Source organism: Myotis daubentonii, chromosome 11, assembly GCF_963259705.1.
Source record: "Myotis daubentonii chromosome 11, mMyoDau2.1, whole genome shotgun sequence".
Lineage (NCBI taxonomy): Eukaryota > Metazoa > Chordata > Mammalia > Chiroptera > Vespertilionidae > Myotis > Myotis daubentonii.
In genome coordinates, this window is record NC_081850.1 from 18,097,670 (window position 1) to 18,386,027 (window position 288,358).

Below are 288,358 nucleotides of genomic sequence, written 5' to 3' on the forward strand. Positions count from 1 at the left end.
GAGTAAAATTCTGAGTGTTTTCACTTAAACTTGGGCATTTTCAAATTATTTTCTAAAGCAGCAATGGATGTCCTGAAACAGGTCAGTCAGTGTTATATCAGAGGGTGTGCTCTGGCTACTACATGTTGACTTAAACGAAACTGAACAAGTGTCCCTAGTGCTGGACTTCTCAGTCTTTGAAATGCTAGTGTGAGCTGTGAATACTGAAGTGTGGGAAATAGTGTCATGTTCCCCAAACTTCTTTGAACCAAACTCTTCTCCTGGGCGGTATGAATTGAGGGCAGAGGAATCTATCCATCATCTTCAGGAAATGCTGCTCTGAGCAATTGTTCCTTGTTAGGATAACTATATCAGGATTGGATAACTCTATAAATGTTACTAGGTAAATAGTGTAGTTTGGGGAGATGTATTAAAAGCCTTAAAACATGATTCATTAAAAAAAACACATAGGATTTTACTTTTATTAAAAAGTGGAACTAATGAAGAATGCTTGTTTATGGCCATATTTTTTTAAATATATTTTATTGATTTTTTACAGAGAGGAAGGGAGAGGGATAGAGAGTTAGAAACATCGATGAGAGAGAGAGACATCGATCAGCTGCCTCCTGCACATTCCCTACTGGGGATGTGCCCCACCACCAAGGTACATGCCCTTGACCAGAATTGAACCTGGGACCCTGCAGGCCGAAGCTCTATCCACTGAGCCAAACCGGTTAGGGCTGTTTATGGCCATATTGACCATAGCTCCATTTTAAAAAAATATCCAAAACAGTTCAATAAATTAAGGCTCATTCATAATATGCAGCATAGAATAGCATGCAGAGACTAAAATCAGTATGGCAGAATTATATTTATTGACATGAAAAGATATTCCCCAAATATTAATGACACAGGCAGGTTACAAAATAGTGTCTAAAAAAAATATTTTTTTGGGGGGGGAGGGTAAAAATATACCTAAATATGCACAGAAAAATGAGAAACACATATCAAATTGATCATGGTGGAATTTTAAAAGTGACATTAAATTTCTCTTTTATGTTTGTATTTTACAACTCATTTGAAATAACTTGTATGGCATCAAATAAAAAAGAAATAAAAGTTTAAAAAATAACATTATCCCAAACTTTAAGCTTCCAGAGCACAGGACACTTCCAAGTTTTACATCATCACCAGGGAGAGAGCTCAAAACCCTCATGTTGAACCAGACTAAACTGCATGTTCTTAGACCACAGCCCTCCTGATCTAAAATAAATTTAAAAAGAGAAATGTTTCTCTTTTTGGATTATGAAATTTATCCAAACATCTGAAAAGACCATTAAACACTGATCGTATTTGACAGGCCATGGTTTTCTCACTTCTCTAATCTATAATAATAAAAACGTAATATGCTAATTAGACCAGATGTCCTTCCAGACAACCTTCAGGACAAAGCCAGGGCTGCAAGGGAAGCCCAGGTCCCGGGTGCCAGAGGAAGCCGGTGCTGGCATCTGGGGGAAGGAAGGCCTACTCTTGCAGGAGTTTCGTGCATTGGCCTTCTAGTATCTGATAAGTCTTTAACTTTGGAAAGGAAGAAGAAGGAAATGCCTTAAGAATAGAAGAGCCCGGGTCTGTGTGTCTCTGTGGTTAGAATGTCAGCTCCTGCATGGAAGACTAGGGTTTGATTCCTGGTCAAGGGCATGCACCTGGGTTGCAGGTTTGAATCTTGGCTCTGGTCGGGCCACATCGGGGAGGCAACCAATGGATGTGTCTCTTTCACATCAATGTTTCTTTCCTCTCTCTTCCCCCCTCTCCTACTCTCTCCCTCTCTTCCATTCTCTCTAAAAATCAATGGGAAAATATCCTTGGGTGAAGATTAACAACAAAAAAATAAAAGAAAATTTTATGAGCAAGTAGTTTGTGTGTGTCCATTAGAAATTTTTAAGCAGATTTATTGAGGTATAATTGAGGTTTTTGCATATCAATTATTTTCAAAATTTTTACATGTTTAACATGTACAATTTGCTGAGTTTGAACATATATATGTTAGGGCTAAAAGCTTCCAGTTTGTACAACTCCCCAGAGTGCCCCTCTAGTTGCCTGATTCATGAATCCTTAATAAAGTCGATTAGATCTACAAATGTATTAGGTTAAATTTTGCTTTGTTTTCCCTTAACACCACAACAAAGGTAATAAACATATCCTTTGCCTTCGAAAGTTTCTTTGTATCCCATAGAAAAATCCACAGAAAAATTTAACCTACAAGTCAGGTTGTATTACAAAAGTAATTTGCAAAGATTTGAGTATTTAGATACTCACAACTCCTATTAACGCTATATTCTTAAACAGTTGTGCATTTGAAATTCATTGGTAAAATTTCATATCAATCCGAATGTATAGTCTTTCATGTCATACACCAAACTTTTTTCTCAAAGTTTCTATTCCTTTTAGATTTTAGTATCAAAGAACTAGAACAGATACATAGAATTCCTGCCTCCAGATAGGATTATGTAAAATTAATCCTGACAGAAATAAACCTAACACTGATTCCCAATTGGTTTATTCCCCCAAGTGAAGTTTCTGTCCTCATGCTCATCCCTGATGAATCCCATTCTGTGCATTTCTGATCACCTCCTCTAAACCTCATGACCAGATTATGGTATCAAGGTCACTGATGACAACTTTAAACATCTTGATCCCAAGCCTAACCCTGTAACACACTATATCTGCAATTCTCTCCTTTCCCCTATGACCAAGATTGGCTTTGCTCTGTTTATAAACACATTTGAGTAAGATTAGGAATAGGTGATTCCACTAATCAAAATGAACAAATTCTCATTATACTGCTATGCAAGGCAGGGTCCACTCTTGCCACTTGTATCTAATATAGTACTGAAAGTCCTACCCAGAACAGTGAGGCAAGAAAAAGAAATAAAAGACATGTAAATAGGAAAGGAAGAACTAAAATTGACTGCTTGCAAATGAAACCCTAAAAACTTCACCAAAAAACTGTTAGAGCTAATAAATAGATTGAGCAAGGTTGCCGTATATAAAATCAACATACAAAATCAGCTGTGTTTCTATCCACTAACAATAAATTATTTGAAAGGGAAATTAAATATATATGTACTTAATTTATATCAATATATATATTGATTTCAGAGAGGAAGGGAGAGGGAGAGAGAGATAGAAACATCAATGATGAGAGGGAATCATTGATTGGCTGCCTCCTGCATGCCCCACACTGGGGACCAAGCACACGCAACCTGGGCATGTGCCCTTGATCAGAATCTGACCTTGGACCCTTCAGTCCACAGGCAGATGCTCTATCCACTGAGCCAAACTGGCTAGGGTGAAAGGGAAATTTTTAAAAATTCTATGTATAATAGCATCAAAAGGAATAAAATTCTTAAAAATAAACTTATACTCTTTGGTGTCCCCATCTTTGGCCATGTGCAGTTTGCCTTCAACCTCATTGGCCTCCTGGTCCTCTGGAGGCCGCCTATGCCCCATCAGACAGACAAAGTCCAGTGACCTTGCCCCTGGGCACAGACCAGCAATAAATTCCCTTAGGACAAAAGGAAAAAAAAAAACTTATATGAGATATCCCAAGTCTTAATTATCCTACATTCTCCTTACTTCAGCCAGCACAGCTGTTTGCCTAATAGCAGACCTTTATCCAAGAGAGAAACACCTTAGTTATCGTGTTATTTGGGCAACTATTTTTTGAAAATGCCTCTTTAAAGTTATGCCAAGGCATGGAAGCACCTTGAGTCACCATAATATGTTTCCTGAGTTTGAGACATATTCCCCCCAACTCAAGGCTTCAAACTGCAGTCAGCCCTCAAGCAAAGGGAAGCAGATGGTGGCAGTTACAACTTGGACGGCATAGAGTGAAATATAAGATCTAGGGAATATGGGCAGGGTACTGGTGTAATTTGCTACTAGAGGCCTGGTGCACAAGATTTGTGCACTGATGGGGGGTCCTTCAGCCTGGCCTGTGCCCTCTCGCAGTCTGGGAACCCTCGGGGGATGTCCGCCTGCCGGCTTCGACACCCCTGGGGATTGGGCCTAAGCCGGCAGTCAGACATCCCTCTCACATGCAGTCCAGGCTCTCACAGTCCAGGACCCCTCGCTCCTTACTGCTGCCTGCAGCGGAGGTGGGAGAGGCTCCCGCCACCATGCTGGGCTTGCCAGCTGTGAGCCTGGCTTCTGGCTGAGCAGCGCTCCACCTGTGGAAGTGCACTGACCACCAGGGGGAGCGCCTGGGTTGAGCATCTTCCCCCTGGTGGCAAGTGCAGGTCATAGTGACCTGTGGTTCCGCAGTTTGGTCAATTTTATTATATAGAATAACCTCTAACATTAGCATGGCTCTTTAAGACATCCTCTATTACTGTATTCTTGCAATCGCTTCTTACATGGTGTTCCAACTTCCACTATTATCTCTCTTCAAAATATAATATCCTCAGCACAACAGTGAGAAGGATGGTGGTAAAACTCAAGGCATATGAGTCTTTCTCCTGCTCAAAACTCTCTGCTGGCTTCCCGTCTTACACGAGGTAAAAGAAGAGTTCTTGGCATGAGATTGGAAGTCTCACAAGATCTGTCCCAAACTCCCTGACATCCTCACCTAGCACCTCCTCCCCTCTCCATTTTGATCCAAATGAACTGGCCTCCTTACTCTCCAGATGCCTCAGGCCTTTGTAATTGCCACCTGCTCCGACTGGGAAACCCTTCCTCCAGAGAGTGGCATGCCTCCTTCCCTCACTTCTCCCTGATCTTGACTCCAGCATCCCCTCATCAGGCCCTTTAAACTCATAGCCACCGCCTCGATCTCCATTTCCCCCTCTTTATTTTTAATCTTCATCCTTATCCCATGCTAACATTCTGCACATTCTCTTATTAATTTGTCTATTCTCTGTCCTCCCGCTAGAATGCAAGCGTCACCAAGACAGCGGCTGGTCTGCTTTATTCACTTCTGTATCTCTGGCACCCGAAAGCCTCTCAGTAAGTATTTATTTAAAAGTGATAGGAAGATGCAGCTTTAGAAACTTGTTACTGAACATGGCTCAGTTCACAAGCTCGCCTTTGGATTTCTTAACAGACAAGTTAACATTTTTTTAAGGAAATGGAAAGCTTGATTTGTAAAAAGATGTTTTACTTTTAATATTCTTATACAGTGGGGCCTTGACTTACGAGTGTCCCAACTAACGAGTTTTTCGATATACGAGCCGTCTCTCTGCCAATTTTTTGCTTTGAGTTGCAAGCTAAAATTCAGGTTATGAGCCAGCTTCAGATACCCCGATGCTAGTTGGTGCAGCGAATGTCACAGTGAACACCACAACATCAGCCCAGCATCACGTGTCTCATTTGTTCACTGTTGATTTGACATATGAGTAATTTGAGTTACGAGCTCCGTCACGGAACGAATTAAACTCGTAAGTCAAGGCCCCACTATATTATAGTATCCTCAAATATCACAATTTGTAGAATTTGTTGCATTAATCCCTGTATAATTTGGTTAGGCTATTAGAGTACACATGCCATATTTGTTATTAATTAACTTTGAAAACCAGGACTATTTTTTTTAATTTTTCTTTTTTCCCCATGGGTCCTTCTATAAACTATAGGTGTAAATATTTTCTAAATTAAATAGAAGAATTTGAGAGTGATCTCTTTGGCTCCATTTTTACAGAAGGTTGATTATACTAAATATATTTAATTTTTTTTTCATTTAACATATCATCTATTTTGTAATATTTTTTGAAATTGCATTAAGATTCTGAATCAAATTCAAAAGAGTGAATTGCTCTAATGTTTACTAATTATATTTTAGCAGATTTATTTTATTCTACATATTTCTCATTCTTTTTCTTTTAACTTATTTTTCTTCCTGTTTTCAAAACACCTCACGCGTGTTGTGAAAGGCAAACAATGTAGAAATGCATAAAATAAAAAGTAATAATTGCCCTTTTTCCTACTCCATAAAGAAAATGGTTAACCACTTAGTATGTATATTTTATTTACATATTTAGTTTACATAATTTTCTTCTGGACCCATACAAATATATGCTGTCAATGTTATTTTATATTTCATCATAAATATATGTACTTTGACATATATAGTGCTATTTATTTATTTATTTATTTATTTACTTACTTACTTACTTACTTATTGTGAACATTTAACATGAGATCTGCCCTCTGAAAACCTTTTGAAGTGCACAATGCAGTAACATTAACTCCAGGTTCAATGTTGTACAGCAGGTCTCTGGAACTTATTCATCTTGTAAAACTTAAACTTTAGTAATATATAATTTAAAAAAATAAAAAATATCACATTGAAGAGACTGAAGGTTCCTTTTACATAGATTATTATCAGAACTGGGTAATTTTCTAAAATGTGTAGACACTAATTTTCACTTATAATTTTGTATATAAAATATGAAACTACAGTTACACTTCTAGAATTGAGGATCAATCCTAAACAGTAGCAGATATGTTGAAGGGCACTGTGATAACTGTGAAAAAAATAAGTTGTCCTATAGTATTTCAAACTTGACAACTGTGAAAACCGTGAAGACAGTGAAGACAGAAGAGAGATAGCTGGTCTAAAATATAAAGAATTTCTAACATCTCTTATAACAAGTGTCTTCATAAGATGAGTGAGAAGAAATAACCTACAAAAAATAGAGCCATGAGCAAGTCGTCCCATCTTTTCTTTCATAAAGATAAATGTCATAATAGATCAGTGCTCTGCCTCTATTTTATATATTCAAACTATATTTTCCTCCTCTATTCTTTGGGACTGAAATTACTTTAGAGAGTAGTTAGAGAAAATTGAAAGTGTTTTGGAACGTGTAGGAATAAAAAGTTCAGACTGCAGTGAAACCTTTAATAACTTGTGAATTATGTCATCTGTGAAGTAACAATAGATGACAAACTCAGCTGTGAGCAGAATAAAAGCATCCTTTTCTTTTAAAAAAAAAGCCAGTTTCCCTCTAGAATTATGATCAGCTTTAAATTTTCAATGTTTTTGTGCAAACTTTTTTTTAACTTTATTTATGACACTGTTACAGATACTCCTCATTCTCTTCCCCCCTCCCCCCTTGCCCACCTCCACTCAGCTCCACCTTTCCTCCCCTCTAGCCATCACCACACCACTGTCTGCGTCCTGGAGCTATGCCTATATGTTCTTTGTGCAAAGTTTTCATGCACAATAAAGTATATCTTAGCTACCATAAAGACATTATCTTTATTAGAGTCTGGGGTTCAAGTATCAGTTTCTAAAGTATTAAATCTCCTTGGACTGTCTCATCTTGGGAAATAATCCAGCCTATATGTACATATGTTGTTTTACTAAGAGACTGATTACCTCTGCCTTATGCAGACTAGATTTTTCTGATAAACAAAGAGGTTTCTTATCAGAAATTCACCATCTATAATTGCTAATACTGCCCACTTGATATTTAATTATTTCTTCTTGTATGTCTAATAAACATCTCATACTTGAGTTCTCCCAACACAGATTTCTTCATACCACAAATCACATTAGCAGCAGAATTCAGTGTACCTTTAATATTTTGTTTTCAGAAATGTTTCCCTTTGTGTTGAAAAGGCAGTTTAAATTTTAAAAGTCATATACAGGGAACAGTCATTGCTAAGAGATTCTCATCTTTTATTTTAGATGTTAATTATCATAAATTCTAACTGCTTAAAATATGTTTCATTGGTTTTAGGTCTGTGCTCAACCTGGCAGCGAGGTTGCACATATCTGTTAGTAATACCCAGAGAATAAAACGTCTCAGTGAAATACCAGGTTAGAAGCCATTCAATTGCATCATGTAATGTAGTAAAAAATTAAACTGATAATGATTTGAAATGCGGTATTGGAACCAAGATGGCGGCATAGGTTAACGCGGGAGTTTGCTGCTTTGAAAAACTACTTCAAAAGTGAAACCAAAAAACGGAAGGGACATCACCCAAAACCACAGGAACGCTGGCTGAGTGGAAGTCCTACAACTAGGAGGAAAGAGAAACGCATACGGACACTCAGAGGAGGCGCAGTGCTGAAGTCAAATTCTGAGGTGCGGAGTGCGCGGAGCAGGGCTGGCGGCGGAGGGCGCAGTTGTTGTTTTCAATCGGGAGGGAGTCGCAGACTCTGAGCACCAGATCCGGGTGAGTCTTTAGGGACCCAGACTCAAACGGGAGAAGCGGGACTGTCTGGCTTCGGTCAGAGCGAGTGCAGCTTTCTCTCCCAGCTTTGCAGCGGGTGCTGGGACTCAGAGAGGCAGAGCCCCTTGGGACAGGACTGAGAGCCGCCATAACTGCTCTCTCCGGCCCACCCTGTTGATCCTGTGCGACCCGCCCCGCCCAAGCCCAGCGCAGAACCATTTGCCGGATAGCCTCAGGCAAAGGCTAGATTAGCACCTCCCTAGAGGACAGAAGTTCTCTCACTGCTGACACAGCTGATTCTCATAGCCACTTGGCCTGGAGGTCAAACCCTCCCTGGAATTAGCTACAACAATCAAGATTTATCTATAAGACTGCGAACAAAGACCACTAGGGGGTGCACCAAGGAAGCATAACAAAATGCGGAGACAAAGAAACAGGACAAAATTGTCAATGGAAGAAATAGAGTTCAGAACCACACTTTTAAGGTCTCTCAAGAACTGTTTAGAAGCTGCCGATAAACTTAATGAGATCTACACGAAAACTAATAAGACCCTAGATCTTATATTGGGGAACCAACTAGAAATTAAGCACACACAGACTGAAATAACGAATATTATACAGACGCCCGACAGCAGACCAGAGGAGCGCAAGAATCAAGTCAATGATTTGAAATGCGAGGAAGCAAAAAACACCCAACCGGAAAAGCAAAATGAAAAAAGAATCCAAAAATGCGAGGATAGTGTAAGGAGCCTCTGGGACAGCTTCAAGCGTACCAACATCAGAATTATAGGGGTGCCAGAAGATGAGAGAGAGCAAGATATTGAAAACCTATTTGAAGAAATAATGACAGAAAACTTCCCCCACCTGGTGAAAGAAATGGACTTACAGGTCCAAGAAGCGCGGAGAACCCCAAACAAAAGGAATCCAAAGAGGACCACACCAAGACACATCATAATTAAAATGCCAAGAGCAAAAGATAAAGAGAGAATCTTAAAAACAGCAAGAGAAAGAAACTCAGTTACCTACAAGGGAATACCCATACGACTGTCAGCTGATTTCTCAACAGAAACTTTGCAGGCCAGAAGGGAGTGGCAAGAAATATTCAAAGTGATGAATAGCAAGAACCTACAACCAAGATTACTTTATCCAGCAAAGCTATCATTCAGAACTGAAGGTCAGATAAAGAGCTTCACAGATAAGGAAAAGCTAAAGGAGTTCATCACCACCAAACCAGGATTATATGAAATGCTGAAAGGTATCCTTTAAGAAGAGGAAGAGGAAGAAAAAGGTAAAGATACAAATTATGAACAACAAATACGCATCTATCAACAAGTGAATCTAAGAATCAAGTGAATAAATAATCTGATGAACAGAATGAACTGGTGATTATAATAGAATCAGGGACATAGAAAGGGAATGGACTGACTATTCTTGGGGGGGAAAGGGGTGTGGGAGATTCGGGAAGAGACTGGACAAAAATCGTGCACTATGGATGAGGACAGTGGGTGGGGAGTGAGGGCGGAGGGTGGGGCGGGAACTGGGAGGAGGGGAGTTATGGGGGGGGGGAAAAGAGGAACAAATGTAATAATCTGAACAATAAAGATTTAATTAAAAAAAAAATAAAGCAGTGCAAAAAAAAAAATTAAACTGATATGTAGCAGAATTCAACATTGCATTTGTTAAACATTTATCACAAACTTGTGTGAGCTTAAATTTTTAAAAAATCTCAACCCAAATGATCTGTTCTCTGTTTTAAACTCCATTTATTTTCTCCTTGGGAAAAATGACCCCCTTTCTTCTTCCATGAAACATAAGAATTTAATAGTATCTGATTGTATTTACAGCCTCTACTTGATAATCTTATGATTAATTTACCAAATTCAGTATTTCCTCCCTGTTTACCTTCAAGTAGTTGTCCAAAAAATCTTACAGAACAGCCTATAAGGAGATATGTTATTTAGGAAATAGAGAAATTTCATCCATAATCCTAATTAACCAAACATGTAAAATAAATTACATTTATTTTTAAATGTTCCCTTCTTGTTTTTTATATGAATCTATTTTTATATTGTCACATCAATATCCTGAATTTTCACTTGGCAATATTTAATAAGCATTATACTATAATCTTTATAATAATCATTTAATTTTTTTATAATTTCCCTTTGACTTAGCATAATCTAATAAGCCTTTTAAACTTTACAATAATCAGTTTAAACATTTTCATTCCTGCTTAATATTCTATATAGTGGATGTGCCATATTTAAACTCCATTTATTTTCTCCTTGGGAAAAACTATTACAAAACTGATTCCATATTTAAGGAACTATTTTCCTGATGCTTGTTATTTAGTTTTCTTCCAGTTTTCTCCATTATAAATTATGCCCTAATGAATAGCCTTTAGTATTTATGGAGACAGACAGACACAGTCAGAGAGAATGACAATGTGAAAAATGTTAGCATTTGGATAACTTGGGTGAGGTATACACAGGGATTCTTGAAACTATTTATGAAACTCTTCTATAACTCTGAAATTATCTCACAATAACTTAAAAGAGTGCATTTGACTAAGTGGAATTATTAAATCAAATACTATGCATGTTTTGAAAGCTTTCTTTTCATATTGTCATTTTATAGCAATAAGTGGTACGGCAATATGTGAATATCTATTTCATTGCTCAATTAGCAAGTGATCTATGCATAATCCATGTAGAGAAGAGATTTCCTCTTTGCTAAATTCATCAGCAAGTTCTGAAGGCTGTGGGAATGTGAACAGTGTAGCGGTATTATGGGAAAGAGGGAAGAAATATTGCATTTAGAGGACCAACCATTTCAAAAAATCTTCCGCAGTTATCTTTGGGAGTATTCACACAACAGCGTCAGAGTGGAAATGACAACAGATTGCTGTTTGTGGATCTGTTTTCCTCATCAGAGAGTTTCCGTCTGGCACAGATGCTCTGTGGAATAACTCACTTCATCATTGTTAGTAAGATTTGTAACATGGTACAGCTTTCCTCGCTGCTCAAAGGTAGAACATTCCTATGAAAACTTTGGTTAACTTGAAATGACATAAAGTTAAGCCGTAATTTATACGGAATCATTCATGCGCTTTCCCAGACACGTCCCCCCTCCCCCCCCCAAAAAAAAACTCACTACGGAGTCATAACAAATAACCTATATAAGACCTAAAATAACACTTAGATATTGTAGAAGCTGAGTCCCTCTTGCTGCGTGGGGTGCATGGGCCTCCAAGGGCTGCTGCAAAATATATAAAAAAAAAAAACTCTGAGCGCTCTTTCCGCTCTTCACTTTGTCATAAAAACAAAACTGCTCTTTGCATTTCTCCTGGCTTTCAAGGTAACCGGTGCTAAAGCAGGTCTTTCACAGAAGCCTGTTGGTGTAATGTGAAGATTTTAAAGACAGAGGGTACCTGTGTATGCAGTCACAGAATCAAATATTTTAAAGCTGGAAGGAAACTTAGAGATTCCTCAACGCAAATCTTGCATTTTTAGAGTTTAAAAAATATGGAAACCTAGGATTGAAAAGTATGGTCGATTTACAAAACTGATCAGCAAGAAGCCATTTCTACAACGAAGTCAACTTTTTAAATATTCCTCGGTTTTCTCCATAAACATTATAACCCCAGTAAGTCTATAGGATGAAACAGACCCTACCATTTTCGCGTAATACTGACTGCAGTTACTTGGACAACCTTTTAGTTTTCAGTAGCTCTTAGACTTTTCTAAGTCAGTGGACTAATCGCAATATCCAAGGCTCTTAGGATCAATATTTGAGGGCATTTAAGTGTAAAATTATTAGTACTACTTATTATTTTGAAGAACAGTGTTGCTCACATCAGAAATATTTACAGTTAATGACCTTCATCAGAGGCACCTAACTCATTCTTCAGCAAATATGTATTGACGGGCTAGTATGTGTCACTTGTTCTTTTTTCTAGGTGTGAGGCTTTGGGATATAGCACTAAACAAAACAGATTCTAGCTTTTGTGGAATTTTACATTTTATTGAGAAATTTACATTCCGGTGTGTATCAGTTTAATATGAACTAGGCACGTTGCTCTTGTATGTAGTTGAGATTAATTGTAAAGATAATTTCCATGATATTTGCCCCGAGGAGAAAAACTACAAATCTATAGGCATCATAGTGCTTAGGATCAGCGTTTATGAAAATATAAACCTGAAAAAGAGAAATAGAAATAGCCTTTTGTGGTAAGCCAGCTGCTTTGAATTTTATAGCTTTAGGGTTACTAGTTCAGCACTAAAGAAGTGCTAATTCACTCATTAATTCATTCACTTTTAGCATTTTGAATGTTCCCTTTCAGTAGATGCTAGGAACGGGATGACTGTCTCCTAGCCCCAATAGAAGGATATCCTTATTTGAGATTCTTTTGGTGACTGAATGCTTCACCCCCTCAGATTTAATCCTCTGCTTACTGACACCAAATTTATACTCACACATTTTCCACCTAGTGGCGGCTTTTTGTAGAGCCCTCGTTGTTATGCTACTATGAACAAATGTGGCAACTGACATTTTCATGCTCACGTGTACAAGTATATTCACAGAGGACATTCTTACAGGAAAGATTCTGACTTGAAATGTTGGTAAATTTTTAATGTAATAGATAATGTCAACATGTTCTCCAAAGCAGTTGTACCATTTTATATACTGGCCAACAACATATAAACGTGCTAGTTTCTCCAGAAGCTTGCCAATACTGTTATGTGTTAAAACCTTGTTCCTCTTATGAGTGGAGGGGTTTTGTAAGATTGTTTTACTTTATATTTGAATGATTATAAGAATTCAGGTCTTTCACTTGATATTTGAAGAGATCAAGATTTTATACTTTTGGATAGTGGGGCAAGTTCTAGAAAATGAAGTAATGCTTCTAGCTTCTAAATTTGGAGACTGCATTCCCATTCAGTTTAGCAAAAGAAACACTGTCAAAATTAAAAAAAATACAAAGTTATTTGATGTGAAGAATACGTTCAGTCCATTTCTCTTTTTGTTGACAATAATGGTTATTTTGGATATGTGGATATTTCTATTGGCTGGTGTCATGGAAATATGTGGGTGTTTTCCTTCCATGAATAATAATGAGATGAGTCCATTTAAAAGTATTGAAAGAAGGATGGTGTCTTTCGTACACAAAGCCGCCAATCTTTTACTTTTCGTGCTATTTTATGCTGATTCAATGCATCGAAGCTAGAAAACAATGCATTCAGCTTATCTCCTTGATATTTTCTGGAGGTACATATTTTCTGAGAGAATTGTATCCTACTTGGCACATGGCTTATTTTGGGGAAGGGTGGCTTAGAATGCTTTTGACTTAGATAGTTGTCTTATTTTTGCAAAATTTGAAGCCTAAACTCTAAGTAATCACATCTGTTTAATTTTACCATACAGACGTTAAGGGTTAAATTGTAAATCTTTTAAGAAGACAATTACAATCACATCATCCTTAAAGATAAACATTTATGTCTAAAATGTACTGATTAGATATTATGACTCATTATGGATTTTATGAATTAATATAAAAAACATTACATTATTCATTAGCTTTGGATGACAACTGCATTATCAAGATTGCTTTTTAATAAAACTTAATGGAGATCATATAAAAATTCAGAGACCAAGAACTATTAAGATTAAAGGTAGCATTTTGATTGACAGCTGGAAATCAAGCTCAAGAGCCTCATTGTGGCACATAAAGTGGCCCACTCTGATTTTTTAAAAAAATATTTTTATTGATTCCAGAGAAGAGGGGAGAGGAAGAGAGAGATAGAAATATCAATGATGAGAGGGAATCATTGATTGGCTGCCTTCTGCACACGCCCCCACCCCCCCCCCCGCCCCATTGGGGACAGAGCCCACAACCCAGGCATGTGCCCTTGACGGGAATTGAACCCAAACCCGGGACCCTTCAGTCCGCAGGCTGACGCTCTATCCACTGAGCCAAACTGGCAAGGGCCCCACTCATATTTTGAAGTGTCATATGGATGGCATAGCATTTTGTTATACTATGAGTAATAGTAGAGGAAACCTATTTCTTTTGAACAAGGTGGCTTTGGGCTTATTTATTATTCGTTAATTCATGTCTACCTTATTAACACCTTTTTTTCCTCTTCTAGTCAATGCCCTCTCATTAATGTTCTTTTTCTTTTCTTTTCTTTTCTTTTTAATTTTTTTTTTATTGATTTCAGAGAGGAAGGGAGAGGGAGAGAGAGATACAAAATTGGCTGCTTCCTGTAAACCCCACCCTGAGGATCAAGCTCACCACCTGAGCATGTTCCCTGACTGGGAATGGAACTGTGACCTCCTGGTTCATAGGTCAACGCTGAACCATTGAACCATGCTGGCCGGGCTGATAATCAGGCATTTCAAAATCTACCTGCTAGCTGATATTTTTTTCTTTGAAAAAGAAACATTGTTAAACCATAACATTTATTGAGTTCTTACAACATACAATACAAAGTATTATCCTTAGCACTTAACTCATTTTGTAGCTAAGAAAACTAGGCCACAGAAAGTATAGGTAACTTGTAAATGACTCAGCAGTTAAGTTGTGAAATCATGATTTGAAATCATGACTATTGGACTTTAAAAGCCAGTCTCTTAACACTATGCTGTGTTACTTCAATCAGGCCCGCTAGTGAGGAGAGGGGCCAATTACCAGCTGTGGGAACAGATGAATTCCATGTCTAAACTTACTGCATCTTGCAATGCATTTCAGGAACCCACTGCTTTATAATTGAGGCTCAGATTCACAGTAATTGGCTGTTTTTTTAATCTCCTGTGAGATGACGTACTTGGAAATTTTTCACAAAGAAAAGGGGATTTGCATTTGAGGTTTTTCAGCATAATGGTCATGCTATTTATAATCACTTTTTTTAAAAAAATTGCAAGTTTATTTTTGCTGATTGATATTTTTTAAAAATTTTATCTTTATTGTTGAAACTATTACAACTGTCCCTTTAAAAATCAGATTTTCATCCTCATTTTAAGTCTGTGAAGTAAAGATGGAGATATTGAGGTTTAGTAGCTTCCCCAAGGATAAGTGGTCTAAGTTCAGATCTAAAATTCCAAGGTTCCCATCATGCTGATGCATGATATTAGGTGAGCCACAATATAACCATTTTGTCCTACAGAGACAAACAGTACCTGTTGTTGTGCTTGTCCCAATTCTAAAACACAATAAAGTTTTAAGTGCCTGCTTGAAATTACAAAACTATAAGGTTTTCACTTATTTTCTATATTTGAAGACATTTTATGTCCATTTTGAGTCCTCAAATGGGAAGAAAAATGTGGCTTTTTTTTTTCCTGGAACCTTAAGATTTGAGGAAATACAGAAGCAATGATCTTACAACTCAGCCTTTTCCCACCAGAGTAGACCTACTTTTCAGAACCAAAATATCATTATTTTACCAGTGGGAGGTTTGGGGAAATGTTTTCGGTAGCTGAATAGCCTATTTTGAAGCATGTCTCCATCATTTCATTTTAGATATGCCTCAGGTCAAACGCATTCTTGAAACACTCTCTCTCAAATAAGAGCCCTTTGTAGAATAATATAAGAAGTAATTGATGTCATTTTCCCCTAAAACTAATACCCAGAAGACGTTATATCCTGCATAGAATATGTGTTAGTGAGTTGAAATGGGCCGAAACCAAGTCTGGCTTGAACATTAACCATGTTATTTTAAGAATTACCAAGAACTATAAACAAAGGAACTTAAAATCCTCAGGAGGTTTGAGTATTAGCTTAATTTAGTTTTACGAATTTGAAAGAGTTATTTGGAGATTAATTTTTAGAGCTTGTTATTTATTTATAATAATACAAGTGTAATATGCTAATGAGACCAGACGTCCTTCTGGATGACCTTCTGGACAAAGGTGGGGCTGCAGCTGTGGCTGCAAGGGAGGGATCCAGGCAGCTGCCACAGCTGCTAAGGCCTATGTCTTGCATGAATTTCATGCATCAGGCCTCTATTGTTAAAATAATTAAACAATCCAGTTCAACATTGTAGGCCTCAGAGATGAGAATCATGGCCTTTCTGACACTTAGTACTGCACTATCTACAATAAATGCAGCTTTCTCTGTACAGCCTCAGTTTTTCCTTAGACAATTGCCCAGGTATTCCGATGTGTTTGGGAAGTGTGCTTTATTTACAGCATTTGTGACACATTGTCTCAGAGCTGCGACAACCACTCAGAAGCATTCTTCTGTCATAAGATTGATGAGTTTTAAATCCTCTACATTCTTTTCTTAAAATAGAAGATGTACACGGAGAAATAAAAACTAGGAAGTAAAGACTTTTGACAGATGTCAATTTAACATGTCCTATGTGGTTAGGAATTTAATTAACTGACGATTTTAGTATTAAATGTTCTTCACCATCCAGGCTAACTGGATTAGAAAACTCATGTCTATCCTTTCTTACAAAAAAAAACAGGTCCTTGAATCAGCACTTTACATGACTTATTTAACTTCTTCCTTAAACAGATACCATGAGATAGGAACTATTATCCCGTTTACAAATGAGCAAGCTGAGGCTTAGTGAAATTCAGTAACTTGCACAAGGTCAAAAACAGGTAGCAGAGTTAGAATTCCAAAATACTGAATAAATGCTTAGTGAAATTAATGGCTAAACAAAAATGTTCGGTCATGCTTATCCTATACTACATCCAAATGTAGGACAAAGGTTTATGTTATGCAATGGTATAATATGTAACCCGAAGATTTTCATTCAGTGTAAGAAAATGCAAACTAAGAGACAAGAGACAAAGCCCATGACTTAGCTTATTCTCTATTTTTAATGGTAGCTCAGTAAAGACCTGGCTTAGCCTATTTGGGTTAGTTTAGTAGAATGAGGCTTAGCTCCAGAGGTCTTCCCCAGAACACCCCCGCCCCTTACCACTTCTGTTCTAGATTTGGGAGCTTCCGTGGTTGCATGGATTCTTCCTGGACCCTGGTTCCTATAAATGTGTTAAGTTTTCAAAGGGCAGGACCCCCCTCAATGGGAAAGCATCCAGCCCAGTTATACTCATTTCTGCACATATCTCTGTGCAATAGTGAGGGATTGGGAGAATCAAGTGTACTCTGTTATATTTTTGTTTATAAATTTTTACCCAATAAATATCTATATATATAAAAGGCCAATATGCTAAGTGTTCCACTGTCCGACCAGTTGCTATGATGTGCACTGATCACCAGGGGATGGATGCTCAATGCAGGAGCTGCCAAGCTGCAGTGACTTGGCAGCGGTGGTTCTCGGGTGACACACCTCGAAACCAGAGAGGAGGGAGCCCCATTCCTCGCGGGGCCATGTGATTCCACCTTCAGCATTGGGTTATGTTGTTGCCGGGGCACTGTCGGCCCCAAATCTGGTTTACTGCACACTTGTGTTTGTGTTCCACACCCTGCACAACAGCAACTTTTCAGAGTGCCCTCTTGTACTCTGGAACCCCTTGGGGGATGTCAAAGAGCCAGTTTTGGCCTGATCCCCACAGGCCAGACCAAGGGACTCCACCTGTAGGAGGGACCCTGCTTACTCTGCAGATGCCAGGGAGGGACCATGGGAGGTTGGCTCCAGGGCGTGTCCGGCCCATGTCACCCAGTCCCGCCCCACTGGCCACCTTCAATTAATTTCTTTTCAATGTGCATGAATTTGTGCACCGGGTCACTAGTTATTTAATATTTACACAGGTAGCATAAGTGTCTGCATTCTCTTTGCACACTAGAATATCCTGTATCATTTAAAAGAAAACTAATAGCCCTAGCCAGTTTGTCTCAGTGGATAGAGCATCGGCCTGGGGACTGAAGGGTCCCAAGTTTAATTCCTATCAAGGGCATATGCCCCGGTTGCGGGCTTGATCCCCAGTAGGGGACGTGCAGGAGGCAGCCGATCAATGATTCTCTCTCATCATCGAAGTTTCAATCTCTCTCTCCCTCTCCTTTCCTCTCTGAAATCAATAAAAATATATACAGATATATAAAAGAAAGATAATGGCAGGTAAATCTTTGTTCATTTCATATGAGATCACTTCAGGTGAGCATTTTTTGAAGCTGAACTGTTTGGCATATTCTGTCATCATTTGTTCTCATTTTAGCATTTTGTATTCTGCTGCCTTATACCTGATAATCCCCCAAATGTGAATCCCCATATACTCAGGTATTCAGGGATCAGCTTCACCAAAATCAACCCAAAATTCAGAAGAAAATGTTATACACTAGGATTATTCAGCATGAATCTTCTATGTCAGGAAGAAACATTTTTCTGTAAGTGAAGGGAATCCCACGAGGAAATGAAAATAGGCCATTTCACACCAGTGTGTTTCTCTCTCCCTCTCTTTCCCTCACTCTATTGACATCTCTCCCTCTTCCTCTCGCTCTCATGACCCTTCTTTCTCCTTGACTCTGCATTCTTCAGTGAATATGCCATACAAAGAACTACAAATGAACAATAAAAATGTATTTCCTAAAATCAATATAATAAAAGTCCTTTTCAGTACATCTCTTGGTACGATAAAATGTATTTCTTATTGTAAGTTCATTTAACTATCCCTAGTGACTGTGTCATTTTTCCTTTCCAAGAGAAATATTCAATTTTCCAAAAGTTCAATATTTGGGGTTCTTCTATAATTACATGCTGATTTGTGGAGGAAGATGTAGAAAAGACACAATTCATAATAGGAGGAAAGTCTAACTTCTTTCATTTAATTTCAAAGGAATCTCAATATTTTTCATTTTAAAAATTTTCAAATATCATATTGGGGGAAAACCACAATTAATCCATGAAACATAGAATGATAATTTAAAATTAATGAACAAACCTGGTGCACTCATCTGGTATTATCATTGTAACTATGTTCAAAGCCTCAAACTTCTTCCATTTATTACCAATATTATTCATCATTGCATAGTAATGTCTTAATCAGTTAAACAAGAGTTTTCAAGGTTAATAATATTAGTTCTGGAGAGGAAAGAAGGCCTTCCCTACACTGTTGGTGAAACTGCAACTTGATGAAACCTATTCTCAAATGAAATCTGGCAATAGTTAACCGAATGTGAAATATACACAGTAAAGTGCACCAGGATAAAAGTACACTAATGTGCTTATAGCTCTCTATCAAACACAATCACAATAAATTATTACAAATAAGGTACTTGTTAAGTGCATTACAGAATGTCCACATGATATAGACACCGCTGAAATGTTGTAGATATGTATATGTTGGTTCGGATAATAACCTTCAAGATACATTATTAAATGAAAAGTATGGTATAGGAAACTGAGTATAGCATGATCTCCTTAGCTGTTTTAAATTGTATACATGTGTACAGCTATACACACGGAAACCGTTTCTGGATTTATAGACTGTTAACAGTGGGTCCCTCTGAGAAGAGAACTCAGAGCTTTGTGTCGTGGGAGGCTTTTACTTCTCATTATGTATGTCGCTGAGCATTGATCATATCTGATTATGTATATGTATATTTTTTATTATTTTTTAAATATCAAGAGGCTAGTGAAATTATAGGCCATGTTGGCATTAAAATATACCAAGAACTATAACTTGGAAAATATTAACTGGTGGCTGACACTAGTTAAACATTGCAATATAAATCCAGAACTTACTATGTATTCTTTATAGAAAGTAATTCTGATTTTAAACTAGATGCTCAAGATTTCTGGAACAAGTTTAGAATGACTGACTAGAATCACTTATGTAATGCGTTCAGAAAAATAGCTTGGCGACAGGAAAGAATGAGCAATTACTGACGTGTGCTTGCTCAGGCCACAGCAGCCCCGGCAACTCACCCAGGCGCATGGGATAATGGAGAGAAGCAATCTCCTGTTCTCCAGGCAGAGCAATCAATGGTTCCTTGGTCACACAGGGGTGTCCACTCTCCCTTCTTTGATGCTCTGATGCTCACTGTATTGATGTGTGTATCTATTGTCACTGCATTGTGGGCCCTAGTCTTGGCCAGTTTGTAGCACCCAAACCAGTATGTTTATCCCTTCAGCTGTTGTCTATTACCTCTTGGTGGCCATTTGGATTGCTACCAGTTTTTTGGCGATTACAAATTAAACTGCTGGAAACATCAGTGGAAAGTCTTTTGTGGTTATATTCTTTTTTTTGTCTTGTGTTAATATTTAGAATTATAATGGCTGGATCATATGTCAGGTGAATATTTACTTTTTTAAGAAACTATCAAGCTATTCTCAAACTGGTTGAGCCATTTTATGTCCTTTACCGTCGTGAATAGGGGTTCCAGTTCATCCATGACCTCACTAAAAGATGAGATATGGTCACATTGATATGGTCAGTCTTTCTAATTTTAGCCTTCTAATCAGTGAGTAGTGAAAACTTACGGTTTCATGTCTAATTTAAAAGTAAATAAAAGAGAGCTATTCTTCTGATTAGCGAATAATTTCCCATAGAACTCAGGATATAAAAAACTAAACAGAAAACGAAAGTACAAAAGATACATGCAGAATATTTACACATTTAAAATTTTTTGTTTTTCTTTTTCATTAAAGCCAGTTTTAGGGAAAGAGTTGAAGTGCTTGTTTTTTAAAAGTAAATTTTAAAGATTACAATGGATCACATTTTCACTTAGAATCCAAGCAGTACAGCAAACCAACCATTTTACTTGACTGTAGCTCCTAATCACACCAAACCAAACCAAACCAAACCAAACCAAACCAAACCAAACCAAACCAAACCAAACCAAACCAAGCCAAACCTGTCCATAGTAGCATTAAATATAGTAAAGTCTCACAGAAAATCACTAACTTAATACTAAAGTTTATTCTTCTTAACTTCTAAAGTAGTGTCACACTACTTCTCATATATTGGGTATTGGTGTGTTATATAAATTGTTCTGCATTTAATATGCAGGTAAGAAATTTTGAGTGTACAATGGAAAGTATACAGATTTGTTGCCTAAAAGGTAATTGGGCTTGTAACCTGGATTTGTATCATTGGAGTAAAGTCACATTATCTATTAGACAAAGAAAGGCTGTAAGAGAACATTCTAGGTAGGATTGTGGAAATAAGATAGCAAACTTCACAGGAAGTAGAGGGGGAAGGAAAACAAAGTGAGAAGAGCAAGAGTTGCAAAAATGCTGTATAGAGATGGCTCTTGCAGGGGGAAAGCGATTATAGCCATATGGTCAGATAATTAGCTTCAAGTCCACAGAGGTGAAGATATGAGAGCCACGGAGATCATTCCAGATGCATGAATGCAGCAAAATCATAAGAATAAGAAGCCCAAAGTAGAAGACTTTGTCACTCACTATATGTTGAAATGTCCAGGGTGATGGTATAGAGCATGGATAAGGAGAAGAATGTAAAACTTGAGATGCCAAATAATAGGAGATATATGAAGAGTAGTTCAAATGAAGGACTGAACAAAATAATAAAAAGAAATCCAAAGTTCTGGATATAGAATTGTAGAGTACAAGAGGGTAACCTGTAGGAAGTTTGCTTATCCATGAACTGTTTGCATCCCTGGGCTTATGGCAATAGCAGATAATAAGAAAATATGAAGGACTTATGTTTAATTCACAAAATATTATAAAATATTTGACATTTATGTGAGAAAATATATTACCACAAGGATTGACTTTTGGAGGGAATACATAGTTTTTATAATATTCTATCTCAATGATGGTTGTACCAAATTAATCATCACCAAGAAATGATGATTCATTGATGTTATTCATAATAATAAGCCAGGTTTATGAAAACCCAACTAACTAACAGAAATAAACATAAAGTCCTGCACATCAAAAGGTCAAATATAGGAAAAGGCTTAGGAGAAACCTACATGAAAAAGAGTAACTTTAGGAGAGAAGGAGAGGGAGAGAGAGAGGGAGGGAGGGAGGGAGAGAGAGAGAGAGAGGAGAGAAAGAGAGAGAAACATTGATGTGAGAAAGACATATTGATTGCCTTCCATATGTGCCTTTACCAGGCTGGGGATTGAATCTGCAACCCAGGTACATGCCCTTCACTGGGAATTGAACCTGAGACCCTTTGATGCCCAGGTTTGCTCTCTAACCATTGAGATACATGGGTCAGGGCTATAATCACTTTTATTTGCGATCCAAATTCAAATTAAGGGAAAGCAGGAAAATTGAAAGAAATTATTGACCTTTCTACATTACTGATTTTCAGGCTTTCCATTTAAATGGGAATTTCAAAATAATGGTTTAGTTTAGATTCAAGTTGGGTCATGCTTTCCTAGTAACACCGGAGTGGGATGGGTGTTTTTCTAATATTGATCCAAATTTTGCTTAAAAAGTTCACATCTATCACTAAATCACGAGAGGGTTTAGTGTGAGCCACTACCTCAGATGCATTGGCATAGCTATTAATTCAGTCCTCCCACTTGTCAGGAATGTTGACAGTGCTCAGCTTTGATGCATGTGGCTCTGGCCTCGCAGGGGAGAGCCCGGTTTGCTGCTGACTGGTGCTGGTCCGTCTCCATCGCAAAGCACAGCCTCTCATTCCCTTTTGACTTTGACTCTCATCCTGGTAATTAAGACTCCTTTGATTTTGTTTGGCAACTCACCATCTGCAGAAAAGGAGGGCGAGCCCAGAAACCTGGCACCTTCACAATTTCACCGGGTCCTTGATTAAGCTCCGTTTAATTCTGAGAATCTTAATCAAGGTAATTATCTCACTCTGGGTGTCTGTGTCTGCACTTGCTCCTCTCGTGGGTTCCTCCAACAGCTGGAAGGAGTTTGCATGTGGCAGCTCTCCACAATGGCCCACTGTGGAGGAGCAGTGCGAGCGTGTGGGCAGCCCTGTTTAGCATAGTCCTGTGTGTATGGCTATATTGATTTGTTTTTAAAACCTTCCAAATGTGTACAAAGCAGGCTGCTACATTTGTGCCAAAAGACTAGATTAGCTAATTTGTGATCATGCTGAATTCAACCCTTTAATATATTTCTCTGTAATTCTGATAATTCTCACACCAAAGTCCACTAATTACTTATCTAGTGGACTTACTACCTTTCCCAAAATACAACAGAAAGTTCAACCCCGAGAAAGTCCAAAAGGCATACTCCATTCATCACTCATTTTATGCCATTTTAAGGTTTTCCAGATGCTAACTCATTTATCTTGAACTAACCAACACTGCAGAAAATACACATAAAATGCATTATAATATTAGAAATGTTGCTATCTGGGAAATTTAAAGTTTTGTTAGCCCAAATAGTTTTGAGAACTGGTTAACTACGGAGCTTAGCATTTTGTTGTGGTATCATGTTTTGTACAAGAAAGTTCATCTGGGGTTGGGGGTACAGAGATTTTCTTAAAAACAATGCAGACTGTTCCCTTTGATTTATGCCTCATGGGTGAATCGATCCACCAAAGCTATTATATATCTTCCTTTTCCATTTCTTTCCGTCAAGGCCTTCCATTAGTGGGCGGAGGGAGGATGAGAATCTCCCAGTCATGGCATTTCAGAACACAAAGGCCTTGGAGGCACTCCAATCCAGTATTTCTCATCTGCTGGGTTTTCTTGCTTTTGTTTTTTAACTTGCTAAATTATTTCATAATAACATAAAAATCTAGTGAACACCTATAAAAATTTCTCATTAACTTAAACTGTTGGAATGGCTGATATAGCTTAGAAGCCAAATACCTTATTTCAACTCAGTATAGTATTTAATTACACAAAATTAATTTAACACAATGTCCAACATATTCAAAACATATATTGTATCTTCTGTTTATTAATATATATTAAGTAAGTATGTAAGAAAAAGCATTTTTGCTGACAAACAAATGTAAAGGACTATATTTTATATTGTGTGTGCCTAGACTAAGCCAGGTTTTATCAAAATAGATAAAAATTGCTTTCATATCATCATGTTTGAAATTTTTTGACAATTTAAAAAAATATAACATCCATATGCTACCTTAGATAATGAAATAAGAGAGACCAGGTTAGGTACTTTTATAAGTACTTCTCCTCTCATAATATGCTGTCAATTTGAATAATTTTGAAATCTAATTTTTTATTTTATTTCTAACTAAAGGCCCGATGCACTAAATTTGTGCAAGAGTAGACCTTCCTTCCCCCGGCTGCCAGCACTGGCTTCCCTCTGGCACCTGGGACTCGGGCTTCCCTCGCAGCCCTGGCTTTGTCTGGAAGGTCGTCCAGAAGGATGTCCGGTCTAATTAGCATATTATGCTTTTACTATTATAGATTATTATAGATGTATTTATTGCTTATAAATTAAAACTCCACCAGAATAGAAATGTTGTTGTGTACTTTTTTTAAACATTAAAATCTCTTGATGTGCCATATAGAAATTTACAAAGATGAATTCAATTTATGGATCTGGCAAATTCATGGACATGAATTTCCGGCAGAATGTTTTGCCCACATTTTTCTCTAACTGGAATCTTTCAATACCAGAATTCCTCATGAAGCCTTTTTAAAAATGGTTATCCATTTTCAGTTCAAAAATATATTACTAAAATTTTTCAAAATTATATTTAAAAACAAAGTGGAAAGATAGATGATATTCATGATGGCAGTAGCAGGAAGATAGGAAAGTGACTAAGAGTAAGGGGCCTCTTGATGATAATATTTTACTTCAAATTTTTAAAGAAATTCAAGCAAATATTATAAAATTTTAGCTATAATCAATTCTGACTGGTCCATGAAAATCTCTAACAAAATACTTTGCTGATTTGATTTGCTTTGAAAATCTACCCAATAGCTTTCTGTCATTACTGACTGGTCATATTACTCAACATCTCTGTGTTTCAACATATCTCTCCGCTTTATAGGATGACTGTAAAGATTAAATAAGGTTATTTTTGGAAGGTGCCTACCACAGTGCCTGGACCAAGTAGCAAATCAAGGTATTAGTTCCTTATCTTCCTCCTCTTCGTATCTCCTTTTATGATTGTATTCATAAAATTTTCTGAATCTCTGTGGGTTTTTTTTTATCCTTTAATTTCTCATATGACTTTTCATCTCCCTATTACTAATCCATAGATCATTCCAGCTGCGTGCTAATTATCTCCCACCCAGAACCTTGACCATCTTTTCCCACTAAGGACTTCAATGGTGACCGTAATACTCCCCTTCTCTATACACAGTTGTGAATCAGAATACTTTGAAGACCGGTGTATTTTTTTGTGCAATAATAAAAAACAAAACTACAATCGAGAAGTTGATTTTTATAAGTTCCAAACCAAAAATTTTTTCAAATGTCCATCCATTTAATGTGACTTTATTGTTCCACAACAGAGAGCATTGGTAATGCTTGGAGAACTAAACAGGAAAATATGAGAATGCTAATGGACTAATGGGAGCCTTAATCAGAAAGTCAATGTAATACCAGAATAATTTTTTTACTATTAAAAGGCATGTATTTTGTAATTATTTTATAATAAGCCAGTATACTCTAATCAGTACACATTTTTATTAAAATTATATTTAACAAAAAAAAGAAGAAAAGAGAGAATTCATGGAAATGGACAACAGTGTGGTGATTGTGGGAGGTGGGGGAAAAGGTTGGGGGTGAAAGGGGGGATAGTGAGGATGAATGATGATGGACACATTTTAAATTAAATTAAATTTATAAAAATAAAAACGATATTCAAAAAAATCTGTTTCTAGTTCAGATTACTAGAAGTACTCATGTTTCATTGATGATCTCAGAGAAGGTATTTTTCCTTCTCTCATATTGTAAACTTTCAAGTTTTCTATAATTGAACCTGTGTTACTTTGTATAAGAAAAATGAGGTGAATATTTACAATAAGAAATGGTAGTGTTTTAGGTGACTTGTACTTAAGCACATTTGCGCACACTGTGAGAGGAGGCGTCACTCGTGAAAAACAGTGGGAAGACTTAGTACATTGAATAGAGATGAACGTGGGTGCCACCGGCAGCAGTTTTTGGTAGAGTCTCTCCAGAAACCTCTGAGGCATACAATGAAGTTCTTAGAACAAGCAACCAAGGTTATGTCAGCAAGCAGCTATCTCATAAACACCTCCAGGATGTCTTTGAAGGCTGAAGGATGTTGGTCAAAGCAAAGTCTCTTGTGAGACTTCAGAGATATTTGAGCAGGACATTAAAACAAAGCAAGGGAACTGACATCAATTTGACTCCCCACCCTGAGGTGGCTTTTCCTATTGTCATCAGCCTTTCATACTATGCATTCACAGGGATTTAGAAGGCAATGCATTACTCTTGCCATAGCAAAAACAGCACCATGTTGACTAGCACTAACTTCTCTTCATGGGGAAAAATGAAATTGATAGTTACCTAGATAGAAACCGTGTTTTTCCCTGAGAAAGGCTAAGGACAGGTCATACAGAGGAACTACAGATTTAATCCTGCTCTGTATCCGTTTTGCAAACAGGGTCAAACAGGAGATCCCCAATTGCTCATCCCTACCTTGGCCTTCGGAAGAAAATGGGTCACTCTGTGTTAACTGGAAGTGCTCAGCAAAGCAGAAAGATATTGATTTTAGAAATCAAAGTCTTAAAAATCTCTAATGAATAGATTTGTAAGGGTAAAAACCACTTCCCAATATATATTCCACTGGAAATATTTAAAGTATTAAGAAATTCTATAAACAGCCCTAGCCAGTAGCTTAGTTGGTTGGAGTGTTGTCCCTTTCACCAAAAGTTTACAGGTTTGAGTCTAAGTCGGACACGTAAGCTAGGTTGCAGGGTGAATCCTCAGGTTGGGGCGTGTGTGGGAGGCAACTGACTCATCTCTCTCTCTCTCTCTCTTTCTCTCTCTCTCTCTCTTTTTCTCTCTCTCTAAAATCAATAAACATGTCCCTGGGTGAGGATTAAAAAAAAAAGAAAGAAATTTTATAAACAGAGCTTTGTAATGTATAAGTACACATTACAAAGTTCTATCCAAGTCAGCATTTTCAGACTAGAACGCAGAATATATTTGAAGAACACTCAAAACTTTAATGAGTTATTTAAAAACTCATAATAAAAAGTTTAGTTTTAAAATTCTAATTTTTGTACCTCTTCCCTCACCATGTACTTATTTCCCTGAACAAAAGGATTAACTCAAGCCTTCACTAAAAGATAAAAATACTGTTACCATATTTCTATGGACATACACATACATAGCATCTATATATATTAAAGCCTAAGCAACCGGCTGACTGGCTGGTAGCTATGATGCGCACTGACCACCAGGGGGCAGACACTCAACACAGGAGCAGAAACCACAGGCATGGAAACATGGAACAGACTGATGAATCTCAGAGGGAAGGGAGAAGGGGGGAGGGCTGAAGAGATTAACCAAAGATCTTATATGCATACTAGAGGCCCAGTGCACAGACTTGTAGAGTCCCTTAGCCTGGCTTGCAGGGATCAGGCCAAAACCAGCTCTATGACACCCCCCGAGGGGTCCCAGATTGCAAGAGGGTGCAGGTCAGGCCGAGGGACCCCACTGGTGCACGAATCTGTGCACCGGGCCTCTAGTACTTATATAAGACAGGAAAACCATATACACATTCTCTCTCTGTGTCTGTCTCTCTCTTTCTCTCTCTCTCTCTCTCTCTCTCTCTCACACACACACACACACACACACACACACACACACACACACACACACACGTTTGCGTACCAGAGGACTCTCTGATATAGCTTTCCTTCCTTTTGGTCCCTTTTTATTCTTCAGTGTATGGGGACAGAATCAGAAGGAATTTTTTTCCAGGTAATCCTGAAGGAAAATTGGACACTGTCTCAACCATCAGTAAGGTAGCCTAACCTTTGGACCTGAGGGGAGTACAAGAGTGTAGTTGTAGCTTGTTACGCCTTCTGACCTAGAATTCTGTGGGATTGTCTGTGATTTAGTGAAATCCAGTCTATGTTAACTGGATAGAGGAAAGAAGAAAACACAAAGTAGAAGAAATTCATCAAACCTGGCGGTCTTTGCTAATAGTGTATACACTAATGTAAGAAACTGGATTAAAGTTTGAGTTGTCCTTAGTGTTCATGTCCAGTAACCACCACGTCCCGTTGATATTTTTACTGTTATTGTAAAATCCAACACTCTTCTTGATTTGGCCTCAACCTATATTTGCAAGCATCACACTCAACTTGTCATGCTTTTCCTATAGTGGAGTGTGTGCTCTCAAATCTGCCCTGCACGTGCTTGCTTCTGAATCTTTGCCTATTAGTTCATGTTCACTTCACCTGGAATCACAAGACAGTTCCATCCCTGCCTGAAGGATTTGGAGCAATTTTCAATGTCTCCAGTGGAGAGTGAAAAAATGTGGAAATCATCTCAATGCACACAGGTTTTCCTTAAATTGAGTTCTACATAGCTTAACTGTAAACTTCTCGAGAGACAGAACCATTTATTACTAGAAAAATTAAGAGAATGAATCGTAGAATCACATAAACCAGAGATGATACCGAGTCTTTTTAACCTAGAAACTATTTGGATCAAAATTCTTACCCTCTCTGAGCCTCAGTTTCCTAATTTGTAGTTCAAGGATATATCTGATGTGGTTGTGGGGAGGGTTATACATGATGATGAATTTAAAACGCTTAGCACAGTGGTTGACACATACCAGACAATAAATACTATTACTATCTTTTTCATCCCAGAGTACTTAGCATAGGGTTAGCCCACACTGATTCCTCAAAAATAGGTATTAATTATTTAATGAATGAATGAACAAAAATGTCTTCTTCGTAAAATAGTGGGGGTTTCTTACTTTATTTTTTTTTTAAATTTGTGAGAACTAAAGGGAAATAACCAAGAAAGTTAGTTCTGTGTCCGACAAAATAAATCTGCTGAAACATCCATAAACCAATTGGGGAGCACTATAATTGGTGAGCTGAGCGAATTTCCTCCTCCAGGCAGTTCCTTGGAACAACAAGGAAATGCAAAGATATGCAAAGAGTATTACCCAGCTGAGAGGAGCTTATTAGTGTTCTCACTGACTCTACCAGGAAGCCCACCTGCTAAAGCTCTGCCTGGGAGCCCTCCGGGACCCAGTGGCCTCAGATGTGCAGTAACAGCCGGTGTGCACAGCAAACCAGGTCACCAGCTTGGGGACGGCTCTCATTCAGCCAGCCTGTCCTGGTTTGGGCTGTGGTGCTGTGTTCTGAGAAAGAAAAACCTTGGCTTTCTATATGCAGGAAAAAGATTTACTTCTGCCCATGGAATTGTATTTTTACAGTAATCCAAGTAAACTGGACAATCCAAGTAAATTGTCCATCCAAAGTAAACTGACTTTACCATAGATTTAAAAATATTTAAACGTATTCGTGTTTATTACTCTTAATGTTAAAAGTATTCATGTAATTTTCTACTATAACTGAAGTAAGCCCCATAGTATTTCTTGAGCTGGACATAGTGCTCTGCTCCATTGTTAAAACTGAATAATATAATCCCCCCTTTCTCAATCTATGTCTGAGAAAACACGATTAATTTAACTTACAATAAAATGCCAGTGTCCATTGGGAACTGCCTTCCTCTTGAGATTTAGAAAAGATTATTTGAACCACAATTCCAGCCCGGAAGTCCTAATCCAAGGTTTCTGAGACGACCTGGGATTATAATCTGTTGATCACTTCTATTTCTGGGCTCTTGCTCTCTCTCTGTGTGTGTGTGTGTGTGTGTGTGTGTGTTTTTGGGGGGAGAGGGAGGGGGAGGGAAGTATCGGGGATTGTCCTCTGTGAAATCTCTGTTCTGTGCATTAACCCAGATGTGAAAGTCTGCTCTCTTGCTATTTTTGACAAGACTTTGTGAGTTTAGATTTACTGTGGATTTGAAGGTCATGAGAAGAGACCACAATATGCAGTGATCAGCAAAAGAATGTAACACTTCATGGTACACACTCCTCTTCTTAAAATCCCTTTCAGGACCCCTACTGCCAAGAAAAGCAGAGCCCATGCCTCATTATCCTCCAGCTCTTTGCCATCCCTCTGCTTACTTTCTCTTCCTGCTTTATATTTTTTCTATTTCCCCCTTTCTTTTCCTAGAACAAATAACAAGCAAACAAAAAAACAACAAACACCTAAGAAATTGTTCTTTATCAGATAAAGTCTGCATTATATGCTGGTTGAGGAATGGACTGTGGATTGAGGCTTCTTTGGTTGTGTGACACTGGATAAGTCACTTAGCCAGGGGTCCTCAAACTACGGCCTGCGGGCCACATGCAAATACAAATATTGTATTTGTTCCCGTTTTGTTTTTTTACTTCAAAATAAGATATGTGCAGTGTACATAGGAATTTGTCCATAGTTTTTTTTAAAACTATAGTCCGGCCCTCCAACGGTCTGAGGGACAGTGAACTGGCCCCCTGTTTAAAAAGTTTGAGGACCCCTGATTAGACTCTATACCTCCGTTCCATCATCCAGAAAATGGAGGAGAAAAGAATTCATGCTTCCTAAGTATAGTTATGATGACTGAATAATTTAATATGCATAAGTACTTAGAACAGTTCTTGGGACAGAGTAGGCAACAAAGATGTTTATTTAAACATGTTGTTCTTGTTTGGATTCCCTCAGCACCTTATCTTCACTCTCCAGCAACTGATCAAGATAGTTTCCAGCAAAATATCCTTTTCTTCCTAAATGGAATTCTGGTGCCAGATGTTCTGAGAACACTGGTTTCATGTTTTTAGAAATGTTTTATCATAGAAATTATTTGTAAAATATGAGTGTTTGCTATTTTCTTCTATCAATGCTAAAATACTCCAAAGATTAGTTACTTACTGATAAGCTGATAACCAATTTAGGAACTTTATCATCTTAAAACTGTGAAACATGATCCCATAGGATTTACTATGATCTGAGAATGGTTACTGTGTCATCTCTTTCTAAAAATGTTTATTAGGAGGCACAAAGCTTTTCAAGTTCAAAGGCAACACCAGGAAAAAAGAAAGTTTGTTAAACAGTAGCACATAAACATTATTACCCAGGGCAAAAACTTTTCCATGTGATGCTGAAAGGAAGCTGTTTATAATTTCAGCAATCTGTGGGGCAATGACCAAGACCCACGGGCCATTTAAACTTGCCTCTATATGGGAGTGTTTCCTTCAGTGAAATGATAAGCAGAACTATGTAAGACCATCTCTTGGGTAAAGGTATAGCATATGAACAGTAGCTTCCAGGACATTTTAAAATAAAAACTGAAGTAAAGGGAGGTGTTGTTCAAAGTAAAGCAGAGTCATGAGAAGAAAGAAAGCTGATTAGCCAAAGATTAGTGCCAAGTTATCTAAGGACCCAGGCAACTTAAACTGGGAAAGGCCTCTAGCGGTTCCAATTGGCCATTAGTGTCACCAGGGACCTTGTTGGAAATGCAAATTCTGGACCCCTCCCCTGCACACTCAGTCATACTTAGAATCTTTGTGAGAGGGACCCAGGAATCTGTGTTTTAACAAGTTTCCCTAGTGATTCTTATCCATGCTGAAGTTTGAGAAGCTCTGGGAAATATACATTTAGTCGCCCATATTTTCTAAAATAATTTAATTTAAAAAAATCACAGAGAGAGAGAAAGAGAGAGAGAGAGAGAGAGAGAGAGAGAGAGAGAGAGAGAGAACTTAATTTGGCATTTTCTTTTATTTTATTTGACATTTGCTGTTTAATCTCCTTGATTAAACTCAGCAACCCCTTTAGTTTACCTGCTTTGGGAATAAGTTGGTCACATAAAGGATAGTGATTTCCTGTGGAATGCTAGGGTTGAGTAAATTATTAACTGGAATAAATTTCTGTCAAATTTAATGTTATACATGTTGGGAAGCCCTGAGCAATTGGATGTCAATTTCTCTAAAATGGCTCTACATCCTCTTATCTCTAACATTTTTGCCAATCTATGCGGTATTGGGATGTATAGAGGACAGAGAATAGAATCATCTTAGCAAGGCTTCTATAGATGCCGGTTTTAATACAGGTGGACAGTAATGGGTGCTTTGTTAAATCAGTGGTAGGCCATTAATTATTTAAAAGTTCACTTTTCCCATTTGGGGAAGTATACATATATAATTTTAAAAAGAATCAACATTGTAATTGTAACTTCGAGCAATGTAAGGTAAAAATGTCTAAATAATACGTGTATATAGAAAAGGGAATAAATATAGGCACACACATTGGGATAAGAAGAGAAATGACATTTTCATTAAAACTACTAATTATATTAGAATTTAACAGACGAAAGCGAAATTAGAAATCAACCGAGGAAAATTTTTTCTCAATAGAGGTAGGTCTTTAAAAATTCCCTGCAATGTTAAGTGAAAACTGACTTAATTTTTGAGTAAGTTTTTAAAATCCTAATTGTCCCATCTTTAGCGAGTGGTATTCTTTGAGTTGGCTGTTAAATTCCTTTGACTTAATCCCACTAGTGTTTGAACAATTTACTGGTTTTCAGGTACCATAAGATTTCCTGCCCTAGAGTTAGAATCAGTTGTCCTGATACTTTTAAATGGTGAAATCTTTTAGAGACGATAATTGTGACTAGGGATGCTATGAGCAAATTCTTTGTAAATATTTACTTAAATGTTCAAAAATAATTCTTTGTTTAGTTTGTCAGAATTTGTCTTCCTTGCCCATATCCAAACTGATTATGGTCATTTTAAAAATTTCAATTTTATAAGGAAAAAATTTGCATTATTTTTATGAACACCTATGTACTACAAAATTGAATGCTTGCTAGAGTTTATCATTTTTTAAATTCTTTTGTGAATTACTTGTTCATGCATTCAGTTTTTTTGTTGTATTGTTTTTGTAGATACCAAGGATAGGACCTCTTGTTTCTCATAATTTTTAAAATGAATTCTTATGTATTGAGTCAGTATTTTGTATTTGTAAGAATCATGCTCCCATTGAAGATAATTTATAAACAAATATTTATTGAATACCTATTCTGTGCCACTCAACAAATACTTATTGAGTTCCTACTAGTTCCTGGTGATACAGAGGTGAATAAAATAAAGATAATTCCAGCTGCTTTTGGGATACAATTCTAGTGAGAAAACTAAAACTTTTACTTTTTCAAATTTACTCCTATAGGAAGGCAATTATTATATATAATCTAATCTATAAAAGACAAACATGGTAATTAACCGTACCTCCGACACGCTTCCAATTGGCTAATCAGGGCGATATGCAAATTAACTGCCAACCAAGATGGCGGCTGGCAGCCAGGTAGCTGAAGCGAACAGGAGGCTTGCTTGCTCCAGCAATGGAGGAAGCCAAGGTTCCCCGCCTGCCGCTGCCGGGCTCTGAGCTGCAGTCTAAGAAACAATGTTGCAATTATAGAAGCTAAACAAACCCAGATACCTGCTTTCAGACAGCAAGGCCTCAGAGCTGGAGCTGCAACAATGTTTCAATTATAGAAGCCAAACAAACCCCAGAAACCTGCTTTCAGCAGCCGAGGCCTCAAGCTGGAGCTGGCCTCAGAGCTAAAGCCGGCTCTCAGCTCCAGTGACAGCCATTGAAGGTAAATAAATCCCAGAATAAAAAAAAGAAAAAGAAAAAAAGGAGAGGTTGGGAGCTTCAGTCACCCACCAGCCTGAAAACGGCCCTCAGCCCCTCACCCAGACTGGCCAGGCACCCCAGTGGGGACCCCCACCCTGAAAGGGGTGTGACCAGCTGCAAACAGCCATCATCCCCTCATCCAGGCTGGCCAGGCGCCCAAGCGGGACCTTCACCCTGATCCGGGACACCCTTCAGGGCAAACCAGCCGGCCCCTACCGGTGCACCAGGCCTCTATCCTATATAGTAAAAGGGTAATATGCAAACTGACCCTAACAGCAGAAAGACTGGGAATGACTGGTCACTATGACATACACTGACCACCAGGGGGCAGACGCTCAATGCAGGAGCTGCCCTCTGGTGGTCAGGGCTCTCTCACATGGGAGGAGCTCTGCTTAGCCACAAGCCAGGCTGATGGCTGCCAGTACAGCAGTGGTGGTGGGAGCCTCTCCCGCCTCCTCAGCAGCATTAAGGATGTCCGACTGCAGCTTGGGCCTGCTCCCCACTGGCAAGTGGACATCCCCCGAGGGCTTCTGGGCTGCCAGAGGGATGTCTGATTGCCAGCTTAGGCCCAATCCCCTGGGGAGCAGGCCTAATCCAGCAGGTGGTCATCCCCCGAGGGGTCCCAGACTGGGAGAGGGCACAGGCCGGGCTGAGGGACCCCTCCCCCCCCTCCCGAGTGCACAAATTTTTGTGCACCAGGCCTCTAATTTTTAAATAAATAAGATTAAAACTATTTTCTTTGATTAGTTTGTCTATTATCTTTATTTCAAAATAGCTTATATCTAAGTCACAAAATGATGTGATTTGGGATCCTTAATCCTACCAGACCGCTGTACCGATTTTTCAGTAATTTCCACACAAAGGTGGAATATTGGTGCTAGATGAAAGGTAGATGGAAGGTAGACCTATTTTCTACAATGTCTCCAAGTTCCATCTTATTCTAACCACTTGTTTGCATGTAACTAACATTTTTCTGTATCATGTTGATTTTTTCTCTTTAATGCTCAGGAGCCCAGGTATAGGGGACAGTTAGGTTCAGGGCTTCAGGTCTGGTAGGATTAATATCTTTAAGGGCTTTCAACTAGTTTCTGAAATCCAAGTATTAGAATTTCATTCCTTTGAGTAAAATATTACTTCTTATTTTGAAGTCACAGATCATATAGGTTTAGCTATTATTATACAAACTTTACACAATTGTTATGGTGACATAATATCATATTAATAGTGTCATATATATCCATAGATTATTCTATTTCATAAATAATATTGAATGTGTTATGAATATTATTGTATTAATTAACACTGGTACAACTATAACATATGATGAAGTAACATTTATTGTAAAGAAAGCTTTGCTTAACTACCTAAACATTTTTAGAAACAAAAATTAGAAATGTATTTGTAGTTTTACATCAAGCATGCATCTTGGATTTTCTTGAATAGTCATGATTTCAATACCCTATTCCATTGTTTCTAAAAATTACAATCAGAATTTATGCCTGGCTGGTGCTGCTCAGTGGTTGAGAGTTGACTTATAAGCCAGAAGGTTATAGTTTGATTCCTGGCATATGCTGTACATGGCAGGTTGTGGGCTAGATTCCTAGTAGGGGCCTAGGGGTTGCGGGAGGCAGCTGATCAATGATTCTCTCATCATTGATGTTTCTATTTCTCTCTCCCTCTCTGAAATCAATAAAAATATATATTTTTAAAAATTACATCCAGAATTTCCAAAAATGATGCAATTTTTAGTCATTAAATATTAGCATTATCCAATATAATAAAAGGGTAACATGCAAATAGACCAAATGGCAGAACAACCTAACAACCAATCAAAGCATAATATGCTAATGATACACTAAGGCTGCTCAACTGCTCGCTATGATGTGCACTGAGCACCTGGAGGCAGTCAACTGGTTGACCAGTCACTATGACATGCACTGACCACCGGGGGGCAGATGCTCTTACCAGTAGGTTGGGTTGCTGCTGGGGTCTGGCTGATCAGGACTAAGCAAGATGGGCCGGACATGCCCTGGAGCCCTCTGGTGCTCCCTCCCTGGCCCTATCATGCACGGGTGGGATCCCTCAGCCTGGCCTGCGCCCTCTTGCAATCCAGGATCCCTCGGGAGATGTTGGAGAGCCGGTTTCAGCCTGGGAGGGCACCAGATGCAGGGCTCATGGCTGGTGAGTGCTGCTATGGCAGTGTCAGCCTCTCCCAATTGATCGGAACTGATTGGGCATGAGCCCATGGCAGGCACAGTGGGGGCGTGATGAGCAGGAGCAGCAGGTAGGAACTGCAGGCAGCATTGGACTTCAGGTTTTGGCCTGATCCCTGCAGGCCACCCAGAGGGACCCCACCTGTGCATGAATTCATGCACTGGGCCTCTAGTTTGTATATAGGAATCATTATGGGACTACTTTGGAAATTACAAATGCTTTTATATGTGGAATCTAAAAAAGAAAATAAACAAACAAAATAGAAACAGATACAAAGAACAAGCTGACAGTTGTCGGGTAGGAAAAGTGAAGGGATTAAGAAGTACAGATTGGTAGTTACAGAATAGTCATGAGATGTGGATTACAGGGTAGAAAATATAGTCAAGACATTCTAATAGCTATGTATGGGGCCAGGTGGGTACTTGGAGCATCAGGGCCATGTTGTAAAGTACATGATTTTCTGGCCACTATACTGTGCATCTGAAACTAATAGGAATGGTATTGAATGTAGACTGTAATTGAAAAAAAAACCACAAAATTTAAAACACCACTGAACTGCATAGCACAAAAAGGAAATGCTAAGTAACCTGAATAGTAATGCATCAATATTAGCTCATAAATGTAACCAATAACATCACATTAATACAAATAGTTAATAATGGAGAAATTGGACTGGGGGAGGCGGTGGAGGGAATAAAGGGGACCTTCTGTATATCTGTGAGGGTGTTCTCTAAACCTAAAACTGCTCTAAATATAAAATTTAGTAAAAAAATATACACTAGCTGAATACACTTCAGGATTAAATGAGTTAATAGTAGATATATATTTTTAAAGAAAGCCATATAATTGTTGTAAAGAGACCTGCACTGGAAAAGAGGATACGAATTTAAAATTTTACCAAAAAAATTATGTTATTTCTTCCACACCACTCCCACAAGCTGACCGCCTTGAATTACATTGAGATGTATGTTATAAGGGAGTCATTTTCAGTTCTGAATTTTAAACTATATCAATTAGCAGGGAATTGATATCTCTGTAAGATAGAAGCTAGGTGCACATTGAAAACATATAAAATGATCTTCAGCATGTAGGAATCAGTAGATCTTTTTCTGTTTGTTTGTCTTAGTATTTGATTTAATAGCATGCAATTTGAATTTATGCTTGAGCCCAAAACTCTTAAAATCCTCCTAGAAGTGTTGGAAAACACTAAACATGACCCACTGTTATGAAAAATACACACAGCCGCAAACTAAAATGACAGGATGGAATTATATTACCTATTGAGCTTTTACTACTGTCTGTGCAGTCATCCATTAAGAACTATTCTCATATGTTAGACTCCACAGGTTCATTATTTATAGTGACAGATAAGTGATGCTTTCTGCTCCGAATTATCGCTAATGAAAAAATGCATTTTTAAAGGTGTGTTCTTCATGCTGTGTAGTAGGTTCAGGAACTTGGCTACTTTCAATGTTGTTGTCAATACTTCCCCTCACTCCCAGCTCCAAAGCATATCTCTGCTATGTCAAAAATAAAGACATAAAAATGTTAATTGCCCAGCTGGCATGGCTCAGTATTGACTGTCTACCTATGAACCAGGGGGTCATTATATGGGCAGCCATGATTCAGGGGAAGGTCAGACTCTAGAGGTTAGTTTTCTGTCTCTTTCAGTAGGTCAAGAAGAGAGGCCACAGGCACACATTTCATATAGGGAGCCTAGGTCCAGTTTGTTCTGCCTGCCTCAAATAAGAACTTGTAACCGCCATTATCCTATGGCAATGAGACGCCCTACTTCCATACTTGAGGTTCTGTGCATCTGCTTTTCAGGAGATTCCTCTTTGTGTTTCTCTTTCAGTATGGGATCATAGAAGTACTTATCTTCCCATTTGACACCACTATTTCATTTAACTTTAACTTTATACTTTATCATTTCTATGAGACTAAAAGAATGGAAGATCATGCTTTTTATCAGTCACGGTTTCAGCAGGAAACAGATGGCACATTCAAATTAGAATAATTCAAGGCAAGTTTCAAAAAGAGATCACTGAAAAAATGTTGTCAGGGTGTAGGGAAGCAAAATCAATACTGTCATATTCCAGAGCTAGTGTGGGGGAAGACCTGCAGACTTGAAGAAAGGGAATGGTCAATGGAGACAGGACAAGGTTTGCCCTTTGTATGGACAAAGAAAAGGAATCCAAGGATCTCCATTCTCCTTCACACAAGCACACACATTTAGGAAACACTCCTCTGGGGTGATTTTTGCAATTTGCATCTTACCTTACCCCTAACACTGATTTGTGGGTAGGTCACATGTATGGATCCTTTATGTGATGAAACATGAGGGAAAGATCAACTGTGTAAGCTTATGCAACTTTATCACTGTAAAGACTCAGAACAACCTAACACATTCAAACCATCTATATACAATGGTATTCAAGAGAATACCTGGAGACCTTTAGTCAAGATGATGATGTATATCTGCCTTATACATTGTGCTGGATAACTTCTGTTTGCCACTCCCATGGCAGAGAGCAGAGTAAAGAAGTGTGGAGAAGGATTTGAGTGTTTCATAAAGGGGTGTGTGTGTGTGTGTGTGTGTGTGTGTGTGTGTGTGTGTGTGTGTAGGAAGTGGGTGCAGTTGGATTTTTATGTTTTAGTGACAATGGTGTAATATCCACACCTGAATGGTGACACAATGGGTATTGTTTTTCACCCAAACTATTTTTTGTAATGTCACCTTCTCTCCCATCTTTCCATGATGTCTAGCATTTTTTTGTTCTTTCTTTTATCCTCCCAGAGATTTGACTAGAAAATAGAAATAGATTTGACTTTGGCAATAGAAAAAACAGGACATCATAGTCAGAGACAGAAACACCATTAAGCTTGGAGTGAAAGCTGTGGGTTTGACTTTGGTCATCTGATAGAAAGACTTAAGCTCTCTGAAGATCAGCCTCTTCATCTTTGCAGTGGAGGCGTTCATGTCCACCTTTCCTCAGAGTTTCAAAACCAGGAGGGGATTATATAGGTGATACTTCGGATTATTGGTAAAATGGTGGTTATTTTTAGAGAGGATCAGAGGGAGAAGCATGTCCAAGAGAGTCGGAGAGTGGGCCAGAAAAGAGCACTGAAGAGAGGGCACTCAGGCTAGGGAACAAGAAAAACTTGAAGGCAAAATGTCTCCAGCAAAATGTCTTCTTTACTTTTGCTCAACATGCCAGCTATGCTCCCACATTATGTATTTCACATTGAGTATCCTCTGTCTCCAATGCACATCCTACAAAGATCTTTGCCTGTTAAACTCTCTTATCTCTTTCAAGTCTGAATGAGGCTTATACTGATCACCTTATTAGAAGTTGCAACCTACAGCCTCTAGCACTCCAATTCGCCTTTGCCTGGTTCCATTTTTCCCCCATAACAGTTATTACATTTTAATATACTCTATACTTTACTTGTTTATTATATCTATTGCTTCCTTCTGCGGTTTGATAACACCCCATTGTCCCTACAGCAGCCACACTAGAATGCACACTCTGTGTTAGAAGGGATTTCTGTTCGTTTATGGGTCTATCCGGAACACATAGGTTAGTGCTTGGAACATAGAATGCACTTCATAAATATTTTCTGAATGGATAAATGTGTCACTCTGGTACTTTGAAGCAACCATACCCAGCTTTGCTGGTCAGCAGCTGAACGGCATATATCATAATTGGAAGATTAGATGGGACCTGACCCTAGGGACTCAACATGGGGCTTTTGGACACTTCAGTGACTGGGAGTGAAGTGAGGGAAATTCTGTATGTCGCTCTCCTATAGATTTCTTCTTTTAACCCACCATCAAGGCAATGCTACCTGCTGTCTGAGTGTACAGTGGAGAGGTCCTTACAAAGGACTGTCACTCTAGGTGGGCAGTCAGACCAAGCCCCCCACCCCCAGGAAGAAAACACACATAATTTTGCATTCCACTAGACAATAAGTTTACTTATATTATTTTTTGTCCATTTGAGGTTGCTCTGAGTTGTATAAGCTACAACTTGCAGTGATAAAGTTGTATAAGCTTAGGTAGTTATTTATCTCATGTTTCATCACATAAAGAACCCAGTCAAGTGACCTATTTAAAGGCAGTGTTAAGGAAGGCTGTATGTGAGCTACTATTACGCATGGTAAAATTAATTTAAGATATGTATGTGTTAAACATTTTCAAGGTAAAAAGTCAATTGTGAATGTCTATTTTGTGTGTGTGTGTTGGGGGGAGTACAGAGGTAACTATTACGCCATGGCACAAAAGCCTGAAATGAAAAGAAATAAGGCAAAGTCTTGAGGAAACAAGAAAAAAACCCCTCCAGATGTGAATGAGCTGCGTTGGGCACCAGACACAATGTCTCTGACGGCAGCTGCAATCACAGAGCCACCGCGGGAGACCCCACCAGAGACACAGAAGCTGGAGATCCCAGGTCACTACTTCAAATAAGAAGTTGTTCTTCCAAGTTCACAATACCCGCTCCTCTTCCAAGGCAGAGATAAGTTAGGCTCCACAGCAGAATGTAGGCGTTTGTAAATAATGCTGCCACCTATGCCCATTCAATCTGTGCTCTCCATCCCTCCAGAGGGCACCCTATGATTACACTTGGCTGGGAAAAGCAGTCCCCTGGTGCAATGGAGTCTGCATACGGGTACAATGCAGGTGCCTGGCTCTCAGGTCCTTCTGATTAGCTCTGATTCCCCGCCTGGGTGCTAGAACATATTTTCTTATGTCCACTTACAACCTCCACTCATTTAGGGGAGATACGGCTTCTTAACGTATCTTTTCACTCCTGAAACTACAGTGTTTATAATTATCCTTTAATCTAAATGATCACCTTTTTAAAAAGTACATCATGTTTTGTTTTGCTTCTGCCCCATCTCAATCAACTCTTTTGTCTGCTACAACTGTGGTGGGCACGTGAGCTGAAGACCTGCAAGAAACTGTGTATCACGGCTAATCTGGAAATTCACCAGGCTGCCTTGAATGACACAAGTGAGGAAGCTGACTTTTTTTTTTTAAACCAATGATTTGGTTTCCAAATTTTAATGAACCCTATAGAAAGAGCTGCAGTCTATTAGTTTTCTACTTCCAGCATAATTGTGAGCCATTTAATGCCAGTTATACTGAGGCAAAGACAAGGATCTTGGAATAAATTACCCTGAGTATTCAATCTGTGTGGTAGCTGTGAGCATCAAGTGATCTGACATTCCAGAGTGAACACATACTGTAGGAAGATTTTTATAAAGGTCGTGAAAGGCTGTGCACTTGGATCCTTGCATTTGCTTTAAGAGACATGGGAGAATGGGGATTCCTTTTCCATGCCATATTGCTCTAGGCATTCAACTTTGTTATGACTGATATGACACTAAAATTAGATTAGTCAGAGGACTTTTTAAAATATTATAGTCTTCACAAAAATTCTTTCTCTATAGTTTTTCCTCTTTTAAAATTACTTATGACTTAATATGTTATTAAATTCTATTTTCCTTAAGGCTTTTTCTCACGACTTTCTCTAGAAAATAATTACATAATTTACTTATTTCTTTTCTTTTTGCCTTTTAAAATTAAATCATTATTTAAAAATATATAGGACATATACACATATACTTATATATACATGTTTATATGCACATAGGTATATATGTATATTTACATGTATATATGCATATATGTGTGTGTGTGTGAGCCAAGATTGACCATAAATAATTGGAGTTTTCTTGTCCTTTTTTCCTCCTCTTCCTGTCTCCAATCACTCTGACACCAATCTCATCACTTTTAGATAAGTATTTTTAATATATATATATTTTTTTTTAAAAAAATAAATTTTATTGATTTTTTACAGAGAGGAAGGGAGAGGTATAGAGAGTCAGAAACATCGATGAGAGAGAAACATTGAGAAACATTGATCAGCTGCCTCCTGCATGTCCCCTACTCGGGTTGTGCCTGAAACCAAGGTACATGTCCCTGATCGGAATCGAACCCGAGACCCTCCAGTCTGCAGGCCGAGCTCTATCCACTGAGCCAAACCGGCCAGGGCTTAAATATATTTTTATTTATTTCAGAGAGAAAGGGAGAGGGAAAGAGAAATAGAAACATCAATGATGAGAGAGAATCATGGATTGGCTGCCTCCTGCACACCCTCTACTGGGGATCGAGCCCACAACCCGGGCATGTGCTCTTGGCCAGAATCAAACCTGGGATCCTTCAGTCCACAGGCCAATGCTCTATCCACTGAGCCAAACCGGCTAGGGCTAGATATTTCTTTTGGTATTTAATTTTTCAATTCTAAGTAATGTGATTAGACTTATATTTTGATTTTCCAGTATTAGATGACATAATTTATTGATACCTTATTATGAAAAATTAAGATGGACTCATTTATGACACTACTGCTGTCTTTCTATACACAATACACATACATACACACCTGCCCTCCTCCAAATCTCTCAAAATAGTATCTAAAATTTTGGTTTAATCTATATTTATGGTAAATATTATTAGGACTACATAATTATAATTCAATGCTAAGCTATATAGGAAACTATGAATACATTTATTTATTGCAAAACTTTCTTTTCTTATAAGTTAAAAATGGTCCTTTTTTCCTCTTGTGAAATTTTTCTATGGATATATCATGAAATGTTCCTCAAACTCTTTGACCGAATAGACAAAGTTATCATTGGAGTCAAACGCATATTAAACTAGAGGCTCCATATTCTGCAAGGCATCCCTTCCAGAGCCCTCCATATGCTGCTCCCAGTGGACTGCTGGTTCAGCAGGTCCATTTATTCTGTGATTTCTCTTCATCCATTGTTACAGGGATTTCTTTTCTCTCTCTCTCTCTCTCTCTCTCTCTCTCTCTCTCTCTCTCTCTCTCTCTCTCTCTCTCTCTCTCTCTCCTCTTTACTGTTGATTGCCCTGTTCTGTGGGTCCTATTTCTTTCTTTTTCTATATTAACTCTTTCACTCCCATATTTAATATGCATTGGGTAAAAAGGAGGTAACATTTTTGATGCCTTGCATTACTAAAAATATTTTTATTCAATTCCTATTCAGGGTTTGGTTATATACAGAATATTATGCTGAAAATAATTGTTAAAACTAATCTTGAAGTCTCATTCCTCATCATTATCTAGCATCTAGTATTGCTTTTGAGAACTAGAGTTTTGTTTTCTAAGCTTTGTATATATTTTATCTGTTATTTCCCAGATGCTGGAAATTTTAGGTTCTCTACTTTCTCCATGATGTTCTGAAAATTTACACCTGTGTGTCTTGCTGTGAGACTTTCTTCATTCATGATGCTGGCACTTGACAGTCCCTTTAAATTTGGAGATCAATGTCTTTCAGTTATAAAATGAAATCTTATATAATTCCTTTAATATTTTTCTCTCATTCATTTTCTTCGCATTATTTATTTTAGAGCATGTGAGTTGGGGGGTAGACTTTCTAGATTGTTCTTTTAATTTAAGACATTTTTTCATATTTTTTTATTCTTCGAAATTTTTAGTTCATTTTCTGGGAGATTTCCTTAACCCCATTTTTCAAACATTATATAAGTGATATTTGTATCTATTATATTTTAAACATTTGAGAGGTATTTTTTAATTCTCTGAAGGTTTCTTTTTTTATACCCAACATGTTCTTTCTGTATTTCTGAGGGTACTAAAGGTTTTCATACTTTCACTTCTGTTTTCTTACTTCTCTGCATTGAGTTTCTTTAGAGGGAGGAGGTATTTAGCTATTAACTTTTATTTTTGAGAGCTGTCAAATGTTTAGTGATGTTTGGCTGCTCACTGATCATTTTATAAAGTATAAATACAATTTATAAAGTATAATAATAAAAGACAACAGGCTGTTTATCAAAAAGGCATAAAGCATGGATTGAAAAACCCGTGCAGATGAGTGGCACAAGGTAAATGATGGGACCATCCTATATAATAAAAACTTAATATGCAAATTGTCCCCTCAGGTGGTTGTTCGACTGGGAGTTCCACCAGGAGTTCAACCAATCGCTATGACATGAACTGACCACCACGGGATGGCACGGAACATGGCAGGCATTGGCAACGTGGTGCTGGCAGCGGGCAGCTGTGGAGGTGCTGCCGGCCCTGATTGGCCCCAACGAGAGCAGGACTGCAGCCGGATGGTGGAGTAGGTGAGAGGGCAGTGCCAAGCCAAGGCAGATACGAGTGGGATCCCAATAGCCTCACTGATCACTCCGAAGACAGCGACCAGCAGAGGTGGCAGGGGTGGGGCCACTGCCCAGCTCCCATATGCTGAGGGAGCTGGGCAAGGGCCCAATCGCCCTGCTGATCACTCTGCAGACAGCGACCAGCAGAGGCTCTGACACTTGCATTACAGAGAAAGGGCAAATAGCAATATTAAAATGTTTCTTCTAATTATTTTCCTTTCAATGTGCACAAATCCGTGTACTGGACCACTAGTTATTGGATAATCAGGTTAGAACATGGCTTTCTTATTAAGCTGTTCACAAATTTGTAGATATTTTTCTCTCAAGCTGGCCAGTTTCTTTGAAAAGAAAACCGTGTTCTCCTGATTCACTGGGAGGAGGGAATATACTTGTCTGCCAGTAGGAACTGAGTTAGGGAGAGGTGATGGATTGGCCGTGGCAGGTCTCAAGAGTCCGATTTGGAATTTCACTAAATCTGTTTTTGGTATGGTACCTTCTGTTGTGGCTGGTCCCCTGTGCTTTATTCTTTAGGAAATAAAAATATGTACTTTTCATCTGTCAACTGTATCTCAATAAAGGTGGCAACAATTGTAAGTTTGGGGGGATGAGAGGGCTCTTAGAGATGTAGGCAGCACATGCCATCTTATGCCCTTGGCAGAGAAAATGGAAGGCTTGTGTGTGTGGGTTCAGCTCTGAACTCTGCTGTCTTCTAAAGCCTCAGGACTCCATTCAGTCACCTACATGACTATGTTAATGCCTATTTAGGAGTGTTTTGTGGGCCTATCAGTTTTTATACTGGTAAAACCTATTGATTTTGGAAAAAAGAAAAGACCTATATTGCCCACTCATGGTAAACCTGGTGATGTAAACCATTTTTTTTACTGGCAGATTAAGATAAGTAGAAAATTTTTCAGTATTAAAGAAATTAATTTTACTTTTTTTATATAAACATGAAAATAAAGGGTTTACTGTTACCAGTCGAGGAGAAATAATGAGCTATAGGAAGAAGTCCAAAGTAACAATAATTCTATTCACAAAGTCACCTCATCCAGATACTTTAATGTGAATTTTACAGTTTTTTTATTTTGGAAATTTCACTATACATTAGCATTGCTAGAAAGCTAGGCATACTATGAGTTCTTGTCTATTCTTTGGCAAGGATCTTGGCATACCTGCCTTAAATCTTCTTTAGACTAAAAGTGTTGTAACAACGTTTATGACATAAACACTTGGGAATTAATTACATATATAAAATAATTGTGTTGCCTCAACTAGAGCTGTAGACTGAAATTTTTATATGAAGAATATATGGTTATATTTTCATCATCTACATAACTCCAGTAGCAAATTATCATAGTATAAATTGTATAGTTTGCAGAGTTTAGGCACAGTGAGTCATTATTATTAGTTATGGGAAGATGGGAACCCTCATGAAATCCCAATTCCCAAATGCCAATCAAGACGTCCTTTCTAAGGATAGCAGTCTTAGGCTTGCTTTGTTAACTATTCTGGGGGGAAAAAGGAACTAAATGTTATCCAATGCCTCTGTGTTACAATATTTGATTATTTTTATATACATTATTCCATTTAATTTAAATGAAATCTCTGTGAGTTCTCATGTCAAAAGAGCTAGCACTGAGAGGTGCAGAGATGTAATAAGATGGTCTCTTCGTCGTAGGCCTTGGTTCTCTTAAGATTCTGTTTTATATATTACTAGAGGCCCGATGCACGAAATTCATGCAAGGGCCTTGACCCCGGCCCCTGCCCACTGCAGCTTTGTCTAGAAGGAAAGACTTCTGGAAGGATGTCTGGTCTAATTAGCATATTATACTTTAATCATTATAGACAGTAATTGCAAAATGTAAGAATTGCCCAGTGGGCTTCAGGAGTCATATACTAATTCAGAGATTTATTTTCTCCTGGGTCACATCAATGTTTCCTTGAAAAGTTCAAGTTGGTTTCAGCACTGTCTCCATCCAGTACAGAGGCACTCACACTATGGGTGGGGTTTCTAAACTGTGTTCTTGCTTTAGGGCAGTGATGGCGAACCTATGACACGCGTGTCAGAGGTGACAGGTGAACTCATTTTTTTAGTTGATTTTTCTTTGTTAAATGGCATTTAAATATATAAAATAAATATCAAAAATATAAGTCTTTGTTTTACTATGGTTGCAAATATCAAAAAATTTCTATATGTGACTCGGCACCAGAGTTAAGTTAGGGTTTTTCAAAATGCTGACATGCAGAGCTCAAAAGGTTTGCCATCACTGCTTTAGGGTTTCCCAGGGAAAGAAAGCACACAGAGGGTAGTTTCATTTTTCTCCATTAAATGGGTATATTTGGTAAATGTTAGAGAAATCAATACACGTATGAATGTTTAATCTAATGAACTGTCTCCTTAACAGCCACAATCTGCCCATAGCAAAGGGAAGATGGAGCTGTGATCAAAAGTTTTTGTCATATCCATGCCGCACCACCTTCCCCCTCCTTCTTCTGGTAACTACATGCCCTCGTTAACATTTCCCCAACAAGATCCTTTGGGGGAATCTTTACACTTAAAATTTTACATGTGGTTGAAGGAGGGTGAGCCAAGTATGTCATCTCATTGAGCATAGAGTTGAGTTGGTGCTAAGTCAATTAGAATCCATATCTGTTCCCACCACACCCCAATTGCTGGAAGTGATGTTGAGTAAGAAAAGCCTTTCTTCCTCTGGATAGTTAGTGGAAGGATGTGAGCTTAGAAACTGTTGGTGACACCTAGTGAACAAGGAAGACAACCAGTGGAGAAAAGCAGGGGCAAGAAATAGCATGCTGTTCCTGGTCTCAGCTCTGCCCCATCTGTACATTGTTCATGAGCCTTTCTATTGGCCTGATTCCAATTGAATTTCCGCCTCTACAAACCACAATAGCCCTGACATGGGAAAGGTCAGTTATACTAAAATAGTATTCTTGGGGAGAAGAAAATTAAACTTGGGGTTCAGGCTCTCAGTGAAGTAATCGGGAAGGAATGGGGAAGGTTATTCTAGGAATATACCATGAAGCCAAATGTTATTTGATAAGGAAAGAATGAATCATAATGCTTCTTTTCCAAACTCAAGGCCTGAATGGATTTGACATAGAATGAAGATAAGTCAAGAACATAAGTAGGTGAAACCTACTCTATCAAAAATATCTCAGCACAAATTTCCTTTGGTTTTGAAATAAACATCAGTAATTTCATTGCAGGCCTGCCTGAACTGGTCCTCCTGGCATTGAGGAAACGATCAGGTGGAAGCCAGTTCCAAACCAGCTGTCAACTGAGGTGGGTCTGAGGCCCAGGTTTTAGCATGAGAAGTCTACATCCTGGGTAGGAACTTCTGAGCATGTGCCTTAAAAATCCTATGAATGCTTCTCAAACAAGATGAAGGTCCATTTTCCTTTCATGATGTGGTTTTAGTATTAATCTCTATAATTAATCCGGAATTTGTGTTGTTGCTTTGGTGTAGGAATCTAACTATTATGAAGCAAGAAATTTGGACATAAATATAGTATATAGAAAACAACTATTCTGAATATTTGCTTTTAGAAGTATTTTAAAATATGATTTTCCATATTCTCTCCAGAGTATTTTTTGCCATCATCTTTGCTAAGTAATAGGAGGAAATTACCCTGCTTTGTTTTCAGGTCTGTAAATTTGGAACATATCACACAACAATGTGTATCTACTTCTGGGAACATATTGAGGATGATTTTTCCAAATACTACTTGTTTGTGTCAAAGTAAGTAAATAGCTTGCTCTTTTTCTTTTTTAAACAAAAAGAGCTGGTAAATGGAAATTGTGTTAAGGTAGACATCAATACTTTACTGGGATAAACACTGGAAAATTGAATTTCTCTTGGAAAATGGTGATCATATGACAATTAAAATTGATTAAATAGAAATCTGATCATTTAAAGTATTAGCAAGAAGGCACCTCTAATTTTATGCATTTTGGTGAGAAATCATGCAGTTCTCATGCCAGATTAAAGGAGCTTTCTCATTTGAATGGCAAACCTAAAAAGGGGCCACAGGATATAATCAGAACAGTCTAAGTAGCTTTCCATTCACACACTCCGATTTTTAGGTGGCTGTGCTGAATTCTAAAGCTGCTTCCAGCAAGTAAATGCTATCATAATTACTCATTAATTTTGCTTTTACCTTTATTTTGTCTATATGTTAGTTCGTTTTCCCCCAATTTCCGAACCCAGGTTATCCTCCTTTTTGTTAAGTTTTTTTGAGCATAACTGATCACTACCTGCCAACCTGAGCAGGATTTAAAATAATTACATTTTCACAGGCGCACGTGTATCAAACCACAGAACAATGCAAGAGATGATGGGCAACAAGAGTTTATTTCCAAACTCCTCGGACCCCTCTGTCATCCTGGATGCCTCTTTTCAGTTGTGCCTTTCCCTAAGAGACTTGGAGAGCTGCCCTTGCTCCCTGATGCTCAGGAAAGCAATTTCTCCCTCTGAGGTGCTACTGCAGAGTAGCTGGAGCTGGCTGCTCTGGGCTGTTTGTGTGTTTGCATGGCGCACATTTTCCCCCTGACAACTGCTGTCATATCGACTCACTTTGATAGTCAAAATAAGCCTTTTAAAATATTTCCCTCTACACTCCAGACTAATCCAAACCTAAAACAATCGGGCTGATTTTGTTTGCCTCTTTCAGCACCAGCAGCATGAAGATAGCAGACATTTCCAGCTTCGGGAATGATTACCCTCGCGCGAGATGTGAGAGCCTGATAGAAGGAAGCTCTACTCTCATGAAAGAACATGTCTCCGGAGAATCGGCTTCGAGTGGCAAAGAAAGAGCTCGCCGGGGGAATCAGGAAAACACTGCCAATGGCGTGGACTCCGGGTGCCATTTCACAAAGAGCTTCGTGTTCTCTCTTTCTCCTCTCTCTCCACCCCCGCCAATGTTGGCAAAAATTCTCGCAAAGTTATAGAATGGGGGTGAACAGGACAAAATTAGTAGATTCCTGTGAGTCATGACAGTTTCAACACAACCCCTAGCTGTTCTTCATGTTAAATTATAGTGTGGGGTATCTCAGCATGTACCGGAATGATTAACCATGGGGGACAGGCTCACGTTCAAGGTGGTGCTTTATGTCATCGTGCAGCATAAATTGAGAGAGAAATAGAGATGGGGTGGGGGGGCTAAGTGATTTGAATTGATACCATATTCCTCTCATTATCTTAATGTATGGTACAGACAGCAGACTTACTAACTTCCAACCTCCCTATGAATAAAAGGGATTCATAATGAGACCTGGGCTCCCAAATACCAGTGCTCAGATGGGCCAAGAGATCTTTCTTACAGACCTGATATTAACTATGGGAGTCCAGACATGGCATTTGAACCAAAAAAGAAAGAAAGAAAAGGCATCTTTCTGGAATGAAATGATCTCTTATAATCAGTGAATTTTAAGAAGGGATAAACCAAACCTCATATTCCTGCCATTAGACAGGAAGAATTTTTGTTTTAGCTGTCGTACAGTAGAGAGGGTTACCTTTGCAATAGCAATGATTAACAATCACTAAGCTCTTACTGCATGACAGGTGCTGTGCTAATTGTTTATACTAACACACAAGAGACCCACATCCGCTCTGCGAGTTAAGCGTGTATTTATGTCCTTTTTATAGATGGAGAAACTGAGGCTTAGAGAGATCAATTTCTTTGCTTAAGGCCACATTGATAGTCAGCGTTGAAACTGTGGGTGTTTTCCTCTCTTGCTGGGTAAAAAGTGTAACCTATGCTGACCTTGGAAATGTGAACTCACTCGATGTAACTGGGAGGCAGAACGCCATGCCTGTAGGGTCCTAACACTAATGGGGGCCTGGCTTTCCCAGGCAAGCTCAGCCAGTATCAAACACCATTTTTGTTCAGCTGCAGAGTAGAAATAGAAATGCTTTTGTTTCTGTTTGCACTCTTTTCCAGCTGAAAACCTCTCTTGTTAGCTGTCGACAATGTCACTTTCACATTTGCATGTGGTGAGTTACTACTGCTGCTTATTTTGAAACAGGTGATAATTAATCTTCCCACATTCAAGCATTGCAAACATATTTCAATTTCAAATGAGATAAGACCCAAGCTGAAACAGCCACACTTAAATTTTAGAAAGCTTTATACCAGGCATTGTAACTGGCCTAAATTTTCTCTGTTGCAGTCACGTTATCGATGATGAGCATAGAAGCATTATTTCTAACAGGCAGTCAGCAGTATAGGGAGCTGACATATTAGCGAAAGTTAGAAGAAAGAAAGTGGGAATCAGGTTAATATTAGTCTTTTTGTTCACCCTGAATGTACTCTTCCTCTGCTTCATTTACTTATCTTCCAATAGCACAGGAATGTTTGAAACTTACCTGTAGTACCAGGTAAATACATCACTTCCTATATTTACTGCCACTGATTTTGAAGGTAGGGTCTGGCCACAGTATATTAGAATCAGAACCCCAAGAGATTTATTGGTTATATAGTTTATACGGGAGTGGGCAAAAGTAGGTTAATAATAATAACTAATATAATAATTAATGAATAAACAATAATACAAGAATAAACTCTGTTTCACATACAACTGTAAACCTACTTTTGCCTACCTCTGTATTTACATGTATGTGTTTCAATACTGATTTCTTGGCTAGGATTTTAGTGAACCTTATTTACAGGTGACTTAGTATACATGTTAGGATAGTTTCATCTGAAGTCATAAGAGTAAACAATAAAATCTGAATGGGTTATATTCCAATTCCTTCTGTATATGTATGTTACACATGGACCGGCTTTCTGATAGAGTTCCTCTCCAAGAAATCACAAATTTCTTAGAAACCCAAATAATGTGATTATTATTCACTAAGAACCCTAAATAATATCAATATTATTGTATGTATTCTTACAGAGGCCAGCTAAGGGGTCTTACAGTGCATAACACATACTATGGAAACTCAGATTTCACAGGGCAAACATGAAAAATCTTTTTTCTCCTTTTTCTCACTTCTTTTTGTTTCCTTTGATCTCTATGTGCTTCCAGGCTATAAATGGCTTCCAGGACGTCTACAGCCACTCACGAGTCCATGCAGGCTGCTTGGTGACCGGGGGGGGGGGGGGGGGGTCCCAGCAGCTGCACAGCACCTGTGCCAGGAAGTGCTCCCTTTTCTTACTCTGAATGTTGTTATTACTAGGAATTCCTGAGATTTTCTAGTAATTAAAAAGTTTCTGTCAATTTATAGATATGTATACATAGATTTATGAATATTTATTTACAAAAACAAAGATGTTCATTTACTCTTGCAACCACAACAGATGAAACAAAACAGAAATATACATCAAAGGAAAAGGGGGGGAAAGGCAAAGAGAATGTAGTGCACGGCCTTTCCTTACTTGTCCTGTGACCCAACATGTTGCCTCTCGTGTCCCGCTTCCAGATTCAGTGTTAAGTTATTCCTTGTAATTTATATTTTACAATAAATGGTTAAGTATTAGGTTTTTAACTTTCTTTTAAAAAGAAATAAGGCAATCCTGAAGAAAAAAAAAAAAACCTCATTTGCGAGAGTTTTTCTTGCTGACTTAGACTTTTTTTCTATATCTAGAGGACAGTCTAACAAAATGGGAGGCTACAATGAGACAGAAACAAAGAAGGAGTGATTTGGAGGAAGATAAATAGTGAAGTTTGGGACATGGGTAATTTGAGGTCATAAGCTTTGATCTAGGAAGACCTCAGCATAAATTTGGAAATTTGAAGATAAGTCTCCGAAGAAAACTGACAACTTGAGATGTTAATTCAAAGTCTATAATCTAAAATAGGTGACATTTAAGGACTACTAGCAATGGCTAACACACACTGAGCATGTTTTGTATGCCAGAGATTGTCTTAAATGCTTTTCACAAATTAACTCATTTAATCCACACAACAAACCTGGAAGGTAATATTATTATTGAAGATACTATTATGATTGTACCTATTTGACAGACAAGGGAAGAGAGGAACAAAAGATTAAGTAAATTCCACAAAAAAACCACTCTGCTGAAAAGTCTCTAGAGTCAGGGTTTCAATCCCAGGCAATCCATTCACAAAACCCAAATTTCAGAACATTATAGGGTAATTCACATTGATGCACCAAATGAAATCTGTGAAGAGAGTGAAAGAGAGCATGGCTTAAAGAGCTTTTAGGAAAATCTGAATTGAGTAGTTTTTCAATATCAAGACAGAAAAGCATTTATAAAAGGCAAGGACAACAGTGATGGGGAAATCAAGGAGAATGAAGGACCATTAGCTCAGGTAATTAGAAAATATGATCTCTGCAGGAGAACTACTTCTGGAACATCCTGGATTAAAGAAAGGTGGCCTTTTTAATGATACAAAGTCTGTATCAGTTTCATAGGATTAAAAATTCTAATGGTTGTGAGCCATGAAGGTAGCCTGGTTTGGTGGGAAAGCACTGAAAAGGAGTAAGGAGATAAACAGATGGCCCACTCCTTCACTTCTTTCAGTTTCTACTTAAGACACTATATAAAAGAACAACTTTCTTCTACTTCCTTACTGCCATATTCCTATCTTCTGCTTTATTGTTCTTCATTTCCCTGATCTTTTTCATATATACATTAATGGCCTGGTGCACAAAATTCGTGCATGGGGGCGTCCCTCAGCCTGGCATGAACACTCTCACAATCCTGGACCCCTCGGGGGATGTCTAACTTCCAGTTTAGGCCTGATCCCGCTGCGGGCAGTTGGACATCCCTCTCGCAATCCAGGACTTCTGGCTCCTAACTGCTTGCCTGCCTGCCTGACTGACCACCCCTAGCCACTCTGCCTGCTTGCCTCATTGCCCCTAACCACTCGCCTGCCTGCCTGATCTCCCTAACCACCTCTGCTTGCCTGCCTGATCGCCCCTAACCACCTCTGTCTGCCTGCCTGATTGCCCCTAACCGCCTCTGCCTACCTGCCTGATTGCCCCTAACCACTCTGTCTGCCTGCCTGATTGCCCCTAACCGCCTCTGCCTACCTGCCTGATTGCCCCTAACCACTCTGTCTGCCTGCCTGATTGCCCCTAACAGCCTCTGCCTACCTGCCTGATTGCCCCTAACCACTCTGTCTGCCTGCCTGATTGCCCCTAATGCCTCTGCCTCAGCCCCTGCCACCATGGCTTCATCTGGAAGGACGTCCGGAATGACATCCAGAAGGTTGTTCAGCTGTCTGGTCTAATTTGCATATTATGCTTTTATTATTATAGATACTCTATATTTGTTTGTCTCTTTCCCTCACTCAAAAGCAAGCCCAATTGGGAAAAGATGCTGTTATGTTTACCACTTTATCCACAGAACCTAGGATAATACCTGGCAGAGAAGACACTTAATACATATCCATTGAATGAATAAACCAGATTCTACTTACACCCCGACTTCATGGTGTGGCTCAGGTCACATTACCTGTTGATTCTGAGTCTACTTTTCACAATCTACAAGATGCGGGGGGGACCTTCATGGTTATTTTAAAGCTCCTTCCTTCAATATATTCATGATTCTACTACATTGTGCCACCTCCTTTGCCCCCACCCTATTTTATTTCAGAAATGTGAAGTTGTATCCTATTTTAGTAAAAGTCGAGAGCCCAAAAGGCTAAATTTTAATTTCCTCCAGATGTCAAGATGCCTGATGTGATCTGTGCACCTGTTGCTGGTCCTGAGTCCTCTTTGGTTCCACACAATAAGAAGAGCTGTCTTTAGCCACAGTTGCTTGGTTGGTTTTCTTCCAGCACAGTTCAGTCAACCTCAATTCTTTGAAGCTGATAGCATGACTCCTCTTGGTAAACTATATTCATCATTTATTCACAGTGGTATTTATAGAGTATAATGTTCTTTTTGAAGAAGAACTATCATTATCAGGTGACAGATCCATTAAGTCTGAGTACCTGGGCGAGGTGCCACAACCTGAAACAGGAAACTATGAATTTGCACATGACAAAGGTGCTTTATTTTCTGGAGCACATGCCCTGGGCACCAAAGTAGCCACATTGTGGGTTCTAGGTATTTTAGGTAATGATGTTAGGCTTTCTTACACAAATATAACCTTTGAAGAAAGTTTTAATTTCCAGTGCTTTATGGATACTGTCTTGAAATTCCTTCTCTCACTCTACTTATGTAGATCAAACTTTAAACACCTGAGTTTGCTTTTCAGGGAAGGAGCAAAAAAGGGATGGAGGTAATAGGGGAACTGCATTCTATAAATGATATTAATGCATCTATAATTACTTTCTGCATATGAAAGGCAAAGAAAGATGATGACCATGACATTGCCAGGTGCTTTTATGTTTGTGGTGAAGAACAGAACAATGGCTTGTAGTCTTAGTCTTCCAGGTTTGCAGAAAGAGTACTCAACCTTCTCTATTCATTGGAGGATCCATCATGATGTCTGCCAGATATTTTAAATACATTTTATTGATTTCTTAAGGACAAAGTGAAAAAGAGTGAACTGGGGATTATGGTAATTAGAAGGCTCTGCTAGATGTTAAAAAAATTCATCTAAAGAATGTTTTTGAATAAATGAAGTCACTCAAAATCAAAAGCAGGGTGAAGCAAGTGGAGAAAGGATTAATCTCATAATGTCATCTTGGAGGAGGCCTTCAATATGGTATTCCTTAAACCAATTTTATTTAACTTTACTTTTGTACTTAAAACTATGAATAAAGACTTATATAACTATATTGTAATGATCTCTTCCACTAGATAGAGTTGTTCAGTTGATGGGACCATTTCTTCTTCACATTTAAATGCCTGGTACTTAATACGAATGATTTTCACTAAACTGCTCATATGGACGGTCTGTAGAGAATGTGGAGCTGGACTAGTCAGAGCTCATCCTTCAGCATCACATTTTAAGAGGGACACCTAACTGTTATTCATGGCATCAAGAGCATCTGCATAGTCAATATAACCCTTCATAAACTTCCAGCAGTTTCTGAAACGTGTCATTTATTAATCTCGTGTAAAAACAAGAAGATGGGGAAATACAGCAAAGGCGAAAAAGAAAAACAAACAAACAGGTAATTCAATATCTAACTTTAATTCTTATGATAATATTTGGGAAAATGACTATGCCCATTTGTAAAAGTCAGAAAAATAATATGATCCACTAGCTTAACTTTTTTCACTATCATCGAATGTTTTCTCCTTGTATTTGTGTTCATCTTCAGCCAGAGAAAATTAATGTGTCAAAACACAATAAAATGTCTTGCACTAAAATAGCTTGGCTTATCAATAACATATCTTCAAAGGCGAGCTCTAAAAGGTGTTTTTATTACCACTATATACCCCTTACACACATTTTTCTGGTGATCAAATGCCTCATTTGGATCTTTTCTTGGCCTTTCTGTAAACAAAACTGGTAAACAAAAGAATAGAATGTGAAGGGGGAAATGACATTAGGCAAAGTAGAAGGGAAAAGTTTAAATCAATTATTGGAGAGATACAGATAATTTATACTTTGAGCTCTATTTGAATGCTATTACAGCTAGTAAGTAACTTCTTGCCTTAGATATTTGTAATAATATGTGGACAAAGTAGGTAGGAACTAAGAATATTGTCCTTCACACACAGTTACTCACATGCTGTCACTTGCTCCAATAAAGTCCTCAGGGTAGCACCTGTAAGCTTCCTAAAATCATAAGCCTTCTCCAGAGATAATCCGCAAAAAAAAAATATTAAATTTGTAGACCTTTAAATGGTCGGAAATTAATTCTGTTCATTTCTAGATGGCTGTGGATTTGTGCTACCTACAGTTTTCTAGATAGATACAAGAAATATTCCTAAATTTATGATGGAGGAGAAAAAATAATATTTTTGGTAGTGTTAGTTATAGAGCTTATATGAATTACAAAAAAATGTATCTGGGGGAAAAAAGAGGCTGCTGCTTTTGCTTTTTTTGGAGCTTTTCAATAATCAATTTTGAATCAATTCTGAAACCTTTCAAAACATTAATGACGGGAAAGAAAAAGACTGGTAAGATGGCAATGGGTATCACAGCTCCTTTAATTTAATAGTTTGTGTATTAATATGCTACTATATTTCCTAAATATCTTTCTTAATACATAGGAAAACAATAAACATCTCAAACACCATCTGCCTGTATTTTCCCTGAAGGGCTTTGCATATTTTCAGTGAGAAACAAGTGTAAATATCTTGTAATTTTCACAAAAATGTTTCATACTTTCACAGCAGCCCTGCTAATGAAGTACAGTATGAGCCCTTATAATAAGCCAAAATGATTCCAAATTGCAAACAGTGCCTCTAAAAACATGGTGAGAACTGCTGGGCGGAGGAGAGTTGTTTCCTGCTTTGGGCAGAGAAGAAGGCAGAAAGGGAATCTCATTTCAAATGGAAAATGAGAAAGGCTGATATGGGTATCCACCTTCGATGAAGTTCAAGGAACTCAGAAACTTGGAGAAATTAGTCTGAGAGGACTCTTCATATTAACTGTGAGCACTGAGAGATAGCCGCGATTTTGGAGATAGATACCAGATCATTTCCTCATATGTGGTGTATGAACATCGATGTAGAAAAATCAACATTTAGATACCTGAAGAAAGGAATACTGGAGATTGCAAAATTGGATCTGAAATTAATTTCCTGGTTTGGCACAGTCATAAATCCAAGCTTTCAACACAGAGGAGAGAGATAGGACAGCATCTGAAGCTTATTAAGACTAGATTCATGACATCGATATTAACAGAAAGTTCCTCTGACAAAGTGGAAACAGAAACACAAAGACACTATTAGTTACAGAGGCGAGTAGCTCTACTTTATTAAGCCCCTTGCTATGTGCCTAACACTGAGCTAGTCCCCTACAGAGTGTCAGATTTTCACTCCTCTCCTTGCAGGGTAAGTATTACCATCTCCACTTTGCCGTGAAATCTGAGGGTCGGAATACGTGAATCATTTGCTCAATGACTTAAATCTGAATGTGACAGAGGTAAGAAAAAAACCCCAGACTCTTCTCATGTTCATTATATATACAGGCCTCTGATTACCAAGCCAAATGGGCATTTAGTGTTAATTACTCCCAAGTACAGAAGGGAACATGTGTACGGGGAGTAAATGAGGAAGATATTTTAGATGGCATTGGCTGCAAATTATTTTAATAGTTATGTATTTATATTAATTTGTATTATACACATGTCAATAGTGTGCTATAATTTGTATCCAACTATATTATTTCTTTAGGACGAAGTAAAAATAAGGTAGGTTATTGTAATCTAGTTTATAAAGAAAACACAAATTACTGGTGTGTTTCTGAGGAGACCCTGAATGTTCCAAGTGTTTATTAAATATATTTTAGCTGAGAAAATGTCATTCTACTTCTTCTCTTCCTTCCATTTTTCTCTTCCTTCCTCCCTTCTTTCCTTTCCTTCCTTCTTCCCTCCCTCCCTCCCTCCTTCCCTCTTCCTCCCTCTCTTTCTTTCTTTCTTTCTTTCTTTCTTTCTTTCTTTCTTTCTTTCTTTCTTTCTTTCTTTCTTTCTTCTTTCTTTCTTTCTTTCTTTCTTTCTTTCTTTCTTTCTTTCTTTCTTTCTTTCTTTCTTTCTTTCTTTCTTTCTTTCTTTCTTTCTTTCTTCCTATTCAACCACCTATCTACCAATTCATCTAATATATATATATAGTCTATCTAGTATGGATTTTCACTTTCTGAATCTCCAAGCCCTTCACAGTGTATTAATTACCTTTAGTAATAGTCAAATATAGCAAAATTCATAAAATCGTATGTGAGGGACTGAAGTTTGAGCAAAACCCATCTAATCCAGTGGATTCTATACTCTCTTGAGTACCAATCAAGAAAATTAAATTATTATAAATTTACATAAATATATTATGTATAACATAAGACATATACAAATAGTCAGCTTAATAGAATATAACAATAAAAAGTAAATGTCAAAGTTGTGTTTTTTTCTACCCCAATGGACCCCTTTTCACCTTCCTTCTGTCAAAGGTATCCATATACCACTTTCAATCTTATCTTTTTTATAATTAAGGGTAGCAGATACCAATATTTCTTAGTAAGCAATATGCATCAATTAACATTATATACTTTATTATTTAAAAACACAACAGATTTATTGTCAAATAATGAAATTTAATGAATAATGGTGCTTGAAGGAATAAATCTAATCCTATTGTTAATGAAGATGAGCATAAAATTCAGTCTAAAAAAGAATTTTTAGAATATATTCCAGAGTGGTAAACTATATAGATATCCATAAGTTATACCTTATTGATTAAATTGTTCAGGTTTTCTATATCTTCACTATGGGGGAGGGGAGCACAGAGTTCTACAAATAAAGTCACAATTAAAGAAAAGTTTTCTAAGAAACTTATCATTCTGTTGAATATTCTAGGGTCTCACAGTTGGTGGGTGAGAGGTGATAATTATTTCTCCAAACTGAACAAAAGTAGATACTATAGTTTGAGACCCTGTGGTTTGTATCACTAGCGAAGTAAGTATAAAGTAACTTGGAATCTATAGGAACTGAATACATTTCTATAATAAAACCATGAAAACAGAACAGCTTGAAATAGCAAGTAGGGCATCTACATCACGCTTCCAAAGGAGAATCCTCTTTCCAAAATGTGGCAAACCTGCCAGTCCCATATTTGTCGGAGTAGTAATTTAATAACAAATTCAACAATCAAAAATATTACTATCATCTTCAAAGAGTTGCTGACCATCATCTCTCTTTATGAATGCACATCTGCTTCCCAAACGAGGAAAATTCAATTAGCAGTTTCAGAGATTCACATGTGAGAGCTAACTGGTAGTCCATAAATATTGTTACCAAAGCAGAATAATTTGAAAATTCAAAGTGATTTTGTAATGTGCACATTTTTTCTTAGGGTTTTAAATACAAACTTCTCAGAGCTAAGTGACTGACTGTCAGTAAAATGTGCCGTCTGAGTCTGTGATGGAAATTTTGCCCATGCCATTTTCCAAAATCATTGCAAACTCTAAATAAAAGATTACGTACATGCCAGCTGCCGACTGAAGAGATGAAAAAAAAAAAATCAAGAGTCCAAACAATGGGAAAATGTTTGATTTAAAATGAACATATAAAACCATCCCTGCAATCAATAAAAAAGAAAGTAGGCAGCAAGAGGCAGAGAGTTCAATTGTAATTATGTTAAGGGAAAATTAAATCTCTTCTCTCTTTTACTAATGCACACTTCACTTCCCACATTCTTGATCCTCGCTTGTTAATAGTGATGGTGATGAAAATTATGGTACTGTATATGAGAACTGAAATTCATTGAATAATGGTGTCTGAAAGAATAAAGCTAGTCCTATTGTTATGAAGATGAGCATAAAATTCAGGCTAAGGAAGGATTTTTAGAATATATCCCAGAGTGGCAATCTAGATAAATATCCATAAGTTATACCTTATTGATTAAATTGTTCAGGTCTTCTGTATACTCACTATTAGGGAAGGGGAGGTCTACTTGACCTGTTTCAAGAAAGAAGCTCTGTCAAAGTCTCCTATTATTAGCCAGTCTGTACATTTCTTCTTGCATGACCTCCACTATTTACTTTCTGAAGTTTGCTGCTGTGATGATTGGCACATAGATACTCAGAATTGATCTATATTCATTGTGAATTACAGACTGTGTGTTATGAAGCATTGTTCTTTCTCTTGCTTAATGCTTCTTGTCTGATTGTTATTGTCAGATAGCAACATTGAAACCTCTGCATTATTTTGCTTGGATTTTCCCCATATTCCTTTGTGCTTGTCTTTAATTTTGCTTTTAGTAATTTTCCCTCTTAGGTTTGATGCTTATCAGGATAGAGTTTTTTGAGATATACCTGATGAACCAATTAGAAAATATATATTTTATATTTTTTAACATTTATTGTTGAAAGGATTACATATGTCCTCCTTTCTCCCCCATTTACCCCTTCTAGCCCACCCTCATGCCCCACCCCAGGCCTTCACTACCCTATTGTCTGTGTCCCTGGGTTATGCATATATGCATACAAGTCCTTTGGTTGATCTCTTCCCTCCCTCTCCCCCTCCACAGCCTTCCCTCTGAAATTCAACAATCTGTTGAATGCTTTTATGTCTCTGGATATATTTTGTTCAACTGTTTATTTTGTTCAATAGATTCCACATAGGAGTGAGATAATGTGACACTTGTCTTTCTCTGACTGGCTAATTTCACTTAGCATAATACTCTCCAGGTCCCTTCATGCTGTCTCAAAGGGTAAGAGATCCTTCTTTTCTACTGCTGTATAGTATTCCATGGTATAAATGTACCAGAGCTTTTTTATCCACTCCTCTACTGATGGGCACTTGGGCTGTTTCTAGATCTTAGCTACTGTAAATTACACTGCTATGAACATAGACGTGTATATGTTCTTTCTGATTGGTGTTTCAGGCTTCTTAGGACATATTTTTAGAAGAAGGAACATTGGATCAAATGGCAGTTCCATATTTAATTTTTTTTGAGGAAACTCCAAACTATTTTCCTTAATGGCTGCATCAGTCTGCATTCCCACCAGCATCCTTGCCAGCACTTGTCATTTGTTGATTTATTGATGGTTGCGATTCTGACAGCTGTGAGGTGATACCTCACTGTTGTTTTAATTTGCATCTCTCTTATGATCAGTGATCCAGCAATGTGACCTAGCAATTTCACTTATATATCTTTCCCTGAAAAAAATAATTTAAAAAGGTTTATATACTCCTATGTTCATTGCAGTATTGATTACAGAACCAATATATGGAAAAACCTAGGTACCTATTAATAGATGATTGGATAAAAAAAGACATGTTACATATGTACAAGAGGATATTACTCAGTCATAAAAAAATGGAATATTGCCATTTAAAACAACATGGATGAACTACAGGGCATTATGCTAAGTGAAATAAGTCAGATAGAGAAAAATATGATGTTTTTAAGTGATACACTATCATGCTGTAAACTTTTGAAGGTACATTCTATATGTCAGCTATGGTACTTTAATTTATACAGAGCAAACTGCTAATCTTGTAGTGGTGAAGAAAATGTGGGTAATTTCTTTATAAAATAAAAAGAAAATTGCCAAGTAACATTTTGTGAGTCAAGTCTTAAATAATATAATAAAATTATCCTCACAAAACTATTTATACTTTTATTAAAATGTTATTAGTGATTCAAATTTTATTCAGAAGTCCATCACAAACCTCTATTTTCTATATTCAATACCCTACCAGGGGTGGGCAAACTTTTTGACTCGAGGGCTACAATGGGTTCTTAAACTGGACCGGAGGGCCGGAACAAAAGCATGGATGGAGTGTTTGTGTGAACTAATATAAATTCAAAGTAAACATCATTACATAAAAGGGTACGGTCTTTTTTTTCAATAGTTTTATTCATTTCAAACGGACCGGATCCGGCCCGCGGGCCGTAGTTTGCCCATGGCTACCCTAGACCTTCTTTGAGAGCAAAGGCCAAATTAAAGCCTTAAGAGTGTCCAACGAAACACATATGGTTCATCTTTTCACACGGGCAGAATTTTGATCCTTGATCCTCACTTGGGCTGATAACAATGTTAAAGAGGTTCAAGTTGCTTTTTAATACTCATATTTTATCACTGCCATTTTGTGTGATAATGGGATTTGAGGTGGAAAGTAAAACAATTGGAAAATTGTGATGGTTCCTGTAAGTTTTGTGATATTAATACAGTGAGATACTTTCAAGAGTCCTATGATGTTAATGTGTTCTATACAATTTGCCTTCCATCAAGGTGCTAATTTCCTTGCCTTTGGCAGAAAGAAAAAGGAGACTAAATAAATGTGACATTCTTTTACATCCAAATGTTAGGCTATCAAAGGAAGCAAAATAAAAGGGGAAAAAGGAAAAGTACATAAAAAGGAAAATGCACAGAGTGATAATGAAATGAAAAATTACCTTCCAACTTGGAAATTCATAAGTATATAAAGGCTGACAGCTAACATTCAGGTGAGTTTGTGAGTCTCTGCCAGCGCGCCGTAAACAATTATTATGGCTGGAGAACCGTTATACGTAACCACGAAGCCCAGTACTAGCAAGACAGTGACAGCCAAGCCCCAGTGTGATAGAGATCTCCTGGCACTCAGAAGTAAGTAGTCAATACATTTTTTTCCACTATAATATTCCTGAAACCAGATAGTATACCCATTAATTTCCCAATGCTATTTTATGGTAAATATGTCAAATTATAAAATTCAGAATAATAAACACCAGATGTTATTCTATTTACAAAAATAGGCTTAAGGAAAAAAAAGAAGACGTATACCAACATAAAATAATATATCATTCAAATAATATATAATTCAAATAATTTAAATCTGTTATAATCACTAGATTTCTATAAAACCAAGGTATATGAGTGATTCAAAAATTTTATATATGTCATTACTCTCAGATATTTATTCTATTCAATAAATATATACTGAGTTCCTGTCATGTTTTAGGGATTGGTCAATAGAAATACAATAACAGCCTAAGCAGATTTGTTTCTTAGATCCACTCAGTGAAAATTTTTCATAAAATAAAATATACAAAGAACATCCTCATGTAAGGATACTGTAGTAAGTAGATATCAAGGAAAAATCACCAGTATAATTTTATTACATTAATGGGGGGCAATGTTAGGATTATCCAGGACTTTAATCCCCTATGGTCTACTTTAAGAAGATATTTTTCTTAGGATGAAATTAAAAGAGTATGAATTTTTAAGGCAAATAGACATGCATTCAAATTGTGACTATGCTCCATCTACTAGTTACTTTATTTTTATAAATTTGTTCAGTTATATTGAGTCACATTTTCCCCATTGTATACAATTTATTAATACATTTTGATTATTTGATTCCTATTAGGATTAAGTGCACTAATATATGTAAAGTGCCTAGTAGAAACACTGATTCTTAGTAAGTCTTTCTTGTTAGCTCCTTCTCCTTTGTTATTGAAGGCAAAAATGTCTGATATTCTAGCAAAAAAACCCATACCATGTTCTATTTATTCCCCCAATTTACTTCATCCATGGAAGTAAAATGTTTTATAATAAATATTACATATTTTATGAATTATTTTTCAAAAGATTGGGTTAATAGGATTTTAAGTAAGGTTTCAGCAGTAGAGGTAACTGTAATACATCAAGGTCAATAAGCCTCAACATTCTATGCAAATTATCCTAATTCCCTAAATTCCATGTAAGTCATATTATTGCCTTCAAGTCATGAGTTACTAAAAGTCAGAAATCATATTTTCTTTTGCTATATCACAAAGTCACACTTAGAGTACATCCAAGATAACTAAACACAATATTATTTTCTTTTCTCTCTTACTACATATATTCATCTATATTTATAAATCATTGATTACATTGCCTTTTTTTCCCCATATACTCCAGCAACATGCCTCTGCATTTTAATAATAACCTACAAAGAAGGTTTAAGAGAGAGAAAAACCACTTAAGTTGTAGTTTTATAGTAAGTTATTTGCAAACCAGACACCTGAACTCAGCCCCATTGTGTTTATAACATAACATGTTGGTAGAGACTAGCAAAAGACTGGAATTTTAGCCCAAAAGGATATGTAAATATTCTAAATTTGTTGTGGTAGGCTTGGTGCCTTGTCAGGAAGACCTTTAAGTGATTCAGATAGTTTCGGAAGGGGGAGCAAAGTGGACAGACATAGGACAGCATGTCCAAAAGATCAGACACTGGGTAAGAGTGAGTTAAAAGCCAGGCAAGCAGATGAGAACTAAAGTAGGCAAGGATCTGGGTGGAGGACCTTCACAGACACTAGACATCCAGGGAACGGCATGCTGAGTGCACATGAAGCAATGGTCACACAAGCCTTTGTACAGAGGAAATACGCGATCTTAACCAGAAGGCTTCTTGCTATGGCAGGAAAAAGTGTCCAGGCAAGTTCACAATTTAATTCTACAGGAGGGAGCTTTGTGGTGAAGCCAAATACTATTGGGGTGCTTGGAACTGAGCATCTTGCTTCAGGAACAAGCAATTATGAAACCCACCTAAGTTCTTTTACCTTTATTCTCTGAGTCAGAAATGCTGGAAGTCACAAGGGCTGTCTGCAAGATTAGTTTCATTTCTAGGATCTCTAGCACCTTCCTCTATGTATTTTCCTTGCTAACGGTGGTTTACTTGATGGAATATCCATGAAGGCTTAGGCTTAACGGACCGAAATATCCATTCTAATGTTTATTATAAGTGTCTTGTATGATGAGGCTTAATGTAGTCATTGCTCAAAACTTACTAAGTAAAATAATTATTTTTTACAGAGAAAATTTATCATTTATATTTGTGACATCACAGGCCTCCATATTAAGTAACAGATCTATTCTTTATCCTATCTCTGCATTAAAAAGATCTAATTTTAAAACTCCTATGATCAATATTCTGCCTTAAACCCACAAATAACAGGACTAAATTCAATGGGGGAAATCTCTAAACCTTAGCAAAACTGTTTTCCAAACCTTTCACTTTATAGATGGGGATCCTGACTCAGGGAGGGTCATGTCTTAGCGGAGTTATATCACTGGCTCATGGCAGAACAGAAGCAACAACTAAAATCTCTTGACAACCACCCATTCAAATATTTACTTCCAAACTACCAAGGAATTTGCAAAGACCATCATCATTATCATCATCATCATCATCATCATCATCATCGTCATCATCATCACAATAATTACACTTTTTGAGAACTTACCATGTGTCAGTCCTGTTCCCTTTCAAGTTTTTACTCTTCAACTAGCTCTAGACCACTTTTTAAAAATAAATATAATTTGCCCAGCTAGTGTGGATCAGTGGTTGAGGGCAGATCCATGAACCAGGAGGTCATGGTTGGATTCCTGGTCAGGACACATGTCCAGGTTGTGGGCTTGATCCTCAGTAGGGGCATGCAGGAGGCAATGATCAATTATTCTTATTGATGTTTCTATCTCTTTCTCCCTCTCTCTAAAATCAATAAAATGTGTTTATACCTTTTTTAGAGATGAGGACACTGAGGCACTGAGGGACGGATGCTAAAGTTTAAGAATCCCCAGTCTGTATGTTTCTGCATATATTCCTAACCTCATACTTTTCTTCACTCTTTTTCTCACAATGTTTAGCATTTCAGTAAATAACAATAATAATACCTTATCTATTTGTTGAGCAGAATAAGATATCTTTCCTGACCTCAAGGAACTCACAGTTAAACTGGCTGACATTTTTATCTGAACCAATAATTTCCATATTGTGATATGTTTTATAATACATTTTTATCAAATGCATATATGAAATGCAGTAGATGAATCAACTTGCCATCTGGGGAGGTGAGGAAAGTGCCTTTGAATTGTGTGTTGGGAGAAACATATGTTTATTGGCTGAGAAGTGGAGAGAAGCATTCAGGCCCTGGGTCTATGAAGATGTGGTCAAAATTAGTTCAATTGGGCAAGGTGAGCATTATATGAAATTTGATGAAAGAGTTGACTCCAAACACAATTTTTTGTGTTTATGTATTTTCTTCTTTAAGTCCCTGTAACTTCAATTACATCTGTACCCCACAAGACACATAAGAAAATATATACGCTATGTAAGTAATTGCTGCAATAAATAGAGAAATACTTGATTATGACTTTTCCCTCAGTTTTTACCCAAGGTTATGTGTGGAAATATTTTAGTCTAGCCAACAAGGAAAAACCTTGGAATTCTTAAACTAGCTGATGCAGATTAGCAATAAATTATGCATTTCCACTTGGCATCTGCTTATTAAATAACTCACTTTAAATGTTGTCTAAACACCTTTCCCCAATAACTTATAAAGTCTTCTGAAAGTTAATAAAATGAAATACACATTTTCATTTTATCTTCCTCCCTCCACATCTTCTCATTCCTCCCAGCTTTTCTTCTCCCACTTCTCTCTGCTCCAAAAGATGAATGATAACAGGAGGGGTTTGCGATATACCAGAGATGTAATTAATTTATTCTGTGTCCTAGCAATGTCAAAATAGATAGAACATTTCAGATGAGTGAATACATGATTCATATGTTTAAGAGCCCTGGGAAGATTTTAGCAGAGTTCTTATTTTTTTTTAAAGGATATAACTCGCCTGCCTTTCTCTGCCATCTGCTCCCCAATCCTTTCTACTGATAAGCTACAAAGATTGAGGGAAACACTTTCTCACTGAGACCAAGCTGGGCTCTCTGGCAGTCCACTTTCATTGCCTTGATAACACCCTTCCAGAATATACCAATGTGTTTTTGATCTTCAATTTCTTTGAGGGGAAGCACAGGTGATGAATTGGATGTCAAGTAGTTTCCAAAGGAGCCACTGCTTGTGCCCTGACAGAGATGAGAGAGCAGGACCCAAATGGCAAATATTTAACAACAGACACTTATTCTTCCCTGGCCTGTCCTCTGGCACAGATTCCTGGTACTAATAATCAGCTTTAATTAATAGGTGGCTGTGCATGAAGTTATAGCCCTCCCAACAACAACAAATTACATTCACATCTTATTAAACCTTTTCCTGCCTATGCCTCATTGGCTGCAATAATGCACTCAATGCATGCAACGTCACCTGATCCATCATAGATGCTCAAAAAGAGTATTTATTTGTTGAATGAACAAATGCATAAATAAATGAAGGCCTAATTCTTCTATATCTTTCCGTGTAACTATATTCCATTGTTTATGTCATAGCAACATTGCCAGGTTTGGTGAGGATGACAATAATAACAAAGCAAACCCTCTATGGGTTAGGGTGCTTTACAGTTTGTAAAATATTTTGACAAATATTGACAACCAATTTTCATAGAGAAAGGAAAGAGGAGTTGAATTCACTTAAGTTTTTATTGGTGGTTAGTACTGGTAATTCCCATCCTAGTATGTCTCTTTGTCACCAATTCTAGTGCTTCTTTAATTATACCAAACTGTGACCATAATGAGTCATCTTAAACTGTAATATATTTAGGAGCGAGGAGAGCTCATAATGTTAAACATGTCAGGTTTTATTTAAAGCAGGCATTAGCCAAAGGGGGTATCATCATAAAAAAATATTAACTGTCTACTTCTATGATGTTGTGTGAATACTATGCCAAGCAAATACACTCCTTGAATAACTTACTTCCTATTACAAGGAACATGCAATCAAGGGCAGACATGAAAGAATCAAAGAAAAGTTGCATTTGAGAACAATGGTCATATACTGCAGCGTCCTGTCTTTGGCCGTTTAGTATATATTTGGTTTGAGAGATAATGTGTTTGCTCTTAAAAGGTTAAAGCACTAGTCCACCTGGTGTGGCACAGTGTTGGGCATTGACCTATGAATCAGGAGGTGGCAGTTCAATTCCATCAGGGCACATGCCTGGGTTGTGGGCTTGATCCCCAATCTGGGGCATGTATGAGGTGGCCAATCAGTGATTCTTTCTCATCATTGATGTTTCTATCTCTCCCCCTCTGCCTCCCTCTCTGAAATCAATTATATATATGTGTGTGAAATCAGTTATACACACACACACACACACACACACACACACACACACACACACACTGAGTGGCCAGATTATTATGACCACCTGACGTTTGTAGGCAAATTAGCCGTACACGGCATCGTATGGTATATGGAGGCCCAAGGCCTGTTCGAACACCTTTGCTGTCTGTAATTACCAAGATAAAATGTCTCCAATTAGCACAGGAACACAAGGATTGGACAGTCGAGCATTGGAAAGAAGTCATGTGGTCTGATGAATCACGTTTCCAGTTGCATCATGCAGATGGCAGAGTGAGAATTTGGTGGAAACAGCATGAAAGCATATATCCTTCGTTCAAAGGCTGTTAAATCGCACTGTTTACCTATATCTTCAGAAAAAAATCACTTCTACTGTTGTGGTAAACAACTTGCTTCCCTATTTATAATGGCCTGGCCCTCTAGCAACTTCAGTGTGAAATTATAGCTAATTTGCCTATGTCAGGTGGTCATAATAATCTGGCCACTCAGTGTGTGTGTGTGTGTGTGTGTGTGTGTGTGTTTGTGTGTGTGTGTGTGTGTGTAAATATATATATATTCTAAAGATTAAAGCATCATTTCCTAAAGTTTATTATGCAGGATGGAAATTGATATAACTAAGTGTGATCAACATCGGGATACAGGCTCTTCAAGGAAGGACTGTTACTGAGCCACAGGATGTGTGGAGAGCAAACTAAAGTCATGTGAGCACCTCCGGCCCTCAGCTCCTTCAGGCTGGGCCTTGGCTGCTGGTAACTGCCTTCCTGCTCTTTCTCAACCTGTGACTGAGGTGGGGTGTGGCTCAAGGTCCTGGGCCAAGCAGAGTCACTTTGATGGGCAATATGTGCCCATCCTCCCCACCACCCCTGGCACCTCAAACTTCATCTCAATGTCTACATCAGAAAACACAACCCATAACACCAAAAATAAAGACTCCTCATTCAACATTTGGACCATTATCCAGATTATTACTTCTGACATTCTCAGAGCCTATAACTTTCTGTTACACATCATGAATCTGAGACCAGGTAGGGCTATGCAGTGTTTCCCAAACTCGACAGTTTTTCCCTTCATAAGAGCAATTTACCACATTATTTTTCTGCAGAAAAGTTAGAGAATCAGTACAGCAATTCCCATGGTCCATCATAGGTTGACTCCTCAGCCATGAACTCAGATAAATATTTGTGAACATATTACATTTCACTGTACCTCCTGTTAGAGACTAAGGAGTATCTAAAGTTTTCTTTTTTCTGCCTGTTAGAAATGAAATTGTATCTAATTTTTTCTATCTCTATCTTTACAATCCACAAGGGAGACCTTTGTCCACTCAGAGCTTATTTCCCCAGGACAAATTCAGATTCTCTGTTGGTTCTTCCTCACATGCTAAGCACCCACTGCCTCCTATCCCAGGGGTGGGCAACCCCTGGCATGCATGCCAAACATGGGATGCCAGTAACTTTTGCTGGCACGTGAAACCCTTTCTTATAATCTTCCATTTACAATTTTTGTGAACATTTGAATGACTTAAATGTTAAATTACAAGGAACTGGCAACCAGGGGTCCTCAAACTTTTTAAACAGGGGGCAGTTCACTGTCCCTCAGACCGTTGGAGGGCCAGACTATAGTTTAAAGAAAAACTATGAACAAATTCCTATGCACACAGTGGAGGCAAAAACACCCGGCAGGCCAGATAAATGTTTTTGGCGGGCCGCATGTGGCCCGCAGGCCGTAGTTTGAGGACCCCTGGTAGACACTTGATGTTATGTTTGGTTACATAAAGGCTTTTGTAAAGAAACTGGAAGTCTTTAAGAGGGGTGTGAATAGTGAGAGATTTAGATATTTCCCAAACCTCAAGAGGCACATCAAAGACCTCCCAAAAGATGACAGAACAGACTGTTAAAGCCTTCAAAAGCTGTTTTTAAACATTATTGCATCAACTATTGAGAAGATGATTTGCGAAATTCAGACAACTGGAAGAGACAGCAAAATTCATGAGGTTTTCAGACAGCATGAAACTGGAGGAACTAAACTTACAAATGTTTTCATGGATAGCCATGGCTGACTTTGAAATGCAGTTGGTTGAATTTCAGAGTAGTTCAATTTGGAAGCAGAAATTTATTGACCTTAGAGTTGACTTGTAAAACATTGAAAAAAAAGCAAGTAGAGACAGGAGTACCAGAGAGAAGTGTCAAAAACGAACTATTGAAGCCTTGGAATGCCATTCAAGAGAATTTTTTCTGTTTAAAAACTTTGCAATAGTGTTACTCTCCATGTTTTCATCCACATACGCTTGTGAATCTTTGTTCTCAGTGATGAATTTTGTTAAGTCTCGTAATAGGAGTAGCCTGATGGATGAAAGTAGTAGCTCCTGCATATCTCTGAAGGTCACGAAATATAAACCTGGTGTAAAATCTCTGTCATCAGTGATGCAGCAGCAAAAGTCCCACTGATAATATCAAACGGAGTCATAAAGTTTCTGTCGGACTATCAGTGTACATGTATACGTTAAAAAATAAATGTGTTTTTCATTATCATATACTGTGTTTTTGTCGCTCTAATAAATTTTATTATTTCTTCAAGGTTCTTCACATATGTACACCTTAAGAGATATCAAGTAGGCATAACATGTTCTCAAAAAATTAGGGTTGGCATGCAGAAGAATTTTGAGTCAGAGATTTTGCTGGTTTTGGCACACACTCACAAAAAGGTTGTCCACCCCTGTCCTATCCCACCCCTTGGTTACAGCAGTGTTGAACTATAGCTATATTTACATTGTTTGTCTTTATGACTATAATTGTTTTAATTTTTATTTGTAAGTTTGAATTTCAAACTTACAGGAAAGTTACAAGAATAGTATAAAAATCCATATGCATTTTGCCCAGATTCACTTATTATTAATGTTTTGCCCCATTTGCTTGTCACATGCCGCTCCTCCATTGGTATGTGTGTGTGTGTGTGTGTGTCTGTGTGTGTATTTTTCCCCCCTGAACCATTTGAGAGTAAATTGTTTACTTTATGGTCCTTTACCTTAAATACTTTCGTGTGTATTTCCAAAGAATAAGTATATTCTGTTACACACTCAATGTATACTAGTTCCCAACTTTAGTAAATTTAACATTTATCCAACAACTTTATCTAATTTACTATCTGCACCTACATTTTGTCAATTGATCCAGTAGTGAATGCTCCTTATAGCATGTTTTCTCAGTGAGAAGGCTCTCCTTGATCATGGTAAAATGAACAGAGATAAGGTAATACTTCCCTATTAACTGTGTAACTTTTTTTTAACATTGGAGTGAAGTCATCACCTATCATCATATGCCTAAAACATTTGGCATGTATCAGGTATTTTTACATAGATAACCTCATTTAATCCTCTCAAGAAGGATATAAAGTAATAGTAACCCCATTCAGTAAGTGCTAGAACTAGAACTCAGAGAGTTTAATAACTTGGCTCAGTTTAGAGAGGAACTATGAGATGACTAACCCATTAAACCAGCCTTCAGGGACCTTAGCTGTTCCAGTTTTGCCTATTGTACAGGCTCTATTGACATAAAAAATATTTAAAATGATTTGTTAAACCAGCTGACTGAATGGATAGCTGGGTGAAGGGTCATTACCAACCTCTGGTAGCAGGTTCTCTAACCCCAAACTCGGCAATGGCATAGAGTCGGAGGGGCTTCTATGCCTTCTTTTGTATGTGTTACTGTGTTCTGGAATATAATAGTGACTATTTTCTGGGGGGGGGGAGAAATTATTTTAATCTTTGAAAATATCTCTACCAAATTGTGTTTCTTGGAGATGCCTTTTATATTTTATGAAAATTACATTTCTTGGCCACTGGATTAACTTTACATACTTATAATGCTCATATTTGGATATGCTCCAGCCATATGGATAAATGAAAGTCCACTAAAGAACCCAAGAAAGAGAAAATAATAAAATAAAATTAAATGAATTAGAGTAGGCAGTAAAAAGCAACAAATTAACGGGATTATTACAGGACAGGAGAGCCTTTTATATTTTGGCAAAGAGGCATCATTAAGTACTGTAATCATATGTATTTGAAGAAAAATATCCAAGAACCTTTCAAAATAGGGTTCAAACAAGTTTGTATTATTTTTTCTTAAAGAATCTAGAATATTATAAGTCAGCAGCTCTTAACATGTGTATGTGTGTGTGTGTGTGTGTGTGTGTGTGTGTGTGTGTGTGTGTTAGGGTAGTTTGTACAAGGCTCCAACATTACAATGTTAGTTTTGGCTCAGAAGGGATTATTTTATCAATGGGAGCTATCTGAATTTATCAATGGGTGCTATCTGAATTTCCAGAGATTCCCCCTTTGCTTCTGGGTCCAATCTAGCTCATATATGCTTAAATGAGTCAGATGCTTTGAATTCTTTTTTTTTTAATTCCATCCCAGAGTTCTGTAAGAGAGTGGAACTACAGTCATTTCTCTTAATTTGAATAAATTGAATTCAGTTAACCCCCACTGTGGTACACCTCTGTGGCCTTGCCTCTTAGAAACTGCACTCAGGAGCTCTGGTTGTTGAAACTGTTCTTTCCACATTCAGATTTGGGTACTGCAAGGGCTGGAAGAAGCAATTTTTAAATTCCATGGTGGCTGGATTAAATTACTCCCAGGCCAAAAGTCTCACAGACCTAACTAGAGTGGATTAAATGTTTTGCTTCCTCTTGGCATTTGAATTTTTCTTTCATAAAAGTTAGAGAATGTTTATGCAGACCTGGCAGGGGAGAAAGAGACAAACACACAGACAAATTCAGTTAGCAAAAAAGCATTCTGCATATTTCCTGTTGGTGCAGGTCAGTCATAACTTGATGGATTCGAAGATGGAAAGGCTGAAGCTGGCCATTCTGGTGGGATTTCATTAGCCTTTAATATATGTTCTATCAAGAATATATACTTAGGGGGGTAAAACATTTGTTTGTTTTTAATTCCTTTCTAAAGTTTGATGACAGCTTATTGACACTTAAAAAAACAACACAACCTATAGTAATAAAAGCTTAATATGCTAATTAGACTGGACAGCCGAACAGCGGAACGACCATCCAGACGACCTTCTGGAGGACCTTCCGGACAAAGCCAGGGCTGCAAGGGCGAGGCAGCCACCGTGGCTGCAAGGGCCGAGCGCCTTCATGAATTTCGTGAATCGGGCCTCTGGTGAATCTATAATTGCATACTGATGAAAATATATTTTGGAGTTAAAAATACATGAATAGTGATTTCCCAACCATGTAAACTCTGACATGATATTTGATATGTTGAGCCTTTATTTTTCTATAGTAAATTGGGAATAATAATTACTTTGTCAGTGAACGTTTGTAGATAATAGGAAAGTAAAGTTCTTTTATGTCATCACTATATGGTACTTGCTTTTCACTTCATCCTCAAGCTGTACTCTCGTAACCGCATGGAACTTCATTTCAAGGTGATTATTTCCTTAATTCAAACTAGTCTTGGCCAGCCTAATAGCACCAGCACTCACTTGCCTCCTTTCAACCAGATCGTCCTACCTTTGCACACACTGCATGTCCACTCCCTTAGGACCTCAGGCTCTGGTCAGCACCAAAACTGTCTTAAGAAAAAGCCTCAGGGTTATTGATCAAGGGAACACAGTTTTGGTCAAACTGAAGATAACGTCTTGACCTCATTTGCATTTCAGCCTCAGTTCCTTGAAGGCAGAATGACTCCACTGTCCACACCCTCACTCTCAAAGCTAGACAGAACCAACACCATGGCTGACATGAGCACCTGTGACAGTGATCAACTACTCCTACCCTGGCCCCACCCAATCAGTAGACATCATGACCCCACGTCCCTTTGCTGCCATGATTAATGAGTTTTCCCCTATATAATCTATCCCCTAGAGGCCAGCCAGAAGCCAGCTTCACTAGCTCATTTGTGTCTTCAGGCTTGTTCTATTTCCTAAAATAAGTCCTTTGCTTTTTGTGCTGCAAACTCCTGTTCGAGTCTTATTGGGCTTTGATGGGTGCAGGCAAATGAACCCCTTTAGTTCAGTAACGCTCTGAGGGTTGTTATTTTAAAACAAAGAAATTGAGATTAAATATCGCATCCAGGGTTGCACCGTGAGGCTGAGGTTTTAATCCTGCTTTGTTCATTCTTGAATGTACGTTCTCAATCATGACCCTATACTTCCTCTTCTGTGGAGAACAAAAATAAAGCCTTTGGGTCTTTGATGTTAGCTTCCTTCCTGTTATCAGATTTAAAATGCTGGGATGCTGTGGGGGGAGGAGGGAGGTAGAAAGTAAATCACACGTTTGCCTCTCATACGAGCTCTCACTCAGAGAGTATTATGTCAAAAAATGCAATGCTTTGCTTCAAGTTCCTCTGAAGAGATTAGCAAGGTCAAATACACACACCTAATTAGTGGGATGTGAAATAAACACTCTTCAAGGTCTCTTAGCTCTATGATGAGGTAAGCTGCCAGCCAAAGTAGTGTGCGGCTGAAGATGCGACTAAGCAGAACATCTCAGAGAAGCGTGTGCAGTAGGATTTGCGCAGCAGCAAAGGAAGTACTAAATAAATTGAATTTTAAGCCATCTACAGATTAGACCATTAGTCAAAGAGGCAGCTAAGTGGGCAGACACTGAGTCTACATAGTTAATGATTTTTATTTACCAAATATCTTAAATCTTCTTCCTTTGCTTTTTATTCTCATAATTGGATTTAGATGATGACGAAAGGCTATTTGGTTAACCCATTGCTTCACAAGCATTTTAATGTCATAGCGAACAGAGACAGTGAGTATTAAAAATAACACACATTGTTGCAGGTGTCACTCATGAAGCAAGTGTGGACGCCACTGAAAGAATTCATCAGCTGCACAACGAAGTGCATATTTTAATGTGAAGATTGGTGCTTGGCACAGTGCATGCTAAGAACCCTTACCTGCCTCTCCTGTCCCTCACCCCAGACTCAACTGCCCACACCTGAGGTTGGCATGATGCGCCTTAGATTGGAGCACAGCTCCTTTAGCGAAGTCCTGGCTGCCTTTGATGGAAGATGGCTCACCTTCTGCATTGAGCTGCTGAAGTAGCGCCATGTTGTGTTTTCCCCTAAGGAATGGTGAGTGCCGAGTGTGTCCCATACTATGCCTGCTGCCGGTGACAACTACAGGGGGATGCATTGTTCAACTACCCAAGCATTCCTTGATGAGGCTTTCTGCACAGGTCTTTACCAACCTAGGGTTTCCATCTGTCCCCAGACTCTGCCTGGCAGTTCCAAAGATGTACTGGCTCAATATCATGTGCCACACCTTTGAAGCATTTGCAAAGCACCAACATAGGCATGGGTCCTCAGCTTTTAGAAATCAGTTGTGCATCCTTCTAACACCATCTTAAAGCCAGAGTATCAATGTCAAGAATTAGCAGGTAAAATAGCTCTTAACCATCTGTTCTGTCCCATAAAGGATCCCTGGACTAAACATTCTGGGAGCAAGAAAAACAATGGAGCTGCAAGCCATGGAACTTGAAATTGGTTCAGGTGAATGAATATTTTGCGAATTGCTTCTATTATACTATAGTAGGCAATATGTCACTGGAACCTGACAAGGTTAGAAATAATCTCATAATTTACACTCCAGGAAAACTCACAAAAGCATTTTGAGGTTGAGAGTTCATTGGAACAGAGAAATAGTTTCACTTATAGTGATCTGAGGTAAAGGGTCATAAATCACTACAGGCATTAGAAGATTATTTTCCAGAATATTTCAGGTCACTCAGATAACATTTGTTAATATTTTTCCAAATTATAAGAAATTGTATAAAGAAAATTAAAGTTAATTAGATATCACTTATAATCCAACCACCCAGAAGCAACCATTATAAATAAGCTGAACATATATTTCTATTTATTTTTCTCTTAGTGGGTAATATATATTATTTGTAAGCAAAGGTTCTCATCACCAATTCTAATGTGTGCATGTTGGGGCGGCGGGGGGCAGGGGAGGAGTTTACACACCACCAAGCAATTCTCTGACACCAGCTGGGTGTCCTACAATTCAACTTGCTTCTGACCCTGTATACCTGAAATAGCATAGGTTCTATAGGTTAGGGGCTCAGTCCTATAGACTGCCTACCCACACCCCTACTTCAGATGCTAGTGCAAAGGCCACATTACCACCTGTGCAGGACCTACCAGCTGTAGATTGGAGGTTCCAACTGTCCTTTTCTTGGGTTCAATTAATGTGCTAGGGCTATTCACAGAACTCAGAGAAATATTTTGCTTACTAGATTACTAGTTTATTATAAAAGGATATAACTCAGGAACAGTCAGATGGAAGATAGGCATAAGCAAGGTATGGGGGAAGGGCACAGAACTTCCATGCTCCTTCTGGCTGTGTCGCTCTCATCTTCCCAAATTTCCACATGTTCACCAACTGGGAAGCCTCCAAATCCAGTCCTTTATTTAATTTTTTTATGAAGGCTTAATCATATAGGCATAGTTGATTACATTATTGGCCATTGGAGATTGAGCTCAATCTTATTGAAGCCCCAACCCTCAATGTATCTGAAGATAGACAGGGACCTATAGATAGATAATGTTTAAGTAACATTAAATCATGATCATAAGGGCAAGATCCTATTCTGATTAGACTGGCCTTAGCCCTGGCCAGTGTGGTTCAGTTGGTAGGAGTATGATATCAGTACACCAAAGGTCATGGGTTTGATGTTTGATACTTGGTCAGGGCACATGCCTAGATATGGGCTTGATCCCTGGCCCCAGTCAGAGGGAGGCAACCAATCAATGTTTCTCTCTCTCTCTCTCTCTCTCTCTCTCTCTCTCTCTCTCTCTCACTCTCTCTCTCCTTTTCCCTCTCTCTGGCACAGGAGGACATGCAATTTTCTCAATAACACACTACTTTTCTATTTGTATTTCAAATATTAAAATAAGTTTACTTTCCTAACTTTATATCAAATGACATTAAAGCAATTTCCAAAATGTTCTGAGAGAACAGGCAGAGGAAAATCATGCTAAGATTTTGAAACTTCCCAGAAGAAGGTACAATGAGAAATTTCTCCTGAGGGTAGCAGGTGTATTAACAGTAACACATTAAAGATCTGCTGTTTTTTGGACTAATCTTGAGAGAAACAGGGAGGAGAATGAAGATGGAAGGAAGTGAGGAGGAAATAATGAACTGTCTATAAGTCATAGCTTACTTATGAGGAGTCCTTACTCTGGAAGTGAGAACATTGAGGGGGACATCAAGCCAGAGTCTGCAGTCCGCAAAAGCTGAAATGGAGGAAACAGAACCCCAGACTGCGAAACGACATTTCCAAGGTTACCCAGCGGGCAGTGAATCCAGAATCAGAATTACTCTCTTGAGTTCAGCTCCCTTTCCACTCCACACAGTGACAAGCACAATGATCCATATTTGCAAGGGTGACAGTTTTCATCTGTAAGACTTCAAGTCTACATGTATAGAATATTGCTAATCCTGAAATCAAAATTGAAAGAAAATCCAAGAAGAAAACTGACATTTGTTTTATTTCCACTCTCCTTTCCTTCCTTTTCTCCTTTTTATTTCTATTTTTTTAAATGTTAAAGACATTTACAGAGAATGTTACTTTCTGGGAAAGATGTAATACCTGCAAATCCCTTAATGAATATTGGTTTAATTCTTCATCAATTAAATTGGTTTCATAAGCACTCCAGAAGGAATACAAATAGCACCTGCATTTAGAATTGATTTTTTCCCCTCTGCAGTGCCTCGGAAGGAAGGGGGGAGTTGAAAGAGTGGGACTGTTCGGTAAAACTCTCTGCCCTTTTCTTTTTGTAAATGTTGTCTTTTTTGTAAATGTCAAGTCCAAATTATAGGTGAGTATTGGCAGAGTTGCACAAACTATCTGAGACCCATTACAGCCTCTGGCATTTGTGCTGCTAAATTTGTAATGAGTTGCAGGTGTTTGTGATTGAATTTTGTGTTGCCTTTGTGATTGGCTCACTGCTTTACAGTCCATTAAGGCTACACTTTTTTTGTGGATGTTAAAACTGAGGTGATGCAAAAACTCCAGTTAAAAGGTAAGGTAAATGGCAATGATTTTAACATAGAGAGAAAGGTCTGTATGTTTTAGACCACTGTTGACTTTCACATTAATGTATGAGGGCGGGCACCAGTTCAGGAGTATAACTCCATGATCATGATAATGATTTGACATATTTCATTGCGTATTGACAATGGAATATACCATTTCTACCCCAACAGTTTCCACTAGTACTTACGTGTGAATGAAAATCCTTGCTTTAAAGAATGAGATACTTGTTTAAGTAAGGTAGCTCTGGTGCCTCTTCTCCTTTCTCCAAAAGCCTTTCTTTCTTCAGACAGTAGGTGTGGGCATAGAGGCCAGCGATCTGTTATTAAAAGGCAAGATCCTAGGTCATTCTTAAACAAATGTTTCAAGTACAATTCTTTGAAAAGCACTAAACAGGTTCACTTCCTTTGCTTTGTAGATGAGGGATGAAAACCTGAGTTCATAGAAAAGAGATCTACTTGTGTTCCCTGATGATTTCATCAAGAGGCAAGCTTACTCAGGTGGCATCATTCCCACTTTACATAATATAATATAACAGCAACGTAACAGAACACAAATTGTTCACTGCTTTTGCTTAACCCATATTTTAATTTGGTCTTGTTTTATTTTAACTTTTAATTTTGCCTAGAGCCTTGCTATCTTATTTAATTAAAGCATTGGCATGACTCTTATGTATGTATGTCAGATACAAAGTAGTATTGATTGCCTGCTTAGTGTCTGGTATGCAATAGACACTCAATAAATATTTTTGAAAGTATGTGCTAGGTAGGCTATGTAGAAAGTGCCCGCATATAATATATATGTCAATCATGATCCTGGCAGGAGTCAAATGCTCACTTAAAAGGGTTTAGCTAATGTTAATTAAGGAAAGGACTATTTACAAAGTGTTGGATAGTGAGGCATCCAGACACTAACAACAGCAGGAAGATATAACTGTAACAGAAGCCAAGGCTTGGCTTCCTGCTGCCACAAAAGCCAAACTCATGAGATAGCTGCTAGTGAAAAAGGAAAGAGGTTTATTCAAGTGTCAGCCACCTGAGAAGATGGGGCATTCTTCTTGCAAAACCCATCTCCCCGCCTCAGTGAAGGCGGAGGGTTATATAAGGAGGGAAAGGGAAAGAAGAACAAAGAAATCAAGGTGGGGGGAGTTGAAAAGTTCTCTAAGTGCAGGCTAGCACAGTCCAATCTGATAAAGGTCTTGAAACTGGTCAAGTGATGGTTTGGTGTGTGTCATCCTGGTCTTTGTCATCCTGGTCCTATTTCATCCTGGTTCTACAGTTGAAGGTCAGCAAATCTCTTGGTATTTGGATGACCGAAGGTCATCTGTATTTTCTGAAGTTAGTTCCTAGGATTCTTATACAAACATGCTGTTCATTTACAAGCTACAGATTAGTCACAGTCAGCATTTACAGAAACAATGTCAAAAGAATGGTTGGGAGGGTTACATCATCCCACTATTGCATAGCTGCTTCTGAAAGGGCAAAAGGAAGTGATGGTGTTGCCAGTGCCGGACAAGAGCTAGGGCTTGGGAGAGAAGAGGAACTGCCATGCAGAAGCTTTCCCATAATCAGCTGGTGGAGAAACCATAGTCCGACAACAAGAGGATGGGTACACAACAAGAAGAAAAAGTTTCTGCCATTATTGGATCTCAAATAAACACTTAGGGCAGCGGTTCTCAACCTGTGGGTCGCGACCCCTTTGGCGGTCGAATGACCCTTTCACAGGGGTCGCCTAAGACCTTCGGAAAATACATATATAATTACATATTGTTTTTGTGATTAATCACTATGCTTTAATTATGTTCAATTTGGAACAATGAAATTGGGGGTCACCACAACATGAGGAACTGTATTAAAGGGTCGCAGCACCAGGAAGGTTGAGAACCACTGAGTTAGGGTAAAGTCTTTGACCCACTAGGATGGTGGTGCACACTCCATTGTTGAATAATATTTTTATTTATTTGACTGTTATCACAACAAATATATATTATGTCAGCCAATATCTACACACTGGAGAGAAAAAAAAATCACTTAACAGGAAAGTCCAAGTTCCTGCTATCACTGAAATTGAGATTACTTTATAGGAAAAGAGAAGAGAGAAAATAAAACAAATGCATGGAAAAGATCATTTCAGACAATGCTAAGTGCTTAGTACTCTCAGGTACTCTGTGGTGACTGGGAAAGGAGATGGAATTCTTCAGACTGGGTGAGTAGGAAAGGACTCTCTGATGCTATTTAAGCCGAGACCTGTAGGACATGTAGAGGCTGTAAAGAGGACAACCTCTTAAAATCTAACAGAAAAGTGCTCCAGGACGAGGGAAAGACAGGAACATGCCTAAGATGGTGATGTGAACAGCATAACAATGGCCGGGAGTCCTGTGTTTGGAGATTAGTAAATAAATTGGGGGAGAGCAGCACAGGAGGAGGTGGAGGACAGAGGTGTGGGGTGAGTTTGGATTGCATTGAGAGACAATATGACTCCTCTGGAGGACTTTAAGCCAGGAATTGATGCTATCAGTGTATGCTTTTCCTTTCTTTATTTTAGAAAGAAGCATCAATTGTTCCACTTATTTTTTTAAAAATATGCTTTTATTGATTTTAGAGAGAGAGGGAGGGAGAGGGAGATATAGAAACATCAGTGATGAGAGAGAATCATTGCTTAGCTGCCTCCGTCATGGCCCATACTGGGGATAGAGCCCACAACCTGGGTATGTACCCTGACTGGGAACCGAACTGTGACCTCCTGGTTAATGGGTCAAGGCTCAACCACTGAGCAACACCGGCCAGACTAATTTATGCTTTTTCAAAAATAACTCAGGTTACTGCTGCCTTAAGAATGGATTATAAAGGGCAAGAGAATAGGTGCGAAGACCAGTTGGGGTCGTAGTAGTGGATATGGTTAGGAGTGAACAGAATTGAGATGTATTTTTTTTCAGTACCAACATTCTGATTTGAGTAGGAGAGAGAGAGGGAGAGAGAGAGAGAGAGAGAGAGAGAGAGAGAGAGAGAGAGAGAGAGAGGGAGAGAGAGAAGAGACAGAGATAAGAAAGTTGAATACATGACTGAATCAGAATTTAAGTTCTTTTCATACAGGTATTCTTTTTGGTGCCTTAATTCAAATTGATGACTAAAGAATTTTTTTCCCCTGCTAGAATTCATTTAGCCTGTAAGTTGGTAGTTTTCAAATTTATTTAGTTTTTTTTAGAGTCAGAAATATTTTGCAAGGCAAATCTTGTGAATAACCAGACTAATAAAATAGTTAAATGATAATTGTATATAAAGCTGGGTGATGGGCACATGTGTGTTTATTATAATGTTCTCATTCCTTTTAAATATTTTAAAAACTCTCCATAAAAGAACACGTGCGTAAGTGCAGTTATGAGTAGAACTGTCTTATTTGGGTCAGGGTGGACAATCTCAGTCCAGTCTACTCCTCTCCTTAGCTGCTTCTAGAGAATCTCTATCATTCCCCAGAACAGACTTCAACATCCTTACCATTAAAAATGTTTGAATCTCTGCAACAATAATTAATTTTGAGCAGGAAATATTGCACAATCACCATAAAATACTTTAGGATTGTTATCTTATTAATGCTTATGGCCATCTTATATGAGGGGTACTATTAACATCCCCATTTTGCAAATGGAACAACTGTGGCTTAGTGAAGTCATGCAATTGACTCAAGTTCAAGTACTTGGTAATTGGAGGAGCTGTGATTCAAGCTCAGGCTGCCCAACGTCACATTAATAAGTGCATTAATTAAAGCAGTTGGCACTCAAATTAACTAAAAAAAACCACACACACAAATTCAATCAGCCCTTTATTTAGGATGAGAATTTCCCAATTAGAAACAGTAAAGATGTTAAGTCGTGTCTGTGAATTTCTTTACATCATGAACTTTCTCTGCAGTGTTTCTCAGAGCTACAATTTTTCTCTTTTTTCTTTCTATTTACAAAATATTAGTGCTGGAAATGGATGTCAAATAGAATAACAGTAACTGGCATTTACTCCTCACCTAGCGACAGCAGAATGTGGAAGTTCAAAGAAATGATTAATTAACTCAGGAATGCACCAACCACATATAGTAACACCAATTCAAAGCATTTGTACCAGGTGGCTTCTTCTTGACTAGACCATTATCACATTATATTAGCTGTGATTTATGTCCTAATCAGGAAAAAACTTTGATCCTGAAATTTTTTTGGAGATCAAAGTTTCACATGTAACACTCTGCTTTACAAGGTCTCAACACAATGCATACAGTTATAAAAGTATGAAAATAAAGCAAAGAAGTACTTTGCATTGGTGCTGGGAAATGTAACCGATTTAATACATGCAGGTTCTCCAACACTCTGTTGTAAACAATTGTCTTGCTGAAATATGAAAAGAAAAGTGATTCTGCTATCACAATACACCTCTACCCACTCTTTTCCTTTGTCTCTTCACCGTTGTCTCCTAAATTTTAAGAGATGAATTTGCCTGGTGTGAGTGTGTGTGTGCATGCGTGTGTGCATGCGTGCGTGCGTGCATGTGTGTGTGTGTGTGTGTGTGTAAATAAATTTTGTGCGTTTCATTGTTTTCTTCTAATTATGTTGGGAAAAAGGGGAATGTAGAAGATTTACTCATGGTCTTTCTTGTTCTTCTGATGGCTAAATGATGCAGATTAGATATTACTATCTTTTAAAACATAGGTTTGATCCATGTGTAAAACAGCCATGCAGGTACTATAAACATGTGTCACTTCTCAACCACATAGTTTCAGCAGAATGACTTCTTTAATCATAACAATCACAGTAGAATTTTGGGTCCTCATTTGTGAAGTGAGGTAGAGAAGAACTTCCTATCTAAATTAATGATATTCTCACTCTACATGAACATTCATTTTAAAATAAAATTATATTTAAAGTGACATATTTTTAGCCTAGATGAGTTTGTGTCCCTCTCTCCCAACCTTCCTCCCTTCCTAGGTTTACTCCACTCTGTTCCTTTCTTTAGCTTGTCCTCCTTCTATTTCTCTCACCCTGTATCTTTCCATCTTTTCCTCCTACCTCTTTATCCCTCTTCTCTCAATGGTGGTATAAAGCACGAGAGAAGGATAGATTTAATTAGTCTCAGTGGCAATTAAAAATTACTCAAAGAAAAAACTGTTTTTGCTATACATTTTGAATAACAGTATTTAACATGGTCTGACTATTCAACTGTTATTTATTAGGTCAATGCTTGGAACAATACCACATTATTTAATACGTAATGTTAAACTTTCAGAGTGCACACTTTTGGATATAAACTACACCAAGATAGCAGATCTGAACTTCTACTATGTCTGACCTGAAGATCTAAACTAAATTAGAACCAGGAGGGAATATGAATACTTAAACAAAAGGTAGGTTACCACTAATCCCAAAATCTTTGAAAACTTTCGCTTGTAAAGAAACAAACCAGAAAGAAGTAGTGTCCAAAATCCACAGAAATGTTTTGTATAGTTTGGTGAGGATATTCGTCATGCTTCAAATACATAGTCAGATAGAGAAAGGCAAGGCTACTAAATCCAGGAAAATCAAACCAATCTCCTTCAACTTGGAGAGAGACAGATAGAGAGAATAGGTAGAATGGGTAACCCATAATACATTGGGAGAAATTTAGTAACAACTGCTTGGGGGAGGTAAGAAAAATAAATATTATCACAATAAATAATCTCTCTGGCAGGCACAAAGCATTTGGTCAATTCCAGATGACATTAAAAATTCAAAGCTTATAGAAACCTAACACAATGAATGTCCCTGTTACAAAAGTCAATCAATAGGATTGTAGGAAAGGAATGTTGGTCTTGGGTACCTGGTTTGTTCTACTTTGAAAGAGAAAACATTCAATATTGTCAATTAAATGTTACAGATTTTGGGGTATATTTGTAATAGGTATTATAAAAAGTTTTGTAGATCTTTAAATCCATAATAAGGAAGATCATTTCTATTCTTAATTGTAAATGCATTCTTTTTTTCCATAAAAAACACTGAATTTTACCAACTGTGTTATCAAGCATCAGAATTGGAGTCAGATATGGCAGAAATTTTAATATTATCAGACTTGCAATTTAAACTCCTGCAGAAATTCCTACAGTAACCATCTGTGCCTCAACTGGGTTTATATGTAAATATTTTAAGTTAAATGAACAATTTCTTTAATAGTTGTAAGGTGCTGGGGTCCAGCCCCAGCGGGTCCAGGGGTTCCCCAAGGTGTGGACGGAGTAGGCGAAGAAGGAAGGACACAGGGTCAGTGTTTAGGTGATTATCATAGCCAGGTTCTTTTGTTATTGTCACCTAACATCTGTATTTATACTATTTGGTCCCAATCCTATCCATTCTATACAAAAGGCCAGGGGGCTTCCCATCTCCATTCAAAGGCTACTCTATTGCTCCACTAAGCTACAAGGAAGTAACTGAAGGAGGTCACTCCAAGCAAAGATCAAAGGACCAACCACCCCTCTGGGGAAACAACCTTTCTCAGGGAGGTGGTCCTGTTTAAAACACATAGCTGTTAAGAGGGGAGCAAACATATTAAGAACAATATGGCATATATGCCAGGTCCCTTGAAACATCCCTGTGGGGACTGCCTCAAACAGCCAGGGTGGATCTGCTTCCAACAGTAAGGCTATAGAGATTTACTATATCTTCTAATGTCAGTTTTGTTTATTCCTAGGGATATATCTTGCAGATATCTATATTTTAAAATTTATTGCCACTAATTTATTTCTAATATATTATACTAGTTTTAATAACTATAAAATTTTTAGTAATATTCTTTCTATATTCTCAATGTCATTGATTTCTGCTTCTATTTATTTTTGTTGATTAGTATTCCAGGAGGACATCATTTTATTGGCTTTTCAAATATCTAACATTTGTATTTCTTGATTCTTTCCTTATTTTCTTTTATCAGTGTTTTTATCTTTGTTGTTTCCTTCTTTCTAATTTCTTTGTATTTAATTTGCTTTATATTTCTAACTTCTTGAGTTAGATACTTAGCTTATTTCTTCTGCCTTTTCTCTTTTTTAATGTATGGATTTAAGATTATAACTTTCTTATAAAGATAGATTTGTGTGCACCTTGCTTAACATTTAATTAAAGATATCTTCTAGCTTTCATTTTAATTACTGATCTTATCCTAAATTATTTAGATATGTATGTAGTTTCCAATTTCTGATATATGAGCATCTTTTGCTTATCTATTTACATGGATTTTAATTTAATGTATTTTGGTCAAGTCATTGGAATTTTTCAGAAGTTTTGAATTATATTATAAATATTGAAAATGTTTCATATGTGCTTAAAAACCATATGTATCTTGCAATTGTGTGCAGTGTTCTATATTATCAAGTATATCAATGTTGCCAATTATAATGATCTAATCATCAAGATCTGAAAGGAGAAATATGAAAGGTGGCCTGTGACCTTTGCTCTGTTATTAGAAACACTTGAAGACTTGCCTGTTGGTGGAATTCTACTTGTAATTCTAAGTCAAAGACCCTATAGAAGTATGTTGTCTCCAAGATCAATGCTACACACTGACTGAGCACTTGACACTCACTATTGAATTAGCTTATTGAGTAATTTGTAATTGCTGAGTAGCCAGTACTGAATGTGCTATAGCTCACCCTAGGGAGTTTACAAGAAATTCGTTTTTATTTTGCTCAATGACATTCATTACTAATTTTTCCATAAAACCTGCATAAAAGAGTGCAGCGCCTCTCAGGCCACTGCCTGTTTCTCAGGTGTAACTGCCCATACTTACAGGGGAATGTGCCAGCTGTTCACTCCTTGAGAGGCCCAGCCTTCAGGCTGCTCCAAGTGCTTTATCCCAGAGTATCAGCCTCACCTTTACCCAGGAATTCTAATTATACTTTTTATCTATTACTTCTGAGTTTAGAATATTTATGAAAAACTCCCCACTTCTCCAGAACTATATTGTACATACATAGGCTCTAGGTACTTTCATAAATCTGATCCATAGTTCTCTTTTAAGAATTTCTAACATTCTAGGCCCACATATAGCATTCTCTGTTTCTCAGCACTCAGTATTTATTTATTTGTTTGCACTCTGTATTTATTCTTTTTAAATACATGTTCTGCCATGGCTGGTGTGGTTCAGTTGGTTGAGCATCGATCCATGCACCAGAAGAAGGTTGCCAGTTCTATTCCCAGTCAGGGCACATGCCCAGGTCACGGATTTGATCCTCAGTTGGGGTGCATACAAGAGGCAACCCACTGATGCTTCTCTCACACTGAGGTTTCTCTCTCTCTCTCTTCCCCTCTCTCTAAAAATCAACAGCAACATATTACTAAATAAATAAATAAATAAATAAGTAGGTAAGTAAATAAGTACATGTCTGGAATGTTAGGAATTTTGGCTATAAGGATAGGTCTATATACTCAGGCATACATCTTGACCATTTCCTGGCCTTTTTCTTCTGAGTCTTTCCCAGAAGCATTTATTTCGATGAGAGCTGGAGAATTTTCCCTATTTACAAAGACTCTTCTCCAGGGTAAAATGCCGCACGGATGTGTTATCATAGTTATTCAAAGTGGAGCAGGGAATCATAATATGCCGCCCCCAACCGTACTACTTTCACATATGGGTTATTTCAATTTAAAGGCCGCTGAATGTCAACAGATGCAGAAAGATACCTTCTCAGAGCTGTTATCTGACTGACAGTACAAACTTCGGAGAAATGAGGTGCGCCACAAACCCCATTTCCCAGGGGAGTTGCGTTGCCATGAGAAAATAGAAAGCAAGCATCCACATGGGCCTGGGCAAACTTTACTGAATAAACCTTGTTTTCCAATATCTTCTTCATCTATTTGCCTTCCCCAAATTTACCACCCCCAAAGCTCAAAACCCTTTTCTGTTCTCTTGTAGCTTCCGCACAAGTTTGCTGTCCTTTGTTAAAACAGTATATAAGCCTCAGGGTCTGATGGCCTCTTTGGGGTTTTTCATTTAATTTCTGTGACGCCTCCATATGCATAAGGCATAGCTACTTTCCCATGATAAGTTGTCTTTTGTCAGTTCAATCTGTAGGGCTCAGGCACAGAACCCAAGAAAACAGAGGGGAAAAGTTGTTTCTGTCCCTATCAGTGGTGTACTCATAATATGTGAAAATACAGGCGTGCTCAGTGCTTCCCAGGCCTAGTTGTATTTCCAAATAGAGGCTATTGGGAAGGAAGTATGAATAATTTTAGGCCAGAGAAATGATGGAGATAATGTTGCTAAGATAGAAAATTAAATGATATATTTAAAAGTTAATGGGTAGATTCGTTTGGCTAGAACAAAGGTTTAAGCAACAGAGGATCGGAAGACGAGGCTAGCAAATGGACACTCGTATTGTACATGGAGCCATGTCACTCTCTTGTATAAAACACTTACCTCTTTGCATGAGCAGCAAAACCTCTCACCTGTCCTCACGAGGATCCATACAATCTGGTCTCTAGCTGCTGTACAAGGAGGAACTCCTGACTCTTCCCTTTGGCAAGTGCGCTCTGGCTCACCGGCCCTATTTAGGTTCCTCAAACATAATTGTCCCTCAAGTATTCTCATGACTTTGCATATGTTGTTCCCTTGACCAGGCTGAAATCTAACTTTTTTTAAAAAAAAACAAAGCTAATGAATTCTTTGGATCTCAGCTAAATTCTTACCTCCCTAAAAATGATTTGGATCCCTCCCTTTAATAACCTCAGACTTTTTAAACTTTCACATAAAATGTCAAGGTATATTGATAGAGGTGATTTTTATTTCACCTTCAATTATAAAACCAAAAATATTTCAATAAATTTTTACAAACATGTCACAACTTTGTGTATTAACTTATGAATGAAAAAAATCTGTATTCTAATTTCTATCATTAATTGGATGACTTCACTGCTTTGATGCACCTGTATCATTGTTAGGATGTGAAGTCTGAATAAAACCATATCTATAAGTTGTTTTGACATGTTAAAATATTTTCTATTTTTAGCTGTTATTATTACCCCAATGTTCTGAAGTATTTAAGAAATTATAATCATCATATTAAATTTAGAGTTTTGTTATCAGAAATTTCCAATAACTTTTTGGATTTGTACATATCCTCTGAAGGCCAATATAACTTTGGGTTAATAAATTAATGGCCTTTTATGTTTAGTATATTCTTGATTCTTAATAAAAATGTCTTCTCCCATCTTGACACTTTCTTTTTTTCCCCAAAATATATTTTTATTGATTTCAGAGAGGAAGGGAGAGGGAGAGAGAGACAGAAACATCAACGAGAATCATTTATCAGCTTCCTCCTGCCTGCCCCCTACTGGGGGTCAAGCCCACAACCTGGGCATGTGCCCTTGACCAGAATGGACCCAGGACCCTTCATTCCACAGGCCAACACTCTATCCAATGAGCCAAACCCGCTAGGGCCCATTTGATACTTTCCAAAGAATGCTACCATGTTACTATTTTTGGGGTGTTAATTTTGGAAAGTTGGGAATATATATTCCTTTGTTGGATCATGGCATACATAATCAGTGGTCAATGTGAATCAGATCAGTCCTAGGCATCCTTGTATCAGAATCCTTTCACAGCACCAGGTGCTATTGGGTTATTTTATATCCAGATCATGCTTCTGGTAATGACTCTGGTTTTTAATAAATGGATCCTGATAAAGGTGTGTGTTCACCTGGGTCTACAATATTATTTGCAGGTATTTGCATGAAAAGGAGTGTATCTGCACACATACAACAGCCAGAAGGGAAAAAAAAATGTTCTGTAGGGTCTCTTCAATGAGATTTCAATCATAGTATGTTAGTTGAGTTATCAGTGCTGCATTAATACTGAAAGGAGCATTAAGCTTTACAAAAAAATAAAGATAAGTTGGAGAGGCTCCAGCAAGGCATTGATTTTCATCTTAGTCTGATTAAATATTCATTTGACAAACTAAAAAAATCTTTTAAAAACAAACAACAACAAAAACCTCTTGCTTTTCAGGTCATTCCTCTAAGAGTCCAGGGAGGTGGGGCTGGCAACTATTGTCCTTAACTGTTACCTTAGTGTTGGTAGTTTGCAAATATGGAGCGTTTATTGTTTGATTTTTGCCCTCCTTACAACCTAAATTTGGCAGAAATCCTACAACATAGTCTGGTGGGGGGGGAGCTTTAGACATTTCAACCATCTGGCAGATATACCTATCAAATCATTCATTTCTCAGGCTGCTTAAGGTTATTTAAATTCATGGCTTTTCAAACTACTGACAAGGTTTACACACTGTGAAGAAAATGAATATTGTTAAGGGTTAAATGGACAGCTTCATACTCCAAGTGAATTATAAATTCACCCCAGGCATTCTCCTACTGATTTTACTCTTTATTATTTGATTTTATAATCGGAGACTTTTCATAATTGTGGGCCATGCTGGCAATTTGTATGACAATAGAAAGACTCAAACAAAATTGGCCCAGGTATAAGACAATAGTTGCATTATACCTCCAAGGAAAAACGCTTTCACATAAATTTTAGATAGACAAACCGTGCTTCCAGAAAGAAAGATACACAAAGTTGAATCCACATTCTGTCTTGCTGGGCATATGTACCCAACTCAATGCAATTTGCATGATTTGATGTGGAGACAGGCAAGATCACCTTCAGAAGTGGTCGTCATTAAAATGCAGGCTGTCTATCAGGAAAAATTGTCTCCCAGAAGTCAATACCTTAAAAAAAAAACCCTTGTGGCTAACTCTTCTGCCAGATACTTTCAAATTTTTATGATGCTTAAAATAGTGTAGAGGAAGTAGAGGTTCCATGTCTTTGATTTCTTTTGTTTTTAATTTTTAAAACTTTTTAAATCTTTAATCTTTTTATCACATTCTGTCAGTCCTTGATCAAGTTTCAAACTCAAAGACATACATTTACCACGTGTAGTTAAAAGGATGTTGACCTTTGATTTACAAAAGTCCCTTAGATTTACTCTATGCTTTTCCTTAGAGGTTTTTCCCTTTCTATATGCCACCAAATTAATACAAACAAGGAAAGGCCTGCTGAGTTTGGGACATCGCTTAGGATGGATTCTGGACTTTGCTCCCCCTGGTGGCCAAGGGGCTATACTCCACCATCCTTCTTTTTTTGATTGGTTTGCAAAATTGGTTCAGTGAGAGTTTGCAAATAACTTTACTATAATTTGATGCAAAGGGGCAATCTTCTGTGAGTTGACCAAATGTTGCATGCTTGTAAATAGCTATGCTTGGATTTGGATGATAAGACCCCTATAATAAAACCTTGTTTTTTCCTATTAGACACACCTGGCAAAAAACATTCTGCTCCTACCTCAGAACTAAATGAGCCTTGCTTTTTCTCACCTGTAAAATTGGGCTAATAATTCTCAGTCAGAGGGTTCTTAGGTTGTGGAAAGAAATGACTGTTGAAATGAGAGTTGTGATATGATAGTTGTATGATGATAGCTGATAGAGGTAAGGGTAGTTCTGACCAGTTTTATGTAAAGTGGAGTTGGATTCTTAACTTATCAGTTATGAATATCATTTCTTTATTTGTTGGTAGTCCTTAAGTCCAGATATATAGAAAGCAGAAATTCTTTTTTCCCTCTGTCCATAGAAACAAGATCACAATCGTGAAGAGTTGAGTCTAGGCAAGTTCACACAAGCCTTAACTAAAATACTGTCCCTGGAGCACTGGAAACAATAGAAAATTGCCTGGTTATAATAGCACTCATTAAATCAAAATACTCAGATTTCATATAAAACTTGCAGTGTTATATTAGATGTTGCTCCAGTAAAACTTGGATTACTTGGGTGATAATAAAGCAACAACAACAAAAGAGATATTTCTACAAAGACTGGGTACATCTGGGCACTTGCATAGGCCTGGGAGTTTAGAGGCATGAGGGCATACAAATAGGTTCTAGTGACAGATGTCCCACGTCTGGATCCTAGCTCACCCCTTGAAGTTGGTGGTTAACAGAATACTCCTAAGTATCTCAGTGTCTCAATTTCCATATCTGCGCTAGAGGGGTAATAATAGCCTCCACCTCATGATATTTTTTAGAGGATTACATAAATTCATAGGTATAGTTGAATGTGAGATCATTGACAGGCAATAATAATAATACTAGCTAACCCTGTATGTACCTTACCCATATACATTGCTTGAAAAATGGTTGGTGACATATTTCAAACTTAAAGAATACATTAGTTGAATCTTTTTAAAATGTTTAGGGGTTATGGTTCATGGTCATCTTTGAAAAAATGAGGAGAGAAAGAATAGCTGCTCTCTTTAACCCTTGAGCCTTGACAATATGCTGAATGCAAAGCAATACGACTTGTTAGATACAAATAGGATTAATTCCTAAACCTGGGATGCCTTATACCAGTGATGGCGAACCTTTTGAGCTCGGCGTGTCAGCATTTTGAAAAACCCTAACTTAACTCTGGTGCCGTGTCACATATAGAAATTTTTTGATATTTGCAACCATAGTAAAACAAAGACTTATATTTTTGATATTTATTTTATATATGTAAATGCCATTTAACAAAGAAAAATCAACCAAAAAAATGAGTTCGCGTGTCACCTCTGACAGGTGTGTCATAGGTTCGCTATCACTACCTTATACATTAAAATAGATTATTGAATGAGGTAGTGGAATTTCTTTCTTTAAAGAACTTTAAAAAGGTGAGAACGATGCTATTGAACCTGATTCTACCGGAAGGCCCAGGGATAAAAGATTAGACTGTATGACTTTGGTTTTTACAAGTCATCTTCAGCAGCACGGAGCACGCTGAAGACTTAGATCCTGCAGCTTCCCTTCCCCATCTCCTTCAGCAGACACTGATGATGCAGAATTTACATGTAGGTTCTGAACCCAGCAGCCAGGGCAGTGTGCAGTGGGAGCTTGCTCCCTGAAGTAACCGGCATTCCATGGCTGCAGGTGGGACAGGAAGCAGTGTTTCTGTAGTATTTATTCATTTGAGTCCTCTTTTATCCTCCCCCCAACCTACAAAGAGCTCATAAAAATATACTCGATTCAGCAAGCTATAAGCAAACTAAAAGTTATTAGGTAGCCTTTCTGGACTTTGGGGAGATAAACTTGGGAGACAGAGTCAGGAACGAGATTAATGCACACAAATATAGGCTGTAGAGTCCTGCATAATTGATAGAGGTGAATGCTGAAAGTTTCTAACAGCTATCAACAGGCGGAGAAGAGTTGGGTGTTCAAAAATAAACAAGCCAGTTAAAAAAAATAGTGAGTTTAGATAAAGTATAATGATTCCAGCTTCTGGAAAGAGAAAGTCTTCCTATGAATCCAAATAAAGAACTCACTGTGCAAGCTGGTGGGAAACAGCCCTCAAAGCAGCCTCCTAGCGCTTTTCACAGAACTGGCGAGTTCCTATAATGTTCTTCAGTGTAGGCTAATGGTGATCAAAACAAGCCGGTATAACATGGCAACCATAGCATAAGCCACCAGGCAAAGATTGGTGTCTATCAGAGAATGCCAGTGTTTGAGTATTTGGTGGGATGCAGATATCAAATACTTCTTTGGTTAGGAGAGTATCATGAACAAAGGACTGGTGTAGTCCTAATGGTGCCAGGCAGTGGTTTTCAACCTTCTGGCTCTTTAAATACAGTTCCTCATGTTGTGACCCAACCATAAAGTTATTTTCGTTGCTACTTCATAACTGTAATGTTGCTACTGTTATGAAGCATAATGTAAATATCTGATATGCAGGTTGGTCTTAGGCGACCCCTGTGAAAGGGTCATTCACCCGCCAAAGGGGTGGTGACCCACAGGTTGAGAACCGCTGTGCTAGGGTATTTCTCAGATGATAAAAATAGGAACTAAGGTAAAGGAAGGAACACAGACACAGTTATCCCAACTGGGACACAAATGGAGGTGGTGGCTCAGGAACACTGTTTAAGTCCAGCTATAGACCTGAGATTACGAGGTCAGAGTGAAATCCGAATCAAGAGAATCTGAATGCATATTTTCAAAATGGTTGGGAAGGATCTATTAAGTTCATTCTGATTCAAGTGAGAATAGGGCTAGAATAAACCTAGAGGCAGATGAGGTTGAGCAACAAGAGTTGAGGGAGTGATGGCATATTACTGTAAAATATTATGTCACAGTGGTTCTCAACTTTCCTAATGCTGTGATCCTTTAATACAGTTACTCATGTTGTGGTGACCCCCAATTTCATTGTTACAAATTGAACATAATTAAAGCATAGTGATTAATCACAAAAACAATATGTAATTATATATGTGTTTTCCGATGGTCTTAGGTGACCCCTGTGAAAGGGTCATTCGACCCCAAAGAGGTCGCGACCCACAGGTTGAGAACCGCTGCATTATGAAATGACTTGTTATGTCTTTCTCTAAAAATACAGAAAATCTCAGCACACTCACTCAAATACAGTATTGTAAATGGACACACACTTTTTTCCCCCAAAGGCAATTTGAAGCTTCTCCTTGTCATCAAGCTTATTTTGACTACTTTCTGACTCTCTAATAACTTTGATATAACTCCAAGACGTGCCACTATTTCAGAATCTGGAACTTCCTCATATCTATACTTCCATTGGGACTTCAATTCAAATCATAATTTCAATTCCAATCTAATTTCAATGTAAAAGCCCTTTAGTCTTTCTATTTGCTACTTCATTGCTTCCCCTTCCTACCACTCATTCTACAAGTTATTGTTTCTCAAATTTTGACCTTATTATTTTTTAAAATATGTTTTTATTGGTTTCAGAAAGAGGGAGAGAGAGCGATAAAAACATCGATGAGAGAGAAACATTGAATCCTGTCTTCTGCATGTCCCCTACCCGGGATTGAGCCCACAATATGGGCACGTGCCCTGACCTGAATTAAACAGGCAACCTCCTGGTGGATGGGCTGATGCTCAACCAACTGAGCCACACTGGCTGAACTTGACCAGGTTATTCTTGCTTACAGTATAGGCAAAGAAATGTATTTATTTAACCCAGTTAAAATATTACTTAACCTGTTTCTACTTATTCTACATATTCATAGTCTACATATTCATCCTTAATATTTTAATTATCCTCAGATGTGTGAGTGTATTGTGGCAGGCTGTGCAGAAATTAAGTAATACAACCCAACAGAAACAACAATAAAGCAAAATAAATGTATCTAACATACTGAAAAACTATTTATCTCTTCCGAGGATTGATTTAACCAAACAAAATGGAAAACTCAGATATCTTTTCTGAAATTGCTGTCATTACATCGGTGACACCGCCAGCAAGGGAAATCATTCTGTGCTTTAGCAAACAGTTCGCTGCTGCCACTTCTTTTCTTTGTGCTGGGAAATTCCCCTGAAGGTACACACATGAGGGTGAAGTTCAATAACATTTGGAGTTGCCTGACTTGGTGTCAGTTTGAAACTTGGATTTCTAAATAAAATTGACAAAGTCATTTATAGAAACTTCACATTTTTATCCTTGGGACTAATAACATCCGGGAATAGAAGCATCTAACCACCAAGATAGAAAGGTCCCCTGATGCTTTGTGATTTTTAAATGAAAATAATGGAAGATGAAAGCAAATCTTCATTTTGTCTTGTTTGTGATGCCTAATAATTATGCTTGAGGAGACAAATACTCATTGAGATATAAAACATTTAAAAACTCCATAGGCTATGCCATGCTGATACAGTTTTGACTATATTTCTTTTTTTTCTTTATTAAGGCATTGCATATGTGTCCTTATACCCCCATTGCTCCCCCACCCCCCTACTCATGCCCTCAGCCCCCTGTTGTCTTTGTCCATTGGTTAGGCTTATATGCATGCATACAAGTCCTGTGGTTGATCTCTCCTCTTTACACCCCCCCCCTCCCCTACCTTCCCTCTGAGGTTTGATGGTCTGATTTATGGTTCTCTGTCTTTGGATCTGTTTTTGTTCCTCAGTTTATGTTGTTCATTATATTCCACAATGAATATAATTGACTATATTTCTTGATTAATCCTTTTAGAAAAGGACTTTCAGTCAGATCTCTCTCTCTGAAAATGGCTTGAGACTAGCTTATTTTTTCTAGTAATTCATTTATTCAATATTGAACATTTTACAATTACTGTATTCTAGTGGAAGCTACAAGAAAAAGATGTGCTGTTTTGTCCATAAGTAAGGAACAATATATTCTTACATTTGCATCCTAAGTACTTTGCATAAAGTAAGTACTATTTGTCATAAAGTAAGCACACAAATTTTGTTGAATTTTAATTTTAAAAATTCGCAGTCTGGTAAGGAACAGAAATAGTCACAAATATGTTAAGAAAAGTCTTTAACAGTATGCAGAAAACACAGTAGGGACACAGGAAAAAAGTTCACTCAGAGAAGTCAGGGACTGCAGCCCAGGTGCCATGATGATGGAGATGCGATTTACAGGAGGTGGAGGTGACTATCCACAAGGTAATGAAAGGGTATGCCAGGCTGTGATATGCAAAATGATTGTATTGAAAACCCATCTTGTGTTGTACATATTACTGACTTTTAAAATTTAGAAGATTAACTTCTAGAGTAAAATGAAAGGAAAAAAAGACAGCTTTGTCATTTTTAAGGAAAGATGAAAGATGTTTAAAAATAATAATGTGTTTAGCAAGTAGTACTATATTTAAAGTAGTGGGAAAAACTCAAACCAAACCAAACCCAACAAGATGGCATTTGTAAGTACTGATAAGAATATTTAAATAACAAATCCAAAATTGGTTGGAAATGGCAATAAAATATAAAAAACTTACTTGAAGACATTTTGTGAAACTACATTACAAATCTTAAACCAATTTGACCTAGCAAGTCTACTTCTAGGAATTTAACCTAAGAATCTAACCCATGAATGCAACAATATTTATGCAGCAACATCATCAATAAATAATCTAATCTAATAAAAGAGAAACATGCAAATTGACCACACCTCTGCTGCGCCCCAAGCCACGCTCACCAGCCAATCAGAGGGACAATATGCAAATTAACCCAACCAAGATTTTGGCCGGCAGCCACAGAGCTGGAGCAAGCAGGAGGCTTGGTTGCCCCAGGAATGGAGGAAGCCAAGCTTCCTGCCTGCCCTGGCCAGCTGTGGCCTCTGTTCAAGGAAACAAAGTTTCAATTATAGAAGATAAATAAATCCCAGATACCTGCGTCCAGCCAGCATCCACTGGGAGCTTGGGTGGCTGGGGGCCATGGCCAGCCTGAAAACAGCCATCAGCCCCTCACCCAGGCTGCCCACACCCTCATGACGTGAGGGCCCCGCTGGGGGGCTTGGCCAGCCTGCAAACAGCCATCAGCCCCTCACCCAGGCTGGCCAGGCACCCCAGGAGGGACCCTCACCCTGAAGGGGCTGTGGCCAGCCTGCAAACAGCCATCAGCCCCTCACCCAGGCTGGCCAGTGACCCTCACCCTGAAGGGGCTGTGGCCAGCCTAGAAACAGCCCTCAGCTCCTCACCCAGGCTGGCTAGGCACCCCAGTGGGGACCCCCATCCTGAAGGGGCTGTGGCTAGCCTGCAAAGAGCCATCAGCCACTCACCCTGTCTGACAGGGCACCCCAGCAAGACCCCCCTCTCTGAAGAGGGTGTGGCCAGCCTGAAAACAGCCCTCAGCCCCTCACCCAGGCTGGCCAGGCGCTCCAGCAGGACCCCTACCCTGATCTGGGACACCCTTCAGGGCAAACCAACTGGTCCCCACCCATGCACCAAGCCTCTATGCTATATAATAAAAGGGTAATATGCAAATTGACCCTAACAGCAGAAAGACTGGGAATGACTGGTCACTATGACATACACTGACCGCCAGGGGGCAGATGCTCAATGCAGGAGCTGCCCCCGGGTGGTCAGTGCACTCCCACAGCGGGAGCTCTGCTCAGCCACAAGCCAGGCTGACGGCTTCCAGTACAGCGGTGGTGGTGGGAGTCTCTCCTGCCTCTTCAGCAGCGGTAATGATGTTCGACTGCATTTTAGGCCTGCTCCCCACTGGCAAGTGGACATCCCCCAAGGGCTAACGGGCTGCCAGAGGGATGTCTGACTGCCAGCTTAGGCCCCATCCCCCGGGGAGTGGGCCTAAGCCAGCAGGTGGTCATCCCCCAAGGGATCCCAGACTGCGAGAGGGCACAGGCTGGGCTGAGGGACCCCCCGAGTGCACAAATTTTTGTGCACCAGGCTTCTAGTTTATTTATAAAAAAGCAAAAGCAAACAAATTATCCAACAATAACATTAGTCAATAAATTTGAATATTTCACCAAATGAAATACAAAAACACCATATAAACATCGTGTTTTTGAAAACATTAGATGACATAGAAATTTTCCCAAAATCTAATAGTAAGTGAATATAAAATGACACACATCAGTATAACATGATGACATTCATGCATTTAAAGCAAATATGTCTATTACAACACTCACTTTATTCATCCAGAAGCAGTGGTCTTGGTTTTGGATTTTCAACCAAGTTCATGAGTTAAGATTTGGTTTTCCCAGAAAAAAAGTTTATATTGGGTTAAGAAAGGATAGAAAACAGGTAACCCAATAAACCCTGTTTATCTAGAGACCAACTATTCTTCCCCATCACTCTATGCCAGGGGTCCTCAAACTACGGCCCGCAGGCCACATGCAAATACAAATATTGTATTTGTTCCCGTTTTTTTTTTTTTAACTTCAAAATAAGATATGTGCAGTGTGCACAGGAATTTGTTCACAGTATTTTTTTTAAACTATAGTCCGGCCCTCCAATGGTCTGAGGGACAGTGAACTGGCCCCCTGTTTAAAAAGTTTGAGGACCCCTGCTCTATGCACTATATCATTCTCCAAGCAAGAGGCAGAGCTATTTCCTTCCCCTCAAATCTGGGCTGGACCTTTCACTTTTTCCTGATGCTCTGGGGCTTTGAGTCTAAGCATGAGGAAAGCCTGGCAGCTTGTGCTCCTTCCTTCTTGGGACCCACTTGCTAATAGGCTACATAGAAAGGTTCATGTGGTGAATAAAGGTGCCAAGATGACAGCCCCAGTTGAGCATGCTGGGAACATGTGGATGTTAATCCTTGAGCCCCATGTGAGCCATCCCAGCTGGTGCCACAGGGAGGGAGCAGAGATGCGCTTCCCTCCGGGTGCTCATTTCAATCACTGAGTTTTGTTCCATCACAATAGAAAACCAAGACAAAGGACAACTCCATAGTGGTGTTGAAATACAAAATACTCCTTGCTGTGACTTTTCAATGTCCCATCCACGTTATCCATTTTGTGTCTGGGGTCCTTATGGACACAAAATTCTACACTGCTGGGTATGGGCCACTTTAGTTCAGGGATGCCAACAGATCTGTGGTGCCTTCAGCTTTTATACCTTAGAGTTTTGTAGCCTTTTGAGGGACACATGACTAATTTCCATTCTCCAGTAACCACATCTCATAAAGTATTATACAATAAAAAAATCTGGCAAGAAGCTTCAGATTGATCCTGTACATGCCACCTGGATTGGAATCACATTTTTTTTTAGGATATTGTTATACTCTAATATGTTTCTTGAATTATCATTAAAAGGATGATTTAATCAAAGGAGAAATTCTCAAGTGTCTTAAGGTAAAGGAAGACCACATACCTATATTTATACTTTCTTTCCATTCATCTAGCTACATATATATTTTAAAAATACCAGCCCTAAGCGGTTTGGCTCAGTGGATAGAGCGTCAGTCTGCGGACTCAAGGGTCCCAGGTTCAATTCCGGTCAAGGGCATGTACTTTGGTTGCGGGCACATCCCCAGTAGGGAGTGTGCAGGAGGCAGCTGATCGATGTTTCCCTCTCATCAATGTTTCTAACTCTCTATCCCTCTCCCTTCCTCTCTGTAAAAAATCAATAAAATATACTAAAAAAATGCCAGAAGGGTATATATGAAAACATATGTCATAGTCATTTGATTGTTGGCTTTTATTTTTTAATTATGTTTCTAAATTTTCCATTTCTTTAATAATAATATAACAAAAACATAGGTCACATTGAAAAATGCAATGGGCACCAACCTTTATGCTCCTTCAGGCTTTTACTGAGTGACCGCTCTAAGACAGAAAGCCAGATTCATTTTTTTAGGAGACAGTCACTTCTTTCCCTGACCTTGTGTTTGTTCATTGCTTAACATCCAGTACTGAAACACTCTTGGGCACTTGCCCTGGCTCTAACTCCTACCTGTAGATGGAGAGCAAGTTACCAAATTGGTAGATCAGGGAAAATTGTCGGGCATGCATCACACGGACCTTCTGACCCATTTTTCCAAAGAGCCAAGAGGACAGCTGCAAACATTCTGCTCTATTCCTTCTTGGAAGTTTGTCAGGGTTAGTTCACAACATGAGAATGCCTGTGGCTATTGCCTACTGCCTGCGACTGTTTAGACATGTCTGTTTAATTATGGACTTTATTATTCAGAAGTCAAATATTACCCCATATCTAAGTGGCATTCTTCAATACAAACTTAGCTAGAGTGGCCAGATATTATGTGTCCCATACTCAGAGACTTTTGAGAATGAAAGAGGGCACCCAATATAATTGTAAAAAATATTTATTAGAGACTCAATTGGTAGGTCTACAGATCAGTCCTGCCAGGACTTTAAGTATGAGGTGAAGTATGAGTGGGCATGTATGATTAAGATCCATATGGGAAATATGATTGGAAGATGATGCACATTCCTAGCCAGTTGGACCTGTGGTTGCCCAGTAGTGCTGTGATGAATAACCTAACAAGAAGAACTACCAAATGAGAGTCAATATATTAATCCGATCAAGAGGAAGAAGATGCAGGAGCCCCTGAGGTTCAAGGTCCTGACCTGGGTGCTAAATTCCAAGAACTGGCTCACCCAAGGACTGGGGGTGAGGCCAAAGATGGTCCAGATGTGAGTGAAGAGTTTACGGCACTTTCAAATGCCAGAATCAGGGCCTGATCCAGAAGCTGTTTTCCAGCAACTGGCTCAGCCAAAGAATGGGGAGGAGGGCAGAGATGGCCCTGAGGTCAAGGTAAAGATTTTACCAAAACTAGAACCCACTTACATGCTTGGAAGTAGGGGAAGGGCAACCAGAGTTTTAAAAGAAGACAAGCTAAAGCCATGCAGACTGCTCTTATGCGGGGTATTTGACTATTAACGTCCTCTCACTAATTTTTTAAAAATATATATATTTTATTGATTTTTTAAAGAGAGGAAAGGAGAGGGATAGAGAGTTAGAAACATCGATGAGAGAGAAACATCGATCAGCTGCCTCCTGCACACCCCCTACTGGGGATGTGACCGCAACCAAGGTACATGCCCTTGACCGGAATTGAACCTGGGACCCTTCAGTCCACAGGCCAGTGCTCTATCCACTGAGCCAAACCGGTTAGGGCACAAAGTTTTACACCTTTCTCAAACAAAATGTTTATTGTTAAGGTATTTGTAGATGTTGTTAAAACATATAAAATAAATTTCCTTCCCTTGGCTTATTAATAATGAAAGTGAGGCTCAAAGATATGGTGCCCAATTAATGGGGAAGACAGAGTTTGAAATTTGGCCTACTTGGGCCCATAGTACATGTGGTTAATTGTGGCATTATGCTGCCCTACTGTTCAGCTCATGATGGCTGATAATTGAGTTGGGAATTAATAGCTCATTTCTCATTTTGTTATAGGCTGGTTCATGTGTGAAGTGCACCTGAGCTCAGTTCTTAGATCGGTAGTGAGCACCCATTCTTAATTACCAAGAATATGTAGTCGCATGTTTTTATATTCATAGATATGATGCTTCATATCTAAGAGCTACATTTCTATCTCAGTGGAAATTTTACCACTTACATTAGGTATCCTGCTGTCTACATAGTTCTTATATGACTGATTTATATGTCTTAGATATAGCATTCTACACATTTAGCCATCTCTCTGTTGAGCAATAATCAGCACATTTTCTGATATTTCTATTTTGTTTCATAACTTACGGTGGATTCATCAAAGAAGTGAGTGAACGTAAGTACAAATTGATTGAAGACAATGTACTTTATTCAATTGTGTGTGCTGACAATTGGAGTTAAATTTTGCACCAAATCTGGATTTCCATTTAATAGCTCATTAATTTTTTTTAGGAAAAATTTACTTAAGCTAAAAAATCAGGTGTGAAAGAATTAGCATTAGAGAAGCCAGAATAAAGGCCTGTGAAAATGGCTGTGTGATCATTTACTTATACCACAGATATCCTTTATTCAACTCTAAACATAGTCTTCTTTTAAAAAATATACGTTATGAGTTTTATTAAAATATTTAACCCACTCTAAAAAACATGTATTGATTTAAAATATTACTATTTTAACTGGCATTGGAATACTCTTTGTTTGGACTCAATATTGAAAATTGATGTTGTGTATTGATTAGCTTTGGAAACAGTCATGAAAATCAGTAAAAGCAGGTAGGAACAATAAATTTGAATGAGTGCAAGATCAATAGTACACCAGACTTCCTGTCAAAATGGTGGAGTAGGTAAATGCTGTGCTTGCCAGAAGGGATTGGCACAAAATATTTAAAGTAGTGAAAAGCAATGAGTTATTACTAACATTGCTCTACCCAACAAGGCTATTATTTAGAATTGAAGGAGAGATGAAAAACTTCCAAGACAGGAGTTCATCACCATTAAACAAGTATTACAAGAAATGTTAAAGAGACTTCTTTAAAAATAAAATCATAGATTAAAAACTATGAATAAAGAAATATAGGAAAGAAAAAAATTTCTCATGGACAAAGACAAACATTTAATAAAAGCAGTGGATCAACCAATTATAAAGCTTATATAAAGGTTAAAAGGAAAGGGTAGAAAGATCATGTGTAATTGAAATAATAAACTAAGGGATAAACACAGCACACTCACATGAGAAGTAAAACATAACGATGGCATAAACTGGAGGGGCTGAATAAAGACTGCAGTGATTTTAGAATACACTCAAATCTAACTGACCATCAACTAAAACAATAGACTGCTACAAGCATACTTTGTATATACGAAGCATTTGGTAACCACAAACCCCAAACCTGCAAGATATATATACAAGAAGTAAGAGAAAGACATCCAAATACAACATTATGGAAAGACCATCAGAGAACAAGAGAATACGAAAGAAACAGAGAAGAACTACAAGAATAATCTGAAAACAATTACTAAAATAGCAATAACTGCATACCTATTAAAAAATTACTTTAAATGTAAAGGGACTATATGTTCCAATTAAAAGACTTAAGGTGGCTGAATAAATTAAAAAAACAAGATTTGTACACGTGCTGCTTACAAGAGACATACGTCAGCATGAAATATACGCACAGACTGAAGCTAAAGAAATGGGAAAAGGTACTTTATGCAAATGGAAACAAAAAAGTTAGGGTAGCAATCCTTATAGCAGACAAAATAGACTTTAAACCAAAGGCTGTAACAATGTACAATCAAGAGCATTTCATAATTATAAAGGGATTAATCCAACAAGAGGATATAACTCTTATAAACATTTATGTACCTAATGTTAGAGCACCTAAATATGTAAGCAAATATAGACAAATTTAAAGAGAGGGGTTGATTGTAATACAATAATAGTAGGAGACTTCAGCATCTCATTGACATCAATGGATACATCATTCAGACTGAACGTTAACAAGGCGATGTGGCCTTAAATGACACATTAGACCAGATGGTTTAAATTGTTATTTTAGAACATTTTACCCCAAAGCAGCAGAATATAATTCTTTTCAAGTGCATATGGAACATTTTCTAGGATAGGCCACTTGTTAGGCCACGAAACAAGTCTCGTTAAATTAAAAAAAATTAAAATCACATTAAGCATTTTCTTGAATGACAATGGTATAAAACTAGAAATCAATTACAAGACAAAAACTGAAAAACACATAAACACATGGGGACTAATAACATGCAACTAAACAACAAATGGTTTAACAACAAGATCAAGGGGGGGGGGATGAAAAGTTACCTTGATACAAATTAAAATAAAAGCACAAGGACCCCAAATCTATGGGACATGGGGAAAAGCAGTTCTAAGAGGGAAATGCATGCAACACAGGCCTACCTCAAGAAACAAGAAAAATCTCAAATAAACATTCTAACTTTGCATCTAAAGAAAACAGAAAAAGAACTAACAAAAGCCAAAGTGAGTAGAAGGAAGGAAATAATAAAGATCAGATTGGAAATAAACAAAATAGACTCATCATAAATAAAATAAAATCAGAAATGAAAGAGGAGACAGCCAACAACACAGAAATACAAGAGATTATAAGAAAATATTTTGAACAATTACATGCCCCAAATTGGAAAACATGGGAGAAATGTATATATATTTCCAGAAACATATAATCTTCCAAGACTGAATCAAGAAGAAACCAAATCTGAACAGATAACTACTAATGAAATTGAATCAAAAATCTAAGAATGCCCAAAAAAACAAAAGTACTGGAACAGATGGTTTCACAGGTCAATTTTACCAACCATTCAAAGAATAATTAATACCTATCCTTTGTACACTATTCTAAAAAACTGAAGAGAGAGGAAGGCTCACAAACTCACTTTATTAGTGTAGCATCACCCATATATTAAAACAAGAAGACAACATTACAAAAAAGAATTTCATAGGCCAGTATCCCTGATGAACATAGATGCAAAATATTAGAAAACTGAATTCAGCAATACATTAAAAAGACCATACACCATGATCAAGTAGGATTTATTCCTTGGATACAAGGTTAGCCCAATATTTACAAATCAATTAATGTGATGTATGACATTAATAAAATGAGGACTGCAAATCATTTGGTCATATAATAGATGCAGAAAAAGCATGACAAAATCCAATATCCATTTATGATATAAACTCTTAGCAAAGTTGGGACAGAGAAAACTTATCTCAACATATAAAGATATATATTACAAAACTAGAACTAATAGCATATCAATGATGTAAAGGTAAAAGCTTTTTCTTTAAGATCAGAAATATGACATGACTGTTGACTTTCAGTTTTATTAAAAACATTACTGAAAGTCCTATCCAGAGCAATCAGACAAGAGAAAGAAATAAAAGGCATGCAAATTGGAAAGTAAAGTAAAACTGGCATTGTTTGCAGATTACATGATACTATATATAGAGGAGATTCCACCAAAAAACTATCAGAACTAAGTGAATTCAGTGAATTTGTAGGATACAAAATTAATATTCAGAAATAGGTTGCAGCTTTATAAACCAATAATGTACTATATGAGAGAGAAATTATGAGAACAATATTATTTCCAATTTCATCAATAAAAAACATACCTATCAATAAATATAACAAAGGAGGTAAAATACTTTTACTCAAAAACCTATAAAACTATGAAGAAAGAAATTGAAGAACAGATAAATGAAAGGATATATCATGCTCATGGATAGGAAGAATTATCACTGTTAAAATGCTTATACTACTCAAACCAATCTACAAATTCAGTGCAATCTCTATAAAAATACCAATAGCATTTTTTCACAGAACTAGAACAAATAATCCTAGAAATTATTTAAAACCACAAAACTTTGAATAGTTAAAGCAACTTTGAAAAAAACAGAACAAAATTAGAGGTATCACACTACCTGATATCAAACTATACTACAAGGCTTCAGTAATTAAAATAGAATGGTACTGGTTAAAAACAGACACAGATCAATGGGACAGAATAGAAAGCCCTAAAATAAATCTACTACTATAAGGTCAATTAATCTATGATGAAGGTGGCAAGAATATGCAATGGGGTAAAGACAGTGTCTCCAATAAATGGTGCTGGGAAAACTGGACAGATACATGCAAAAATAAAACCATTTTCTTATACAATATACAAGAATAAACTCAAAATAGAATTAAAACTTAAATGTAAGACCCCAAACCACAAAACTCCTAGAAGAAATCATGGGCAGTAAACTCTTTGACATTGCTCTTAGCAAAAATTTTGGGGTATGTCTTCTTGGGTAAGAGCAACAAACAAAAAAGTAAACAAATAAGACTGTATCAAACTAAAAAGTTTCTGCACAGCAAAAGAAACCATGAATGAAAGAACATATTCTGCAATGATACATCTGACAAGGGATTAATACCCAAGATATATAAAGAACTCATATAAATTAACACAAAAAAATCTGATTAAAAAATTAGCAGACGACCTCTACTCCAAAGAGGACATACAGATAGCCAATAGATATACAAAAAGATGATCAAGGTTATTAATCATAAGAGAAATACAAATTCAAACAACAATGAGATACTACCTCACACCTACCAGAAAGGCTATCATCAATAAAACAAAAAACAAGTGCCAGTGAGGATGCGGAGAAAAGAGAACCTTCCTACACTGTTGCTCAGATTGTAAATTGATGTAGCCACCATGGAAAACATCATGGAGGTTCCTCAAAAAATTAAAGATAGAACTACCTTATGACCCAGCAATCCCACTTCTGGGTATTTATCAGAAGAAATCCAAAACATTAATTCAAAAAGATATAGGTATCCCTATGTTCATTGCAGTGTTATTTATAATAGTTAAGATCAGGAAGCAACCTAAGTATCCATTGATAGATGAATGGATAAAGAAGAGGTAGTACATGTATACAATGACATATTACTCAGCTATAAAAAAGAGTGAAATATTGTCATTTGCAACAACATGGTGTATTACGCTGTGGAATAAGTCATACAGATAAAGACAAATATATGATTAACTTATATATGGAAGCTAAACAACAAAATAAACAAACTAAAAAGAAACTAACTCATAGAGAACAATTTGATAGTCACCAGATGGTAGGGGATTTGGGAGGATAGGTGTAAAAGATAAAGGGATTAAGAAGTACAAATTGGAAGTTATAAACATAGTTATGGGCCCTGGCCAGTGTAGTTCAGAGGTTAGAGCATTGGCCCGCACACTGAAATGTCCTGGGTTTGATTCCTGGTCAAGGGCATGTACCTGTGTTGCAAGTTTGATCCCTGGCCCTAGTCAGGGTGCATGTGGGAGGCAACCAATTGAAGTGTCTTTCTCACATTGATGTCTCTCTCTCTCTCTCTCTTTCTCTCTCCTCTTTCTTCTCTTCCTCGCATCCCTTCCACACTCTCTAAAAATCAATGGAAAATATCCTCATGTGAGCATTAACAACAACAAAATATAGTTATGGGACTCTAAAGTAAAGCATAGGGAATATAATAAATAATCTATATTAATAAAAGCATAATATGCTAATTAAGCCAAACAACCATTGGGACATCATTCAGGACGTCCTTCTGGACAAAACCATGGTGGCAGAGGCTGAGGCAGAGGTGGTTAGGGGAGATCAGGCAGGCAGAGGTTGTTAAGGGTGATTAGGCTGGCAGGCAGAGGTGGTTAGGGGTGATCAGGCAGGCAGGGGAACAGTTAGAGCAGCCGTGGGCAAACTATGGCCCACGGGCCGGATCTGGCCCATTTGAAATGAATAAAACTAAAAAAAAAAAAAGACTGTACCCTTTTATGTAATGATGTTTACTTTGAATTTATATTAGTTCACACAAACACTCCATCCATGCTTTTGTTCCGGCCCTCCGGACCAGTTTAAGAACCCATTGTGGCCCTCGAGTCATAAAGTTTGCCCACCCCTGAGTTAGAGTCATCAGGCTGGCAGGCAGAGGTGGTTAAGGGTGATCAGGCTGGCAGGCAGAGGTGGTTAGGGGATATCAGGCAGGCAGGCAGAGGCAGTTAGGGGTGATCAGGCAGGCAGGGGAACCGTTAGAGTCATCAGGCTGGCAGGCAGAGGCGGTTAGGGGAGCTCAGGCAGGCAGGCAGGCGAACAGTCAGGAGCCACTGGTCACGGATTGTGAGAGGGTGCAGGCCAGGCTGAGGGACCCTCCCACCACCGTGCATGAATTTCGTGCACTGGGCCTCTAGTTTATAATAATAAAAGTATAATATGCTAATTAGACAGGACGTCCTTCCAGACAACCTTCCGGATGAAGCTGGAGTTGTGAGGGAAGCCCGGGTCCCAGGTGCCTGCTGGTGGCCAGAGGGAAGCCTGGGTCCTGGGTGCCAGAGGGAAGCCAGTGCCAGCAGCTGGGGGAAGGAAGGCCTACTCTTGCACAAATTTCGTGCATAGGGCCTCTAGTATTGTAATAACTGTGCATGATATCAGATGGGTCCTAGACTATTGGGTTGCTCACTTTGTAAGTTATATGAATATAAGTATGAACAACTTCTTTAAAATAAATTTCCACTAACGGTTATGGCTAGCATACTTTGAAATATATTTCTTTGAGGCAGCTTATTTGTTTATTTAGTGAACATTCAATGCATACCTTTGCTGTATACTAGTGTGGAAGACAAAGTACAGACACAGAGTTACTTCTTATCCAAAGGAGCTCATTATTTTCTGGGTATAGAAACGTGATTCCTTAGGAATGAAAACTGCTTACGTTTCTCTAATTTGAAGTAAACGGAAAGGCCTTCCTTTCTAGAATGTAGGCAACTTGAGAAAAATTTATATATGTTTTCCTCATGTGCAATTCCTATTAACAAAGAAACTAAGTTGTACATATTTAGTATGAAACATCATATATTAACGTAGTAAAAGTTCACCTAGTGTCAAACTTTTAGAGGTTTACAAATATTCTGGCACTATGAGCTAAGGAGTAGATGGTTTGTGGTAAGTGGGCAATATGTTTTCCTCCCCTTGCACTCAAATGACATTGGTGCTCATTGTTTATTATAGAATTTTTAAAAACATGATGGAGAAATGAAAGCATTCTCTTTTCCAGGACGTTTTACATTAGTCTTAGATCTCAACTTTGAAAAAGATTCTTGACATAAAAATTGCATTAATAATTCATGGACCATATTAATGGCTGAGTTAAAACTTTAACAAGTTGGTGTAACAAAACTGTCAAAAATGTAACAGCCCTGCCTTCTTTAATTTCAACCGCTTCTGATGAAGCGTAGGGAAATGCCTTATTGGTGTGCAGTGTTACCAATTATCTGACAGAGCCAGCGTGTGTTTCCAGCTAATCAGAAATAAGAGTGCAGCATTAAATCTCCGGTGTGAAACTCGTCATTTACATATTTATGATTCCGAAATTATAATAAGGCTAATGAGAAACTCACATACTGCCTTTAAAAGTCAAGTCAATCTTACAGCTAATTTTGAACAGATAAAGCTCCTGATACATGGTTGTTGACAGATGAGGTCTGTTGATAACAATTTATTTTAATTAAACATTACAAGTTATTTGTGTGAACTTATCCATATATTATATCAGGATTTTTTTTTTTTTTATTAACTGCCACCTTTGAGCTAAGAGTGAAATACAAGGTTGTTGGAAATGGGTGCAACACGTATAGTTTATACAAATATGATGCTTTGGGGAAAATGGAGATAACATATGCACGTATGCGCACTACCCTGTATGTGTCTGGTGGATCAGAGAGGAGGTGACCAATCGTAGTTTATGAGGGATCTTTAAAGCTGTTAAACACTCGGAGCTGTGTGTTGCATATGTATTTCTGAGTTGAGGCAATATGTTGTATGCTGTGATTATGCTCATTAAGCGGCACTAGCTTCACAGCCAAGGCCATTTGAATACGTTCACCGCTGCAATATCATTAACGGAAGAGGTGATGTGCTCCCACCCCCACACCCACTCTCACTGAGAAATGTCTTATATGAGGCAGCAATTTGCTGATGCTGACAGATGACCCTTTCTGTGTATAATATGGGTTTAGCTCTCCGTGGGCGTTCTTATTTGTGCAAGGATTTGGGGCACCCTTATATAAAATAGCACTGTCACAGATCTTATTTTCAAAGTACATTTTTCCCCCTGAAGTGGCTTTGAAATAAACTTGAAAAGTTTTAGTAGTATAAAGTGCATTTATTTGTATTTGGCTTTCTTTTAATGCCTTTCCTAAGAATATTTTTTGCATTGAATAGCATTCTGCTGTATAGAAGAGTCTTGGCATTTTTAGGCTCTGTTAAAATGCTGTTTAATGCCTTGTTGTTATTAACATTTTATGATAATAATAGTGTAACAATCAAAATAACGAAAGCAATAAAAAACCCTATATAGCTTATATGGTCATTGGACCAGTAGAGGGCAAATGCATATCTAGAAAGGGAAAATGTCTTCTTGGTGTACAGAGAATCTCATGCCCACATTGCTGTGTTAGGTTTGTATTGCCACATAAGAAATTGTAACAAGCAGTGGCTTAAAACAACACGTAGACAGTCTATTCCTCCAGTCTGCTAAACAGTGCCTTATATAATACACAATGTAATCCAATCATGGGAGTGGCATTCCATCACCTTTGCCATATGCTATTGGTTAGAAACAAATTAGAGGTCTTGTGCCCACTCTAGGGGATTATGTAAGTTTCTGAGGCATTATGAGTGACTTGTTATTTCACTAGGTCAACGTCTTCATCTACATATACAGGGTCACCTCTTCTCTAACGACTGTGAAAATGATGATTGCTTATTTCAACATAATAATCAGCGACAGTGGTACTTATTGAGAACTTACTATGTGCCAGACAGTGTTCCAAATGTTTTAAATGAATTAACACTTTGTCATCACAACTAAGGTATATGATAGAGCTAATATTTGAGCGTGTGTGAACTGCGACCTATATTCTTAACTAATATTCTATGCTGTGTTTCAGTGGCCGTGGTGAACCAGTGGAAACACTGTAAGGTATTATACCCCTACCAGAGGCCTGATGCATGAAATTCATGTAAGAACAGGCCTTCCTTCCCCCCACCTGCTGGCACCGGCTTCCCTCTGGCACCCAGGACTCCAGCTTCCCTCACAGCTTCATCCGGAAGGTCATCTGGTCTCATTAGCATATTATGCTTTTATTATTATAGATATCTTGACTTTTGGAAAAGTTGACCCAGTTAGTAAAGTGTTTACCTTGAAACCTCCTTTGCTCTAAACAATACTAGACACAATTTTCAAAATAAATAAGTAAATAAACCAAAATGACGTGGGAAAATAAGAAAAAAAAATGTATGTCTATGACTAAGAAACAGAAAAGAACTAGAAAGTACTATGCAGCTGTCAAGAAAGAAATGACCATACGAAGCAGGGAGGGATATTTAGAGTTTGACTAATATGGCCTAAACATGACTAACAGTATTCTATATAAAACAAAGGACCGAGCCAGGCTAATGTCTAGAAATTAGGGACTGGATTTGGACTTCTGCCACCCTTAGCTACTATAGCGGGGTGAAGAAATACAAAATTTGCCTTTATTTTCTACACACACACACACACACACACACACACACACACCAGGAGCTAGGGAGACAGTAAGAAATAAGGGAGCCCCTTTTCATCAGAATCTGAAAATACTTGCTTGATGGCTCTGTTACCCTTCCCAGGAACACCACCTGAACTGGAATGATAAAATCTGGTTATGGGCAAGACGCCTGGAGGGACAGTAGGTTGCCTAATCCCTGGCCCTGTGGAATAAGTACAGAGGTGAGAGAGAGAGGAGAGAGAAAAATATTATCTTTTAAAAGGAAATAACCTTCACTTAAAATGAGTTTACAGAAAGAGCAGCTAAATTCATGGAGAAATATACTGCCAAAAAAGTACAAGCAGGACAGGAATTCACTGAAACACAATGAAAATTAATTTTATGCAAACATTTTCTTAAAGAACAAAGTAAGTATTTTATTATGACTGATGAAATTAAATGGAAGACATGACTTCTCTAAAAAGATACAAAAAATTTTAAACAAAAACACAGAAACTAAACTAGAAAAGGTTAATAACATATACATTAATTTAAAATAGTTGAAAATTAAATTTATTTATTTAGATAAAAATTAAAAAGAAGAAAATTTAGAGTACATAGTAACAAACCAAGTAAAGAACTGGAAGGTATTACTGTGGCTTTTTAAAAACAAACTAAATAATTTTTTTTTTTTTTTTTTTTTAGAAAGCATGGAAGCATTTTTTAAAATATACAAAAACATTCTAATAACATAGAGGTTAGACATAGAAACACCAGATTTTATTTAATGGTATATTTTGAAATAATAAATAGAAATAATTACAGTATATATTTGGATAAATAATTGCTGAGAGGTTTCTAGACTTAAAGGAAGATATGAATTTCCAGTTTTAAAAAGTTCATTTGAAATAGTAACCTACATTTTTAAAAATAAAAAGTAAATCCATTTCAAGAAATACTGTCGTAAATTTATAAAAAAATAAAGACAAAGGAAACAATCTTAAAATCTACTGGAAAGGGAAAAACAAAAAAACAAAAACAGATACATATGAACAAATGGGTATCATTAGCAACAATATTTTCCAGAAGAAAATGGAGTTACTTTAAGTAATAATGGTAGTTAATTGTTACATTGGATTTACTCATGTTCTAAATGATCTGTATATCTGAGAAGATAGTTACTATTATTATTATTCCCATTTTATAAATGAGAAAATTGAGGCTCAGGGAAATTAAGGGACATTCCTAAATGTATATAGCCATTAAAAGATGAAGCTACTTATCTTATGTCTTTTATACCCAGTTTATTAATATTTGAGAGTGAGAGCTAAATCAATATAGCTCAAGATATTATAAAAGAAAGAATTTAGCACCCTAAGGTATCAAATGACCCTTGCAGAATGCGCTTGATTAAGAAGGCAAGTGAAGCCAGAGAGCATGCACAGGGTATAAGAAAGAACAGCAAGCCCTCACTGGTTTGGCTCAGTAGCTGGAGCGTCGGCCTGCGGACCTACGGGTCCCAAGTTCAATTCCAATCAAGGGCACGTCTCTTGGTTGCAGGCTCCTCCACAGTCCAGGCCCTGGTCAGGGTGCATTTAGGAGGCAACCAAAGATGTGTTTCTCTCACATCGATATTTCTCTCTCTTTCCCTCTCTCAGAAAATCAATGGAAAAATATCCTGGGGTGAGGATCAAGGAAAAAAAGAAAAAAAAGGAACAGCAAGCACAGAGCTTAACAAATGATGTGAATAAATTTGATTGACTTTAAATTTGATTTATAGTCATATTTTTTAATGGTAAAAATAATAACTATTTTCTGAGTTTAAAAAAGTAAAATAAACAATGAAATATTGGAGGAGATAGGAAGATGGCGGCGATATAGGCAGACGCGTCCCAGGTCGTGTCCCGGAGCAAATGGAGAGAGCAGCTGAAGCTAGTAACACTCACACCGAATTGGCGAAATTGCTCAGCTGGTGAGAGGGTTTGCAGCCGGGAAGAGCAGAACTCCCCTGGAAAGGTAAAAAAAAAAACCAGGGATTTGGGCAGGAAAGTTTGCCTGACCTCTGAGCCCAGAGAGTCGGAGGGAGACCTCGTGGCAGACAGCCGCGTCCCCTGGGACAGGCACAGCCCCTGACGGGGGAAAGGAGAACCGCGGGATTCCTGGCGCCGCCAGGGAAATTGAGAGCTGGGTTCTGTGATCACGGAGGACTGAGCCTAAAGGGGGCAGCCTGAAGAGCTGACCTGACCATGCAGTCCCGGTAAGAGAAGAAGCTTACAGAAACCAAGCCTTCCCCGTTTCCGCGGCCGGCATTTGTTTGTTTGTTTTCACTGAATCCTGTTCATGGGACATTTCGGATACAGACACTCACCTGTGCTGAAGAGAGGGAGAGTGTGCGGAGGAGCGGAATCTGGGGAGAGACTGGGGAAAGAGGGGGAGCCGGGAGAGGTGGTAGTGAATTGAGTGATGAGACACCCCTGAGCCCAGGACTGGGGCAGCCACCCGCTCCTGAGAGTGAGTCTCCTCCCCCCAGCCCCCAGGCAAGGAGCACAGCCACACCCAGATTCCACCCTGTACGAGATCAAGGATTAAGATAACCTGATCAGTCCCTGGGAGTTAACAGGGTCTGGCCTATAGGGGGATTTTCAATCCCAGCAACAACATAACGCCGGTAACTAACTATTACGCAGTCAGCTCTGGGCAGTGAACTTCCACTGGACAGAGAGGCCCTATAGCCTCAGAGGCCAACCCCAGAACACTGCCACCCAGAGGCTGACCCACAAACTGACTCTTTGCTAAACACAAAATAAGGCAGTCTGGGAAATAAATGCGGCATGCTTTAAAATAAGGACTGTGGTTTAAAACACAGAGGAACAGTATATCGCAGGGAAACTCAACACTCTCCTGAATACCTGGAAGGTCTAAGGCGAGCCACACTGAAGAATAGAAGAAACGAAGGACATTCACTACGGCAATTTTTTTTTTCTTTTTTCACTTTTTAACTAAGAAACCAATTTTTTTTCACTTTTTTTTCCTGTTCTTTTTTTTTCTTTTCTTTTCTTCTTTTTCCATCACCTGATTTTACCCTTTTAATTACTACCTTCTTATTTTTAACCAGTATTACTACTGCTACCATTTTACCATTTTTTAAAGTGCCATTTTATTTTCTCTTTATTTTATTTTGGGATTAGTGTTCACCATTCTATTTTCATCGTTATATTATTGGTTGTTTCTAGTTTGCATTCATATCCAGGGAGCTGTTGCTGGAATTTGTTGGGATTAATGGCTGTTCTATAGGAGTATTCTCCTCATATAACAAGTCTCTTCCCCTCTTCCACTTCATTCTCTCTTTTCGCTCTTTTTTTTTTTTCTTTTCTTTTCTCGCTTTTATTTTCCCCCTTCCTTTTTCCCAATTTCATTTTTGCACTCCCTTTTTTTGCTCCCTACTTTTCTTTTCCTTTCTCTCTTTTATCTTTTTCTCTTCCTTCTTCCTTATCCCCTAATTCTCTTAATTCAGGTGGTCACCTTTAATTGGGGTTATTAATATCGTGAATATATTTGTGTATAGTGCCTGGTACGTGGTGCCTTGTTGTGTTGTATTTTGTGCCTTTAAATCAACGCAGCAGATCCAAGCAACAACAACCTCCTGAGCACCACATCCTCTGCTGAGGAACAGCAGCTGTATGTGAAACCTCGCCCCACCAGCCAGAAGAGCCACCACAGCTGTGAACAGCACCCACCAGAGGAGCTGCTGACAACTGAAGAGCAGCTGCTACCGCAACCGCCCGAAGAGCAACCACAGACCAAGGAGTCACTGCCACCAAGGGAGCAACCACTGAACAACTCAACGTCTACATATGTCAGTGAGATCAAACATGGGTAGACAAAGAAACCCCCAAAGGAAAGAGAAGGAGGACTCTCCAGAAAAGCAGCTAAGTAATACAGAGGCATGCAACATGACAGATAAAGAATTCAGAATAAGGATCCTAGAGTGCATAAACCGGATGGAGGAAAAAATCGACAACCTCTGCAAGAAACAAGAAGAAACAGATGAAAAAATCGATAACATATGGAAGAAGCTAGAAGAAACAGATGAAAAAATCGATAACATATGGAAGAAGCTAGAAGAAACAGATGAAAAAATCAACAACCTAAGTAAGACCCAAGAAGAAATGAAGAGTGATATAGCTGCAATGAAAAACTCCATTGAAAGTATCAACAGTAGACTAGGAGAAGCGGAGGACCGAATTAGTGAATTAGAAGACAAGGAAGCAAAACACACCCAAAATGTACTGCAATTGGAGAAAAAAATTAAAAGACAGGAGGAGAGCCTAAGGGAGCTTTGGGACAACATGAAACGAAACAACATACGAATAATAGGAGTACCAGAACAACAGAAGGATGAACAAGGATTAGAAAACCTACTCGAAGAAATAATATCAGAAAACTTTCCTGAGGTGGGGAAGAAAAAAGTCACACAAGCCCAGAGAGTCCCAAACAAGGTGAACCCGAAAAGACCCACACCAAGACACATCATAATCACCATGGCAAATGTTCAGGACAAAGAGAGAATCTTACAGGCTGCAAGAGAGAGACGGAAAGTTACATACAAGGGATCTCCCATTAGATTGTCAAACGACTTCTCAACAGAAACACATCAGGCAAGAAAAGAATGGACTGAAATTTACAGAGTGATGCAAAGCAAAGGACTGAATCCAAGAATACTCTATCCAGCAAGGCTATCATTCAAACTTGAAGGGGAAATAAGAAGCTTCACAGACAAAAATAGGCTAAGGGAGTTTGTCACTACCAAGCCAGCATTGCAAGGAATGCTAAAGGGACTGATATAAAAATAAGAAATAAAAAGCTCAGAAAGAAAACAGCCACACAAAAAAAGAAATGGCTACAAACAAGTACCTTTCAATAATAACTTTAAACGTAAACAGACTAAATGCTCCAACCAAAAGACATCGAGTGGCTGAATGGATAAAAAAACATGACCCATACATCTGCTGTCTACAAGAAACCCACCTCATTAGAAGGGACTCACACAGACTGAAAGTGAAAGGATGGAAAAATATCTTTCAGGCAAATGGAAAGGAAAAGAAAGCTGGGGTAGCAATACTTATATCGGACAAAATAGACCTCAAAGTGAAGGCCTTAACAAGAGATAAGGAAGGCCACTTCATAATACTAAAGGGATCAATACAACAAGAAGACATAACCCTGGTAAACATATATGCACCCAATGTAGGAGCACCCAAATTCATAAAAAAACTCCTGGAAAATATCAAAGGAGAGATCGACAACAATACAATCATAGTAGGGGACTTTAATACACCATTGACAGCACTGGATAAGTCCTATAGACAAACAACCAGCAAAGATATAGCAATCCTAAATGACTCACTAGATCAGATGGACTTAATAGACATCTTCAGAACACTTCACCCCAAAGCCAGAGAATATACGTTCTTCTCAGGTGCTCATGGGACATATTCAAAAATAGACCACATATTGGGTCACAAGCAAAGTATCCCCAAATTCAAGAAGATTGAAATCATAAAAAGCGTCTTCGCAGACCATGATGGCATAATATTAGAAATAAACTACAATAAAAACAACCCAAAATACTCAAACACCTGGAAGCTGAATAGCATGCTATTAAATATTGATTGGGTTACCAATGAGATCAAAGAAGAAATTAAAAACATCCTGGAAACTAATGACAATGAAAACACAACAATCCAAAACCTATGGGACACATTGAAAGCAGTCCTGAGAGGGAAGTTTATAGCTCTACAGGCCTATCTCAAAAAACAAGAAAAAATGGTAGTAAATCATCTAACTCTACAACTCAAAGAATTAGAAAGAGAGCAACAAGAAAACCCCAGAGTGAGCAGAAGGAAGGAGATAATAAAGATTAGAGCAGAAATAAATGACATAGAGACCAAAAAAACAATACAGAAAATCAATGAAACCAAGAGCTGGTTCTTTGAAAGGATAAACAAAATTGACAAACCTCTAGCCAGACTCACCAAGAAGCAGAGAGAGAGGACCCAAATAAATAAAATCAGAAACGATAGAGGCGAAATAACAACAGACCCCACAGAAATACAAATGATTGTTAAAAAATACTATGGACAGCTTTACTCCAACAAACTAGACAACCTGGAGGAAATGGACAAATTCCTAGAAAAATACAACATTCCAAAACTCAATCAGGAAGAATCTAAAAATCTCAACAGGCCAATAACTATGGAAGAAATTGAAGCAGTCATCAAAAAGCTTCCATCAAACAAAAGCCCAGGACCAGACGGCTTCACAGGGGAGTTTTACCAAACATTCAAGGAAGAACTAAAACCTATCCTCCTCAGACTACTACAAAAAATTCAAGAGGAAGGAACACTTCCAAGCTCATTCTATGAAGCAAGCATCACCCTAATACCAAAACCAGGTAAAGACAACACAATGAAAGAGAATTACAGGCCAATATCCCTCATGAACATAGATGCCAAAATCCTCAACAAAATCTTAGCAAATCGGATCCAGCAGTACATCAGAAAGATCATACACCATGACCAAGTAGGATTTATCCCAGGGATGCAAGAATGGTACAATATCCGCAAATCAATAAACGTGATACATCACATAAACAAATTGAAAGAAAAAAACCACATGGTCATATCAATTGATGCAGAAAAAGCATTTGACAAAATTCAACACCCATTTTTGATAAAAACTCTCAGCAAGGTGGGAGTAGAGGGATCATACCTCAACATAATAAAAGCCATATATGACAGGCCCACAGCCAACATCATACTCAACGGACAAAAACTAACACCATTTCCCCTAAGAACAGGAACAAGACAGGGATGCCCCCTCTCACCACTCCTGTTCAACATAGTACTGGAAGTGTTAGCCATTGCAATTCGGCAAGAAGAAGAAATAAAAGGCATCCAAATTGGAAAAGAGGTAGTAAAACTGTCCTTATTTGCAGACGACATGATATTATACATACAAAACCCTAGAGACTCCATCAAAAAGCTACTAGACTTAATACATGAATTTGGCAATGTAGCAGGATACAAAATTAACCCCAAGAAATCTGAGGCATTTCTATACACCAATAGTGAACTTTCAGAAAGAGAGATTATAAAAACAATCCCATTTACCATTGCACCGAAAAAATTAAGCTACCTAGGAATAAACTTAACTAAAGAGGTAAAAGACCTCTACTCAGAAAACTACTGGACGTTGAAAAAAGACATAGAGGAAGACATAAACAGATGGACGAACATACCGTGTTCATGGATTGGTAGAATCAACATCATTAAAATGTCCATACTACCCAAAGCAATCTATAAATTCAACGCACTTCCCATTAAAATACCAACAGCATACTTCAGAGATCTAGAACGAACTTTCCAAAAATTCATCTGGAATAAAAGAAGACCCCGAATAGCTGCAGCAATCCTGAAAAAGAACAAAGTAGGTGGGATCTCAATACCAGATATCAAGTTGTATTACAAAGCCACTATTCTCAAAACTGCCTGGTACTGGCACAAGAATAGGCATACAGATCAATGGAATAGAATAGAGAGCCCAGAAATCGGCCCGAACCAATATGCTCAATTAATATTTGACAAAGGAGGCAAGAACATACAATGGAGCCAAGATAGTCTCTTCAATATATGGTGTTGGGAAAATTGGACAGATATATGCAAGAAAATGAAACTAGACCACCAACTTACACCATATACAAAAATAAACTCAAAATGGATAAAGGACTTAAATGTACGACAGGATACCATAAAAATTCTAGAAGAATCCAAAGGCAAGAAAATTTCAGACATATGCCGAAGCAATTTCTTCACTGATACAGCTCCTAGGGCACTTGAAACTAAAGAAAAAATGAACAAATGGGACTACATCAAAATAAAAAGCTTCTGCACAGCAAAAGAAACCATCAACAAAACAACGAGAAAACCCACTGTGTGGGAAAACATATTTGCCAATGACATATCTGATAAGGGCCTAATCTCCAAAATTTATAGGGAACTCATACAACTTAACAAAAGGAAGATAAACAATCCAATCAAAAAATGGGCAAAGGACCTAAATAGACACCTTTCAAAAGAGGACATTCAGAAAGCCAAGAGACATATGAAAACATGCTCAAAGTCGCTAATCATCCGAGAGATGCAAATCAAAACAGCAATGAGGTACCATCTCACACCTGTCAGACTGGCTATCATCAACAAATCAACAAACGACAAGTGCTGGAGAGGTTGTGGAGAAAAAGGAACACTTGTGCACTGGTGGTGGGAATGCAGACTGGTGCAGCCACTATGGAAGACAGTATGGAGTTTCCTTAAAAAACTGAAAATGGAACTCCCATTTGATCCTGTGATCCCACTTCTAGGAATATATCCCAAGAAACCAGAAACACCAATCAGAAAGGATATATGCACCCCTATGTTCATAGCAGCACAATTCACCATAGCTAAGATCTGGAAACAGCCTAAGTGCCCATCAGTAGATGAATGGATTAGAAAACTGTGGTACATCTACACGATGGAATACTATGCTGCTGTAAAAAGGAAGGAACTCTTACCATTTGCAACGTCATGGATGGAACTGGAGAGCATTATGCTAAGTGAAATAAGCCAGTCAATAAAGGAAAAATACCACATGATCTCACTCATTCATGGACAATAGAGACCATTATAAACTTTTGAACAATAATAGATACAGAGGCAGAGCTGCCTCAAACAGATTGTCAAACTGCACGGGGAAGGCCGGGGTGGGTTGGGGGGCAGGAGGTAGGGGGGTAAGAGATCAACTAAAGGACTTGTATGCATGCATATAAGCATAACCAATGGACATAAGACACTGGGTGATAGGGGAGGCTAGGGGACTGTCTAGGGCGGGGGGATAAAATGGATACATATGTAATAACCTTTGTAATACTTTAAGCAATAAAAAAAAAATTAAGAAACAAAAAAAAACAAAAAACAAACAAACAAACAAAAAACAATGAAATATTAAGATATGTAGACTGGGATGGTAAAGCATGACAAGGTTTACTGCCATATTGGAAGGGAGACAAAAATATTTAATAACAATTGGCTTTGTCAGATAAATATGTCAGAAATTTGTATTAAAATTATATCCTATACTATTTATAATAACTTACATATGTTATATATTATAACTTCCAAACCAAATGATGGATAAAAGAAGAATATGGATTGAAGGGGAAAAACGTATTAATTTCATGGTAGCAGAAGAAAAACAAAAGAAGGGAAAACATAAAATACAGACCAGAAAGTTGAAAAAATTAAACTATGTAATCACAATAAATGTAAATGGATTAATATCTACTAAAGCACAAATACTTTTTTGATAAAAATAAAGTTATCTAGCTATTGTTCACTTTTAAAAGCTACATCACAAATAATATCACAGTGACATGTTCCAAATAAAGAAATGGACAAAAGATATATTGAACAAGAACTGTTCAGAAGAATGCTATTAAACCAATACAATATTATAGAAAATAAAAATCAAGACAAAATTATTAATAGGTATATGGTATAATAAGCCAAAAAAAATACCATGAAGAAAAATTAGGAAATTTTATGTATATAACCACATAGTTGAGAAATTATTAAAGTAAAAGTTGTAAGCATTGCAATTTCACCAGACACTGATAAATCAAGCAGATAAAAAAATAAATCCTTGCCCCTGGCCAGTTAGAATATCAGTCCTCAGACTGAAGGGTCTAGGGTTTGATTTCCAATCCAGGGCATGTACCTCGGTTGCAGGTTCAATCCGGCCTGGTTGGGGCATGATGTGTTTCATGTCAACATTTCTCTCTCTCTCTCTCTCTCTTTCCCTCCTCCTCCCTTCCCTTCCACTCTGTTTGAAAATCAATGGAAAAAAATATCCTTAGGTAAATATTTTTCTTAAAAGAAAGAAATCCTTAAACTCAACATATTTTTATACAAAATTCATTATAATTTCAAAGAAATGATTACCCACAAAACTCATTTTTAACCATACGGCAACTAAACCAGAAACCAACACTTTAAAGATTGGTATAAAAAATAAAATATGCTTCCAAAGTTTAAAAGCTTTCAGAAATAGCATAGTTTCTTTGAAACTTTACTTGTTTGACTGATTTTTAAAAAATCTAAATGCAGTATTTTATATTCATTGTTTTTCAATTTCATCTTATTAAACATTTGGCCCTTTGTTTAACCTGAGGAGGTCATCTTAGATATTAACTCCATAACTATTATAATTTTTATTTCTCCATGCTTTTTGTTTTTATATTAATAAACATGTATTTTATACATTGCTTTAAGTCATTTATAGAAATGCAAATCTGTTAACACGAAGGACAGAGAATTAAACTCCTAATTAGCTAATTAGCAATGGACTATTGCTTTAACCCTTCCAGATTATAGAGATTTTTATTTTAATCATCTGTTTTATTCTCTGATACTGTATAAGATAGCAATGCGTTTACTCTTTTTAAGCATTTGCCCAATTATGTACTTAAACTCTCTTTTACTTATTTATACAAAACTGAGAAAAATTTGATACATTTTAAAAAGAAAAAGACTTTTCTCAAGGCTTAATGGGGCAAAGGATAAATAAACAATCTACAGGAATCACTTGGCTTGCAGGTATAACATGTTTTGAGGCATATGGAATTTTCCTTTATTGACATAACATAGAAAAGAAAAAAAGAAAATTTGCCAGATCACTGAGCTTTCAGGTCCTCATCTCTAAGGAATCTCCTCAGAGAGCTGGTTCCACCAGTGAAAACCCAGAAAGAGGACAATTTTATCCCCCACACAGATTTGTGCTGATTCCTCCAATCTATACCGCATCAAGATAACTATATCTTCAGAAATAAGAATAACAATAGTCATACAAAAGGAGTCCCACTCCTAGTCATGGAGGAAATTATTCCAGAAATGCGTTGTCTATTTAGGTGTTAACTGGCTGGGGTTCCAATCCCACTGGAATCGACACTGGAGTGTGAGTTAGAGCAATACTTTCCCTTTTGAGTCTCAGTTTTCTCATCTGCAAAATGATGGGGTTGGACTAACTTAGGTATAACATTTCTTCTTGCTCTAATCTTTTGCTGGGCTACGATCTACCCCACCCTCTCCATCTGTTCAAAGCTTGGTACCCCATAAAACTCAGAAAAAATTTTCTTTTTACATAGTTCAGCATACGGAAGAAATCATTTTTCTATTTGTAAATACTTTTTGCCACAAACAATCTCATTTGTTTCTGGTTAAATCTAATGCTCCCTTCCTTTAGTTGGCTCAGGTCTCCTTTTTCATGGGTGTCCAATTGTGTATGTATCTGGTCTCTCTACAGCAGTGTTTTAGGCAGCTGGCTTTTTAAACTTTCTTGATAGAGAATTAATCTCTCTCTAGCCTCTCAGTCCTGGTGAAGCATATAAAAATCTCCCTTTATTGCCAGATTCTTCTTCACGTAGAATGTTTTCTGCTGTTTCTTTAAGTCTACTGAAGGAAGGTCTTTAGCCAAATGCAAATATCCCCCAGTGCAATCAGCTACAGGACCTCAATCTTCTTCAAGCAGATCCTTAGCCTACATGCACTGCTGACCCTGCCAAGCTGTTTATAATCTGTCCCTTAAATATGCATTTCCAGAGCAAAGGCATTAACTTTCCACTCAGATGGCTATATCAACAACTTTTGTTTATAGCCTTTAAAGGACACCAACTATCTGACCTAAGTGTTCAGGTCCCTTGTTGCAATAAGGTGCTATCCTGTGACATGACACGGAATTGTACTGCCCTCTGATCTCTCTCATCAACAAGCTATAACTTGTTGGGAAACATAACTGAAATCTAAGAAAGTCAGCTTGCCATTTATAGAGTCCAATGAACTCTAAGTTAATGTATTAATCAGCAGCATCTATTTTTTTATTTACTAGTGAAATGTGTAACTTGTCTTAGAGGGGTAGCTACATTTTAACTCCTTTTTTGTGTGCGTGTGTGTTTTTTTAATCCTCACTGGAGGATATTTCTCCATGATTTTAGAGAGAGTGAAAAGAGAGGGAAAGACAGAGAGAAACATCAATGTGAGAGAAACACATTGATTGGTTGCCTCCTGCCTGCGCCCTGACCAGGGCCAGGGCAAGGAAGGAGCCAGCATTGGGGTACGTGCTCTTGACCAGAACAGAACCTGGAAACCTTCAGTCCACAGGCCGATGTTCTATCTATCCACTGAGCAAAACCGGCTAGGGATTTAACTCTGTTTTTAAGGAAAAACAGTAATTTGCACAAGAGAAGGAAAAAAATATGTTAGGATATAGTCTGGAAAGAATATAAGTATGTTGTGCTTGGAATGAGAAAAATATTACAGATACATTTAGAGTATAGAGGATGTTTAGGGAAGTATTACATAATAAGGTTAAAAAGATAGGCTGGTTAACATTATCAAAGATATAATCTTAAAGAATTTTTCTTACTATTATAGTGGAAAGCAAGCTTTTACAAGGTATACTTGAGGAGAGTGACACTCAGATATGTGTTCTAGCATCATTATGAAAAAGAATTCATTGGAGTGAAAGAGACTGGAAATGAAAGTTAGGAAATGTGAACTGACCTAGTGACAGAGAGGAGACACCAATACTTTAGGGCTTGATAACTACCTGACATGGAGATGACAAAGAGATGGCCAGAGGAATAGGGAGGGTTAAGCCATGTCTTATAGTTTAGGAAATGAGTAGATGGTGATCTTATTAGCATAATTAATGGTGCAAACTTGGGGAATCATGGGTAGACATAATTTCAAGTTTAGAGATGTTGAGTTTAAAGCTGAAAATTTGAACCTTAGGGGAAAACAGAGATGTAGAGGTATGGAGTTTAAAAGGTGTTGAAAAGCAATGACAGTCCTTGCTAATAATCTATCTATATATATAAAAGCCTAAGCAGCCATCGCAACCAAACAGATGACTGGACAGGCTGCGTGGGGTGACCAGGCTGGCAGGGGGGCGCAGTTGGGGGCGACTAGGCTGACACGGGGGGGAGGGGCAGTGAGGGACTACCAGGCCAGCAGGAGGGGCGCAGTTAGGCGTGACCATACTGTCAGGGGGGGCAGTTGGGGGCGACTAGGCTGGCGGGGGGGGGGGCAGTTGGGGGTGAACAAGCTAGCAGTGGGAGTAGTTAGGGGCAATCAGGCAGGCAGGCAGGTGTGCAGTTAGGAGCCAGTGGCCCTGGATTGTGAGAGAGATGTCCTGGGGATCGGGCCTAAACCAGCAGTCGGACATCCCCCAAGGGGTCCCGGATTGGAGAGGGTGCAGGCTGGGCTGAGGGGACCCCCCTATGCACAAATTTTGTGCACCAAGTCTCTAGTATATATATAAAACCAACAACTGGAACACCGGAATTACCAGAATGACCAAAATGACTGGTCGCTATGATGCCCACTGGAGCCAGCCAACCTGCCCAATTGGGGGTGGGGCTGGCCAGCTAACCTCCGGCGGCCAATCCTCCCTGGCTAGCCCTGCCCCCGATCACCCACCCCACACTGATCCAGGGGCAGGGCCGGCCAGCCAACCACCCATGGCCCCTCCCACTGGCCATCCCCCTCCCCCCAGCCCCCCCCCCCCCGATCAGGGGCGGGGCTTGCCAGTAAACCTCCCATGTCCCCTCCTGGATGGCCCAGCCCTGATCGACCCCTATGGGGCGGGCCGGCCGGCCCCCACCCATGCACAAATTTGTGCACCAGGCCTCTAATCCTATATAATAAAAGGCTAATATGCAAATCAACTGAACAGCAGAACAACTGGTTGCTATGACGCGCAATGACCACCAGGGGGCAGAAGCTCAACATAGTGGGGTCAGTGCACTTCCACAGGGGGAGAGCCACTCAGCCATAAGCCAGGCTCACAGCTGACGAGCACAGCGGTGGTGGCAGGAGCCTCTCCCACCTCCACGGCAATGCTAAAGATGTCCAATGAATGGCTTAGGCCGGCTCCCCCTGGGGTGCGGGCCTAAGCCGTCAGTCAGCCATCCCCCAAGGGCTCCCCAACTGTGAGAGGGCACAGGCTGGGATGAGGGACAACCCCCCCCATGCCGAGTGCATGAATTTCGTGCACCGGGCCTCTAGTTGTGTTTATTAAATGAAGGACAGTCATTATGAGTACAGAGTTTAGATGTCACTATTGTTAGCAAAGCCACCTATATTTACTTCTTAATACCAAACACAACCGAATCTGTAAATGCAATCATTTTATGTTCACCTGACTCCTAGAATGTGACCTTCTTCTTTAAGGTCCACATTATTAAAATGTCCTCACCATGATCTAATAACACATTTGCACAGTTACTGTCAACCACATGGGTTAAAATAAATTAATGAAAGACTTTGAGACATACACTGAATGAGGACAATTATATGTTAAAACTATCAGACACAATATCAGATTAAGGTATTCTTAGTCATTTATTATAGTTTAACCAAGACATTCTGTCTATGAAAATTTTGATTAAATTTGACTGAATCTTCTTAAGTGAAATTTTAGTGTTTCTTTCAATATCTGAAGAATTTACTCATTTACTTTTTTAAAAAATATATTTTATTGATTTTTTTACAGAAAGGAAGGGAGAGGAACAGAGAGTTAGAAACATCGATGAGAGAGAAACATCAATCAGCTGCCTCCTGCACACTCCCTACTGGGTATGTGCCTGCAACTAAGGTACAAGCCCTTGGCCAGAATCGAACCTGGGACCCTTGAGTCTTCAGGCCGATGCTCTATCCACTGAGCCAAACCAGTTAGGGCTACTCATTTGCTTTTAAAGTGGCAGGGAGTTTCCCTCTCTCCAGGGTACCTCTGTGCTCCAAATGCCCTCACTCAGTCTCTGTGGTTCCTTTGAAACAGTGCCTATAGTACTCTTCCACATTTCTTTATTAAACTCCCATTTTTCCCCTTCCATATATGGATAGCAGCATAAGACTTGGACTGAGGTAACTATCTAGTGATGTTTTGATAACTGTAGACAAATGACATCATATTGCTATACATGTAGCATATTAATGTTATTAATATCATCAATTCACATTCTTAAAACTTTATTTGTAATTCCTTTCCTCAGAAACTTTACACAACTCATTCCTACATGTATTATCCTGGCCTTCCAACACACTTTTGGTTCCTCTTCTATCACCCCCAGCTTGCTGAATCACAACTACACATCCCAAATCACATTCATCATACTTGTTTATTAGCAGAAATATTGTGTCTAGCTAATTCTTTGGGTCTGATCTCAGTCCTTCAGGATATACTTAGCCTCAACTACACACCAAATAAGCACATTAAAGTATGTCCAAAAACAGACAAATTTTCTCCTTGAGAAAAATGCTGGGGATGAGCTCTTAAAATAACATTTTCCCTCTGAGTTCTAATATTATAAATTATTTATCAGTCTCATCATGTAGCAAATTATAGTGAATAAAAATTCTCTCATCTACAAATTCCATTAGGTGTTTTTCTCCCTTAAATATGCTCAAAACTAAAAAATAACACATGGCTTACTTAAATGATTGCTGTTTTATTCTGTTGGAATAAGGTATATTGCAAGAAACATTCTCTACTCCATTGATAAGAAAAATATAAAAGTGGCTACCAACTTTTAAGAACAAATGCCATGTTTCTTAAATTTGCAATAAAAGACAAAATATCTTGGAGTTGTGACAGAGATGTTCACTTGGGAGTAACACACAAACAGAAATTGTCTCTTAGAAAGGAAAGTCCAGGAATAGAGATGTGAGAAATGGTGAAGAAGATTGCATGGAAAACTGAACAATCGCACCCAAAAGTAGGGGTAGTATTACACAGTGAAAGAACTGTGGCTTTGTATTGTCCCATCCTCTTGAAGTATCTGTGGTAAGAAGGAAGCAGGATTATACACCTGCATGAGAACTATCTCATCTAAGGAAGATGGGAAACTCGGGGATGAGTTTTCTCATGATAAGAAGGTTCCGCATCCTAAAGAATCTTGTCAATCCATCTGAGCAACGCAAACAGACAAAATATCGAGGAAGACCAAAAGCTCTAGAGATAAATAGAATTCCACAGCGCTATAGTAACACATCCTCTAAAAAGAAGAGAGAGCCCATTTTCAAAAAAAGGCTAGGCAGTAGAGATGAAAGGTCAGAATGTAATGGAATGTCTCACAGGAAGTTATCCATGACACTGATCACACAATGCAGAAACCTCTGAGGATTAGAGATCTTAAATTCTTCAGGAAAACCGTCTATAATATTCATTTTGTGTGGACTTGACAAACTCCAAAGCTATTTCGTTTATTTAAAGCTTATTTTATAATATATTCATCTATTAAGTTCCTATTTTGTTCCAGGTACTTATGGCTTACTTATAATTCTCATAATATTGTGAAACTAATATTATCAGTGATGAAATTAAGATTTCGTTTATATAATTGCCGAATATTATGTAAATATTAACCATGTGCACCAAGATTTAAGTCTCAGTTTATGTGGACTTAAACTACCTGGTCTCTCTTACATGGTTATAACTTGCTTAGCCGTAGTAGAATAGAGGGCTGGGATATAAGAGAAAGGGAAAATGTACTAAAGCTAGTTATACATTTTAAGGTTAATTATAACTTTTTATTATATAATATTTAATTTTTGCTATATAAGGACTGGAAAACTTCTTTCCTAAGATATTGAGACCATTGATAATTATCACAGTGTAATACTCTGGGCAGGAGTTTATGCATATGTTTAGGGTAAACTGCACTCTTGTTTTATCTGGCATTTAAGTAGATGAGAGTCTAGCGAGGAATGGAGAAAGGGAGGCATTTTAGGGGTCAAGTTCAAATGTATATGAGAATGAAACCCTACATATTTGATGATATCAGCTGTACCAGACATTTCTGGAGAGGAAAATTAATGGTTTGCTTAGTTGTTTATGACCTGTTTGTTCTCATCTGGAGACATTTTAATAGACTTCAATTGTGACCCATACTTTATACCTGTAGTGGCTAAAGAGTGCACAAGATTTGCCCAGCAATCTCTTATGTAATTTGAGTGGATTTTCATGATTACAATGCTCATCATGATAAAAATCAGCAAAACTTGTAGTATTTTATTATGAAATTAAATATCAAATTATTAACCACATAGTTTGAGTTATGAGTATTTTATTGCATTAATATTTTCTATGATGTTTAGATAGTAACAACCAAATATCCTACATAATAAAAGCTTAATATGCTAAGTTAAGTGTCCGGTCGTCTTGTCCTCCATTCAACCAATCAAAGCGTAATATGCTAATGATATGCTAAGGCCACTCAACTGCTCACTATGACGTGCACTGACCACTAGGGAGCAGACACTCCAACCAGTAGGTTAGCTTGCTGCTGGGGTCCGGCAGATTAGGACTGAGCGAGATGGGCTGGATAAACCCTAGAGCCCTCCTGCGGTCCCTCCCTGGCTGGCCAACCTCTCATATCCCTCCCCAACCCTGATCATGAACTGGTGGGGTCCCTTGGCCTGGCCTGCGCCCTCTTGCAATTCGGAACCCCTCAGGGGATGTCAGAAAGCCGGTTTCAGCCCAATCCCACAGGCCAGGCTGAGGGACCCCACTGGTGCATGAATTTGTGCCCAGGGCCTCTAGTGTACCATAAAGCAAAATAATCTATTACTCATTAGAAGAATAGAAGAATTTGTTAAGTTATAAAAGATATAACTTTCAGGCTATTAAGAGATATTCAGAGTAATAAGTTTTAAAGCATATTATAACTTTATAATTTACATGCATATGCAAATTACTCCATATCTTAAAAAACTCTTTAAAATAGTATTGACAAAATACCTTATTTTCTTATTCTCAACCCAAAGATGCATATTATTCCTAGTTTGGAAAAGGATTATTTTAGGTATAACATGTATTGTGTGTTTTGAGTACTTGCTAAAAATAACATAATTTTAAACTTCTTAAGATGAGGACTAAAAGTCTGATCTATATTAGAGTTTTTTTATAATAGTTTGATGCTGTATTTACGTCACTGTTTATAAATATTTAATATAATGGGGCAATTTTAATTATTTTCAAATTACAATGATTCCTTTCTCTTATTGCTATAGTAAAGTGGAAAAGATATTTTTGATCTAGAAAAAAGTACCATGTTATTTTCCTCTGAGGCAAATTAATTCAAAATATTATTTTTCTCAAGCTTTAATGATATGATAATAAGCAACCAAATGTGTAGAGTGAGACATTAGCATTATTATTTGTGGGTTTTTTTATTCACCAAATGTAGGCTAGGCAGATAAAGAGGTCCAGAATTCTGCATAGGGGTCCTCATGAAACTTTGCCTGTATGTGTATACAGAGGGTTAAACCTATTCTGTTGTATAAGAATAACTTATGATAAAAAAAAAAAGAAGAGATGAATTCACTCTAAGATGAAGACTAAACTTGATCTCCTCAAAAATAAAACATTCAAACTTTGTGAAATGTAGGTAAAAAAAAGTATTTAGAGGAAAATTTATAGCTTTTAATGCTTAATTTAAAAAGTGTACAAACCACTGATCTAAACTCCCACATTAAAAACATAATAAGATATTTTAACACAAAAATAAAATAGAAAGCATAATTCAATAGGAAGAAAGCCAATGACACTGAAAGTTGATTCTTAGAAAATATCAATAAAATGGATAAATCTCTAGACCAAGCATGTTAAAACTCATGTCCCGTGGGCCGCATGTGGCCCACAATGAATATTTTTGCAGCCCAGCCAATATAACGATTTGTAAGAAATGTTTTAATAAAAATTTCATTACTTAATTTTTACAATATCCTGTTACACATAATTATTAACAATGAACTACAATATTCGCCAATGACTGATTACTATAATCATGTTGCATTCATTTCCTTATGCACCTTACACACAGGCGCACCATTTCTTGCCACTAATACTAGCAGTGAATATTTTAGCAGCCGATTGCCACATCATTAGTCTTGGACTGACTTCTTTGGTGTGTCCAACAGGAAATATTTCGCTATCGGAGAACATGAAAAATAGGTTTATTTGTGTTACGCTTATTAATTTGTGCAGTTATTCCGTGTCTGGTAAGTTAATGTTCAAAAAAATCTTAATTTTTATTAAAATGTTCTATTATTTTATGTTAACGATTACTCATTTATTTCAGCCCTTTGTATTTAGCATGCCTCTATTGAAACAGACCTGCATTTCTATGCAAATTGAAGCTTTTGCTTTTTTGTGGCCCACTTAAACTTAAACCTTGTTTATTTGGCCCATGTTAGCCTTTGAGTTTGACATGATTGCTGACGGACTAAACTGGAAGAAATAAAAAGCACACACATTTTAAAAACTATTTCACACCAATATACATGTGCTAAAACTTATCAAATTATAAACTTTAAATATGTATAGCTTTATTGTATGTCAATTACATCTCAATAAAGCTGTTAACAATTATAGTTATTCCTATATATAAAAAAGTATTACTGGACATATGTGTGGAGTATTTGTATGCATATGTACATGCACATAGGTATTGGAGTGTAGTGTATGTGAATAAATATACATCACAGTTTTACTAAGAGTTCCTTGTAGCATTTACTTCTGAATGATCTTTTCCTAACATTAAAAAGAGTACATGCATTCTCCATAATTATCTTTCTTTATATTACAATGTACTGGCATAGCCTGAATTTTTAGTTTTCTGACTTGACAATCATAAATATAATGAATAGTCTAACATATACTAGTATATGATTAAAACATTAAGTTTTCCATTAGTAAATAGAATTTTCATAACTCTATATGACTGTTCTGATGAATAAGTTATATTTATTATGCATTTATGTGACACAATGTTACTTTAATCTATGAAACATCCTTTAAGGGAGTTATTTTTATCGTTTAATTTTATAACTAAGTATAGTGAGACTCAGAGAAGTGAAGTAAAGGCATGAGTAACTGCACATGGATATTAAATGTTACCAATTTAGTCTGGTTGGCTCAGGGCTGGCATCATTTTCTGCCACCCTATACTGCTGTTGCTGCCAGGCAGCTGCCGGAAGTGAAGTTGGGTATTTTAGCTGGGCTGTAACAGGTGGAAAGAAATCGAGGAATATTCATAGAAATTGATCACAATCTAGAAACATTTACAGAGCATCTTCTATATTACATATATTTTGCTAGAACTTAGAACCTAGAAATACATTTTTATTTGGTTAGGCACAGAATGAGTGATAAATGCTCAAAACACATATACACAAAATATTTGTTATTATTTTATTTGTAAACTAGAGGCCTGGTGCACAAAATTTGTGCACTCGGGGGAGGGGGGTCCCTCAGCCTGGCCTGCACTCTCTCGCAGTCCAGGAGCCCTCAGGGGATGTGCGACTGATGGTTTAGGCCAGCTCCCCAGGGACATCTGTCAGTTGGACATGCTTAGCACTCCTGCCACCGCCACCGCTGCACTCGCCAGCAGTGAGCTTGGCTTCTGGCTGAGCGGTTCTCCCCTGTGGAAGTGTACTGACCACCAGGGGGCAGCTCCTGCATTGAGTGTCTGCCCCCTGGTGGTCAGTGCACATAATAGTGACCGGTTGTTCCACTGTTCGGTTGATTTGCATATTAGCCTTTTATTATATAGGACAGAATTAGAAGTCCATGTGTGAACTCAATAGCACGAGGTAGTTTGATGTAACTTTTCCTGGTTGTTGGGTTTTTTGAGGTTGTCCATTTTCACTGCACATTTTTTATTTAATTAGTTGGTATAAATGTACCTATATTAGAAATAGTTTCATTTCTTTAGCTTATTGTTATTTTCACTTCTTGGTATTATAAATTCCACAATAGTTGTAATTGTCATTTATTTATTAACGTAGTTTCTACAGTACCCTCTGCTTTCTTCTGGTTCTTCTCATTCATACAGAGAGCTCACCAAAATCAGAGGCTAAAAACGTTCTCCAGTATGTGCCAAAGGAAGCATATCTTAAAATCAATCTCTGAAGCGCCTGCATAAACATCTCTTACCATGCATTCTAAATGCAGAATCCTGGCTAACCTCAAACTGATGGAACCACAATCTCTGTTTGCAATGGCCAAGAAACCTGCATTTTACAAACCTCTCCCAGGTAATACTAGAATCAGCAAGGTACCTATTAGAGAAGCTGCCCTCAGGAACCAAATCTACTGACCTCAAATACATCGTCAACAACTCCTTTATTCCTAAAAGCGGCCTCTTGATGGTAGCGTTTTAGACCTTATTTCTGGAAATGTCTTCTTGCTTTCTCATTTAATACATATGTCATCTAGATGCAACCACTACTCTACATTATGCTTATCCAGTCGGTAGGATTTTGTCACTTCCCAGAAATCAAAAGCGTTGCCATTCAGTATAGGTTATTGTTAAAGGCCACGAGAAACAAACCGGTTAATCCTCCAAATCAAGCAGTTGAATTTCCCCTTCATTACCCTGACCCTCCCCTCTAAAAGGACTTCTCTTTGTGAAATTTCCCAAGCATGACAGAGCGATGAGATCTCAGCTTTGCTCTGAACAAGAAACTTTTCCTACAGCTCCAATTAAAGGAAGCTTCAAACCTACAAATTAACAGTTTTAATATGCTGTTCCTGGTGATTAACTGCTTCATTTTAAGAGGCATTCACTGTTAACACTGCAACTGTTAATTTTAACGGCTTGATTTTTAAATTTCAAGAGGCATAAAACTGGTTCAAAGTGATTCCTATAATTTTTACTATTGGCTTAACAATCTTTATTCAGAAAGTCTTCTTGAATAGCATTATTCTCCTTGCAAGAATGTTATCTCTCTTACATATAATAGACACTTAGAGGAAATCTCTCTTTTCTTTATTTTTTTGGACTGTATCTCAAACTACCTTTCCATGTTATTACGGTATACCTCTGGGGATTGGGTGAGAAGAAAAGTGTTTTAATGAAAATCTTTTAAAATCAAACATTTTCATATTATTTTTTAAAATATTGTAGTTTTAGAAAAGGGATTTTAAATTAAGCCACATTATCACCAACTTATAATATAGATAGAAGAATATATGATAAATTAAATCTCCTAGGAAAGGTGAAATGAATATGCAATGCTAGCTTTCCAGAAGCTGACTTCTGATTTGTATCCGAAAAGAATCCAAGTTCCTGATTATCAAGAGTGGTATTAAAGTCACAGACAATCCAAAAAATTCCTTTTCGCCTCTAGCTTTAAATCTTTTCCTTAAAGAAATTTCTCTCCGAAGCTGCTAATAAGTAGCTAGAGTGACTCTTTAAACATGCATCTCAGATTATTGTACAGTGGGGCCTTGACTTACAAGTGTCCCGATTAACGAGTTTTTCGAGATATGAGCCGTCTCTTGGCCGATTTTTTGCTTTGAGTTGCGAGCTAAAATTTGGGTTACGAGCCAGCTTCAGATAACCCACCACTAGTTGGTGCAGCAAACATCACAGTGAACGCCACCACATCAGCCCAGCATCACGTGTCTCACTCGTTCACTTTTTGATTTGACATACAAGTAATTTGAGTTACAAGCTCCATCACGGAACGAATTAAACTCATAAGTCAAGGCCCCACTGTACTTGCATATTTATATTGAATGCCACTTTCTTGTATCCATTCTCTCCCCTATTAATCTCTCCATCATTTTCAACCTATTTTCCTCACCTCCCACAAGAAACTGATCTCATTCATTATTGTGTTTTTCTTCCTGTTTGCTTCTGTTTATCCTTTCTTTTCCTTTTGTTGCTGGGGGAGATTGTGTTCTTTCACAGGATTGCGTGGAAAGCATTCTACGGACCCATGCAGGGAGATGGTTGTGTGGCAAGATTTATTCAGCTTATTCAGGAAATAGAAGGCTGCACCTGGGTTTCCAATTTCCCATCTCTGACTGTCCTTCCACAGAAAAAGTCCAATTTTATCTTCATGAAGACCAAAACAAAGGCCAGTGTCCAGAGTTTTGTTTCATATTAATGCTTAGTCCTTTGGAGCCTGCATGGTCTGCTGCGGCCCAGTTGGCTGCTACACCCACATGTTGACTTTGGATGATGTGTACACAATGCAATATACAGATCATGTACCATAGGAATGTGTACTTGAAACCTATGTAACCTTATTAACCAAGGTCAACCCAATGCATTTAATTTAAAAATATAGTGAAAAAAATGTATGGAGCACAAGTAACACATTAGCAGATTTTTACCAATTATTCTATAATTTGGAGAATCAAGGACTGGAATTCTGATTAAGTTGAAGGGTTTTCCTTTTGCAACTCCCCCCTCCCCCCGCCTTTCAAAAGGGAGGAGGGTCAACATCACTTGATGGCATTGATACATGGTATTGAAAACCAAAAATAACTATGTCAAATTCAAAGTCCTTTCTTTAAAATATATCTTTCTCACTCTGAATGTCCACATCTTAATTTTTTCCCAATAGAGCATAGTCCTCTCCTATTGGAGCAGGTATTCTCCAGTTAAAGAGGCAATCACAGGAGGAAGAATGACAGTCTCAGGCATGTTGGGGCCCAGCATAGATCCCAGGCCACATTGAAAATTAAGTATGGATTGCTGGTCACTGACTCTGCAGTCTCAACAAACCCAGTTCACCAATCATACAGAGATGCCATCACTTCTAGGAGAGTTTTTTCTAGCTCCACATCCCTCATCCCACCAAGACTAGGGTTCCTGAAATGCTAATAGCAAACTATATCATTTTATTTCATGACTTATGCTCTGCTGGCAGATTCTGACAGTTTAGTAAAGGTAGGAGACCTAGTGAAAACCCAATAATAATTTTGTCAAATATTTGCCTTGAATAAACATATTTTCAATTAGAAATAGACTTGAAACTACTGTCCTTTGAACAAATTGCACAATGTAATTGGAAGGAATATACATAGTCCTCTTGAGGTAGGGGAAAGACTACTATATAAATAATCTTATATAATAAAAGCCTAATATGCAAATCGACCTAATGGTGGAATGACCTGTTCAAGACTGGTCATTATGATGCACACTGACCACCAGGGGGCAGACGCTCAACACAGGAGCTCCCCCCAGCCCGCAGGCCACAGGCCAGCCAAGGCAGGTGCCAGCGGGGGGGCCCCCCAATTGCCCCGCTGGTCGCCACACAGATTGGCCCTGATCAACAGCCAGGCCTAGGGACCCTACACGTGCATGAATTTCATGCAATGGGCCTCTAGTATTATAAATAACAAGTAAATTTTATTTTTTATTTTTTACTTTTTATCAACTTTTAGAGGGAGAGGAAGAGAAAAAGGAGAGAAAGAAACATCAATGTGAGATTGTCTGCCTCCTGTGTGGGATCAAATCCAACCAGCAATGCTTAGATGCACAGGATGACACTCGACCCATTGAGGCCAGGGAGAATGACAAAAATTTTAAATTGATGAAGACAAAAACAATAGACCTGAAAGGTTATATAATAAGCTAGCATACCAATATGAAAAGGGGTATTTCTAATAATATCACTTTGAAAAGTAACATTGTTTGAGTCAGCTTCATAAATCTACCAGTAAGCCATAGATCCATGATTTTCGGTAAGTGCCTTTCAAATTAAGAACCATTTGCTAGGCCAGTTTTGCTCAGTGGTTGAGTGTCAACCCATGCACCAAGAAGTCACTGGTTTGATTCCAGTCAGGGCACATGCTTGGGTTGCAGGCTTGATTCCCAGTATGGGGTGTGCAGGAGGCAGGCAATCAATGATGTTTCTCTCTATATATCCCTCTCCCTCCCTCTCTCTCTAAAAATCTATAAAAACATACTTAAAAAAAACTAATTTGTAAGCATTTTAGTGTAAATGGGACTAAATGGCAAGGGGTTTTGGAAGCGTAAAGTCTGTTGGAAAGAAATTTATTTTATGATATAGTTGAACTATTTTTAATGCGAAAATTTTGCCTAGCATAGAAAAATCACTTTTTCTGTGAACATGAATGTTAAATTATAGGTGCTATGAAGTTCACCTATAAGCATCTGTTACTGTATTGCTGAAACTTGCCAAATATTTCCCATCTCTTTTTTTATATTTTTTACTTTATTGTCCAAATTCATCACTCTGACAAGAGTCAAATAACTTTATCACTGTCTTTCCAATCTCAAACAATATATGCATCTGGAAAAGTCTAGTCATTCTCAATGATCTACAATCTTCAAAAAATATTCTTTCTCACATTCTCAATACAGGTTTTGTAACTACTGTGAATCACTCAGACTCTTCACTGGAAATACCAAAAAACAATTCATTTATGAGCAATCTTTATAAGAACAAGACTTAGTTTACACAGGTCATTAGAGCAAAGCAGTAGATTTTTTAAGAACTTGAAAGTAATTTAACTATGTGCATGCACTTGTTTCTACATATCTATATGACTCTGACTATATTTATATATAGCTATGCACACACATTCTCTTTAAATAGATGCGCAAAATGAGTAAGATTTCCTGTTCAAACAATTCAATATAACCATAACCGCTTAGAAAATGATAAAAATCATCAGAGTATTAATTCTCTTAAAAGCTTTTAAATTCGGTGACCCTTTAGCAGTCTTGTTGAACTGTGAAAATAAATCAATCAGATAATATGGGTAAAACTAATTATAACTGTATAGCCAATAAAATATAAGATGCTTTAGTCTATGAAGAAGCCATGAATGACTATGTTTTGTTTAGAGAATTTTCTCTCTGTGACAACTGTCCAGCACTCTTGTGAAACAATGCAAGTACTCTGTATTCAAAAGAAAGCTATAACTGTGTAGGTCTGATTCAACATAACATCTGTCATTAATTTAAAACCTGTAAAAATGATTCTTAGCAAAAAGAAGTGCAAAATAATTTGAGTTGCTGTAATTTATTAACCAGTTAGAGTACTTTTTGGAAGATAAAACAATTCTTTTCTATTACCATGTTTTTTAAAAAATAATAAATATAAATCATTTAAATTCAGTATTTATTGAGTGTGTTTAACACTTAACAGGTACAGTTCTCAGCATTGATGGTATATTAGTGAAGCAAAGTGATAAAAGATTTCAGCCCTTGTGAAGTTTTATATTTTCACAAAAGGAGGCAAAGTTAAGGCAAACTGAGCATGTTAAGTGAGATTGGGAATGCCATTGGCTTGGTGGTGCACTGAATCCATTTTTAAACATAGGTTGGTATCATGCCACATCGCAAAGTTTACTTATTAGTAGTTTTTTTTTTAAAGATTTGTTAGAATTTTCTACCCAGACAATGCTAGTAAATGAGAAAGAAGACAATTTTACTTTTCCCTTCTCAATACTTGTACCTTTTATTTAATTTACTTGTTGCTATTATGCCGGGAGCCGGTCCATCCTTGCTGTTTCAAGGGACCTGGCATATATGGCATACGGTTCTTAATATGTTTGCTCACCTTCTTGGCGCTGTGTTTTAACCAAAGTCACCTCTCCAAGAAAGGTTGAATCCCCAGGTAGGGATTTTCCCCTGAAGTTAGGGAGGGAATAAAACCCCTCAACTAAGTGCCAGGCGGGTAATTAATCCCTTTAACTACGAACAATCATGCTTAAACTACATAATCTTTTCTCCCTGGAATGGAGATAAGAAACGCCCTAACCTTTGTAATAGAGATTGATAGGATTGAATCAACTGGTATAAATACAGTTGTAACAAGACAGAAACACTCAGAACTTAGAACAGAATCAAGAAGACAGAACCTACACGGAGCCTAGAGACAGAAGAACTTCACTGGAGAGAGCATGCCGGAGGATCCTGGAGAGGGACTGGCCTCGGAGCCTAGAGACAGAGCCTAGCGGGAGAACATGGCAAGGGATCCTGGACTGAACCTGACTACAGAGATTGGCAGGAGAACCTGACTGGAACCTGGACACTGAACCTGACTGGAGAGCCTGGACAGAACCTGGCTGGAGAACCTAGTGAGGGAACATGGCTACAGAACCTCGCTGGAAATCCGAAGCAGAACCTCTCTGGAGATCCGGGCTGGAGATCCTGGCTAGGCTGCTGATCAACTGAACGCTGTCTCCGTGACATTCCTTCTTCGCCGACTCCGTCCACACCTTTGGGGACCCCTGGACCTGCTGGGGCTGGACCCCGGCACTATTACACTGGTTAGAACCTCCAATATAATTACTGATTAGAAATAAGAACAGGTATCCTAGCCTTGCTCCTATAAGGGATAAAAGTTTAATATTTCACCACTAAATAGAGGTTGACTTGGTTTTCTGAGGAGGGAGTTCCCTTCTAAATTTGAAAACAATCATGGCATTTTCTTAACTTTATTATAACACTTTGATGCGTCTATTATGATGATTTCTTTATGTTAAAACCTACCTTGCATTCCTAGGGCAAATTTACTTGGTCATTATGTCTTACATTTTTATGTGTTTCTGGGTTCCATTTGGTAATACATTGTTTACAAATTTTGTATCAATTTATAAGAGGGATGATAGTCCCAAATTTTCTTTTATCTTTTAATACCTTTGCCAGATTTTGGTGTCATGGTTACATTGATTTCATAAAAACAGTTTCAAAAATACTTTATCCTTTTATATTTTTACTAGAGGCCTAGTGCATGAAATTCATGCAGGTTCCCTGCCTTCCTGCCACCCCACCTCATCCTTCCCTCACTCCCTCAACACCTCTCACTGCCCCTGATTGCCCGCCATGTGGTCAGCGCATGTCATAGTGAGCGATAGAACTCCCTCTCTCCCTGTGGAACTCCTGAGTGGACAATTTGCACATTAGCCTTTTATATATGTAGATAAGAGCTTTTATGAAATTGGTTCTATTTCTTAAAAAGCTTGATAGAATTTACCAGTACAATAATATGGTCTTGGAATATTCTTTATTGAAAGTTGTTATAATGAATTCAATGTTTCAAATAGATATAGTAACATATATTTTCTACTTTTTATTTCTCACCCCCTCTAGGGTTTAACCTTTAGTTAAGTTTCCAGAGTCCACGATTGAATTGCCTGAGAGAAAAGAGAAGGGGAAAGAAAAAAAGAAAAATCATCTTGTTGGTTGGTTGGTATTCTCTGTTTTAACCTTGACCTTGAATCTCTACTGCCCATCAGCAACTGACAATTATTTCTCAAAGAACAAGTTCTAAAACACAAGGAGAGGTGTCTAATTAGTCCAGTACGGCTTAGCTTTATAAAAATAAGTAATTTGAATCATTGGAGTATCATAGTAATTTTGGTTATTCAAGACATAAAGAAGAATAGCTTATACATTTGTCCTCTATAAAGAAGCAATTCCAGGAAGTTTCCACAAGTAAGACAGGCCCTCACAGATATTTTAATATTTGTCTAAGATTTATCTTAAAAAACTCAGCATATTTAAAGCAATGTACCAAGGAAAACAAGCAACCGAAATGGAGATTTAGGTCACAATAGCTGAGGAGCTCCATTGAAAATAATCAAACAAGGCTGATCCACATCATGTGCTCTGAGCCTTGCCTCTTGGGTTTTACTCAAAGCTGGCAGTGCAATTTTTCTCTTCCCAGCTTGACCCACTTGTGCATGGTGCCTATAATTATTTTAGTCTAAATTCAGTATTTTAAAAAGCCTCCCAACTTTTGCATAGTGCTGCATAAGACAATCATAAGAGGTACAAGTTTAAGAATAAACTGCTTATGGAAAATAAAATAACTTATATGATAAAATATCTGTGCTTAAAGCCTGCACTTAAGAATGTCTGGGGCATCCATCAGTTGGAGTCTATGGCTTGGATTAGCGACTAAGCCAGGAAAAAGTTATGTACTATATTGATTTTTCTTATAAAACTAGCAATTTTTTTTCTTACAGTGGGTCATTTATTTTTAAATAGGACAGAAGAGTTGTTGAAAGAGGCATAAGTTGACTTTGGAAAACTAATAAGTGAAAGAAAAAGAATTAAAACTTCCAAAGCATAGAACTTAAACTACGATTGAGAAAGACCAAATTTTCCAAAGTTCTATATTTAGTAATTAAAAAGTTATCTACACAGCCCCTGTAATCTTTAAAAATCAATATACCTCTTAATTTAACAGAATGATATAAATATTTTAAAAGGCTAAATTTAAGCAATGCAAAATTATGATGTCTATAATGAAATAATTATTAACATTACATAAGAATATAGAGCCGTAGCAATAAAATCCAGTGAAAAAAGACATGCTGCCCATTAGTGAGGTAGCAACATGGTGAGTCTCATAATACATAGTAAGGTTAATCATTGGTTATTGGCCAAAAATATGCAATGGATTTATTAATTTTAATTCTTTAGTGTTAAGAAAAACTAAATATTATAAAATATTCTAGATTAGGGAAGTATCATTAACTCAAAAGTTATCTACATGATTATTGCTAAGAAAAAAATTTCTTTATGAATACTTAAACATGTTAACAAATCTTTAAATTCAATGAAAGAAAAAATGAAATATGCTCATTAAGAGTTATGTCCTTGACTGACAGGAAAAGTAAATGCCAGTGTTTTTATAATTTTTTTAATATATATTTTATTGAATTTTCACAGAGAGGAAGGGAGATAGATAGAGAGTTAGAAACATCAATGAGAGAGAAACATCGATCAGCTGCCTCCTGCACATCTCCCACTGGGGATGTGCCCGCAACCCAGGTACATGCCCTTGACCGGAATTGAACCTGGGACCTTTCAGTCCGCAGGCCGATGCTCTATCCACTGAGCCAAAGCGGCTTCGGCAGTAATTAATAGAACATATTCCCCAGCAAGACTCATAAAGATACATGAATGCATGTGTATTGTTCATTATTCCATGAGATTATCGCTTTGGGGAAAAGTAATGATAGATAAATTTGGATATAAACATACATATATATGCAGAATATATTTTAAAAATCAAGAATCTAATTTCAAAGTGATAAGGTATACTCAACCAAATAAACATCTCTATCTGGCTTACAAAATTTCTTTGAAATATTTTCTAAGATAATACCTCATATATATTTAAATAGTACTTATAAAATTAAATGATGCTAGCAATGAAAGCTCTAGAACTTTTAAGAAACCCATAATTTCTATGGAATAGAGATTATTTCAGATTATAATAAATAAAAAGTTTTCTCAAATGAGCAAAAGCTGTGAAGTTAGATCTAGGCAAAATGGTACTTATTTGACATATTTGCAAATAAAATAACTTTTCAGATTTTTTAATTTTATAAACATATTCTATTATAAAATATATGTTAATAAAATTATAGTAAACCATAACCAAATAAATTCTTTAAACTTTTAAAAATATTTTCTTAAAAAGAAAGATAATAACACAGTTTATATATCTACCCTTCAGAAGAGATATGTTTGGTGAAATCTCCACCTGAGAAATGTTTCAGGTTGACTTTCCTCCTAAGGTAACTTGAGCAGATATGACAAGGAGGAACACCTGACACAGATATATAAAATATAACTATTTTCAGAAGGAATAACTTCTGTAATTAAAGTGACATTTCAAGAGTTAGAAACAAAGAGCAAAACCAAAACCAGTTCAGAAAGTAAAAGCTGATAACGCCAGTGGCCCTCCAGGGTTTTGGATTTGTAGTATAGACCTCAGTATCTGGGGACTGAAGTTTTTTTGCTCTGGATCCCCGGAAAATGAGAGACCTGAAAAGGAAGCCGTAACATAAACGTATGGAGCACAGAACCTGTGCTTGAGGGCTGGAAATCCCTCTTCTCTTTCTTGGGACTGAATAGGAACGCTGTGTCTGAAGGCCACAGAAAGTCACCTGAGAGGAACCAAGGAGAACCAGCTATAGGTAGCAGCAGGCAGAAGGTTCAAAAGTAAAATATAAGTGAATTCAGGGTCACTGACTCCTTCAGAATCAAGGCGATCAAAGGAAGTGCTCTGTAAAGGCACTTTCAATTCCAGGACAACATCCACTTGCATTAAAAGAAAAATAAAGATGACTTCACAATACAATGTTATCATTTACAGGGGCAATCAATCAACAGAAGGAAGGTTCAGTAATACAATAACAAAAAATGAGTGTCTGAGGAATGGAGTATCAGAAAGTTCTGGAAAACTAAAGACTCAGTGTGATCATTGATAGCTAATGAGCTAAAGTCTGTGTCTTGTATTGTTTGGTGTTCAATATTTATAACTCTTCTCCTATGACAAAATTAAGTTTAGTTTTGATCTAGCTAAAGAAAATACATTTTCCTAATTATTATTTTTAGAATCTTATAAAAATAACATTAAAAATGAATGTAATGGTGTGGTTCAAAAATGTGAAATATAAGTCCGTAGACGAAGTGAAATAGAAAACTACAAAATATTTTAGTAAATTTTAAGAGAAAAAGATTTAATTTTTAAAATGATTTTGTTACTCTGTTCTTTATTACCTTGATTTTGCCACTAAATTTATTGTTATTTCTTCTTTGTGTCTTTAAATTGTCCATTTTTATTTTCTTAAATTTTCAATTTGAATATTTAGATAACTTTTCCCAATATTTATTTTCTGATAAATGATAATAAAAATCACCCCTAAGTAAATATTTATATATGTTCTATAAAATTTGCCATAATGTTTAATATTCATTCAAAGTTATATACTTTGTAATTGCTCTTATGATTTGCCCTGTAACTGACTTTTAATCTAATAAAATAGTTGTTGATATTAGAACTTAGACTATGCTTCCATTACTGATTTCTAATTTTATTAAATTAGAGTCATAAACCTCAGACTATGTAACATTGGTTCTGTTCTTTTTATTTTTAAATCTGATGTAATAATTAATATGTAAATCAAATGTGTGATTTAAAAAGGTTGATGGTAAACAAACAACCAAATACCCAATATTTGAATTTGACTAAAGATCTAAAACATTACCCTGTTCAGAGACTATTTGTCCTCTCCAGCATGTTTCCCCTTATTCTATGATAATAGATATTCTATCTTCACTGACAATGTACAGTTAAAGTCTAGAATTTTAAATCTCAGTAAATGATAACAATGGAAGTGACCTATAAATTCTCCAAACTATCATTTTAAAAATAAAAGAACAATAATTTCTATCTCATTATTCTTTTTTCCCATTCCAATGGGCTAGTAGAATGATGTAGTTTTGTTCTATGTTCAAAAATGCAAATAATATCAATACAGGCCTTTGTTATTGGCACTAGAGAGAGAGGTGAGTGGGAGAGAAGAAGAAGAAGGAGGAGGAGGAGGAGGAGGAATAATAATAATAATAATGAGTCCCTTTGTTCCTAGACTGCCTAGCAAGAATTCGCTTGCCATGTACGTTCCACTCTTCCTCAGTTACGTGTGAATTGCTCTTTCCTTTAAAATCTTAGACTCCTGACAGCCCTTTCTCCTTTGTCCATAAAGACATATAAACCTCAACTGCTCAACACATTTTGGATCTTATTTTTACATGGCATTTCCAGATATGCATTCATATAATAAATTTTATACATTTCCTCTTGTTAAATATGTCTCTGCTAATTTCATTATTAGCCCAACTGGAAGAACTTAAAAGGTGGGAGGAAAAGTATGTCTTTTTACCCCAACAAGGAGGAGGAGGAGGAGGAGGAGGAGGAGGAGGAGGAGGAGGAGGAGGAGGAGGAGGAGGAGGAGGAGAAGAATAAGAATAATTATTTCTGTCTTATTTAAGCTACTGTATTTTGGAATTTCTTTTTACAGCAGCATAATATGAATGCTAAATAACAGCATTGCCAAACTGGTTTGGCTCAGTGTATAGAGCGTCAGCCTGTGGACTGAAGGGTCCCAGATTCGATTCCGGTCAAGGGCATGTACCTTGGTTACGGGCACATCCCCAGTAGGTGGTGTGCAGGAGGCAGCTGGTCGATGTTTCTCTCCCATCGATGTTTCTAGCTCTCTATCCCTCTCCCTTCTTCTCTGTAAAAAAAATCAATAAAATATATTTAAAAAAAATAACAGCATTAATATCCTATATGATAAAAGCCTAATATGCAAATTGACTGAATGACAGGTATGTGGAATGACCAGTCGATATGACATACACTGACCACCAGGGGGCAGATGCTCAATGCAGGAGCTGCCCCCAGCCCGCAGGCCCCAGACCAGTCCAGGTGGGTGCCAGTGGGGGCCCTCCTGATCGATCGCCTGGCCAGTCACCCTGCAGAGGGAGGCGACTGGCAGCAGCGATGGGGTGATCGGGGGATGGGGCTGGTCGGCCAGCAGGCAGCGCTAGGTTGGTGCCAGCGGGTGCCAGTGGGCTCCCCCCCCCCCCGATCACTCTGCCAGTCACCCCACAGATCGGCCCTGATCGCCGGCCAGGCCTAGGGACCCTACCTGTGCATGAATTCCGTGCACTGGGCTTATAGTTATTGATAAACTTCCTTGTGCATTCTCACCTGACTAGTTCCAATCCCACTCACTTGAGAAACACTATCTTGAAATTTTTGGTATTAACTCCATGCTTTTAAACTGTAAACTGAATTTTTTGTGTGAGAGAGCACCCGACAGAGCTATGAAATTGAGTGAAAGAAGAAATGTTAAATTCTTAATTTTACTATATTTAAATGGAAACTTCATTATCTCTTTGAAAACGACAGTGTGCTATTTAAGCCATGACTGTCTCCCATTGGTCTGTGCTTGTGATTTCAGTCAGTCTGCAGCTACTGACAGAAATGACTAAGCTATCATCGTGTGAGGTCCAGGAGAAAGATTCAGCTTGAATTGTAATATTTGGTAATAACTAATGATTGTATTTATGTCATCATTATTAAATATATGTACGATTATAATGAATGTAAAATACATTTTTCCCTTGCTTTAAAAAAGAAAAAGAAAAGTGGTGGGGTAGCCGTGCCTTGGATTTCCTGACCTACATGCAGTCTCTGACTCATCAGTTCAGAGACTGCCATTCTAGGCATTAAGCTGGTGTAAGCATAGGTAATCCTAAAGCTTTGTTTCTTTTGCTTTTCTTAGAGATCACAGTCCTGCAGTGTTTAATTGTCAGATGACTGGAAAAGGTTTTTGTGTATATTTTAGTTGTTTCATGTGCTCTGTTGTTTGGGTTCTTCATACAGTTGAGTACTTCATACTCTAGTTGTTTCATATATTTCTAATTACTCAAGACAAGAAAGTAAGTCTTTCCCTGCTATTCCATCTTGGAAAATAGAATCCAAGCATTTTCATTACATTATATATCTTTTTCTCACTGACTTATAAACTAGATTTACATATTCTGTAGAGCAGAACATCAGTATATGTATTAAAAGTATTTTCCCTTATCTCTGATTTGCCTTTTCAACTTTCAATAAATTTAATGAATTTTTTAATGTGTCCTGTTTAATCATCTTTTTTAAAAAAAATATATATTTTATTGATATTTTACAGAGAAGAAGGGAGAGGGACAGAGAGCCAGAAACATCGATGAAAGAGATAGATCAGCTGCCTCCTGCACGCCCCCCAGTGGGGATGTGCCCGCAACCAAGGCACATGCCCTTGACTGGAACCGAACCCGGGACCCTCCAGTCCGCAAGCTGATGCTCCATCCACTGAGCCAAATCGGTTCGGCGTGTTTAATAATCTTTTATTAATTAACTAGTGGCCCGGTGCAGGGATTCATGCACATTAAAAGGAAATTAATTAGAATAAATATTTTAATATTGCTATTCGCCCTTTCTCTATAATAGAAGTGTCAACCAAATTCATGATCGACAATGACAGATTGAAACACACGCATGTGATTGGAGCCAGCAAGAGCTTTATATGTATCGTAAATGCGCGAGTCATTTTATAGCCTTTTATAGATATAGAATAAACTTGCTTAATTAGATGTGCTTTCTGATTTAGCTAAACTTTTTCCAGCCCAGTGAAGCACCCCAACTCTCAGGTAATTGTCAGCAACACAGCAGTAAATACCAACACAAAGCAGATTATTATTGTAGATCACACAGGGAGAACAAAGGGTAAAATATTTAACTACAGCAGTGTTTGACTATATTCTGTTCACTGAGAAAACCTGAAGTCATTTTCAAGGTCCACCATTTCTTACTTCTTTTCAGTCGGGTCAAGTTTCTAAACTTTCTAAATCTCAGTTTTCTGGCTAATGAAAAGAAAATAGGATTCTACCGAGTCTCCTATCTACCTACTCCAGCCTCCTATCTACCTACTCCGAGTCTCCTATCTACCTACTGGGGATCAAGCCCACAACCTGGGTACGTGCCCTTGACTGGACTCAAACCAAGTCCACAGGCCTATGCTCTATTCACTGAGCCAAACCAGCAAGGGCAACAATTACTCTAATACCACAGAATCTTGCACTTCACATGTTGTTCCTAATTATTGTATTAATCAAAACAATGACTAAATTATTGCCAAAAGATGTTGCTTCTTCATGAAGCCCTCTTAAGATGATTATCTTGCAACTAGAGGCCCAGTGCACGAATTTTGTGCAAGGGGCATGGCGCTTTCAGCCCCGGCTTTTTTCTAAAGGATGACTGGATGTCCAGAAGGATGTCCAGTCTAATTAGCATAGTAGGTGTTATTATTATAGATGCAGTAAACTCTGTCTTTCAATAGGGACATAATATTAATGATCTCAAAGTAAATAGCTCCAAAATGTAATTACATTTCAGAATTCTCTGACTGCTGATTCTGGTTAAGTAGGCAAAATATCATTTAAACAAATGTACCGAAAGCAAAAAAATATTGAGAGAATGAATTCAATACGAAGTCATGAAATTAAATATGGTGTTACTAAGCACTATGTTTTATGGAGCTAAACATATCTCTGATCTGTTTGGTAATGTTCTAAAATGTTAACCATTCAACTAAAATTTAATCCACAAGACCAGCTAAAGTATGCAATAAATAAAATAGCACCAGTAATTTCAGGGGTGAGGTGGAAGAGGAAATAGAAGAGATAAATGGTAATAGAAAAAAGAAATAAAGAAATAGTATGAAAATTTATAAATTTGCTATTTATATTTGTAATTACAGACACATTTTCTTTTGTTCGACTAACAGATTGTACATGCATAGACCATTAGTGATCATTAATCTATGAAACAGTTCTTGGGTTTCCCAAGTAGGTTTGAATTACTCAAGTTGCATTTCACATCAGGGTGTCAAGATTATTCACCATGTTCATATGTTAACACCTGTGATCAAGGCATAAAGGCTAATAAACTAACATTTAGATTTTTGTATAAACACATAAGCAGAATGATAAGTCACAAATTTGCCAACTTCCCTCCTCCCTCCCGTGGTTAGAATATTAGCTGATATTCATAAAAAATGCACATGAAGCCTTGAAAATATTGATATGATCCCTCGCAACAAAACTTAAACTACTGGTGTCCGTGATTAATCCCAAAAGGAGGAACTAAACTACATATGTAGGATAGCATCATTTTCATATGTAGGATAGCATCATTTTTACATGCAGGATAGCATAATTTTCTTCATTGTTCTTTTTTCCTTTTCTTCATTAATCTTTATATGGCATTGTGGAGGTTATAAGGGAACCAGACATTCAAATTTGGCAAGTTAACTCTATACTTTTTCTAAATTAAAAGAGGCAACACATAGAACTTTTTCATTAAAATTTTAAAATAGATGAGACTCTTGTATGTATAAACATTGTAGGTGTGATGTCTGTTCTTTCATTTCATGAAAAATGTGACTTTTGTTTATTTTTTACCAAAATAGATCTTTTTATCTCCACTAGAGGCCCGATGCACGAAATTCGTGCAAGAGTAGGCCTTCCTTCCCCTGGCTGCCAGCACTGGCTTCCCTCTGGCACCCTGGACCCAGGCTCTCCTCGCAGTTCCTGCTTCGTTTGGTCTAATATTAGTCTATTATACTTTTATTATTATAGATTGCTTCTTTCATGTTTTATATAAGACTCTAAGTGTAAACAATATTGTAGGATGCATCCTATTAATAAATGTGGAAGTCTTTAATAATGGATATAGAGTTTTTGTGACAAAAATCAAGTAAAACCTCCACTTACTTGATTGCAAAATTGAAACTCTTCAATTCTATAAATCCCTAAATTATGTATAAACAAAATAATTAAATCAATGAAATATAAATGAGAAATGTATTGCTCCTGGCTTCCCTACCTGCTTCTGATTCACAGCTTTTATTTTTTTCTTTTTCTTTCCAGAAATGAAATCTTTCTTCATTCTTCAAGGATTTCTCAAGTCTTCTTTTCTTGGAAACTTATTCTGCAGTGCCCACTGATAAAATGAACTGCACTGATTAAGTGCCTACTGTGTGCTCAGTAGTGAGATAAGTGATACATGCATAACAATTAAAAGTTTACAGTGTTCTACTGCCACCCTCAGCATGACAGACTCCCTGGTTTTAATGAGTTGTGTTTGGTAACAGACGTCATCATTTCACTAGTTGCCAAGTGTCCTTCTTTCTACCTACCAACAAGTCAGTTTTTCTTTACTATATGCTAGCAATAATTGTCTTCAGTGTCAATCACTCTATCCTGAATCACTAAATTCAAGGTATTGTTGTTACTATAATTATTGCTATTGCTATTTCATGTCATTTCTGAATGCAGAGGGGAATTTGAAGAAGGAATATTTTGAAAGGGATGGTACTGACACATTCACTAAAAGGAAACGAATTAACTAGATGTGAGTCAGAAATTTTGAGTTACAAAAAGGGAATGAATTGTGTGTGCTATGTTAGATTTTTTTTCTTGCAAGTGATTATAGTATAATTCCTTTTTCCTAGCTGCCTGAGAATTAATAAGCTGAACCTTTTAAAACCTCTTGGATATATATAGTCCTTTATCTGTTGTTGGCCAGGTAAATTGAAGAGATCAGGGTAAATGACAGGCAGTCATGCACAAACCTGACCTTCAACCCTTAGATTTCCAGAGTTCACTCAAAGCTAAATACCAGAAAAGAACTCAGTTGAGGTTGTAATATGTTATCATTTGACAAGATGCACACTCTCTAGGAACACATCTTCAATTGAGAAATTCATACTTGAAGGTATGAAGATGACAGCAAGAGTAGAGAGAGAGAGAAAGAAACTGTATTAACTTCTAGGTGGTTTTAGGAACATTCATGGCTCTCCTGATTCTAATTATAATATGATTTCAATGTGTTAAGTTAACATTTCATGAAGTCCTTTTCGGATGCCAGCCTTAGCAGGTCTTATTTTTGCTTCCTGCCTATTTTGAGGCACTGAGATATGCAGTTCATATTGCTTCTCTTCCTTTTATAAGTTTTTTAAAATATGTGTTCATTCAAACATTATTTCTCAACTGGATCTGTATCATTCCCTTTTACTCTTTAAGCTTGGATATTTTAATTGTACCATTTCCAATATATTCAACATACAAATAGCATATGAGATGTGTCAGTTTCCATGTTGAATTTGTAAAGAAGTCTGGTCACAGTCAAACAATTTCACACTTTGCCCAGCATAAACGTCAATTTAAAATATGAGGCTCCTAAATAAAATGAAAACTGTTACCCAGCAGATCTAAAAACAGTTATTATGTCAGAGTTAATCTTTGCACCAGCTCATGGCCTTCCTACACACTGATCTGAATGTGAAGCCCTAAATACCAAGGGTCCTGCATAATACATCTTCCTACGCTGGCTCATTTGCAAATTTAAATTGGGAAAACATCATCATCTACCTGAATAAAATTTAACCTTGTGGAAAATAAGGTAATTGCACACTTGAAAAGGATGTCAAAATAATATGAGACGATGATTTTCACTGAAAAATAAGCAAGGCTATCATGAACTCTCCCAGAGTGCCCAACAAACGTGAAAGCATAACCACAACCTCCAGACTCTTCTTGCAGAAAACCCACTGCCTACTGACTCTTAAAGGATTGGGTCCCATTGAATCAGACCATTGACATCTGACCGTTGACTGCACAAAGTATATAAAACATGAGTGGAAAACAGACCAAAACAATAGATGTTCAGTTTATAAAAAGATCTGTAGGGCAAGTACATAGTTTCAAGACAGAAGTGCTATGCTATGTTCTCCCAGGATAATAGAAATAAATATGCCTTATCACCATTATGGAGTTTGCATGACCTATTCAGGAACAAAAAGAAGGAAAGGATTATACAATAAAACATGAATATACCCACTATGTAGGTTCTACAATTAATTTTTACATTTATTTTATGATATAGCTTTCCATCTATTCATCTCTGTATACAAACTTCTGTCAATGTGTCTAATAGTTTTGATGAATATATCAAAGTGATACGCAGTCATCAGTACACTCATGGGGTTCATAACATACTTCCTCAAATATGACATGCTGGCATATTAACTATCCTAAGCTAAAGAACGATCCTAAGCTAAGACAACAGCAGAAGCAGGAATGTCACCCTTCTTTCCTGAAAACAGGAGGTAAATCTCCCATATGGAAGGTATCCTTCCTATACCAGAAGGAGAGAGACATCCTCCTCATCGAAGAAGGATGGGGAAAATGTAGGACCAGTGATATCTACACTAATAAAAGAGAAAGATGCAAATAGAGTGTACCTTCATGATGCCCACCAGCCAATCAGCAGTATGCAAATTAGCCCAACAAAGCTGGTGGGTTAATTTGCATATGCAAGCTCTGAGTGGCTGGGGGCGGGGCTGGATGCTTGCATCATAGCCAGGGCAATGACACAGGTGTCCACACCGCCCCAGCCGCTCAGGGCCTATGGGCAGCATGGGGAGGTGGAAAGGTAGCTCCGGCCTGAGCGAAGGCGGTGCTGGCAGCCAGGGGAAGGAAGGCCCATTCTTGCATGAATCTTTGTGCATCGGGCCTCTAGTGTATAAATAAACCTTTTTACTTCTTCACCATTTACTACCCATGGCCCAAACCCCTATGTCTCATTGGTTCTTCACATATTTATTGTTTCTTTTCCTAAAAAATATGAAAGCCTCTTGCTCTGGTCACTTCTTGGAGTCTTTGTTCTCTTGTGAAGGCCTTCATGTACATGGAAAAACTAAATGAACTTAATATGTTTTTCTCCAGGTAATCTGACTTATGTTAGCTTAATTCATAAGCCCAAAAAGCATAGAGGAGAATTTTTCCTCTCCTCCACCACTATTCTTAAACTCTTCAACATGCATATCGTTAATTAGATTTCAATATTCATTTACCTTTTTTTCCTTTTCACATGGGGGTGGGTATATAAAAAATATAAAGTGAAACATATATGTTGTAGCTGAAATTTAAATTATTGTATTTTGGAAGAGGTCCTGTTTTATCTCTACTACAAATGCAGTCATTAGGGATGAAGATTTTTCATTCCTATCAGGTTCCCTGGCTCCTGAATTCTGTTAATCACAAACTTATCCATATTGTGAATTCTGCTTGGGATTTCAGGATCTAACCTGACAAAGAAGGGCCAGTTTGCATGGTCAGATCCTTCATGATCGAACTCACTCTGTTTATTTGCTACAATAGAACCATTACATCAATTCATTAAACATTTATTTAAAATCTACTATATTCCAGTACTCTCTGGGGTCTTGGGATACAACAATAAATAAAATAGATACTTGGTGTTCTAGTGGAGAATAAATTTGCTTCTCTGTCCCTGGATCTGCTTTGTTCATCAGTTTATGTTATTCACTAGATTCCATAAATGAGTGAGATTATGTGGTATTTATCTTTCTCTGACTGGCTTATTTCACTTAGCATAATGCTCTCCAGTTTCATCCATGTTGTTACAAATGGTAAGACTTCCTTCTTTTTTATCGCAGTGTAGTATTCCATTGTGTAGATGTACCACAGTTTTTTAATCCACTCATCTGCTGATGGGCACTTAGGCTGTTTCCAAATCTTAGCTATGGTGAATTGTGCCGCTATGAACATAGGGGTGTATATATCCTTTCCGATTGGTGTTTCTAGTTTTTCGGGATATATTCCTAGAAGTGGGATCACTGGGTCAAATGAGAGTTCCATTTTTAGTTTTGTGAGGAAATTCCATACTGTTCTCCACAGTGGCTGCACCAGTCTGCATTCCCACCAGCATTATCACATCATATCTGTTGGTTATATGGATAAAAGGCATAAAAAGTAACGTTTTTACTTGCTGAACCATATGTAAGAACTAGCGTAGAATGATATTTTTTCTGGTGAATGTGCTAGGGATATGGTTCTAAAGTTTTGTTATTAGAATCTCTTTAGACCCTTCAAAGTTATTGAGATTTTTGATTTATGTTGTTTACATCAATTAATACTTAAAATATTCAAAATTAAGAGCTAGATTCATTTAAAATACCATTACTTTAACAAGATTTGACTTATGGCAATGGGCACAAAATGCAATATACAGATGATGTGTCATAGGATTATACATTTGAAAGTACATAAATTTATTAACCAATATCACCTCAACAAATTTAAAATTAAAACAAAATATTAAGTTATTAATTCATTTATTAATAATACTTCCATTACATGTTAACATAAATAACAATTTTTAAAAATTAACTATATTTTCCCAAATAAGTTAAAATAAACAAAAAGTGACATTTTATTCAGATTTCTAAATATATGTATTAATAAACTACACCTGAATTCTTATGTTTGTTTCTCTATTTAGTCTGTTGTGATATGTGGTTTTGGTTTATGTATATTGAGAAAATCTGACCTCAAATAGATATGTAATAGGAAAAGGAGAAGTATTGTAATAGCCTTTTTAGATAAGTGGATTATTCTTCTTCATTTTTGCATTAAAACTAGATAATTAATAGTTTTTTAAAGTTAGTGGTAATATAAAATCTGCTACCATATCCATGGGCTCCTTGCATGAAAGTCAGAATTTAATAGTCAAAGCATGTCAACATTATTATGAAAATAATTTTTACTTGATGAACTGCCTGAAACAGACTTGAGAGTCACTAAAAAGAGCTGATGTATCCATCAGTGTGATTCAGTATATAGACTTTGATTTTGTTATTTATTTATTTTTAATATTTTTACTGATTTCAGAGAGAGGAAGGAAATGGGGGAGAGGAATAGAAACATCAATGATAAGAGAGAATCATTGATCGGCTGCCTCCTGCACGCCCCCTCCTAGGGATCTAGCCCTCACCCTGGGCATGGGCCCTGACCAGGAATCGGACAGTGACCTCCTGGTTCCTGAGTGGAAACTCAACCACTGAGCCCCACACACCGAGTTAGACTTCGGTTTTAGTAAAAGTGCTAGCTCCTCCACTGCTATGCCACCTGACCACGAGTGGCTTAGGAAGCTTCTCTAGGCAAGACTTTCTCGCTCTAAAATAGTGATGATAATAATATTAATTTTGAAAAGTTATCATGATATTTAAATGATGTGATAATAAATATAAAATGCTTGGCGCAGTGATTGGTCTGTTGTAAATTCTCAGTAAATGCTACCTATTATTGCCATTAATGAATTCTTAATATGTATCAGGAGTCAAAAATCAATGAATAAGTATGTAAGTGAAACAATCGTACACATGATCTATACAAAAGGGTTCCAGCTTCCTGGCTGAGTACGCTGTGCCCCAGCTTCTGGGAGGAATCAAGAGTCCAGAGCATCCATGTGGCCCAGAGTGGAACTGAATTATGACAAAAAAAAAAAAAGCTTCTGTGAAATGAAAATCTTAGGATGGCTGTAAAGATTTTGCCTCCAATAGAAACAAAACAAAGCAAAATGTGCTTCTGCAGTTATCAGGGGAACCGAACCAAGAGATAAAAACCCTCCACTGAACTGATTGAAATGGGAACTGAGTTGGACAGTGTTTGGCTTGTTTGAGAAAAACATTTCTCTATCCTTTCACTACCACATTCAGCAAAGAGTCCCATGTGATTAACGAAATCATCTTGAAACATTGGCATGTGTTGGCCACAGATGAAAAATTAAATAGCATCTTTAAATTCCCGCCCCTGATCTCATTTAAAAGAAAATGTTGTTGCACTTGGATTCCAGTCTGTCTAATCAGGCGGCACATTTCCTATCACGTCTAACACCTGGCTGACTCCCGTGTGCCAACTGTGCCCAGTGCAATGATATGCCTGGAAGTAATTATTTCCACCACCCACACAAGGGCAGGGGATATGAGACTCATCACATGCTTACCTTTTACACAGACTTTATTTTTCATTTTAAATGCTTATGTGAGTTGGCCCATGTAGATTCACCTGAGTGCTTAAAGGAGAAATTTTGCAATTGAGATGAGAAGTATCAGATAAGGAAAGTACTCTCACCAGTTACTCAATCTTTTCCACAGAGAAAATATACACATATAACTTTGATACTGACATTTTTTCTAAGTGACGAAGATCAAGGGCAGCTGTATTCATGCCATGATGGTTTGTCATATTTCTGTTTTGAAACAACATTTTTCTCAGGATAACATGTTTTGTGAATAAAAATCTGCCCAGGACATGGACCTATACTTATTAGATTTGATCAAATTTTGTTGTATGTGGGAATTTTCTCTCTAATATACACATTATAAAAAGATAGCAAATAGACAAGTTGATATAATATTTTTGGAATCAGAATAATAATACAAACATATCCTCCATGATTATTTTATAATGTCAAATATTTTAACTTTTGCTAAATCCTTGTCTCATAGAAATCATAGCAACCATCTCCTTTTTCAGGATCCTTGGGTATTTGAATCATGGTATCTTTGGAATCTTGCTTTGGCATTTACTCAATGCAGGCAAGAGAATATGCGGTATCATACTCAGAAGACTAAGCTCCCTCAGGAAAGAATTAGTGAACAGTTACTGAGTACTTTTTAAAAGCAGAATTTCTCTGTAATATCTATGTCTATTTTTGGAAAATATAACCAGACATGTTCAAAATCCAGATGAAAAAAGCAGAGACATCCTAAATAAAGTGTATTCATCTAAGCTGCATATTTTGAAAGACCCAACTCTTTTCTGCTTTTACATTTATTTTTATATTTTAACTGTAACTTTGCATAATTTAAAAGTGGAATGGATAATCAACACAAAGATCAATACAGCACCAAATCCATACATGAGATCACTCAGATTTATTTTTTTGCAAAATGCTCCATATTACTAATTTAGTATATCCAAATAAGATACTCTATTCAAGTATTTTAATATATAAGGATGTGTAAATATGTATAAATATAAGGAAAGTCAGAGGAAGAATAACACACTCTTCTGTGAAATTAAAAAAGTGATAATTTTACACAGTTACATTAAATTGTATGTTTGCCAATAAAATGGAAATCCAGTAAAGAAAATACCAATGCCTTTAGCCTCCCACCATATCCAATATCTAATCTCATGTTCTCTCAATCCTTCTCCTACAGAGTCACTCATCCAAAAACACTCTCCCCTTGATTCATTTTTAAAGAGAGAAAGCGGACTCCTGTTTACCACATAGGGAGAGGCCATTTTGACAGTAGGTACTATCTTCTCTGACCATTTGAATTCTATATGCACTGACAGGAGAAGGAATTCCATGAGGACAAATGGCATCAGCAGACTTTCATCTCAGGAATCATATCTCAGACTCGGGTAGTGAGATTGCACTCCAGTTTGCAGCAGATGCTCCTTCTTTTCATGTGTTCCACAGGAAAAAAAAAGATCAGAAAATTTCATTTTGCTGTTTATAAAACACTAGAAGCCTGTTGCATGAAGATTCGTGCACTAGGCCTTCCATCTCCTGGGTGACAGCACCGGTTTTCCTCCGGCACCTGGGACCCAGGCCTTCGGTCTGGCTGCAGCGGAGAAGCCAAGCCTCTTCAGTCTTCAGCAGTGGTTCTCAACCTGTGGGTCGCGACCCCTTTGGGGGTTGAATGACCCTTTCACAGGGGTCACCTAAGACCATGGGAAAACACATATATATTTGCATATCGCTTTTGTGATTAATCACTATGCTTTAATTATGTTCAATTTATACAATGAAAATACATCCTGCATATCAGATATTTACATTACAATCCATAACACTAGCAAAATTACAGTTATGAAGTAGCAACAAAAATAATTTTATGGTTGGGGATCACCACAACATGAGGAACTGTATTAAAGGGTTGCGGCATTAGGAAGGTTGAGAACCACTGGTCTTCAGTCTTCAGTCCTGCCGGAGTGTCTGCATATGCAAGTTAACTGCAATCTTTGTTGGGTTAATTTGCATACTCGTCCGATTGGCTGGTGGGCATAGTGTAGTGACACCAATTTGCATGTTTCTCTTTTATTAGTGTAGACTAGAGGCCCAGTGCACAAAAATTTGTGCACTCGGGGGGGAGGGGGGTCCCTCAGCCCAGTCTGTGCCCTCTTGCTGTCTGGGACCCCTCAGGAGATCACAACCTGCTGGCTTAGGCCTGCTCCCGGGTGGCAGAGGACAGGTCCAATCCCTAGGTGCAGCCCCTGGTCGGGCTCAGAGCAGGGCTGATTGGGGAGTTGGGGTGCCGCCCCTGTCATGCACAGAGCAGGGCGGATTGGGAGGTTGCGATGCCACCCTAAGTCACGCTCAGGGTAGGGCCGATTGGGGGGTTAGGGCACTGCTCCCTGTCACACTCAAGGCAGGGTCAATTGGGAGGTTGTGGCGCCACCCCCTGTCATGCACAGAGCAGGGCCTATCAGGGGGGTTGGGGCTCCATACCCTGTCACGCACAGAGCAGGGTCGATCAGGGGGTTGGGGAGCTCCCCCCTGTCATGCACAGAGCAGGGCCGATCAGGGGGTTGGGGCGCCGCCACTCTCACACTCATGGCAGTGCTGATGGGGAGGTTATGGCTCTACCCCATCACACACAAAGCAGGTCCGATCAGAGGGTTGGGGCGCTGCCCCCTGTCACACACAGAGCAGGGCCTATCAGGGGGTTGGGGCGCCACACCCTGTCACACACAGAGCTGCAGGGCGATCATGGGGTTGGGGAGCTCCCCCTATCAGGCACAGAGCAGGGCTGATCAGGGGGTTGGGTCGCCTTCCACTGTCACGAACAGAGCAGAGCCGATAGGGAGGTTGTGGCCCCGCCCCCTGTCACACACAGAGCCGCAGGGCGATCAGGGGGTTTGGGCGCTGCCCCCTGTCACACTGATCCCAGTGCCGGGAGGCCTCTCAGCTCCACTGATCCCAGTGCTGGGAGGCATATTACCCTTTTACTATATAGGGTAGAGGCCTGGTGCACGGGTTGGGGCCGGCTGGTTTGCCCTGAAGGGTGTCCTGGATTAGAGTGGGGGTCCCCACTGGGGTGCCTGGCCAGCCTGGATGAGGGGATGATGGCTCTTTGTAGCTGGTCACACACCCTTCAGGGTGGGGGTCCCCATTGAGGTGCCTGGCCAGTCTGGGTGAGGGGCTGAGGGCTGTTTTCAGGCTGGCGGGTGACTGAAGCTCCCAACTGCTCCTTTTTTTCTTTTTCTTTTTTTATTCTGGGTCAGCTTTAGCTTTGAGGCTTGGCTCCAGCTCTTAGGCCTCCGCTGCTGAAAGCAGGTTTCTGGCCTTTGTTTACCTTCTGTAATTGAAACAATGTTGCGATCCTGCTGGCTGAAGCCCGATGGACTAAAGCAGGTTTCTGGGCTTTTGTATAGCTTCTATATTTGTAACATAGTTGCTTAGAGTTGCAGCTCAGAGGCCTGCAGCGGCAAGCGGGGAACGTTGGCTTCCTCCGGCACTGAAGCAAGCAAGCCTCATGTTCACTTTAAGCTGCCTGGCTGCCGGCCGCCATCTTGGCTGGCAGTTAATTTGCATATTGCCCTGATTATGGGAAGGGTAGCGGTCGTATGCTAATTACCATGTTTCTCTTTTATTAGATAGGATGGTACAAGGAATATTTGCTTACCAATATTCTAAAATTGTTTGACTTGCAGATAAGATAAAAATTCAATGTATCAAAATAGAGCAATAGCTAGAGAAATGGAAACTAATTAGTGTTTCCAGAGGTTAAAGTGGAATATGGCGGGGGGAAATGAATGTGGTTATTAAAGGACAGTAAGAGGGATTCTTGTGTTGGAAATACTGCTCGTTACCTTGACTGGCGTGTGGCTACACTTGCAATAAAATTGCATAGAGCCTAACATGCATACACACAAAAAGACAAATCAGTGCAAGTGAAAGCGAGGAAATCTAAATCAGATAAGTGGCTTCTCTCAATGCCATATCCTGATAGTGAACTTTTACTATAGCTTTGCAAGATGTTACCATTGTAGGAAACCAGAGAAAGCGTACACAGGATATCTCTGCGTAACTTCTTTCAAGTGCATGTGAATGTTCAATGACTAAAAATAAACAAAACACTTTTACAAGAGTATAGAAGTGTGTTGGTTTGTGTTGGTTTGGTAGGGGTTTGGATAGCTTTACTTCCATCTTCACAACAAGAAAAACCTGAGTAAACTGGAAACAGAGATAACATGGCAAACTGCTACCCTTCCCCGCCCCCTCCCAGTTGGAGAGACAGATAGGAGGATACAGTTTAGAAGAGTAGAAACCATTGCTGCACGAGCACAGGGTTGAGACAATGTAATCTGCAATTGATGATTTGTTGGAGGCTCAGTGAACACAAGATTAAGAATTAAAATTCCAGAAGGGAACCTGTAATAAGGAGTCCCCACACCTTTCTGAAATTTACTTTCAGGACTCTACCAGATTTTCAAGGTGAAGATCAGTGAAAAGTATCCTTATACTTCCAACAGGTGGGAGATCAAAGTAGCTATTTTCAAATAAGTTTAATATGTTAGTTCTTCTTCATAAGGCCTACTCAAATGGGAAATTATTTTTCCAAAACCTAACTCACTGGAATCATACCAGAGCCTAACCTACCTGTGTGAAGAAAGAGACACAATCCTAGCACCTTCCAGTGCTCATGTGGGGCAAGCAATTACCCAACTCCAGCTGCCCCTCAAGCTCTCTTGTCTCACCAAATGCGGGAAAATAAAGCAATACATATCTGAGAAGCACTTGTGAAGGTCACAGACCAAGGACACAGAATCCCTGAAAGAATAAGATCTAGCCATACAACTATAGAACATTTCTCCTCCCATTACCACACCCTGCCATCATCTGAATATAGGTGGTGGGTAATAAGAGGGGCATTCAACTGAAAAAAACTGAACATCTAAGACAATATTTAAGAAGTCTCCAGGGAAATCCAACGACAACATGGGATACAAAACAAGGACACCTGGGGACATGTTAGCTTCTGATACCACAGCCACACCAAACAAGGAGCACAGCCCAACTCCTCGTCAGATAAACATGAAACCTCACACTGATACATCATGTCTGGCTTTCAACCAATCATTTTAAGGCATGTGAAAAGACAAAAAATCCAGTCTGAAGAAACAAATTAATCATCAAAACAAGATTCTACCAAGATGGAGGTTTTGGCATTATCAGATTGGGAATTTAAAACATCTATGATTAATATACAATAGGCTCAAAAAGAAAAAGTAAATCACAAAAGAACATATGGGTAAAATAAGCAGAGAGATGGAAACTAACAAAGAATATAAAGGAAATGATAGAAATAAAAAATGCTGTAACAAACAATTGATGGACTTATTAATAGACTGGGAAAGACTAGAGAAAAGAATCAGTGAGCTAGGAGAAATGTCAAAATAAACTTATATGACTGAAATGAAAAGAGAAACAAGGATGGAAGAAAATGGAACACAATATCCAAGAAGTAAGAGGGAACAAAAGGTACAGCATATGTTAAGAGGAAGACCAGAAGCAGAATAGAGAGAAAGGGACAAAGTTACAATGACAAAACATTTTCCAAAATTAATAACAGACACCAAATGAAAAATTCAGGTGGCTCAGCAAACACCAAGTAGGACAAATACCACCCCCTCAAATCTATAATTAGACATATCCTATTCAAACTACAGAATATCAAAGACTAAGAAAATTCTGAAAGAAGCAATAGGGAAAAAAATATGTATATAACGAAGCAAGGAACAGAATTACATTTGACTTTCCTTTAGTGCAAAGAAGAGAGTACAGTGAAAAGTTTAAGGTTTTAAAAGGAAAAAAAATCTACCCACCTAGAATTCTGTCCACTGAAATTACCTTTCAAAAATAAAATGAAAATAAAGACTTTCTAGGACCAAAAATTGAGGACTTTATTACTAGTAAACATGTCTTGCAAGAAATGTTAAAGAAATTCTTCAGAGAGAAGGAAAATGACATCAGAAACTTGAATCTGCATAGAGAAAGGAAGAATGTTAGAAAAGGAATAGATGAAGGTAAAATATACATTTTTATGCTTCTTAGTCTTAATTTATCTAACAAATAGCAGTTTATTATAAATAGTAATAGAAACAATATAATCAATGATTATAACTCATTAACAAGTGAAATGAGTGACAGCAATTTTATAAGAAAGGAATATATTAGAAATACTCCGCTATATGGTACCTGTACTTCACATGAAGTGCTATTATGCTATTTGAAAGTGGATTTGGACTATAGTTGTTTAATGTTTTCTAAGGGAAAACATTAAAACACTTAAAAATACAGTTGATGTGCTAAAAGGGGAGAGAAAATAGAATAATTATAAATGCAAAATTATAGCTCTGAACATCATATATGCTAAAGTCTTTAACAAAATATTAGCAAACTGACTTCAACAACATATTAAAAGCATCATACAACTACAATCAAGTGGGATTAATTCTCAGGATGCAAGTGTGATTAAACATCCAGAAATCATTCAAAGTGACACACCACATTAATAATCCTTTAGGATGCATAATTAAAAAGGAAGCAGAAAAGAGTGGAAAACATACACACAAAATGAAAGAAACAAAAAAAGGACAATGAATAGAAAACAGTAACAAATATGGCAGGTATTAATTCTAATAGCTATATTAATTTCAGGAAAAGCAGAGTTCAGGGTAAGGAAAATGATCAGAGATTAAGAGGTGGATCATTACATAATAATAAAGGAGCTAATTTTTTGAAAAGACATAACAATTTTTAATGTATATGGACCTAACTACAAATTGTCCAAACATGTAAAGCAAAAACTGATAGAACTGCAAGGAAAAATAGACAAATTCACTACTATGATTGGAGACTTCAACACCCCTCTATTAGGCAGAAAATCACTGAGAAGATAGGTGAGTGAAACTATACCTTTAATCTACTGAATCTAATCGACATTTATATAATACTTTATCTAAAATTAGCAAATTGCATATTTTTCTCAAGCTCATATGCAGCATTTACTGAGATAAACCACATTCTAGGCCATAAAATATAACTTAACACAATTAGTTGACTAGAAATCATACAAAGTATGCTCTCAGAGCACTATGGATTTAACTAGAAATCAATGCCAGAAAGAGTTGGGGGAAAAACCCCACACAAAACCACACAATATAATTGAAGGTTAAACAACACTATGAAAATAACACAAAGGATGAAGAAGAAACCTCAAGAGAAATTTCAGAATATTTTAAATAAATAAAAACACAACTTATCAAAATTTATGGAATGCAGATAAAATAGTACTTAGAAGGAAATTTGTAACATTACATGGATATATTTAATAAACAATCTAAAATAAATCATCTAAGCATTCAGTTTAAGAAAATAGAAAGAGCAAATTGAATCCAAAGTAAGCAGATAAAAAAATAAAATTTAGAATATAAATTAATGAATTGAAAACAGTAAATCAATATTAAAAAATGAACACAAAGCTAGTTATTTGACAACATTAAATCATTTTTATTGAGTTGAAATTTTAAAAAATTATAAACCATGTGAAATAAAAACAAGAGAAGACATGACTTATCAGAATCAGAAATAAATGAGTGGTCATTACTACTGATTCCATGGATTTTAAAAGGGTAATAGAGGATGCTATGAAGAATTCTGTGTCCATAAATTTGATAACTTGGATTACATGGACCCAACTTCTTGAAAAAAACAACCTGCCAAAACTCATCCTAAGATAAATGCAGTTATACGCTGCTTAACGATGGGTATACGTCCTGAGAAATTCATTATTAAGAGCTTTTGTCAATATTGACAAACTGTTTCTGCAGTTCACGTGGAAAGGCAAAAAAACTCAGAACAGCCAACGCAATGTTGAATGGCAAGAACAAAATCTAAAAACTAACCTTACCCAAATTCAAGACTTAAAAACAGTAATATAGTAATCAAGAGAGTATGGCATTGTGTAAGAATTGACAAAAAGGTCAGAGGAACAAAATAAAGAGCCCAGAAAGAGACTCACCCAAATATAGTCAACTGATCATTAACAAAGGAGGAAAGGCAATTCGATGGTGAAAGATGCCTTTTCAACAAACGGTGCTGAAACAACTGGACCTCTACATGCCAAAAAAAGAAAAAAATCTAGACATAAATTGTATACATTCCACAAAAGTTAACTCAAAATGGCTCGTACACCTAACTGTGCAATGCAAAACTACAAAACCCTTAGAAGAAAATCTAGACTTTGTGTTTGTGAGAGTTTTTAGATAAAACATCAAAAGCACAATTTATGAAAGAAAAACAACTCGTTGGACTTCATAAAACTGAAAACTTTTGCTCTGTGAAAATCACTGTTAAAAGAATGAAAGCACAACTCACAGACTGTGAGAAAAATCTTTGCCAAACACATAACTGATAAAGGCCTGCTGTCCAAAATATACAAAGAACACTTAAAACTCAGCAATAGAAAACAAACCCAACTAATAACTGAGTGAAAGATATGACAGGTGCCTCATCAAAAAAGACATACTGATGGCAAATAAACATGTGAAACGATGTCATTAGGGAACTGCAAATTAAAACAACAAGGATTTACCTATTAGAATGGTGAAAATCCAAAACACTGACACCCCCAAATGCTGGTGAGGATTTGGATGGAGCAACAGGAACTGTTTCCATTGTTAGTGGAAAGAGCCACTTTGGATGGCAGTTTAGCAATTTCTTACAAAGCTAAAGTACTTTCACTATATGATTCAGAAATTATACTTCTTGATATTTACTCAAATGAGTTGAAAATATAACATTACACAAAAGCTGCAGATGAGTGTTTATAAAAGCTTTCTTCAGAACTGCCAAAACTTGGAAGCAGCCAAGATATTCTTCCATAGGTTAATGGAGAGACAAACTGTGCTATATCCATACAATGGATTACTATTCAGTGATTTGAAAAACAAAAATAAAAACATACTATCAAGCTATGGAAAACATGCAGGCACCTTAAATGCACATTGCTAATTGAAAGTAGTCATGCTTAAAAGGTTATAAACTACATGATTCCAACTATATGGCATTCTGGAAAAGGTAAAACCATGGAAACAATAAAAAGATCAGACCACATGGGATTTTTAGGGCAGTGAAACTACTCAGTATGATAATGTAATGGTGAGCACATGTCATTAAACATTTGTCAAAACACACATGATATGCAAGAGAAAGTGAATCCAAATATAAACTATCAATATTGCCTGTCAGATGTGGCTCATTGGTTGAGTGTGGACCCATGTACCAGGAGGTTGAGGTTCCATTTCTGGTTAGGGCACATGCTTGGGGTTTCAGGCTCAATCCCTAGTAGGGGCCATGCAGGAGGCAGCTCATCAATGATTTTCATTATTGATGTTTCTATCTCCCTCTCCTCTCCCTTACCCTCTCTGAAATAAAAAAACAACACCACCATATGAAGAATGTATTGATATGCCTTATCTTGTAACACAGTACCACACTAAGACAAGAAGTTAATAATAGGGAAAACTATGTATGTGAGGGGACGGGGAGCGGGAGGGGTTATTGGGGATTCTCTGTACTTTCTAATCAATTTTTCCACAAAACCTAAAATAGTGCTAAAGAAACAAAAAGTGTAGTAGCTTAAATTTTACATTATTTAACAAGTATAGAATTATACCCAAGCAAATACATGATTATACATACCAGAACTCTTTTGGATCATGAGGAAAATATTATTTTTTCATATAATATCTTTACATATATAAACAGATTAAGCATAGCTTTAAATCAAACTACTGTCCTCCAAAAGGTATGTAATATTCACTACCGTGGATATAGAAGAAAGGGGGACAGTTTATCAAAATACATAAAAAATATATTTTTATTGATTCAGAGAGGAAAGGAGAGGGAGAGAAAGATAGAAACATCAATGATGACCTAGAGTCATTGATTAGTTGCCTCCTGAACATCCCACACTGGGAATGAAGCCTGCAACCAAGGCATATGCCCTAACCGAGAATCGAACCCCTAGATCAAGCATGTCAAACTCGCGGCCCATGGGCCGCATGCCTCATTTATTTGGCCTGTGTTAGCCTTTGAGTTTGACATGTTTGCCCTAGACCTTCTGGTTCACATGTTGATTCTCAACCACTGAGCCATGCTGGCTGGGCTAATTTATTACTAGTCCTTATGAAAAACATTTTCTTAGAAGAACACAGATTCATAATTTAAAAAATGAAAAAACAGAATTAAAAACATCATAGAAAAGAATTTAAAAGCACATTTAATATCATAAAGTAAGAAAAATATTTTTACCCCTAAATTTTTCATGAAAATGAATGGCTGTATTTGTAAAAAAGCATCAGGTAAAAGGATATAGATTAAAATCCACACATTTTTTTTCACAAATTACTTATTTTCTTTTCTACCTTTTGTGGGCTAAGAGAGATGTCATTTACTTGAGATTTAATTTATGCCAGTCTCTAATGTTAAGTAATTTAATGTGATTATTTTATTTCATTATCACAGAAAAATGCTGAAATATGAGTTTAGTTGTTTCTTAAAAGGAAACGAAAAAGTTAAGTAAATTTGTGATCATGAGATTTAAATTTAATTTATTTGTTCCTAAGAGGTTGTATTTAACCATTATTCTCTGCTGCTTTAGTAATTTATTTACTTAACTCATAATGACTAATCTTAGGTACTTTATGTACAGCAAATTACATTTTTGGAATTTTCCATGGGTTAATTAAAAAAACCCCCACAACCACCTAGAAGTCAATGAATCAAAATCAAGAAAAGATTCTAGAAACAACCACTATCTTATATAATAAAAGCCTAATATGCTAAGTGTCAGGTCGACTGGTCTGCCATTCAACCAATTAAAGTGTAATATGCTAAAGATATGCTAAGGCCACTCAACCGCTCACTGTAATGTGCACTGACCACCAGGGGGCAGACAGTCGACTGGTCGACCAGTGGCTATGATGTGCACTGACCACCAGGGGGCAGACGCTTCAACCAGTAGGTGAGCTTGCTGCTGGGGTCCAGCAGATTGGGACTGAGAGAGACAGGCTGGACATGCCCTGGAGCCCTCCTGCAGTCCCTCCCTGGCTGGCCAACCTCCCTCTTCCCTCCCTAGCCCTGTTCATGCACCAATGGGGTCCCTCAGCCTGGCCTGCACCCTCTCACAAACTTGGACCCCTCGAGGGATGCCAGAGAGCTGGTTTCAGCCCACTCCCACAGGCCAGGCTGAGGGGCCCCATTGGTGCATGAATTCATGCACCCAGCCTCTAGTTTAAAAATAACAAGTTTTATACTCTCATGAAGGTTATAAAATCAGGTCTATAACTTCATACAAAAATTAACTGCAATTGGATTAGTGATTTGGATATTAATATTATTTTTAAAGTCAACAATTAGAGGAATTTAAAAACAAATTATTTTTTTGTTCTTCGGGTAATAGTCCAATTATCTATTGATTCATAAGAAACTACTCTGAAACAGTGGTTTAAAACAGCCATTTATTATTATCTTTCACGGCTGGATAGTCCTAGTGGATGGGCACATATTTGGACGGGCTAAGATTTCTGAGGGCTTGACATGGCTGGACACCCAGGTTGGCTTGCTGAGCTGAGCAGCAGCCAATTCTGACTGGCAGGGAGCTCAGTGAAGCTATGTCCCATGTCTATAGACAGCCTCTTGTGTGGGCTGGGCTTCTCAGAACCTCCTGGCTGGTAAGTAAGTATCCCAAATAGTCACATTTTGAGACTTATTCTGTGTCCTAGCCACAGAAGTCTCAGAATGTCACTTCTGCTGCAGAGACCAGCATCGGTGGAAGGGCAGGAGAATTACACCCCACCTCTTGATAGGAGCAGGATGAGATTACATTACAGAAGCGTATGTGAGGCGAGACTGCTAGGCATGCTCAGCTTGAGAAAAGGCAGTATGTCACAGCTAGAGAAGGAGCTAACTTAGATAAAAGAAATGCACTGACCATAAAAGAACACAGACAACCACATTAAAATTAAATTGTTATGTTCATGCCCAGCTGGTGTGGCTCAATGGTAGAGCATCCACCTATGAACCAGGAGGTTGCAGTTTGATTCCTGTCAGAGCACATGCCCAGGTTGTGGGCTCGATCCCCAGTAGAGGACATGCAGGTGGCAGCCGATCAATGATTCTCTCTCATCATTGATGCTTCTATTTCTCTCTCCCACTCCCTTCCTCTCTGAAATCAATAAAAATATATTTTAAAAATTTTAATATTCATCATGGTGCAATAACATTAGAAAACAATTTGTTATTATCTTGATAACTGAACTTTCTGCATACATACCCTACAGTATGTGTGTGGGTATGTACCTTGCTGCTCAGCTCAGCAAGCCAACCTGGGTGTCCAGCCACGTCAAGCCCTCAGAAATCTTAGCCCGTCCAAATATGTGCCCATCCACTAGGACTATCCAGCCGTGAAAGATAATAATAAATGGCTGTTTTAAACGACTGTTTCAGAGTAGTTTCTTATGAATCAATAGATAATTGGACTATTACCCAAAGAACAAAAAATAATTTGTTTTTAAATTCCTCTAATTGCTGACTTTTTAGGTATATACCTTCAAAAGATATTTGCACATGAATAATTAGATGTGTCCAAGAATATTAATAGGAACTGTCCATTGAGAAAAGCCTCATGAAAACTGTCAGTTATTGAAAATGGATACAGAATTTGTGATATAGACATCTTCACAATGAAATGCTATAGTAGTAAATGCAATAATATTAGTATTAACATAATTTTTAAAAAATGAAGTTAGATCTGGAAGACTCCATAGTATGGTATTAATTTTACAAAGTTCAAAAATAAAAAAACTAAGGAACATATAGGCAAAAACTTTAATAACCACAATAAATATTATTTAATGAAATTTTTTCAAAGATCAATGTGAAAAAATTAATGATAACGTATCAAAAATTTAAATAGAGATAAAATCAGATTATGTGGTAGCATGTCTAGCTATATTAAAGCCTGAGGAAAAGAAAATTCTTTAAATTGATGAGTTGGTAAATCCCTTTTTAAAGACAAAGAAGTGGTATCAATAAAATTTTTAAATGTGCATTACTTTTGACACAACAAACTTGCTCATAGGAGCCTAATATAAAGAAATGTTTGCATATGTACACAAAGCACCATGTATAGTGACTGACTTTGAAGTAGGCATACTGATAATCCTTGATACATTATACATCCTTTAATGTGAAAGAAAATAAATTATGGTAGATAAAACAAAAAATTATGGTTATATAAAACAATATCTAAAGCATAATATTAAATAGTAAATTCCAAAATGTGAATTACATATTGTCCTATACTTATTATTTATGCATGCACAGAAAAATTAACTAGAAAAATATACATCAAACTTTTAACAGCTGTTACCTGTGGAGGGAAATACTGAAAAAGTGGGAGAGTGAGAAATGTTTCCATTGTCCTCAGTGACTTAAATCTTATTGGAACTTTTTACAAGGGAAATACATTACTTGAGAATTAAAAAGAATAACCCTAAATTAGCATAATAAGCAAAAGAAACTGCAAAAAAGATTGTAACCAGGAATACTGAATTAAAAACAATATTTTTCTTTTGCTGATTATTCCAGATCAAATGACATTTCATGGATATATTATTTACTAAATCCAGTTCATTTATTAGGTTTGTTTCTATAGTAGAATAAATCCACAACTGAATAAACTCTAATTTATTCTACAGCAGAATAATTTCAAAACACATTTCACTCAATAACACTACTTTTGAGTGTTAGTATGTATTTAATAACTGTGATAGAAGTCTAAACCTGGCTCAGGAAATGGATCCCTTCACTTTCCACCAATATTTGCATATATATGTTAATAATGAGACTCAACATAAGCATGAGAGGCCTATACCCTTTTTATTTAAAATTAAGCCTTTGGAAAATTATTACTTGTTTCCCTAAATTGTTTCAGTTAAGGAAGTCAGAGGATAAATCTGAGGAGAGAAAAAAATCCCAGTGATTTGGAGGTCTTTTCATAACATGGTTTGCTTTAGACCTATAAATTCATAATTTTAATTATTTACTTAGGCTAATAAGATAACAAAAACAAGGACAATCTCATAAATACCTACTGTATTCCAATTGAAATTCTAGGTTGCATTGGTTGCATTGATACACTTTTAATAAGATAGAAAAAATATTCAACAATATAAAAGAGAGAAAATAACGTAAGAATAAGCTGGAAATCATTCTATTCACTCAAATTTCTTTTAGGAAAGGAGTCGAGTTTCCACAAGTGTTGTAGAAAGGGATCTACCAGTCAAAATGTGTGGCAGGAAGTGTGACCCCATTGTTTTACATATATGAGACAAAGAATGTCCTTGTTTCTCTGGCAATTCAAGGAGGAAAATATGGAAAGTGGGGCTATTAGTGAGATGGAAAAGACTAAAACCTATATGATACAATCATAGACAAAGTCACTTTGTGTACGGGCATAAGATCTTTCAGTAAAATTATCAAATTAATTTCCTTGAGAGAATTGATGATAGGGCTGGAATGTACATCTAGATTGATTTGTAGTAGAATAGAGGCAGCAAATGCAATACTGACACGAGAGAAAATTAAAAATGATTTCCTATAATTCATAGAATTTTTTAATGTGAATTCATACTAACTAAGTTTGACTAGATCTCCACATATATATAATTTCCCTCTCTTTAGCAGTAGAAAATTCCAAAGTAATATGTCCATATCTAAGTATAATAACTACATGATTTGTGACCATCACCAAATCTATTTAGTATGTAAACTTAAGGAACTGTTAGCTGAAGTCTACAAATCCACATGGCAAGAAATGAACCCAGATTAAACTGAGGCAATTAGAAAGAGGATTTAGTGGGTATCTGCGATGCTTTTCATTATATTCTGAGGTGTTATCTTCATCTCTGGGCCTTGGCTGTTTTATTTCAGTCATAACATTCTAACCAAAGGACCAACACCATTCTTCTGTGGCCCTGGAATCTGGGACAACACTGAAAAGAATGAGTTATCATCAAGGTACAGCACACGTTAGCAAGTTGAGGGGATATGGTAGAAACACTCCAATTTCCTCAGATGGCACAGTTTCCTGGAACCATGTTGATTGCTCTTAGTCTCTTCCAAAACCTCTTACTTTGCTTCAAGGTCATATTTTAAGCTACATACTAGACAGTCACATGCTATGCAATATATCATAACAAAATTTCACACTTAGAGCTTCGGAGTTTGAATTCCTACTTTGTCATGGGCTATCTATGTGACCATGCACATATTACTTCACCAAGTCTGTCTCCTCATCTGTAAAACAGAGAAAGATTGCCTATCTCTCAGGGTTGGTGTGATAATTAAATGTGTTGATTTTATAAAATTGTTTTTACACAGTGCCTAGCACAATAAGTAGTCAATAAGCAGTGACTATTATGTGTTTAGCCAAGTTATGACTGATAGTGGTATACCTAGACTATGTACCCATTATTTCCTGTTTCTCCATATCAGAACCAGTCTAACATTCTTAAAAATGTCATACTGAAAATACATTTGACATCATACACCTATGTTCATCTTTCTCTCATCTTTGTGTTTGTCTCTATTTGTAATGTTATATTGTTTATCCATCCACATATTTACAGTTTAGTTGCTCAAGTTTAAATCTGTACATATCACATTCTATCCTTCCCAGATTCCTAACATGTAACACTGGCTGTTCTCAGGCTCGTATCTCCGGGTCCATCAGCTTAGTGCCAACATAGTAGAAATAAGGAAAGGAAAGGGGCCAGAGAACAAAGGAAAAAGTAGAGTTTGGAAACATTTCCTTTGGTCCAATTCAACTGAAGTGTATTTGGAATGAAGTTTGAGTTGAGAGCATTCACTTCAACAATAAAGAATGCTTTGTTCCTTTTTACTCAATTGTTACACCTGAAAGAAAAGGCGAAAGAACATGTCTCTTCTATTTTCCAGACCATCAAAGCTTGAATAAAGTATTGTAGTCTCATAAGTATTGATCTTGGATTGGCCACCTGTTCCCTGCACGTGGATAGCTGGGCAATGACTCCCTGAGTTTCATCAACCTAAAACACACTGAAAAAAATGCTGTCAGATTAGCATGGTACCTGCCCTGTCAAAAATGTCTCCAGCCATCTGGAATGCAGTGTAACTAAGTCCTGACTCAATATTTCACCCACTCGTTTTTCTGTAAGAAGCTTAAAGGAAAACCTCTCAGAACAGACGTTACTACTTCAAAGTAGTACATAGTGTGATTTTTGGAAATTATGGGATGCAATCAAAGGTGATATGATCCATAAAAAAGGGATAAAATAATAGATATGTAAATAATATTTGTGATATTTTTCAGAAAGAGAGTAAATATTTTCTATTTTGAGGGTATTCTAGGCTCTGAAATACATTTTCATTATCTCTGCACAATTTTTTTTAATTCACGAAACATGTCCAAGTGAACTGTAAAAAAAGTTAATATATTTTTATTGATTTCAGAGAGAATGGGAGAAGGATCAAGAGATAGAAACATCAATGATGAGATGTTTCCTACTTGCCCCACATTGGGGATGGAGCTGGCAACTCCGGGCATGTGCTCTGACCAGGAATCAAACCATGACCTACTGATTCATAGGTCAATGCTCAACCACTGAACCATGCTGGCTGGGTCCAACTGTACTTCTGAAAAACTTTGTGACTACTCAAGAAAATATCAGTTTCTACCTATGAACTGTGTAGACAGTGATTATTTTAAAACTGCAATATATAATTTTGAGGACACGTGTTACTTATAGAGACAGATAGATAATATGCCTAACATTTTACTAGTTCTAACTGTGCTTATCCACTCATCTACTGATGTTCACTTGGGCTCTTTCCAGATCGTAGCTATTGTAAGTTGTTCTGCTATAAACATAGAGGTACATATATCCTTTCTGACTGGTGTTCCAGGTTTCTTAGAATATAATCCTAGAAGTGGGATCACTGGGTCAAATGGCAGTTATATATTTATGTTTTTGAGGAAATTATATACAGTTTTCCATAATGGCTGCACAAGTCTTCATTCCCACCAGCAGTGCAGGAGGGTTCCCTTTCCTGCACATCTTCACCAGCACTTGTCATTTGTTGATGACAGATGTGAGGAGTTGTTGATTTAAATTGCATCTCTCCAATATTAGTGACTTTTACCAGTTTTTCATATGTCTCTTGGCCATCTGTATGTCCATTTTGGAAAAGTGTCTATTTAGGTCCTTTGCCCACTTTTAATTGAATTGTTTGTCTTCTGTTTGTTAAGTTGTATGAGTTCCTTATATATTTTGGAAGTTAAACCCTTATTGGATATAATATTGGCAAATATGTTCTCCCATACCAGTGGCTCCCTTTTTATTTTGTTGATGATTTCTTTTGCTGTGCAGAAGCTTTTTATGTAGATGAGTGGATTAAAAAAGCTGTGGTATATTTACACCATGGAATACTAGGCAGCTGTAAAAAAGAAGGATCTCTTTCCATTTGAGATAGCATGGAGGTACCTGGAGAGTGTGATGCTAAGTGAAATAAGCCAGTCAGAGAAATATTAAGTATCACATGATCTCAGTCATATGTGGAGTCTAATGACCTAAATAAACTGATAAAATAGATCCAGAGACATAGGAGTATGCAACAGACTGATAAATCTCAGAGGGAAGGTGGGGGTGGGTGGGGTGGGTGGGAAGAGATTAACTGGGGGAATTTATATGGATATATGCATAACCCATAGACACAGACAATAGTGTGGTGAAAGCTTGGGAGGGACGGGTGGGGGATGGTAGGGGTCAATGGGGAAAAAATACAAACAAAGGGAACATCTATAATATTTTCAATAATAAAGATAATTTTTTTAAAATGACTAGCTCTAGCTTGTGTAATTATACTTTTTTTAGTCAAGTATTCAGTGAGGATAGTTAATATTTAAATACAAATTTAGAAATACAAATTTCTAATATAACCTTTTGTAAGACAAAGTATACTACCTCATTTTAATGAAGAAAATTTTAAGGAAAATGTTTTATATTCTTTGGGGTTAAATAAGAAAAAGTAATTAGATAGTCAAAAATGAGCTTAACATTTTGGTCATATTATTTGAAAAATTAAATCTCATGATTATTCTAAAATGTGTTGCATTTATAATATATAATTTTTTTCCTTCAAAAAGAAATCTTTAGAAATATATTTTTGGTTTCTGTGTTAATAATTTTTTTCTCAAAGGAAACATTGGTAGTAGCATAAACACCTGAAAGTACAGTAGACATTATAATAGCATGAATGCCGCTGCCACCATGATAGTTAAAATGGATGTCCATTTAGCTTCATACTAATGAATTAATGAAAAACATATATTGTAAATAGCGGTGAACATACTATTGTCTACTATGGATACATACATGCAGTATAAACTGTGCACCTAAGAAAATACTGCAAACAGACCCACTGTATAGATGTGCATTCCCAGCAGTATCACAACCAGAGCAAATACATCTTTTTTAAATTACCTTCAGTGAAGCACTCCTTTCCTCAATGTTATCTCAACCAATTATTACGTTCTGTGGATGGCTCTAGTCAAAATGTTTTATATTTTTTTGTCATTTTATGAATGTCCTACTTTGGGGTAATTTTACTGTCAATTCATGAGGACTGTGAAATGTCACAGAACTTTGGAAAGTACAGCACCAATAATTAAAACGTAACCAGAGTACCTCTGACAGTGTCATCTGAATGTGCATTTTCTTCATATAACATATGTGAAAGCAAGGGGGAAACATTTGTCAAATGAACAGATTTTTGACAGCAAAAACACATACTATACAGCATATACTTATATATGTCATAGTGGTAGCTTCTGTAACATACAAGAACACTGGAAAATGAAACGCATAGGGACATGAAGCTATTAGGTAGCGCAGACTGCCATTTTTTCATGTTAACTAACTACTTTGTCAGCCTTATCCTGCACAAAACTGTGACATATAAAACAACACCGTTAACAGATCCGTCACCCTCTGTCCTTCCTTTTAACTTTGCATATACATTTCACAATTCTCTAAAGTGCTTGCCTTCCCATTTAGCCCTGCACAAAATCCCCGAGCTGCCTCTCTCATCCGGGGCCTCCGTGGGCCACGGAACCCTGCATCTGTCATCGCCCCTCACAGGTGAGGCTTCCCAAGCCCCAGGTAACTGCGGGAGGACTTGAGGAATGCTTTGTGAGAAGGAAAGGAAATGGTGAGAGCAGAGGGATACTCGCTCTCAAGGGAGGCCTCGGAAGGAAAAAATCGATCACACGAATTAAGAGCTTTTGATGAATAAATAATTCATGTACACTAAGTAATTAACCAATTTTCAAGGCAGGCTTCGGATAGCATTCTAGAGTTAGCTAGCTTTGCATCCATCGAAATGGTAAACGTGTGGCTCTGCTTCATATGACTTTCAAATACAAAATGACTGCGCCGGATGGAAGGCTACCATTTAAGAGACTATAATAGACAAAACCAGGTGGTTGGGCACCCGCTTTCCAATGCACAAACCCCAAACTAAAATATCTATTTCTTCCTAAAGACTCTGACTATCGTATTTAATAGTGTTGACATTTATATAAACGGACTGCAGTGTAGTTGTCGAACATACACTGGGATGATTCCATAATCCTGTTTTAATTAGATGGATGTTGTGAGCATAGAAAAAACACAAGCTGCACTCCCTGTGGTGATGCCATACTGGCGAGGAATCAATCACCACGGCTCTGGTTGCCATAGAAACTGATAGCTCCTGCACCACCATCTAAGTGGCAAATGATTGGTGGTGTACTCATAACACAGGGAGAGCAATGAGTTTTTCTATCCTGTCCAGCAGCTGTGCCAGAGAGTTAATTAAAAGCAGAGAACATGAAATAAATCTAAATCTGTGAAGAAATGAAATGTACAGTACAAATTGAATTCCCGTGTCGAACAGAAATTAATATGCAGCACAAACCACAGAGCTGCCTGAACAAGCAGCAGCTGGGAATCTTGGGAAATGTTGCCTCTGAGGCGGTTAGAGCTGAAATGTGGAGAGGGCACCTCCTTATCTTATTACCTAAACAAGCACTTTGTTCAGCATTTGTGTTGACTGATGCATGCAAATTGCGGCCTCTAATGTTAAGAGTTCCCCTTTCTAAGCAGGAAGGACAAAGCTTAACTAAGATTTAATTAACAAACTGTTAGCAACTGTAGTTTATCAGCTGTGAGCACAATGTAAGTAAATGTTTCTACTCCTGTACTAGAATTCGCCAGGCAACCTCTGTGAACGTCAATGTGTTTTTATTGATAAGCCATGATTTCAAAATTCATATTTCAAATATAGCAAGCCAAGGAGCAAGTGCCTAAAATGCTGTGAGAAGCTTGACATAGAAATAAAGTTTGTTGTGTGATTTTTATTCCTTTTTCCATAGAATGAGCTACAACAGATCAGGCACGAAATATTTAACTAGAGAGAACCAAGATTTCTTGGTTCAGTCCACCCGATGCTAAGATTTCAGTGTTATCATTTGGAAAAGTTAGTGTTCTGACAACCTGCTCTCTGTGTGAAGTCAACCTGCCCCACTGGGAAAGTAGAACGACCCAGGGACCATACTTTGTGTCTCTGCAGCTGCCAAACTGTGTGAGTTTATAGGAATCAGAGGGTAGAATAACATCTTGGATTATGGGATTTATCCTTCTCCCCAGCTGGACAAAATCAGGTCCAGGGAGTGAGCATGGCTGACTATGGAAGAGCAAAAATGCTGATGGAACGTCAGAGTCGATACCATTACAAAACATTCACATGCACTTAATGCCCATCCTATAATGAACTGCTACAATTTTCCTTTTATCAAGATGTATTTCCACCTGGTTTGTCTTTTACTTCTTTCTTTTTAAAAAAAATCTTTATTGTTGAAAGTATTACATATGTCCCCTTCTTTCCTCCATTGACTCCTTATAATCTGCCCCTTCCCCTCTGTCTCATCCCAGGCCTCCAGCACCCCATTGTCTGTGTCCATGGGTTATGTATATATGCATACAAGTTCTTTGGTTGATCTCTTCCCACCCATCCACTCACTCCTGCCTTCTTCCCTCTGCGATTCCACAGTCTGTTCCATGCTTCTATGTCTCTGGATCTATTTTGTTCAGTAATTCATTTTTTTCACTAGATTCCTGATATTAGTGAGATACTTGTCTTTCTCTGACTGGCTTATTTCACTTAACATCGTCTTTTATTTCTAACTAGTGGCCCGGTACACAGATTCGTGCACATTGAAAGGCAATTAATTAGAAGAAATATTTTAATATCACTATATGCCCTTTCTCTAAAGTAGAAGTGTCAACCAAATTCACGATTGACAATGACAGATCGAAACACACACCTGCAATTGGCACCAGCAAGAGCTTTATATGTATAGCACATGCACAAGTGAACTTAGCCTTTTATAGTATAGAATAAACTTGCTTAAATAGATGTGCTTTCTGATTTAGCTAAACTTTTTCCAGCCCAGTGAGGCACCCCAACTTCTCTTTCAGGTAATTGTCAGCAACACAGCAGTAAATATCAATACGAAACACATTATTATTGTAGATCACACAGGGAGAACAAAGGGTAAAATATTTAACTGCAGCAGTGTTTAACTATATTCTGTGCAGTGAGAAAAGCTAAAGTCATTTTCAAGGTCCACCATTTCTTACTTCTTTTCAGTCGGGTCAAGTTTCTAAGTTTTCTAAATCTTCATTTTCCAGCTAATGAAAATAGGATTCTACCGAGTCTCCTATCTCCCTATTCCAGGACTTCTGTGAGGATCAAATGAGATGAGGCATAGGAAAATGCTTCACAGACATTTGGTTAAAGTGTAAAATGTTTGCACGTGGTTATAAAGCAAGTCATGTTCCTGGGATGAAGAAACTCCAAGGAGGCTAGTTGCTAGGGAGAGTAAGCCAGGCATTGCTACGTGAAGTCATTGCCCAGCACCTACAGTTACTGTTTCCAGTCTGGGCTGGGCTGGGCTGGGGGCAGCATTTTGCGCCATAGGGTCTCGGCAGTGTTGGCTGTGATTTGGTGGGGTGTCACTGAGGGATGGTGGCGGGGCCTGTGTCCCACTTGGGGAAAGCCAAGTGTTACTCTTGGGCACCAGGTCCACGGTCCATTTCTTTGTAAATGGCCAGTGTGCGTCAAGGCAGCTCCTGCATTGAATGTCTTCCCCCTGGTGGCCAGTATGCGTCATAGCAACCAATTGGATGGTCGGAGGGACACTTAGCATCTTAGCCTTTTATGTATATAGATGGCAATTGAATTGCTCACCTAATGAGAATTTACACAATTCCTCCAACCACCCATTTTAAGTATATTTTCTAGTGTGATAAAACAACAAGAAAGCAAACGCCATGCTTCCATATACTAGTATTTGTTGATATGTCAGTATGAATCAAGATTTTTATATGTAGTTAAACTGCTTGATTTGAAAATATCACATAGGCGTCCATGAAATATGGAGCAAAATGTGAAGTAGCTTTTTCAAGTGGAGTTTTGTTTACTTTTCAGACTATGACTAGGCTTCCAATGACTGGTAGAATCAACACTATTGCAAGAAAAAGACTTTCATTTGACATAAGGTGGGAGGGATGCATGAAATCAAGGGAGGAAGAGTTTTCAATATTATTCTAACTGTATGATTTTAGACTTTAAATATAGTCAAGTTACTTAATTATACCACACCTACACCTATTATCATCTCTAAGTAGAAACATTAATAATTGTTGGTAATAAAACCACAAGCTGCCTTCATAGGAGTATCTGAATGCATTAAAAGAAGGATATTTAAAAAGTATATAAAGTTTCCAGAAATATTGAAATATGAATGATGTGATAAATGCACAAAGTAACAAATATTTGTGTTATTGTGTTGTGCTGGAAATTCACATGGTAAATATATCTTTAAGTAGACATTTCACAATGGAAAAGTTCAGAATTTCACAAATTTTCAATGCCATTTAAAATATCTAAATCCACAGATATTGGAAGTCTTAAGGTAAATGTATATTTTTAAACATTCTATGTAATTAGAACCTATTGTCTCTGGTATCTATAATCATCAAAGGGTAATATGGAATTAGACCGGATGCCTTCCAGACATCAGACCAGATGTCCTTCCTGAGGAAGCTGGGGCTGGAGGGAAACCAGCCCAGGTCCCGTGTGCCTGCGGGCGGCCCAAGGAAGCCCGCCTGAGCTCCGGTGCGTGCGGGCAGCCAGAAGAGGGAAGAAGCCCAGGTCCTGGGTGCCTGCCAGTGGCCAGAGGAGGGAAGCCCGGGCCCCAGGTATCAGAGGGAAGCTGGTGCTGGCAGCTTGGGGAAGGAAGGCCTACTTTTGCATGAATTTTGTGCATTGGACCTCTAGTTATGGTTATATAATGGGATTTTGGGGATCATGAAATGGTTATATAATGGGATGTTTTGGATCATGAGATGTTAATCTCTATAGTTAATAACACTATGGATAAAAATCTTGAATTCATATATTTTCTTTCCCATTTTCTTTGTCTTGTCTTATTTCACCATAATCTCTGATTTGAGTTCTTATTATTGTTTCCTAACTGACCTTTGTGAAGTGCTATTTTCATATTTTGATGGGTGTTTTGAGAATTCTTGTTTTCCTTTTACCCATTCTAGCCAAGACTCTAACAAAGCGGTTCTTAAACCTGTTTATATTTTTTAATCAGCCAGAAAACTGTAAAATATATTTATGAGTCTATCTATCTATCTATCTATCTTTCTATCTATCTATCTATCTATCTATCTATCTATCTATCATTAGTCATCTATCATTCATTTATTTAGAGAGAGAGGGAGAGAAAGAGAGAGAACACATTCCCAGGCTAGTACAAATTCTGAACTAGTGGTCTGCATAGCACCAGAGCATTCAAAGTTTTAAAAACTTTCACAAGTGAATCTCAAGTACACACTCACATTAGAAAAAGAGGTAGAAACACAGCACCAACCAATCCTGACTTTTATTGATCTTACAACCATTTTTATTGATGACCATTTCATCTAGTAAGAATTATGGTGTGGCTCTCTAATTTGTATAAGCAATGCTGATCTTGTCTCCCTCTTAGTCAATGTTGTTAATTATTTTGGTATGACTGACTTTATGAGAATAACAATAAGCAAAGGACCTTTTTCTCAGAAAAATACACACAAAGTTACATATAACATTTGTAAAGAATTTCCAGGATTTTACTGACTCCCCAGAATGACCCTGAGAAAGTAATGCTCATTTTAATGCTCTAGGTTACATATTTGCCTTCTCAGAATTTCTTCTGACTTGCACTTTTGCAATTTGTACTCAGCTAAATGTTAGTTCTTATATTATCATTGTTATTATTATTTATGGTAAGTAAGATCCCTTACATAAAGACCTTAGTCCTAACCATTTTTAGATCTAAGTATCAAGAAAGATACTTGTTTCTCTTGAGTTTTGACTCATATGCATTTGTAAAAGAATGTTAAAGTGCAACACTTTTATTCTCAGTTTCAAGTAAAGCCCCAAAGCAATATAAATTGAAGTACAAGACCACTGTGAATAAGCTTGTAGAAAAACAGTTTTGCAACTCTTAACCACTTCATCACAACAAGGATATAAAGAGGTTAGGACGTAGGTCCAATTACAATTCTTTGGAGAGAGAGTTGGTTGTATGAGAACTAATCCCATAGTGGGTTTCTCCCTTGTTCAAAGAACAAAACGTTAAGGAAAACTCTTGGAGAAATTATTATGTTTCCCCTGAAATGTGGAGTAAAAAGTCAACTGATGTCCTACCAAGCCTAGGAAGTCTCAAGGATGGTAGATTGGAGGGCTAATCATTCTCACAGTAGAAAAAGAGAGAGATGGCCATGGTAGGCCAGATGTTATCAGAGCAAAGTATGCATGAAGTTTCCTGTGGACCAGATAGAGACCATATACAGAGAGAGCTGGTATGGGGCTCCTAGAGACTCATCAAGAAGATTTCCTAGACAATTGGTTCTCAACCTTCTGGCCCTTTAAATACAGTTCCTCATGTTGTGACCCAACCATAAAATTATTTTCATTGCTACTTCATAACTGCAATGTTGCTACTGTTATGAATTGTAATGTAAATATCTGATATGCAGGATGGTCTTAGGTGACCCCTGTGAAAGGGTCGTTCAACTGCTAAAGGGGTCGCGACCCACAGGTTGAGAACCACTGGCCTAGAGGGTAATTCAAATATTTCTTGAGTGGAAGAATAACTGTACTGGCCATAACATATCTGTCCTTTCCCCAGTGAGGCAAGGTTTCTGAGAACCCACAGAATGTCTCACAAGAAAATGTATTATTTTGAAACACCTGTGAGACTCAGAAAGCTTGACAAGGAATTATACTTTTATTTAAGTAGGAAATTCTTTGTCTTCTCCTTTTCTCCAGAATCTCTACCTACCTCAACTGATCCTGGAGACAGACTCACCTCTAATATTTGAGAGGCCCAAGCAACATCATCTGTCTGAAAAGTTAGCAATGACTTAAAGTAAAAAACTGTTCAATAAAGTGTTTTCCCCTCTTACCTGACAAATATAACTGCCTAAATACCTGAGAGATTAGAGTTGAATTTAGAATACTTGACATCTTTTTAGTCCATTGCAGGACATTAGCAACACATGAAGAGCCCACCATTGACCTCCTCACCCACTGGGAGACCCTGCAGCCTGCCTCCCTTTTCCTCCTACCCCAGCCCCTTACAGCACCATGGATATCTCACAGATACACATACAAATCCCCAGACCAAACCCAGCTTTAACCAAACGGCCACAGACAGCTGGCCTTTGCCAACCCCCCATCCAAAGAGTGCTCACACTAGCAGAGCAGCCCTCCTTCAATATTGTGAACCCTAGGGAAGCACCCTGCGCAGACCATGATATCAGGCTTGACATCATTTGGGCAAAAAATGACAGGGTCCTTGATATTTCAAGCATTGTGAGACTAGAGCAGTGATGGCGAACCTTTTGAGCTTGGCATGTCAGCAGTTTGAAAAACCCTAACTTAACTCTGGTGCCATGTCACATATATAAATTTTTTGATATTTGCAACCATAGTAAAACAAACTTATATTTTTTATATTTATTTTATACATTTAAATGCCATTTAACAAAGAAAGAAAAATCAACCAAAAAAATGAGTTCGCGTGTCAGAGGTGTCATAGGTTCGCCTTCACTGGACTAGAGGATGCTGGTTCTGAAAAGAATAATCTCTGTGTTCTATGTAGCCAGAGCAAGACTAGAAGACAGCCAACATGAACTCTCTAAAGCACAGGATCCAGAGTAAGTGCCCTAGTTCCTGGGTCTAAAGGTAATACTACCTGGAATAATCTATGATGGGTATTAGCATGATGAAGAAGAAAGAAAACCACACAAGGTGGAGAAAGAGAACAGAAGCCAACCATACCCTCTTCCCCACTGCGTGGGGCTGGCCTGTGGCTTGTGCAAACTGGTGAGGAGAGTAGCTATAAGTTTGAGAAGGTTTGACCTATTGATTCCTGCACCCATTTAAACTGCTAAATTATACATTTAGATTACTGATTGGGGAAACTTTTATTAGCTGGTAGTAATTAAAATTTAATGAGACTTATCCCATATTTCGTTCAGGGGGAGAGAAAGAAATTGCCATACAGAAAAACAAAACAACATATTGCTTATATGTTGTCCAGTTATAAGTGAACCTACAAGTCCTGCTTATTCAGTACTAGAGGCCCAACGCACAAAATTTGTGCATGGGTAGGGTCCCTAGGCCTGGCCAGCAATCAGGGCCGATCTGTGGCACAGCTGATGGGGCGATTGGGGGGCCCCCACTGGCACCTGCCTTGGCTGGCCTGGTGCCGCCCACTAACTGGCCCCACCCCCCTCCACAGCTGCCGGTTGCCTCTCCCTACAGGAGGCGACGGCAGGGCAATCGGGGTGTGATTCTGGCCTGCTCACCAGCGAACCCCATCCCCTGCTGCTGCCCACTCACCAGCCAGCCCCACCCCCTACCAACACTGCCAGTCGCTTCCTTCTGCAGGGCAACCGATGGGGTGAATGAGGGCCTCCTCTGGCACCCACCTTGGCTGGCCTGGGGCCTGCAGGCTGGGGGCAGCTCCTGCATTGAGCATCTGCCCCCTGGTGGTCAGTGTGCATCATAGTGACCAGTCATTACACCGATCATTCTGCCTTTCAGTCAATTTTCATATTAGGCTTTTATTATATAGGATATTTATTACAACTTTGTTCCTATACACAATGAGAATTTTTAAACTAATCATACTTTCATCTGCTTTTGTTAACTTTAGAGCCAGTTATGTATATTAGTTTATTTACTATTTAGCTCTTATGGAATGTGTACCTTCCTATCACTTTTTTTTCTGGTTTTATCCCATGTTTCCATCTATTTTGGCTTAATTCAAAGGTTGGTAATGTTTCTATTTTAATGTAGTTACTGTAGTTTTAAGCTGTCTAAAATATTTTGGGTTGATTATTATATATTTATACTAGAGGCCCAGTGCACAAAATTTGTGCACAGGTAGGGTCCCTAGTGGCTGCCGGCTGGGGCCTTCCTTCATTCCACGCCACCCCCTGGTGGTCAGCACACGTCATAGTGAGTGATCGAACTCCCAGTCAGTCGAACTCCTGAGGGGACACTTTGCATATTAAGTTTTTATATAGAGAGATGATTTTTTTTCTGAGGAGGGGAAAGGAGAAAAAAAAACACCCAGAACAGACTAGAATTAGAGAAACTTTAGGATCACCAGCATTGCCTAGAGCTTCATGGGAAATCCAGGCATCATTAGGCTGATGATACCAGCTAACAAGACCCCTTTCACTACCAGGGTGAGTGTAGCAGATGAAATAGAAAGCATAGTGAGCATATGCATTTACTCATTTAGAAAATACCTATTGAGTGCTTATTCTGGGTCAGTCTCAGCATGTAGACAAGACACAGTTGGTCTCTCCACCACTTAATGGAAAGGTAGTGGCAATGCCAACTTCACAGGCTTCTGACCTGTGTACTTACCCAGGGCCCATGCTCAGAGGGCCTGACACTTGGTTGAATGTTCTCCTGGTCTTGAAATCCTAACCTTTTCTGAACAAGGAGAATTTCCATTTCCCCCACAATTTCTTGTTGCTGGTCCTGGATCATGGGCTGTATATTCTACATCTTTGCCTGTCTATAGATTCCCCGAAACACTCTCATGGCTCATCTGGATGTGGCATTATGTCTGTGAATGAACCCAGGCCTCTTTGTTCTGACACAATGCTGGCCCATTATCTTGTCCCTATCAGAAATAAAAAAGAACAGTTTGAAAATGTACACAAATCCTCTCTCGTGTCAGCAAGACTCCAGAGTGACTTATTTAAATGATTAGCTTGTAATGTGCTTCTGTTTGAGGAGGAGACGTCTCAGGGGGAAAAGAATTGTGCAAATTGAAGAAATTGTGAAGTCTGTTCTTAGTCATCTGTGGAGATGGCACCATGTATGGCTCTTATTATCCTTTCTGACTTCTGCTGGGTAGTGCTCTCCAGCTATATCCTCGAGCACAGAAACTGGAAACTGTAGGGGACGTGGAATTCTTCTTCACAATTCTCTGCTATTCAGTTATTATTCATTTTATTACATTTTTTTATGTTATTTAATTTTTATTTGCCATTTAGATAGATTTAACTAACGCATACTGGGTATCTACAAGCTCTTTAGTCTTGTCACTGTTTGTTTAGTTCTTCCTTGCTGGGCCTAAAATGTATCTTTATATTTTCAATACTTTCTGCAGGCAGGGCCTGCAATGCAGAAATTATTTACTGAGTGGTTGAAAGAACCTTCCCAAGTTCAGGACTCAGATGAGTGTTTTACATGTGCTATGTTATGGAATCAGATGAGAATTATTTCCTCCCACACTGTAAGCTTTTGTAAAATGCAGAAAGCTCTCTTTGGTCCCTTGTAATGCTCTCTTTAATGTCTTTGCAATGGGTATTTTCTTAGCAAGGCTATTCCAGTCCATCAGGTCCCTTCAGAGCATGATTGGAGAGAGGCAGAAATCAAACTAATGCAGGCTTAATAAAACCTGGGTCAGCCCCACAGGCAGCCCCGGGGAGCATCTCCTGCCTGGTTGAAACACCCTCTTCTCACTCAGTCACTGGAGGCAGGATGCCTTGAGAAGGCTTGATCTTAAGGTAAGTGATCTTGCAGCTGAGGCAGACCTCACACGAGTGGAGAGCTGAACACTATCTCCTGATTGCCCTCCTTGTAGTCTGCCAGTTCTTAAGGACACCCAGTTCGTCTTTAAGGTGAGATCTGGGTGGTACATCCTTATGTTTGCCATACATATTCATCATAACAACCTCCTGGTCTAACTTCCCAGATTAAACAATCAAATAATTAAATTCTGAAAAACTAACATTGTATAGTGAAATGAGGTGTTCCAAACAGGTGTTCCATCATGAAAATTACAGCAGCAATTATGTTCCGTGAAGTGCTGTGGAAAGGTTTCACATTCTATTTCCTTATTCTAATTATGGGTCTTTCCAGTGTTATACTGTGTATTTACCAACAGTCTGAGTGCAGCATCTGTGAATATATGATTATTGCATTGCTGACTATGTCACTGTTCTCCCGATACTGCCTGGTTTCTGCTAGACCTGATATAGACCTTAGGCAACCCTTTCAGTTTCAAAATAGGACCGTTGCTGGCTTTGTTAGTCACAAAGAGACAAAATATTTAATCCTCAATTTTATTATTGTTTCTACTATTCTATTATTCTAGTGTCTATTATTTTTTCTTATCACCCAAAGGGTATTGCTTGTTATGTTATATAATTAAGTTTTAAAATCGCTTGTTTGAGCACTTTTTATACAAAGCCTCCAGACACTTTAATACAATTGACTGTTTTCTTTCACAGTTACATCCCCAGCACATAGAAAAGTTCCCAGCACAATTTAGGAGGTAAATAAATATTTGTTAAATGATTTAAGAGATTAAATTAGTGAATGAATGTATTGGTAACACCTTGGGACATTCTTGAAGAAGGGTGTGAATCAAGGACAGAAAAGGGTTACAATACAAACCTGAACATTAAAAAAACCCTCAAATTCTTCAGTTCTCTAAACAGTAATGGCAATAAATGGAGCTCACTCAGTAACACAAATGCAAAAGGCCAATGTATGTGTTGGGAGATGTTAACCATATGCTAGATATGATTCCTCAACATGCCATTGCTGTAGAAACTAAGGCTGGCACAATCTAGGGGTTTCCTAATGAAAACATAGAATAAAAAAAATAAGGCAGCACCATATTTCTCTTCATTAGATCGATCATATCGCGGAGGCTCAGTGTGCTATAGGCTTTGACAAATGGGAATCAGTTTCTAAGATAGCAGAGCAATAAAACAATGAGAGATACATGAAAAGATATTTCATCTGGAATACTCTCTTAAAACACACACCTGTATGTTGGCCATACAATTACAGGAGACATCCAAAGGAAATACAAGATTCAGACAAAATTCAGGTTGATTACTGTACATAATTTTTCATCCTCTATCCAATTAAAAAATAAAACAACTTAAGTGGATGATGGTAGGAGAGTGTTCAATAAGCTATGATCAGATGCATCCACTAAAAGTATGTCTAAAAACATTTTACTGACTTTTGGGAAAGCTTGTGACATATTTCAGTGAAAGTAATCTGGGTTCACACTGTTAAGTTCAAAATATGCATCCCGATTTTTCTCTCCACAACCAGATGAAACTACACACAAAATTTTAGAAATGGTAATACTTTTCTTCCCCTTTTAATATTGCTTTCTACAGTAATACTTTTCTATTAAAATTAGGAAAGATTATGTATAAGCAAATTACCTGTACCTTTTGTTCCCTTTCTCTGATGACAACACTAAAATTTATAGCATTTCCTGACCAATCCCCCTCCCCCTAAAAACCAAGAAAATATGCTTGGGGATTAAACATTACGTACCAATTCAATGTTTTTATTTTCTGCTCTGAATTTGCAAAAGATTATTATCAATTAGAACATGTTTGCTTTCTGAAAATTAATTCAGATTGCTTTAAAAAATGCAGGAAGAGTGAGGCTAAAATTATGTAATGTAGAACAAAAGGAAAGAAGCCAATAAGTAAATGGGTGAGAAAATAAAAAAAAACTTGAAAGAAAATCTTATTGGGCAAATTGCAGCAGTTGAACAGAAATGCCAGTGTAAGCTTCCTGATAGTTTGTGTGAAAAAGGCAACACATTATTCTAATTAACTAACCACTTGCAAAGTACTAGTTTATCAGGAGGAAATTTCATATATTTTGAAATGTTTTTCATATTAACTTATTCATGCATGTAGTTAACAAAAGTTCATTGACCATATACTGCATGTAAGGAATTAAACTAGTGCCTTAGTCAAGGGGAAAAAATAGGGAATGCAATTGCAAGTGAGGTGGGGTTATGGTAGATAAAGGGGAAAAATCCAGGGCTATAACCCACATCCACTTTGTCTCTGAGGTGCTGGTCTTTGTTGCAACAGTGAACGTGTTTACAAAATTTGTGTTATTTTATAAATCCCTTAAAGGCTGTTTGATACATGCTCCTTGATTATGAAGTTATGTTGAGGATACATCCAGTTATTTTAAGGATTATCTATGTAATATCTGTCTTGCTCACTTTCCAAAATTCTAGTCTCTTCCCTTACAACCTAAACTCAGGGGTTGCATATTTGCTCATGGTCTGTCTATAGAGTACATAATGACAACTGGTTTCGTAATTGAACTCAATAAATATTCCTTTAGGTATTGATGAATTGATTGAGTGAATGACGACAATCTTCCTTCTCTAAGGCTCATATTTCAACATGACATTAATCATTTATAGTTATAACTGCAGTTTCCTTTTAATAACATTGCTTTATCTAACCACAGTTCAGTTGCATACTAACCAGTAGAGGGCTTTTGCAGGTTATTTCCTATAGACGAGTCAGATTAAAAATTTGTATAGGCCATCTATACATCTGTTAGTGCAAATTTAAAATGAGGATTGTATATTTTCATAAGAAACTCTCCTTTATAACATCTTCCTTTTTCATTATAATATACAGACTGAGTCCTCCTTTGATTCCCATAGTCTCTAGATCTATATACACATTGTAAGATGTCTGCATAAAATGTAAAAGATATTATTCCTCAGTATGCATTCATAGTTTTCAAATATTTTTTAGCATAGGAGCTTTTCATCACAAGAAATCCAATGGGGAACTCTTTATCTAAAGCTTTAAAAGTTTCTCTCATTGAATGGATATAAGAAGATAAGTGATCTCCTATTTCTTTTTTCTCATCTCCTCATTTTTTTCTTCTTCCTCCCCTCACACCATTTGGTGGCCTCTGATGTATGCCCTTGTAAATTTATGGATTCTACGAGTTAGAATACACCAGTAGAATGCAAGTTTTGATCATTAATATGAAGTGTTTCTTCTAGTGAGAAGGTTGGACCTATCTATTTGACATCACAATCATCTTAAAAATCCGTCCCATGAAAACACAACAGGTTCTAACTCAACCACTGTTACGGAAATAACTCATTTTAGACACTAAAGAGAAGCAGTTTGGCTCAGCACTTTAAGCAATTGGATGGCAACTCATGGGCTCGGGGTTTTCAAGTTGTTTTTTGCTGATGCGTTTGACATTGGCAAAGTCCCTGCTTCTTTTTCCCCGTGGCTTACTCATCAATAAAGCAGCATATGATTCACTGATTCACCTCGTTCTCAGCAAGTGTTTACTCCCTAGCACTGATAATGTACTATTCCACTTAAGCAATTAATAAGAAAGGTCCTAAGGAGCAGGTGAAAGTGGACATATTTGTAGCCAAATAATGTGAAGGAAACTTACATGCTGAAGGGCTTCACATATGTAGTAAGAACAAAGACATTGGCCAATTCGGGTAAGATTTCACAATAAACATGATTTTCAGTGAAGCTGCACGAAGGAGGTTGAAATAATTTTAGTTTGACTGGAACTGGGGAGAAGACCAGCATTCGGGTTGGGGCAGGAGGTATGAGCAACAGCTGGGATGTGTGCTGTAATTCTAATAAGAGAAATATGTATTGCTTTCAGGATCTTGAAAAGAAGAGAAGGTATTTGGTTTGCTGAAAGTTTAACAAAAGCATCTTGCTCGTTAGTTCTGCCAACTGGGATGTGAAAGCTAATTTTAAAAAAGTCTATCCTTGTAAATTTGACATTAGGATGCTGCTTTTGAGTGCTGATGAATTGAACCCTTAATTATCTGCTTGAGAATGATTAGCTTTTCTCTAATAAGAGAATACTTAAAAATAAAAAGTGAAAAAGTTAACAAAAATGGCCCTTCTTTATCTCATATTCAAGGTAATCATATTGCATATCCTAAGCAGCAGTTCAGTGCCTTGCTCTTAGTCATGTGTAGAACAAGCTTAGAGTAAGAGCTGAATTATCCCAGAGAAGATCTTGATCTTCATGAAAGGTCACTTCCTTAAGTTCAGAATGTTTTTATTACATTTCAATCACTTTGCTTTCTTATCAATCCTCCCTCTGAGTGGATCAAATCATTTCACCAAATGATCTCGCCAGATGAGGTAAGTCCACCATCTTTGGGAAATTCATTAAAATAAAGGCCACGAGGGCACCATTTGCTTGGTTGAAGTATTATTCACATGGGCTCAAGTAGTTAATGTGCTTACAAAAGTGCTCACAAAATAATTTATTCCCCAGAAATTTTCTCCCTAAAACTCATTAATTTCTTTAACAATATTGCAAAGCAAGTATATTAAAAAGATTTGAATCCTGATCCACAGGATAAATTACAGATTGTGCAAGGTGGCATTTTATTACATTAAGGGCCAAGTCTGGGAAGATACTGATTGAAAGAGGAAAATACAAATACCTCAAAAGTAGCAGAGATAGATTGAAGTCTCGACCTTGATCAACTTCAATCATTCTGCATATGTTGACCATTATGTGCCAAGATGAGGACGCAAAAGTGAGTTTTTGCCTTGAAATAGTCCACAAACAAATGAAAAAGACACTGTAACCTTAGAAAAATAGCTCAATTTTTTTGTTCATAATAGCAAAACAATAATGTATACTATATACTTTACAAGTTACTATCTATAATAATAAAAGCGTAATATGCTAATTAGACCGGACAGCCAAACGACCTTCTGGATTTCCTTCTGAACGACCTTCCAGACAAAGCTGGGGCTGCGAGGGCCAAGGCAAGCCGCTGCGGCTGTGAGGGCCTAGCGCAGGGGTGGGCAAACTTTTTGACTCGAGGGCCACAATGGGTTCTTAAACTGGACCGGAGGGCCGGAACAAAAGCATGGATGGAGTGTTTGTGTGAACTAATATAAATTCAAAGTAAACATCATTACATAAAAGTGTACGGTCTTTTTTTTTTTAGTTTTATTCATTTCAAACGGGCTGGATCCGGCCCGCGGGCTGTAGTTTGCCCATGGCTGGCCTAGCGCCTTGCATGAATTTGGTGCATCAGTCCTCTAGTAGTGTAATAATGAAGAATGTAGATGTGAGCTAGAATCAGATAGTCCTGAACTTGAATCCAGAGTATATCCATATCTTGACTCAGTAGGACCATGGGCAAGTTACTTAACTCATCTAAACATGAATTTCCTTGCCTTTAAATTTCAGCATTACTTGGCTGAAATGGTTATTGTGTGCATTTGCTGTGCTAATACACAAAGTAATTAACACTGTGTCTGGCACACAGGAAGCTACCTAATCATACACAGACTACACTAAGATACACACTTGTTCTATATATATTTAAATATTAAGTCATGATAAAATATTGTTTTTTATTTTGTACTTATATGGAAAAATTATTGATGGTAATCACATGTATGTACTTATAAAAGACTTTGATAAAATTTTTATATAAAATGAAACATAATATGAACAAAAAGGTGTGATATTTATTTTATTTTTTAAAAATTGATTTCAGAGAGGAATGGAGAGGGAGAGAGACAGAAACATCAGTGATGACAGGAACATCAATGATCAGTTGCCTCCTACACGTCCCCCCCTGGGGATTGAGCCCACAACCCAGGCATGTACTCTGACTGCAAATGGAACCATGACCTGGTTCACAGGTCAACTCTCAACCATTGAGCCACCACGGCTGGGCAAAAGGTATGATATTTAAAGGACACCAGTTACTTCAGTCATGTACTTAATTTACTTCTAATACCTTATGAACTGGAGGAGAAAGCAAAGGTCACCTGCCATTTTCCTGCTGAGGCTCACATAAAATTGTCATCCTATATAATAAAGAGGTAATATTCAAATTGACCGCCATGCCCTTGCACAAGATGGCCACCCCCATGTGGTCAAAGATGGCCACCACACGATGGCCAGCAGGAGAAGGAATTTAGGGGTGACTGGGCTTGCAGGGGAGGGCAGTTGGGGATGACTAGGCCTGCAGGGGAGGGCAGTTGGGGGTAATTGGGCCAGCAGGGAGCAGCTAGGCATCGATCAGGCTGGGAGGGGAGTGGTTAGGGGGTGATCAGGCTGGCAGGCAGAGTGGTTAGGGCCAATCAGGTAGGCAGGCAGGCAAGTGGTTGGGAGCCAGCAGTCCCGGATTGTGAGAGGGATGTCTGACTGCCGGTTTAGGCCCAAACCCACAGGGATCGGGCCTAAACCTACAGAGGGACATCTCCCGAGGGGTCACAGATTGGAGAGGGTGCAGGCTGGGCTGAGGGACAACTCCCAAGGGCACAAATTTCGTGCACTGGGACTCTAGTATGGAATAAGACAATTACAATTTTTTCCCCCTAAAAAACAACAGAGCTGTTTGTTAATAGATCAATAATGAATGCTCATCTGATAAGTGAAAAGGAGCTACTTCTATGGCAGATAAACCCTAAGGCACCCCCAATAAACCCATTTCCCAGCTCCTTGTGTTTGCCCCTTTGTCTTAGTCCCTCCCTTGAGGATGGACAGGAGCTGGGCTTGCTCCTAACCAAGAGATTATGGCAAAGACTAAGTAATTTGCAGATGTCTTTAGGTCGTAAATCAGTTGATTATGAATACATCAAAAGGGAGGTTATCTTGGATGGGCATAACAATCATTGATAACTCTCAAAAATGGGACTGAAAGCTCCCCGAAGTCAGAGTGTCTATCTATTGCTGGGCTTGAGAAAGTAAGTCACCATGTGTGAGAGGGCTGAGGAGAAGGTCTCATGACAGGGAACTGGGGGTAGATTCTAGGATCAGAGAGCAGTCTAGTCAACCGCCAACAACAAAACAAAACAAAACAACAAAAAAACAACCCAAAAAACCTCACAGTCACAGACAACATTATGGTAATTACCAGAGGGAGAGGGCACAATGTACAGATGAGGTATTATAGCCTTGTACACCTGAAAGCTACATAACTTTATTAACCAACTAGAGGCCCAGTGCATGAATTCATGCATGGGTGGGGTCTGGCCAGCCCGCCCCAATTGGGGCAGATCAGGCCAGGCCGGCCAGGGGGAGGGGCCACAGGCAGTTGGCCGGCCAGCTCCGTCCCCTGTTCAAACTCCCAGTTGAGGGGACAATTTGAATATTAGTCTTTTATTATAGAGGATGTCACCCAAATAAATTCAATTTTAAAAAGGGAAGAAAAAAAGAACAACAACAAAAAGAGGACCATGACCTTTAGTTCTATACCAAAAGGGAATGAATCCTGACAATGAGAGCAACTGAAGGGAGGCTGGAAGTATATCTTTTCCCAGCTGAACCTCTGATGAGACTCTAACCCAGCCGTGGGCAAACTACGGCCCGCGGGCTGGATCCGGCCTGTTTGAAATGAATAAAACTATTGAAAAAAAAGACTGTACCCTTTTATGTAATGATGTTTACTTTGAATTTATATTAGTTCACACAAACACTCCATCCATGCTTTTGTTCCGGCCCTCCGGTCCAGTTTAAGAACCCATTGTGGCCCTCGAGTCAAAAAGTTTGCCCACCCCTGCGTCTAACCCCAGGTGACACCCAGACTGCAGCCCGACAAGACCCTGAAGGGGGAGCCAAGCTAAGCTGCACCTCGAATTCTTACCACAGAAAATATGAGATGATAAATCTAGCCATGATAGCTCAGAAATGAAAGGGACTTTAAGGGTCCTTGAGTCTAATTCTTTCTTTTCCTGAGGAGAACACTAAAGGGCAAGAGCTGGTAAATGACTTTTCTGTTATCATTCAACAAGTTATTATTAGATCTGGGAATGGATCGAGGTACTCCTGGTTCCCAATTTAGTATTCATTTACTGGGCTTTTGCTTAAAGCTTTTTAAAGAGACATAAAGGGATAAATTTATATATATGTATATATGTATATATATACATGTATAGATGTAAATATATATGTATTTAATAGGTATACATTGGACTAGATTATTAAAGTACATTTTAAATTAAATACATGCTATATTCTTTAGTTATATAATGATTTATTGTATAAATTAATATATTATATAAATCAATATATATAAATTATTTATTATATATAGATATTTATTATTATTATTGTTTCATAACTATATATTTAACCCAAAAGGTCTTTTAAACATTATCTAAGACAGCAGCCCAATGTTCTGGTTTTACAGACTGGGAAAACCGAAAGCCTAAAGGGTTACATAACAGAAACAATTTTTCATAATGAGTCACAAGTGATTTGTTTGAACTGTTGTTTCATTTTTCATTCTATCTCTTTCTGGTATTTATGACGACGAAAATATTCACAGGAATCCCCACACTGCCGACTCCTCTGTGGTACTCCTGCTTTCTCCCGCTCCGCCTATGAAACGCCTGTGGTACTATATATCACCCTTTAGCTCATCAATCTTCTTTCCCTCACCTCACAGATCAAACCTTACCTGCCCGCTCTCCTAGTCCTTTGGCACCTTTTGGCAAGTCATTGCTTTCTAAGCTCTGATAAAGTCATTCTAAAGTGTTACAGGATTACTATTATCCCTCCCAGAGAGATATCCATTTTAAAAGCAATCCAGAACATGCCATGTCTGTTTCCTAAAATAATTTTCAATATTAGAATTTCTACTTTGTTGAGAAAGCATTTCTGGAGAATGTATTAGAGAAAAGGTTTTGGACAGCACCATAAAATCACTTAGAAATTTAAATAGATCTAGTTGCTAGGAAGTTACTTCTAAAGATAAACTGGAAGTAACCTGGGTACACGGTTTAAAAAACGAATGCCTTATATAAGTTGCAGGCACAGACACTCTCAGGACCTTTCTATTTTCAATGTGGAACCTGAAATGAATCTAAAGTGTGTGGCTTGGCTATAAAAAAAATCCCAGAGCACATGTTGTTTAAAGTGTTTTGTGTGTCCTTGACTATTTTTAATGGTATTTTTTTTCCTTAGCTGAACAGCCCAGAGGCTGAGCAAATGCAACCCAAATCCTGTGGTTCTTTTTAAACTCAGCTCGAGTCTCAGCTCTGTCTCTGCTTCTTCCACCCCCCACTTAGTTGCCATGTTCAGCAACACTTCAAAGGTGTGGCTGGCTCCATTTCTGGGCTTAGATTCTGTTTCAAGAAGAAACTAAATTAGAATCAGTTTATCACCCTTGGCTAGGATTTTTAACAGAATTTAAAAACTAAGAGGAACCCCAGTCACATCTAAAATGATACCAAGTGTATTAGCTGGGTGCTTGATCTTCAAAGCAAGCCATAGCCCTGCATCAAACTCACTGGTCTCTGCTGGCATTAGCATCTTGAGCCTTCTAAGGCACTGTTACATGGATACCCAGGGCACTTTCAGTATTTTCATTTTATTTTTCTTTAAAGAGAAAGAAATTAGGCTTATTTTTTTACATATTTTTCTTTACATGATGATGCTTTTATGAAAATAAAAGCAAATAGAGAGAAATGAGTACTGGGAGATACACAAGGAGAAAAGATCCTGAAATTAATCTTCCCTAATTTATTAGAAATTATGTTGGCAGAGGTAGTACTGAGAGCATACACCCTAACCATCAAATCCTTTTTGGGGTAGAGAAAGCACAAACCACCACAGAGCTCCTCCATCTAATTGGCTATGGCATGGAGGCTGCACTCAGTAGAAAGCAGAACCATGGTTTTCAAAAAGCAGATGGCCTTTACCATATCGTCTTATTAGATCTCTGTTCTGCTTTGACTAACATATATCTTACATTTGACAAAGCGTTTATATGCCCTACAATCAGTGGCTTGAACATAGTATTTTATCCTTTAGAAGTGCTATACCGTATGTTTTAAAGGATTGTTCATTTGAGATGAATATTGAGTGATGGACAGGTATACTCCTATAGGGTAGGATTGGAAAGCTCTAAGCAAAGATAGTAGCATGAACAAAAGCACAGTGGGATGAAATAATGTGTTATTTTTGTGAAACTGCATGCATTTTAGAATGTCTGGCGTGTAGGCTGGAGGCAGAGGTGGAAAGAAGGCTAGGGAGCAGGGAGAATGATCTTATTATGTTTCTCAGTTTGGATGGGCGGAGTGTGGGGAGTGACTACAGGTAAGGACGGCATCTAGAAAAGAGGGGCTTAAGGACCATGAGAGCAATTAGAGTTCAGTAGGGCAGAATCAAATGCAGCTGGAAGAACAGTGGACATGCATCCAGGAGAGACTTGAATGAAGAGAAGATCAAATAATGTAATAATACAATAGATAGCAATGTCAGTGTTTAGGAATAAGATAAATTGAAATAAAGTGAAGTACTGAATAGGTAGTCTGGCATTTTAGGAACTTAAATCGGAAGACATGGGGTTCTCTATTTAGAGCCTCACACACAGAAGATGGGAAGGTTCCTCAGATGTGCATTTGTTAGGCTATAAGATTCCGTGGAAAGCCACAGCTTTTGATGCCTGGAGACCCAGGTTGATTTGCTATATCCCTGAAACCTTGAGAAGTTATTTAACTTCTTCAAGCATGGTTTTCATGTTTATTAAAGGAATAATAATACTACCACTTAGGCGCCCAGCCAGCTTGGCTCACTGGTTGAGCCTATGAACCAGGAGGTCACAGTTTGATTCCCTGTCAGGGCATATGCCTGGGTTGCAGGCTCGATCCCCAGTGTGGGGCGTTTAGAAGGCAGTCGAGCAATGATTCTCTCATCATTGATGTTTCTAGTGCTCTCTCCCTCTCCCTTCTTCTATGAAATCAATAAAAATATATTAAAACATAATAATAATACCAATTACCCCATGGAATATTGCAGATACTAAATGAATGAGTGTGAAATATCTGGCACACGTTTGGGTACATACTGAGGGCTCAATAAGTGTTAATTTTCCTTCCTAAAGAAAATATGCTGTGAGGTATGTGTGCACTCTGCAGAGCTTTAAAAAAAGTCTGTAGTAAAACAAGATCCAGCATGGTAGGCAGGAATATATAAATACCACAAGAGGAAGAGGAGACAGGAACTGCAATAAGGGTAAAGTCAACTGTGACCCAGTAGAATAGAATTTAGCAACTTTAAGCCTCAGGACAATTGTGAGAGGGAGATGATCAGAGAAGCCGACTCCTTGATAATTAGGGCCTAAGATCCTTCTAGGCTGGCACATTAAAAAAAAATTATGAGCTTATCCTCCTATCTTTATACCATGGTGCTATTTGGAAAAAACTATATTTCTTGCTTTAACCCACTTATGAGCAACTAAAGTAATAATTTCAATCATCAAGTTATTGTGCTAAAATGCTTTTAACACATTTTGATGAGCTTACTTTATGAACATAAAATTAGTAAAACAGCTTTATTTTAATGTCATTCAATTATATCATTTATTATTTGTATCCCTACTATGTACTAAACACTATGTGAAATGTTGTGTATAAGGGATACACAAGAGCCCTGGCCCTGTTCCTCAGTGGTTAGAGCATTATCCCATGCATCAGAGGGTCTCAGGTTGGATTTCTGCTCAGAGCAGGGCAAATACCCAGGTTTCTGGTTCAATCCCTGGTCAGGGGGAGTACGGGAGGCGACTGATCAATCTTTCTCCCTCACATCAATCTCTCTCTCTCTCTCCCTCTCTCTTTCTCTCTCTCTAGAATCAATGAAAAAAGCATATCCTCGGGTCAGGATTTTAAAAAAGGATGCATGAGATATACCCAAATCCCTCAAAGACCTCACGTTTTAGAAGCCTATTTCATGATTTTTCTCATCATGGACTCATGGGACATAAGTAACTTTACATGCCACTGGGGGTCATGCTAGGGCAAAGGAAGAGTTCAGAAACTGAACAAAATGTCCTACTAGTTTACACTATTTTTCAAAACCAGACAATATTCCTCTGTACGGAAAGTTTATCTTGGCTTGAACTATATCTGAGTGTGAAAAATTAGACTGTTGACTTCCAGAATCAATTACTTATTTTCAGTGTGAGAAATTATTTTACTAGGCCCCAAACATCCTAGAATAACAAACAAACAAACACCTTGTGTTAGCAATACAATATGGCCTTCACAGATAGGCATTATTTCTTACTCTACTTTCTCAAGAGCAGGGCTAGCCTTTCCAAGGTAGCTTACCAAACTTTGCTTAGTAACGCTTCTCCAAGGCTAGTAGGTAGAGTGATAGAACTCTCTCTTATCCCTAGCGTGCATTTCTCCTCCTGGTAAATACCCTTCACTTTTTGTTTCTACTCTCTCCTTTCACATACCTGATGTCTAACAATGCTAATTTCTAAATATTTCTTAAAACCATATGTCTTACATCTCTACCCCCTCTATGTCAGACCCTTACTTATCACCCAAACCATTGAAATAGCTAAACCAGTTTTTCCTCATCCTGTCCTACTCAATGGATAACTCTCACAAAAAAACTCTGACCATGGCTTCATTTGCTAAAATGTTCCAGTGGAGCCTTATTGTCTACAAGATAAATTTAAAGTCTCCTGTTTAAAATAAACATCTTCCATAAGCTGACCCTTGCCTACATGTTTGGCCTTTCTTTATGACACTTTAGCTGCAACACTGAAAAATTGCATATACTAGCAACTTAATATTTTGCAAGAATTCCCACTCCCAAAACCGATAATAATGTGATAAAAAATGTGCTTCTGTGTTAGATAATCATTGAATATTATTTAAAACTACTGCAAAGCTAGTAAAATAGAGTTAAAATGAATTAGGTAATGAAATTACAAGAGATAATGATTTTATGCCAACCTGATGGCCTTCATCTATAGACCTAATTTCATTCCTCTCTATCTGTGCTCACTCTAAAAACTCTGTTTGAAATACTCTCTCTCTTCTACTTGTTCACTTGACTATCTTCTACTCATATGTCAAGAGTAAATTCATGTGTCATTTCTTCCAGGAAGCATTCTCTGATAACCTCCCTTCAGGCAGAGTCAAATCCTATTGCTCTGAGCTTGAACAGCTCTCTGCATATCCTTTTATCATAATACTTATTAATGAAATTTGCCTGTATAAACTCTGAATTCCTTGATGTCAAAAACCATTTGTCTTCAGTCTTTGTGTCATTATCTTCCATTTGCCTGAAACATGATCATCACTGAATAAATATTTTATAAAGCATACCAATTTTCCCCTTCTTTCTATAATATACACATTGTAATTATCACGGTTGCCATTTTCCCATGCATACTTCCTTCTTCTGCTCAATCTCAGTAAGTAATTCTGACAAGTCTAACCCCAGCACATGTGATACTTTATGAGACTTGGTGTTAGCTTTCCCAGCTGCTCAGATTTGGTGGCTTTTAAATATTCTGCATTTTTAGTCCTTAATTACTTTAATAATTTGTTAGGAAATTTTACTCTGGAGTTATCAGATTTCTTTGGTAGCCTGTGGAGAGAGACTCAACAAAATCCACTCCTTCAAAGAATCTTGACTATATGAAAAAAAAGTAAAACTTGCTTTTGTGATAATTACACTAATGTGATCTTATAAATTTATTTATACTACTCAGGCCCTAAGTGACTAAAACCTTTGTTTCAGAATAATCAGGGACCAAAGGCTCAGGGCTTTGCTGTGGGTTTACCTCTCTTGAAATTGTTGCTGAACATGAACATAAGTGAAAAAACTCATGAATAAATCCGAAGTTCACAGCTTTCTTAATTTCACCATGTATCACCTCTTTAAGGCCTTTTCCTTATAGCCTTCACAGACCTTTTGCAGAACACAGAAAGGCAGAGAGAACCAATAAATACTGGCTAAGTAGTTTTTAGGTTTGTCTACACAGACTTGATAATCTAAGTGTAAAGCACTTTTCATTTGAATTGTAATAGTGCAGCTTCTACAAAAACTAAATAAAAACGTATTAAGGTAACCGATACTTGTGGTTAGATCTCATGGGAGATCCCTTGAATGGAAGACCTAAGTACCAGTAAATGTGCCTTAATTTAAGAGTAAGTATAAACAGGGGGCATCTGGGAGAACTATCCTTACTCTGTTTTCTAACACATAAAATTAAGGCATGTTTAAAAGATCAGTATTCTTATCTGCTAGCAAAAAGCATAAAGATGTGATAATATGACTCCTTTAATTTAGGGAATTTGGATTTTTTATATCTACTGTTCCCATATCAAGTGAAATTGCCTTTTCATTTAAGGGGTCATAGACATCAGAAGTGGTATTTGTACTTCAAATCAAATTTTCTGGCAGCAATGTTATTTCAACTTAAAATTGCTCCGTTTTACCTAAAATTCAATCCAATCTTTCCTGTGGGTCAAAACGTTAGGAATATACTTACTAGCAACTTACTATTTGGCAAATATTTCCACTCTCAAAAATATAATAATCTGATCAAAGAGGGTGCTTATGTGTTAGATACTCAAGTTGAATAATATTATTTAACACTACCACAAAGCAGGTAAAATAGAGCTGAAAATGTATTAAGTAATTAAATTTCAGGAAGACAATTGTTTTACACCAACCTCATGGCTTTCATCTACAGGTCCAGTTCTAATCCACTGAGGAAAAAAGAACTCCCTAGCCTTAAAACAATGCATATTTCAATAAATACTTCAATGAAGAGACGAGGACAAGACGGTAAATACAAACAAAAGATTCCAAGAAAGGGGACTTTGGGGAAATTCTAGCCCATTGTGCATTGGAATAAAAACTGTGCATCCAAGTAACCAAATAATTCATATAGAATTATGACAGTTGGGAAAAAAATAGAATAAAAAGCCCACAGGCAAATGACAACAATAGTTATTAGATGGCTTGCTTAATTGATTTGGGATTCGGCATGCCATGTTCCACTGTGGCATAGTTATGGGACACTAACATTTCCTTGGGTGACATTAACAGCATGATGATAGCTGCCCCTACTATAATAAATACTAAATTATAGTATCCTATCTAATAAAAGAGAAAAATGGTAATTGGCGTACGACGATACCCTTTTCATTGGCTAATCAGGGCTATATGCAAATTAACTGCCAACTAAGGTTGGCAGTTAACTGCCAACAAGATGGCGGTTAATTTGCATATGTAGGCACAATGCAGGGAGGTGAAAAGGAAAGCAGGAAGAAGCCCCCTGCCACTGACAGTGATAGGAAACCCAGGGGGGAGCTGAGAGCTGGGGGGCAGGGCAAAGGCAGCCATGGGGCCGCCTTTGCCCTGCCCCCAAGCCATGATCAGAGAATCAGGTGCCTTTGCCGCCCTGGCCAGTGATAGCAGGAAGTAGGGGTGGAACCAGCGATGGGAGCTGGGCACGGTCGAAGCTGGCAGTCCCGGGAGCTAGGGGTCCCTTGCCTGGGCCTAAAGCAGAGCCCATGATCACAGGGTCGCTGCAGCTGCGGGTCCCCACTGCCCGAGCCAGACGCCTCGGCCAGAGGCGTTAGGCCTGGGCAGGGGCGGAGCCTGCAACCGCGGGGAGCTGGGGGTCCCCTGCCCAGGCCTGACACCTCTGCCAGAGGCCTCAGGCCTGGTCAAGGGGCCGATCCGGTGATTGGTGATCGGAGGGTGATGAGGGTCAACTCCTCTGGCCGAGGCATCAGGCCTGGGCGGAGGGCGGAGCCAGGGATTGGGGGGATATGATGGTCCCCTTGCCCAGGCCTGAAGCCTGGGTCAGAGGCGTCAGGCTTGGGCGGGGGGTGGAGCAAGCGATCAGAGGGAGATGGGGGTCCCCTGACCAGGCATGATTCCTGGGCCAGAGGCCTCAGGCCTGGGCGGGGGCCAGAGCCAGTGATCAGGGGGAGATGGGGGTCCCCTGTCCAAGCCTGACACCTCTGGCGGAGGCGTCAGGCCTGGACAAGGGGCCGATCAGGCAATCAGAGGGTGATGGGGGTCTACTCCTCTGGCCAAGGCATCAGGCCTGGGCAAGGGGCCAATCCTGCGATTGGAGGGTGATGGGGGTCAACGCCTGAGGGCTCCCAGTATGTGAGAGGGGGCAGGCTGGGCTGAGGGACACCCCCACACACACACACACACCCAGTGCACGAATTTCGTGCACCGGGCCCCTAGTTTATTATAATTTATCATTCATTTCAATTCAGTAGGCTTATGTTTCTGGACACAAGAAAAGGACCTGAAGTCCCCAAAGGACATCTAAAACCAATGGATAAACACAAGTTGGAATGTATATTAGGTTTTCTTTTATATGAACTGACATATATGAGTGAACAAAAATTCAGACTAACCTATATTTCTCATGTCCATTGATTTAAGAGATACATGTTATGCGTTAATAATCTTTGCTAAAATATACACTTATTACAGAAAATTTGGGTTTTATATAATAACTAGAGGCCAGGTGCATGAAATTCATGCACTCAAGGGGCGGGGGTGGGGTGGAGTGGGGAGAAAAATTCCCTCAGCCTGGCCTGTACTCTCTCCCAGTCCGGGAACCCTCAGGGGATGACCAACTGACAGCTTAGGCCCGCTCCTGCCACTGCCGCTGCGCTCACCAGCTTGAGCCCAGCTCAGGGCTTCTGGCTGAGCAGCACTCCCCCTGTGGGAGCGCACTGACCACCAGGGCAGCTCCTGCATTGAGTGTCTGCCCCCTGGTGGTCAGTGTGCATCATAGCAACCAGTCATTCTACCATTTGGTCGATTTGCATATTAGCCTTTTATTATATAGGATTAGGAAATTATAATCTTTTAAATCCACTACTGAAAAATAAGTGCTTTTAACATTTTTTAAAGATTTTAAAATGTAGCATACATATGAAAAAATTATACAATTTTTTTTTTATTCTTTTCTATACAACAATTTTTCACAAGCTCTCAACCAATATCCAATGAACCGATAGAAGTTTATATACATATGGTTCAGCTCCCTGAGTCCTTCTTAAGGTGACAGGAACAACTATAAGGAATGCGTTTTATACTGGTTCCCACCAGTGATATTAATCGGTATCACACACAGGTTAATAAACAGATCATTTTTACTATTTTCCTTTCACTTTCCTACTCGTGAAGTAACTGGTGGTTACTTCATCTTCTAAATAAACTACTATCACTTGAAACCTTGTATCAAATTTTGGATAATTGAAAACTAAGACAAATATGTTATAGAAAAAAATATTGGCTCTATAAGAAGATTAATTAAACTGATGCATGACTTGAAAGATGGTTCAAAAGGGAAGAAAATATAAATAGCAGTGTCATGAATTTTAAAAGATAATATTTATGTAAATTGATAAGCATTAAAAATATAATAATGCAAAATATGAGAAATTTTGCGACAGCAAGTTTGTCAACTTGGATGAAGTGGATAATTTCCTTTTAAAATAAATGTATTAAAATTAACACAAGAACAAATAGATAATCTGTAAAGTCCTCTCTGTTAAAGTGATTGAATACATAAATAACACTTTTTTCCTAGAGGAAACTATAAGTCTGGATAACTTCACCAATAAATGTTATATATTTTTAAATTATACGTTTTATATTTAGAAAACACAAAAGTAATACCTTTCCAATGTATAAAACTTTTAAAAATTAAATTTATTGGGGTCACACTAGTTATTAATATTTTTTTAATATATATTTTATTGATTTTTTACAGAGAGGAAGGGAGAGGGATAGATAGTTAGAAACATCGATGAGCTAGAAACATCAATCAGCTGCCTCCTGCACGCCCCCTACTGGGAATGTGCCCGCAGCCAAGGTACATGCCCTTAACCGGAATCGAACCTGGGACCCTTGAGTCCACAGGCCGATGCTCTATCCACTGAGTCAAACTGGTTAGGGCAGTTATTAATATTATATACGTCTCAGGTGTACAGTTTTATAATATATCACCTGTATATTGCATGTGTGCTCACCACAAGAACATCAGCCTCCTTCTGTTACCATATTTGACCCCTTTTACTCTCTTTATCCTTCACCAGCTTCCCTCCCATCCAATAACCACCATTGCATTGTCTGTGTCTATGAGTTTGTTTGGTTGATTGGTGGGTTTGGTTTGTTGCTTCCTCTATCCCACATGGATGGATCTTGAAACTATCATGCTAGGTGAAATAAGTCAGATAGAAAATGACTAGAGCCATATAATTTTACTCATATGTGGGATCCAATGCATACATAACCCTGATACAAATATCTGACTAGGGCATTACCATAAAGAAAAATTACAGGTGAAGATAGCAAAAACACTCTCATGAAGATAACAAAAGTTAGCTCATGGGAAAATACTAAATACACATATTAACTAATTAAAATCAACTATATCTAAAAAGGTATATCATGATTAAATTGGATTTTTCTCCAGAAATGCAAGGTTGGCTTAATATTTAAAAATCAACCAATGTAAATAACCATATTAAGAATATAAAAAGAGGATTTCCGGAGAACCAAGATGGCGGCATAGGTTAACGCCGGAGTTTGCTGCTTTGAACAACTACTTCAAAAGTGAAACCAAAAAACGGAAGGGACATCACCCAGAACCACAGGGGCGCTGGCTGAGTGGAAGTCCTACAACTAGGAGGAAAGAGAAACGCATACGGACACTCAGAGGAGGCGCAGTGCTGAAGTCAAATTCTGAGGTGCGGAGTGCGCGGAGCGGGCTGGCGGCGGAGGGCGCGGTTGTTGTTTTCAATCGGGAGGGAGTCGCAGACTCTGAGCTCCAGATCCGGGCGAGTCTTTAGGGACCCAGACTCAGGCGGAAGAAGCGGGACTGTCTGGCTTCGGTCAGAGCGAGTGCAGCTTTCTCTCCCAGCTTTGCAGCGGGTGCTGGGACTCAGAGAGGCAGAGCCCCTTGGGACAGGACTGAGAGCCGCCATAACTGCTCTCTCCGGCCCACACTGTTGATCCTGTTCGACCCGCCCCGCCCAAGCCCTGCACAGAGGCATTTGCCGGATAGCCTCAGGCAAAGGCTAGATTAGCACCTCCCTAGAGGACAGAAGTTCTCTCACCGCTGACACAGCTGAATCTCATAGCCACTTGGCCTGGAGGTCAAACCCTCCCTGGAATTAGCTACAGCAATCAAGATTTATCTATAAGACTGCGAACAAAGACCACTAGGGGGTGCACCAAGGAAGCATAACAAAATGCGGAGACAAAGAAACAGGACAAAATTGTCAATGGAAGAAATAGAGTTCAGAACCACACTTTTAAGGTCTCTCAAGAACTGTTTAGAAGCTGCCGATAAACTTAATGAGCTCTACACGAAAACTAATAAGACCCTCGATCTTATATTGGGGAACCAAGTAGAAATTAAGCACACACGGACTGAAATAACGAATATTATACAGACGCCCGACAGCAGACCAGAGGAGCGCAAGAATCAAGTCAATGATTTGAAATGCGAGGAAGCAAAAAACATCCAACCGGAAAAGCAAAATGAAAAAAGAATCCAAAAATGCGAGGATAGTGTAAGGAGCCTCTGGGACAGCTTCAAGCGTACCAACATCCGAATTATAGGGGTGCCAGAAGATGAGAGAGAGCAAGATATTGAAAACCTATTTGAAGAAATAATGACAGAAAACTTCCCCCACCTGGTGAAAGAAATGGACTTACAGGTCCAAGAAGCGCGGAGAACCCCAAACAAAAGGAATCCAAAGAGGACCACACCAAGACACATCATAATTAAAATGCCAAGAGCAAAAGATAAAGAGAGAATCTTAAAAACAGCAAGAGAAAGAAACTCAGTTACCTACAAGGGAATACCCATACGACTGTCAGCTGATTTCTCAACAGAAACTTTGCAGGCCAGAAGGGAGTGGCAAGAAATATTCAAAGTGATGAATACCAAGAACCTACAACCAAGATTACTTTATCCAGCAAAGCTATCATTCAGAATTGAAGGTCAGATAAAGAGCTTCACAGATAAGGAAAAGTTAAAGGAGTTCATCACCACCAAACCAGGATTATATGAAATGCTGAAAGGTATCCTTTAAGAAGAGGAAGAGGAAGAAAAAGGTAAAGATACAAATTATGAACAACAAATATGCATCTATCAACAAGTGAATCTAAGAATCAAGTGAATAAATAATCTGATGAACAGAATGAACTGTTGATTATAATAGAATCAGGGACATAGAAAGGGAATGGACTGACTATTCTTGGGGGGGAAAGGGGTGTGGGAGATGTGGGAAGAGACTGGACAAAAATCGTGCACCTATGGATGAGGACAGTGGGTGGGGAGTGAGGGCGGAGGGTGGGGCGGGAACTGGGAGGAGGGGAGTTATGGGGGGGGGAAAAAAAGGAACAAATGTAATAATATGAACAATAAAGATTTAATTAAAAAAAAAAAAAAAAAAAAGAATATAAAAAGAAAGTCAATTAACTGACTAGAGGTAGAAAAGCAATGTTTGTTTTTACACCATGTGGCTCAGCCATATGTACCTTGTATAAGTCAGGATATGATATATCTAGATCCATGTTATAAGGTTTTTTAACTTGGAAGAAACTTCTAAAGTGAGTTATAAAGTAATTTAAGCTACATGTCCAATGTTTGTAACCTTGAGCAAATTACTTCATTTCTTTGTTTTTAGTTTTCCACACTATAAAACTGTAAACCACAGAATTTTCCCATCCCCTGAACTTAACTAACAGCACACCATTGTTAGGATCCAAACTTCATAGAAGATATGTAAAGATAATTAAAAATATATATTTCCATGTATCTTTATCACGGTAATCTAATTTTATTAAGGTCTTAATTATTATGTGCAGAGATTAATGACACTATGTACATAATACAGTATCAGGTAGTGCAATATTACATGGAGAATAGTTTTAAGTAGAAATATCATGGTTCAGTTCTTCAGTTTTATGAGTGCTTAAAGGTTTCAACCAGATTTTAAATTCAGCCAAGAAAACCCATCTTTATTATTGTTTTAAATTTCTACCTTTGCTAGCTAGGAGAAAGCTGGAGGTAGCCAGCTGAAAGTGAGTCAGTGTAAATGCCATGCATCTTACTAAGCTGATTTGGTTGTCCTTTGTGTTTGACATAATAAATCCTAGGCGTGTTGCAGTGTTTTAAAATACTATGTAACCCAAACAATTAGACTTCCTGTAGGTGTAGTCAGCTGAGAAAAAAGGATTTGAGTGTTTCCTCTTTTATTTTAAGACATGTGTATAAAATAATACATAACCATAATCCACAAATCTGCAAGGATTTGCAACTTTTGTAAATTCATAGCAGTGTAGGTAAGATAAAGAAGTATAAACAAAAGCAAAATACTCTACACCAAGCACTGTTATTTATCTTGTTCTTGGTGTAGACAGTATTCTAGTCATATGTCTATAATACTACATACCTACTATGCCTTTTTCATTTGTTGGAATTACTTTCTTGTTCTTACTGTTCTTGGCTACCAACTTGGTACATTAAGAATATTAACATATTTATTTTGAATAAATAAATGGAACAGGAATTTTTCTATTTGTTAAAAATATCACACTAAGTTGTTGTCTATTTTCCAATAGAATAGAGCCAATATTGTGATCTGATTAGAATCCAGGTCTCCAAATTATAAGGACTATGTTTAGTTAAAAATCACTGTTTTCAGCCTGGCTGGTGTTGCTCAGTGGTTGAGTGTTGACCTATGAACCAGGAGGTCATGGGTTTGATTTCTGGTCAGGGCATATGCCAGGGTTGTGGCCTCGGTCCCCAGTAGGTGGAGTGCAGGGGGCAGCCGATCAATCATTCTCTCTCATCACTGATATTTCTATCTCTCTCTACCTTTTTCTCTCTGAAATTAATTTTAAAAAGTATATTAAAAAAATAACTGTTTCTTCCTTTCCCAAGATAAAGAAAAATAGAGTTAAAAACAGGAATACTGGAAAAACTCTTTTGCTTTTGGATTGTGTACCATTAAGAAAATATTAAAAAAAAATAAAAATACCAAAAAATTACATTTAAGTGATCAATCTTGCAACCTACTTGAATAGTTTAAGTAATAGACTAATAAAAGTGAGGATTTGAATTGAGTTTGTTAATATTTACTACAAATATAGATTGTGTCTAAGAGGTAGGTGAAAATATAGACCCATAGAGTTGGGAAACAAAGAGAACATGTTAGGGATAGTGAGTAGAATAATTAGGAGTAGTGGAGTGAACATGTAGGTAATGATTAAGTAATGAAGTTGGAAAGGTAGGTTGGGTGATTTTTTAATGCTATTATAGAATATAACAAAACCATAAAAATTTTGAGCAGAACAGTGATACATTTAATGCTAAATGTAATTACATTAATCTGAAGAATGTGTAGAACTTACATAGAATACAAAGTGGCTGAGAATAGAAAGATATTTTATTTAAACCATAAAGTAGTACTGCGCTGATTTACAATTATGGATATTACAACAATAATGAAGAAATAGTAGATATGAGACCAAGAAAAATTGACTTGGCATGGTCATGAGGGTAAAAAGAAAGATGAAGTATCCACTTAACTATATTAAAACAATTGATAAAGCATTATAAAATATTCATTTTATGATTTAATACATAATTAAACCAAGCTGTATATTTTGGTATGGTTTAGTACCTTATTCACTACTGTATGTTATCTATTAGAGAATTCAGTCATTTCTGTTTTGACTTTAGAGTTTTTCAATAAAATTATATCTTTCAATATGTTATTATTTAAAACATCTAGATATGCCCTGAAGTTTGTAAAAAGCTCCAGTTGTGGTCATCCACTGCAATCTTTCCTGACATAGTTGCTATAAAGACAAAAACTTTAGGGGGAAAAGGAAAGCCTTGACAATCTCTTGGGCTTTAGAATCGCTCAACCTAGAGAATTATTTCCAGGGGTGTCCTGTTTTGTAGCCCATTGTTGAAGTCATTCTCTAAAGAGTTCTTTCCTTTTTGAGCTCTGCATCCCATTTCACTTCCTGACTTCTATCTTAAGTTCTGGGCAGAGCACTCTTAGCTCTTAAAAACAGCTACTATTGCCAAAACTGGTTTGGCTCAGTGGATAGAGCATCGGACTGCGGACTGAAAGGTCCCAGGTTCGATTCCGGTCAAGGGCATGTACCTGGGTTGCGGGCAAATCTCCAGTAGGAGGTGTGCAGGAGGCAGCTGATCGATGTTTCTAACTCTCTATCTCTCTCCCTTTCTCTCTGTAAAAAATCAATAAAATGTATTAAAAAACAAAACAAAACAAAAAAACAGCTACTATCTAACTCCATAGTCATCCAAAGATGGTGTGTGCATATTTAAGTGCACTGCACACATCGTTTTTTTAACAGCTGGAAAGCTGAACCTGTGAACCAAAAACTTATCATATGTTTCAGCTGGACCCACCACGTCAGCAATTCATCCTCCCATTTTTTATTTTGGCAGCCTAGTGGCAGAGGGGTGATTGCTAAGGCAGTGTGAGCCCTCCCGTGCCCCATTCACTGAATTTCCTTGCCTGAGGACATTATGATTGCTAACAAAGCTGCTTTAGGGATTATAGCTGAACCCTGATACGAATTTGTGTAAACATTATGTATAAGTGAAGAACGTCTCTGTAAAACAATCTTTCCATATTGCTGAGTTAATACATTGGTAAAGCCTTAACCAGAAGAAAAGCCTGTTCGGAACCCATCGAGACCTTCTGTCTCAGGTCATTGATCTTCTTTCGTGTTGTTGCCTTAGTTTCTATGACCCATCCTGACAGCGTGATCTAATCGGTGCTAGAAAAACCATCTCGAGGTATCACAGCATTTGTACTTATTCCTGTGACTTCTCATTTTCTGGCTGTAATTTAGCAGTTTGCATTGTATGGACAAAGTTTTTGACAAATTCATCTCTAGAATCTTAGCTATTTTTGTTGTAATTTTCCTATTGGACAGATCTTTACAATGCTCATGGAAGCTTGGCATCCTTCAGTGGCTTGTTTTGCATTATGCCACTCAAAATTTATTTTTTTCTGACCTCCACCATCTTTTACTTTTTTTCTGCAATAGTTGTACATTTTTACCAACATATCCCTTTTTCTCATGGTAACATAAAAACCACTTGGATGAGTACTACTTGAAAAACTTCTCCCAGACATGGTTGACTCTGTTCCGTGCTTTCTTTTCTATTCTAAATTTTTATATGTTTTTTATTGAGTTTAGAGAGAGGGGAGGGAGGGACTAAAGGAAGGAGGAAGAGAGAGAGAGAAAGAGAGGGAGGGAGAGAGAGAGAGAGAGAGAGAGAGAGAGAGAGAGAGAGAGAGAGAGAAAGAGAGAGAGAGATGAGAGAGATGAGAGAGAAACTTCAATCCATTGCCTCTTGCTTGCGCCCTGACCGGGAAATTGAACAGAGTGGCGTTCAACCAACTGAGCCACACTGGCCAAGACCTCTTTTCTAGATTCTCACCTCTTTGAGAGCAAGGTGTAGATTCTTTCTTTATAGACCTGGCACCTGATGCAGTGCCTGGTGAGTAATAGGGGTTCAGCAAAGGTTTTTTTGAGTTCATTAATGAATTTGTCTTTTCCATGTATTGGGCTTCATAATCACCAATCGGGAATAAAATAGTTAGGAGAAAAAGCAACCTTTTTGAGGGTTTTTCCCCCCCTATTTATCTGATTCCATGATTTCATGCATAACTTAATTATCAATATGCATATATATGTATTCTGCCCAGTTTAATGCAAAATTATTATATACTGATTCAAAAGATTCTGCCTTTCTGAATCATAAAAGTCGCTATTTTCCCTTCAAAATGACCTTTTTGTCAGCTATTCACAGTTTTGAATATGGTCTTAAATGCCTCTACTGGAAAATCATATCATAAGATATTTTTTTTTCCAAAGCCATATCCCACTAATGTTTGCAAAATCCGAACGACATTACGTTTACAGTTAGAGTATGATGTTTTTAATGTGAATGAACTCTAAAATAGCCACAGGTGACCAGTTTGGCATTTACAGTCTGTGGCATCTCCAGAGAGACGAATCTTTGTTTCCTGACTGTCTGACAGTTTGGCTTCTTCAGACGAGGTAAACATCATCTGTCTTTCAGCAGGACGCACACACCATACACAGTGCTGGGGCAATTGCGTTTAGATGGTCATTGATTATACTTTTTAGTATTTTCAAGGTCATGGAAAAGCCTGGCTGGGATTATATAGCAGATAGCAAACAACATCCTTAGGAGGGAGGTCCCTGGAAGCCTTTCCTAGCATTGGCAGTGATGTACTTTATGCTGCAGGCTTACCATAGCTCTTTGGCACAGTGGTTCTCAACCTGTGGGCTGCGACCCCTTTGGGGGTCGAATGACCCTTTCACAGGGGTCGCCTAAAACCATCGGAAAACACGGGTATAATTATATATTGTTTTTTTGTGATTAAACACTATGCTTTAATTATGTTCAATTTGTAACAATGAAATTGGGGGTCACCACAACATGAGGAACTGTATTAAAGGGTCGCTGCATTAGGAAGGTTGAGAACCACGGCTTTAGCAAGTCATCTGTTTGCTTTTATGCTCAGCTGAGTAGAGCTAAGATCAGTTTTTAAATCACATTGCCATATTATCCATCCCCACGATTCAAGACTACATTGGTAATTGTTTGATATTTTTGAAAAAGCCTTTAACTGAAAGGGCGTGGGAGGGAGGGAGAGGTAAGACATGTTTATTTCCCCTGAAATGTTGGGTTATAAATTAAAATTAAATAAAATCACGTGTGTAAAAGTCTGCACTCCAAAGAAGACCTCTTTTATATTTGCAGTGGTATGCAAAGGAAAAAATAGAATAACTAAAGGTTTCATAGTGAAAAATTAACTCCTGAAGAGTAACCTGTTTTTCTATTTTAATCTAAACAGTAAAATGGTATGAAATTATTTGGGCACATATGAAATAAGGAAAGAAAATATTAAACAAAAAGCATTTGGTATTATTATTATTGCAGACATACCTTGTTTTATTGTACTTGGCTCTCTATTGCTTTGCAGATATTGAGATTTTTTACAGGTTGAAGGTCTGTGGCCATCTCACGTTGAGCAAATCTCTCAGTGCCATATTTTTCAACAGCATTTGATCACTTCATGTCTCTGTGCTACATTTTGTTTATTCTTGCAACATTTTAAACATTTTTATTATTATTATATTTGTTGTGGTGATATGATGTCAGTGACCTTTTATGTTACTACACCTTCCTGCAACCTCTTCCCCTTTCCCCAGAGGCCCTGACCTGCACTCCGGATCATTCCTTTAGTTTAGAGCTGGGAAGTGAAGTTGACATCTCTGAAGGAGAGAGAAAATCAGACTCCACTACTTCGATTACCATAATCCCTCAATGCATAAAGGAGGAGGATGTCACCTCAGACAATGATAGTGGCATCTGTATGAGCCTGGAGTCCTATCTGGGCTCTCCCCAGAATAGTCCCTCCACCTCCAGGGCCTCCCCAAACAGGAATCTGCTGTCTTCAGCTCCCCCCTGTGGGTCTGCTGGCCCCAAACCCTATAACCCTCCTGGAGAGAAGGTGGTAGCTGAAAAGTAAAGGGTGAGAAACTAGATAAAAGGCTGAAAAAAATGGAGCCGAACAAGACAGCAGCTACTAGGTACCGCCAGAAGAAGAGAGCAGAACAGGAGGCCCTCACCAGTGAGTGTAAAGAGCTAGAAAAGAAAAACGAGGCTCTGAAAGAGAAGGCTGATTCCTGGGCGAAGGAGATCCAGTACCTGAAAGATCGAGAGAGGAAGTCTGCAAGGCCAGGGGAAAGAAAAGGGCCCTCTAGTTAGGGTAGTCAGTGTGCTTGTACATAGGAGGCTTGTGCTGGAGATGTGTATCATAATAAATTATTTTGTAGTGAAAAAAAATTGTTGGGAGCACCACAAAGCATGCCCATATCAGACATCAAATTAATCAATAAATGTTGTATGTGTTCTGACTGCTCCACTGAGCGAGCATTCCCCCATCTTTCTCCCTCTCCTTAAGGTTCCCTATTAACCGAGACACAACACTATTGAAATTAGCCCAAATAATAACCCTGCAATGGACTCTAGGTGTTCAAGTGAAAGGAAGAGTCACATGTCCCTCACTTTAAATCAAAAGCTACAAGTGATTAAGCTTAGAGAGGAAGACATGTTGAAAGGTACCCTGCCGGGGTCCAACCCCAGCAGGTCCAGGGGTTCCCAAAGGTGTGGACGGAGTTGGCGAAGAAGGAATGACACGGAGACAGCGTTCAGTTGACCAGCAGCCTATCCAGGATCTCTAGCCAGGATCTCCAGCCAAGTTCTGGTCTGGATCTCCAGAGAAGTTCTGGTTAGGATCTCTAGTCAGGTTCTGTGTCCATGTTCTCTTGCTAGGTTCTCCAGCCAGGTTCTGTAGCCATGTTCCCTTGCTAGGTTCTCCAGCCAGGTTCTGTCTGAGATCTCCAGCCAGGTTTGGTCACCAGGTTCTAGTCAGGTTCTCTTGCCAATTTCTGTAGTCAGGTTCAGTCCAGGATCTTTTGCCATGTTCTCTCGCTAGGTTCTGTCTCTAGGTTCTGAGGCCAGTTTCTGTCCAAGATCTTTTGCCATGTTCTCTCCAGCGAAGTTCTTCTGTCTCTAGAGAACGTTCTGTGTAGGTTCTGAGTGTAGGTTCTGTGTTCTGAGTTCTGACTTCTAAGTTCTGTGTCTTGCTGTCTTGTTACATCTGTATTTATACCAGTTGATTCAATCCTATCAATCTCTATTACAAAGGTTAGGGCGTTTCTTATCTCCATTCCAGGGAGTAAAGATTATGTAGCTTAAGCATGATTGTTCGTAGTTAAAGTGATTAATTGCCCGCCTGGCACTTAGTTGAGGGGTTTTATTCCCTCCCTAACTTCAGGGAAAAATCCCTACCTGGGGAAACAACCTTTCTCAGAGAGGTGACCTTGGTTAAAACACACAGCGCTAAGGGGGGCAAACATATTAAGAACAGTATGCTATATATGCCAGGTCCCTTGAAACAGCAAGGATGGACCGGCTCCCGGCAGTACCCATCTTGTGCCAGTTAGCGAAGTTGTGAATTCAAAGGAAACGTTTTTGAAGGAAATGAAAAGTGCTACTCCAGTGAACAAATGAAAGAAAAGAAAGTGAAACAGCCTATTGCTGATGCAGAGAAAGATTTAGTGATCTGAATATAAGATCAAACCAGCCACATTCCCGTAAGCCCAAATCTAATCTAGTGCAAGGTTCTCACTCTGTTCAATGCTATGAAGGCTGAGGGAGAGGTGAGAAAGCTGCAGAAGAATAATTTGAAGTTAGGAGAGGTTGATTGATGAGTTTTAGGGAAAGAAGCCATCTCTATACCATAAAAGTACAAGGTGAAGCAGCAGGTGCTGATATAGAAGGTGTAGCAAGTTATCCAAAAGATCTAGCTAAGATAATTACTAAATGTGACTAATTAAACAACAGACTTTCAATGTAGATGAAACAGCCTTATAGTGAAAGAAGCTGTCATGTAGGACTTTCAGAGCTAGAGAAGAGAAGTTAATGACTGGTTTAAAAGCTTCAAGGACAAGCTGACTCCCTTTTAGGGGTAATGCAACTGATGACTTTAAAATAAAGCCAATGTTCACTTACCATAACAAAAATTGTAGAGCCCTTAAGAATTATAATAAATCTACGCTGCCTGTGCTCTGTAAATGGAACAAAGTCTGAATGAAAGCCCATCTCTTTGCAGCCTGGTTTACTGAATGTTTTTAATTAAACTTACTGAGGGGGCCATTGGTTAATAATATTACATAGAATTCCAGTGTCTAATTCTACATCATCTGTATATTACATTGTGTTCCCACTACTCCAAGTCAATTCTCCTTCCATCATCACATATTTGACTCTCTTTAGCCTTTACTATCCTCATCCCCGTCCCCCCTCTTCCCTCTGGTAACCACCATACTGTTGTCTGTGTCTATGAGTTTTTGTGTCTTTTTCTTATTTGTCTATTTGTTGCCTTCAGTTTTATATCCCACATGAGTAAAATCATATGATTCTTAATTTTTCTGTCTGACTTATTTTGCTTAGCTTAATATTCTAAAATCCATCCTCATTGTTTCAAATGGCAGTATTTCATCTTTTCTTATAGATGAGTAGTATTTCATTGCTATATGTACCACATCTTTATGCAATCATCTAGTGAAGGATACTTCGTTTGTTTCCATGTCTTGGCCATTGTGAATAAGGCTACAATGAACAGAGGGGTGCATGTATTTTTGCAAATAAATGTTTTCAACTTTTTCAGGTAGGTACCCAGAAGAGAGGATGCTGGGCCAATGCTCACTGTCACCATTCTTATTCAACATAGTACTGGAAGTCCTAGCCAAAACAATCAGGGACGAGGAAAGAAATAAAAGGCATCCAAACTGGGAATGAGGAAGACATGACTCTTTATATAGAAAATCCTAAGGACTCCATATACACAAACACAAAAATTTAGAAATAATAAACAAATACAATAAAGTTGCAAGATATAAAATCAATGTATAAAATCCACTGTATTCCTATTCACTAACAATGAAATTTCAGGAAAAGAACTTGAAAAAAACAATTCCTTTAGCAATTGTAACAAAAAGAATAAAATACCTAGGATTAAACTTAACAAAGGATGTGGAGGATTTATATATTGAAAACTATAAAGCATTATTAAGAGAGATTAAAAAGACAATAAAATGTAAAGATCTTTTATGTTCATGAATTGGAAGAATCAACATAGTTAAAATGGCCATATATCCCAAAGCCATATACAGTTTTAATCCAATCCCCATCAAAATCCGAGTGACATTTTTTAAAGAAATAGAACAAATAATCATCAGATTCATATGAGACCATAAAAGACCTCAAATAGCCCAAGCAATCTTAAGAAAAAAGAACAAAGCCAGAGATATCACATTCCCTGACTTCAAATTATACTATAAAGTGATAACAATAAAACAGCATGGTATTGGCAAAAAACAGACACAGAACAATAGAACAGAATTGAGAGCCCAGAAATAAACCCACATTTTTTATCAGCAAATAATTTTTTTTATAAAGGAGACAAACAAAAACATACAATGGAAAAAAGAAAGTCTCTTCAATAAATGGTGCTGAGAAAATTGTACAGCCACATGCAAAAAAATAAACTAGACTACTGCTTGTCCCCAAATACAGAGATTAACTCAGAACTAATTAAATACTTAAAGAAAACCCAAAACAATAAATTACATAAAATAAACTATAGGCACTAAGCCTATGGATCTTGGTCAAAGAGAAGACTGTATGGGTTTACTGAATATTTTAAGCCCACCAATGAAACCTATTGCCCAGAAAAAATATTCCTTTCAAAATACTAGTGCTCATTGACAATGCACCTGACACCCAACAACGCAGATGGAGTTTTACAATGAGATGAATATTGTTTTCAGGCCTACAAACACAACATCCATTCTGTAGCTCATATTTCAAAGAATAATTTCAAATTTCTAGTCCTTCAGTGATTCCTCTGATGGAACTGAGCAAAGTAAATTGAAAAACTGCTAGAAAGGATTTACAATTCTAGATACCATAAAGAGCATTTGTGATTTATTAGAAAATGTCACAATATTAACCTTAACAGGAATTTGAGAAGTTGATTCCAACTCTCACGGCTGACTTTGAGGGTTTCAAGACTTCATTGGAGAAAGTAACTGCAGATGTGGAGGAAACAGCAAGTAGAATTAGAAGTAGAGCCTGGAGATGTTATTGAACTGTTGCTATTTTACAATAAAACTTCAACAATGAGCAGTTACTTCTTATGGAAGAACAAAGAAAAGTGCTTTCTTAAGATGATGTCTACTCTTAGTGAAGATGCTGTTATTGAAAGCATCTTCAATGAGGTTATTGAAATGGCAATAAAAGATTTAGAATATTACATGAACTTAGATGATAAAGCAGTGTCAGAATGTGAGAAGACTGACTCTAATTTTGAAAGTTCTACTGTGAGCAAAATACTATCAAATAGCATAAAATACTATAGAGCTATTGTCTGTGAAAGGAACAATCAATTGATGCTGCAAACTGCATTGTTGTCTTATTTTTTATTTGTTTAATTTATTTTATACATATATATTTGAACATTATAATTCAACAAGTCTAATTTTAATAATCTTCCAAAAGAACACTTATAATTGATACTCTAATTTAGGTTAAATGAGTCACTGAGATTTATCTGTTGATGTGTTTTCCAAACAGGACTCTGCTCAATGATGTAAGCTTTAGTTGTTATCATTCTGTAGCAGATGCTATCTATGTATGGTTTGGAAGTGATCTTAGCTATAGTGCACATAAGATCAATAGCATTACTGTGTTGTGTACTGATAGTATCCATAAGTTACTACCCAGGAATCTCTGCTGAATCCTGAACATCAGTTTCCATTCCTCGAGTCCATGGAGGGCAGACAGCAGACAGAATCAAAAAACTGTTTTGGTGAATGTTAATAAACTTCTCAATTTTGGCTAGAAATATTTCTTCAGCTGACATAAAGCATTCTTTAGCATCCATCAATAAAAATGCAACCCAGTACGAGAAAATATAATTGATCCATTTTCCACTGAAGCTGAACACCGAACCTTGTGACTTCGGTTTTCCGGGGCAGTTGCAATTTCACATCTCTTAAGAGATGAACTAATAACAATGGTGGTTGTCCACTTTATATTTTCTTTTTCAGCACTTTCAGCCATCTGTCTTTGGATCAATCCGTTTTCTAATGATACCACAAACAGATCGGTAGGTCCTTGAAGCCAGCTCGCTGCTCCCAAGCTTCCAGAACCTTCTGTTGGAGCAAGAAGCGCTGCTGGCGGAGCAGAGAGGCCGAGAGCCTCTCTAGCCCACCGAGCGCCTTCTCCACTCTTTTCACACTGTTGTCTTATTTTAAGAAATTGTCACAGCCACCCCAACCTTCAGCAACCACCAACCTAATCAATCAGCAAACATCAACACGGAAGCAAAACCCTCCATCAGCTCAAAGGATTGTGACTTCCTGAAGGCTCAGATGATAGCATTTTTGAGCAATAAAGTCTATTTAGTTCAGGTACATGCATTGGTTTTTTTAGACATAATGCTATAGGCAATTAATAGACTAAAGTTTAGTGTAAACATAACTTTTATATGCATTGGGAAATAAAAGAAATTCATGCACCTCACTTTATTATGATTTTCATTTTATTGTAGTGGTCTAGAACTAAATCTGTAATATCTCTGAGGTATGCCTGTGTTACTGCTATTTTTATTAAATTTCCTAGTTAAATATAGGCATGCATCAATTAACAACAGGATTACAATCTCAGGAGTACGGTGTTAGGTGACTTTATTGTATGACTATTACAGTGTGCATTTACACAAACTGAGATTGTATAACCTACTGTATATCTAGTTTATATGATATAGCCTATTACTCCTGGACTACAAATCTATACAGCATTTTACTACAGTGAATAATGTAGTTAACTGTAGCATAACTGTAAGTACCTGTGTATCTAAATATAGAAAAGTACAGTAAAAATACATGAATTAGTAGCAGTTTTTATTATCGTTATCAAGTATTATGCACTGTACATAGTTGTATTGCTATACTTTTATACAAGTGGCAGCTCAGTAGGCTTATTTACATGTGGATCACATTTCTGACAGCAACGATGTCACTAGGTGATAGACATTTTTTAGCTCCATCATAATCTTATAGGACCACCATGGTATATGTGATTTATCATTAACCAAAACAGTTATGCAATACATGACAATAATATATCTATATATATAAAAGCCTAGCGACCGTCCAACCGTTCAACCATCCGACTGGTAGCTATGACGTGCAATGACCACCAAGGGGCAGATGGTCCAACCGATAGCTATGATGTGCACTGACCACCAGGGGGCAGATGCCCAACGTAGGAGCTGCCAAGCTGCAGTGACTTGGCAGCTGAGGTTCTCAGGTGATGCACCCAGAACCAGAGAGGAGGGAGCCTGATTCCAGGATGCATCACCTGAGAACTGCCCTCTTGCAATCCAGGTCCCCTCGGGAGATGTCAGAGAGCCGGTTTTGGCCCAATCCCTGCAGGCCAGGCCAAGGGACCCCACTGGTGCACGTATTGCACTGGGCCTCTAGTTTTTATATAAAGTGTAACCAGTAGAGTAAACTGAATAAAAGGTTCTATTTATGCAATTTCAGTGAACCTGTAATTTTTCAGGATAAAAAGTTTTTGAAAAGTCACATTTGTGGATACCCAAAATCAAAATGTAACAGGGATTATATCATGGATTCTGCTCATTAAAGTTCTAAGAAATTTCTCAATTTGCATTTTTACATAGAGTAAAGTTAAATGTTTTGGACTTGATTGAGCAAACAGTATATATCTAACAACATACATTGGTAATGATGGCGATTACATAATTTGATGCTGTGTTCTTCTTAACAACAATGAAAAAGGCTCTACTGATAGTGATCTGCCTTGAATAAAATTGTGAAAGAAAGTAAATTATTTTCACAACTCCTAAAACAATAAGAAAAATAATGTGTAAGTTGAAGTGTCTGAATCTCAGAAGGAATTAAGGGGGAGAATCAGAACCTAGGCCTCGGTGGAACAATGCACTCCTGAATATATGAGGCAGAATTTGCTTGATAGATAAGGTTCAGAAAAGCATGTTTAGTTAAATCACCCTTTCTATACCTTCAAATTCATTCATAGCCTTAATGTCTAAATTAGCAAATAAAAATATTATTATTAAATTCAAAGAAGTAGACAAAATATGACAATGTGAGACTAAGGAAAGCAAAATAAATGAATTAGCAATGAGAATAAAAATTAAATTCACAAATTTGAATGCCAAAACATGGTATATTTAATAATGAAAACTTTAACCTCTTCTTAAAATAGCATACAGTTAAATGTCTAACCACTAGAAAATGCAAAACATTTTAAAACTAAACAAGGTAATTGTAAAGATCATTTAAAAATAATATGTGAAAATAGAAAAACTCTGAAAAAGAATAATGAGGGGTGACTAGTTCAGTCATAGGTTAACAGATAATAAAATGTTGCAGTAGCTCAAAAATTTGATCTTATTGCATTAAAAGACTTAATTGAACTGAATATGGAATCCAGTGGCATTTTTTAAAAGGAGTTCAGTATATGATAAAGTTGGCTTTTCAATTAGTGGCAAAATTGGTTTTACCAAGAGGAAAACATGTATGTATGGTATACATATGTATATATTCTTGGGACAACTGGTTAGCCATGTGATAAAACATAAATGCATCTTTATCTCACTCTGTATGCCAAAATATATCCCAGGTGATGCAGAAATTTAAATATAAAATAGTGGAACCATGAAAGCGGTAACAGAAAAAGAAAGGAATGTTTAATATTCTTGGAATGAAATCCCTGAAGCCATAAACAAACAGTAAAATGCTAAGCCCGACTAGGTAAACACTGAATACTTCTGTGTAGCAAAATTTTGTCCAAAAACAAAGTCAAAGGCAAAAGACAAACTAGAAAAATAATTTGCAATGCATTTTACAGACAAAAGGCTCATATTCTGGGAAGAAATATCTTTTATTATCTGATCTCTGGTTTCCTTGACAACGTCAATTTCTAACACTGTAGCCTTTGCTTGCTAGTTTCCAGCCTCACTCCTCCTTGTTTTTATAAACATGACAAACACCCTCCAACCTCAGGGCACTGAATTACTGTTGCCTCTAACTAGAATGCGCTTCTTTCAGATATCCACATAGCCTGTACCTTTTCATTCCTGTTCACATGTCCCCTCTTCAGATACTTCCCTAATCATTACAGCCACATCTGCACCCTGGTTGCTCTTTATTTCTTTTTTGTTGTTGTTGTTGTTTTTCACAGCACTCTTACTGCTTGACTTTGTTTACTTATTTACTTACTTATTGTCAACCTTCCCAACTATTCTCAAAGTTCTTGTCACTAGGAACATCATGTTTGTATTTATCAGACTTTAACTGAGCCTGTCTGTTATCTTTTTGCATCTATGATAACATACCCTTGAGATGTCTGAGTAGTTTCCTTTCCCAGGCCCCTCAGGGCACAATCTCTACTATAGCATGGAACCCCTCATTTTTATCTTGTTGCCCAAATACCATCTCTCTGTGTTGTAAATGTTAATTATTAACTATCCTATGCCAACCAATGTAATCCAGACTCAGACTCAATCTATTGAGATTTTAAGTCCCAGCAATTATCATCAGTTTGGCTCAAATAAACTCCTACAAATTATCTACAGGATTGGACATTTTTTTACATGGAAAATTGTATAAATATATACCTCCTAGGTCAGTGATGGCGAACCTTTTGAGCTCGGCGTGTCAGCATTTTGAAAAACCCTAACTTAACTCTGGTGCCGTGTCACATATAGAAATTTTTTGATATTTGCAACCATAGTAAAACAAAGACTTATATTTTTTGATATTTATTTCATATATTTAAATGCCATTTAACAAAGAAAAATCAACCAAAAAAAATGAGTTCGTGTGTCACCTCTGACACGCGTGTCATAGGTTCGCCATCACTGTCCTAGGTGAAGAGCAGTTACATAAATGAATTAACCTTTAATAGTATCTATAATTTACACACATAATCTGTGTCTTACACATTTAAATTTTAAGGACCTGTTTTACTTCTCAGAAAACATACTGTCCAATATAGATATGATACCACCAGGTAAACTTAATATAGCAAGCCTATCTATGTAAAGTTAGATAAGTTAGCTCATTTGTAAAGTTTTCCAATCATATTGTTCAACCCCTTTAAACAACCTTGTCTGAGATATAGAGAAGAATTAGACAAAACTGGTTTCAAAACCTGGCTCTACCAAAATTGGCTTGAGGTTTGTGTTGAATTTAATCCTTTCTATGGCTTTCCATAAAACAGATTTTAGTATGACCTCTTAGATTCTTCATAACCAAAATCTTGTCCCTTCACCAGCCTGATTATGCCCAAGTTTAACTTCCACCCTACTCCTCCTTCTGTCTCTCTTTCATTGTGATTGTTGATATAGTTTCAGTGACACATAAAATAATAAATAAATAGTGAAAAAAGGCTCAATAGACTAAAAAGTCAAGTAACCCAGTGTGATGAAATAATTAAGTTGGAGTCTTAATACATTGTACTTGTTAGGAGTATTGAGTACTTCTTCAATATTGGTAATTTATTTGTCCTTCTATATTTATATGTAATAAAAAACAGCTAATATTTGTGTAAAAGTTAGTTACAATATACTATATACCTTGCATGCATTATTTCACTTAAATTCCCAGAATAATCCCATGAGCTAAGAATTATTGTTATAACTGGATTATCGATTATAGAACAGAAAAAGTAAATGACCTGCCCAAGATGACACTGTTGGTAACAGGGAATGAATATGCTATTTTTATATAAAACTACCCATATTAATCTTAGTACATGTTAAACCCGGCTTTTACTCTAACCTGATTTTTCTCTTGAAACTAGAAGTTGCATGTTAAAACTTTTTACTTTACAGTTCAGCAGTTTCAGTTCCTGTGTGAATAGGAGCTGCCTGACCTCAAGGCCCTGGCTACTGCCTACTGCCAAACACAGGAATTCAGCTGACAAAAACAGATGGACAACTCAGGGACTCTGGCAGTGACAATCAGTACTGGACCAGCAAGGACACTGCCTGCATGTCCACAGCCCCTCCACCTGATCTCTTTGTTCTGCTTTCTCTCTCCCACTTTATAAAAACCTCTGCCTGCACTGAGATGTTAAGATGGGCTTTGGGAGGGGAATCCCCCATCTTTGCAGGGGGCCAGCACTTGAATAAACCACTTGCCTTCCCATCAGCACCTGTTTCATGAGTTTGGATTTCATTGTGGCAGGCAGCCAGAAGTGGGCTCCGCTACACTGTTAATAAGTGACACTGTTGAGATATGAAGCCAAGTTTTGCTGACACCAGAATCTATACTTGGCTCTTAAGCTACTTCTGCCAGTAACTCTTGCATATTCCAAATACTACAAAACTACAAGTATAATGATAGAAAAGAGAAACCAGAAAGCTAATGCTTATCTATTGAGTTTCAGTTGCTTTTTTGAATAGAAATATTTTTTCAGAGAATGACCAACTCTCTTTGAGGAACAGTTGTATTTTGTAAACTCTCCTTTCCCCCCAGTTTAGTTCCTGCCCTAGGCTAGACAATTTCCTCCAGTATATGCTGTTTGCCTGGCTGGCTTATCCCCATCCACATGCATTTTTTTTTTAATTGGTCTACTTAACATTTGCTAATGTTCTAACAGATAATTTATTTTTGTAAATTGAGCTATTTTAGCTATCATATAGAACAATCTATTTTAGATAATAAACAATAAAGATGTTTACAAAGTAACTTTCTTTCCAGCTCTTTCACCAAAGGAATCTGAAATGATTTTTCTTTGAGTTTGTGATGACAAAACAATTAAAATAAAAAGAAGTTTAGTAATATATATTTCATTTGCTCTTATTTAATACTCTAAAAGAAAGAAAAGATTATTCTACCTTTAGTGTTTAGGCCTGTGTATTTTAAAACTGTTTTCAATAACTACCTTGTAGATGGGAAATTATTTTAGCTATAATTTATGTTCATAACAATTACAGTCTATTAAGATTCCAACCTAATCATTTCATTATACTAGATTACTTGGTTTTAGTCTGCTGAGCATTAGTGCAGCTTTTTATGTCATTGGTTTTTATATCCTTATAATGAGCTCCTTTGTTTTACTACACAAAATTATCTTAATTATCTTATTGATGTGCTGAGGTAGATACCTACAATAGAAAATCATCAAAATAAAATGAGATTTTTATTTGATTTGATTTCTTCAGTGAATTTGTTATCTTACTTTCTGGCTGCAGGTGTTTTTGTAGATAAACAATTGGATTAATTCAGAAGCTTTAGACTCCTCACTTACTATACATTCCCAAGTCAATAGTATCAACAAGGTACATTGTAAGGACTCAGTCTCATAGAGAGATAAATCTAATATTAAAAATAAATGAAATTGACCAAGAAATTCTTTTCACAGGATCAAAAAGACAATCAAATGAGAAAAATATACATGATTGGGAAAATATATTAGGTACTAAGAGCTGCATAACTTAAACCCCCCCAAAAATAGTTTGAAATTGGCTTAATGGGTACTGAGGGTCACTAGAAGGTTTTGGAGAAAAAAGTAAATGTTTTTTGGTTGGAGCATTGTCTTGATGCACCAAGGTTGCAGGTTGGATCCCCAGTCAGGGCACATACAAGAATCAGGTAATGGATGCATGAGTAAGTGGAACAACAAATTGATGTCTCTCTCTCTCTCTCTCTCTCTCTCTCTCTCTCTCTCTCTCTCTCTCTCTCTTCTTTCAAATCAATCAATAAAAAATTTAAATAGAAAAAAGGGAAATTTTTGAGAGAGGATAAAGAAGATGATTTGAGTGAGAGCACACTAATTTACATATTATCTAACCATTCCCCCAAAGCCAATAACAAAAGTGGACTGTTCACATAACTGCTGAAGAATCCCCTCCACCTGGTACTATATTATCATATTCAGACAAATATATGCAGATTTGGAGATCAGCCAGAATAATTCTTATACCCATTCTCTTAAACGAAAGGACTTGTTCCTAATCAGTTTATCACACTCATTTTCGTGTCCTTATCCTCTCTACTATTTGACAGAAGACCCTGAGTTTTAAAGCCCATGAGGAGGATTTAGTTTTGGATTGGCAAAGGGAGGAGTTGTAGTTTATGAATGGAAACAAGCAATATGGAATTTGTATTAGTAAAGATATGGCTTGAGAGTATTGAACTCCAGAAATTTAGTAAAAATTCCCATAAGATGCTTTCTATTTTCTCTGAAAGAAAAAAAAGAAAAGTGCTCAACTGTACAGGATAGTGACTGTAAAAATTAAGGACAGTGACAAAAATATAGCAAAACATCTAATCGAGATGATTAGGAGACGATGCAATCAGAGAAAAGTAAACATTTTCTGGCTGCACTGAGGACCTATTGAAGTCCGCAATTATATCTATATGCTGACACTAAAATCTAAGTTTTAGTTGTTTCTCATAGCCATTCTCTGGAATGCACAGGCTGTAAAGGCAGATAAACAAATGTGGGAATCAATATAATCTGGCTGGATATAACTGGCTGAAATGATCAACTATAACTTGAAGACAAAATAGAGATGCTGAGGAAGTGTAATGCAAATGAGGTGAGGAGGACAAGGAAGGCAATGAAATATTGGGAGAAAATGTAGGGTCCAAAGAAGACCTCTGAACATTCTCTACTCCATAGAAGAAATGAGAAAATTGGCAAAAAAAAAAAAAAGGCCAAAATTCACTATTTCAAAGCTCTAGAAATTAGCCAAAGGCTTGTAGTAACCAGAGGAACATTTACTCAGGAAAAATAGCTGTATTTTTCTTGCTAAGAACTGCCTATTTTGTGGCATTTTAGCTTTGTCTAATCCTACCCCCTGCTTTTCCAGCATCTGCAAGTGAAAACCAACAGGTCAGCCACCGCAGGGAACTGAAGAGGGCTAGATCCTTTTCTAATAGTCATTCTCAAAGAACTGCCCTTATTTATTTGACTTGTCTGGTCATTCCCTATATTGACTTGACTTGGAGCTCACCCAGGGTGAAAACAATTTCCCTGAGGGATTTGTTGGGGAGGGCATTTGTCATGAAAAATTAAAGGCAATTGTTTAACTTCATGGTTTCTTTCTTTTTTTAAAAAAATATATTTTATTGATTTTTTTACAGAGAGGAAGGGAGAGGGATAGAGAGTTAGAAACATCGATGAGAGAGAAACACCAATCAGCTGCCTCCTGCACACTCCCCACTGGGGATGTGCCTGCAACCAAGGTACATGCCCTTGACCGAAATCGAACCTGGGACCCTTGAGTCCACAGGCCGATGCTCTATCCGCTGAGCCAAACCAGTTAGGACAACTTCATGGTTTCTCGAGGTAGTAGGTAAGAGTTGGGCAAACAATAGTATAGACAAAATCTTAAGAGGAAAAGTTGGAGATAGATGTGCATAAGACTTTGGAAAGCTCTGCAATGTTATTTGAAATCTAGAAGGCCACATAGATGTGTAGAGCACATGCTCCAGGGAAAGTTTTAATCTTCTTCTAATAAATATGAAGTTACCTTTTTAATAGATTTCTCTCTCAGAAAATCATAGGAAGACCCTGAGCTATAGCCTCTGTGGCTGAGCTTGTGGATCTATGAGGCAGTTAGTGAAAATAAACACAGAGTTAATAAATACCTGGTTGAGTGTTGAAGATATGCCCCTCAGCATATACTGATTGCACTTTTTGCCAAAATTTAGTTGTTCATATACAGTGGGGATCTGCTTTTGGACTCTCTGTCATGTTTCATTGGTTTACAACACCACACTCTTCTGATTGCTATAGATTTATAATCTTTCCTTCTTTTTCAAGAGTTTGTTATTGTTGTTCATTGGGTACTTTTCATCTTGTTGGGTATGAATTTAGAATCAACTTTATTTTATAAAATAAATCTTTTTTCTTTTCCAAAAGGATTGCATTGAAAATATAGTTCAAACTGTGGAAAACTGAGAACAGTGTTGGGCCATCTGACCAATGAACAAGAAATATATCTCCATTTATTCAGTTTTAAAATTATTCTCAGCAGTGTTTTGCATTTTGCAGTGTCTAACTCATTCAAATATTTTGTCAGATTTATTCTTAAGTAATTTAAATTTTATGCTAATTTAAATGGTATTTTCAAAATTTTAATTTCATATTGTGCATAAATATAATTGGTTTGTAATAGTGATCTTGCACTCTGAAAATCTTGCTAAATTCATATACTAATCCTAGTAGCGTTTTGGTACAGTTTACCTATGATTTCCTACCTAGATGGTCAGTCATCCTATCAGTGAATCAAAACAGTCAGAGTTCTTCCTTTATTTGTCTTTATTTCTTTATATTTCTTCTTTGTTTGCACTGGTTAGAACATTCTCTACAATATCTAATAGCAGTAATAAGACTGTATTTCCTAGTCTTTTTACTGTCTTAAGAAGGAAATTTTTAATCTTCTACTAATAAATATGAAGTTACCTTTTTAATAGATTTTCTTTTTCAAGTTGAGGAAATACATTTCTTGTCCTAGTTAGCTGAGGGTTTTGTTTTATTTTGTTTGTTTCAATTAGGAATTAATATTTAATTTTGTCAAATGTTTTTCTTTGTCTATTAATATATAATTTAGTCTTTTAATATTGTGATGTACATTGATTTTTGAATGTTGAACCAGTCTTATCCTCTTGGGATAAACTTCCTTTTTTTCAAGAGGTACAATCTTTTAATATTTATCTAGATTTACTTTGCTAATATTTTGATGAGGACTTTGTTATCTATGTTCATGAGGGGCAACTTCTATAGTTTTATTTTCCTGTTTTGCTCATTTTGGTAATGTATAATGCTGGCCTAAAGGATAAATTTGGATGCATTCCCATATCTTCAATATTCTGGAAAAACTTTATAGAATTGGTATAATTTCTTCTCTAAATATCTGGTAGAATTTTCTAGTAAAGTCATCTGGGCCTTAAGTTATCCTTTGAGGAAGGTTTATACTTATAAATACAATATGCATAATAGACATAAGGCTGTTCTTGTTATTTATTCTTTTTGTTCTTTTATATTTAGATCTTAATTTTACTTGTCTTATTTTCAGAAAATCTCAATTTTTCAGAAAATGTAAGTCTTATCCAAACAAAGACACAATCGGAATTTTAGAATACTAGGACTAGAGATTGCATCACTATCTGAGCACTCCCAACTTCTGAATTTCTTCCTCTCAGTAGGATATCAAATATGGAGGCCAGACTCATGGAAAACTATACTGTTTAATAAATCAAAAGTAGAATATATTGCCCAGCTGGAGTGGCTCAGTGGTTGAGCATCCACCTATGCACCAGGAAGTCACTGGTTCAATTCCCGGTCAGGGCACATGCTCTGGTTGTGTGCTCCATCCCCAGTGTGGGGTGTGCAGGAGGCAACCAATGGATGTTGATGTTTCTCTTTCATCGATATTTCCATCCCTCTCCCTCCCTCTCTCTCTAAAATCATTAGAAAGATATTTTTTAAAAAGTAGACCATATTGTAAGGAGAAGTTCTGAAAATCAATAGCCACTAAAATGACTATCGCTTTATACTTCTGTTAAGTATAAAAATTCTCATTTGTTTATGTGAAAAAACAGTGTTATTCATTAAGAAGAAGAAAACAAATTTGTGTGTTGAGGATATGGTTTTGGTAGAAAAGAGAGAGTGAATAGTACCAACAGAAAATTTTTCTGGTTGGGAAACCTTGGGTACCCAAATTTCCCCATTCATAAAATATGAGGATGAAGTGAGCTAATACTAATAATTTGCTAAGAATAGTGCCTGGCACATAGTGAGTGTTTTATAAGTTAACTAGGGGCCCCATGCACAAAATTCGTGCAAGGGGCTCAGCCCTCGCAGCCTGGCTGCCTCTCGGCCCCAGCTGCCCTGCAGCCCCGCCCACTGGTTGCTCTGGAAGGTCATTCCAGAAGGTTGTCCCACCATCTGGTCTAATTACCATATTAGCTCTTTATTATCTATACTAATAAAAGGGTAATATGCTAATTAGAATGGACATCTTCCGACTGTCTGACTTTCTTCCAGACAAAGCCACAATGGTGGGGGCCGAGACAGAGGCGGAAGGGGCCATGAGACTGGCAGGGGAGGGCATTTGGGGGCCATGAGGCCAGGAGGGGAAGGCGTTGGGGGCCATCAGACTGGCAGGGGAGAGCAGTTGGGGGCCATCAGACTGGCAGGGGAGAGCAGTTGGGGGCCATCAGGCCAGCAGGGGAGGGCAGTTGGGGGCCATCAGGCCATTAGGCGGTGATCAAGCCAGTAGGCAGGCAAGCAGTTAGGAGCCAGCAGTCCCGGATTGTGAGAGGGATGTCCCAGATTGAAGAGGGTGCATGCCAGGCTGAGGAATCCCCCCCGCCCCCCTGCACAAACTTCATGCACTGGGCCTCTAGTATAGGATAATTAAATATTATTTACTGAAGCTTAGCATTTTCACAATTTGTGCATATCCTAGGAAACAAGAATTAAGTATTTATCTTAAACAACTTATAAAATCATAGGTTAATAGGGGAATAATGTTTATCTATATTCTTCTTTCTGAGAGATAGGTTGATGAAGATCTCTCTAAATATATGAAAGGTACTGTTACAGACTGGCAGGGGCCAGTTGTATTGGTTGTGCATGATATGATAGGTTGTGCATGCTATGATATCAAACAACCTTAAAATCTTGGTGCTGAAAACCACAAAGACCGATTTCTGAATTACATTTCTTTTCTTTCACAGGTTGTCAAGAAGAACCTGCTCACCATAATCACTCAGGGGCCAGGTCTAATGAAGCAGCCATATTTCTGGTTGCTGTGCTAGAGGTAATGAAAGCTCTGGAAGGTGTTACCCTGTCAAATCCTTCCACTCATTTCATTGGCTAAAATTAGGGGATGCATATTCCCCAAGTGAATGAGAATTAATATTTGTGAACAGCATTAATAAATATCATGATGGCCAGTGTGCAGAGTGTGAGATTGGGACTGGAATAGGGGAAGGATTAAGTGGAAGGGTTGCTTTAGTTCTGGATCTGTACAGCATTCCTTTTCCCACCACTATAATCCCCTGCCCCCTACCAACACACACACTATCATATACTTCATGTAAGGAAAGAATTCTCATTCAATTATCTGTTTTTCAGAGAGACAGAAAAAAAGGAAAACACCCATTTTAATCTGGCATATATTTGTGCCCCTAGATCAGCTAATGTCTATAGCTCTGTGAACTGGAATTATTGTCAAAGCAGTTTATACTATGGCATCATCAGGTACAATTTGATTTATCTTATAAATAAAATCTATGGAGCCCTAACCGGTTTGGCTCAGTGGATAGAACCTCGGCCTGCGGACTGAAGGGTCCCAGGTTCAATTCCAGTCAAAGGGCATGTACCTTCGTTGCGGGCACATGTCCAGTAGGTGGTGTGCAGGAGGCAGCTGATCGATGTTTCTAACTCTCTATCCCTCTCCCTTCCTCTCTGTAAAAAATCAATAAAATATATTGAAAAATAAAATAAAATCTATGGAATCTTTATTTGTCTAGTGGGCCAAGTTGTGACTACTGGAGTGTCAAATTGCCTTTGCATTAAAAAAAAAATCTAACATAGAATGGGAAAAGGGTAGTTTCACTAAACTGATATTGAAGAAAAAGTCTTATGCATGTATCAGCCTTTACCTCCCATGACCTGTTCTAGCATGAGAACTCACACCTCCTCAGGACCACTGAGCACCACTGGCCCTCAGATGAAGTTGTACCTGTTTCAGATAAACCCTTACTATTTCACTTTCTTTCAATTGCACAAAAGATTTAGGGAAAGAGAAAGAATTTCTTGCCTGTTTAGAATCCTGAATCCACATAAGGCCCAGAACCAATTACTGACATATTTGGGGACATAGAACAATGGGTTGGTCACTATCACATAGGCACAGATGTGCTGCTTGATCTCAAATGTTGCCCTTAGTAACAAAGACTTTTTTCCCTCCAGCATCTTTCATGGAAACAGCATAATTGTAGAAGGAATTGGTCCTTTTTAATTAACTTTTTACTTTCAACCCTTAGGCACAGAAGAAAATAATGAAAAATCACCATGAAAGAGCTGGTAACACCTACTGATTTTTTTTTTTTTTGCAATATTTCTAAGCGTTTTGTTTCTATGTACAAACACTTTCTACCTTAGCATTTTAGTTACCAGAGAGATTTAATTCTATTAAGATAAAGAAAAATGATAGGAAAATGTTACATTATTCTCTTTTTCATTGCATTTTCTATTTAGGTTTCCTTTTATGCTTTCCTTCACTCTGATTGTATTTCATTCGGTTGCATATGTTTCCTATCTTTTTATAACACTCTGGATTCTTCTCTACCCCAATAAATTTTCAAGCATTTATCTCTCCTCTCTAAACATAAGTGAAAAACTTGATATTTTTACTTCTTCTCTTAATATCAAAATGTAACTTGTATTCAGTTTATTTATATTTGCTCATTTTTTTATATTTATTCAATAGGCTTTGAACAGGACACTGATATTTAATAAGCTGATAAATGATTTTTGAAAATGCTTACATTGGATTAATACATGGTGCTTAGGTTACATGACAGTATTGGCATGTCAATATATAATATCATTACTAATATTTTTATTTGTTTGTTAATTACACTGATACATTGATAAATTGCACAATGGCCAACAAAATTCCCCCTTTCTTTGGCCCTTTCTCTCCCATATAGGGGACTTATATTCAACCTTCCAAATCAGTTCTAATATTAACACTTCTTTGGACCTTCCCTGAACCCAGGTAAGAATAGATTTCCTCCTACATTATGCTGCCACTAAAGGACACGTCCTTGTTTACCTTTCTTGCTTCTGAACAGTGAACTACTTGAGAACAAGGGTTTTTTCTTTTTCTTTGTGATATTACTGTCCTGGTGAGATCAGGTATGATACAGAGGTGTGCAGAATGAATAATTCACAGAGTTTTAGTCATTTAAATAGGAAATAGCTATCAGGGCCAATTGTCTTCTTTCGCTGCTTCTGAGTTTAAGATGCCAAAAGCAATGTTTTGAATCTATAGTTTGCTTTGGGTAATACGGACATTTTAACAATGTAAATTCTTCCTATCCATGAGCACGGTATATGTTTCCATTTATTTGTATCTTCTTCAATTCTTTCTTCAGTGTCTTTTAATTTTCTGAGTACAGGTCTTCATAGCCTTAGTTAAAATTTTTTGAGAATTTCTATAAAAATGTATTTGAGCCAAACAGAGATACGCCTGGAAGCACAATATCAACACACAGAAAAATGTTCCCCCTCCTTGGTTCAAGTTATTCCTTGGTATTTTTTAAATGTAATTGCAAATGGGACTGTTTTCTTAGTTTCCCTTTCTGATAGTTCATTATTGGTGTATAAAAATACAACCAATCTCTGAATATTTATTTTGTATTCTGATACTTTATTAAATTCACTTGTCAGTTCTAGCTGTTTTTTGGTGGAATTTTAAAGGTTCTCTACATACAGTATTATGCCATCTGCAAATAATGACAGTTTTACTTATTCCTTTCCAATGTGGATGCCTTTTATTTCTTCTTCCTGTCTGACTAATGTGGCCAGGGCTTCCAGTACTATGTTGAATAAGAGTGGTGAAAGCAGGCCTGGCTGGCATGGCTCAATGGCTGAGTTTCGATCTATGAACCAGGTGAGGGCACATGCTTAGGTTGAGGGTTCCAGCCCCAGTGTGGAGCATGTAGGAGGCAGCCAATCAATAATTCTTTCCTATAATTGATGTTTCTATCTCTCCCTCTCATTTCTCTCTCTTAAATTAATAAAAACCTATATATTTTTTTAAAAAAAGTGTGGTGAAAACAGACATACCTCTTGTTCCTCCTCTTAAGGGAAATGCTTTTAATTTTTTCCCATTGACTATGATGTTAGCTGTGGGTTTGTCATATATGATCTTTGTTGAGATATGTCCCCTCTATTCCCACTTTGCTGAGTTTTATCATGAATGAGTGGATTTTGTCAAAATTTTTTCTGCATCTATTGATATGATCATATGATATTTGTCCTTCATTTTTTAATGCGGTATATCATATTAATTGATATACAGGTATTCTACCATCCTTGCATCCCAGGATGCAATTCCTATCAAAATACCAATAGCATATTTCACAGAACTAGGGCACAAATTCCAAAAATGTATATGGAATTACAAAAGACCCTGAATAGCCACTGCAATGTTAAGAAAGAAGAACAAAGTTGGCAGAATTATACTACTTGATATCAAACTACTACAAGGCCACAGTAATCAAAACAGCATAGTACTGAGATAAAAACAAACAAATAGATCAATGGAACAAACTAGAGAGCTCAAAATAAATCCAGGCCTATGTGGTCAATTACTATTTGGCAAAAGAGACAAAAACATACAATGGGGTAAAGAGAATCTATTCAATAAATGGTGTTGGAAAAACTACAGATACATGCAGAAAAATTAAGTGAACACCTTACACCATATTCAAGAATAAACTCAAAATGGATTAAAGACTTAAACGTAAGACTCAATACAATAAAAATTCTAGAAGAAAACATAGGCAGTAAAATCTCAGACATTTCTCGTAGCAATATTTTATCTGATATATATCCTTGGGCAAGGGAAACAAAAGAAAAAATAAACAGAACTATATCAAACTATAAAGTATTTTTCACAGCAAAGGAAATCATAAGCAAATGAAAAGACAGCGCACTAAATGATTGAACATATCTATCAATGATGCATCTGATAAAGGATTACTATCCACAATTTATAAAGAACTTGTATAACTCAATACCAAAAAACCCCCAAACAATCCAATTAAAAAATGGGCAAAAGAACTGCATAGACATTTCATCAAAGAGGACATACAGATGGCCAATAAACATATGAAAGATGCTCTATGTCACCAATTATCAGAGAAATGCACATTAAAATCACAATGAGTATCACCCCACACCTGTTAGAATGGCTATCATCAAGAAATAAACAAATGAGTATTGATGGGAAGGTGGAGAAAGGGAACCCTGGTGCACAGTTGGTGGGGAGGTAGACTGGTTCAGCCACTATGGAAAACTGTGGAATTTCCTCAAAAAATTAAAAATGGAATGCCTATGACTTATCAATTCCACTCCTGGCAATATATCCAAAGAAACCCGAAACACTGATTTGAAAAAATATATGCACCCCTATGTTCATTGTAGCTCTATTCACAATAGCCAATCATTGGAAGCAGCCCAAGTGTTCATCAGTGGACAAGAGGATAAAAACACTGTGGTACATTTACACAACAGAATACCAGTCAGCCATAAAAAAGAAGGAAATCTTATATTTTGCAACAGCATGGATAGATGTGGAAAGTATTGAGCTAAATGAAATAAGCCCGCCAGAGAAAGAAAAATATCATGGGATTTCACTTGTGTGTGGAATCTAGTGAACAAATTAAACAAACAAAATTGAAACACACTCATAGATACAGAGAATAGACTGACATATGTCAGAGGAGAGGAAACTTGAGGGAGCTGAGTAAAATAGGTGAAGGGGTTTAACAAAAGAAAACAACAAAACTCATAGACACAGACAACAATATGGTGATTACCAGAGGGGAAGGGGGTTGAGGGAGATAGGAAGGGTAAAGGGGTGATACATGGCAAAGGCAAAGGGGAGATAAATGACTATGGTGATGGGCATACAATACAATGCACAGATGATGTATTATAGAATTGTACACTTGAAACCTATATAATGTTATTAACCAATGCCACCCCAATAAATTCAATAAAAATAGGTAAATGAATAAATAGTAAAAGCTATGTTTTGCATATTGTATTGGCAGGAGGTGATGAGGAGAGAGGAAACCCTCCAATGGTAGCACATGTTTAGTTTTAAATGGAAGGAGAGAGTCAGGAGAATAAATTAAGGAAACAGCAGGCTTGGTAAAGTTCTGCACATCAAAGAGGAAGCCTATTATTTTAGAAAGACCAAAGAGGAATGTTATGCATCTGCTTCCTACCTTAACTCTGAAATTGCCGTTAAAATTGGAAAGTCTCTCTTAGACATATTTTCTTAGCAAGGGTTCCAAAGATTGCTTTCTACTGACTCACCATCATCACTGCTCTACAATCACCTCTCCCAATAGGCTGAGTTAATTGAAGTCAGTACCCTGGCTTTATTTTCCTTTTTCCTGGCTAGAGGATCATAATTTATTTGAAGAAATATGTGGAATTTGATCACTTTTTAATAAATACTTTTTTTTGTATTAGCTAAATGGGGCCTGGCCCAATTTATATAAAAATGTATGTAGAGCATAATAGTGCTCTATATAGAATAAGATGACTATTTTTAATTTTTAAAAATTATAGTATTTTAAATAAAGACAAAAAATTGAGAGTTTTTATTATTATTATTATTTTTTTACATTTTGAGAACTTAAGTATGATGACTTTACAGTACAAAAAACAGTTGCCCACATGAAAGAGGTTACTATATGGTTTATGTATTCAATGTTGATTAAATATTTACTAGCATCTTGAACATTTCTATTTTGTTTTTTCATATCAGCCATGTCTTAAAACAACACAAACATTACAATTGTGTAGATCAGAAATCTAATACCTCAATACTGCAACTCAACCTTACTTGGGGTTTCAGAATTTCAATGATATATGTATATTGTCAAATGGCCAATTGAAATATGTTGCAGTGGCCATGACCACAACAAGCAAGCTGCTGTCATCACTGCTGACATATTTAGCAGAGGTGCAAAGGATTGACAGAGCTTGGAAGATTTAAGTGCATTGGCATCTGAAAAGAGAGGGGCTTAATGATGGCCTATGGCAGGGTCAGGGTTAAGCAGCAAATGCTTGCCAGTTATAAATAGTGAACACTGAGGCGATACCTCATGGACTGCATTGTAACATTAAAAAGCCAAGGAAAATGGCAGTAGGGAATTTGGTAGCGCAGGGACTCTGGCAAATACAGTTAAAGGAAACTCACTCATCTAAGAGCACCAAAGACATACTTAGCCTTTAAAGCAGTGGTTCTCAACCTTCCTAATGCCGCGACCCTTTAATACAGTTCCTCATGTTGTGGTGACCCCCAACCATAAAATTATTTTCGTTGCTGCTTCATAACTGTAATTTTGCTACTGCTATGAATCGTAATGTAAATATCTGATATGCAGGATGGATTTTCAAGGTTACAAATTGAACATAATTAAAGCATAGTGATTAATCACAAAAACAGTATGTAATTATATATGTATTTTCCGATGGTCTTAGGCGACCCCTGTGAAAGGATCGTTCGACCCCCAAAGGGGTCGCGACCCACAGGTTGAGAACCGCTGCTTTAAAGCCATTCTCATGCTAGCATTTCCCGCGGAAAGAATGTCTTTGAGAAATCTGCCATTTCTGTAAGCCAGTCAAAACAGTCAAAACTTCACGGAAAACCCAAACTGTTTTTCACCTTTAAATGAGTTCATAATCATGAAAACATAAATGTTTGGAAAATTCTTCTACAAGACAAGTTGCAAAAATAATTAAATGTGGAAGATTAGGTGACAGTATTGGAACTCTACCCCTGAACTGGACACAGGAGTGTTGGGGATGAGTAATCTCCTGGTGTCTATCTTACAATTCTTCGATTGTACAGGAACAAGGCCCGTGGGCTGCCTGGAGGTGGTGATGCAGCATGTGTGTGTGGATGTGTTTGTGAGCGTGCCTATATGTCAGTGTCTGCAGGCCTCTGCTCTAACAGACAGAAGAGCCGGACCTGTCTGAGCTGGAAAGGAGCCTGCACAACTATTTTTCCTCCAGGTTCAACTTCTTACCCGCCAGGATCACATGTCTTTACATCTACAACCAACGGTCAACAATTCGGCCCCTTGCCACACCAACCCGCTCTTTGTTCTTCATGTCTCCTGCTGTCTTAATTGCTGGCACTGCCGTGCCTTTCTTCATTAGGAGGAAACCTGGGGCTGTGCCCATGGAGAGGAAATCATAAGAAACTGGAGGGAGGGCGATTAGAACTCTCCAAGCATCCTGGGAAGTAAGTCATTTAGAGAAGCAGTGTCCCTAATCATTGTGGACATCACCCTAATTATAAAGACACTGATGACCGGGGGTGGGGGGGTGGCCCACCCTCTCAGGAGCAGCGGGAGCCATTGGCTGTGAGCAGCCCTGTGGGGTCTGGTGGTTCAACAAGGAAGATGAAAATAACACGTGTGGAAACCTGAGGGAAGGGTGAGCTTTAGTACTTCGTGAACACTCAGAGTAAAGACAAGGACTCACATGGCAGCCAAGTGTATGTTCCCTGCCTAACTTCCTGTTTTCAGCCCCATCGGGGCCCACTGTCTTAATTAGGCACCTCGCTCCACACAGAAAGAGTAGCACAGCAGTGCTGCTTCATGTTTATATATTCTGCTCAGTCCCCTTTGTGTAGTAAGAGCTGTTTTGGATACTAAAACTGATTTGTATCTTCTTTTTCTTAACCTTGGCTCTCCAGTTGGCTAGCTGTCTGCAGCTGTACTCACCTCACCAGAGGGGCCATACCTCACTAGGCTGACAACGCTTTACATTCACCCAAAATGAAAACAATTGGGATTTAGGTCTCTCACCATCACCCCATAAAACATGACAGGCAAATGGGCAAGCACATTGAAATGACTACAGCTAAACACCAAGGGGGGAGAGGGGCAATCCTATATAATAAAAGGCTAATGTGCAAATCGACCTAACAGCCCACAACTGGTTGCTATGATGTGCACTGACCACCAGGGGGCAGACACTCAATGCAGGAGCTGCCCCTTGGTGGTCATTATGCTCCCACAGGGGAAGTGCCACTCAGCCAGAAGCCGAGCTCACAGCTGGTGAGACCAGCGGTGGTGGTGGAAGCCTCTCCCGCCTCCACAGCAGCACATCGCCAGCCATGATCCCGGCTTGTGGCTGAGCAGCACTCCCCCTGTGGGAGCACACAGACCACCAGGGGCAGCTCCTGCGTTGAGTGTCTGCACGCTGGTGGTCAGTGCGCATCATAGCGACCGGTTGTGGGCTATTTGGTCGATTTGCATATTAGCCTTTTATTATATAGGATGAGAGGGAGACTTCATTCAAATTTAAAAATGCATCTGGCAAAACCCCTCAAACTGTGAAAACACTGCATGGCAAAATCTCCCCAGCTTTGCAATGAGCTCAACATTCACAGACAGTTCTTACATAAGAGAAGGAAGGAAATGAACTTGTTTTTGATGCATCCTTGTTCTGATCTGAAATGTTTTGACATACACTTGACAGCTCTGGCTATCTTTGGCTTTTGGGTCATGCTCGTATCTTAATCCCTTATACCACTGAGTGTTTGGGAAGGAAAAACATTCATAATTTCAGATTGCACTAGAGAATATCAGGACTCTAGTGTGTACAAAAAGTAACATACTCCCCTTTTTAACGTTGGCAGATTGCGTTACCTTTTAGAGTGGATAGTAATTTGCGGGAATCAGCAAAGAAAGCCCAAGGCTCACAAGGAATGAATTGTGCCAGTTTAAAGTTATCCAAATACTTTAAAAGGGAGCCACCCTCCTTCCTGACAGGTGTGAGACATGTTACCAAGAGAAAACGGGGAGGGCTGTAAACAGCCAGTTAAGCCTCCATTAATCATTTCTGCAGTAGCTAAATTATAATGACAGAAAACAAGAGTGCTAACTATAATGGCAGACAATGTATTTAGTATCTTTATGCATTTCAAAACTTTATTCATCCCAAGCGATTTAAGAGGTTTGCAAGCTTTTAGAGGCAGGGTAGCACAATCCACTTCAGCCTTTGATAGAGGAGATAAAGCCGTCTTTCACAATAAGCTTCATAGCTATTTTAAATTAATGTTCTAAAAAATGACTTGAATGTTTTAAAGTACTACCTAGTGATTACATGTTGTGATTATGTGTTTTTGAGGGCTATATTTAAACATTTCTATCTAATATGATGAGCTAGAAGCAAAAATAAATCAGCCCAGGTGGGAGAAGAGTATGGAGATAAAAATAAACAGTTCTAGTGGCAGACAGGAAATAGAATCGTAAACTGGTCCAATGGGAGTTCCAATGAATGACTTGATTGGTTATAGCAGAACCACTTATCATGCTTGGCAAGGGCTATCTCAGATTCCCTGCTTTTTCTGCACTGATTTGAGGAAAGCTTCCTTCTTATGTGCGTACTGATTTATACGTGCACTCAATCAGGTTTCTAAGAAACCAAGTGAAGGCAAGTGCTTCTCTGGTTCCCGTGGTGGTGACTCACTGACAGTGAAGCCATCCTACAGCTGCATGGGTCTGCCAAGGTGTCATGGTGGCCAACATTCTCTCTACACCCTTGTCCTCAATGTGGTTCATGTAAATTGACATCATGAATCCTGGATGTTAAGGGCAGCAGAGCAGAGAGATTAAGAGTGCAAATTTGGGCCCTAGCTGGTTTGGCTCAGTGGATAAACATTGGCCTGAAGACTGAAGGGTCCCACATTCGATTCCAGTCAAGGGCACATGCCCTGGTTAAGGGCTCCATCCCCAGTGGGGGTGGGGGAGGTGGGGGGGCGGGGATGCACAGGAGGCAGCTGATCAATTATTCTCATCATTGATGTTTCTATCTCTCTCTCCCTTTCCCTTCCTCTTTGAGCTTAATAAAAATGTATTTTAAAAAATAATGTGAATTTGGAACCAGACTTTTTGTTCCAAGTCTAACTACCAATTACTAGTTGCATGACCTTGGGACAATTATTTAAACTCCATTAGTGTCAGGTTTGTCTTAAAAAATTATGATAAATGTACCTACTTAAGGATTGTTGGGAGGATTAAGTGGTAATTAATAAAATTAGCATATAGTAATAACTATATACCTGTTGGTTTTTATTTTTCTTCAATTAACCTAGTAGACTGTAGTTCCAAATTGCTATTGGGATGTATCTTGATATCTAAGAAAGAAACAAGATCTTCAGAGAATGACAAAGAAAAGAAAGAAAGTCTGGGGTAGAGCCATGACTTCTTAGGCCAACAAGATGATTCCTTTTAACTCTGTGCCATGCCAACTTCATCTGCAATATGACTTACTTCTCCAAATCATGATAAATATTAATCATGTTTTTTTAATGGAATTAGAGTCTTTAGATATAGTATTTATTTTACTTTTAGGAAGGAAAAGATAAAATTTTCTGTGCCTATATAAAATTTATATTTCAATTTTAAATAAGGCATTAGTATGTACATAAATACATCAAAACCAGAATTTGATATTGTTAATCTGTGTCCAAAATGTTTTGGGAAACTAGTTGGGAGTAAATAAAGAGCAAGGATAGAGCAAGTTTTAGATCCTTCGCACTACAATTCTCTCACTTTAGAATACTCTTCACCTCAGGCCTTCCTAAGGCTACTTACTCATTTCATTTTTGTTTATACAAGAATCTAAATTTTTGTAGAAAATATTTCAGATTTAAAAAAATATTTCTTTAGGTACACTTATTGAAGGATTTTTAAAAATTCAGTGCTACAAGTAGATAGAAACTTAGAGGACACCAAATCAGAACCTAATTTTAGCAAAAATAGGAAGAGCTATCTTTTCTTTCTTTTGATTTTCAATATAACGATTTTTTCAAGATCATATTGCATTCAATGAACTCAGTTTAAAAGTTTGTGTAAGATGTTATGAAAATGTATTGAAATAAAAAATAAAATTCAGTGCTAGAAGTAAAAGAACCATAACCAAATTAAATTTTCAAGCAAAAGAGCATGGTCAGACATGTGGGAGCTCTTGTGTCTCATGAAGGAAAGAAGTTGAAATAATTTTAAGTAACAAGATAACTAGTCAAAGCAACTGACCATTTGCTGTGATATCTGCTGATATGAGATATTAGAAATAAAAATATAAGCTCGTTTTCTGGTTCATAAACAGTGATGTTGAATGTCAGGTGTTTAAAATAATATCTAATTCTGCCAACTGTCTCCTAACTAAGTCACTTAAAATATGCATAGCAAACCTGTGCTTGTTTTAGATCCTTTGCACTGAGTCTGGAGATATCCTTTCTAAAAAGGGAATTCACAGACAGAATACTCTTAATTTTCTATTAATTTAATAATAATTCAAACTAATTACAGATCCTTTCTAAAAGACAAAATTCATGCCAGCAAAATAAAACTTTAAGCTTGTTAGTCACTGATTTGCCAGTTAAGGCATCGAGCAATATCAATAAGATCTTAAATAATCCTTAGGAATCAGTAATACTATTTTCTTTCCTTCCTTTCTTCCTTCCTTTTTTCCTTCTGTTTTGTTTTTCCAAAGAGTGGAAGAAACATTCTGGGAAAACAGCACTATTAGGTAGACCGTGGATTTCTAGAACCTACAACAACTGGAAGTCCACAGAAGCAGATGCTAAGTTTGCATCGATACTTTTTCAGGTGCAAGCCCTTAGGACTTTGATGAGATCAGAAATAGGTTTTCTGGTGGATTACATAGTAGGAAGTAAACTTTTATAACCACTGAAAAATAAATATGAAAAGGTAGTAGAAAATCTTGAGCCCAATTTCTGGTTCATAAACGGTGATCTTGAATGTCAAGTGTTTAAAATAATATCCAATTTTGCCAATGGTCTCCTAAGTCATTAAAACATTTTTAAAATATGCATAAGCAAATCTGTGCTTGTTTTAGATACTTTGCACTACAATTCTCTCACTTTAGAATACTGTTCACCTCAGGCCTTCCTAAGGCTACTTACTCATTTCATTCAGGTTTCAAACTGAGTATCATCTCTTCCCACAATCCTTTCTGACTTCATAACCTAAGGGTACCCCATCCATTCCAAGCTCAAAGATAGAGAAGTTCTGATTTTCCCCTGGATTTTCCTTGTTAATATTGCCCCTTAAAGAATAGAACTAAGATTCCAAAATTAGATTGGACAAAGTCACCTAATAGTGTGTTATTTCACCATAGGCTTAGTAAGTGGGCCTTTTACTTTATAACTGGTCTAAATATTTCAGAAAGGCAAAGATAAAAGGAAATAAATAATAATATTAATTTTGTATTCCTAGCTTAAAAATGAAAAAATATTTGATAGTATAACTCCATAATATACTAAAAAGTTGCCCCTTCCTAATGTCACATAAAATAAATGTACAAATTGAAAGCAGAAATGGGAATCTGTTAACTTTATTTGGGGTGGAAAGCTTAAATGTATTTGTTTTTCACTGTAGAGTAACATATGAGAAAAAAAATCACTAAAGTCACTATACATATATATGTATTTATTTTACATATTCTATTCAAGAAACTCTGCTTTAGTTGTAAGTGGCTTGTTATGTGATTTGAGTTATCAGAGATGATCGTCCCCTAGGAAAGCAAATTTTCAAATGTGTTTATGGCAAGAAAAAAGAAATGAAGTTTTTAATTGAGGTTACAGTACTAGTATATTGGGTTCTTTTTTTGGTTAAGGGTCAGGAAGCAGTGAATTTTCACTCTAAATATAATTAAAGTTTTTGTGTGTGTGTGCATTTTTAACAGCCTGTCCATAATATTAAATCCTGGTTTTGAGGGACTACAATGTTAAGTGTCTAAAATATGCTCAATGATGGAATGAATTTTCTGTGTTGAATAAATAATGTTTGATTAAATCCATTTTTTGCTTACAGGATAAAATATTGTATCTGACAAAATTTAATTACCTCCACATCCCACACATTAGCATAATGTGGATTTTCTAAGCTGCCTTTATACATGAAATAATATAAGCAGTCATGAATGAAAGTAAGTAGAAGTTATTGTAGTAGCAGTTTTCCAGTGCTTTCCAGAAGTTTTGATAGCAAATCAGTTCTTTGTACTTGAAAAAGTTGGTGATGATCCAGTGGGCAGTTATGACATATTCTCCCAGGTGAAAGTGTGACCACAGAAAACTGAAATATGTCCAGAGAAGAACTTTACTTTACTTTTATTATAATTTACTAGAGGCCTGTGCACGAATTCGTGCACCAGTGGGGTCCCTCAGTCTGGCCTGTGGGATCAGGCCAAAACCTCTCTCTGACATCCCCTGAGGGGTGCCGGATTGCAAGAGGGTGCAGGCCAGGCTGAGGGACCCCACTGGTACACGATTGGGACTGGGGAGGGATACGGGAGGTTGGCCAGCGGGAGTGCTCCAGGGTGTGTCCAGCCCATCTCATTCAGTCCCGATCGGCCAGACCCCAGCAGCAAGCTAACCTACCAGTCGGAGCATCTGCCCCCTGGTGGTCAGTGCACGTCATAGTGAGGGGTTGAGTGGCTTTAGCATATTATTAGCATATTAGGCTTTGATTGGTTGAATGGATGACCAGACTCTTAGCATATTCGGCTTTTATTATATAGGATCATTTCTATAAAGACACCAAGAAATTAAGTTAGTTATTTCTTCTAAGAAAGGACCCTTGAAGAAAGTTTATTAATTCAAGTTTATCAGGGTTCAAATGTAGCAAAACAATTTTTAAAAAGGAGGAGTGGTGTGAACAGATCTCTAAGAACGTGGATAAAGTAAATTGTAGGACAGAGCCCCAATAACAAAGCTAAATATTTATGTTTTCCCCATACTTATTATCAGTGATATATCCATTTCCTGAGAGTCTATGTTTTACAAATAGTTTTATTGCGATATAGTATATATAAAGAAAAATTCATTTATTTGCATGTTCATTTTTATTTATTTTGACAAATAATTGAAGTTGTGTTATACAGCACTACAAACAAGCTAGAGGACATTCTCATGATCTCCAAAAGACCCCTTTGAAGTCAATATCTTCCAAAATCTATAATAATAAAAGCGTAATATGCTTATTAGACCAGACGTGCTTCTGGATGTCCTTCTGGATGACCTTCCGGATGAAGCTGGGGCTGCGAGGGAAGCCCAGGTCCCAAGTGCTAGAGGGAAGCCAGTGCTGGCAGCCAGGGGAAAGAAGGCCTACTCTTGCACTATTTTCATGCATCGGGCCTCTAGTGTTACATAAACATTATTATAGAGTATGTAAGTTCCAGTTGCTCCACATTTTTGTCATCATTTCACATTTTCAGATTTTATTACTATTAATGCTATTTTAGCCATTCAATACATGTGTCTTGGTATCATTGTGATTTTAATGTTCATTTCCAAAATATTGTGATGATGCACCTCTTTTTACGTACTTATTTCTTTTTGTGGCTTTATTTGAAGCATCTGTTCAAAATTTTTTCCATATCTAATATGTCTTCTTAGTGATAGTTCTTTACATACACTGAGTATCAATCCTTTGTGTTTTTCAAACATCTCTCCCAGTCTGTGGGTTGTCTATTTCCTTAATAGCATGTCTTTCAAAGCTCAGAAGCTTTATTTTGCTGTGGTCCAATTGATCATTTTTTTCCCTTTATGTTTCTTGCTTTTTGTTTTACACCTAAGAAATTTTTGTCTAATCTAATGTGAAACTTTCTATGCTTGCTTCTAGACATTTTATTTTTTAAATTATTTTTCAATTGTAGTTGACATACATTATTATATTAGTTACACGTGTACACTTCACTGATTAGACATTACATTACATAACCTACTCAGTGATCATCCCAATAAATCTTGTACCCATGTGACACCATACAAAGCTATTAGAACAGTGGTTCTCAACCTTCTGGCCCTTTAAATACAGTTCCTCATGTTGTGACCCAACCATAAAATTATTTTCGTTGCTACTTCACAACTGTCATGTTGCTACTGTTATGAATCGTAATGTAAATATCTGATATGCAGGGTGGTCTTAGGCGACCCCTGTGAAAGGGTCGTTCGTTTGACCGCCAAAGGGGTCGTGACCCACAGGTTGAGAACCCCTGTATTAGAATATTATCCACTATATTCCTTATGCTGTACTTCACACCCCCATGACTATTCTGGAACAACCAATTTGTGCTCCTAAATCTCTTCACCTTTTCCACCAATCCCTTCAACCTCACTCCCATCTATAACCTTCAAGATGTTCTCTGTACCTATGAGTCTGTTTCTGTTCTGCTTGTTCATTTATCCTGGTTTTTAGATTCAATAGCTGGTAGATATATACTTATTGCCATTTTATTGTTCATATTTTTTATTTGTTCATCTTCTTAAAGACACTTTAACATTTCATATAATACTAATTTGGTGGTGATGAACTCCTGTAGCTTTTTCTTGTGTGGGAAGCTCTTTATCTATCCTTTGATTCTACATGCTAACTTTGCTGGGAAGAGTAATCTTGGTTGAAAGTCCTTGTTTTTCATCACTCTGAACATTTATTTTCAATCCCTTCTGGTCTGTAAAGTTTCTGTGGAGAAATCCACTGACTGTCTATGGGAGCTCCCTTGTAGGTAACTCACTGCTTTTCTCTTGCTGCTTTTAAGATTCTCTCTTTGTTGCACTGGGCGGTAGCTCAGTTGGTTAGAGTGTTGGCCTGATATGCCAGGTTGTGGGTTTATTCACAGATCAAGGCACATACAAGAAAGCAAACAATGACTGCATAAATAAGTGGAAGAACAAATCAATATCTCTCTGTTTGTCTCTCTGTATCTATCGTCCGTCTATCTATCTATCTATCTATCTATCTATCTATCTATCTATCTATCTATCTATCATCTCTCCCTTCCTCTCTCTTTCTAAAATAATTTAAAAAACAGATTCTCTCTGTCTTTTGCATTTTAATTATGATATGTCTTGGTATGGGTCTCTGCCAGTTCATCTTTCTTGGGACTCCCTGAACTTGCTGGACATATATGTGTATTTCCTTTCACCATATGAGAGAAATTTTCTGTCATTATTTTTTCAAAATGGGCTTCAATTTCTTGCTTTCTCCTCTCCTTCTGGGACCCACATGATGAAAGTATTAGTATGGTTAAAGTTGACCAGAAGTTCCTTCCACTACCTTCATTTTTTTTATTCTATTTTCTTTCTGCTGTTATGATTGGGTGGCTTTTTGCTTCCTTATATTCCAAATTGCTGATTTTATTCTAGACTTCATCTATACTATTGTTAATTTCCTATAAATTATTCTCTTTTTCAGTTAATGTACCCTTCATTTCTGACTGGCCTTTTTTTATGCTTTTGAAGCTCTCACTAAGTTCATTGAGCATCCTTATAACAATTGTGTGTTTTTTGTGTGTTTGTGTGTTTTTTTTATATCATCACCCAAGGACGGGGAGAGAGAGAGAGAGAGAGAGAGAGAGAGAGAGAGAGAGGTGATGTGAGAGAGAAGCATTGATTATTTGCCTTCTGTACATGACCAAACCAGGGATTGAACCTATAACCCAGGTATGTGCCCTAACTGGGAATCAAACTGGCTACCTTTTGGTGCACAGGATGATGCTCAACCAACTGAGCCTCTCCAGCCAGGATAGGGGGGTGTCGGAGGGGTGGGCGCTGGTGGAGGGTTGGAACCCCTCACTCCTAAGAGGGAGCCTCTGCAGCTGAGATATCCCTCCCACTTTTTTTTCACCATATGTGGGTGTGGGACCAGCCCATTCTACATCTCAGCCTCTCCTACCAGCCTCAGTGTAGCTCCTTTTTGAATTCCCTTGTTGTAGGACTTCCATTCAGCCAGATTTCAGGCAGTGCTAAATAATGGTTGCTCTGCAGTTTAGGTGTAATTTTGATGTAGTTGTGGAAGGATGCAAGTACCATGTTTACCTACATTGCCATCTTGACTGAAGTCTTCTAAACATTTTGTAGTCTTAGGTTTTTACATTTAGGTCTATGGTCCATCTGACTTTATTTTTTGTATATAGTGCAAGGTCTGGATTATGTTCCATGTGGCCACCGGGCTCCAAGGTCATCCCCAGAGACTTTAAAGGTCTTAACAAAGGCATGCTCAATGAAGAAAAATTATTTTTAAATTATTTAAAAATACTCTGTAATGTATAAAATTCTCACAAGTAGCTACAAATGGCAAATTCAGATAGATGTAATTTGGTGAATGAGGAATTAGACATATTTTTTTTTAACACAGTTCCTAATTTCTCTTAATTTTATTTTGATTTCTATTTAAAGTCTCTTGGCAGAAAAATTTCAAGTTAAAATTTAGAACTGTAAGTCAATGAATTTAATTCACAAAATGCTGAGTTTTTAATATAATCTGTCATAGTGATTAAAGGAACTGCAATCATTATTCTTCGTATTGGCTTTTTAGTCAAGATACCTCTCAAACACAAAGTGGGTCTAGTGTAAAATTTACTCATCAGATTGGCTGCTTCATTTAGAAAATATAAATTATAGTGCTTACAAACTCTTTTAAGGACAACCTACATGTAATTTATTTTTATAGACTATCTTAATTTCTTTTTAATGATTGTAAAAGTAATTCATGTTACTTTTTAAATTTTTAAAAAATGAAGTACCTACATTTATATTACCCAGAGGTAACTTACATTTACTTTTTGTGTATATTCTTCCAGTATATATATGAATATGTATATTTCTCATAGGAGAATATATTCCATTTTTGCTTAATAAAAGCAAACATATCTATTTATGTGTATAAACTTCTATTAGCTATTAATGCATTATATTGTTTTTATAACTTTTTAGCACTCTTATATCTGAAAAACCCACGTAATGTAAATTCGCAAAGAAAAAAGTAGTAGGAAGCTCTTTGGTCCTGCATATGTCAGATATGTGATTTATTCTTCTTTGTGAGAAAAAAAATGATTTATGGAATATTTTGATTATTTTTCCAACAGTTTCTGAAACAAAATATAGTTACAATTTTGAACTAAATCAAAAGCTGACATCACTTCAATAAAAATACTCTGTTTAAGATGGTCCTTATTTTTTGCTTTAGAAATAACTCTGGTGTCTTAAATATGACTTCATAATAGAATGGCTGGCCTTATAGACTGTATAGAAAAGAGACAGGACATCGCATGGCTACATGTAACCTACAGTATATTAGCATACAAGTTTTCAATTTATTTTGTCTACATACGGAGACTGATCTTAGTCCAGGGTCATGCAGGCAGCTACATTTCCTCATGGAAATAAAGCACTGTGCCTGTGTTTGTGGAATATGACTGAATTACACATCTAACAAGTTGAACATTTTTGAGCTTGTTGTTAATTATGTAGTCACATGGATATTTATAAATCACACTCTCATAGACTCAAATAATTTTCAGTTTCTACATTATGATGACAAGGTTAAAAAAGATCAAATGTTGCTTTAATTCACCATCACAAATCTGCTAAAAACATCTTCATTTTGTTTTAAGTCTAATTAAAATAAAATTTTGTCATAGTAGAACATGTTACTTATTTAATAAAAGCAAAGGTAAGTATATTTATGTATAGATATAAAAATATCCTATCTAATAAAGAGAGAATATGCTAATTAACCACCACACCCTCACAAGATGATGGTGCCCACATCTACAAGATAGCGGCACCCAGTCCCCTCAGCCCTGCCTCATCCAGCCAGAGTCCTCCAGTCCCCTCAGCTCTGCAGGGGAGGGCAGTTGGAGGCAATCGGGCCAGCAGGGAGCAGTTAGGCATCAATCAGGCCGGCAGGGGAGCAGTTAGGGGGCTATCAGGCTGGCAGGCAGAGTGTATAGGGGCAATCAGGCAGGCAAGTGGTTAGGAGCCAGCAATCCCAGATTGTGAGAGGGATGTTTCACTTCTGGTTTAGGCCTGATCCCACAGGGATCATCTGACAGTCTGACATCCCCCAAGGAGTCCCAGATCGGAGAGGTTGCAGGCTGGGTAGAGGGACACCCTCCCCTCCCGCCCCCAATTCACGAATTCCGTGCACCAGGCCTCTAGTATATAATATAAAATTATTGTAAAACTGCAGAATGGCTTGTAAGATTACAGTATGGGTAACTTGTGGGTTATGGTGAACTAAGGACTTTATAAAAACAGTTTTGGAATTGATAAGAGAAAAATTATAAGATGTCCTAAATTAAATTACAACAGGCAGGGGGAGAGAGAAGGGCGGTTAATCAGTTCTCAGTCCTAAGGGTCCAAACCAACAAAGGACTGCTCACGTTTCTGGATGTATGTTGAAACTAAGTTAACTTCCAGGTGACTATTTCAGTTCTTACCCTGGAGGGAATAGCCAACCACCAGATGCCACTGCATCCTGCTTATGCATGAACTCTGTGGACTACTGCCCACAACCAATGCAAAAGGAGCAAATACTTCGTCCATACAGACTATGCACCTATCCCGGAACTTCCTTTGTCTCACCTTCTTCCACTTCCTTTATCTAGAGCCAATGGGAATTGTTTCAAAACAACTTACATCCTTCTTCTCCAGACTCACTGTCAACCCCAGAATGGCAGGCATGTGTGTCTTCTCCACCTAGTTCCACCACTGATGGTCTAGCCCAGCCGTGGGCAAACTACAGCCCGCGGGCCGGATCCGGCCCGTTTGAAATGAATAAAACTAAAAAAAAAAAAAAAGACCGTACCCTTTTATGTAATGATGTTTACTTTGAATTTATATTAGTTCACACAAACACTCCATCCATGCTTTGGTTCTGGCCCTCCGGTCCAGTTTAAGGACCCATTGTGGCCCTCGAGTCAAAAAGTTTGCCCACCCCTGGTCTAGATGCATGTCCCAGGAACCAGTCCTTTTCCTGGCTAGCAGATAGCTCAATAAATCCTTTCTTTCAGGAAAATGTTTGGCCTTGATGGTTTTTGTGAAGCAGAATCAACAACTTTAAAATTATTTAAAACTTTTTTCCTCAATTATGAAGCTAATGAAAATTCTTTAAAAATGAAAATTTTTGTCTTTTGACTCATTATAATTCAACTAGAGGCCTGGTGCACAACCTGGCCTGTGCCCTCTTGCAACTGGGGACCCCTTGGGAGATATCGGACTGCCGGTTTCAGGCCAAAACCGGCAGTCTGACATACCCTGATGGATATAGTAGTGCACAAAGTGGCAGGCAGCTAGGGAGGAGCCTGAGCCCGGGCTGGGCACCCATCAGCTCACCCCTGCTCATCCCAGCCCCTCTGTGCCTGTCATCGTTACTGTTCGGTAGTGCTGCCACGGAGGCGAGAGAGGCTTGCGTTGCCACAGCTGTGCTCACCAGCCATGAGCCCAGCTTCTTCATTGAGTGTCTGCCCCCGGGTGGTCAGTGTGTGTCATAGCTACAGATCAACTGGTCGTTTGGTTGTTCAGTCACTTAGGCTTTTATATATACTACTAGAGGCCTGATGCACGAAATTCGTGCACTGGGTGGGTGTCCCTCAACAAAGCCTGCCCCCTCTCATAGTCTGGGAGCCCTCAGGGGATGTCCCAGGGGGAGCGGGCCTAAGCCACAATCTGGCTGCAGCAGCTTGGAACACACACTCCCTGGGCGGGTCCACAGGTCCACTGGGGGCCTTGGTCCTGGCTGTGGCGCAGCTCGGAGCACGCCCCCCTGGGTGGGTCCATGGGTTTACAGGGAGCCTTGCTCCCAGGGCAGGTGGTGCGGCGTGCCTGCCTGCGAACCCCTGGCAGGAGTGGCCTCGGAGCTGGGCAGCACCAGGGCTGGGGATGGGCTCTGAGCCGCGCCAAGGCCACTCAGAGCCCTCCCCAGCCCTGGTGTGTGGTGTGTGTCTGCTGGGGCTGGGGGCGTGCTCTGAGCTGATTGTGATGCAGCCTCCTGAGCTGGCTGTGATGTCCCGGCCTAATTTGCATATTTCTCTCATTATATAGGATATATAAATCTGCCGGGAGCTGGTCCATCCTTGCTGTTTCAAAGGACCTGGCATATATGGCATACTGTTCTTAAAATGTTTGCTCACCTTCTTGGCACTATGTGTTTTAACCAAGGTCTCCTCTCTGAGAAAGGTTGTTTCCCCAGGTAGGGATTTCCCCCTGAAGTTATGGAGGGAATAAAACCCCTCAACTAAGTGCCAGGCAGGTAATTAATCACTTTAACTACGAACAATCATGCTTAAGCTACATAATCTTTATTTTATTTTATTTTTTATTTTTTTTTATTGCTTAAAGTATTACAAAGGGTATTACATATGTGTCCATTTTTTTTTTTTTTCTGTCTAGGGCGGGGGGAAAAAAGCTACATAATCTTTACTCCCTGGAATGGAGATAAGAAATGCCCTAACCTTTGTAATAGAGATTGATAGGATTGAATCAACTGGTATAAATACAGATGTAACAAGACAGCAAGAGACAGAACTTAAGACACAGAACTTAGAAGACAGAACTTAGAAGACAGAACCAAGAGGCACAGAAACTAGAACAGAACCTACACAGAACCTAGAGACAGAACATGGCAAAAGATCCTGGACAGAAACTGGCCTCAGAACCTAGAGACAGAACCTAGCGAGAGAACATGGCAAAAGATCCTGGACTGAACCTGATTATAGAACATGGCAAGAGAACCTGACTAGAACCTGGTGACTGAACCTGGCTGGAGAACCTGGACAGAACCTGGCTGGAGAACCTAGCGAGGGAACATGGCTACAGAACCTGGCTGAAGAACCTGGAGAACCTAGCAAGAGAACATGGACACAGAACCTGGCTGGAGATCCTAACCAGAACTTCGCTGGAGATCCAGAGCAGAACCTCTCTGGAGATCCAGACCAGAACCTCTCTGGAGATCCTGGCTGGAGATCCTGGCTAGGCTGCTGATCAACTGAACACTGTCTCCGTGTCCTTCCTTCTTCGCCGACTCCGTCTACGCCTTTGGGAACCCCTGGACCTGCTGGGGTTGGACCCCAGCATAAATCCCACATTCAAAGGCTGTTAAATTGCATTGATTATCCATATCTTCAGAAAAAAAAAAACCACTTCTACTGTCGTGGTAAACAACCTGCTTCCTTATTTATAATGGTCTGACCCTCTAGCAACTTCAGCACGAAATTATAGCTAATTTGCCTACAAACGTCAGGTGGTCATAATAATCTGGCCACTCAGCGTATATAAATATTCTTTTGTGACTGCTGAATTTTGATTTGCTAGGCTTTCGAAAAAACTGGTATTAACATTACATTTGTCAGAGTTATGAGGTGAGAAAAGGCATCCAATTATGTCCTTAAATTTACTTAAGTTTACCAATGGGACTTTTTAAATAAGTTGTTTAAACATTAGTGACATAATTATTTAAAAGAGTTAGAGATGTGTACTCTATTAAGAAACCCAATGAAAGTTATTAAAATCAGAACATTCCAATACATTTCTTTTTATCTTGAGTTTCTAGCACAGTATCTGATGCATACTAGAGTCCAAAAAATGAAAGATCAAATGATTGAATGAATGAATATGTTAGGTAACCTTTAATATTGTTTTAATCCACAAGATACCTTCTTTGGCCATAAAGTGAAAATGCAACATTTAAAAAAATCAACAAACATACATAGATTGGGCAATTTCTAAATTATCTTGCAGTTGAGATTTGCTTGTATATATAATTTGTGTAAAAGAAATTTTTAGGATAGTCCAATCTGATAAGAGAGATGGCAAAGCAATACTCTGAATAAGATAGTCATCTCCTAGCATTTTTACTTTCCCTGCTGGGAAATTTAGAACACAGTCTTAGAGTAACCTCAGGCTGATGCATTTACTTGTAAACACTTTGGCAACATATAGTTTTATGATGAAGCTAGAGATATGAATGTGAAAATGATTTGAAAATCCTGAAGTAATGGATAAGTATAAAGGCGGCTTTTTTATTTTTTTTAATTAGAGTTGAAAGAAGCTTTTAAGCTTGAATTCCTTCTTTAATTTTCCCCAATTCAGAAAAATACAGATGCTGCTCCCTGTGGTAGCTACAGCAGTGTCCTGCTCAGATCTCCTTTCAAGATAGAACTTGTTATTTAATCACAAGGAGAGCAGTTGGCCGCTTCCAACTACAGCACATGCAGTATCCACCATAGCATCATAGCAGCACAATTTACCATAGCTAAGATTTGGAATCAGCCTAAGTGCCCATCAGCAGATGAATGGATTAAAAAACTTTGACACATCTACACATTGGAATACTACGCTGCTGTAAAAATAAAGGAACTCCTACCATTTGCAACAGCATGGATGGAGCTGGAGACCATTATGCTAAGTGAAATAAGTCAGTCAGAGAAAGATACATATCACATGCTCTCATCCATTTGTGGATTATAATGAACAACATAAACCGATGAACAAAAACAGATGTAGAGACAGAGAGGCATCGATCAGAGGCTCAAAACTCAGAGGGAAGGTAGGGGAGAGTGGGGGTGAGGGGGAAAGATCAACCAAAGGACTTGTATGCATGCATATAAGCATAAGTGATGGATGTGGACAACAGGGGGTGAGCGTGAGGGCAGGACTGGGGGGATGAGAGGACATTGGGCGGATAAGGACACATTTGTAATATCTTAAAGGGAAAAAAATCTAAAAACAAAAAAAGAGTCAATGGGATGCTGACTCTTGGGAAGCACCCAGCCACTAACTACGCATGACAGAGCTACTAAAGGCTAGGCCATTTCCAACCAACTGTGACCTCTCTAATATGCACTATAGTTGGAACACTCCATTGGCTTAGCTGAGACTTTGTCAGACCGGAAGCAGAATCTGAAACTCTTCTTGCCTAATTTTTTTTCTATCCTCTTTCACAATCTGAAGGGTTTCCCTGCTCAACCCTACTCCCTTTCCTTTCACTTTATCATTCACAGGCATTATTACCTCCTCCACCCCTCCCTGTAAAAAAGGGAAAAAAACTTTCTACGCCTAACCTTTCCTCAGTGTCTGCTTCCTGGAGGACCCAAACTGACACACTCCCCCTACCTGAAATATCTCATTCCATCTTCCACTCCAGCTTGTCAAGCCTTATTGCAATGTCTGCATTCCTCTCAGTGCTGGGCCTGCTTTCTGTGGATGAGGCATGTGCAGTCGATGCGGAAAACAGGTTCTTTGCAGTGTTGGGAGAAAGGGATGTGGAGGGCCAGCAGGCACTAGTAGCAACTGCCCCAGATTCCTGGCAATCCTCTAAGTATTTCTTGGTCCTCCCTAAGGAGCAAGCAGTCATTCAAACATCCAATCCACTTCCTCTTTCTTTTATTCTGGGAGGAGAGCAGTGCTGAGTTGGGCCCTCCCCCTAACCAATGTTTTTCCTAGGTTTTCAGGGGTTCTGTGCTCCTTATCCAATCACATCCTTTTCCCAGGCCAGGCTCCGCCCTTTTATGTTGTCATTTTGGTTTCTACTGTGCATGCCTTAATGTGGAAGCACCTCCCGCTGCACCATGTTGGTTACTACTAGGCATTAGCCCAACAGAAGAATTCCACCTCCACCCCCCTTCTCCCCCCAGTAATCCTGGTCGCTGCCCAGTTGCATCCCAGGGGCGATTCTTCCTGCTCTCCTGGAGGATAAAGTCCTAAGGGTGAGGGTGCAGCCACCTCCTGGGGTGTGTGAACAAGTCTATGAAGGCTACAGCTTCCTCGTAAATCAAGCTTACTGGAATGCTGTAACTTTCCAAGGAAGCAGGCCCAATATCTGATTCAGTTTCCCACTTTATTTAAGCTTAATAGTTTATTATTCTCAATGTCTGATTCCCTTTGCTCCCTTTCTTGATTAATAACTAGCTAACTACCCAGCTAACACAGTTGCCTCGTACTTTTGACTCAGAAGGGTTCATGCTTGGTTTAATGCTCTTCTGTTGCCATCTTGAAATTCGTAGTAATTTTTACACAGGGTACGCCACGTCCGTTGTTTTGCACTGGGCCCCCAAACTATGTAGCCAGCCCTTTCTGCATTAAAATTATTTTATAAGATGAAAACATAGCGTTTACTACTTTTTATGAATACCTTAGTTCTTTGAAACATTTGTTTCCTGTTGGTGTCTGGTGTTGGCACTTCTTTCGTATTAAAGTAGGAATGTCTTGACATTTTATACTGTGATTTGGGTGGTGAAGTGTGTCCATATCTTCTTCCCTAACAAGGGAAGATGTAACCTCTGAGATCACATTTGAACCTATTCTTTATTGCATATAAAGTTGTCAAGTAAACATGCAGAAATGTCTGTAAATATTTTCTGAATAATGACATGAAGTCCCCTTAACAGGAAAGGAGAGGGCACAGAATTAAGAGGGGCAAGCTTAGACGTGTGAATAACTAAAGCTTGATGGTTTAGAATTCTTCTATTCTTTCCCTCTTTCTCATAGGGTAAATGGGCAGAACTTGTTTCCCAGCTAAAACTCAGTTTCTTCTAACTTAAACCCTCTCCCTTCTGCTTGAAACAGCTCATCTGAGCCCAGCCGGCCTGGCTCAGTGGTTGAGCATCGACCTATGAACCTGGAGGTCAGCCTTTGATTCTCTGTGAGGGTACATGTCCTCACAGAGGTTGCCGGCTCCATCCCCAGTGTTGGGGGTGCAGTAGGCAGCTGATCAATGATGCTCTCTCATCATTGATGTTTCTCTCTCTCCCTCCCTCTCTTTTCCTCTCTGAAATTAATAAAAATATATTTTAAAAAACAAAACAGCTCATTTGAGAGAAATTCTCACTCATTGGAAATTCCTTGTCTCCCCCTTCAGAGAGAGTTTACTTTGTTCTGCTGAAGGTAAAAGGACAGCCCCAATAAACCTAAACAACAAAAACACAAATTTCCATGGGCCAGGTACTAAGCATTTGACACTCAAAATTTTAATTATTCTTCATAAAAATTCTATGAAGGTGTTACTCCTGCTAATCTCTCAAAGGAATGAATTATGGTTTAGAAATGTTAGACAATTACCAGATAGAGCTGGGGTACCACAACTGCGTCTAATTGCCCCAAGACCAAGACCCAGGGAATTAACCAGTACTCGTTTATCTCAGACATACATGTGTACCTGATATTTCTTTAGCAAAATGTAACAGCTGTCTCCACAGATGTGTTTCTTTCTAAGCACAACTCGGGGGGGGGGGGGGGGAGGGAATCTTGAAGCTGCCCATTGGAGTGCACGTGGGCAAGAACATAAGACAAAGCTCAATTAGGAAATTTAAAAGAAAGGCATTAATTAATTGGGCAGGAGATATTTCCTACTTTCAGACCATCAAAAGCATGACATATTTCCCTTGTGCTGCAAATTACCTGAGAGACTTATCTACGGGAGGCAGACCTAATCTCCACAAATGACCACAGTCCCGAGAGCTTCCAAAGCCGATATGCAAAGATGGCCGAAACTCAAGGTAGACAATGCAGAACGTGCCGCAGGAGCCTTCACAGGACAAATTAACTCGTTTATCATGTCTGAGCTAATCAAAGTAGCCTGTTCGGCCTTGTATACCATTTCTCACGCTTTCCATAAACCACATTTTAGCATCTTTTTGGAGGATTATAACGAAAACTCATTCCTAATACTGAAACCCATTTTGGTTGATGGGGTATAGCTGTTTTATTTGGCCTTGCAGCTTGGCAGCTGGTCTCTTCAGCTGCACTTGTTAAGTAGGACAGGACTCTGAAGGAAAGCAAAGCCTGCACCCTGCGTCCTGCAGCGGGACCGGAGGTGCTGCGGTATCGCACGGAGGCACACTTCCTGAAGCAAGCGTGCGTTTCTGCAGATGGTTACATTTCGTCACGTAGTGCTACCAACAATTACGTTCTCTTTTCTGGTTCCCGTAGGCCAGCGATCTAAAATTAAGTTAGAATGTGCACATTTTTGTAAGTAGAACAGACTTGATTTAAATGGACCGTAATAACTAATCATTTCTTCCTTAAAACATGCTGTGGTCGGCACAGACTCAGCGAAACCTCAGCAGAGGTGTTTCAAGTGTCATGATTTTTCGTTTCATTGTTATATAAAGAATCCCCAAATTGAATTATTTCTTTCTTATTTTTCTTTTTTGTACAATAGGAGAACATGGCTCTCTTTTTCATGATTATAAAACATCTTTTAACACATTAAAGAAACACTTTTCTCTTTTGCGCAGGTGTAAGTTGCTTTTGCCTCTGCCCTCCCACCCCATTCAAGTTTGAATCAAAGATACTTTCTATCACCAATGTAGCATGTTTGTGTTATTGAAGAAATGCGTGGATGATCTTTCTCCGTTGCTAGTGGGAGTCGGGTTCTCGGGGTATCATGGGAATAAGTATTTCCAGAGACCTCCACGGGAGAATGAGATGCTGTAGAAGGTTTTATTTTCATGGAATTACATCCCTCAGTTTCTAAAGTCTATCTCCCTTCATCCAGTCCTGGAAGAGGTGCAGTGGGGAATTCAGCAGAGCTAGAAGCTAAGCTGCTGTCCAGAGTTTCTGTTCGTTGGTGGAGATGGGTCCAGTTTAGCGTTAGGCTAGTTGCAGTCCATTCATCCATTGTGTGTGGGGTCCATGTGGGCAAATGCAGGGGAGCCAAGAGAGTGCACCCCCTGCAACAAGAGTCCTGACAGTTCTGTACGAAACAAGAGGTCGAACTCCTTTGTGCAGCCAATGACCTATTCCCAGTTGTGACTGACAGACAAGTACCTTCCCTATGTCACACAGACTTTACTGGGCACGTGTCTAAACTGCAGCTTCCTGGCAACATTGCACAAGTGACGATAATATTTGGCCTTCCCTTTCTTCTTTCCAGTTGTTAATAATTGGGTTAAATTACAACGGTATCAATTCAACCTGCTAATATTCCAGTTGCTCCTGAACAATAACTAACTAGATTTTTGATTAGTTTTAGTGTGATAGATCCAGGATCTGATGTTTCTGCGATGAGCTATGAGTAGATGTATGCCCAGTAAGTCAGTCTTGACTCATCTGGGCGTCATATTCTCCAGCAAATTTGAATTTCAAATTTCTCAAATTCTTCACTTAAGCCTTTCAGTTCCTTCCTTGATTGTATCTCTTACATTTTAAATTATACATAATAGTAGACCTCATGCATTTGCCAGTGACCCACAGCCATCCCAGAACACTTTTGCAAAAATTAATAAATATAAGAATTTTTATAAAGTGGGTGGCCATATTTTTATGACAGCCTCTTGAACTGCAAATTGAATCTGAAATATAGCTTGATAGTTTTCACCAACTTGTAAAGTTCTATTAAAATCAAATAAGAAGCAACATCCAGGTTGAAACGAGGACTATATTCAATGCACTTCAAAGAATCAGTTGACTCTATATTTCTATAATGCCACATTTTCTTTCTCATATGAAGTCATTATCCTAACATAATCTTTGAAGTATACATCCCTGAGCAAGAAATCCACTAGTTAATTCGGATAACTTTCATAAAGTTATCAAAACTTATTAACAATGAAAGGGCAAATTAATCTTATTTACAACTTGTCCCTGTCCTTACAACTTCCAGAGTCACACAGTTTTAGATTTTAACAGCATTTTAAGCTTCGGAAGGGGGGGCGTGGAGGGGGGGGTCGGGGAAGAAACATCACTTTCCCCCCACAACTTCAATTGTTTTGATCACTTCCATATTTTCTCTCTTTTATTCCTTAAAGTTAGAAGTTTCTTCTCATTCTTACTCCACACTCTCCACCTCTTCTTGTTTAATGTGCTCCCTCTGTCTTCCTTCCATTAGTTTTAATGGTCAGTGTCAAACAAAATGTAGTAAGTGTTGGGAAGGACCGAGAAACCAATTCCATAAAATTTTTGAGTTAGAGGCATGCTGACAACTTATGAAATAGTTTTGTTTTGTTTTATTATTGGTCATGATGTAAAATGAGAAACATCCAATTCCTCTAAAATATATCTATTTTTAATCCTCACTGAGGATGAGGATATTTTTTCAATTGATTTTTTTTAGAGAGAATGGAGCAGGGGAGAGAGAGAAAAACATCGATGTGAGAGAGACACATTGATTGGTTGCCTCCCGCATGGGGCCAGGGATCGAGCCTGCAACCGAGGTATATGCCCTTGACCAGAAATCGAACCTGTGACCCTTTGATTTATGGGCTGATGCTCTAACCACTGAGAAAACCGGCCAGAGATAAAATGTATTTTAAGAAAAAAATAGCCCAACTTTAACGGGCAACATTTTACTCCAAGTCTCGTTTTGAAAAGTTTTTTCAAAGTTCAACACCACAGTCTTCTGATTCTGCCCGAGTGGTGGTAGATAGTTTGTGTAAAGAGCATGAATCTGGATGTAAATGCTGAGTCTTTCCCTCCCTACTTGATCAGCTTTGGCATGTGATCCTCTCTGGGTGGACAGTACAAGCCTGGCAACATTCTTATGAGTATTAAATGAGAGGACACAAATACAGTTCCACAAAATCAAGATGTTGAATACATGCTCATTTCCCTCACCCTGGTGGAATCAACTTGTTTGAATTAGTGTAGCTGATAGGGTTGCAGCAATTAACAAGGAAATGAGGGCTACTGATTTATGTACTTAATTTTCATATGAGCTCTATAACTTTGACTTCATGATGGCGGGTATAAATTTGATTACTTAGATATTGCCTTAGAACCCACAAACTCATTTTACATCTTTCATTTTATTTAAATGGAATTATGAGAAGGTAAATATTATTATGACTTGTTAATGAAGCAGGAGTTTGGGGGGAACATAGGCAGGCTTAGGGATTATTTTAGAATTAGGGTCCATGGAAAAACATGGGGCTGCAGACTGGGAGAAGGTATATTTCCATAACACCAGGAAGTCAGGTATAGTTACATCTCCATAAGACAAGGGAGCAGCAACAGTTGCTTTTACATAAGACAAGGGAACTGGAAGTAGCCAAGAAAGATCTATATTTACAAAGTAAAGAGAAGGAAGCCCTTTATTCAGATGGAAAAGAAGAAAGCCCAGAAGGGGGAGAACTTCACATGTCCCATGTGAGGTTCAACCTTTGAGCCCAGAAGTTACTATAGTAACCAACTCTATGGAGAATATTGACCAATCAGAGGGGATATCAAGGCACCAGGTTCTGCAGCCTTTATAAGCCACAGGGAAAGGAACTCAGTGGGATCCTTTTCCCCCTCCCTACCTGGGAGTCCAGTCTGTGGGACTCTTTCCCTCTCCCCATGTGGGAGTCTGTACTTGTTCTTCAATAAATCTCCACCTTTGCTATACCACCTTCTGTCCGTGGATTCATTCTTTGATTCCAGCGGACAAAGAATCCGGGTTCCAGTCCAAACATTCCATATCATTAATATAGAGAGTGTGTCAAAGTGGTTACATGTTACAGCTAGCAATGGACAAGCTCCATCCAAAAGTCAGGTCTCTTAACTTTTATTCAAATCCTGTTTCTAATATACATACATAATTAAAAATTAGAAAAATGTTTATCATAACACATGGTAGATGGCATTGTTTCATGGTTGTCAACATAATAACCAAGAGCATGAACTCTAGATCCAGAGTGTGCAAGTTCCAACTTAGCCACTTGCTAATTAAGTAAACATGGATAATTAACTTCTGTATTTTGTTGAAAAGAATTATAAGGGCAAATGTAATGATAAATAATGAAAATCTATTACATCTGAGCTATAATCAGATATTTCATTTTTATTTACTTCTCTCAGTGATATATGTACTAGTATATTAGCCACATTTCACAAATGAGGAAATTTATGCTAAAATAGTAAAAAAAAAAATCCATTCACATTAATGCAACTAATAAATATTATAAAAAGTTTAAATGCAAATCTATCTTCAAAGCCTATATACACTTTTTACTATATGATATGATGTCACTTAGAGATAATCTAGTCTTTTACTTTTCACATGAGCAAACTAGGTCCAATGGAGAATAACCATGAGTCCTAGAAATGTTGTCTACTTAGTTATAGACCTAAAGTAGGACCCATGATTCCTAAATCAGAGTTCAGTGCTTACATGAAACCAGGCTATGGCCTCAATAAATGTAATTTTTGTTTTATTTTTAATTGCTCATAATCTTATGTTAGTGTCACTGCTTTACTTATTCAAAACTTATTGTAGAAAACAAGAAGAGAGAAGCATTTTTTTAAATTAATGAGGCATTTGTTCTCTATATCTACAAATCCTAATAAAATGACAGGCAGACTGATACATAATTCATAGAAGCTAACAAATTACAGTGCATTTGCAAAAATGACCTGTTTTTTCCTGCTTATTTTCTACATGGTACATTAATGTCAAAGATAACAGTGGTAAGTAAAGACAGCATAACAACAATATTGGGATAATGTATTGATATAACCCATGCCAGAAATGCTAGCAGAGCAATTACAGGGCTCACATCTTTTTAAAATGAAGTCAAAAGGCCAACCAAGCTTCTATTTCAGTAAATATTATTTTATGCATTATTTTTTTTAGTGCAAGTATCCAAAAGTTTATTACTAGGAAGATCAATCAGATACTCCAAATTCAATTCTTAAATTCTAGTAAATGGGCATTGTTTAGGGTTTCAAGAATCACATGGACATGTTAAATATACACACTTATATCATTAAGATACACATAAGTAAGAACTATAAGTAACTTTCAAAATGACAGATTGTCTGATCTGTTCCTTGAATAGACAGCATTAGCTATAAGAAAAACTATTGTAGGTAAGAAGAAAAGTCTTCTCTCAAGGTTAAGGGGTACAGTTTCACTTTTATCTTTGCTTTCCAGTCCTGGTGAAACAGGAATTTTTAGAGGTAAAAAAGATAGGTTTTGGGAAATTTTAGAAATTAAGGGGACCATGGGAGAAACACAGGCTGGAGAGCAGCAGAAGGTATATTTCCATAGAATAGGGGCGGTGAAAAGCTGCAACAGATATATTTCCATAGAATGAGGGAGCTGGGAGCAGCAGAAGGTCTATATTTACAAAATAAAGGGAAGGAAGCCCTTCATCCAGAAGGAGAAGAAGAAAGCCCAAAGGGAATCGGAAACCAATAAGGAAGGGGGAGTCCCATGTGAGGTTTGACTGTTGAGCCCAGGAGTTAGTATAGTAACCAGTCTAAGGGATAGTGACCAATCAGAGGGGATATCAAGGCACCAAGATCTGCAGCCTTTATAAGCCGTAGGGAAAAGGAACTCAGTGGTAACCTTTCCTCCTCCCCAGGTGGGAGTCCATTCTGTGGGACTCTTTCCCCACCCTTCATGGGAGCCAGTACTTATTCTTTAATAAATTTCCACCTTTGCTATACCATCTTCTGTCTGTGGATTCATTCTCTGACGCTGGCCTGGATAACAAGATAGATTATGGATACCACTGACAAAATTATGGGCTTATAGACATTGGGGAAATACCAAAAAGTATACACAAATAATAGGATAAAAAATAGAAATGTTTTAAATAATGATATTTGGGGTCCATGGAAGCATCCTATATAATAAAGAGGTAATATGCAAATTAACCCTCACACTGTCACAAAGATGGCTGTGCCCACAGCAGAGGTGGGGGTCCCATAATACAAGATGGCTGTGCCCACAGAGGAGGCTGGGCTGCTGTAATGAGCCACAACAAGAGATCAGCAGGGACCTGAGGCTGCATGGCACTGGGCCAGGGTGGGGGACCTGAGGCCTCGCCCCCTGCCCACTGGGGCTTGACGGGGGACCTCAAAGTGCGCCTCTTGCCCCAGCCCAGGGCGGGGGACCTCAGGCCATGCCCCCGCCTGGGGGGGCTTGATGGGGGATCTCAGGCTGTGCCCCCTGCCCTGGTGCCGGGCCAGGGGACCTGAGGTTGCACCCCCGCCCCAGGCCGGGGGACCTCAGGGCGTGCCCCCTGCCATGGCACCGGGCCAGGGGAACTGAGGGTGCCCCAGGAGACATGAAGCTGCACCCCCCACCCGGTGAGGCTTGACGGGGTCCTGAGGTTGCGTCCCCCACCCAGCGGGGCTTGACGGGGGTCCTGAGGTTGCGTCCCCCACCCAGCGGGGCTTGATGGGGGACCTGAGGCTGCACCCCACCACTCGGCAGGGCTTGACGGGGGTGGGGCCGGCCGGGTCTGGGCCTTGCACGATTTCTAGGCTCATGCAGGTGGGTGGGAACTTGACTCTGGGACTTAACAGGAAGAAGATTTTCATACACATTTTACTAATTTTTTTTCATCTCTGACATTTCTATTATAAAGGGCAAATAGCAATATTAAAATATTTCCTGTAATTAATTCCCTTTTAATGTGCACAAATTTCATGCACCGAGCCACTAGTATGTTAATGAAACTTGTAATGAAGAGAAAGCATGTAATTGTTACCCTCTTCACATAATATTAGCCTGTAACACGTGTGGGTTGAAGAAATGTCAATGACTTTCAAAATTGTAGACTAGGATTCTGACACATGCATGGCACTTGCTAGGTATGGATATTCCTCTTCCTATTATTGGACATCAGAAAAAAACGTAAGTGGTGCTTATCTCATGCATATGCTTTTTCAAATTCAAGATAATATTCTGTACCCATATCAAAACTGAGAGCTCTTGGTATTACAGTGACAGTATGGCCAGAGATAACAGACAGAATAATAGGAGAAAAACAAGTTAAATAACTTATATGTCTCCTGTAAAAATGGGAGAGACCCAGAAAAACTGATTAACTCCCTGTAATGGCAAACCACCACCCTCAATACATCTTCAGCTTATCAAAAAGAAGATGTTGGAGGGTGGAGAGCAAACAATGAGAGGTTTTCAGGCAAAGCACAGTAAAGGAGGGTATGCTTGTTATGTAGATTTAGGTCTCTGCCTTCTCTACTGATAAGAGTTTCTATAGATTTTGTCATCCTTCCCTTCAGAGTACAAAGAAGGAGACTCACTTACAAATGGAGATTTTTCTTGTAAATATCTCTTACCAAAGGGTAACTTTACTAGGTTTTCTGAGCTTCTCCTGTGTCTGCTGTTTCTTAAAAATAAGCAACTCAAGATGATCCTTATGCCAAAGAAGCATATGATGGGGAAAATACTGCTCCCCTTCATAGACTTGCTCAGGACCAGTCCAGTAACCTAAAGAATAGGACTGTGAAACAAAGGGTCCTGGGTTCGATTCTGATCAAGGGCATGTACCTCGGTTGCAGGCTCCTCCTTGGCCAGGCCCTGGTTGGGGCTCATGTAGGAGGCAACCAATTGATGTGTTTCTCTCACATTGATGTTTATCTCTGTCTTTCCCTCTTTCTTCCACTCTCTCTAAAAAATCAATGGAAAAATATCCTTGGGTTAGGAAGGAAGGAAGGAAGGAAGAAAGGAAGAAAGGAAGAAAGGAAGAAAGGAAGAAAGGAAGAAAGGAAGAAAGGAAGAAAGGAAGAAAGGAAGAAAGGAAGAAAGGAAGAAAGGAAGAAAGGAAGAAAGGAAGAAAGGAAGAAAGGAAGAAAGGAAGAAAGGAAGAAAGGAAGAAAGGAAGAAAGAAAGAAAGAAAGAAAGAAAAGAACAGGAAATATTGAGGAAGTTAGGCTTAGACTCTAGAATGTTTAGCTTAACGCTTCCAAACAACAGGGGAATACACAATGTGAGGGGTGTATTCCTTTGAGTGAGATGGCATATTCATTTCTTATTGCAGCTGTAAAAATTTACCACAAACTTAAAATAATACAAATCCATCCTCTTACAGTTATAGAAATCAAAAGTCCAAAATGGGTCTTTCTGGGCTAAGATCAAGATTGTCAGAGCTAGCTCCTTCTCCAGGGTCTAAAGGAGAGTCCGTTTCATTATTTTCCAGCCTTCAGGTGCTGCCCACATGGCTTAGCCCCTGGCCCCTTCCTTCATAGCCAAGGCACGCCACTGTGAACTCTGCTGTGTCATAATAGCTCCTTTCTGATTTAGGCCCTCTTATTACCTCTTAGAAAGACCTCTGTGATTATCTTGGTTTTGCCTGGATAATCCAGCATGATCTTTCTATCTCAGGATTCTTAACTTAATCATATCTGCAAATTTCCTTTTGCCATGTGAGGTATTATAGTCACAGGTTCCAGGGATTAGCATGCTGACATATTTAGGGGTCCATTTTTGGATCAAGCACAGATTTGAACTCATGCACAGATGTCTGAAGTTTAAGAGCCTAAGTCCTGTACTACAACACTACTCAGAAGCTCTAGAAGTCATGCTTTTTGAGAGACAGTCATTTTAATAATAAGTATTTTTTCAGCAACTAATATATGCCCAATAAAGTGCTCTGTGCTAGAGATAAAAGTTATATAAATCCAGTTTCTGTTTTTAAGGAAATATCAGTATCGTGTTGTTTTTTTAAAACTTTTAGACTGTGATCCATTGTATGAAGACTACTTTACGGTACAATGCAGTTCATATCCACAACCTGTATATATGTGTATCTGAAATAAAATTTCATATAATAATTCTCAGCCTAATATGAGTGTAGTATTTTCTATTCTATCCTCTTTATTTTTTTTTTAAATATATTTTATTGATTTTTTACAGAGAGGAAGAGAGAGAGATAGAGAGTTAGAAACATCGATGAGAGAGAAGCATCGATCAGCTGCCTCCTGCACATCTCCCACTGGGGATGTGCCTACAACTCAAGTACATGCCCTTGACCGGAATCGAACCTGGGACCTTTCAGTCCGCAAACCGATGCTCTATCCACTGAGCCAAACCGGTTTCGGCATATCCTCTTTATTTAAAGAAAAATGTGTTCATCACAACACTCTGCTTTTATTGATTAAACAGACAGGTAATTAAATATATAAAATGCCTACTGATTTTATAGGCATTTTACATATTTACATAAACAGACAAATGCATGTATAACAATGCAATAAAGTATTCAGACATATTATTTAAGGTAAAATTTAAAGGTGAATAAACATTGGCAGTCATAGCCAATGGGTAGACTAGTCCAACCAACAGAGTAAAAAGAAAATCTAAAAATATTACCCAAAGTGGCATATTCAGGAAGCTTTAATCCTGAGTTCAAAATTAATGTAAAATTTTAAATATCTTCTTATGTTACTTTGAACTTGTAAAGAGATGAGACAGACAAGTAAGCTAAACAGATGAAATAATCATAGGCCTGTTTGAAGGCCTTCCATTAATTTAAGTTCTACCTGCAAAGTGGTCCAGTTAGTTCTAGACTTGGAATAAAGTGATGAATGGAATTGTCTCTCAAGGACCTTATATTCTAGCATTTGGCTTATCCTTTAAACAATGATAAGAAATTCAAACTTTATCATTTGGGCAAAGATTAAGCCACTGAAAACAAACATGATAACATTAGTATTTTAAAAAGATAACTATATTTGGGAATGGATTTGGTCTGCACACACAAAATCTTCATGTCTAGTGAGAAATAGTACCAGGCCATATCAGTGATATGGTATCTCAGAGTGGATAGGTTTTTGGAATGTTAGTGAAATAGAACTTGTAGAATGCAGAGATTGGATATGAGAGTTGTGGGAAAGAAGAAATGGAAGATAATTTTGTATTATAAATTTTTGTGAGTGGGTGGAAAGAAGCACCTACCATTCAATGAGGAAGGTGGGTGCTAAATTAAAATAAATTTTGTGATAAATGGATAATAAATTGATAATGAAAAATCAAATACATATACACAGGAAATGGAAGAATATGTAGATCTAGACCACACAAAAGTAGTTGGGGTTCATTGTATATTTTAGATGATAAGTGGCATTTTACACAATGAAGTTAGCATAAATCACCCAGGAAAAGTATATAGAGAACAGAGAGAAGAAAGGACAGATTGCTATAGTTGGCATCATTTTAAGGATAGTCAGAATGGGATTAACCAGATCATTTTGTAATGGGAGTTCCACTCCTGTTATCCTATCTAATAAAAGAGAAACATGGTAATTAGCGTACATCCACTACCCTTCCCATTGGCTAATCAGGGCGATATGCAAATTAACTGCCAGCCAAGAGTGCGGCCGGCAGCAAAGTAGCTTGAAGCTAAAATGAGGTGTGCCTGCTTCAGTGACGGAGGAAGCCAACGTTCCCCGCCTGCCTTGTCGGCCTCTCAGCTTGAAGTTTGAAACATTGTTACAAATATAGAAGCTAAACAAAACCCTAGAAACCTGCTTTCAGCCAGCCGGGATCGCAGAGCTGGAGTTGAAACAGTGTTCTGATTATAGAACCCAAACAAACCAGATACCTACTTTCAGCAGCAGAGGCCTCAGAGCTGGAGCCAGAGCTAAAGCTGACCCAAAATAAAAAAAAAAATAAAAAAAGGAGAAGTTGGGAGCTTCAGTAACCCGCCAGCCTGAAAACAGCCCACAGCCCCTCACCAGACTGGCAAGGCACCTCAGTGGGGACCCTCACCCTGATCCAGGACACCCTTCAGGGCAAACCAGCCGGCCCCAACCCGTACACCAGGCCTCTATCCTATATAGTAAAAGGGTAATATGCCTCCAAGCACCAGGATCAGTGGAGCAGGGAGGCCTCCTGATCCTGGGATCAGCAGAGCCGCGAGAACTCTTGGCCCCTGGAGCCAAGCAAAATTTCCAGGGAGTGTTTCAGACTTGTAAGGTAGTGGACCTGGTGAGACCAAAGTCAAAGTGTCCAACATGAAAGGAGACCCAGCTAATATCTGGGTTACAGATGAAACACACAGAGCATTCATTACGGTAAATAAATATATGATATGCTAAAAGGCACATTGGAAAACAGGCTAGGAGAGTAGGGCAGAAGGACCTAGAGGCCCAGAAGAGATGGAGGGAATCTGCTGGGCTGGTTGGGGGGCGGGGGGGCGGGGCAGTGGACAGACCCTCTTGAAGGTGGACCCACCCCCACGCTCAGAAACCCTCTGTGACTCCACAGTGCTCTGTGATGCAGGCCTGGCTATAAAGCCAAGAGTCGGAGCTCTCAAAGCTCAGTTGCTTTAAGCAGCGTTGTTGTTCAGAAAATGGGACTCAGTCTATTTCTGAATAGCCTTCTAGAGTTTTATCTGAGCTTCTTCTGCTCAGAACGTTTATATGGGAACCTCAACATCATTTCCATCTCGGTGTTGAGCTTGTTCCTCCTCTTCTTCTTTTTTTTCCTGGGAATTCCATCCATCCCAGCTTTCTGGAAAAATGAACATACCCCAAAGGTAAGGAACCCTGAGTGAGTGAGCCCCCAAAGAGTTCTTCATTGTTGTTGCCATTTCGATTCCCACATTTCTCAATGAGTTTGGCTGAGTCAGAGAGACACTGAAGATGGCACATCTGAGGAGAGAACAGAACCTCGCTTCTCTAGGGGAAGAGACCAGGCAGGGCTAGGGGTTCAGGGAGGACTCAGGCTTCCATCTGAATCTCACAGACCATTGGGGTGTGGTGACAGTTTTCTGGCTCCAAACACAGGGACTCCCTAGTCCTGGATCCAGTTATTCAGAGACGTGGGAGTCTCTGTAGGACATCAGAGATAACCAGCACTTCATCCTGAGTCATACTGCCCTGGCAGGCATCACTTAACCAAGCCTTTGTGTTGGGCTGCTAAGCAGGGAGTGCTGAGCCTCTGAGAGCCTCTGAGTGAGCAGAGGCTGCAGCCTGAGCACCATCAGGTTACTGGGTCCTATCTGATGGGACAGAGATGGACTGTAGGCCTCAGATTATATGCCGACCTTGAGCAGAGGACCTCTGAGTATACCAAGTGTGGACCCTATAAACAAAGTCCTTCTTTTGAGTTTTTACAAAAGGAAAAATTAAAAACATTTTAAAGCTTTAAAAATGGTAAAAGGAACACAAAGTTCTATTAGTTAAAATGTATTTGGTTGGCTCAGGGAGACATTATTCTTAGATAGTAAATGTCTGAGTTTCCTAGGGGGAGGAGGAGAGAAATGAGGCGTAATCACCCATTCATTCCTTTTTGTTCTCAGCATCGGGTCAGAGCCAAGAGGAGGAGGAAAGGTGGGACACGGAAAGGTAAGGTTCTGCCTATTCCACCTGAGCTCCCCAAGGGTGACCCTTCTCTCTCCTTCCCATGAGGTACCAGGTCCACGGTCTCTGTCACTTGGTAGATACAGCCCCTCTCATGAAACAGAGCCCTCAGAGGGGAGGCTCATGGAAAGACTGGACCTGAGATACTGCTCAGATTCCCTGCTCTGCTGCCCCTGGGTAAGAAGCAGTGAGGGACCTGGGCCATGGGTGTTGCCCAGTAGATGTCGAGAGTCAGAAGTTCTGTCCCCTGACTTTGAGAAAGTACTCTGGCTTCAGGATGATCATAATCTTCTTTGTTGTGACCTTGGCCCCTCTGCTTCAGAGTGGTTTTGAGCATCAAACGCAATCCTATCTCATAATAGAGAAACATGGTAATTAACCATAAATTCGCTACCCTTCCCATTGGCTAATCAGCGAGATATGCAAATTAACTGCCAACCAAGATGGCGGCCGGCAGCCAGGCAGCTGAAGGGAACAGGAACAGGAGGCTTGCTTGCTCCAGTGACGGAGGAAGCCAAGGTTCCCCGCCTGCCACTGCCGGCCTCTGAACTGCTCTCTAAGAAACAATGTTACAATTATAGAAGCTAAACAAACTCAAGAAACCTGCTTTCAGCCAGCCGGGCCTCAGAGCAGGAGCTGAAACAGTGTTTTAATTATAGAACCCAAACAAGCCCAGAGACCTGCTTTCAGCAGCCGAGGTGTCAGAGCTGGAGGTGAGCCTCAGAGCTACAGCCGGCTATCAGCTCCAGTGACAGCCATAAAAGGTAAGTAAATCCCAGAATAAAAAAAAGAAAGAAAAAAAGGAGAGGTTGGGAGCTTCAGTCGAATGCCAGCCTCAAAACGGCCCTCAGCCCCCCACCCAGACTGGCCAGGCACCACAGTGGGGACCCCCACCCTGAAGGGTATGTGACCAGCTGCAAATAGCCATCATCGCCTCATCCAGGCTGGCCAGGCACCCAAGCGGGACCCCCACCCTGATCCAGGACACCCTTCAGGGCAAATCAGCCGGCCCCCACCCATGCACCAGGCCTCTATCCTATATAGTAAAAGGGTAATATGCCTCCAGCACCGGGATCAGCGGAGCAGCGAGGCCTCCTGAACCCGGGATCAGCAGAGCCGCGAGGCCTCTTGGCCCCTGGAGCAGCGTGACAGGGGGCAGCGCCCAAACCCCCTGATCTGCTCTGCTCTGTGTGTGACAGGGGGCGGTGCCCCAACTTCCCTATTGGCCCTACTCTGTGCATGATAGGGGGGAGCTCCCCAACCTCCTGATCTGCCCTGCTCTGTGTGTGATAGGGGGAGGGGCCACAACCTCCCTATCAGCCCTGCTCTGTGTGTGACAGGGGGCGGCGCACCAACCCCCTGACCCGCCCTGCTCTGTGACAGGAGGCGGAGTCCCAACCTGCTGATCTGCCCTGCTCTGTGTGTGACACGCGGCGGTGCCCCAACTCCCCTATCAGCCCTACTCTGTGCATGAGAGGGGGTAGCGCCCCAACCCCCTGATTGGCCCTGCTCTGTGCGTGAAGGAGCGGTGCCCCACCCCCCCAATCAACCCTACCCAGAGCATGACTGGGGGTGGCATCACAACCTCCCGATCCGTCCTGCTCTGTACATGACAGGGGTTGCGCCCCAACTCCCCAATCGGCCCTGCTCTTAGCCCGACCAGGGGCTGCACCTAGGGATTGGGCCTGCCCTTTGCCACCAGGGAGCGGGCCTAAGCCATCAGGTCGTTATCTCCTGAGGGGTCCCAGACTGTGAGAGGGCACAAGTGGGGCTGAGGGACACCCCCCTCCCACACCAGTGCACAAATTTTTGTGTACCAGGCCTCTAGTAATACATATAAAAGTACTTTATCAATTAAGCAACATACACATGGGACGGGGGGCACCTTATTAATATTATCATTGACCATTTGATTTCATTTACTAATTCCTGAGGGTTTCACAGTCTATTATCCCAATGGTCTCCCATAAAGGGACCCCTGTGTAATGCCTATGTGTGTACCTTCATTACATGTAACTCCCTCCCCTGGTTCCCAGGTTCGAGATATCACAGCGAGGATGAAGACAGGGAGCTGATTTCTTTCCTGAAAAGGTGACTAGTCTTTCCCCATTTTCCCTGGTCTCTCTATAACATGTTCTGTGCAAGTCCAGGGATTCAATGGAGCCTTCCCTAGTCATGGGAAAGGTTGCCATAGGAGGGGGAATGTGAGTAAATGCTTGGGATGAGTGCAACTGAGTGCATTATGAAGTCATAGATGTGGAGTCAGAAGGGGCAGCAGGCTTCAGGTGGCCCCACCCTCACCAGGACCTCCTTTCCTTGTTCTGGTCCTGGCTGCATCTTTTTACCTCCTGTCTCCTGCAGCACCCTGGGACAGAATTATGACAGCACCCGCGTTCGTCGACTTTTATGTCCAGACTCCTCCTGTGAGGTGTGTAACAATGCAGCCAGTGAAATCAATGGGCTTTGCTTAAAGGCTTTGGCAGCTTCTACTCCATCTGGGTCTCCTGTGGCTTCCACAGCTCCTGTGACAGCTTCTGTGACTGAGACATCATTCAATCAGTCCTCTGCTTTCTCAGGAGTCCCTCAAGGAGAACTCATACCAACTCCACTGCCTGAACCTTCCCAACCATCTCCCTCCATTCTCCTCTCTAACTCAATGACAACCTTGGGTAATTTTCTGTCACCCTCACCACCGGGTCATACTGTGCCTCCACAGCCAGTGCACCATTCCTCACCTCAACCCAAAGACTTGTGCTCTTCGACCATGACCCCATATGATTCCCATCAAGGGTTTCTTGCTCTGGGTTCTACAAAGATCTCTTTTGGGGCAGACCCTGAAGCCAAACTTATAGATCCTAGTCATCTCTTATTTCTCAGCCCTGATGAGCATGACTCAGCACAGGAGTACATATATCCTAAGACCTGGGAAGACAACATAAAGAAAAATCTTGCCCAGCTATTCTGGGGTCTCCCAACTCTGCATAGCGAGTCCTTGTCCTCTGCTATCCATGCCTCAGGTGAATATTCCATCTTCTTCAATAGCATCTCAAATTCCTTCACAGACCAAGAAACCCCAGGACTTTCTGATTTACAATCTCCATCCTTGGCAGAGGTCCAACCTCAACCCTTGCTACAAACCCTGCCTCAGTCCCAGCACTTACATCTCACTCAGATCCAAACCCAGGCCCACCTTCAATCCCCACTCCCAATCCTACCATCCAGTCCCATTACCCAGAATAAGGTCTGTGAAATGAATGTCCACATACGCAGTAATGAATCAGAATGCCACACCTCATCTGAAACGGAACACCTGGAATGGAATGTGTTGCTGAAAGAACAGGAAAGTTTGTGGGGTTTAACCTCTGTGGCTCAAAGTTCTAAGGCCCATGTTGCAATCTCCATGGAGCCTGTAGAGTTTCCTCTCAGCAGTGAATTTCGAGATAAATTTGAGCATCACCTTAGAAAGAGGCTCATCCAACACCACCAGGGCCAGCCCTGCATGATCAGTGGGTCTCTGTCACTAATGAGGCCTCTGAGCAATTGCTCAGGCATACTTGAGTCAAAGAGCAGTTCTGGCCTCTCACGGATCTCTGTGGAGAAGGACCAGACTAGTGAAAATCCAAATGTTGGATTGAGCCAACCAGGAAGCTTCTATGAGAAGAGCTCAGAAATGTTTGAAATAGAGGAGAATGAGGGGAAGGAGGAGGGACACAGCCAAGAGAATGATCCCAAAGTTGATCTGCTGAGTGATTCAAAGCCCTCCTCACATAAACCCGTTGATATCCAAGGCATACTCGTAGAGGAAATCCAAAAAATTTTGAAAGCCAAACTGCCTCTTACAAACACCATTAGTGGCAAAAAAAGTCAGATACGTTCTGTGATAGCCAACATCAAACCCCCGAAGCTGCCTGCAAGGCGAGCAGGGACCCCACAGAAGACAAATAATAAAGGTGTGAATTCTAATGACAGAGGAGAAATACGACAGGGCGCAAATAGGGAGAAATCAGAACCTGCTTCCAGGCCCAGCATGTCTAGGGAGATAGTCAGGGCTGAGAGGCTCAAAGCTCTTCAACCTAGTGGCGTCTTGACAACCAGCAAGCCAGGAATCTCCCAAAAGATAGAGAGAGACACCACTGTGACCACTGAAAACCAACCATCTAAAATATCAGATCTAGCTCCTACCTTATCAGAACTTAGAAAGCAACTAATTGCTGAGATGAACTTGAAGTTGGAGAGCAGGAAGCAGAGCCAGGCCCAAGGCCAATCCCTGGACATGTCCAGTGACTCAGACATCTTGACTTACAAAGCCCCCCTGACTCCTGATAAGTGTGTGTCCAGTGTGGACACGGAGGTTCACCAGGTGCTGCATGTCCAATCGGAGGACAGCGGAGTCAGTCTGGAGAAGCAGCAGGAACCATGGCTTCCTAAGCAGGCATTAAGGTCCTGCCAGGATCAGAATTCCCCACCAGCTGTAAAGAAAGATATCGTGTGCCCTCCCCCAGAGCCTACAGGCCCCAAATCTGAGGAGTTTGGTGCAGGAGATGCACAACTGAGAATTTCCCGACCTGGAGGGAAGAGATTTCCTTCTCAGGACACGGCATCAGATGACATGCTTGGGAGCAAGTCTTTCCACAGCCTAACACAGACGGCTCCTTCTGATCGCCTTTTGCTACATCCAATGAAGAGCCTTTTTCAAAGGCTTTGTCCTTCAATCAAATGTAAAATGCAAGAAACCACCCAGGAAATGGGAAGGCACAGATCATCTGCACAGAGTAGACGCCCACTTCAAAGCAGAGCTCCCTTTACTGGAATTACCCAAGTTGATAGACACCGGCCTGCAGTAGTTACCACCTGCCCCCAAGAGCCCCTTCCCTCCGCAGCGCAGTCGGGGAAGCCCGTGCAGAAGGGAGCAGTGCAGGCCCAGGCAGAGCCAGCGCAGAGGCGTCATTTCCAGCGCAGGGCTCCCTCCTATGATGTGACAAATGCCGTGTCCGGCCGCCACACAGCTATCTTGGCTGGCCAGGGCTCTACCAATACTAGACATACCAGAAACGAGGACAGAACCCCCCAAAACGCTGTGGCATCAAAGGGTCAGCAAATATGCCAGAAGCACCCTCAATCTGTGCCCCTCAGGGGGACTCTGCCCCATCCAAGCCCCAACTGCAGGCCTCAACCTGCCAAAGGGACTCCTGCTGTTCTCACCACTGCTGGAGGTGCTGCCTTCAGAGACCAGCCTCCACGATTTAGACACACAATGCTTCTCTGTAATTTCCAGGGGCAAACATTTCCCACCCCCAAGTAATTCCCTCCTTGTGGGGAATATTGACTTGCCTAATAAATGTGTCTATAATAACAGTGATGTCTTCTCCATGTCCTGAGTTGGGGGCAAGGGTTTCTCAGGGCTTGTGCTTAAGGAAAGAAAGGAGTAAGTTCAGCTCCTACTGATTGCTTCCTTTGGCTTCCAAAAGTGACCGTTTCCTGGAGCTCTTGTTGAGAACTAGATACCATGTGCCCTCCCCCTAAGCCCACTTCCTCCCTGATGAGGTTTGAGGAGATGGGCTCTGTCTCCTTCCTCATAGCTTAGCCTGAAGGAACATGGAGAGCAGCCCACACCTTGCCCTTCAGGGAATGCTGTATGTCCTGGAAGGCAGCAGGGAAGACAGGCCTTCCACATCTGAAGAAGATCAAGGATGGGTATATTTTTCAGAAAGTGTTAGTGAAGAAGAGACAGTGGCTTAATCATTATTTAGAAGTCAGTGATCAGAGGAGCCCACAGGTGGGTGAACCCTGAATAGGAGTGTTTGGGCGGTATTGTTTTTCCCCTGACAAATGTGCACACACACCCACCCTTTCTACAGTGGTCTAGAGGGAAGGCAAAGCCACTTGTACAGACTGAAACACAAAAATGGAATGAGCGTCCTCATGAGCACTTCAGGTAGCTTTCCCAGTAAACCTTGTGAATCCTGAGTGTAAACAGAAAAAACCAAACCAAACAAAAACCAAACAGAGCCCCCTTTCACTACCACACTAGCATCGTCTTGTCTAGAGTTATGCCATTGGCCATGCAATGTCTGAAGCTAGAGATCAGAGAAAAAACGCAGAACAAAAAGGATCTAAAGGTGGAATGGGGCCCAAGGCAGGGGCCGTGAAGAGGTGAGCAGGCAGCGGAGGGTTGTAACATCCATGTGGACAAGCGGCCAATAATGCAGCCTCCCAGTTCCTACACCATCTCTTCTTGGGGTCCTGCACTGCCCCTCCAGTGCAGTCACTGCCACACTGCAGACCTTATTACCAGGAACATCTCTGCCTCAGGAATCATATAGTCTGACCTTTGACCCTTTGGCCTCATCCCCTATCCTTCCAGCATAGATGCCCATAGTTCACATTTTTCAATTCCAGGTCATTCATTTATCCACTCACTCCCTGTCAATCCACAAAGCTCTTGGCTTCCTCTCTTACTGAGGTAGACTTGATGGTCCATTGATCAGCTGCCTCCTGCACATCTCCCACTGGGGATGTGCCCCAACCAAGGTATGTGCCCTTGACCGGAATCGAACCTGGGACCTTTCAGTCCCCAGGCCGACCCTCTATCCACTGAGCTAAACCGGTTTCGGCTTAAATAGATTTTTTAAAAAACAGTTTTGGACTTGCAGAAAAATTGAGAAGACAGTACAAAGAGTTCCCATTAACCCCACACCCAGTTTTCTCTATTATTAACATCTTACATTAATGTATATTTTCTGCAATTAATGAACTGATAATGATACATTATCATGAACTGAAGTTCATATTTTTTTGGTTTCTTTAAAAAGGTTATCTCTTTTTCTGTTCCAGGACTTCATCCAGAATGACACATTGCATATAGCTGTCATATTTCTTTGGCTCTCCTTGGCCGTGACAGCTTCTCATACTATCCTTGATTTTGATACCTGAGTTTTAAGGAGTACTGATGTTTTGCCCCTCTATTCAAATTGGCCTGGTGGTTTTTTTTTCTTTTTTCTCATGATAAAAGTTTAATTGGAATATAATTCATAAACCAAAACATTTGCCCCCTTAATACTCACAATTTGGTGTTTTTTAGTAAATGCACAGAGTGGTACAACTACCAACACTAATTTTAGATATATTTTCATCCTCCCAAAATGAAACCCCATACCTATTAGTATTTACTGCTCCTCCTCTCCCCCCTCCCCCCACTAGCTCTAGGCAACTTAAAATTTACTTTCTATCTCTATGGATTTGACGATTCTGGACATTTCATATAAGAAGGAATCTTACAATATGTGGTGTTTTGTGACTGGCTTCTTTCACCTAGGATAATATGTTCAAGATTTATCCATGTAGCATTTATAAGAACATTTCTTATTTTTTCTTGATTTTTTTTAATTTTTATTTTTCAATTACCACTTAATTATTTTGTATTAGTTTCAGGTGTACAGCATAGTGGTTAAACAACCACATACTTTACCCCCGATATTTTCAGTAGTTATCACAATATTATTGACTATATTTCCTAAGCCATACTTCCTATCTCCATGACTATTTTGTAATTGCCAATTTGTATTTCTTACTCCCTTGATCTTCTTTACCCGGACTCCCAATCTGGCAATTATCAGTTTGTTCTCTGTATGAGTCTGTTCCTGTTTTGTTTGTTCGTTTGTTGTATTCTTTAGATTCCTTCCAGATATAAATGAAATCATATGGTGTTTGTCTTTCTCTGTCTGACTTATGTCAATTAATGTAATACCCTCTAGGTCCACTCATGTTATCACAACTGGTAAGATTTCATTCTTTTTTATGGCTGAGGGATAATCCAATGTGTGGTGTGTGTGTGTGTGTGTGTGTGTGTGTGTGTGTGTGTGTGTATTGCATCTTCTTTATCCAGTTGTTTATTGATGGGCACTTAGGTTGCTTGCTTTCCATATTTTGGCTATAGTAAATAATTCTGTGATGAACATATGGATATATTAGTATATATTTTTCAAATTTGTGTTTTTTTGGTGTCTTCAGATAAACATCATTTCTTTATTGCTGATTAATATTCCTTGTCTGGGGATACCACATTTTGTTTATCCATTCATCAGTTGATAGATATTAGGCTTGTTTCCACCTTTTGAGTATTATGAATAATGCTGCCACAAACACTGGCGTGTGGCCTGGTGTTTTTTTCACACTGTTTGTAAACTGGTGTTATAGCTATTTTGGAGGAAGATCACAGAGGTTAAGTGCCATTTTCATCACATCATATCCAGGGTACCTCTACTAAAATGACATATCACTGTGGATGTTAACCTTGGCTATCTGGCTGGGGCAGTGTTAGTCAGGTTTCATCACTCAAAAGTTATTCTTTCCCCTCCTTTTCATACTGAACTCTTTGGGAAGAAGTCCCTATGCACAGTCCACACTAAAAAATGGGGAAAATCAGTCAAACTCATAGGAACAGAGAGTAGAAAAGCAGTTGCTAGGGGCTGGAAGGTAGGGGATTAGGGAGAGGTTGGTAAAAGGGTACACACTTTCAGCTCTAAGATGAGGAAGGTTTGAAGCTCTAATGTAAAACATTGTGACTATAGTTGTTAACACTGCATTGTATAATGGAGGTTTGTCAAGAGAATAGAACGCAAACGTTCTTACCAAAAAACAGAAAAAGAAATATGTGAGGTGATGGATGTGCTATGTAACTAGATAGGAAGAAGCCTTTCATAATGTATACATATATCAAATCACCATGATGTACACTTTAAATATCTTACAATGTAAATTATACCTCAATAAAGCTAAAAATTTAAAAAAAAATCAAAGCATCTCATCAGATTAAAAATATAAGAAGGAATGGGGATATATGCTCTCCCTCTTTGAGGATGAAAATATTTACATTATTTGGAATTCTTCTGCATGGGAGGTTTTCCTCTACTTCCTCATTCATTTATATAGCCCATCATTTATTTATAGTTGTATCAGTATGGACTCGTGGGTATTTATTTTACACTTTATGTTATAATCTAATACTTCTATTTTATTTTGCTGCTCAAATTATTCCAGATTGGGCCATTGGGAGCTCTTGTAGTTTATCTCTTATATCTGACATACCCATATCAAAATGGGTGTTTTTTTAAAAGAACTTTTTAAATTTCTGGCATTGCAAGATATAAAAGGCTTATCTTGAATACCTCCTTCTCAGTCCTATAATCAGCTATTTCTCTAAGGATCCCTGGTTCCTTTAATTAGTTTCTTTTTAATAGAAACCAAGGTCTGGGCACTAGGCATGCTTATTGCCAGTAGGTGTGGTTACTTCTAGGGCCTCTCAGCTGACAGAACAAGGTATTATATGGGTCTGCTAAGCCATCCTATATAATGAAAGCCTAGGTGGCATTGTGTGACATCATCACAAGATGGCTGCTGCGATGTTGTCACAAGATGGCCACCACAAGACGGCCGTCACGAGATGGCCACTTCAAGATGGTCACCACAAGACGGCTGTCAGGGGAAGGCAGCTGGGGGCGATCAGGTTGGCAGGAAGAAGTGGTTAGTGGCAATCAGGCAGGCGAGCAGTTAGGAGCCAGTAGTCCTGGATTGTGAGAGGGATGTCTGACTGCCAGTTCAGGGGTCACAGATTGGAGAAATGCAGGCCGGTTTGAGGGACACCCCCCTCGTGCATGAATTTCATGCACCAGGCCTCTAGTCTTTATATAATCTTTGTATGTAACTGTCTGTTTCAAAAGCAACCTAAACATGATGCTGATGTTTCCGACTCTAATTCATTACCCCTTATACCACTTTGGATCTCCTTGCTTATCTGTATTCTCTCACTCCAACAGTGAGAAACCTTGTTCCCACCATCTGCCAATTCCGTAAACAGGAGGGGGCAAAGGTAGGGTTAAAGTTGTTTGTACAGAAAATAATACAATAATTAATAAATAATAGTACAAGAATAAACTCTGTGTTACATGTATTCACAACTATAAACCTACTTTGCCCCATCTTGTACACGTGTGGCAGTATCAGAATTGCTGACCTGTATCCTTGTGGAAAACTTTATCAACTAGAGTAGACTATGAATGTACAGTACCTTTTACTTGAAGTCCTAGGGACTCCACTCATTTCAAAGCTATGTGGTCTGTCCACTGATTTTTAACTGTTATTTTATTGCATTTTCTATCCAGGTTTACTTTCTGTTCCTGGTTGTCCGTCATTATGCTGACATGATTATAAAGGAAAAAACTGGTATATGTGAGAATTCTCAAATACCTTGAGGTCATAAAATAAATATGTGCATATATTTATAATACAGCTTTGAACAAGCAGAAAAACTGATATTTGATTGCAGATAGCAAGTATAAAAATGTTTATGTATAAATGAATTCCACCAAAATATATATAGAGATAAAGTGGGATGGAAAGTTGTGGGCTTTATAATACAATATTTGTCTTCCCTTAAATTTTCTGTTTCCAGCAAAATAAGTGCAACTTGTGTACCATCAAATTTCCACCAAAGTTATTGCTTATATTATCCTATCTAATAAAAGAGAAACATGGTAATTAGCGTACGACTGCTACCCTTCCCATTGGCTAATCAGGGCGATATGCAAATTAACTGCCAGCCAAGATGGCAGCCGGCAGCCAGGCAGCTGGAAGCGAACATGAGGCTTACTTGCTTCAGTGACGGAGGACTCCAACGTTCCCCGCCTGCCGCTGCTGGCCTCTGAGCTGCAACTCTAAGCAACTATGTTACAAATATAGAAGCTAAACAAAAGCCCAGAAACCTGCTTTAGTCCATCGGGCTTCAGCCAGCAGGATCGCAACATTGTTTCAATTACAGAAGGTAAACAAAGGCCAGAAACCTGCTTTCAGCAGCGGAGGCCTAAGAGCTGGAGCCTCAGAGATAAAGCTGGTCCAGAATAAAAAAGAAAAAAAGGAGCGGTTGGGAGCTTCAGTCACCCGCCAGCCTGAAAATAGCCCTCAGCCCCACACCCAGACTGGCCAGGCACCCCAGTGGGGACCCCCACCCTGAAGGGTATGTGACCAGCTGCAAACAGCCATCATCCCCTCATCCAGGATGGCCAAGCACCCCAGTGGGGATCCCCACCCTCATCCAGGACACCCTTCAGGGCAAACCAGCTGGACCCCACCCACGCACCAGGATTCTATCCTATATAGTAAAAGGGTAATATGCCTCCCAGCACCGGGATCAGCGGAGCCGCAAGGCCTCCCGGCACTGGGATCAGCATGACGGGGCAGCGCCCAAACCCCCTGAATGCCCTGAGGCTCTGTGTGTGACAGGCTGCGGTGCCCCAACCCCCTTATCGGCCCTGCTCTGTGTGTGACAGGGTGCGGTGCCCCAACCCCCTCCCCCGCCCCCCCCCCCCCCACGGGCCCTGCTCTGTGTATGACCGGGTAGAGCCATAACCTCCCCATCGGCCCTGCCCTGAGTGTGACAAGGTGCGGCGCTCCAACCCCCTGATCCGCCCTGCTCTGTGTGTGACAGGGGGGAGCTCCCCAACCCCCTGATGGGCCCTCCTCTGTGCGTGACATGGGGGAGCTCCCCAACCCTCTGATCGGCCCTGCTCTGTGCGTGACAGGGTACGGAGCCCCAACCCCCCTGATTGGCCCTGCTCTGTGCGTGACAGGGCGTGGCGCCGCAACCTCCCCATCGACCCTGCCTTGAGTGTGACAGGGGGCGGTGCCCCAACCCCCCAATCGGCCCTACCCTGAGCATGACTGAGGGTGGCATCGAAACCTCCCAATCTGCCCTGCTCTGTGCATGACAGGGGCGGCGCCCCAACTCCCCAATCAGCCCTGCTCTGAGCCCGACCAGGGGCTGCACCTAGGGATTGGGCCTGCCCTCTGCCACCCGGGAGCAGGCCTAAGCCAGCAGGGCGTTATCTCCCGAGGGGTCCCAGACTGTGAGAGGGCCCAAAACTTCTCAAAACCACCATCACTGCAACTGTGTTTGGTAATGGATTATTGCAGATCAATTAATTTTGTACACTGTTGGACAGAATAGTTAAGAACATAAAGAAATGAGAAAATATTTCCTTTAAAGACCTTTGCATGGTTAAAATTTATCCCATCTATAAATAAAGATCTCCAGAAAACACATTTTGGTAGAGTATTACCACCTCCCACTCTGCATATATCATGTGCTGTTTCCCCTTCTTCTACCCCAGCAGATATGTTAGCTGAACACATGATCTCTTAGCTAAAGACCCCAGTCTGAGGTTCCCAACCTCCTTTCCATTTAAATATTACACATGGTGTAAGGTCTTGAAAACAAGATGAGAGAGCGATGTAAGTTAATAGAATGGTCCTTAAAAGAAATGGACCTAGGCATACATTCTCTTTTCCGTGTTCCACTGGCCAGAATAAAGATGTGTGGTAAGCCATCTGATTCTCCACTTTTGGCTGACGATAACACCTTGGGAGAGCACAACTGTAAGAGAGAAGGACGATGCCTCACCAACTCCATTGTCACCAAATATGCTTTTCTGAAGGAGAGAAACATGAAGTAAATAAAACTCTCTCTTGTTTAAGCCAATTTTTTAAAGCAGTCTAGACTGAATTCTAAATAATATATTAAAACGAATCCTTACAACTCTAAAAGAAATAAAAGTCCCAATATTGAAGTATGGGACAGTTTCTCACTGGTTAGAGCGTCGGTCAGTGCACTGAAGGGCATGTCCCTGGGTTGCAGGTTCCACCCCAGGACCCTGTCAATGAGTGTGCGGTAGGCAACCAATGAATGTGTCTCTTTCACATCTCTCTCTCTCTCTCTCTCTCTCTCTCTCTCTCTCTCTATATATATATATGCAAATTAAGTGCCAGCCAAGATGTCGGCCGGCAGCCAGGCAGCTTGAAGCGAACATGAGGGTTTCTTGTTTCAGTCACAGAGGAAGCCAACGTTCCCCGCCTGCCGGTGCCGGCCTCTGACCTTGCAGTTTGAAACATTTTTACAAATATAGAAGCTAAACAAAACTTCAGAAACATGAATTCAGCCATTCAGGATCTCAGAGCTGGAGTTGAAAAAGTGTTCCGATTATAGAACCCAAACAAACCAGATATCTGCTTTCAGCAGCAGAGGCCTCAGAGCTGGATCCAGAGCTAAAGCTGGCCCAGAATAAAAAAAGGAAGAAAAAAAGGAGCAGTTGGGAGCTTCAGTCACCCGCCAGCCTGAAAACAGCCCTCAGCCCCTCACCCAGACTGGCCAGGCACCCCAGTGGGGACCCTCACCCTGATCCAGGACACCCTTCTGGGCAAACCAGCCGACCCCCACCATTGCACCAGGCCTCTATCCTATACAGTAAAAGGGTAATATGCCTCCCAGCACTGGGATCAGCGGAGCTGCCAGGCCTCCTGGCAGCAGGATCAGTGTGACAGGGGGCAGCGCCCAAACCCCCTTATTGTGCTGTGGCTCTTTGTTTGACAGGGGGCGGGGCCACAACCCTCCAATCCACCCTGCTCTGTTAGTGACAGGGAAAGGCGCCCCAACCCCCTGATCAGCCCTGCTCTGTGCCTGATAGGGGGGAGCTCCCCAACCCCCTGATCGCCCCGCGGCTCTGTGTGTGACAGGGTGCAGCGCCCCAATCCCCTGTTTGACCCTGCTCTGTGTGTGACAGTGCGGCACCCCAACCCCCCCCCCCCCAAAGGCCCTGCTCTGTGTGTGACGGGGTAGAGCCATAACCTCCCCATCGGCTCTGCCCTGAGTGTGACAGTGGCGGCGCCCCAACCTCCTGATCAGCCCTGCTCTGTGGGTGATAGAGGGCGGCGCCCCAACCTCCTGATCAGCCCTGCTCTGTGCGTGACAGGGGGGAGCTCCCCAACCCCCTGATGGGCCCTGCTCTGTGTGTGACAGGGGGGAGCTCCCCAACCCCCTGATGGGCCCTGCTCTGTGCGTGACAGGGGGTGGTGCCGCAAACTCCCCATCGACCCTGCCTTGAGTGTGACAGGGGATGGTGCCCCAACCCCCCAATCGGCCCTACCCTGAGCATGACTGAGGGTGGCATCACAACCTCCCGATCCGCCCTGCTCTGTGCATGACAGGGCGGAACCCCAACTCCCCAATCGGCCCTGTTCTGAGCCCGACCAGGGGCTGCACCTAGGGATTGGGCCTGCCCTCTGCCACCCGGGTGCAGGCCTAAGCCAGAAGATCATTATCTCCCGAGGGGTCCCAGACTGCGAGAGGGCACAGGCCGGGCTGAGGGACTTCCACCCCCCCCCCCCCACCGAGTGCACAAATTTTTGTGCACCGGGCCTCTAGTCTATATATATAAAAGCCTAAGTGACCATTACAGCAGAATGATGAACAACCAGAATTACTGGTTGCTATGATGTGAACTGACCACCCTGATCTCCTGATCAGGGCCTGCCAGCCAACCTCCCGGTCCCTCCCCCTGGCCAGCACGCACTGATAGCCTGATGGGGAACAGGGAACTGGGGGTGTGTGGTGGTGGACAGGGGTGGCACCTGGCCAAGGTGGGTGTGGGTGGGAGGAGGGGCCAGCTGCTGCAGCTGGGGGAAGGAAGGCCCTGGCTAGCCAACCTCCCGGTCCCTGAAGGCTTTTGAAAAACCTCTTTCTGGAGAGGCTTTTCTTTTTTCCCCCCAGCAGAACGCAATTCAAAGGTGCTAGGCGCAGAGCCGCCTGCCGTGGAGCCACCCAACCTCTCCCTGCAGGAGTCAGATTGAGTCTGGTGCAGGGTGGGACAGAACACCCTGAGCTGCTGCCTGCAGGTGTGAAGCTGGCGGGGATGGGGCATGGATGCAGGGGCCTTGGGGCTGGACTACCCGGCCCCCAGAACACTTTCCGCCTAGAGCAGTGATGGCGAACCTATGACACGCGTGTCAGAGGTGACACGCGAACTCATTTTTTTTGGTTGATTTTTCTTTGTTAAATGGCATTTAAATATATAAAATAAATATAAAAAATATAAGTCTTTGTTTTACTACGGTTGAAATATCAAAAAATTTCTATATGTGACACGGCACCAGAGTTAAGTTAGGGTTTTTCAAAATGCTGACACGCCGAGCTCAAAAGGTTCGCCATCACTGGTTTAGAGGCATCCAGCTGCAGACCACTGACCCCCTTAACTGGATCAGTGGTGGGTGGAAAGCAACCCGGGAGGGTGAGAAATAAAACTTGGGGTGAGTACCACGGTGCAGTCCCCCTGACCTTCCCCTCCCAGGATAATGCTGCGCTCCCTAACCTCCTACACACCAGGAGGTAAATGTGGATTTGCAAAGACGCAGGCCCCCGAGGAGCTTCAGCTGCGGGGACGGGGACGAGAGGAGTCACTCTCTTCTGACACCACCACCCTTTGCTTTAAGGCTGCATTCTCCTTCCTTAATACATGCTGATTGGAGTACACGATGATTTGTGCATAGACATGCAACAAACGTGGGGAAAACAAAGTTTTGTGCTTTAGAACAAAAGAGTCTGGAGTCTTTGGCCAGGTGCCACCCCTGTCCGCCACCACCCACCCCCAGTCTTCGGGGGGGGGTCTCTCTCTCTCTCTCTCTCTCTCTCTCACACACACACACACACACACACACACACACACACACACACTCACTTCTTCCTCCCTCTTTCTTGGCCTGGAGAATCTTCACACAGAAAGTTAACCCTAGCTCCTCAGAACCCACCCCCTCTGGAGTGGTCTCTGGGTTTTTTTTGTTTGTTTGTTTTCTCTCACAAGGTTTTTTTTTCTAACCTCTAAACTGGCATTCTGACATCCCCCGAGGGGTCCTAGATTGCAAGAGGGTGCAGGCCGGGCTGAGGGACACCCCCCCTCCCCATGCACGAATATCGTGCAACAGTCCTTTAGTATTATATATAATCCTATCTAATAAAAGAGAAACATGGTAATTGGCGTACGACCGCTACCCTTTCCATTGGCTAATCAGGGCGATATGCAAATTAACTGCCAGCCAAGATGGCGGCAGGCAGCCAGGCAGCTTAAACTGAACATGAGGCTTGCTTGCTTCAGTGACGGAGGACTGCAATGTTCCCCGACTGCCTTGCCGGCCTCTGAGCCTGCAGTTTGAACATTGTAACAAATATAGAAGCTAAACAAAACCCCAGAAACCTGCTTTCAGTGAGCTGGGATCTCAGAGCTGGAGTTGATATAGAGTTTCGATTATAGAACTGAAACAAACCAGATACCTGCTTTCAGCACCTGAGGCCTCAGAGCTGGAGCCAAGCCTCAGAGCTAAAGCTGGCCCAGAATAAAATAAAAAAAAAGAAAAAAGGAGCAGTTGGGAGCTTCAGTCCCAGCCTGAAAACAGCCCTCAGCCCCTCAACCAGACTGGCCAGGCAACCCAGTGGGGACCCCCACCCTGAAGGGTGTGTAACCAGCTGCAAACAGCCATCATTCCCTCACCCAGGCTGGCCAGGCACTCCAGTGGGGACCCCCACCCTGATCCAGGACACCCTTCAAGGCAAACCAGCTGGCCCCCACCCATGCACCAGGCCAAATGCCCTGATCACCCTGCGGCTCTGTGTGTGACAGGGGGCGGGGCCACAACCTCTCTATCAGCCCTGCTCTGATCCTGACAGGGGAAAGCGCCCCAACCCCCTGATCGGCCCTGCTCTGTGCCTGATAGGGGGGAGCTCCCCAAACCCCTGATCGCCCTGTGGCTCTGTGTGTGACAGGGTGCGGTGCCCCAACCCCCCCACCCCACGGGCCCTACTCTGTGTGTGACGGGGTAGAGCCATAACCTCCCTATCAGCCCTGCCCTGAGTGTGAGAGTGGCGGCGCCCCAACCCCCTATCCGCCCTGCTCTGTGCGTGACAGGGGGAAGCTCCCCAACCCCCTGATGGGCCCTGCTCTATGCGTGACAGGGGGGAGCTCCCCAACCCCCTGATGGGCCCTGCTCTGTGTGTGACAGGGGGGAGCTCCCCAACCCCCTGATGGGCCCTGCTCTGTGCGTGACAGGGGGTGGCGCTGCAAACTCCCCATCGACCCTGCCTTGAGTGTGACAGGGGACGGTGCCCCAATCCCCCAATCGGCCCTACCCTGAGCATGACTGAGGGTGGCATCACAACCTCCCAATCCGCCCTGCTCTGTGCATGACAGGGGGCGGCGCCCCAACTCCCCAATCGGCCCTGCTCTGAGCCCGACCAGGGGCTGCACCTAGGGATTGGGCCTGCCCTCTGCCACCCGGGAGCAGGCCTAAGCCAGCAGGTTGTTATCTCCCGAGGGGTCCCAGACTGCGAGAGGGCACAGGCCGAGCTGAGGGACCCCCTCCCCCCCGCCCCGAGTGCACAAATTTTTGTGCACCGAGCCTCTAGTATCTAATATAGCTGTGTGATCAAAAAAAAGTTTTGAGATTATATGGAGTGGTTGAAAGTGGATCCAAGAGGTCTATATATAAATATAAAAGCCCAGTGACTGAAAGGCCGAACAACCAGAATGACCAGTTGACCAGTTGCTATGATGCGCACTGACCACCGGGGGGCAGATGCTCAATGCAGGCGCTGCCCCCTGGTGGTCAGTGTACTCCTAAAGTGGGACCACTGCTCACCTGACTGGGATGAGCGGCTCTTCCACAGCAGGAGCAGCCACTCAGAGGGCGGGTCCACAGCCGCTTGGCTGACCTGGTTGAGCTCCCACAGTGGGCAGATCCCCGCAGGCCACGCCCTCCACCAGTGCACAAATCTGTGCACCAGGCCTCTAGTATAAGAAGTGAAGTGTGTCAAACCAACTCGGTTACCAGGGTATCTCTGGGAGCATTAGTTGATGCCTTAGAATGGTGAGGATCATGACCAAATTTCCATAGACTGAAGAATGAAGGAGAAAAGGGTATTAGATGGATACTGTGGCCCATAGTTTTCATAAGCTCGAAGGAGAGATAAGAGGGATTGCTATGAAGGGAGCATGGTATAAAAGGTTTTCATTTTTAAGAAGGGAGCATTAGAAGTATTTTTTACTTGGGGAAGAAAAATGTGGGAATCAGCTTAGAGATTTTTAATGAAGTGGATACATAGGTGCAAGAAGGACAAAGGTAGATTGTGGCCAAAGGGCCCTTGTCCTTTTGTATGCTGCTTGCATTTCAAAATCAAAATGTCTTAAATAACTCTTTGATTTTTAAAATGTTCATAGCAGAGCTTGAGAGCTTTCCACATTAATTTTTGGTTCTCTTCTCCTTCCCACTGTAAAACCACCAAGGACAGTTAACATAAACAGGCCAGTGATACCCCTGACTTTGCAAGGTAATTAACACAGCAGGAAGTGCATTCTGGAGCAGACGGTTCCTAGAAGAGTGGGTGGAATCTTAATGGGAAAGAGAGAAAGAGTAAGCAAGTTAATAATTCCAGACTGTATGTAGCTCTCATATGATTAAAGTCTTAAAGCTATTTTTAAAAGGCCAACAATCTGAAGAGAAATTTTTACCTGTTCTTCAGTTTTAGTGGTGGCCTGGGCTTTCATTATTATTACTGTTTTATCTGATTGTGGTGTGTATACAGACTTTCTAGAATAGTTTAAAAGCAAGTCTAATTGCTAGCCTTGTATAACCTTCCAAGTTAGTGTTTAAGCAATAATGACCTTCAGACTGGATATTTTCTTGGAACTCATGGTCTCCAGGTGAAGCTAGAGACCTTTAATCGAGCCTGTGGTTAATGGCCAGAAAATGCCTAACAGAGAGGTCACTAGTGTGATTATAAATCATAACAATGTAAAGGAGAAGGCAAAGTGTTCACAGAAGAACATCAAGTTGCCATGGATACTGTCTTTTCCTAGATACAACAACCCTTACTACTAACCAAAGGAAGACAATTCTCAATTTTTATGATTTTATTTAGGGTTATAATTGCTGTTTGGACACAAATACTGTCCCATAGAATCTGAAACTAATATTCCTACTGTATAAAGGTAAGAACCACCTTTGGACTGAAAGGAGCTTAGGGAATTTATTTCATTCCAATTTGTACTGTTACAGTTATGATAGGCTGAACTACCCTACTATCTTATGTATATAGGTATCCAAAGAAGGAATGCATAGACAGCTTAAGTAGGGGTGTATGCATTTTTTTGTGGAGCCTGAGGCTCATAGAATTTTGTGATTTCTCTTAAGAGAGAAGAAATCAAAATTACTAGTATAAATATCAGTTTCATCAGTGCTCACACAAGGGAAAATATGAACAGAAAAACAAGTATTTTACTAATTGCAATTAAAATGCTTTACTCCTGCAAAATTTACAAAATTATATTACTATAGGGCAGTGATGGTGAACCTATGACATGCATGTCAGAGGTGACACGCAAACTCATTTTTTGGTTGATTTTTCTTTGTTAAATGGCATTTAAATACATAAAATAAATATCAAAAATATAAGTCTTTGTTTTACTATGGTTGCAGTATCAAAAAATTTCTATATGTGACACGGCACCAGAGGTAAGTTAGGGTTTTTCAAAATGCTGACACGCCGAGCTCAAAAGGTTCGCCATCACTGCTATAGGGTTATATCCCGCCCCCCACCAAGTGTGTAAGATGAATGGCCTTTTCAGTCTAAGGCTTGATTTGCTTCATAGTAAATTCTTCCTGGTCTCCTGTCAACAATCCTAGAGGTAAAAACAAAACAAATAAACAAACAAGGCCAATCAGCCAGTGCAACACTCTCACTGTAGATGAGGGAGCTCAGTGTTCAAGTCAGAAAATTTAAGCTCACCAAGTCCCCTAATGCATCTTTTCCTGCAACCAACTTCATTACATCTTTTTTTTAAAAAATGTATTTTATTGATTTTTTACAGAGAGAAAGGGAGAGGGATAGAGAGTTAGAAACATCGATGAGAGAGAAACATTGATCAGCTGCCTCCTGCACACTCCCTACTGGGGATGTGCCCGCAACCAAGGCACATGCCCTCGACTGGAATCGAACCTGGGACCTTTCAGTCTGCAAGCCGATGCTCTATCCACTGAGCCAAACCAGTTAGGGCTATTTATTTATTTATTTATTTATTCATTCATCCATCCATCCATCTTATTGGTTTTTACAGGATGAAGACTGGCTGGAAACTAAGCTATAATCTTTGGGAATTTTTGATGGAACAGTGAGGCAGGTCCAAAGCGAGCATATTGCATAAAAATTCTTGAAAGGATAAAGCATCCTGGAGAAAAGAGATCAGCTAATTGTTACTTTTAAAAACACATTCCGTGGTGGAAACTACTAGCTGTTAAACTAAATCTCTTCTTCCCTTTTTTTTGTAGTAAATGAACTGTAGCTACAACATCTCCACCTGAGTACACCTGCATGTCCCAGCCCTCACTTGCAGCTAGGAATTGTTTTGTTTGGTGGGGTCAATGGAAAAGAAGAAATATAGAATTTCTCTTTAAATTTCAATGCATTGTGACAAGCCAGTGTAGCCAATTGATTTGAAAGAGGAGTGTCAGGGCACTTCTCATACTAAATATTTAAAGACTATTTCCTGTTTAATACTGCTAATCAATAGATGTTTTCCTTAGCCATTTCAAAACATATTAGTAAATGTTTTGAAGATCAATTGTAAAGGCATGAGTGTTCAATAAAACCAACCAGTGATACCACAAATAGTTTATTAAATCTTTCTTATTAACTTTTGAAGATCACGGTTTTAATTCTTAGATTATCACATTGGTACTACTATAATTTGTTTTAAAAAGATGTAAGTGTGCAGAAAATATTTCCAAATAACATTATCAAATTATCTCCTTTCCTTGTCAAGTATAAAAGATAAATGATATAAAAGTACACACTGATGTCAGTTTATATTATAAAATAAAATAATTCTGAGGATAATAGTGAAATTATCACATAAGTGCATTTATTTTTTATACCTGACATCATATATACATATACATACACACACATATACTGGTATGATGTATTGATTTTTCATTTCTTAATCAAAATTGAATTTGTTTGAACAGTATTTCTTGTTTGAATAAATTTTGAAATTGACCTCAAGGGAAGAAAGTCAATAACTGCATAATATACCTCCAGCCATAGAAACCAAGAATTCAGACTTCTGTCAACTGCACCTCATCAGACTAGCCTGGATGCCCGTGAGATTGGCAGCTCTGCAGGGCTTGTCTAAAGCAAAGTGGGTTATATAAACTTATGAAAAGTTTTAGGAGAAAACAAGAATTAAATGGTCTAAGCTAACTCTCGGTTGCCTGAGTACATCTCCTAATGGCTAAAGAAACAGAATTGCTATATCCAAAGGAGGGATTTCAATGTCAAATTTCTACTCCCTTCTCTCCTGCAGCCGAGTTCCTGTGGTTTTGAGACTGGACCATTTCTGAAGGTGACATTTTCTGAAACCAAACTTTTAGAGAAATTATTAACTTGTACCTTCCCAGTTTTACATTCCAATCTAATTTATTATCTCTTCCACTAACTCTTTTCGATAGGAGGTAACAACCACTGAACTCGGATCAAAAGGAATATTTTTCACCCACAAATTCATCAGACTTAAAAGTCAAGTCTTGTACAAAATGGTTCCTTTGAACATGATGTTCTTTACTTATTTTGGATTACTGTAAAAACTAGAACTGGCTCCTGGTGGCATGAGATAGTTACTTTTGATCACTGTTGCTTACATTGCAATGACATTTTTAAAAGTTTGACTCCAAGGACACTAACCTGCAACTGCTGGGTTCTGATGAGAAAGCACAGCATAACATAGGACATCAAAGGAAGGAAGCACACAGGGGCTGGCTATGCAGAGGGTCATACAGCTGCCTTGACACCCTAAGGATCTGGGTCTGGAACCAGCTGAGCTCATTGCTTCAAGGAGTCTAAGGTCAGTTTCTGTCTGTTTTCTACACATTGAAAACCACATCACTATTCAGCATAATTGACAAGTTACTTCTCCAAGGGATTGTGCACTAAAATAGAGTTTTCTCTGCATTTTTCAAAAAAACAAAACAAAACAAAAATATTCAAACACCCACACAATACTGATAGTTTGGGGGAGCTGACCATATAATAAAGTCTCTGAATTTTATTTTAGGCTTGATTTGGCTCCTGAAACTCTTCCACAGCACTCGAAACAATTGAAGATTCTTGGCATGTTTTTGGTTTTGCATCTGATGATTTGTGAACACTCCTAGACACTTGAACACTTTGTCTTTTGGTCTCCTGAAACATGATATCAAATCACAAAATTATCTTTTGTTTTGTGGGATCATTGACTGGAACTTGTTTTAAAAATATGGGTATACTATTTGTATGATGCCAAACAAAAACTGAGATCTTAAAAATCATGATAGTTTATCTCCAAAACAGTAGGTCATGATATAAAATACATATGTAGACTAGGAGAACCTAGATGCTTGATTTTGGAATATATTTTTCTAAATATAATCTCTATATTGGACTTTTGGGGGAAGGTGCCCTATTTCTGTATTTATTAGATCCAATGTTTAAATAATTTGAACTTTTTTGGGGAGGGGATCTTTAATGACAGTATTTATTGATAATATCTCATCATTTACCTCATATCCTTATGAAAAATTCTAATCATTATTTCCACTAATCTTTTTTGTAAAGCCTTTCCTCACCACTCAGTATTTATTTCTTCATCTTCAAGTCAACTTGCCCTTATGCTCAAACAGTAAAATATATAGTATGGTTTTAATAAATAACAGCTACAATCATATCTTGTTGTGGTTTTGGAACATGACATGCTATCTCATTCCTGCATGGCCTAGGACAGGGTTTCTATCTGGCACTACTGACATCCTAAGATCATTGTTTGCTGTAGGTGGCTGTTCTGTGCATTGCAGGAGGCTTATTAATATCACTGATCTCAAACCCTAGATGCTGGTAGCATTCCTCACCCCACCCCACTGTGACAGCTAGAAATGTCTCCAGATATCAATACATGCTCCCTGGGGGAAAAATTGCTCCCGGCTGAGAACCACTGGCTTAGCATATATTGTTCCTTGTGTCGCCAATGACTTTTCCTTGGCCGTGTGCAGCTGCATGTTAGTGTTCATGCATTGTGGAATCATCTTGAACTATCACCTCTGCCTTGAATACTTAGTTGTATCATATAGGAGGAGATAAGAGTTTCTTTTATTCTCTTTTCAATAGAATATCTTCATATCTAAAATTTCCTAGCACAGTACATTTGACTTTCTCTGCTTGTAAAGTGTCTCCTTCCCTTATTTCTTATGCTATTTGAATGAAAAATTAAGGATAAGTATGCTGCCTTTTACATGAGATATTTCTACATTCTACCATACTCACTGGTATATAATAGACATTCAGCAAATGTTTATAGAGAAAATGATAAAATAAATGTCTGACCAAATCAACGGATGTGGGAAGCTTATACTAAGACAACTCGTAAATATATTTTGACCTTTGTATAGAACACTTGGCTGGAAA

General features: G+C 38.7%; 2 pseudogenes; one reads left to right on the forward strand and one right to left on the reverse strand.

The window, feature by feature from the left end:
* The first annotated feature begins 47,786 nt into the window (after positions 1 to 47,786).
* On the forward strand, positions 47,787 to 209,525 carry LOC132212691 (cyclic AMP-dependent transcription factor ATF-4-like; annotated as a pseudogene).
* Positions 209,526 to 213,825: 4,300 nt separating this feature from the next.
* LOC132212743 (protein SPO16 homolog) lies at positions 213,826 to 214,535 on the reverse strand (annotated as a pseudogene).
* Between the last annotated feature and the right edge of the window lie 73,823 nt (positions 214,536 to 288,358).